This window comes from Esox lucius, chromosome 17 (assembly GCF_011004845.1).
Source record: "Esox lucius isolate fEsoLuc1 chromosome 17, fEsoLuc1.pri, whole genome shotgun sequence".
Classification (NCBI taxonomy): Eukaryota; Metazoa; Chordata; class Actinopteri; order Esociformes; family Esocidae; genus Esox; species Esox lucius.
In genome coordinates, this window is record NC_047585.1 from 6755577 (window position 1) to 7043934 (window position 288358).

General features: G+C 41.0%; 2 protein-coding genes and 1 non-coding gene across 4 annotated transcripts; 2 read left to right on the plus strand and 1 right to left on the minus strand.

Moving 5' to 3' along the window:
• The first annotated feature begins 78031 nt into the window (after positions 1 to 78031).
• LOC105006195 (neurexophilin-4) lies at positions 78032 to 183001 on the plus strand. 2 transcript variants are annotated; one of them, XM_010864594.3, is made up of 2 exons: positions 78032 to 78451; positions 179286 to 183001. In XM_010864594.3, exons 1-2 carry the CDS (start codon positions 78398 to 78400, stop codon positions 180135 to 180137), a joined length of 906 nt encoding a protein of 301 aa, XP_010862896.1. In that variant the 5' UTR covers positions 78032 to 78397; the 3' UTR covers positions 180138 to 183001. The 2 variants fall into 2 exon arrangements, with proteins under 2 accessions (XP_010862896.1, XP_019910842.1); XM_020055283.2 differs by lacking the exon at positions 78032 to 78451 and adding an exon at positions 175993 to 176336.
• A 1640-nt stretch (positions 183002 to 184641) lies between these two features.
• shmt2 (serine hydroxymethyltransferase 2 (mitochondrial)) lies at positions 184642 to 215724 on the plus strand. Its single transcript, XM_029114125.2, has 12 exons — positions 184642 to 184788; positions 196979 to 197176; positions 198197 to 198276; positions 200604 to 200804; positions 201185 to 201266; positions 204927 to 205049; positions 205916 to 206055; positions 212927 to 213089; positions 213264 to 213363; positions 213627 to 213782; positions 213976 to 214083; positions 214414 to 215724. The coding sequence occupies exons 1-12, from the start codon at positions 184750 to 184752 to the stop codon at positions 214539 to 214541; spliced, it is 1518 nt and encodes a 505-aa protein (XP_028969958.1). The 5' UTR covers positions 184642 to 184749; the 3' UTR covers positions 214542 to 215724.
• A 9127-nt stretch (positions 215725 to 224851) lies between these two features.
• Positions 224852 to 224925, minus strand: trnas-uga. The gene has a single exon. It is a non-coding gene; the product is annotated as a tRNA-Ser (tRNA).
• Positions 224926 to 288358: the final 63433 nt, after the last annotated feature.

Genomic DNA, 288358 nt, shown 5'->3' on the forward strand with positions numbered 1-288358 from the left:
ACCTTAGGAGGGAAACTGACATGCCATTTGAGTGAGAAGGAATTTGTAGGCCCAACCAATGACACTCCAGCTGCTCTCTAAACACCACATAAGTCCCTGAGACACTTTTTAAGTAGTCTTGGGTCCCATGGGCAGTTAGGATATCCATTCCACTTGTCTAAAGACACTTTGAGAGGGGTGCTGTATGCACAAATATTCCAAGGAAAACCTGTTCAGTGAGATTTGTTTTGTATTTGAGGAGAGACTGTGTAGCCTTTTGCTTTGATTCTCACTGTGGCTTTCATGGTAGTGCCTTCTCTCTCTTTTGTTAGTGTAACAACCAGGTCTATGAATAAGGCATGCTGTGCCAAATGAACCAAAAACCTTCTTCAGGGTCTCGTCTTTGGCCCACCAGTGTGTCTCTCCTATTGGAGACAGGCATCTTTGGTGAGGGTCTTTACTCACACCTTCCCAGGTATTCATCCGTTTTAGGAGTCACCAAGGAATACTGCCACATAATTTAACAGTGAAAACAGGGTAGCACTTTGAAATACAACTTCAGTAGTTTCTGCCAACAATAGATTTAATATGTGAGCAATAATACCAGACATGTACTTGTGTAGGACAGTCAGTAGAGAGCAGTGCAGAGAATCCCTGATATTTTCCCAGCATGTTGGCAGCCCCATCTGTGACATTACCCGCACATTTGCCTTTATCTAGGTTGTCTTTTTCCTTATGTCAGTAACTTTGCAAAGGACTCTCCACTCCACTGAGTGACAATCCAACACGGCTATGATTCTCTCATTGACAACGTCTGTAACGTATCTCAGTATTACAGAACTGGAGTAGTATCAATCTGAACTGAAATCCAGCTTTCCTAACTTTATTGGCAATAGTTTCCTGGATCATCTGGCTGATGGCATTAATTACTAAATTAACAGTTGTCTTTGAGAGTAATGTGAAAAGGGAAAATGTTTCCTCCCCCACAGATTCACACAACTTCTTGCTTTGTGTTATGCAGTCAGTGACATTCTTTTGTGAGTGCTCATCATATTTGCTCAATAATAGAATTCTCATGCTCATGATCCACTAACAGGTTTTTCCAAAGTATACAGCTTCAAATTTAGATCCTCTGTAGCTGAGTCCAGTTTCCCATTACCTTCAGTACATCTATCACCCTATCCAGCACCTAACGTCTCTTCCTGACCTGCTCTCCATGTGAAAACATCTGGTTGTCACTATGTAAACTTTGAATGTCTGCCTTGCTGTGTTGCACAAAGTAAGCACCTGAACAGTTTTTATGGACAAAGCTTTGACAACAAATTGTCATGTGACCAAATACATACAACCTTTTACAAATGTGCTGTCATAACAGGGCTTGGGAAATGCTAAACATACAGTAACAAATAGTGTGTTTTCTCACAATAAGCACAATTCTGTTGGATCGTTCTTTGCGCTGAAATACTTTTTGAACATTTGCCATAGGAATTACAGGAGCTTGTTTAGGATGATAAAAAACATGCCCAGCTCCTTGGACTGAGGGCGTGCAAAGCAATTTAAGCTACATATGCTCAAAAGACATTGGGACCATGTCACAATTTTGCAAGTCCTAAGCAAGACTCAAGTCTTAAACCTTCAAGTCTTGAGCCAAGTCCCAAGTAATAATGTGCAAGTCTCAACTAAGTCTTAAGTTCAAGTCACAATTCCTTATTTGTGTTTTAAGTCTTCAAGACAATTTTATGAAATAAATTGTTGTATGATGGAGATGATCAAATCTTTTTTGTTGTTGAATTTTTGATTACGCTTAAAGGAACGTACTAATATACATAGTAGTATGGTAGTACACTCACCTAAAGGATTATTAATAACACCATACTAATACTGTGTTTGACCCCCTTTCGCCTTCAGAACTACCTTAATTCTACATGGCATTGATTCAACAAGGTGCTGAAAGCATTCTTTAGAAATGTTGGACCATATTGATAGGATAGCATCTTGCAGTTGATGGAGATTTGTGGGATGCACATCCAGGGCACGAAGCTCCTGTTCCACCACATCCCAAAGATGCTCTATTGGGTTGAGATCTGGTGACTGTGGGGGCCATTTCAGTACAGTGAACTCATTGTCATGTTCAAGAAACCAATTTGAAATGATTCGAGCTTTGTGACATGGTGCATTATCCTGGAGTAGCCATCAGAGGATGGGTACATGGTGGTCATAAAGGGATGGACATGGTCAGAAACAATGCTCAGGTAGGCCGTGGCATTTAAACGATGCCCAATTGGCACTAAGGGGCATAAAGTGTGCCAAGAAATCATCCTCCACACCATTACACCAGCACCAGCAGCCTGCACAGTGATAACAAGGCATGATGGATCCATGTTCTCATTCTGTTTACACCACATTCTGACTCTACCATCTGAATGTCTCAACAGAAATCGAGACTCATCAGACCAGGCAACATTCTTCCAGTCTTCAACTGTCCAATTTTGGTGAGCTTGTGCAAATTGTAGCCTCTTTTTCCTATTTGTAGTGGAGATGAGTGGTACCCGGTGGGGTATTCTGCTGTTGTAGCCCATCCACCTCAAGGTTGTGCGTGTTGTGGCTTCACAAATGCTTTGCTGCATACCTCGGTTGTAACGAGTGGTTATTTCAGTCAAAGTTGCTCTTCTATCAGCTTGAATCAATCGGCCCATTCTCCTCTGACCTCTAGCATCAACAAGCCATTTTCGCCCACAGGACTGCTGCATACTGGATGTTTTTCCGGCCCTTCCGGCACCAACAACCATGCCACGCTCAAAATTGCTTAAATCACCTTTCTTTCCCATTCTGACATTCAGTTTGGAGTTCAGGAGATTGTCTTGACCAGGACCACACCCCTAAATGCATTGAAACAACTGCCATGTGATTGGTTGATTAGATAATTGCATTAATGAGAAATTGAACAGGTGTTCCTAATAATCCTTTAGGTGAGTGTAGGTGGTCAATTGTGTTTATGTACTTTGGACATTTTCACTTAGGGGCGTACTCACTTTTGTTGCCAGCGGTTTAGACATTAATGGCTGTGTGTTGTGTTATTTTGAGGGGACAGCAAATTTGCACTGTTATACAAGCTGTACACTCACTACTATACATTGTAGCAAAGTGTCATTTCTTCAGTGTTGTCACATGAAAAGATATAATCAAATATTTACAAAAATGTGAGGGGTTTACTCACATTTGTGAGATACTGTAGATATTCCATTGAAAATCTGCCATTTCCAACTACAACAGTCATTTACAACACTGATGTCGACACTGTATTTATGATCAATTTGATATTATTTCAATGGACATAAAAATTGCTTTTAATTTTTGTGTCATATGGTCTTACATTTCTCTCAAATTACTGCAATATCTGTCAGCATCTATTTCTAGTATAAATATAAGGTTGTGGGCTCTGATCCAATATTTCTATCATCACCTACAATTGCGCTCTTGATCAAGGCACTAATTACAATAACTGCTATGCTACAGTATAAAACACATATCAGCCCCTCTTACTGGAGAGCTGTTCGATGTGCAGGCAGTTGCTCCAACATTAAACAAATGGAGACATAAATTGGGGACACACAGAGACAGGGATGGGGGACATAAGGAGACAGGGATGGGGGACATAAGGAGACAGGGATGGGAGGCATAAGGAGACAGGGATGGGGGGCATAAGGAGACAGGGATGGGGGACATAAGGAGACAGGGATGGGGGACATAAGGAGACAGGGATGGGGGACATAAGGAGACAGGGATGGGGGACATAAGGAGACAGGGATGGGGGACATAAGGAGACAGGGATGGGGGGCATAAGGAGACAGGGATGGGGGGCATGAGGAGACAGGGATTGGGAACATAAGGAGAGATATTCCAATTACTGACAACTTGGAACAGTAGGTATTAAAGGATGGGTTAGGCAGGATTCAAACAACACTAAAGTATTGAGGAAAGCACAACTCACAACATGAATGCATAGTCACCACAGTCTCTGCACAACTCACAACATGAATGCATAGTCACCACAGTCTCTGCACAATTCACAACATGAATGCATAGTCACCACAGTCTCTGCACAATTCACAACATGAATTCGTATACAACATAGTCTCTGCACAATTCACAACATGAATGCATAGTCACCATAGTCTCTGCACAATTCACAACATGAATGCATAGTCACCATAGTCTCTGCACAATTCACAACATTAATGCATAGTCACCACAGTCTCTGCACAATTCACAACATTAATGCATAGTCACCACAGTCTCTGCACAATTCACAACATGAATGCATAGTCAACATAGTCTCTGCACAATTCACAACATGAATGCATAGTCAACATAGTCTCTGCACAATTCACAACATGAATGCATAGTCACCACAGTCTCTGCACAATTCACAACATGAATTCATAGTCAACACAGTCTCTGCACAATTCACAACATTAATGCATAGTCACCATAGTCTCTGCACAATTCTAGCATATAAAAAGAAAAATGCATTAACAGAGACAGAAATGGGGTAAAGTATTGTAAATGAATTGCAGCATCTTTGGCAGCCCTAATATATAGTAATATATATCATATATAAACATATACAGTATATAGAATATATTAGTGCTGCCAAATGCTAAAAGTTAAAATAATGCCAAAAGTTAAAATAATTACAGTTTTTCACAATCACTAATTCATGTTCTACTATTAATTACACAAAAACATTTGCAACGTTCCACAAGAAAATTACCCAAATTCTTAAGCACATTTTGGTTTCATTCAACCTTTTTTTTAAAGCTTTACACACAACTCTCTCTGTAAAGCACAATTGTCACCATGTTGTCATGTAGAAAACACTGCCATTCAAAATACCAAACTCAAATAATCACAACTGTAACACTCTACACACAGCGAGGTGTAAACAAAGTACAATTTGACAATAACTAAGAGAAGAATAATGACCTCTAATAAGATTTGTGACACTACTTGACTATGTTCTTGTATGAAAATGAGGGAAGCTACCCTGAGAGTAAAGCCAAACCTGAACTGTTTCACAGTTGCAGCAACTGGCCTTGAAATGACAATATAACCTATTGCCATTTCTGAAATGAAAGTATCTGACAATTGTGATGACTATCCTGATTTCTGTACTCTGAGTCTGTATGCATTAGCAAAAGAAGGACAGTACAAGAAATGACATGTACTTTAGACTTCATGCTCTATAGAATGAATGTACATCTAAACGGTAGCCATGCATGTTTTCTTCTTTTTGTAGAATTGGGAGACACTGGTTGATGGTGTCTCTTACAATAAAACTAATTTTAGATTAGATTAGATTCAACTGTATTGTCATTGAACAAGTACAAGTACAGTACAAGAAATGCAGTTAGCATTTAACCAGAAGTGCAAATAGAAGAGGGCAGAAAATGTACAAGTATTATGTGTAGTGTTTGTTACAAGTGGGATAAATAGTTGTGCGTGTACAACTTTGCTGATGGACGCAGATTAGGTAATCCCCTTAAAAACATAAAAATGCAGTCATGTAATACTTTTAAGATATAATAATTTTTTTGTTAATATTGTATTCGGTCCTGGTCCGTTCAGGCAATGCACAAGTATGGAGTCCACTGTATTTAGCGGCTATAATGATGTTAGCTTATGCCTGGCTTAACGAGGGAGTAACAAGGCTAGATTTTCCTATTATCTAGATGCTGGGAGTGTCTGGTTGCTGTACGGCAAAGCTAGCCCTCTCACTGTGGCATGTGTCAGCTAAGGGCTGACAAACAAGCAAAAGAATGGTGATGTTTTTCCTATTACCAATGGTTCTTAGGTTCAAAAACGAAAAACAGTGACAAAAAAATATGCATTTAAGCATTTTATATTAATTGCAGGTGTTAACGCATTGACTTTGACAGCCATAATAATTTATATGTTAAAAGGTGAAGAAATGTGATTAGTACATTCCTCTCATTTCCACTTACAACATCTCGTCTCCTTACCCTCTCCATTCACAACCTCCCGTCTCATATCCCCCTCCTCCCTCCACTCACAACCACTCCTCTCGTCTTTTCTCCTCCTCTCTTCTCTTCACTCTCAACCTCTCATCTGGTCTCTTCAACCCTCTCCATTCACAACCTCCCCTATCCACTCACAGCCTATCCCCTTGTCTGTACTCCTCTTCTCGTCTCCTTGTCTCCTCCCCTATCCATTCACATCCTCCCTTGTCTCCTATCCTACTCTCTTCTCTCCTCTCACAACTTATCTCTGTAAGCTTCTGGATGCCACTCAGTACTCACAGTCATCCTGCTCTTAACACATGTCTAGATCTGGATCTCTCTAGCCCTCAGGGGACTCCTCACCTGCCTCGAACATCAGGGGGATTTGAATAATAAAATAAAAATGTATCTGAATAACTTGTGAGAGAGAGGGAGAGCAAGGGACATATGGTGATAGAAGGGAGAGGAGGGAGGGAAGGAGTTCTAATCAAAAATAGAGGGAGGATGATAGTTTAAAACAAAATGCTTCCTAACAACATCTCAGGTTGTCTGAAATCCACTCCAGCTCTCCTGGAAAGTGTGTGTGTGCATGTGTGTGTTTGCGTGTTCGCGTTAATGTATGTATGTGTGGAAAACACACTGAGGACCTCATTAACTGCCAAAGGCAGAGTGGAACACTGTAGACTTGGCCTGTCTCCCTTTTCTTCCCTCTCTCCCTCCACCTTTGTTCTCCTACCCAAATGAAGGACAGGGCCTGAGCCTTGCACTCCAGTCCAGAGAAAGAATGAATACATGCTAATGACCGTGTGTGGGTGTGTGTGTGTGTGTGTGCATGGGGTTGGAAAAGTGGGCGAGCATCTGTTGCATCCCTTTGACTCCAACATGATATTCCTGTTGCATTAACAAGATGTTTGTTGGTCTGCCACAATACATATGTATTATATATGCCCTCCATGAGTAGGAGAGTGGAATACAACCTGTGCCCCAGTAACTTCTTATGGTGTGTTGAGCGCCTTTCAGCAAATTTTTGTCAAATGTCAGAAAATGTGTTCCCCACAAAGTAGTTTTAGAGAGTATAGCGAAGTGTTTGATAAGAAGCAGAACGGATTGCAAGAACATGCTTAGTGGGACACCAATCGTAAAAAATATAATAATAATAATGAAGAATAAGTTGTGTAGGTTATTATGAAGTCAAAAGTAAATGGTTGCAACACAAAATCATTTATCAAAAAAAGGTTGGTTTCCTCTGCAATTAACATCTTGCACTGTGGATCTCTAACATGTTTAATTGGTTGTGCTCTCATGATGTCTAGTCTTTCAAAATTGGTGTGAAAGAGGAGAGAGTAAAATAAAAATAAATCTCTCATTCTTCAAGAATCGTTAGTGCCATTTTCTGTGGTTAACGTGTGAGGTTGAATTGATGAGAGTCTGCAACATTTTCTGTGACTAACAATACTGTTGTTACACCTTGTTGAGGTTTAGTCATGTTTACAAAAACAAAACCACTGTAGCTTCTTAAAAGTGGCTAATCATCCAAAGTATCTGTATCAATAGAATAAACAACTATCTAGTTATACAGCATGTGTAGACCCCAACTATCTAGTTATACATCATGTGTAGACCCCAAACTAACTAGTTATACAGCATGTGTAGACCTCAACTATCTAGTTATACAGCATGTGTAGACCCCAACTATCTAGTTATACAGCATGTGTAGACCCCAACTATCTAGTTATACAGCATGTGTAGACCCCAACTATCTAGTTATACAGCATGTGTAGACCCCAACTATCTAGTTATACAGCATGTGTAGACCCCAACTATCTAGTTATACAGCATGTGTAGACCCCAACTATCTAGTTATACAGCATGTGTAGACACCTAACTAACTAGTTATACAGCATGTGTAGACCCCAACTATCTAGTTATACAGCATGTGTAGACCCCAACTATCTAGTTATACAGCATGTGTAGACCCCAACTATCAAGTAAAACAGCATGTGTAGACCCTAACTATCTAGTTATACAGCACGTGTAGACCCTAACTATCTAGTTATACAGCACGTGTAGACCCCAACTATCTAGTTATACAGCACGTGTAGACCCCAACTATCTAGTTATACAGCACGTGTAGACCCCAACTATCTAGTTATACATCACGTGTAGACCCCAACTATCTAGTTATACAGCATGTGTAGACCCCAAACTAACTAGTTATACAGCATGTGTAGACCCCAAACTAACTAGTTATACAGCATGTGTAGACCCCATCTATCTAGTTATACAGCATGTGTAGACCCCAACTATCTAGTTATACAGCATGTGTAGACCCCAACTATCTAGTTATACAGCATGTGTAGACCCCAAACTAACTAGTTATACAGCATGTGTAGACCCCAACTATCTAGTTATACAGCATGTGTAGACCCCAACTATCTAGTTATACAGCATGTGTAGACCCCAACTATCTAGTTATACAGCATGTGTAGACCCCAACTATCTAGTTATACAGCATGTGTAGACCCCAACTATCTAGTTATACAGCATGTGTAGACCCCTAACTATCTAGTTATACAGCATGTGTAGACCCTAACTATCTAGTTATACAGCATGTGTAGACCCCAACTATCTAGTTATACAGCATGTGTAGACCCCAACTATCTAGTTATACAGCATGTGTAGACCCCAACTATCTAGTTATACAGCATGTGTAGACCCCAACTATCTAGTTATACAGCATGTGTAGACCCTAAGATTAGGACACAACCAACAATGTTAACTGCTTTGGAAGATCAAGGGGACAAATTAAGTTTGTTTGCTTGGCTGAAATATTCAATTAATTCTGGAACTGTAATATGAAGGTATAGGCCTAGAAACCTGGAAATACTTATTGAAATACTATTGAGATTAACTAGACCATGTCCAGTGAACTCATCATAGCATAGAGCTGGTGCGAATGGGTGTCAATCCCCCTGAAACCAGGCCCTATTCCTGGGCCTGAGCAGGTTCAGTGCCCCCTCCCTGATTTCTGGGGATAATGAGTGTCTTGCTGGGGAAGACAAGCTGGTGTCCTTCACACTAATCAGAGGTGTGTGAAGGCATTAGCTAGGTCTGTCTCCTTAACCACCTCATTAACTAGCTCAACACAGCCACTGCAGGAGCTGGGTCCCAACTGAGAGACATACTGCACTTCTTAAAACTGGAGCCTTGGTACAAAGTAGTGCGCTACATAGAGAATAAAGTGCCATTGGAGAGGTGGCCGTAGAACTAGTCAGACTGACTCAATGGTGACACAGCTGATCTCTGCTAACATGCAAGAAACTGTACGGAACCAAAAAGGAACCAGGTAGGAACCAGAAGGACAAGCACTTCTCATAGGAGATTTAAGAGTTCGTTTTGTGAGACAGCACCACCAGGGAAAGAGAGGAGAACAAGCGATCGAAAAATAAAAGGAACTACAAAGATTAAGTGAGAGAAATAGAAAGAGAGAGAGAAAAAAGGTAGAGAGAGTAGATGTAGAGGAGTGGCAAAAAGAGAGATAGCAAGGTAGGTAGGTACAAAGAATTACAGAGTGAGAGAGAGGTAAAGAGAAAGAGAGGAGAGAGAAGAGTGAGGAGATAGTGGAAAAGAGAGGAGAGAGAAACTTTAACATCACAAACTCCTCCCTTGAGACCTCTTATCTCCAGGAGGGCATCTTTCTTTGACTTGATAATCCTGCTCGTCGCTTCAGCACCAGACGCACACACAAACACAAATAAACATACACGTTCCCATTCTCACAACATCCTCGCCCTCCTCGCCCCCTGAAGCCCACCCCCGATCCCTTGCCCAGGCCCCCAGGGAGTGGGCTGCTACCTGTCATTGCGTATGCCTCCCGGCAGCTGAACCAGCGAGTAAGAGGGAGGAGGGGGGTGAGGTTGTCACTACGCCCGCCTGAGAAGTCACCTTTCAGGGATATGAATCTTAATGAGGTGGGTGGTGGTGGAGGTGGCTGAGGGGCTGTGTGTGTGTGTGTGTGTGTGTGTGACAGATGGGGAAAAGCAGAACGCTGACAGGGCTCCATGCTGTTGCGATGCCAGATTATTTTTGGTAATTTATAACCATTGTGCTTAAAGGGCCTTCTATCTCCAGCAGCCGCGGCGTCTGTCAGACATAACACAAAACACCACGACTGGCTGCTTGTTTGTTTATTTGGGTGTATTTGAGTTGTGAGGGAGGTGATTTTAAGCTAGGAGGAACATTTGGGGAAAGTGTTACTTATGTCTTTGTATATGTGTGCGTCCGTGAATGAGAGCGCAAATTCTTACAGTACATATGTTGCATTTCAGTGAGCGTATGCCAGGCAAATTCATTTTGGTTTATCTGAAGGTTCTATTCAATACGTATTGTTGTAGCATTATAGAAATGTAAAGGTCATTTTCCTAAGGAGCTGACATATGCAGCTTTTTCCAGGAATTGTCTGCACTAACCTAACCTTACATTTTAAATCACGCTGCAGCGCTAAACTTCCGCAATGCAGATTGAATAGCTTGCCCTAAGTTTGACATACTTGGTTCCAACAGTCCACTACACACCGATGTAGTGGGACTGTCAAAAGCCCTGTATGTCAGCATCATGTTCTGACAGACAGATATAATCATGTCAAATTATTTCTCTCCTCTCCACTTTCCTCTGCTCCCACGGCTGCACATTAACAGTCATTACCCATTCGTGGAAATTCCCACCTGTAACAAAACATTTGAATGACAATGGCATAGTCCTATAACCTTCCTAACCATAATTTCCCCACCGTCTACTAGCACTCCGAACAGCTCCCTTCCCTTGCTTTTCCTGGGTTCTCCCATCGCAAATCGATCAGAAGGAAAACAAACGACTTGGTTTCACACACACACACACACAAACACAGTGCTGTCTCAAATAGCTTGTCACTATAGAAGGAAATGAGTGTTTCCATGGTACAAAAGGTTCCATTAGTTGTGGCTGACCTAGTCCCATTGTGATGCATGGCCCCTGAGGAGGCCACCCTGGGATGGGGGAGACCATGCTTGTGTCCCAAATAACACCCTATTCCCCATGCATTCCCTTTCTAATGTTTATAGGGCTCTGGTTTAAAGTAGTGAATAATATAGGGACTAGTGTGTAATTTGGTGCATAAGGATGGAGACTGCTCTGTGCTGTAATCTCTCTTGTACCGGTGTGGTTCATACATGCTTCACAAGGAGGCTAGGAATATTGTCTGTACCTCTCTCTGCCTATCTCTGTCTTTTTGTCTGTCTGTAAGATGGCACTGCTATGTGTAGCTGGTACCTTACAGGCACCTGACAATTCCTGGGGAAAAAAAATGTTGGTCAATAATGACTGCCATAATTTCCTATGACCTGGATAAACCTCTGAATATAAACAGCGTTCACTCACCTATTTGTGGACTATAAGTGTAATTTCCACGAGTTGGCAGGCAAGTGTTCATCCCCAAGACTAAAAGACAACGAGAGCAAGGTAGACGGGGCATTATTATAATGAGACAACGACGGCAAGCAAACAATCCACTGCTACCATGCCTCTGAAGCTAAACAGGGCTGCTCCTAGTTTGTCCCTGAAGGGAAACCAGATGCTGACGTGATTTTGGAGGGCACTTTTCTCTCTGGTCTAATCATCAAATCCCAATTCACTAGGGGAGTGAAGGGGATTTAACCCTGTGTAGGATGCCGTCTTTTGGATAAGAAGTTACTGAAAATACCATGATTGGATGTGTAGGAGTATTAAACTGGATAAATGTCCAATCTGGGACACATGGTCACCCCTCTTTCGGCCCCTTTTAGGGAGTTTCTCCTATCCACTGTGCTTCAACACTGTTGTTGCCTGCTCCTTAAGGTTTCAGGCTGGGTGTTTTCTAAAAGCACTTTGTGACAACTGCTGATGTAAAAAGGGCTTTATAAATAAATTGTATTGATTGATCTGGCCCCTATATCATGATGGCAACATAATCATTCCAAGCAGTCATAAACACAATCCCTGTAACATAAAGGTAAAAATACACTCACCTAAAGGATTATTAGGAACACCATACTAATACTGTGTTTGACCCCCTTTCGCCTTCAGAACTGCCTTAATTCTACGTGGCATTGATTCAACAAGGTGCTGAAAGCATTCTTTAGAAATGTTGGCCCATATTGATAGGATAGCATCTTGCAGTTGATGGAGATTTGTGGGATGCACATCTAGGGCACGAAGCTCCCGTTCCACCACATCCCAAAGATTATCTATTGGGGTGAGATCTGGTGACTGTGGGGGCCATTCCAGTACAGTGAACTCATTGTCATGTTCAAGAAACCAATTTGAAATGATTCGAGCTTTGTGACATGGTGCATTATCCTGCTGGAAGTAGCCATCAGAGGATGGGTACATGATGGTCATAAAAGGATGGACATGGTCAGAAACCATGCTCAGGTAGGCCGTGGCATTTAAACGATGCCCAATTGGCACTTAGGGGCCTAAAGTGTGCCAAGAAAACAACCCCCACACCATTACACCACCACCAGCAGCCTGCACAGTGGTAACAAGGCATGATGGATCCATGTTCTCATTCTGATTACGCCAAATTCTGACTCTACCATCTGAATGTCTCAACAGAAATCAAGACTCATCAGACCAGGCAACATTCTTCCAGTCTTCAACTGTCCAATTTTTGTGAGCTTGTGCAAAGTGTAGCCTATTTTTTCCTATTTGTAGTGGAGATGAGTGGTACCCGGTGGGGTCTTCTGCTGTTGTAGCCCATCCGCCTCAAGGTTGTGCGTGTTGCTTCACAAATGCTTTGCTGCATACCTCGGTTGTAACAAGTGGTTATTTCAGTCAAAGTTGCTCTTCTATCAGCTTGAATCAGTCGGCCCATTCTCCTCTGACCTCTAGCTTCAACAAGGCATTTTCGCCCACAGGACTGCCGCATACTGGATGTTTTTCTCTTTTCACACCATTCTTTGTAAACCCTAGAAATGGTTGTGCGTGAAAATCCTAGTAACTGAGCAGATTGTGAAATACTCAGACTGGCCCGTCTGGCACCAACAACCATGCCACGCTCAAAATTGCTTAAATCACCTTTCTTTCCCATTCTGACATTCAGTTTGGAGTTCAGGAGATTGTCTTGACCAGGACCACACCCCTAAATAAATTGAAGCAACTGCCATGTGATTGGTTGATTAGATGATTGCATTAATGAGAAATTGAACAGGTGTTCCTAATAATCCTTTAGGTGAGTGTAAATATATTGTTCTTTTTGGTATTATATATAACTCACCACAAACCAATTCTGGCACTAAGACTGCTGTTAAGGAGCTGTGAAAATCCATAAGCACAGTGGAAAATGCATACAGAGGCAGGTTTCTCACTACCTCTAAATTTAGCATAGTTTAACTGAAATCCTTTTACCTTATTTTTACCAACATACAGATTGTACACCAAAAGGTGAAAAAACTCAGATCACGTTTACTCCACCCACAAAAACCGACAGGCCATCTCCCACTGTCCCTGTGGCAAATCTGATCAAAACTCTATTCTCACGCTTCCTAAAGTAACTGCAAGTATAAACAAAAAAAGGAAGAAGCAGAATTGCAATTAGGAACTGGTTCGATGTAACGGATGCTAAATAACAGCACAGATTCACAAACCCTGAGGAGGGTAAGTAACAACAAACCTGCTAAGCTCATCCTCAAAAATGGAGCCCCTCATGTGTGTGGTTTTAAACCCATCCTGTATGCTTTGTTCACCCCTGGTGCATTACTCCAAAGTTGTCATCAAGTTTTAATTTTTCATAGTTTTTTTTTTTTAACACTAACTTACCCGATTTGAACTCTCAACTCAAGTCTATAAGCTTTATGATTGGGAAATTTGTGTTGAGGAATAGGTCTCTGTGCCAATTAGTTATTGTGGTGTCCCAGCCTGATAAATCTCCCAGTCTCTGCAACTGAAAAACATAACCAAAGCATTATGCTGCACACCATGTTTCACTGTAGGGAGGGTATTGACCAGGTGATGAGCAATGCCTGGTTTCCTCCCGAAATTAAACTTAGCATTTAGGCCTAAGAAAATCTTGTTTCTCATTGTCTGGCAGTCCTTCAAGTGCTTTTTGGCAAACTCCAAGGGGGTTGCTATCAGAGACATAGTCAAGATCACCCATGTTAAGTCCAAGACCAGGAATAGTCAAGATCGAGTCAAGACTGAGTCCAAATGACAGTGAGACCAAGTCAAGACCAAGACCCAAAAAAATGGAGTCCTCTTCAAGATCATGCCTTAACTAGAATTTAATTGAACTGGTGCCAGTCCAAAAGTACATCAATATTCTCTGATGGAGTCATTTGAGAGTCACCTATAATACACCCCAGCAGGTTAATTTAGGAAAATGGTTTTGAGAATGTAAAATTATATCAACTGTGGTTGAGTGCAGACATGTGACAATGATGTTTGGTCAAGTAAGATGAAGCTCCAGTCCTTTTTTTATTTTTTTATCATACACCAAATCTGGTTATGATATAATACAAATTGCATTCAACTATGTGTTCATGAAATCATTTTCATAGTAATGCTAGAAGCAGGGCTAAATGTGTTCTTTTATGATGATCATATTGCCTCTGTAATGATAAAAAAGGTCCGGTAACACTAGGATTAACTTAGGACATATTAGTCACTTAAACCACCTCCACACTCTCTAAAGACAAGATGCCATGTAATCCCCACCCTCAGAAGTGTAATGGGTAAAAGACACATGAAGCTCAACTAAAACTTCACATTGTCATCAACGCAATTGTAGTGATTTCGGGACTGCTGCAGGAGCACACAGCTCTTTTTTTTCTTTATTGTGATGTAGCAATTTGAAATCTGCAATAATATGAATAAGAACCAACAGATGTTCTTCAATGCACCAATTTGAATAGCGTTTCTCTTTCTCTCAATCCAAACTCTGACTGAGTATTTAAGAATACCACACAGACTGATATATTTCAAGTGTTTATTTCTTTTAATTGTGATGATTATAACTGACAACTAATGAAAACCCCAAATTCAGTAACTCAGAAAATTTGAATATTGTGAAAAGATTCAATATTGAAGGCACCTGGTGCCACACTCTAATCAACTAATTAAATCACCTTTAAATGGTCTCTCAGTCTAGTTCTGTGGGCAGCACAATCATGGGGAAGACTGCTGACTTGACAGCTGTCCAAAAGACGACCATTGACACCTTACACAAGGAGGGAAAGACACAAAAGGTCATAGCTAAAGAGGCTGGCTGTTCACAGAGCTCTGTGGCCAAGCACATTAGTATTAGTATTGGTAGAAAAAAGTGTACAAGCAATAGGCATAACCGCACCCTGGAGAGGATTGTGAAACAAAACCCATTCAAAAATGTGGGGGAGATTCACAAAGAGTGGACTGCAGCTGGAGTCAGTGCTTCAAGAACCACCACGCACAGACTTATGCAAGACATGAGTTTCAGCTGTCGCATTCCTTGTGTCAAGCCACTCTTGAACAAGACACAGCGTCAGAAGCGTCTCGCCTGGGCTAAAGACAAAAAGGACTGGACTGCTGCTGAGTTATGTTCTCTGATGAAAGTACATTTTGCATTTTCCTTTGAAAGTCAAGGTTCCAGAGTCTGGAGGAAGAGAGGAGAGGCACAGAATCCACGTTGCTTAAGTCCAGTGTAAAGTTTCCACAGTCAGTGATGGTTTGGGGTGCCATGTCATCTGCTGGTGTTGGTCCACTGTGTTTTTTGAGGTCCAAGGTCAACGGAGCCGTCTACCAGGAAGTTTTAGAGCACTTCATGCTTCCTACTAACAGGTCTGTGAGAGCCGGAATTGAATGGATTGGCATTCTGTTTGCTGTGAAGAATCTGTGGACCATTATCTCTAAAAGTCTGTAATAAAGCTGATAACTCAAACGATGTAGCCGCAATTGAATTTGACATAGTTGTGGCCAATCTTATATAAGACTATTAATCCTAAAAGGATTATCCAAGAAAGATGCTACTTGCTTTACAGATAAATACCAAGGCCAGGAATGAACCCTGAAAGGTATGAACAGCTAGCTCTAATGGTGGTGCTACAAACCTCACTGATTTTAAGAAATTCAACAAAAATCTACCAAATATGTCAGAGACAACTTTCTGGAGATGTTAATCACTAAATGAAGTAACTGAGCCAAAAATTATTCAGCTTAACAAGCTAAACCCTTTCCCATTCAAAGTCAACAGTATTAGGAATTCAACCAGGGTGACATATCATTTTGGCCACTGCGTGTGCATGTGACGTTAGAGGAAGAGGATTTTAGCTGTCATTCAGCTGTGTGGCAAATGCAGGGTGGCTAACGCAGGGTGGCTAACACAATGGCTGATATATGCAGTCCTCCCACCACACTATCACACACACAGTATAATCTCTCTTCACACACAATCCACACTCTCCTCCCCCCACTCCTCACCAAGACACATTCTTTGCTCCACATATATTCCTACCCTACCCTCTACCCGTCTCTCTTTACACACACTTTTATATCGCCACATAAAATCACACACACATTCTCCTGTCACTCAGCATACAGACATTCCTAATTTCTTCCAAGAAACCCAACTCCTCCCCTACAAGCACAATGTCCCATATCTCTACACATAACACATACACACATTCTCCACTTTATACACACATGGTTTTTGCCAGACCGCATAAGTGAAGCTTGCCAAGAAGAGCAAATGTCTCTTACTGAGTAAGTGAGGAAGTGATAGGCAATCCCTTGTTAAAAAGCATAGTGGTTAGAGACACAGACTGCCATGCAGCCGACCGTTGTTCCAGCCTCGCTGCAGACAAAACAAATGACATATTTGGATTTGTTCAGAAAAGACAGAATTCAAACAACAATATATATCCCCTTTGTAATACCATGATTCTCATATATTTAGGAGAATAATTGTTTTACGTGACCCTTATATACTGTTATTGTTTTCCAAAGAGACGAATCAGCCATGGAGTGATTGGAGTCATTGTTTTCGTTATAAGTAGGCTGTATAGCTATTATCTATACAGTCTTTGTCCAAGACTACTCTTTAGTTATGTTAATAAATGTTCTGTTGTCCACGTTATTACAGCAAAAATGTAATGGCTGAGGTAAAAGCTGCATTCTGCTGTTTAAATAGCGTAATGATTAAAGACAGTCTGCCACATAGAAAACTAGGGATTGAAACCTGCCAGCCACAAACAATATTCATCCCTCATAATCGGCTGAACTAGGATTCTCTGGTTCATTTTCTGGTTTCAGGGTCTTTTTGTTTTGATTTCCTCTCCTTCGATTGGACATCCTGACTACTAGCGGCATTGGGCATTTTTAAATAGCAAAACATTTCTCTAGTGAGAGCATGCAGTGCCCCGCTTGGCCCCCTGAAATGCTGCTTGCGGCTTTACTTGTTTTTTAACTGCTGCTATGTACAGTGTTATGTATATGAATGCATTTTCCACTTAATATATTTAAAGCTGTGCACTATTTGAAATCAATTGTTTAGATTTTATTCAGTTAATTTTCATTTGTGATATGACCGAAATTATTGTAAAGGATTATTATAAATAAAACCTAATATTGGGGCGTGAGGCATCCCGCTGGGTTTATTGCATAAAAGTGTCTAGCTGCCGTTGGGCTGCTGATCAGGGTATTGTTGGAAGGCATTGTAATGAAAGTGGCCCACCGGTGCCCCAACTGCGACGCGCGCTATAAAAAAAAGCGGCCGCCACTGAGGTTCAAGTACACACTGTCTGCTTTCATTTTAGGGTATTCTTCTGAAGTCTGCAATTTGATATGTATGGGTCATTGTCCAAATATGTCTCTGTCCAAATCATTTTGGAGTTCAATGTGTTTTGTTACCAACCAATGTGGTAAAACTCTTGGTGTAGATGTTTACAAATCCCCATTCCGCTGATAATAAAATGTATTTGCTTATTCCATAATAGCTTGGTGTGAATAACGCTATTATCCTTAATTTGAGCTGTCCCTCAGAGTTGCATAGAGTCTCAAGTCTATTTAGATCATGGGAGCTGTTTGACTTCATTGGGGAAGACACCTTCATGAGGCTGCATGCAACTTTGGTTGTTAGGATTTGACAGACACAATTTGAGAATGTATGAGAACACATCTTTTAAATCTCTAATGCCTAGTCCAGCTTCCCCCATTCCCTTCCTCTAATAAATTGTGTATTATCTAAATTTATTTTAAAGCATTCTAGTTTAATGGTAAGATACATTAATAAGAGCCACTTTGCTTCCCCATACATTATCACTGTAATCATATTTTCTAATATTTTCCCAGGCTTCAACCCCTATCCTGCTTCTCTGCTTGTTCCAGAGCAATGACTGCTAACCTCTGTGATATTTATGACTTTGACAGTTGAGCTATAAAAAGTAGTGGTCCCTAAAATGTTCATGAATACTGTTCGCTGGCCTGTGTCAAGCATTCGTAATTATTTTTTTTTTAAACTGTACAAAATGGGAAGCTGTACAAAATGGCAGAACCCTCTGGGGTTGCTGATGCACACTTTCTATATGACAGAACTTTGTACTTGGGATTATAATTATACATTTTCAGTTCGTACATTTTTTTATGTAATATTTAATAGTACTTGTTTTATTTGGTATCCGCCCTCAACCAACACACCAGCTTGTTGTCTGAGAAAAAAACACAATTGTAAGATCTTCCAAGCATATTGACAAAACTGGTAACCAATTATTTTTCATGTACGAATAACAATTATAATAAGAACCCCTTTAGTCTTAGCAGTTATCACTTCCTCTAACCTAAAAGTATAATTTGGTTATTTCAGGACTCTTTCTGATGAGGAGGGGATTATCTTCTTGAGGGGCTTTGACAAGCTGGACAGAGGATCACCTCTGTCTTGCCATTTATTTGAACTGCCTCTAGTTGATGCCAGATTTGGATTTGTCCTGTGGTTCTGTGCCGTCCTGCCAGTTTCTACATGTTTTGAGAAGAAAAATTTATAAACACCCAGATGCTCCAGTCTTTCTCCCAAAATCCCCATATTTTGAATGAAGTTAAGAGTCCCAAACGACAATCTGTTCTGAACTTTGGAGAGCTTGAAGGTCACACAAGAGTGATAGAGTAAAGTGCAAGAGAGCGGTCAGTGCCAACTATAGAGCCAGGTGCATCAGTCACCCGAGTTTGTGCATCACAAAGGATGGGAGTCCACTGGTTGGGCACTAGCAAGCCTTAGACTGAGCTGGTGCAAGACACTAACGCTGGCTATACATTACATTACTATTATCTGAACGTTGTCAGGTGGACTTCATAATTCAAATGTCTGCATAATGAATTTAAGTCTGTGACCGGTGTGCTCACATAAGACTGCTTTCATTGTGATCTGATTAGACATCTCCTTGTCTCATGATTTCCAGACGTGTTGTGTAAACTTACTACTGTGAATCAGAAAATAAAAGTTCATACTTTTAGTTCATACAGTATCTGTTGATTTCAGTAACTGGCCAGGTGTCTTTCTTGGGTTCTGGGTCAATGTGCATGATTGGACTGGAACAAATAGCTCCACTCCTCTGTCTTTGACAACTAAAAAAATGTGTACAGCCAAAAGAATAAAACTTGTCACTGACCAATTACACATGGACGAGTATCTCAAGCAGGGCCTAAAGGCATGCCATTATAAATGCTGTAAATAATGCTTCAGTTTTAATTCTCCAAGCCAGATGTTGTGAAAAATGGAAAAGTAAACCATGAATGCATGAAAACATTTTGTATGCCTCATTCCCCTAAAGAACCTATCACATCCGCCATTTTTTGTATGAACTTTGGGTAACATTTACAAGAAAATTCAGTCAAATTCATTGATTTTACGGAACAAACCTGGCAGCTGTGGTTGCCAGGATAATTTTGTAAAAAAACCGCAATACAGTTGTAAATAACTTCACAGAACTTGTACATTTTACAGCTAAAGAATGTTATTGTAGGGTATTTATTCATTTAAATGTAATGGGATTTACTGTAAATTAAGCAGCAACTGCATGTAAATCCTACTGAAAATTGTTGTTCATTAGCAGCATGATTGTGCTAATTCAGCAGAAAAGAGCTGTTGGATTTACATAATTTTGTTTGTTTGTTTGTTTGTAAATAACAGTTTTAAACTGTAGAATGTACAGTTGTTCTGTAAACATATTTACATTTGTACAGTTTTTTTTACAAAATTATTCTGGCAACCACAGCTGCCAGTTTTTTTTCCGTAAAAACAACAGGATTTATTTTACAATGTATATTTAGTAGTCCAATTAAGCCTGGTGATGAAAGTTCTTGTCTTATTTGAAAATAAAATGACATATTTAATTAAGAATGTGGAGGAGCAGTGGCTCTACTCTGAGCTCCTCCCGGGTGACCGAGCTTTTCACCCTCTCTAAGGGATCGCCCAGCCACCCTGCGGAGAAAGCTCATTTCGGCCGCCTGTATCCGGGATCTTTTCCTTTCAGTCATGACCCAAAGCTCATGACCATAGGTGAGAGTAGGAACGTAGATTAACCGGTAAATCACCACGACAGACAGATACATCGACCGCATTACTGCAGAAGCTGCACCGATCAGTCTGTCAATCTCCCGTTCCATCCTTCCCTCACTCGTGAACAAGACCCCTAAATACTTAAACTCCTCCACTTGAAGCAAGTCAGAGACGGGTCAGCTGAGGTGGCTTGGGCTTCTGTTCCGGATGCCTCCTGAACGCCTTCCCGGGAAGGTGTTCCGGGCCCGTCCCACCGGGAGGAGACCCCGGGGAAGACCTAGGACACGCTGGAGGGACTCCCGGCTGGCCTGGGAACGCCTCGGTGTCCCCTGGAAGAGCTAGAGGAAGTGTCTAGGGAGAGGGAAGTCTGGGCATCTCTGCTTAGACTGCTGCCCCCGCGACCCGGCCCCGGATAAGAGGAAGAAGATGATGATAATAAAGAATTTTAATTACACAAAATACAATCACTCAAAGTATTTTGTTACAGATTACATCTGATTATTTTATGTACAGCAATATACAAATTACAGAATACTCAAAATTAATTAAATACGTATTTTATATACATTAAATTGAAATACTGCCCATCACTGCCCGTCTCAATGAAAACCATATTGCTTTGCATAGAGAAGAGTCACAACTCAGTGCAGGAATTTGTACATCGGATCATTGACTTAATTGTAAATAAATACTATAAGAGGGTCGCCACCGCCTTCCTCTGTGCAAACAAATCAGTCTCAGAACAGGTTCTGCTAGGCCTAAATCCTACCTGTGCTAAAAGGGGTTGAGTGATCTGGAGAAAAGGCATAGCATGGAGGATAGCATGGAGGCTAGCAAAACTGCAACTGAAAACATTGTAGCCCAGAGGCAGGGATTTCATTCTCAGCCCATACCCGATCATGACCGGGATGGTCCTTAAATTATACTGTATTTGGGCTGGGCTTTTTCAATAAACAATAGGCTAAAGAATAATAATACAAATTTGCAGTCTCTCCTTTAGCTGCAAGGGGGGAGTGCAGTTTGTGCAGCCAGAATTCCCTCCAATATCAGTGTGGTGTTGAATGTGGTGATATTCCGTAACAGAACTAATCATTTTACCAAGTTTTCATGGTCTTCTTCACGTGACAATTTCATGCGGCAAAAAACAAACACAACAATAGGCTAAAGAATAATAATAAAAATGTGCAGTCTCTCCTTTAGCTGCAAGGGGGGCGTGCAGTTTGTGCAGCCAGAATTCCCTCCAATATGCCTACACACTCTGGCCAGATGAGGCCGGGGATTGTCCTGCACCAGGAGGAAATCAGGTCTGATGATGGGTCTGACGATTTCATCCCGGGTCCTAAAAGCAGTCAAGGTACCGTTGGCTAGCATGTCGAGGTCTGTGTGGCCCTCCACAGACCTGTAAGTATTTACAAGTATTAAGTATATGTACACCTATCAGCCATAAAATTATTACTACTGACAGGTGAATAACACTGATAATCCTGTTATCATGGCATCTGTCAGTTGGTGGGATATATTAGGCAGCAAGTGAATATTCTGTCCTCAAAGTTGATGTGTTAGAAGCAGGAAAAATGGTCAACCGTAAGGATCTGTGCGACTTTGACAAGGGCCAAATTGTTGATAGCTAGACAACTGGGGCATCTCCAAAACTGCTGCCCTTGTAGGGTGTTCCCAGTCTGCAGTGGTCAGTACCTATTAAAAGTGGTCCAAGGAAGGAAAAGCGGTGAACTGGCATCAGGGTCATGGGCGGCCAAGGCTCATTAATGCACATGAGCAGCAAAGGCTGGAATGTGTGGTCCGATCCAACAGACGAGTTACTGTAGCTCAAATTGCTGAAAAATATAATGCCGGTACTGACAGAAAGGTCAGAACACACAGTGCATTGCAGTTTTTTGTATGGGGCTGCATAGCCACAGACCAGTCAGTGTGCCCATGCTGACCCCTGTCCACTCCTGAAAGTGTCTACAATGGGCACGTGAGCATCAGAACTGGACCACGGAGCCATGGAAGAAGGTGGCCTGGTCTGATGAATCACTTTTTTTTCATCACATGGATGGCCAGGTGTGTGTGGGTTGCTTACCTGGAGAACACATGGCACCAGGATGCACTATGGAAAGAAAGCAAGCCGGCGGAGGCAGTGTGATGCTTTGGGCAATGTTCTGCTGAGAAACCTTGGGTCCTGCCGTTCATGTGGATGTTACATTGACACATACCACCTTTCTAAGCATTGTTGCAGATCACGTGCACCCTGTCATGGCAACGGTATTCCCTGATGGCATTGGCCTCTTTCAGCAGGATAATGCGCCCCACAACAAAGCAAAAATGGTTCAGGAATGGTTTGAGGAACACAACAAGTTCAAGGTGTTGACCTAAACATTCCCCAGATCCCAATCCAATCGAGCATCTGTGGGATGTGCTGGACAAACAAATCCAATCCATGGAGGCCCCAGCTCGCAACTTACAGGACTTGCTGCTAACATCTTGGTGCCGGATACCACAGCACACCTTCAGGGGTCTAGTGGAGTCCATGCCTCGATGGGTCAGGGCTGTTTTGGCGGCAAAAAGGGGACCTACAAAATATTAGGCAGGTGGTCATAATGTTATGGCTGATCGGTGCATATAACAAGAGGAATGTATAGATAGGGTAAATGCAGTACAATTAGCAATACTAAATGTGCAACTAAGGCAAACAGAGGAGGGCAGAAAATGTAGAAGTATTGAGTATAGTGTATGTTACAAGTGGGATAATAGTTGTGCGGGTACAAGTGGCAATTCTAAATGGCATTCTAGATGTGCAGTCGGGGCAAATTGAAGGAGTGAGGCAGCATGTGAAACCAGGATGCAGAGAGATCAGCAATGAGGTCCCTGAGTTAGACATGCGTAGCTAACAACTATATAAATGCAAGCATGATGCCAATTCTAAATGAGCAAGGAGGCAAATTGAAGGTGCATGTGCAACTGAAATGCAGGGATAGCAGCAGTGAGGTTTCTGAGGTAGACATGTACCTTTAACAATTGAAAACATCAGACATTGCAAGACAGTGTTAGAGTAGTACAAAGGGAGTAGTGCAACAAGGTCCCTGAGCGCCAGGGGGTTATGTTTAGTGATGGGTCACAGAGTTCACAAAGTTCTCTAGGTCACAGAGTTTAGCAGGGTTACAGTAGATAGAAAGAAACTGTTCCTGAGCCTGTTGGTGTGGGAACGAAGAGACATGTACCGCCTGCCTGATGGTAGGAGGGCAAACAATTTGTGGCCTGGATGTGAAGCGTCTCTGATGATCCTGCGCGCAATGCGCAGACACCACTTTAGCTGGAGGTCTACAATGGCTGAGAGCCGTGCACCAATGATGTGCTGGGCGGTTTTCGTTGCAGGACTGCGGCGCAGTTAGTCAGAATGCTCTCGATTGTGCAGCAGTAAAAGTTCACAAGGATCTTGGAGGACAGGCTATCTTCAGCCTCCTCAAAATGTTCAGGAGCTGCTGCGCCTTTTTGACCAGGGCTCAGGTGTTGAGTGTCCACAAGAGGTCCTTGGAGATGTGGACACCCAGGAATTTTAAGATGGACACACGCTCCACCTCAGTGCCATCGATGAGAACTGGGGCATGACTGCAGCCTTTAGACATCCTGTAATTCACAAGAGGCTCCTTTGTTTTCTTTGCGTTAAAGGGCCAGGTTGTTGTCAGTGCACCATGCCGCCAGGCGCTTGACCTCCTCCCTGTAGGCTGACTTGTCATTGTCAATGATCAGGCCTACCACCGTTGTGTCGTCTGCAAACTTGAAGATTTTCACGTTTCATTGCTGCTATTCCTGTATTTCATTTGCACATGCCGACTTGCACCTTAACCCTGCCCTCCATGCACATTACACATTTAGGACTGCCACTGTACTTGCATTTTCAATTGTTACACACACTTCTATTTCTGGAACCTCATTGCTGCTATCCCTGCATTTCAGGGATTACTCCTTCAATTTGCCTCAATTACAAATTCAGAATGCCATTAAGAATTGCCACAACTAATTGTCTCACTTGTACATACAGCATGCAGCCTTGTGGAACACTAACGTACAGTTTCAGGGTGGAGGAGGTGAAGCTGTCTAACTTGACAGACTGGGGTCCAGTTACAGAGAGAAGGGCTGATCCCTAGGTCATGGAGTTTGTTGACCAGCCTAGAGGGGATGACCATGTTGAATGCTAAACTAAAGCCTATGAACAGCATTCTCATATAGGTCAATCAATCAATCAAGCAAATGTATTTATAAAGCCCTTTTTACAACAGCAGTTGTCACAAAGTGCTTTACAGAGACACCCGGCCTTAAACCCCAAGGAGCAAACAACAGTAGTGTTGGATTTCAGTGGCTAGGAAAAACTCCCTAAGAAGGCCGAATTTTAGGAAGAAACCTAGAGAGGACCCAGGCTCAGAGGGGTGACCAGTCCTCTTCTGGCTGTGCCAGGTGAGATATTAAGAGTCCAATTAGAATAATAAATACATTTCTCTGGGCTAAATCCAGAGTCTATTTGATTCTAAACTAGGTCAAAAGTATGACCAGGTGGACAAAGACAGGGACAGCAACGGGCCCCCCAAACCAGGTACTCCGCAGGTGTGGACCAGGACCTCATCTCCTCCTAAAATTTAAAACTGGAGGAGACTGAGAAAAGTTAGAAAGTGCATTCCTCATATTCCCCAGCACAATAATATAGCAGCGTAACACCTTGGAACTGACACAGGGGGGTCCGGTGACACTGTGGCCCTACCCGAGGGAGGCCCCGGGCAGGGCTCAACAGGCAGGAAATCAATCCACCCACATTGCCAGGCATCAACCAAAGGGACACTCAAAAGGTATTGGTTTTGTCCAGGTGGGTCAGGGCAGAGTGTAAGCTGTGGAGATGGCATCCTCTGTAGACCTGTTTGATCGGTAGGCAAACTGGTAGCGATCCAGTGTTGGGGGGAGGCAGGACTTGAGGTGGGCCTTTTGAAGTACTTTGTGATTGTGGGGGTCCAAAGTAATTCAGGCTAGATGCAGAAGATTGCTTCGGCACTGGCACAATTGTTGTGCCTGGGCCAGTGACAGGTTGAAAATGTTTGAAGACCTCAGCCAGCTGACCAGCACATTCAGGGACTCCATCAGGACCAGCGGCCTTGCGTGCCTGCCCTGCTCAGTGCAGAGAGCACAACTGCGGTGGATAGACTGGGGGAGTTCAGGGGGAGTTCAGCTTTGATGGCTGGCTCTTTGGCTCTTTGTTGTCTCTGTCGAAGGGAGCGTAGAACCTGTTTAACTCTATGGTGATGGAGACGTCGCTGGCTGTGGGGGTGGTGTTATTTGGCCATGTAGTCTGTGGTGGCTTGGATGCTCTGCTACGTGTCGAGGATCAGAGTAGTTGTTGATGTGCTCCCTGATCCACAGTTTGTGGTCATTTTTAGCCAACTTGATGCCCCTTTTCAGGTTGGCCCTGGTTGAGCTGTAGGCCTCCGTGTTGCCGGATCTTAACACAGTGCCACATGCCTTTAGTAGTTGTCGTACCTCACTGTTCATCCAAGGCTTCTGGTTGGGGAAGGTCTTTATTAGTTTATGGGTGGTAACGTCATTGGTGCAGGTGTTGATGTAATCCAGAACAGAGGAAGCATAAGTTTCAATGTCAGTATGAGAGTCAAGGGTGGCTTGTGTGGCAAAAAATCTCCAGTCTGTGTGTTGGTACTAGTGTTGTAGATGATCTGACCCCTCTGTCCACAGTTTGACTGACCTCACTGATGGTTTGTGATGGCAATTCCATCGATCAGAACTCTTAAAGGAGTGTTGTGGAAATTATCAAACCTGATGCATTCTTACTGAGTAAAGGACTGAGTCCCATTGTTTAGATATATAGAGGAATGTGTTAGAGAGGGATCTGGTATTTGTCCTAGGGGGCATTCTTGATTGCTAACAGAAGATTATAGGTTATCGTAAATCTGTAAAATCTGTAGGTTGTCCAGATGCTTTAGATCCCCCTCAAGGGTTGAGAGGGTTACCCTCTGATGACATTTGACTTGTTTGAAACCTAGGACATAGAACACAAATAGAACTCTGTGATAAAACAAAGGGAATGTGTTTTATTGACAAGACAGATGGGCAATAACTTCCCACACCCCTTTTCTATCTAATATATACTGTTGAATGACCTGTATCAAGTCAGAGACTCCTCGGACGATTATGTTTGTAAGCGTTTGACGCGTCTCTCTTATTTGCAAACAATTAATAAACAGTTAATTGTGCCAAGAGAATTTTATCTCTGTTTCTTACTCCTTTAAGAGTGGCGATCGATGGAATTATCATCACATTTTGGGAACACGTCCTTGGTTCCTTAACCTGGTGTCTCTAATCATATCCTAGCTGGTTATCCATGCACGGCCGGAGACTAGGTCTCTGGAGCCCGATTCCCCACCCCCGCTCGTGGACTGGCTGCGAAAGGGGTGAACGCGAGGGCGCCCAGCTTATATGATTTTTGGGATTCATCCGTACCTCCTTAATACTAAGGAGGTTAGAGCGCAATACAGTTGCGGTTGGACCGTGAGGGTTAAAATCTACAGTTGAGGTTAGACCTTATCGATTAAATCTGCAGCAAAAGTTTGACTTTTTGAGAGATTGGATTTCTTCAGACCTGCAGTAAAGGTTAGACCTTTTTGAATTAGATTCACTGGGTAAATCGGGAACATGGGTAGGTGCGACGGTTTGCCATTGATCGTCCCTCATAGTTACGTGGGCCGTGACAGAACCAACTAAAATGAGAAATACATACATTTATTAATTACCTGAGGTTTATGGTGTTTGGACATGTGAACAAATGTTTCTTTGAGTGTTATTAGGTTTTCTGGGGGTTCGGTGACGGATGCGCGGCCTGCCGGGCTGGTTGGAGGATTATGGCAGAGTTGTCGTATGGATGTTACAGAAGGTATACTATAAGGTTGTTTGGCAGGCGTAGGCTATGGTATGTAGAACGTGATGACTAATGGAAGCTTTGGGTAAGTTTGTGTGGAGTGTATTGATCTGTGTGTTGTAGTCCTTTTGGCTCAGGTTAGAAAGATCATCCCCTCTGACCGCCCTCACCCTCTCGCGGAGTTTCAACCGACCGCTGGGACTCCTTGGAGTTCTGTGGACATTCGTTGTGAACATGGTAATGCTGTCGGCCGTCTGGAGGCCATTTTCTGCTCCGCTTTGAAAGTGTTGAGCGTGTCTACGCGTTTCAAGAAAAGGCAGCGACTGAAAACAAAGAAGACAACAGACCCCCTGGAGCACTCAACTCACTGACAAAAAAAACAGTGTGTTGGGTGGGGGGGGGGCTGTTTGAAATGTTTTTTTTTTACTTGTTTGAACTCTTTAGAAGAGAAACAGACTTACTGGTGACATTATCAAAATTGGGTATTCTAATTCTAATTTAATTTCTGTCCTAGTAGATGATCATTGGAATGTTAATGGTTAACAGAGGTTTCTTTGAGGCGAATGATGAGAAAATAAAGGTTTGCTCACTATAGTCTGGCCTGGGTTGTTTCTCAAGATAACCCCTTATTGAATTGGTGACCATTCTTCAAGAACAGGGTCTGTTATTCTTAGGTTAGTAGACCACCCCCCACTCCAGCGTGAGCCCTGGGGGATAGGGCGTAAAGGTTCACACTGAGTTTCGTCTTGTACAGAAATTAGGCTAAATAACAGTTATGTTAGCTGACCTTCAAGATGGTGTGAAATGTTTTGATTAACAATAAGGTATTTGAACATTTATGTGAAACAATGGGGAATTTGATTGTAGTTCTGATACAACACAATCAGATGTAAATTATATAGCAACTGTGATCTGGTTAGATGGTGAACTGAGAATTGTTCATAAACTACTCCTTGAGAGTGATACTTCAATGTAAGCAAACTATCTTAAATGATGAGTAATTGAAACAGAAATAGAAAGTAAGAAAGTGTTCTTCTGTTATTTGTTGATTGTTAAACCAACCATAGAAAAGAGTGGAATTGTTACTTTGCTACACTAGCAAAACAGAAACACCAGAAATACTGTTACTGATTACAACTATTCTAATCTATTTAGACAAAGGAAGTAGAAAGACATTGGAAATATAGGGTTTGAGCGTTTGATAGTGTTTGGTTCTACTGCATCAGCGAGATGCAACAAGCTAATGGACATATTTGTTATGGTGTACTGTGCAGTTGCAACTTCAAGGAGAATTCACACTTCTGGTACAGGACACATGAAAGCGATTTGGCAATAGAGGACTGGTGGGAGCCCAGAGAGAGACTGAGTTTGACTTAAAGGACAACTGTGAGGTGGACTAGGATAAGATGGATCTCATACACACACACACACACGCAGGTGCTAGTAACTATCACTTCTGACTGCAGGGCTCTATAGCCTGCAGCTATAGAGCCCTGAGCAAAAACTGGTCATCTTGGCGTTCACAAGGGAGAGCACACAGATTCTCCTGACTCAGCTGATAAAGCAGCTAGAATGAAGATAACTACAGCTGTGTCTGCATTTGAGCTATGAAGGACAACATCTTGGAATATACATCTGACTTTTATGTTCTGTTACACCGGCCTGCCAAGAAATGGTTCATAACTGACTGTCTGACATTTGGAGGAGCAGACCATTTGTGATGACTTTGGAAGTACATCTAATTGGAACCATGAGAGGACTTTTCAGTGAATTGAGTAATTGGCATGAGAGGACTTTGTAACAGTGACAAATTGAAGGATGTATTCAGTGATAGGTGTTTACGCACTCACATGTCGATGATGCATATCCCATACTGTCAATATACACTCACCTAAAGGATTATTAGGAACACCTGTTCAATTTCTCATTAATGCAATTATCTAATCAACCAATGACCTGTTGCCAGTTAACCAAATTAGTTGTGTGATGTTCCACCAGTTTTTTTTCACATTACACAACTTTTGTCCCAGCTTTTTTGAAACGTGTCGCTGGCATCAAATTCAAAGGGGCATTTATATTTCAAGAACTGTAGAATTTTTCTGTTTCAGCATTTGATGTTGTCTTTGTACTATTTTCTATTGAGTATAGGGTTTAAGAAATGTGTACATCATTGCGTTCTGTTTATATATACACTCACCTAAAGGATTATTAAGAACACCTGTTAAATTTCTCATTAATGCAATTATCTAATCAACCAATCACATGGCAGTTGCTTCAATGCATTTAGGGGTGTGGTCCTGGTCAAGACAATCTCTTCAACTCCAAACTGAATGTCAGAATGGGAAAGAAAGGTGATTTAAGCAATTTAAGCAATGGCATGGTAGTTGGTGCCAGACGGGCCGGTCTGAGTATTTCACAATCTGCTCAGTTACTGGGATTTTCACGCACAACCATTTCTAGGGTTTACAAAGAATGGTGTGAAAAGGGAAAAACATTCAGTATGCGGCAGTCCTGTGGGCGAAAATGCCTTGTTGATGCTAGAGGTCAGAGGAGAATGGGCCGACTGATTCAAGCTGATAGAAGATCAAATTTGACTGAAATAACCACTCGTTACAACCGAGGTATGCAGCAAAGCATTTGTGAAGCCACAACACGCACAACCTTGAGGCGGATGGGCTACAACAGCAGAAGACCCCACCGGGTACAACTCATCTCCACTACAAATAGGAAAAAGAGGTTACAATTTGCATGAGCTCACCAAAATTGGACAGTTGAAGACTGGAAGAATGTTGCCTGGTCTGATGAGTCTCGATTTCTGTTGAGACATTCAGATGGTAGAGTCAGAATTTGGCGTAAACAGAATGAGAACATGGATCCATCATGCCTTGTGCAGGCTGCTGGTGGTGGTGTAATGGTGTGGGGGATGTTTTCTTGGCACACTTTAGGCCCCTTAGTGCCAATTGGGCATTGTTTAAATGCCACGGCCTACCTGAGCATTGTTTCTGACCATGTCCATCCCTTTATGACCACCATGTACCCATCCTCTGATGGCTACTTCCAGCAGGATAATGCACCATGTCACAAAGCTCGAATCATTTCAAATTGGTTTCTTGAACATGACAATGAGTTCACTGTACTGAAATGGCCCCCACAGCCACAGTCACTCAAGCCAATAGAGCATCTTTGGGATGTGGTGGAACGGGAGCTTCTTGCCCTGGATGTGCATCCCACAAATCTCCATCAACTGCAAGATGCTATCCTATCAATATGGGTCAACATTTCTAAAGAATGCTTTCAGCACCTTGTTGAATCAATGGCATGTAGAATTAAGGCAGTTCTGAAGGTGAAAGGGGGTCAAACACAGTATTAGTATGGTGTTCCTAATCCTTTAGATGAGTGTATGTGTCACTTGAATTAATTTCCTTTGACCAATGATTTTAACATAAAAGGTTTTGTTGCACTATGTTATAATTCTGAATAATGACAATGTGTGATCTTGGAGTTAATACGAAGGTAATGATCTAGAAGCATGTAAATGAGGATCCAGACATTTCTGATTTGTTCCGTTCTCTAATCAGTAAGGGTACTGATATTGACTGGGTCATGTTGTTTAAGAGTACTGTTTTGTTGCAGTATACATCCTAATGAGTGAACTGTTTAAGGTTTGATACCAAGGTTTGACATGTTATCAAGAGGATGGATTGTTGGGGAAATTCTGAAACCTGATGCATTCTTACTGAGTAAAGGTCCAATTGTTTAGATATATAGAGGAATGTGTTAGAAAGGGATCTGGTATTTGTCCTAAGGGGCATTCTTTATTGGTAACAGTAGATTATAGGGTTAATCATAAATCTGTAGGTTGTCCAGATGCTTTAGGTCCCCCTCAAGGGTTGAGAAGGTTACCCAGATGGGGGGATGACAACATGTGACCTAGGACATGTGATAGAACAAAGGGAATGTGTTTTATTGACAAGACAGATGGGCAATAACTTACCACACCCCTTTTCTATCTAATATATACTGTTGAATGACCTGTATCAAGTCAGAGACTCCCTCGGACGATTTTGTTTGACACGTCTCTCTTATTTGCAAATAATTAAAAAACTGTTAATTGTGCCAAGGGAATTTTGTCTCTGTTTCTTACTCCTTTAAGAGTGGCGATCGATGGAATTGCCATCACAGGAGTAAGGACAGAGACAAAATTCTCTTGCACAATTGAATAGTTTATTTGCAAAGAGAGAGACACGTCAAACGCTTACCGAATAATCATCTGAGGAGTCTCTAACTTAATACATGACAATCATCAGTGCCTATAGTAATAAAAGGGGCGTGGTAAGTTGTTGCCAATCTGTCTGGTGTCACATAAGTTTTACCCAAAGGAAGGGCTATCCCCTCAACCTATCCTTCCTGCCATAATGTTAACTGTGTTGTTTACCTAAAGAAGCCAACTGACCTTACTTCCCCCCAAGGACCAGATTTCTAAGAAACAAAGGACTGATACCCTTCTTGGTCTAGGCAGAAGAACATATGGTCAGAGTACCTAGTAGTCCTCTGATATTATACAGACATGTTTGTCACAATCAAAGAAAATAGTTACATACCAGGCATAAGAAAGGGAGACATTTCTCAAATGCACCTTAATTAAAAATGTCCATAACAGGTTTCACTCATTTAATGAGGGGTAAATACTTGGGGAGAAGGAACAATGAAAGGTGGTCATACAGACCCAGGTGAGGGAGGGGAATAGCTTTGTAGGCCTCTGGAATATTTGTCCAGTGTATTGTCTCCTCTGGTAGGGTAGATGACATTTTGATACAATTTGGGGAAAACGGTTTTCAGATTGGGAACAAGTCTGACTTACTGCCGGCAATGCGGACCAAGCTCCTGCGTCGGTCGTACAGGGAAAGGACCCAGGACCCCATATTCCCGAAGCACTCTCCACAGGATGCCGCGAGGGACACAGTCGAATGCCTTCTCCAAATCCACAAAACACATGTGGACTGGTTGGGCAAACTCCCATGAACCCTCCATCACCCTGTAGAGGGTATAGAGCTGGTCCAATGTTCCACGGCCCGGACGAAAACCACACTGTTCCTCCTGAATCCGAGGTTCTACTATCGGCCGTATTCTCCTCTCCAGAACCCTGGCATAGACTTTCCCGGGGAGGCTGAGAAGTGTGATCCCCCTATAGTTGGAACACACCCTCCGGTCCCCCTTCTTAAAAAGAGGGACCACCACCCCGGTCTGCCATCCCAGAGGCACTGTCCCCGACTGCCACGCGATGTTGCACAGACGTGTCAGCCAAGACAGCCCCACAACATCCAGAGACTTGAGATACTCAGGGCGGATCTCATCCACCCCCGGTGCCTTGCCACCGAGGAGTTTCTTGACCACCTCGGTGACTTCAGCCCGGGTGATGGACGAGTCCACCTCTGAGCCCTCATCCTCTGCTTCCTCAATGGAAGACGTGACGGCGGGATTGAGGAGATCCTCGAAGTACTCCTTCCACCGCCCGACGACATCCCCAGTTGAGGTCAACAGCTGCCCACCTCTACTGTAAACAGCGTTGGTAGGGCACTGTTTCCCTCTCCTGAGGCGCCGGATGGTTTGCCAGAATCTCTTCGAGGCCAGCCGATAGTCCTTCTCCATGGCCTCACCGAACTCCTCCCAGGCCCGAGTTTTTGCCTCCACAACCACCCGGGCTGCAGTCCGCTTGGCCTGTCGGTACCCGTCAGCTGCCTCAGGAGTCCCACAAGCCAACCAGGCCTGATAGGACTCCTTCTTCAGCTTGACAGCATCCCTTACTTCCGGTGTCCACCACCGGGTTCGGGGATTGCCGCCTCGACAGGCACCGGAGACCTTACGGCCACACCTCAGAGCAGCCGCTTCGACAATGGCGGTGGAGAACATGGTCCACTCGGACTCAATATCTCCAGCCTCCCTCTGGATCCAGTCAAAGCTCTGCCGGAGGTGGGAGTTAAAGATCTCTCTGACAGGAGACTCGGCCAGACGTTCCCTGCAGACCCTTACAGTACGCTTGGGCCTGCCGAGTCTGTCCAGCTTCCTCCCCTGTCATCGGATCCAACTCACAACCAGGTGGTGATCAGTTGACAGCTCCGCCCCTCTCTTCACCCGAGTGTCCAAGACATGTGGCCGCAGGTCAGATGAAACGACAACAAAGTCGATCATCGACCTGCGGCCTAGGGTGTCCTGGTGCCATGTGCACTGATGGACACCCTTATGCTTGAACATGGTGTTCGTTATGGACAAACTGTGACTAGCACAGAAGTCCAATAACTGAACACCGCTCGGGTTCAGATCAGGGGGGCCGTTCCTCCCAATCACGCCCCTCCAGGTATCACTGTCGTTGCCCACGTGGGCGTTGAAGTCCCCCAGTAGAACGATAGAGTCCCCAGTCGGAGCACTTTCCAGCACCCCTCCCAGAGACTCCAAGAAGGTCGGGTACTCTGCACTGACGTTCGGCCCGTAGGCACAAACAACAGTGAGAGACCTATCCCCGACCCGTAGGCGCACGGAAACGACCCTCTCGTTCAACGGGGTAAACTCCAACACATGGCGGCAGAGCTGGGGAGCTATAAGCAAACCCACACCAGCCCGCCGCCTCTCACCATGGGCAACTCCAGAGTGGTGAAGAGTCCATCCTCTCTCAAGGAATGTGGTTCCAGAGCCCAAGCCGTGCATAGAGGTGATCCCGACTACCTCTAGTCGGAACCTCTCAACCTCACGCACGATCTCAGGCTCCTTCCCCGCCAGCGAGGTGACATTCCACGTCCCTAGAGCTAGTTTCCGTATCCAGGGATCGGGTTGTCTAGGCCCCTGCCTTCGACTGCCGCCCGATCCTCTCTGCACCGGCCCCTTATGGTCCCTCCTGTGGGTGGTGAGCCCACGGGAGGGCGGCCCCATGTCGCTCGTTCGGGCTGGGCCCAGCCAGGCCCCATGGGGAAAGGCCCGGCCACCAGGCGCTCGCGAACGAGCCCCAACCCCGGGCCTGGCTCCAGGGTGGGGCCCCGGCTGCGCCATGCCGGGCGACGTCACAGAACACACGATTTCATTCATCATCATTCATCAAGTGCATGCTGAAGGTCCCTTCAAGCCAGGACCTTCAGCATGCACTTGGACGGTTTGCAGCCGAGTGTGAAGCGGTGGGGATGAAAATCAGTACCTCCAAATCCGAGGCCATGGTCCTCAGTCGGAAAAGGGTGGCTTGCCCACTTCAGGTTGGTGGAGAGTGCCTGCCTCAAGTGGAGGAGTTTAAGTATCTAGGGGTCCTGTTCACGAGTGAGGGAAGGATGGAACGGGAGATTGACAGACGGATCGGTGCAGCTTCTGCAGTAATGCAGTCGATGTATCGGTCTGTCGTGGTGAAGAAAGAGCTGAGCCGCAAGGCGAAGCTCTCGATTTACCAGTCAATCTACGTTCCTACTCTCACCTATGGTCATGAGCTTTGGGTCATGACCGAAAGGACAAGATCCCGGATACAGGTGGCCGAAATGAGCTTTCTCCGCAGGGTGGCTGGGCGATCCCTTAGAGATAGGGTGAGAAGCTCGGTCACCCGGGAGGAGCTCAGAGTAGAGCCGCTGCTCCTCCACATCGAGAAGGGTCAGCTGAGGTGGCTTGGGCATCTGTTTCGGATGCCTCTGGAACGCCTTCCTGGGAAGGTGTTCCGGTCCCTTCCCACCGGGAGGAGACCCCGGGGAAGACCTAGGACACGCTGGAGGGACTATGTCTCCCGGCTGGCCTGGGAACGCCTCGGTGTCCCCCCGGAAGAGCTGGAGGAAGTGTCTGGGGAGAGGGAAGTCTGGGCATCCCTGCTTAGACTGCTGCCCCCGCGACCCGGCCCCGGATAAGCGGAAGATGATGATGATGATGGTTTTCAGATTTAAGTGATTGATATCGCCTGCTACAATAAAGGCACCATCCGGCTGGACAGTTTACTGCTTGCTAATAGCAGCCTGCAGCTCTTCCATAGCTAGTTTAGCATTAGCATCTGGTGGTATGTAGGTTGCAGAACAACAGTAGATGTAAACTCCTGAGGCAAGTAAAAATCATCAGGGACTCCAGATCGGTTGAGCAGTGACTCCCGGTTACGTTTGTGTCAGTACACCATGCTTTGTTTACATAAATGCACAGGCCACCTCCTCTGGTCTTACTGGAATCCACCACTGTTAGGTCAGATCTGAGGCCGTACGTTAGCGAGGAAAAGGATAGGTAGTGAAGGCCGATGGGGGTTAGCATTAGCCTAATCTGGAGGCCAACCCACTTCCCTCTTCTTTGTTTAAGGTTTCAATGGCGCCTGCGTGCACTTCCTGTCGATGGTATAGATGGGGTTTTTCCAGGGACAACTTTACAATCTCTGGTTGGAGTTGAACTCTGTGCATTGTGTTCCAATATTCAGGAGTTCTTGTCAGCTATATAAATAGTATGCTAGGCTGTATCGAATGAATAAATTAGAAACTATAAACTATATTATTGCTAATTTGCAAAAACTGGGTAGACTCTGGGCCTCATGATGCACACGCGCCGCCATCTTGGTCGGTAACACGAGCTCACGAGATCTCTTTAGCATGGTCTATGAGTGCAGAGTACCAGGAGTACCAGGCTTGAAAGACTCGTTGCTGTCCCTGTCCAAAGTCCTCCTGGTTGTGTTGCAGACCAAGACGATACCTGACAATTTCAGCTTCCACTCAGCCCACATGCATTTATTAATTATTACAACTTTTACTCTTAAAATGTTCACCTGGCACAGCCAAAAGAAGACTGGTCACCCCTCTGAGCCTGGTTCCTCTCTAGGTTTCTTCCTAAATTTCAGCCTTCTTAGGGAGTTTTTCCTAGCCATTGAAATTCAACACTGTTGTTGTTTGCTTCTTGGGGTTCCAGACTGGGGGTTTTCTAAAAGCACTTTGTGACAACTGCTGATGTAAAAAGGGCTTTATAAATACATTTGATTGATTGATTGATCGACCATCTATGAAGAGAACCTGGCGCCAGTGGCAGACCTGCCAATTTTGGTGTCCTCTGGTGAAAGCCAATCAAGATGCATGATGCTGGGTTGTGAGTATATGTCCCACTAGAAGATGTCGGGCCCTCATGCCAGCCTTCATGGAGTCTGTTTCTGACAGTTTGTTCAGAAACATGCACACCAGTAGCCCGCTGGAGGTCATTTGGTAGGTCCCTAGCAGTGCTCCTCCTGTTCCTCCTCTCACAAAGGAAGATATAACAGTCCTGATGCTGGGTTGATGCCCTTCTATGTTCCTGTCCAGCTCTCCTTATGTAACGGCCCGTCTCCTCGTATCTCCTCCATGCTCTTGAGAGTGTACTGGGAGACACAGCAAACCTTCTTCCAATGGCACATGTTTCATCCTGGAGGAGCTGGACAACCTGTGTAACCTGAATGGGCTGCAGGTACCGCCTCATGCTACCAGTAGTGACAAGGACATTAGCAAAACGCAAAACTAGAGAAGAATCAGTCCAGAAGGATAAAGAAAGAGCAGTTGTCTGTGGCCACCACCTGCATAACCATTCACTAATTGGCAGTTGTCTTGTTGTTGAATCTCCAGTGCAACAATTTTGTCACTTTAATTTGCAGAAAAACAGGGGACATTGATTTAAAATCGCTTATGCTTCCTAACTGGGTAGATTGATATCCCTGATTTTTAGTTGACTTGGTGTCATACTGTGATGATGATGTGTTCCCTTATTTTTTTTCAGCAGTGTATAAATACGTATTTTATTAAAAAGCATGAATGACTCATACATTTGTGGTATAATGATATTGTTCCATTACAATAATGTTGGGATAAAAATAAAGAAAAATTAGATACACAAGGAATACAAAACTAATTACAAAATGATTTGGGAGGGTTTCATTGAACGATTTCTAAATATGCTTTTTATTTTATTGAGACACATTTTGGTATGCATGCCAATCAGCAGCATGGTGCAATCTGGTGACAAATAAAACAGACACATAAAGTCACTATAGACTGACCCCATGTGATTCTCACATGGTGAGTGAAATGATAGAATGATTCTATGTTGCTCCCGCTTCTTTAACAAATACTCAAAGGTATAAGGCTATCCGATCTACCGCTCACGGAAGAATGCAGCGTATTAAACTCATTCTAGTGCACACTTATGACCTTTGTTCATCCAATCAACATGTTGCTTCTTTTCAGATATGAGTAGTATTGTAAAAAAGTGTAGAGTGCTTGAAAGTAGCGGTGTATTTAGTGCTGGTATGCTTGGTCACGGCCTTGGTGCCCTCGCAGTGTACTTGGCCAGCTCACCGGAAATCAGTAGATGCACTGCGGTCTTGAGCCAACTGAGATGCAAATAAGCTTATGCAAATTGAGATCAGGTGAAAAGCGGCAAAAGGATAATGAAAATTCCTTATTATTAATATAATGGTTATTATTAAAATTCAAATAACAGGCTTACAATAATGAGATAAAAAAAGAGCATTATGAAGCATTGTGCATATTAGGCTGTGTATCAGCTGGTGCAGTATTTGTGTTACAATATTCATATTTTCCTAGATGTTTGGAAAAGTTAAAACAACCCTATAACATTAAAAATATGAAAAATCCATGAGGCTGTTCTAATTAAATAAAATGAACAGGTTTATTAGGTTACACGACAGGTAACGAGGAGCATCGCAAAAAATTTCAACCGACCATAGGACAATGTGCATAAGTTCAAATGATCTAAATAAACAGAATACTCCAAATAAGCAACATGTTTATAAAGCTCAGCATATTTAACAGTTATTTAAATGCATTTTAAATGTATTATCATTTCCTGGGCTCCACTGTAAATTATTGTTTGCTTAGTTGTATAAATTCTGGCCTTAACCTTCTACTAAAGATATGTCTGCAATCCAGGGATCCAGACCAACAGTGTTTAATCAAGTACTGCCAAACTGATGTGTATTCATAGGTGTTTGTATGACTCTATGATGGTTCTATACACCATCCATTTGGTATCACAACACAGTGAAGTGGTTCAAATAGGCTGTAAATGTCACTTAGTAAAGGATGCTGGGCGCGCCCAAACACAGGAACCACGTGGCGATGCCAACTAGCGTGATGCCAAAAGTGTAATATAATTTTATGTAATTTAAAAGTTGTTTCTAAGGATGTACATAAACATATGTACAGTTTGCATACGCTGGCAGAAAAAAATATATTTTATTTTAAGGATAGGGACCACATGAAGCCATCTATTATCACATAGTTGTGTGGCTCTTTTTTAAATCATAATGATAAAGGAAATCACCCAAATGGCCCTGATGAAAAAATTACATACCCTTGAATGTTTGGCCTTGTTACAGACACACAAGGTGACACACAGGTGAAAATGCAATTAAAGTAAATGATGTCAACTGCCAATGATAACCAATTAACACAATTTTCAGAGATACAAAGCAAGCTAAATCACATAGCCTACCTGTATGGACGGAGTTGATGTGGCTGCATCAAATGCAAATAATCATCCTTTGGCTGAGTGCTTCCCAACACACCTTTTCTCCTCAAATGTCGTGGTAAATTCCATATAATGTTTTATTTCGAAGGCAGCGCCATGTTACAGCTATCTATTAAAAAATTCAAACCTTGAAACTTGAAAAAGATATAACACCAGTTAGGTCTATTGCCTATCATTGTTCTGAGAATGATGTGTCGAGTAGATAACTAAATACAAATGTATATGACTTGGCTAATATTATCGAAGATATACTCTGCTTTTACCAGCCATCCAACCAACCAAAACCGGAGAAATTTAACTAGGGCTTGCACCATTGCGCGCACGACTGAGGCATACAACTGAGACGCGCAATTCATATTTTGGTTCAAACAATTATGGTTTTATAACATTAAATAATAAACTCAAACATACAACGCGGTGTCAAACTTTTTCAATTGAAGTAATCCAAAAGTAAACAATTTTTTTTTTCAAAAGTATGTAATTCGATTGCAATATTATTGTTGGTAATGTTACGGATTACAGTTACAGTTTTTTTGTCATTACTTGTAATCCATTACTCCCCAACTCCAACAATAATGCATTTTAGTAAAGGGCACACATTCAGACAAATGCAGTTTAATGAAGACAAGATGCTAGCGTAACTATAGTGTTGTTTTTACCTGATTGTAAAGCTTCTCTTCAGTCAGCTGCTTCCCAGATAGCAAAAAATATCCGCACGGCTTCTTTTTGACACCGGCCCTAAGCTGTCGGCTATAGGTGTGTCCTGCTGGCGGGGATGAAACGTTTGCCGCCGAATTCGTCACTCCCATTTCTTGCGAGACTTCTTGACTGCTTCAGTTTCTCTGGCGGTTGCCTGGGTCTAAAGGACCCCGGTCCTCCGGCGGCAAGACGCTTTTAAATACAAGGCTACGCTCAAAATCGACCGGCCATGTTGGTTTGGACACACATTCGCATCAGTTCGTCGCTCAATCGCGAGTTACAGCCTGCAGTTTGCTAGCTAGCAAAGTCATCGACTACCATCGTTTAAGTAAGTACATGTTTCCTTTTTGTGTAACGCAATATTATGCTTACATTGTTTTTAGTTTATATATTTAAAATGTGTAGTCATCTTTGTTCTTGCCTAACTAGCTAAAGTAGCCTTGTTTACGCAATGTTGTTAGTACATGTAGAATTTTAACGAGCTATAATATGTAGCAAAAGCTTTACATCTAGAAAGACTAAATTTAATATTTTTTTTTGCCTGAACAAGTATGCTGTTAGTCCAGTAGCTAGAGTGGCTAGTAAGTGTTAGCTAGTACATGCTGTTTTGCCTTCGTTACACACTGTGGCAAGCAAGTTTTGTGCTGTGTTGCTACTGTACTGGATTTAAGGCGATTATGATTTCTAATTCTCTGAACTGCTGTACTTTTTATGTTTGAAAAAAATTCTGTGTTCACTTGAATCACAACACTCGGTGAATACATTTTATTTTTAACAATTTCACTGTTCCACATTTGGCTGATAATGTTTCCCCCCCACAGCATAGCTACTGTATATTCCTAACGTTAACAATCCGGTTTTGTTCATGTTTTCTTGCAGATACCTTGGCCAGAGCATAAGCGGTTATCTTCACCCAAGAGACCTACTGTTGGTCAATCGTTTTGGTTTTAAAGGTAAATGCATTGTCAGTCACAATGTCTAGTTACTGGGCCAAAAGGAAAATAATATTGAAAAGAGTTGAGAGGGACAAACAGGACATTCACTTGAATCACTACATGCTACAGATGTTGCATCGATTCCAGAAAACCAGGAAAATGTTGAGCCATCTGTAGACTTCAGAGCTGGTATGTAAAATGTATTGCTGTGATGCTTAATTTGTGATCCTGTAACTAAACTATACACTTTGTTAGATTTTCAAATTTCTGTTCCCTCTTTCTCAGAACCAGGTTTCTCCCCAGTTACCTGAAAGGAGCATCTGACCGTGAAGGCAGAAAAAGCCGCACAGCTGAGAAGGACCCACAGCCGACCCCTTAAACCTAGGCTGACTACTGACACCCCAGCATCACTGAACTGGAACACTTTCTTTATCCTGCAGTCAGTAACATCAATAAGCCAGAAGTGCCAGACTACACTCACCAAATCCACCCTGTTTTTTTTTTGTATTTTAACTTTAGTATTGGCTTATTTCATTCCGTCTTAACGATTCTATTATAGTTTGTAAATCCTATTTCATACCTGTTACTTGATATTGCACATTAACTAGTACCAAAATTTTACTTTCATTTCATCAGTGTGCTTAACTGTTATTCTATTAATAATAGCTTGGAAATACTATTTCGTACCTCTGATACTTGATATTGCACATTACCTGGTACCAAATATTCTACTTACTCTGTTTTTAACATATGCATTTTTCATTCCATCACAGTGCTTAACTGGTATTCTATTGTTAAATATAGCTTGTAAATCCTTGTGCCACAGGTCAGCATTGCAGTTATAATGGTCTGTTCTACTACTGTTTTTACCTCCGTATTTTTATATATATATATATGTGTGTATATATGTCAAGTTTTGTTTATCACAGATACAAGAGACACAGATCTTATTGCAGCACGGTGTAAATCTTGTGCTCCAGGTCAGCAATGCCATTATAACGGTCTATTCTACTCTAGAGCTTTACTCTAAATTATTACCACTTTTCCTATTGTTAGAAATGGCTTGAAAATGTGATGTTATACCTCGATTTATTTGGTATCCTGCACATTCTTTGGTACCAAATATCCTCATTACTTATGTTTACTGGTAAGTATTTTCATCCCAGAGCTGACCTCTTTATATTATTAACAATTATTGTGTTTGTGTTATAATTTGCTTGTATAGCTGTTTTTTTTTTTTTTTACCAAAATTTAATTGGAAACCTGCATGTTCTGTAGTGTGTATTTATATGTATATTTTTTTTCTGCCTGTTATTTATTTCAGTGATCTGACACATCTTGTTTGAATGACAGTTACTGTACTTTGAAATGTGGAATTAAAACACCAAATGGACATTTTTCTGGTTTGATCAATCATTATTCTCGATAAACTGCATGCTATAAATATTAAATATATATATATATATAAATAAAAGCGGCAGATCGCTCGAAAATAGGGTTTCCCGTGGAAGGTCCGCCTTTTAAAAAGCGGCTGGTGGTGAGCCAGCAAACGTGTTTGCGATTTAGACATTCTGACGCTTCTACTGTCTCTGGTGGACCGCCTCCGGTCCGCCGACTCATTGCAATCTGGGTTGAACTTCTCCAAATGTTCTGAAATTAAAGACAGACAGGTAATTATTCAGTCCTAAATATCTGGTTAATTTACCATCTGAACCCAAATCGCAGTGTCCGCCAAAATGTTTACTCTTAACTTCATGCGCAGAACTTAAACTTCCCCTGACCTCTGCCTTCTTGCCCTTAAAATTAAATTGAAATTGATGAATAAAATTGGAAGCCCCATGCTTCAATAACAAGTTAAGCATCTGAGTTAAGTGAATGAACCCACACATACCTATGTAGCAGTCCTCCGCATGGTGGCGTGGAGTACTTCTCTGGTTCCTTGGAGTACTGTGCTTGCTCCATCCTAAAAATAAAAACAAGTAGGTGAACAGGTAAATAAGGTGAAACCAAATAAACATTGCAGCAATTTTGAGATCGTCATGTAATTCACATACCTCTGGGGCTGCGATCCACAGGCTGTTGTGGTGTAGATGTGCATCCTTGGGGTAGAAGGGGCCCACGCTGGAAAGTTTTTCGCTCCTCTGGCGATACAAACGTCCGTTCTCTCACGTGTCTAGGAAAAGTTAAGGTTTTGTAAGCATTTTCCCTGCAAAACATATATTCATTCCAAGTTTCAAATTGTTATTACGTTTTCAAATTCACCTACATGCTTGATGAGCTTACAAGGGACATCCTCCCTGGAGCCTTCAGGTGGTGAACAAGTTTTGGCAAACTTGTCGTGGCTGAAGGACTTCCTGCTGGTGATGCTGGGTGGTGGCCAGTAGCAAACTCCCCCTTTGAGCCACAGGCGTGGAACTACTGCCACACAGTCATCCTCCTCCGGGAACAAAACTACAGAAAACGTCATGACCTGAAAGTAATGTTTTGAAAAGAGGTTTAAGAAAACGGCAGCATAAGACACACACAGGCTAGCTAAGAACAATGTGGATACACAAAGACACACAAGATACCTCAGTAACAGAATTGTAACAAGTGCAGGTTTAGCTAGTCTAGCAAAATGTTACTGCCAAGATTAACGTTATCCACATGATTTGGATAATGTTACACAAAGAAACATGATTTAGCTAACATTGCGTATGAGTTGATAAAAGTTACAAGGAATAAGCACATATATTATAACATTCTAACTTGTTGATACACTAAGAAACACGATTTAGACATGTTAGCTAACGATGTTACCATACCTGTTAAACTGTTGATAAGCACAAAACATCCGTATTTGAGGATAAACAAAGAAACAAAAAACTGTAAACAACCAAACTTGTGTACACACAAAGAAACACATGGGTTACTGTAGGAATTTCATCTCAGGCCAATGCTGTTTTTTTCAAGCCCAGTTCCTTGTTTTCCCGCCAATGGTTTAGAACTTGCAATCAGCTACCAGTGACTTTGACTAATGATTTAAATGTTAATAGAATATTGCAAACTGTCATTGTTTAATACAGTCATTACGTTCTTACTCAGTAACCTAATAACACTTAGTTATTTATAATAAAGCAGAACAGAACTCACTATAGCTATATGTAGGTTACTCAGTATAATTTTATGTCCGACGTCCCAAAAAATCTTGATCTTCGTTTGTTTAGAGAATTCATCAAATTGTAGAAACACAATGTCATAATCCACATGTTGTACAGTCCAATTCAGAGCATATAGCATCTTATACCTCACATCCTTTAAAAAAAAGAGTTGTAACTCTTCCTGAACGAGACTTAAAAATTATTCAGTTTTCACAATACTAGAACGTGGGATTCCTAGTTTGCAAAATGGTGATTGTCTTGCCGTACGTGCAATTTACATTCGCTACAGTGCCATCTACGGACACGGCGGTGTTTAAACACATTAAAAAACTGTCCCCCATAAAGCGATTAAAGTCAAGGCTATAGGCAGCATGCAGTGGAAAATGGCCATTAGTTCGGGAAAAAAACTAAGCAATGGCGAGAGACGACTGTTTCTATCTGTTTACTGTACATGTCTACACAAAGGTCCCTTACACAAGCAATAGGGCATAAGTCAAAGTCTATTTTATTTATAAACTACCAATGTGGACCAAAATTCTGTATAATAAGATTTAACAATATTAAAATAAAGTTAATAATCAGTACAAGAATAAAAGGGGAATAAAAGGGGTACTATAGCATCTCTGCAGGAAGAAAATGGCAACACAAGCAGATACAGCAGATCACAGCACACACCCTCTCTTTGGCAGCTAGCTGCCAGCATAAAGCATTCGGGCTGCTGGTGGAAAGCCAACTGAGATGCAAATTAGCTTATGCAAATTGAGATCAGGTGAAAAGCGGCAAAAGCTGGTGGCCCGCCATCGATTGCTCACTGGGTCTGAATCATTCAGATGTTCATTGGCAAACTTCAGACGGGCTTGTACATGTGCTTTCTTGAGCAGGGGGTCCTTGCGGGCGCTGCAGGATTTCAGTCCTTCACGGTGTAGTGTGTTACCAATTGTTTTCTTGGTGACTATGGTCCCAGCAGCCTTGAGATCATTGACAAGATGCTCCCATGTAGTTCTGGGTTGATTCCTCACCATTCTCATGATCATTGCAACTCCACAAGGTGAGATATTGCATGGAGCCCCAGACCAAGGGAGATTGACAGTTCTTTTGTGTTTCTTCCATTTGCGAATAATCGCACCAACTGTTGTCACCTTCTCACCAAGCTGCTTGGCGATGGTCTTGTAGCCCATTCCACATCTTGTGTAGGTCTACAACAGGGGTATTCAAGTTTCACCCTACGAGGGCCGAAGCCTACTGGTTTTTTTCAAAGCACAGCTGAGATCAATCAATCAATCAAAATGTATTTATAAAGCGCTTTTTACAACAGCAGTTGTCACAAAGTGCTTTACAGAGACACCCGGTCTTAAACCCCAAGGAGCAAACAACAGTAGTGTTGAATTTCAGTGGCTAGGAAAAACTCCCTAAGGAGGTCGAATTTTAGGAAGAAACCTAGAGAGGACCCAGGCTCAGAGGGGTGACCAGTCCACTTCTGGCTGTGCCGGGTGAGATATTAAGAGTCCAATTGGAATAATAAATACATTTCTCTGGGCTAAATCCAGAGTCTATTTGATTTTAGACTAGGTCAGAAGTATGACCAGGTGGACAAGGACAGGGACAGCAACGGGCCCCCCAAACCAGGTAATCCGCAGGTGTGGACCAGGACCTCATCTCCTTCTAAAATTTAAAACTGGAGGAAACTGAGAAAAGTTAGTAGTACATCCCTCATGTCCCCCAGCACAATAATATAGCAGCGTAACACCTTGGAAACTGAGACGGGGGGGTCCGGCGACACTGTGGCCCTACCCGGGGGAGGCCCCGGACAGGGCCCAACAGGCAGGAAATCAATCCACCCACATTGCCAGGCATCAACCAAAGGGACACCCACCAACCGCAACCCCCCTGAATGAGGGCCGAGTATTGCTAGCAGCGTACAGCCCAGTTGCACAAGTGCGCAATAGAGAGTCAACAACAAGCCAGTGACTCTTCCCCCGAAAAGGCATTGGAGGGAGGGCATCCCAGTGGCGACGAGAGCCCACCTGGCAAGACAGCAAGGGTGGACGGTATCAAGCCTACTGGTCACCTTCACGCCCCCGGGCCAGGCTACACCTAATTATAAACCGTGCTGTAGAGATAAGTTTTTAGTAGACACTTGAAAGTTTGCACTGAGTTTGCATTTATAACCTTAATTGGCAGATCATTCCACAGGAGTGGAGCTCTATGAGAAAAGGCCCTCCCGCCAACTGTTTGTTTAGAAATTCTAGGTACAATTAAAAGGCCTGCATCTTGCGATCTAAGGTTACGTTTAGGTATGTATGGCTGGATCATTTCAGCAAGGTAAGTAGGAGCACGTCCATGTATTGATTTATAGGTTAAGAGTAAAACCTTAAAATCTGCCCTAACCCTAACAGGCAGTGTAGATGTAGTGATTGTATAAGTTAGTGAACTGTTATAAGCTGTTGTAACCAATGTAGATGTATTGATTATATAAGTTAGTGAACTGTTATAAGCTGTTGTAACCAATGAAACAAAATATTAAATGTCTGTAATATGAACCGAAACTGAAGGAGCAAGTAGGAGAATAGGAAAACCTGTTCAAGCGGTTGCCGGGGATAGAAAGATTTAGTATGTCTGTTTTGTGAGAAACAGGTCACAGGTCAGAGACACACACACATAGTCGGACAGACAAGACAGAAACCAGAAAGGGGGGCAAGGGGATACTTGCAGGGCCAATGGCACACACTTTGTAAGTTAACGCCTCTATCTTTTTGGGCGTAGTAGAAGTATAAAAATGATGTTTTGACTGTTGATCCTTAGACATTGTGCGGCGACACGTGTCTCCAGAAGCTTCTGTAATAAATGGACATATAACTACGGTAATTGCCCTGACTCCCTGTGTTTTATTCTCCTTTCCAACAAACCAACTCGGGGAAGTGTTATACTTCAACAGCAGCCAATGTAAGGATGCCAGGACAGGAGTAATGTGTTCACATTTTTTTGTTCTAGTTAGGATTCTAGCAGCTGTGTGCAGCTCTAATTGAAGTCTATTTATTAATTTGTCTGGATAACCAGAGAGAAGAGCATTGCAGTAATCTAATCTAGAAGTAACGAAAGCATGGATTCATTTCTCTGCATCAGTTTTTGATAGAAAGTTTCTAATTTTTGCGATATTTCGAAGATGAAAATAAGCAACCTTTGAGACATGTTTTATATGTTCTTCAAAGGAGAGGTCAGGGTCAAGGGTAACGCCAAGGTTTTTTACAGTTTTTTGGGATACGACCATGCAGCCGTCAAGGTTCACAGTGAGATCTGCTAACAACGCTCTTTGTTTTTTGGGTCCTAAAAGGAGCATTTCTGTTTTATTTGAGTTTAAGAGCAAGAAATTCTCTGTCATCCACTTCCTAATATCTGAAACGCATGCTTCCAAAATAGCTAATTTAGGGGCTTCTCCATGCTTCATTGAAATATATAACTGTGTGTCATCAGCATAACAGTGAAAGTTAATATTGTGATTTCGGATTACATCGCCCAGAGGGAGCATGTATAGTGAGAACAATTATGGGCCCAGAACCGAGCCTTGAGGAATCTAAAGCATACCTTTGACTTGTCAGAGGATATGCCATCCACACTAACGAACTGATATCTTTCAGATAAATAAGATTTAAACCAGGCTAGAACATGTTCACGTAGCCCAATATTGGTTTCCAGTCTCTCTAAGAGAAGGGAGTGATCAATAGTGTCAAAAGCAGCACTAAGATCAAGAAGCAACAGGACGGATGCGGAACCTTTGTCTGAGGCCATTAGAAGGTCATTTGTTACCTTCACGAGTGCAGTCTCAGTACTATGATGGGATCTAAAACCGGACTGGAATATTTCATAAATGTCTTTTGTCTTTAGGAAGGCATTCAGTTGTTGGGAAACACATTTTTCTAAGATTTTTGAGAGGAACGGGAGGTTCGATATTGGCCTATACTTGTTTAATATGTCGGGATCTAGGTTAGATTTTTTTAGAAGAGGCTTAATTTCCGCAATTTTTAGTGAGTTTGGTACGCATCCGGAGGAAAGGGAGCAATTTATTATGTTCAGCATTGGCTGACCTAGCACAGGAAATAAATCCTTAAGTAATTTTATAGGAATCGGGTCTAGCTGAGAGTTTGTGGGTTTAGAACTCATTACAAATTTTGTAAATGTGTCGAGCGATACGGTATCAAAAAATTAAAGTGTCCCCATTGACACCTGGTCAGGGAGGTTCCTGAAATTTTTTGGACAACTGAGATTTTGAGGACCATAACTATTTAAAGATTCAGTTATTTGTTTTCTAATGGTGACGATCTTTTCATCAAAGTAGTTAATGTATTCATTACAACTAAAGTGAAGACCCACTTCACTTGCTAAGCTTTGCTTTTTTGTTAACTTTGCAACTGTATCAAAGAGAAATTTTGGATTGTTTTTGTTCGCCTCAATCAGGTTGGAGAAATAAGCTGATCGAGCAGACGTGAGTGATTTTCGGTATTGTACTGTACTGTCTATCCAGGCTAGTCTACATACTTCCAACTTGGTGGAGCGCCACTTTCGCTCCAATTTTCTGGAGGCTTGCTTAAGTGCTCTAGTATTGTCGGTGTACCAAGGAGCAAGTTTCTTGTTGCGTATTTCTTTAGTTTTTAGTGGTGCAACTATGTCTAATGTATTTCGCAGTATTGAGTTTAGATCCTCGATTTGATCGTTTACAGATTTATTTACTCTGTCGTTAATGAGCGAACTTGTAAGAATATCAAGGAATTTATTTGTAGTCCGAGAATTTATAGTACGGCTTTTGAAACTCATTGTTTGGGGGGCAAGTGGATTTCTTGTTTTAACGGTAAATGTAATAAGACAGTGATCTGATAATCCAGGATTTTGGGGGTAAATTATTAAATCTACAATATCTATTTCTCGTGACAGGACTAAATCTAAGGTATGATTGTGGCAATGTGTTGGACCTGAGACATGTTGGAAGAACCCCATTGAGTCAATTATGGCTTGAAAGGCTTTTTGAAGAGGATCATTGGGGTTTTCCATATGAATATTGAAATCGCCAAAAATTAGAATACTATCTGCCACGACTACAAGGTTAGACAATAATTCTGGAAACTCATTGAGGAACAATGTGTATGGCCCGGGGGGCCTATAAATAGTAGCTATGTAAAATGATTTATCGGCCTGGTTAACTTTCATGAGTAAAACTTCGAAAGAATGAAACTCTGTGATATGTTTGAGAGTAAGTTTATATTTACTGTCATAAATATTAGCGACACCCCCTCCTTTTCGGGACGCACGAGGGATATGATCACTAGTATAGCCAGGAGGAGAGGCCTCATTTAAGGCATTGAATTCATTAGGCTTTAGCCACGTTTCACATAAACCAATAGCATCTAGTTTATGATCAGAGATGAATTAATTTACTGCAACTGCCTTTGGAGCAAGAGATCTAATATTTAGGAGTCCCATTTTGAAATGCGAAGTGATACGATTATTTTTATTTTTGACCGAGGTGGAGGAAGGCTTTATCTTAATGAGGTTGTTTTTGTTAGCACTACCTTGTTTAACTTTTCTCAGCCTGGAACAAGTCACAGTGACAATAGGTAAAGCTGTACTAACTACTCTGGCTATGCAATCGACAGACTCCACTATGCTAGCAGGCTGGCTAACAGCCTGCAGCCTGACCTGCACCCTATCTCATGTTAAAGCTATAGGAGTGAGACTCCTGTCAATGTTCCTAGACAAAAGAAGAGCACCACTCCAGCTAGGATGGAGTCCGTCGCTCCTCAGCAGATCAGGCCTGGCCCTATTTCTGGGAGAGTCCCAAAAAGAAGGCCAGTTATCTACAAACTATACCTCCTGCGACGGGCAGAACTCCGTTTTCAGCCAGCGATTGAGTTGCGTAAGTCTGCTGTAGAGCTCGTCACCACCCCTGGCTGGGAGGGGGCCAGAGACAATTACTCGATGCCAACACATCTTTCTAGCTAATTTACACGCTGATGCTATGTTCTGCTTCGTAACCTCTGACTGTTTAATCCTAACATCGTTGTTGCCAACGTGGATAACAATATCTCTGTACTCTCTATACTTGCCAGTTTTAGACTTCGCAAGCACCAACCCCAGATTTGCGGCTACGTCGGTGGCTCTGCCCCCCGGTAAACAATGTACGATCGCTGGCTGATTCTTTAGTCTAATACTGCGTGTGATGGAATCGCCAATGACTAAAGTTTTCAGTTTTTCAAGTCCACCGGTAGAACATGCCTGCCGACCATTCCCCTCCGAAGACGGCTCGGGCCTTGACTCCGACTCCAGTGGGGAAAACCTGTTCAAAGTCTCAGTTGGTTTTAGCAACGATTCAGGTTTAACTGGTCGACAGCATTTCTTCCCAGTGACCAAGAGAAAGTTATTGCCCGGCCGCAGGAGCTGTGCCGGGGTGCTAACAAAACTATCGTTTCTACCTGGTGGCACTGACGCAGATTTTTCTATTTCTACACTAGCATAATCCTTGCCTGGCATTTGCGTCAGAAGCCGAGCCTCTAACTCTGCTATCTTTAACTTAAGACAAACATTCTCCTCCGTGTTGTTGCTACAACAATTACAGTGATAAGGCATTGTAATGATACTTAGCCTCGGGTGTTCAGGGGTGAGCAGTTCTGTTAATTATGTCCAAAAAGAGTCCCGGTGTAGAAAAGTTGGGTAAGAGGTCAACAGATAAATATTGCGTTGGTAAAACTCTAAAATATAATTTTGACCAATTAGTTTATATTGAGTAAATTCGAAAAAGTTTGGCAGGTAGCCAGGTAGGTAACAGCAGGCAGAGTACAACACGTCAACAATCCCACAATGAGATCTATTGTTTGGAATAACACAAATGTATTTAAGAAATTCAAATGAGTGTAGTATAATTGCAATTTCTTATTTTGTTAATGCAATAATAAAAATACTATGAAAGAAACTGGTAAATTCTCAAAAACCCTTGCAACCCATATGTTGTCTTAGGGCGTGTTTAAGCCTACTATATGTGAACTAAAACATAGTTTAGTGCAGCCATGTAAATATCTCTGCTGTAGGACTGGGAAAGGGCTGTTACATCAATAGCTGTCCTGAGGCTGGTCATATCTTCTTCACTCAGTGGGCATTCAACAGACCCTCTGACAGTGGTCCAGTCTTCCATGTCCTATGTATCATACAGAGAATGTTTTACAATGGTCTACAATGTCTTAAGTGCAGCTATTTGTTTAAAGCAATTTGCATGAGTTGTCACAAAGGTCCAGTACTTCTTCTATGTCTGGAGCATTTACAGGATTTCATAGGTGTCTCATTGCCCAAAGTTAAATTGGGAACAGATTTTGACCTCAGATTTTGAGATCCCCAAACTCTTTGCAATTTTACATTGAGACATTTTATTCTTTTTTTTTCACTATTTGCCTGCACAGTCTTTCACATAGTGGTAAACCTGTCCCCATCTTTACTTCTGAAAGACTCAACTTCTCTAGGATGCTCTTTTCATATCCAATCATGTTACAGACCTGTTGCCAGTATTTTTCAAGAACTGTAGAATTTTTCTGTTTCAGCATTTGATGTTGTCTTTGTACTATATTCTATTGAGTATAGGGTTTAAGAAATGTGCACATCATTGCGTTCTGTTTATATATACACTCACCTAAAGGATTATTAGGAACACCTGTTCAATTTCTCATTAATGCAATTATCTAATCAACCAATCACATGGCAGTTGCTTCAATGCATTTAGGGGTGTGGTCCTGGTCAAGACAATCTCCTGAACTCCAAACTGAATGTCAGAATGGGAAAGAAAGGTGATTTAAGCAATTTTGAACGTGGCATGGTTGTTGGTGACAGACGAGCCGGTCTGAGTATTTCAAAATCTGCTCAGTTACTGGGATTTTCACGCACAACTATTTTTAGGGTTTACAAAGAATGGTGTGAAAAGGGAAAAACATCCAGTATGCGGCATTCCTGTGGGTGAAAATGCCTTGTTGATGCTAGAGGTCAGAGGAGAATGGGCCGACTGATTCAAGCTGATAGAAGATCAACTTTGACTGAAATAACCACTCGTTACAACCGAGGTATGCAGCAAAGCATTTGTGAAGCCACAACATGCACAACCTTGAGGCGGATGGGCTACAACAGCAGAAGACCCCACCGGGTACCACTCATCTCCACTACAAATAGGAAAAAGAGGCTACAATTTGCACAAGCTTACCAAAATTGGACAGTTGAAGACAGGAAGAATGTTGCCTGGTCTGATGAGTCTCAATTTCTGTTGAGACATTCAGATGGTAGAGTCAGAATTTGGCGTAAACAGAATGAGAACATGGATCCATCATGCCTTGTTACCACTGTGCAGGCTGCTGGTGGTGGTGTAATGGTGTGGGGGATGTTTTCTTGGCACATTTTAGGCCCCTTAGTGCCAATTGGGCATCGTTTAAATGCCACGGCCTACCTGAGCATTGTTTCTGACCATGTCCATCCCTTTATGACCACCATGTACCCATCCTCTGATGGCTACTTCCAGCAGGATAATGCACCATGTCACAAAGCTCGAATCATTTCAAATTGGTTTCTTGAACATGACAATGAGTTCACTGTACTGAAATAGCCCCCACAGTCACCAGATCTCAACCCAATAGAGCATCTTTGGGATGTGGTGGAACGGGAGCTTCGTGCCCTGGATGTGCATCCCACAAATCTCCATCAACTGCAAGATGCTATCCTATCAATATGGGCCAAAATTTCTAAAGAATGCTTTCAGCACCTTGTTGAATCAATGGCATGTAGAATTAAGGCAGTTCTGAAGGCAAAAGGGGGTCAAACAGAGTATTAGTATGGTGTTCCTAATTATCCTTTAGGTGAGTGTAAATTTTACACAGCGTGCCAACTTTTTTGGAAACTGAGTTGTATTACTACTATAGTAAAATATATACATATTATGTAGGCTACATCTACAAAATCATTTTTCAGTCATGAGAAGACAATTTTACTCAAATAAGGCATGAAATGTTAATCTGCTTTGTGTGTTTATGGCTATGTCTAATAATCAACGCCCCTTCATATAGCAGGTAGTACAATAGTACCATAACTAATAACTAATGTCCCATCATATAGCAGGTAGTAAAATAGTACCATAACTAATAACTAATGTCCCATCATATAGCAGGTAGTACAGTAGTATCACAACTAATGTCCCATCATACAACAGGTAGTACAATAGTATCACAACTAATGTACCATCATACAGCAGGTAGTATAGTGCTACCTTAACTTGTGAAGCATCTGTCACTATTAGTTTACTTTTTCAAATTGCATAATACTGGTTGATATTGACCATCCAGACTTAAAAAACAACAATGACAGTTAACGTATATGGTCAACTGGCAAGTAGTGTAACCTTCTATCAGGAGTCAGTTATATTACAATTTCATATGTCAGTTGAAATTAGCACAATAACATTCTTACCTCAAAGGAAAACCATACTTTTCAACTGATTGTAAGTAAGTCAAGTACGGTGGATGCCTTGTTATTAGTTTAGTCTCCCAGGAACATTATCTGGAGGAGATGAAAAAATGAAGTGAAGGATGCAAACCCTGTGTTTCACCCTGTGTGGAATTACATTATTGAAGGTTACATGGGTCATGCAACCACCTTTCTTAAGAAGTCAAAAATGACAATGACATATTTATTGAAAGACTTAGCACACAAAGTCCCAGTTTATTTCGGTGTGCACTGATTTTATATTTAAGACTGCTTTATAGTTTAATTTGAGCCCTATAACATGATAAATGTCAATGTAGTACTGTGAGGCTTCCCCGGTCTGCCCAAATAAGACCCATTCCCTATGTGGGAATAATACCTAAGCTGTTCTTAATTTCCAATGTAGACCCCCCACCACTACATCCTACAACTATTTGGGCAAGAGGTGTAGTTAATGACCAAGATGGCGGTGCGTGTACATCGCGGTGCTCAGCGTCTACCAGTTTTTACAAATTAGCAATTAATTACTTATAAAGTTCTTAGTTTATTCACTCTGTACAGCCTAGCACACACACTATACAGCTGACAAGAATTCCTGGACATTGGAGCCCCAGATAGCACACATACGTCTAGATGTTGTTGGCCTAAGATCGCATAAGATCGAAAGTGGTTTAGAGAATCGAGTGGAGGTCGGCTGCGAGTGTGAATGATCAAAAGAAATGTGTTGCCAAGAAATGGGTCTGCGATTGGCGGTTCAATGCATTTACTCTGTGCAATTCTGCACTGTCCTTTGTGTTAATTTATTTCCTGAGCTTACTGCAATATAGACATCGTCCGCTAGCGACAAGATGTTTTTACTGCAATTATTTTTCGTAGAACATAAGATAAGTACATAAACTATATCTCAAAATCTAATTTAGTTGTATACATAGCTAAGCAAGTTGTGTTTCTGTCTAATAATGTGAATTACAGCAACGTGCACACTGTACCACGCTAGCTAGCTAACTAAGGCCTAGTCCAGAAGTACATGTGTATTTTTTTTAACTGGGGTTTTTCTATTCATTTTGGCCTTTCGTCCACAGACAAACTGTGTTTTAGGTCACTGAAAACTGACCTTTTGAAAAACAGAGATTTTTACAGGGAAAACAAAAATTTGGCTTGTAACGTCTGAGTGTGTGTTCCGTTATCTCCTTGTAATGTCTGAGTGTGCGCCGTTATCTTCTTGTAACGTCAGAGTGTGTGCCGTTATCTCCTTGTAATGTCAGAGTGTGCGCCATTATCTCCATGTAACGTCAGAGTTCTGTTATCTCCTTGTAATGTCTGAGTGTGCGCCGTTATCTCCTTGTAACGTCAGAGTGTGTGCCGTTATCTCCTTGTAACGTCAGAGTGTGTGCCGTTATCTCCTTGTAATGTCAGAGTGTGTGCCGTTATCTCCTTGTAACGTCAGAGTGTGCGCCATTATCTCCATGTAACGTCAGACTTAACAGTGGTACCCAGGCAGCCTGCTAATGGTAACCAAATGGTACAAATCACCCATCACTGAATGCATGACGTCAATGGATGAATGCACGATACACCCAGATTAATGATAGTGTCTTGGTTGAATTTCAATGAACTTACAAATGAAATACAAGATTTCTATGGCCATTCAACAATTTAATTGGGCTATTAATGAAACATATTACAAACGATATATGAAAAATATGTATCATATGTTTCTGTTTTTCAGTAGGAGATTCAGATTCTTGTGTAGGCTAATTCATCAAATGTAAATCAAAAATCTAAATCTAAATATTTTAAGAAACAAAATACCAGACATTCTTTACCAATAGCCAACTTTCAATTCAACAAAAGTATTACACGTCACTGTTTATCTTAGGAGAGAAAGAAAAACAAAATTGCATAAACATCCTATCATCTCTCTTTGAATGTTATCTTCTTATTATACTGAAGATTAAGATTCTACAAATGTATTAAGCTACATTATTCACGAAAGGAAATACCAACGATCACCAATTATCAATTCAGCAAACCTAATACATGTTACTGTTTAATATTGAGAGTTTGGAGAGTGAGAAACAAAATTGCATACACATCCTATCATCTCTCTTTGAATTTTCTCTGCTTATTTTACTGAAGATTAAGATTCTACAAATTAATTACGCTAAATCATTATTCACAAAATACCAACGAACACCAATTATCAATGAGGCAAATGTATTACATGTTACTGTTTTTCATCAATATAATCGACAAATGACTTTTATATATTTTCATGTAGGCTACTGTAAATCATTCTTTGAAATAGTGTACATGTTGCTTACATTATTGTTCAGTTGTTACATGTACATGTCTACCTCGGGAACCTCATTGCAGCTATCCCTGGATTTCAGTTGCATATGCCACCTTGCACCTTCATTGTGCACATTTATACATCCCACTTATAACATACACTATTCTTAATTGTTTCACTTGTAAAAAATGTCCACTCTTCTATTTGCACTTCTGGTAAGATCCTAACTGCATTTTGTTATACTGTACTTGTTCAATGACAATAAAGTTGAATCTAATGAATAGCAATGAAATAGCAATTACATTTATGGATGAATGGGCGATAACCCCCTGATCAACCCAGACACACCAATGCATGTGACTGAAGTGCAATGATGAAGAATGATGAGGGTAGAAATTGTGGTATATAATTGTATATAATCTGAACTCCGTGTGCAAGTAAGACACAACTCAGACACAATTTACAGCGCTTAGTTCACACTGGCAAACAGAACCCGACGATTTGCCGCCCTGACAGCATTGCAGATGCTGCAAAATATAGATGAGATGGAGTCAGATATCGTCTCATGTGTCAGGTCTTTATCTGGTTCTCATAATGAGCCACCATCTCCAATGCCAGAGCCTACTTGCAAAAAAAAGAAACAAATCAACAGCAACCGCAAATGCCACTGCGAGACACTACTGTAAGTTATCCTTTGATCATCCTTTTACTCTGCTCATCATATTTATATTTTAAAATTTCGTTATTCATGCATGTCACAGTGTGGTAAGCAAGGAGCCCAGGTGCAGTATGAGCGGTGAAACAAGGGTTTTACTACACAAGGGCAGTTCTAGGCTGTAGTAGTGAGGATCTGGTGTGTGTAATGATGGGAAGTCCGGGGTGATGTGATGAGGAACAGGTGTGTGTAATAGTAGAGAGTCTGGGGTGTTCCATGAATGCGGTGCTATCAGGGGTGGCTAGTAGGCCGGCGACAGGGAGCAATGTAGTCGAGCTCACAGGAGTGATCACAGGAGGCATCACAGGAGGCACCGTGACAGTGTAGGCCACTGTAAATCATCCTTTGATCATCCTTTTACTCTGCTAATCAAATTTACAAATAAAATGTATTGAGTAATACACTCATGTTTTTACTTGGAGAGGCTACATATCCTTGGATCAATACATTTTATTTCTACGAATGTGTTATTCATTCTTTGACATTTTTGGTGTTGATCAAGCAACCATTGTGTGGCTATTCATGCGGATATCCTTTGATCATCTCAAACTGGTCGATAATGTCTGATATTTTACCTTGTACATCAAAATTAGATAAAAATGAGAACGCATATAGCCTGTGTTCTTAGAAATAATCGTTCTATGTATTTAGTCTATTTTTTCGTATGATAAGACCTTCAGTACAAACACATTCTTGTATTTTTTTTTAATCCATTGTCCATTTAAAACAAACAAACTATAATTCATTATTTGTTAGACTATTCTATATAGTTTAATGACGACCCAGTAGATGAACTGATGCTCTGGCTGGATGGTGATGCTGTGGAGGAGAATGTGTATGTTAATAGGCCCAATTCATATTCTAATAACGAGAAACAGCGTTCGGCTCTGGCGGTACTGTTTGTCTGAAAGGCGGTTCTAGTGTTAAACACATTGTTCCGAAGATCTGCCCACAACTAGCCAAAGGATGGAAGCAATACCCAGCACGGGTACTCTTTGAAACAGGTAATATTCTGTGTACAGATTTATTTATTTTTTAGGTGTATGTATTTGTAATAGTGCACATGCATAATATTTGTATTACCTTAATTAACTGTGCATGGTCCTTGTCATCTGTTACAGAATCATTTCACAAGATTGTGGAGCGGTGGGAAAAGTAATGTGTGACATCAGACCTCAACACTGTCCAGGAGCAAGAATGCCAAGGGGCTGACAATGTATCAAGTGAGAAAATATTAGTTGGTTCTTTTATTACTTTAGCATGAAGGCTGCTGTTAAAGCCCCTCCTCCATTGCAATTGGTTGTGAGACCAAAGACAAACCACCAGAATGGCATCAGTAGTGGTAGGTTTGATACAGAAGGGTAAGACATGAAGTAACATTATACTAATTTTGATGTTTGTTCTTTAATTCACTAGCCCTCCAGGTCCATGTTCTAGCCAACTGAGTGGAGCTTGTTCACAATTATGGTTTCATTTTTGCTAGATAGCCATCAACGAGTCTCTGAATTATGGGGATGCATCTAATCCAATAGATAGCCCAGATTATGTTTTGATTGGTTTAGCTGTTTACTTTATTCTGTGTTCTGTAGTTATGTAAAGGGACCATCAAATTTAACCCCATTTGAAATGAGTCTGTGTTCATTGTTCCAGCATCGATGGTTGGAAGTGACACTGCTTCAAACAGGTCAGTATGCTAATAGTTTGTAATGATAATGTAAGATCCTAATAGAGTTATAGAACCGATATACAACTCACTGCCGATAGGTGTCGTTAAGTTGCATTAGGGATCTTTAAGGAAATGCAATACATTTAGAATGCATTTACAAATACAGCTTTGGAAAAAATTAAGAGAACAGTCCTAATTTTTCTTAAATCAGCATCTCTAGAACTGCCCATCTCTACACACCTCATTTTGCTTAATAAGGTACTGATTAGTTGGTTATCTGAACCGAATCTAATTTAACGAGGAAAAGTATAAAAATTACTGCTGTGGTCATCACTTTCCTCTTGCTATAGGACCAGTTGAATGGCAAAAACAGTGCAAATAGTACCTCAAAGGTATTTTGAATTTTAAAAAATATAGTATTTACCATACCATACCATACCATCTTCTTCCGCTTATCCGGGGCCGGGTCGCGGGGGCAGCAGTCTAAGCAGGGATGCCCAGACTTCCCTCTCCTCCAGCTCTTCCGGGGGGACACCGAGGCATTCCCAGGCCAGCTGGGAGACATAGTCCCTCCAGCGTGTCCTAGGTCTTCCCCAGGGTCTCCTCCCGGTGGGACGGGACCGGAACACCTTCCCAGGAAGGCGTTCCGGAGGCAACTGAAACAGATGCCAAGCCACCTCAGCTAACCCCTCTCGATGTGGAGGAGCAGCGGCTCTACTCTGAGCTCCTCCCGGGTGACCGAGCTTCTCACCCTATCTCTAAGGGATCGCCCAGCCACCCTGCGGAGAAAGCTCATTTCGGCCGCCTGTCTCCGGGATCTTGTCCTTTCAGTCATGACCCAAAGCTCATGACCATATGTGAGAGTAGGAACGTAGATTGACCGGTAAATCGAGAGCTTCGTCTTGTGGCTCAGCTCTTTCTTCACCACGACAGACAGATACATCAACCGCATTACTGCAGAAGCTGCACCGATCCGTCTGTCAATCTCCCATTCCATCCTACCCTCACTCGTGAACAAGACCCCTAGATACTTAAACTCCTCCACTTGAGGCAGGCACTCTCCACCAACCTGAAGTGGGCAAGCCACCCTTTTCCGACTGAGGCCTCGGATTTGGAGGTACTGATTTTCATCCCCACCGCTTCATACTCGGCTGCAAACCGTCCCAGTGCATGCTGAAGGTCCTGGCTTGAAGGGGCCAACATGACAACATCATCTGCAAAGAGCAGAGACGAAATCGTGTGGTCCCCAAACCTGACACCCTCCGGCCCCTGGCTGCGCTTAGAAATTTTGTCCATAAAAATTACAAACAGAACTGGCGACAAAGGGCAGCCCTGCCGGAGTCCAACATGCACTGGGAACAAGTCTGACTTACTGCCGGCAATGCGGACCAAGCTCCTGCTTCGGTCGTACAGGGACCTGACAGCCCTTAGCAAAGGACCCAGGACCCCATATTCCCGAAGCACTCTCCACAGGATGCCGCAAGAGGCACAGTGAAGAAGTGTGATCGCCCTATAGTTGGAACACACCCTCCAGTCCCCCTTCTTAAAAAGAGGGACCACCACCCCGGTCTGCCATCCCAGTGGCACTGTCCCCGATCGCCACGCAATGTTGCACAGGCGTGTCAACCAAGACAGCCCCACAACATCCAGAGACTTGAGGTACTCAGGGCGTATCTCATCCACCCCTGGTGCCTTGCCACCGAGGAGTTTCTTGACCACCTCTGTGACTTCAGCCCAGGTGATGGACGAGTCCACCTCTGAGCCCTCATCCTCTGCTTCCTCAATGGAAGATGTGACGGCGGGATTGAGGATATCCTCGAAGTACTCCTTTCACCCCCCGACGACATCCCCAGTTGAGGTCAACAGCTGCCCACCTCTACTGTAAACAGCGTTGGTAGGGCACTGTTTCCCTCTCCTGAGGCGCCTGATGGTTTGCCAGAATCTCTTCAAGGCCAGCCGATAGTCCTTCTCCATGGCCTCACCGAACTCCTCCCAGGCCCGAGTTTTTGCCTCCACAACCACCCGGGCTGCAGTCCGCTTGGCCTGTCGGTACCCGTCAGCTGCCTCAGGAGTCCCACAAGCCAACCAGGCCTGATAGGACTCCTTCTTCAGCTTGACGGCATCCCTTACTTCCGGTGTCCACCACCGGGTTCGGGGATTGCCGCCTCGCCAGGCACCGGAGACCTTACGGCCACAGCTCCGAGCAGCCGCTTCGACAATGGTGGTGGAGAACATGGTCCACTCGGACTCAATATCTCCAGCCTCCCTTGGGATCCAGTCGAAGCTCTGCCGGAAGTGGGAGTTAAAGATCTCTCTGACAGGAGACTCGGCCAGACGTTCCCAGCAGACTCTTACAGTATGCTTGGGCCTGCCGAGTCTGTCCAGCTTCCTCCCCCACCATCGGATCCAACTCACCACCAGGTGGTGATCAGTTGACAGCTCCGCCCCTCTCTTCACCAGAGTGTCCAAGACATACGGCCGCAGGTGAAACGACAAAAAAGTCGATCATCTACCTGCGGCCTATGGTGTCCTACTGCCACGTGCACTGATGGACACCCTTATGCTTGAACATGGTGTTCGTTATGGACAAACTGTGACTAGCACATAAGTCCAATAACTGAACACCACTCGGGTTCAGATCAGGGGGGCCGTTCCTCCCAATCACGCCCCTCCAGGTGTCACTGTCGTTGCCCACGTGGGCGTTGAAGTCCCCCAGTAAAACGATAGAGTCCCCAGTCGGAGCACTTTCCAGCACCCCTCCCAGAGACTCCAAGAAGGTTGGGTACTCTGCACTCCCGTTCGGCCCGTAGGCACAAACAACAGTGAGAGACCTATCCCGACCCATAGGCGCAGGGAAACAACCCTCTCGTTCACCGGGGTAAACTCCAACACATGGCAGCAGAGCTGAGGAGCTATAAGCAAACCCACACCAGCCCACCGCCTCTCACCATGGGCAACTCCAGAGTGGTGAAGAGTCCATCCTCTCTCAAGGAGTGTGGTTCCAGAGCCCAAGCCGTGCGTAGAGGTGATCCCGACTACCTCCCCATCTCAGCCTTCTTCCCCGCCAGCGAGGTGACATTCCACGTCCCTAGAGCTAGTTTCCGTGTCCAGGGATCGGTTTGTCTAGGCCCCCCCCTTCGACTGCCGCCCGATCCTCTCTGCACCGGCCCCTTATGGTCCCTCCTGTGGGTGGTGAGCCCACGGGAAGGCGGCCCCACGTTGCTCCTTCGGGCTGAGCCCGGCCGGGCCCCATGGGGAAAGGCCCCGGCCACCAGGCGCTCGCGTACGAGCCCCAACCCCGGGCCTGGCTCCAGCGTCAACAGGCTAATGCTAACGCATTTGTGTAAGCAAGAATAAATGCATTTTGTAAATGTATATCAATAAATTGTTTTTAAAAGTGGTGTTATCAATACGTTATTTTGAAATTGTTGTCTATTCACTTTTTTAAGACAAGTGCGCTACAATTGTTTTGAAATTCCTGTCCTATGATTGGCTGTAATGTAATATTGATTTCAGCAAAATCCCCATCCCTGTGTTACACCGAAGTCCAGTCCTTACTAGGCCCAATATCATTTTTTTTCTTTTTAGCTGTAAAAAGATCTTGGTCTCAGTTTGTGTTCCTTGTTGAAATAAAGGTATTAATTTTCAGGTCTGCTGTGAAGGGGATAAAATATATAATGTATGTAATTGTGGACTGAAGATTAATTAACTTTTAAATATATTTGAACAAAATTTAAATGTATTCATACATTTGACATACACTTTAGGATTTTTATTTCTGAAATGTATTTTGAATACAGTTAAATGTGTTCAACATACAGCTCTGGAAAAAAAGAAGAGACCACTGAACCTTTTTCTTTCCTTTCCCAAACAGTCGAAAAGGAAGGTTTTGAGTGAGGTATAGAAGGGTTAAAGAGACCCCTTTCAATTTGCTGTGGTCTCTTAAACCTCCTGAGGACGGACTAGGCAGTACCGACCACGCTTGGGGTGTATTTGCATAACAATTACATTGTATTACATATTTTCAAAACAGTTTATGATAGAGAGATTCTGTTTTCTTTGCTGTTTCCATGAAATTCCTATTAAACGCAGATGGGCTTTGTGTTTACATGGCACATTTCCTTGTTGTCGTCATCCTGTCCAAATGCAACCAAACCTTTGTCCACCTGACCAATGGATGGGCTGTTGGGTGACAGCATCCAACGGAAGGCTGTTGCTAGGCAGAATAGTTTATTTTACCCAATCAGGGGAAGGTATCTGTGATGCATTTGATCAAATCAAAAGGTTGCTGGGTGGGACTTAAGTTTCATTTTCTTTATTTGCTCATTCTGACTTTAGAAGAGGTTGCAACAGTATGTCAGCTTAGCTAGCATGCTAACTTAGCATTAGCAAATGTTTTAGCATTGTGTCCTTGCATAACGCTAACTTGTCGAAAAGACAAAGAAAGGATATTTATTAATTTAAGTATAAAATGGCAAAATGTATGAACACTTTTACTTAATGTAGACCTAGTCCGTTACGGTTATCAAACGCTGGATAGCTGAGTTACCGGACAACAAACGGACGAATGCTAACAACAGGCTAATGCTAACGCAAGAACAGTGGGGTAAATAACATCCTAATAACCTATTTATCATGAAATAATGTTATACAAATGTGATCATTATAGATATTGTCTGCTTTGTGTATTTGGAATGGGAGAACTGTTCCACATGGCTGTGTGTGGTCTGAATTCAAGTAAATAGAAAAATAATTATGGGCTTCATAAATACATTTGATAAGGTGAATTATTTCATTGTTCTGTTCACATTTATTGTGAAACAATGCATATTTGTGTAAGAAAAGGGTTTGCAGAAAACTTTTCTGTTGGAAAAACTGCTCCACATGGCTGTGTGTGGTGTGAATTCAATTATAAATAGAAAAATAATTATGGGTGTCAATCATATTATCCTGTATGCACATAAGGTGAATTATTTAATTGTTCTGTTCACTTTTATTTTGATACAATGCATATTTGTGTAAGAAAAAGGCATGGCAGAACAGTTCCACAAGGCTTTTTGTGGTCAGATTTCAAGGACAAATAGTGACATAATTATGGCTGTCATAAACATATTGGAATGCTTGCACAAAAGTTGACTAATTTCATTGTTCTGTTCACATTTATTGTGATACAATGCATTTTTGTGCAAGAAAAGGGGTTTGAAAAGTGTTTGTGTAATGGTAGAACAGTTCTACATGGGTTTTTGGGCTGATTTCAATGAAATCTGTTCACATTCATTGTGAAGCCTTTTCTTCCACAAATGTGCATTGTGTGTGCACAGAACATTTGTATTGGGAGTATCACTCCGTATGGGTGTGTTATGATCAGAATTCAATGATATATAGAAAAGATCTGATGAAATTATGAAATTACTATATTGGGCATTGTTCCCTAAAACATGCATGCTTATATTACCTGAGGTACTTTGGAATAATTTGATGCCAAATACAAAATGATCGATTTACATTACATATTGTCTATAAGCCCAAATATAAAGTAAGTGAAATAAAGTAGTGAAATCCAAAAATGTAAAGCATTGTACTCTGGGGTTTAATTTTAACTTTCCAAAAAAATTACTTGAACAGATGTGGAAAATAATAGTTAGCGCAAGGAGAAATTTAACAAAAAAAATATACAGGTGCTGGTCATATAATTAGAATATCATCAAAATGTTTATTTATTTCAGTAATTCCATTCAAAAAGTGAAACTTGTATAATGTATACATTCATTCCACACAGACTGATATATTTGGAGTGTTTATTTCTTTTAATTTTGATGATTATAACTGACAACTAATGAAAACCCCAAATTCAGTATCTCAGAAAATTAGAATATTGTGAAAAGGTTCAATATTGAAGACAACTGGTGCCACACTCTAATCAGCTAATTAATTCAAATCACCTGCCAAGGCCTTTAAATGGTCTCTCAGTCCAGTTCTGTAGGCTACACAATCATGGGGAAGACTGCTGACTTGACAGCTGTCAAAAAGGCAACCATTGACACCTTGCACAAGGAGGGCAAGACAGAAAAGGGCATTGCTAAAGAGGCTGGCTGTTTGCAGAGCTCTGTGTCCAAGCACCTTAATAGAGAGGCGAAGGGAAGGAAAAGATGCGGTAAAAAAATGTGTAGAAGCAATAGGGATAACCGCACCCAGGAGAGGATTGTGAAACAAAACCCATTCAAAAATGTGGGGGAGATTCACAAAGAGTAGGTGGAGTCAGTGCTTCAAGAACCACCACGCACAGATGTATGCAAGACATGGGTTTCAGCTGTCGCATTCCTTGTGTCAAGCCACTCTTGAACAAGACACAGCGTCAGAAGCGTCTCGCCTGGGCTAAAGACAAAAAGAACTGGACTGCTGCTGAGTTATGTTCTCTGATGAAAGTACATTTTGCATTTCCTTTGGAAATCAAGGTCCCAGAGTCTGGATGAAGAGAGGAGAGGCACATAACCCACGTTGCTTGAAGTCCAGTGTAAAGTTTCCACAGTCAGTGATGGTTTGGGGTGCCATGTCATCTGCTGGTGTTGGTCCACTGTGTTTTCTGAGGTCCAAGGTCAACGCAGCCATCTACCAGGAAGTTTTAGAGCACTTCATACTTCCTGCTGCTGACCAACTTTAAGAAGATGCTGATTTCATTTTCCAACAGGACTTGGCACCTGCACACAGTGCCAAAGCTACCAGTACCTGGTTTAAGGACCATGGTATCCCTGTTTTCTTGATTGGCCAGCAAACTCGCCTGACCTTAACCCTATAGAAAATCTATGGGGTATTGTGAAGAGGAAGATGCGATACGCCAGACCCAACAATGCAGAAGAGCTGAAGGCCACTATCAGACCAACCTGAGGCTGAGCTCTCATAACACCTGAGCAGTGCCACAGACTGATCGACTCCATGCCACGCTGCATTGCTACAGTAATTCAGGCAAAAGGAGCCCCAACTAAGTATTGAGTGCTGTACATGCTCATACTTTTCATGTTCATACTTTTCAGTTGGCCGACATTTCTAAAAGTCCTTTTTTTGTATTGGTCTTAAGTAATATTCAAATTTTCCTAGATACTGAATTTAGGATTTTCATTAGTTGTCAGTTATAATCATCAAAATTAAAAGAAAAAAACATTTGAAATATATCACTCTGTGTGTAATGAATAAATATAATATAGAAGTTTCACTTTTTGAATGGAATTACTGACATAAATAAACTTTTTGATGATATTCTAATTATATGACCAGCATCTGTATGTCTGACCAAAAAAAACAGGATTGGATGCAAGCATCCGCTTAATGCTTTCAGAATATTTATTATTACATTTTAAGTGTATAATTTTTCAAACATTTACTTTTGTATTTTTTATTTACCTTGTTTTAATTTTCATGTAAAATAAATATTTCAGCCACATTATTTTGTTTACAGCCAATATATTTGGCCCCAATCTGCCTCCATATGTAGCGCCAAGGATTTGGGGGAGTTGGGTGGATTTTTGAAATGTTATTTTTGTGGAAAATGAATTGACTCGTGGTCCTGATCAAACGTTCTCGTAATGAAAAAGGCAATGGACTTTACAAAAAAGACGTACAGTAGATATAAAAAGTCTACACACCCCTGCAAAAAATGCCAGGTTTTTGTGATGTAAAAGAATGAGAAAAAGTAAAATCATGTCAGAACTTTTTCCACTTTTAATGTGACCTATTATGTGGACACCCTCTTATAACTGGGGATGTAGCTGTGTTCAGAATTAACCAATCACATTCATAGAAGTCATTACACACCTGCCATCATTTAAAGTGACTCTGATTAATCACAAATAAAGTTCAGCTGTTCTAGTATGGTTTTCCTGACATTTTCTTAGTTTAGTCTTTCTTAGTCTCAGGGCAAAACCCATGGTCCGGAGAGAGCTTCCAAAGCATCAGAGGGATCTCATTGATGAAAGATGTCAGTCAGGAGAAGAATTTCCAAAGCATTGGTTATACCATGGAACACAGTGAAGACAGTCATCATCAAGTGGAGAAAATATGACACAACAGAGACATTACCAAGAACTGGATGTCCCTCCAAAATTGATGAAAAGACGAGAAGGAAACTGGTCAGGGAGGCTACCAAGAGGCCTACAGCAACCTTAAAGGAACTGCAGGAATTTCTGGCAAGTACTGGCTATGTGCTACGTGACAACAATCTCCTGTCTTCTTCATATGAATGGGCTATGGGGTAGGGTGGCAAGACGGAAGCCTTTTATTACAAAGGAAAACATCCAAGCCTGGCTGAAGTTTGCTAAAACAAACAAGTGCCCCAAAAGCATGTGGGGAAATGTGTTATGGTCTGATGAAACCAAGGTTCAACTTTTTGACCAGCATGGTGGTGGGTCTGTTTTTCTTCAGCTGGAACCGGGGCCTTAGTCAGGGTGGAGGGAATTATGAACAGTTCCAAATACCAGGCAATTTTGGCACAAAATCTTCCGACGTCCATTAGAAAGATGAAGATAAAGTTCATCTTTCAGCACAACAACGACCCAAAGCACACATCCAAATCCACAAAAGCATGGCTTCACCAGATCAAGATTATCGTTTTGGAATGGCCCAGCCAGAGCCCAGACCTGAATCCAATTGAACATCTGTGGGGTGATCTGAAGAGGGCTGTGCACAGAAGATGTCCTCGCAATCTGACATATTTGGAGCAATTTTGCAAAGAAGAGGGGGCAAATATTGCCATGTCAAGATGTGCCATGCTAATAGACTCCTAACCAAAAAGACTGAGTGCTGTGCTTCAACAAAGTATTAGTTTAAGGGTGTTTAAACTTATGCAATCAGGTGATTGTGAGTTCTTTTTTTTTCTCTCAAGGATTTCAGAAGTGTCTGGGGAGAGGGAAGTCTGGGCATCTCTGCTTAGACTGCTAACCCCGCGACCCGGCCCCGGATGAAGCGGAAGAAGATGTATGTATTAGGGGTGTAACGATTCATTTTAACCATGATTCGATTCGTATCACGATTCGTGGTTGTCGATACGATTCAAGGCCGAAAATGGTTCATTTAGAACGATACGATCCGAAACGATTCAGTGACTTGAAATTGATTCAGTATCTTTTCAGCCAAAAATTCAACCCGTTTGACTGAAATAAATACCTGGATACTGGACAGTGCAGGTGAAGTTTCCTAGATTCCTGTTGTTTCTTGTAAGGGAATCAGGTATCAATTATGGATTATGGATATAAAAAAACAAGTAAACAACAATTAATGGCAAATGCATTCACATTTTATTTGAATAAAGTGCAACCAACACTTTAGGTTGAATTAACAGGAAGTTAAAATGTTCTGCTCTCATTTTCAATATTCAATACATTTTCAATAAAAGTACAGTAAGTGCAACCAACATTTCAACAGTAGGTTTACCTGCTACTTGTGCTTTTGTTTTTCAACATAAAAATACTACTATATTACTATCAAAAATAAAGTGCAACCAACATCTCTTCAGGTTGAATTAACAGTAGGTTTACCTGCTACTTTTGCTGTTGTTTTTCAACATAAAAATAATACTATATTAATATCAAAAATAAAGTGCAACCAACATCTCTTCAGGTTGAATTAACAGTAGGTTTACCTGCTACTTTTGCTGTTGTTTTTTCAACATAGAAATAATACAAATACAGTACTAATATCAAAAATGAAGTGCAACCAACACTTTCCACACACTGGACCGCAATGGTGGCTTGATAATTTCTCGCTTGTCGGCTTCTCCTCTGCCATCTGCCATGCTGTTTTGTTGTCTTTGCGCTGCTGCTGGCCCGGGGCGATGACGTCACGGATAGGCAGACTGAATCGAGCAACGTTTATCGCCTTTATCATTAAAAGTGCTAAGAAAAAAACATTCCTATAAAGTATGACGTACTTAAATCCAATGGATTATTTCCTAGTATCGATACAATCGATTGATTACATTTTAAAATGATGTTAGATCGATATATATCGTCCGGAAGGCCAACTTGCTGAGCACAGATCGATGTAGTTGGATCATAGGAATATAAATCGATACATTGATGTAGTAGATGGATCGTTACACCCCTAGTATGTATGTATGTATGTATGGATTTCAGTTTGTTTTTCAATGGAATTGTTCACGTTATAGGTCACCTTAAAGGTGGAAAAGGTTCTGACATGATTTTTCTTTGTCTCATTCTTTTACATCACAGGAACCTAGCATTTTAACAGGGGTGTGTAGACTTTTTATAGCCACTGTATGTAGAACTGGGTCAAGATGGACTGGAAGATTTTTGGTGATCACTGTGATCGCTTTGATGTTGTCCTCACACGTTAAATTTCAAAGGGGAGCACACCAACCTAAGCACATCAATTCTATGATATCCAATTTGTGATTAAGGCCTTGCTTCATCATAGCAACTCTCAGTGGAGTTTGGACAGTCTGTCATGAGACAATGGATATCAGAAGTCTACATACTGTTACTAAAAATTCAGCTATTCTTTATGTTAATGCTTAAATCAAGACAAATCATGTCTGACTGTGAAACCAATATTAAAGTGAAAGGGAACTTTACAGTTACTTTGAAAAAATTTTTTTTTACATATTAAGGAATATTTTATAGCTCATTCTGGGGTCACTCAGCCCACCAACATGCTCCAAATTCACCCAAAATAGTATTGTTTGTTTGTACTCCATTTGGGCTAAAAGTTTGTTTTATGCTGTTGCAGTGTTTTATTTATTATACATTTATTTTAACCTGATGACGTCACCAACCCCCCCTTAAAATAGGCTCAATCAGTTGTGCTCTCTTTCTGCCGTTAATAGTTTTGTTGTGCTGCTTCTGGGTCAGAATGACCTGTGAAATATACTTTAATATCAAAAAAATTATAGCAGCACAAACTAAAATTGTAATGGCACAAACAGAGCCCAAACAATAAAGCCTATTTTCACAAAGTTATTGCGTTGGTTTGTGGGCCAACTTCACACAGGTCTGAAACCTGCAATTTTATCCCTCTCTTTGCAGAAAAGTTCAAGCTCAATCAAATTGCTAGGGGTCTTATTTGAACAGCCTTTTTATGATCAGCCTTCTCATGATACAGCCTTGAACAGCCTTCTCATGATATTTTCTATAGGATTTAGGTCTGGGCTTCAACTTGGCCATTCCATTACTTTAATCTTCCTTCTTGCAAGCCATTACTTAGTTGATGGTTATTGTCTTGAAAGGTTATATTATTCAATTAGTTTTTAACTTTAGCTTTCTCACTGAGAAAAGCTGGGGCAGCAGGGCTGGGCCAGCTCTCAATAGCCTTTCTGACAACCTGTCTCCTTGCCCTGTCATACTTCTTTCCTGATCTTTGCAATGCACTCGTGGGGCAATTTTTCATCTATGTCATAAAGACGGTCTTGACATCATATAAGTGCATCAAGTTCAGACTGGGAACCCAGTGCAATGCATGGGCCTAATTTAATACCACTCCAAACACAGTATGATGATTTCCTTATCTAATATGAGGGTTTATGTCGTTCAGGTACTCAGTTTTGTTCTTAGGTTTTCTTAGCAAGCAGTTGTGAAACTCAAGAGTTGCCTTCCTATTATCATTTTCATTGTCCATGTCCTGCCATGGGCAGGCCATGCAGATTGAGCAGTGCCTTTTGGGAGACAAATTCAATGATTCTCCCAGAGGGTATAATTCCAAACCACCCAAGAGGTTGAGTGAAATGTAATGCTGAAAATCTGTAATCTGTTTTGATTCAGTATTGACCTATGTCAAGGATCTTATGCTACCAGTAGATAACTGCTCCCTTCGGCATCTCTCACAATATTTAATAGAAGTTCTGCTAGATGCAATTGGGTCAGATTTGGTATTTTAAGCAAAAACACCCCATAAAGGTCCAGAGAAAAGAATCAGGGTATCTCGCACCAGTAAACCAAAGATGGTCAAAAATGTGGAAAGTGGGAAAGATCCAGGTCCCAGTAATCTTCAAAATACATTTCATATTGTACATTTTTCAAAGTAGCCACCCTTTGCCTCGATGACAGCTTTGCACACTCTTTGCATTCTCTCAACCAGCTTCATGAGGTAGACAACTGGAATGCATTTCAATTAACAGCTGTGCCTTGGTAAAAGTTAATTGTGAACTTTCCTTCTTCATGCGTTTGAGCAAGTCAGTTGTGTTGTGACAAGGTAGGGTTGGTATACTGACGATCATCATGTCTTAATGTAGTGATGTACCAGAGTAGTCCATATTAGGGCATGAACAACCCAAATAAGGGCTAATCATTGGTACATCACTACATTAAGACATGAAAGACGTGAAAGTGCACCCGCAGAAATCAGGTACTATGATGAAACTTGTGAGGGCCGCCACAGGGATGGACCTAAAGTTATCTCTGCTGCAGAGTATAAAATCAGTAGGGTTATCAACTTCAGAAATCTTCAATTACCTCCACCTCAGATTGCAGCTAAAACAATTTTTTTTTCCAAAGTTCAAGTAAAACACATCAACTGTTCAGAGGAAACTATGTTAATCAGGGCTTTATGGTTGAATTGCTGCAAAGAAACCACAACTGAAGGACACCAATAAGGAGAGACGTGCTTGGGGCAATAAACACTGCAAATTATCATTTGCCAATGGAAATCTGTCCTTTGGTCTGATGAGTCCAAATATGAGATTTTTGGTTCCAACCACTGAGTCTTTGTGTGATACTGTGGGTGAACAGATGATCTCTGGATGTGGTCCCCACCGTGAAGCATGGAGGAAGTGTGATGGTGTCGGGGTGCTTTTGCTGGTGACACTGTGGTTGCACTTAGTGGAACTATAATTTATTTTTCAACAGGACAATAACCCAAAACACCCCCCCCAAGTTGTGTAAGGGCTATTTGACATAGAAGGAAAGTGATGGTGCTGCATCAGGCGACCTGGCTTCTCCAATCACCTGACATCAACCCAGTTGAGATGGTTTGGGATGTGTTTGCCCACAGAGTGAAGGAAAGGTGACTACCTCATGAAAGCTGGCTGAGAGAATGGCAAGAGTACAAAGCTTTCATAATGGCAAATGGTGAATGCTTTAAAATATGAAATAAATGTATTTTCATTTGCCTTCTACAATTTGGAAAATAGTAAAAATATAGAAATAACCTTGAATGAGTGAGTGTTTCAAAATGTTGGACTGGTATTGTACCTGCATCAAGAAGTATTGTGCATCACAGGATGCTGGACGTCACTCACCAACATTCCTTGGGACATACAGTCCTAGCCACTCCAGGCTGAATACCATTAATTTTCCCAGCTGCAGCTGTATCTGATCATGTTGCTATCCTTAAACACACCCCTTGATGAGGCACACCTGCCCTAATCTGGACTCATCAGGGGAAGGATGAAAGAGTTCCCGGAAAGCTAGTGATGGGAAATCGAGGCTTTCTGAGGCATTCAAGGCTTTTGCCAAATTGGGCTGAAAAACTGTTCATTCTCTCAGGGCTTTTGAACTCACTGCACAGTGTTGTCCCTTGCTGGTCAGGAATACATTTCACTTCTTTAATGTTTATATAGACAATTCTTCCCATAGTATCCTATAGTGCACAGGTGTCGAACCGGTTCCAAAAAGGGCCGAGTGTCTGCAGGTTTTTGGTTTTTCCTATAAATCGGTTCCTAGTTCATACCTACACAACCAGGTGAGGGTAGAAACTAACCAATCAGTGACCTAATTAACCAATCAAGTACAAGGAGAGAGCAAAAACCTGCAGACACTCGGCCCTCCGTGGAACCGGTTTGACACCTCTGCTATAGTGGAATTAAATTACGGGGTCATATCCCACATTCTTCTTGCCTTTCCTGATAGCTTTTTAAATTGTGCATTCATTCTAAAGTTTTGGATTATGAAGGCATGACTGTGTGGAATCTGAGCATTAACAATTACAATATGAATGTGCGTTTCATTGGAAGTGAATGTGTCTAGATCAGAGGTCTCAAACCGGTTCCACGGAGGGCCGAGTGTCTGCAGGTTTTTGCTCTCACCTTGTACATAATTGACTAATTAGGTCACTAATTGGTTTTGTTTCTACCCCCTCCTGGTTGTTTAGGTCTGAACTGGAAACCAATTTAAAGCAAAACCCAAAAATCTGCAGACACATGGCCCTCCATGGAACCGGTTTGAGACTTCTGGCCTAGATAATGAAAACAACAGAAACCTCTTTGTTTATATTCTCTCTGTAGGTTGCACTCTGATAACGACAGGAATGTTTACATTGACCATTTGACATGGGGGTAATTGTCTTGGAAACCTTATCTTTGCTAGGTAGACACACCCTTCAATGTATATATCAGCTTATAACCAACATTACAGCGAGAAGAGATTGAGTGAGATGAGATTGAGGTTGTATAAGGAAGACCAGGTCCGTAACCTCATGAACAAGACTATCTAATGCTGCAATAAATAATTAAATTTCTCTCTCCCTTAACAACCGGGTATTCGATAATTATTTCAACAACTATACGAAACGGCCGACTTCTAACATCTGTCATAAACACTAAATGAAACATTCTATGGACAAGAATTATCAGTATTGTTTGAGCTCAAAGTAAACTAAAGCTAATCTGGATTCGATCTCACATGACTACATCAATGATTGTGTCCAAGACCCTACCAATTGCGCCGTCTCTGGATTGAAAATACTTTTTTCCTAAATTACTTAATAAGGTGATTAGTACAGGTCAGTGTTTGAAAGTCTCAGGCATCGAACAACCATAGAAGCCAGAATTTTACAAGAGGCTTTGGAACAAGCACGTGATCAATCAGCCAAGCCCTTCCACATGGATCACACTGGTTTGAAATTTCAAAGCAAGAGAATTTTCAGATCTTCAGATCTACAATTATGGAAAAACTGGTTATTTCAACAAGTCTGCTTTCAAATAAAACATAAACTAAGACTGGATTCAACACTGACAGCGATGTCAGATAATTAAAGAACCAGTCCAGGAACTGATCCCTGTAACACCACTCACTATGTACAGGAAACTTGATTTAACACCATCAGTAGAACCACACTGTATTCTAACTATTTTAAACAATTTTTAAACTAGCCACAGGCCTAGATTACAGAAAGGCTGGCATGGCATGTGCACCTATTTTTTTTTTATTTCATTAAATTAATTTTTACATACACTACTGTTTTAAAAGTTTGGGGTAACTTAAACCTTTTTTGTCCATAATATCATCATTAACAGCATCAATTGATCAGAAATACGTTGTAGACATTGTTAATTTTCAATAGTCATTTGTAAATTACTATTGTAGTTGATTTTCAGTGGAATATCTACAAGCGTACAGAGGGCCATTATCAGCAACCATCACTCCTGTGTTCCAATGGCATGTTGTGTTTGCTAATCCCAGTATATCATTGTAAAAGGCTAATTGATCATTAGAAAACCCTTTTGGATATTGGTTAGCACAGCTAAAAACTGCTGATTAAAGAAGCAAACTGCCCTTCTTTTGACTTGTTGAGTTTCTAGAGCATCAGCTATTGCGGGTATGATTACAGGCTCAAAATGGCCAGAAACAAATACTTTTCTGAAACTTCTCCGTCTGTTCTTGTTCTGATAAATTCAGGCTATTCTATGCAAGAAATTGCTAAGAAACTGAAGATCTCATTCAATGTTGTGTACTACTCCCTTCACAGAACAGCTCAAACTGGCTCTAACCAGAATAGAAAGAGGAGTGAGAGGCCCTGGTGCACAACTGTGTCAGTGCAAATACATTAGAGTGTCTAGTTTGAGAAACGGAAGCCTCACAGATTCTCAACTGGCAGCTTAAGTACCAGCAAAATACCAGTCACAATGTAAACAGTGAAGAGGCAACTCCGGGAGGCTGGCCTTCTGTCCTATTTTCTACTGAATATAGGGTTTAAATTATTTCCACGTCATTGCATTCATTTACATGTTACGCATCGTCGCAACTTTTTTGGAAACCTTTGTGGGAAAAGTGGTGAATGCAAGGTTTTGTCTTCTCTGTGTGTACACACCTTTAATAAATGAGACCCTAGGTTTCCATCTCTGATTGTGCTTGGTGTGTGTGTCTTGTGCAGTATTTGAACAGCTATTTCAAATACTACACAAGGGTAAAGTCAGCTGGGTAATTCAATTGATTTCCAGTATCGTAGGACAGAGAGCTTGTTCCCTGGCTATTTGTGTGTGTGTGTCTGTGTGTCGTGTGCGTGGTGGGTGCATGCGCGCGTCTATGTTGTGTAGGATGTGTAGCTGAGATAGTGTTGATGTAATTAGTGATGTGCCAGGTTGGTCTGTCCTGCCTGTGTGATTTACTGCTTCTGCTGTTGTTCCTTTAGACTACACTGACTGCAATAGTAGTACACACACACACACACACACACACACACACACACACACACACACACACACACACACACACACACACATATACATACAGAGAGAGAGAGAGAGAGAGAGAAGGCATCGCTGACTCCAGTGACCAATGTCCACAGTGGAGTTCACACTACAGGAGCACTCTGCGAATACATTGTATGTTTTGACCAAAATAAATTAAATTCACAGTGAGATTCCACAAACATTTAAATGGAATCTACATGTTTTTTATGTATTCATATTTTAGGGTTTTGATAGAACTCTATAACCATATTTTCTACAACATGGAACAAAAAGGTTTCAGATGCTGCTGTTTCTAGGCAAAGTCAGTAAAGGGAAGTGCTTCCATTTAACCCACTTGATGTGTGTATAGTTGATCCATTAAACACATTTTTATTGAACCAATTCAATCAGTGATGTAATTGGTTAAATTAGCAATTTTCTGATTTGAAAGAAAGTATGGCAACATTTTATTGCAAAGAAATAATTCCGAAAGAGATTCTGATTTAGTATCAGTTTTTTAGATATTTTTTTTAAGCATTGTATAACATGCTTAGGCACAATTTTATAATGCATTCATTTAACTTTATTTTTGCTTTTACCAAGTTGTTCTTCCCATTTTCATGATATTGCTTGTAATTAAGGCCCTGTTTCATTATAGAATCTGCAAAAAGACTTGAGAAAGTCAATGTCTCTTCTGTAGCACATCCTTTGTCTTTTTGGTTCTTATGAAAATGCTTATTCAACTAGGACTTACAGACAGTAATCCTTACGCAGTGGAAGGAACACACTCATCAGCTTTCTACTTCAATTGAGCTCACAGGTGGCCAAGCCGCCACAAAGAGTCGCTGGAGCACAATGAGTCCAGGCAACTATATTCAATTCCAATCTTACCAATTTGTTAGTAATGCTGGCATATCGCACTTTCCTCCAGGATCCATGAGCAGGACTGATGTCAAATGTAGATGATAACCAGTTTTCTCAATAACTTAACAAACAAAACTGTTTTGGGGATCCAAAAAATACAGAACAGTGAAAATTAGGCTAAAACAGGTAGAATTTGTGGATATCATAAAGGCCTTTCAAGAGAATTCAACTTGTATTCCCTCTCCTCATTCTTGAATTATTAAGCAGTTTGGAAGTGCTGACGGAAGATGCAGCAGGTTATGTTGACATGATGGAGGCAGAGAATTTGTGAAAACGGTTGTCATTCTCCCTGAGCATGTTCCTTCATTAGCCCTAACCACACAGCGATGCGCAGCACAGTGCACCGTATGGCAAGGACAGGGACCCAAGCAGAGTGGCTTTATTAAATGGTTAGGAACACAGCGTCAGCTGGGTGAAATTCAACTGACACTTTCAATGTTGGTCACATATTGCAACTCGCACCAACCTGCAACTTGCTAGGCAGCAGCATCGCACCGCATCTGGGAAAGAGATGAAATGAAAGTTAGAAGAGACATTTGTTTATGACCCTACAAAACAGCATGGCAGAAAGATATACAATAAATAAATGCATAGTTGCATTGCAATTTGAGACTACTGGAGTGAGAAAAACTAGGTCTACATAGGCTAGGGTTGCAACACAGAAAACCTCCAACTGTCATTGATGTGAAATCAGGATTGATAGGACATGTCTGTCACTGTCACTGCAGCAGTTGGAATAAAGGTTCTATGTTCCAATAGAACTTCTCGACTGAACTTTGAAGTTGAATAAGAATTGATAGGTTTATGTAACGCTATGTAAAGGATCTTACCTAAGTTTCTGGCACTTTGTCACATTATCATGCAGGGTGAAGTGAAAACTTGTGAGTGATGCAGCCAAATTGAGCAAATGCCTAAATTATGTTCAGTAGAGTTTTTAGTCTATTTTGTTCTCACTGTTACATTGAAATCATTTTTAAGATGCTACACAGTGAGTGTATCCACAGGGAGGGAGTAGAGACCCTACAGGAGAATGTATGTAAACAATTGGCCTGCATGGGTGGTCACATGATACTACAATTTTTTTTGTTGTCTTTACTTTTGTTTAAAATGCTGCCAAAACAGTATGGGCCAGAAATTGAAAAACATGTTTCTTTGTTTTCCCCAATATCAGTGTTCGCAACTTTGCCATATCATCTACCCTCTAACATAGATCATGTCTATTTACTTTCGCCAGGTGGCAGTAAAGAGACACATTTTCAGCATTGAACCACTTACTTTCATACTTTGGGAAGAAACAGATCAGAAAAAAAGAATATTGTTCACCTAGAGTCTTCATAACTCATCTGGCCATGTGATAGAGTTTTCTATCACATGGCCAGTCATTCTCCATCTGTAGCTTGCGCTTTGTGCACTCTTGCTCCTCTGTTATAGTGCTCCCTGGCCACCACTGTCTGACTGTTAGTGAAACTTCATAGCCTTTGTAGTGCACCACTTTTGACCAAAGCCCTATTAGCCATGGTAAAAAGTAGTGCACAAAGGATGGAAAACAGGGCTGTGTGTGAGACTAAGATATTTTCCACAACAGTCACTGAGGAACAGTAGCACATTTGGCCATAATTGCTTTACATATACCAAAGGCCCCACATTTGTGTGTGCTGACAGACTGACACGGATGGCAACACTAAACAGCTGTGGCTTGGCTGTTAACTGAGAGAGAGCTGGGACCAACATGCTCTAATATAACCATGGAACATTAATATTTCAAAATTGTTTACTGAGAACAGAGTTTTGAATCATCTAAGGGTGATGTGGAGTTCCTTCCTGTAGCTACAGCAGCTTTTTAAAGCAACAGTGTAAACCAGCTATACACACAATTTATCTATTTTAGAGTAGTAACATTGCATCATTTTGAACAAATGTCAATCAAAAAACTATATCATTTTCTCTGATACCATAGGGATACAATTATTGTCTCCATGGTTATTAGAATTTTAGGTGACATTGTTTTAGACTAAATAAACACATTGCAGTCATTTATTCATGAGGGTAAATGTCCAAAACATGCAACAGTAAATTTAGAAAAAGAGAAAGTGATAGGGATAGTAGCCTACTACAGCAGACCAATATTATGATTTGCAATGCACATGGAAAAAAACGACCTGACATTGTCTTTTCAAACAAATTATCCTATAGCAGATTTGGGTGGAAACTTTTATGTAAATATTAATATTTATTATGCCTAATTCTTGCCTGGTTTATTATGGTTGTGTGTCATTTTAAGTATGCCATTTAATAGCTATAGTTTAGAGATATTTTGCTCAGCCTAGCCTAGTGTCAAGCAAGACCAAGGTCTGAGATAATTACAATATCGTGGTCTGCTGACTGCAAACATCTAGAATACTGATGAGAATAGCCTCACAATCATCTCATCCATAAGCCACCTCCTCGGTCATAACTTACAATTACGACTTGAGTCGTGTAAAACCAAGATCGTTTGTGAAAGAATTAAACAAAGGCAACATATTTGGTATGCAAACTTTTATTATTGTCCTGAAAAGGTGTACACTTTAATTGCGCTTAGGTGGATTACTCTGGGATGTACAAAACATCAAACATAAATATATCATTAAGCTATTCTAGTAATGATGCTGTTATCTTGTATTGCAAAACAAAGGTTCAGGGAGAAGTATAACGGTTCCTGTCGAGTCGATATTCTGTCAGAGGCGCGAGGAAATTGGACTCCACGCGCGCCTTTACGCGCAGAGAGAGAGAGAGAGAGAGGGACAGAAACCAGCTAGTCATTTTCTTTTAATCCAACCTCTCGAGCTGCAAGTGGAACAGAAGATGCTCTACTGATCTTCATTATCACGTTTTCAATTCCCGCGAAGGTGACTTTGCCTTGTAGTGCAAACTTTGCGACTTCCTTTCCAGAACAGCGCCCGTCCAACTAGACTATGGATATGCATCACAATAACGAAAAGGATCGGAGAAGCTAAACCTACAATTAATAGTCCGGATCTCGAAAATAGACTGAGAAATACCAACATCAAAACTTTTTTGGGACATTTGTTTTTCTTCTGTGAGGTCTACCTATTGGATTGTGTGCGCTCTCTACCTGCCATTGCTGCTGTGTATATGTTAACTCTAGGAGACTCGTAGTGTCTGGGTGGTCCGCGACGGAAGGTGTGCTGCAATGAAGGTGATCGGTTGGATCATTTTGATCCTCTCCCAGTGGATTCTACGAAAGGTAAGTGCTAGACAATCGGTAAGCAGTCATGTATAGACTATTGAATCAACTTAAAGGAATTGCTCCTTTCACTTATTTTCGAGTAAAACGACAAACATCTGGCCTCTAAATTGTGGTTACCAAAGTCCTCCAAAAGAAATTGAAAATATTTTATTAAACGGTTTAAATTCCTAGGCACACGTAACATTTAAGTCTGGTTCATTCCCAATATCCACGCAAGAATATGATACTATTTGACAATTCCACGTGTGTGAGAACGCATTATTTCATTTGCTCATGAACGTAAACTTTTTCGAAGTTATTGGTGTTTACACGGTTGGTTGTAACTCTTGACGAACCATATGTACCCGATAATTATGTATTTTTTTAACAGTTCGGTCAAAAGATGTGAGCGGAGCTTTTCTAGAATTGAATGATTTGTGAAGCAAGACCACTTAAATTCAGATGCGCTACATGCGTTCCCGCGCACAGTCTGCCACGCGCAGAGGCTCGCTTGTCTGATTTCCAATCGTGAAGCAGCTGACACAGCTCGCGCTTCTTACGAGCTCATAGCCTCGCTCCTCGCTGACTCAATTATGCCGTCTGAGCGCTGCCCTTACCCACTTAAGCATCCCTCTGTTATCTATTTATCAACTTGCGCTTGCAGCAACTTCCTTAATTTTTCTTCAGAAGTTAAACATGCCCGAGGCTTTTGTTATCTCGACATCGTAATACTAAGCAAATAGTTTGTGGGTTGTGTAAATTGTGTGTGTGTGTGCGTGTGTGCGCGCGTGTATGTCACACACACGAGTTTAAGCACGATTTTCAACACTAGAATGTATGGCAAGAATACAAATGGAACTTTTCATGGAATGGGAAAACTTGTTTCTCCTCATATGATCATACAGTACAGTTGTTGAGAGTCTAAATGTTACAATCCATCAAATATACTGTACATGGCACCAGGTTCACCACATACTTTGTGACGGATCTTCATTGCTCTTAACAATATCACCAATAAGCAGTGGTGACTGGGGACTTGAGTCGAGTTGAGGATTGGGAGAGGTGTGTGTTTGGGAGCAGATGGAACATACACGCAAAATCTAAGACAAGTAAAATCTAAGACAGGTGAAGTATTTTATTGAAATCACTTAATCAAATGTTATTAGCCTAATAGAAGAGCCCAATGCCAGGTTGCCTAGGCCAGGGGTCTCTCCAACAAGAACACTTGAACAGTATCTATGAGTAATAAGAATAGTTCTTAAGACTAGTAGCTCACCAAATTCTGGAAATGCATACAATTTGATTGTGTTCAACAGCAAAATCTCATAAATGTCAAAAGTATCAGACATGGCAAGCTTGTCATCATTGACATTAGCCCACACTTGTTTAGCCATTGTTGGCTTAAAAAGACACACCTAGCATAATATGAGTAATTTTCAGCAATATTGCCCTTCAGTCAGTGTGGTGCGCACATTCTATTAAATCTATTACTTTATCAATAACCAGCTTAATTATACCCATCTTTTGGCTATAATTGCTTTACCTGCATATTCCTCTATTGCTAGATACATAATTAAAGGGACAGATGCACTATTAAAGGGGAATCAAATTAAAATTGTATAGCTTTCTTTCAGACCCAATCACCCCCCCCCCCTTTTTTCTTCTGATGTAATGTAATCATAACATTAATTCAGAACCACCAATGTCCTTGTTTCTCTTTGAATAATTGTTGTCAGTGAAGTAAAATAAATATTCCAAAACTAGGAGAAATAAAATAGAGTAACATAATTTATATAAACAATATATAAAGTAATTGCATTTATTATTGGGGGTTAAGCACTTTTTATAGGTCCCCTTTTGAGTTGTTTATTTACCATGTATATTGAGAAGAGGCATGTACAGTACTTTGTAGTGTAAATTAAGGACCTGGGTAAGTGGGAGGGGAGAAAAAATATAGTAAAGACCTTATTTTGAAATTTGATAAAAAGATCAGTTGCTTGCAACATGTTTCATTTTATAAAAATAAAAAGGTATGACAGGTCAGAGACCAGATTTAGGTACAGTATCAGTACTAAACAGCCAACACTTACTGTAAGGGATAATGTTAGGCTTAAGCATAAGTCATGAGGGTGTGTGGTGTACGATCAATATACAAAAGGCTTAGAGCTGTTTGTAGGCATGACGCACCACAGAGTGCCAGAACACAGAACTCAGCCGTAATATATTGGACATATACCACAAACCTCCGCAATCCTTTTTTACAACTATGAACTGGTTACAAGTACATTTAGAGCAGTAAAAGGTCATGTGATGTCATGCCTGTGGTATACATTCTTATAAACCATGGCTATCAACGAATCAGCATTCAGGAAATATAAACCAACCACTTTATAATGTCATACACACAAATGAAAACACTAACCACAGCAGAAGTAAAAAAGGGACCTGGGACAAGGGCAGGTTCATCTAAGTAGTAGCGGTGCAGAAAGGACTCATTATAGATGGTGTTGGAGAAGAGCTCAACTTTTTCACAGAGGACTGAAAGCATAAATAAAATTACCTACCACAAAAAAAGAAATCCAAAGAATTACATAAAATGTAAATACATTTTAACAACTTTTAGAAAGGAAACTGTCAAAGCACCTGGGAATGAAATTACCCATGGGCCATGTCAAATGACCAGGGAATTCAGTTCTTTAATTTCAGGGGTGCAGAAGGGCAGGTGAAAACGAAAGATAACTTGTTTAGAAACAAGTATTACTGAAGCATAATTTGAGGTGAACAAAATATGTCCATGCAGCTTTGCTCCACTGGTCCCTGATCCATTAGCTCAACACATTCGATTATCAGCTTACACGGTTTGATAAGAGGAATCAGGTGTGTTATTGCTGGGCTGAAGCAGAACCCTGCAGACCCAGCAAAAATCCAGCAGGGTTGGTCTGCTCCAGATGTAATTGCTTTACACAATCTGTGTGATGTTTAACTGTATTATTTGTATACAACAGTTTTGTACTGCAGAAAGAGAATTAAGGCATGGCTTGACATTTGATTAATATAATAAAAATAAAAATAAATGCCTCACACAGGAGTTGTACACATAAAATGTAAGAGCTGAATTTAGCAGCTTAATGGATGGTAGTTGCCTTTATGGATGATTTAGCTTATGCATTTTACCAGGTGCTAATGTAATCTGGTACTGTACCTGCAGAATCAGCAAGTTCTCATGAACTTGGCAGGAGAATTTCAATTTGAGGAGACAACTTCATATTCACGTGTTGTTCTATGAATGGGTAGGAGAACAACCAAATTGAATAGTATTCTAGTCAGAACAACACAGAGCATGGCTGTTGCAATGTCATGGTTGTGGGTTTGATTTCCACCGGGACTGGAGCAAATAAGTATACAAATGTAAGCATTTAGTTCTGTATGTCGCTGAATTACAGCATTTGCTAAATGACTTATATTTCCTGGAAAATAGAGCTTTTCCTGCTACCCCAGAGGGTGCTGTTTAGAATACAATAGAACTTCATTCCAAAGATGTTAAAATTGGCAATTTGGATTTAGCGATGATGATGTGTATTTTATATATTTCTATCCAAACTTTCTTAAGTATTTTTTTTTTTAATATAGTTGGATGGTCCTCATCTTCATCCCCTAAATACAATCCACTGATATAAAACACTAAATGGTGACACCCAAACGATCTAAATCACACATTCGGATGTACAAGTACTATGAATATTGAGATCTTCAGAGATTATACTCTAAATGCTTCACATTTTACTCCTCCTGTCGGATGTGATGTCATTTGTTTCATCACTGCATTACATTACCCTAATTCTTGTCATCGTGTTTATAATCACATGAAAACCATAATCAGAGAAAAAAGAACAGACTTACTCAAATCTTGCTTAGAACCTAGCCTGACAGCTTAGTTGCTCTTTTGCTATTTTTAAAATGACTTAAAAGCAGCATTGAAGTGTAAAGCAAGTGTTTCTTTTTAGTGTGGAATGGAAACCAAATCACAAACGTTAGTGTAAGTAGGGTTGTGAGGAGATGTTGAGCCGATGCTGTGAGCGTGTGTGTGTCGTGTGTGTGTGTGTGTGTACAAGAAGACATGTTGATGTTTCAAACATCCTGTCATCTGGCAGATTGAGGTTATGCCAACCATTGTGACAGATGACACTTACTTTGTTTGAAGAATTAAATACATACTTTCTAATAAACAGTAATTTATCTGTTTACTTTGCTCTCACATCAGAATGAGTCATGTGCAACTGTATTGGTTTGACCAATGTTGGATTGACTACCATTTGGATTCATATGTGTTGTTGCAATATTCTATTGGTTGTCTTCAGGATGTATATTAAATAAAGAGAACATTTGGTAATTGATAGGGTGAAATTCATGTATTACTTACTAAAAGGCCCTGCATGTTGATGCAAGAGAGAGTCAATGAGAAATGAGAGGATAAAAAAAGAATTGCGGAATGAAAGTGAATGAGAGTGGGGGAGCAAGAGAAAGAGAGAGAGACGGGAGAAAAGGGAGAGTGGAAAAAAGAGAGAACAGGAAAATTGCAATAGTGGATGAGAAACACAGAATATAGAAGAAATGGTGGTAAACAAGAGAGAAAGAGATATTTAAGTCTTCAGGCAGTACGTGGCACTGAGCACTGAAGAGGGATGATCATACATGTTCATGGTGGATGTAAAACGGCTATCGACCATTGGTCCATCTTACCCGTAGCTTCCATTGGTTGATATGGAATTATATTTTCTGTCATATTTTATCAATAATATAAAAATGTAGATATTTTTGATTATTATTCTTATTTGTATTATTACATTTCATATCATAATACTATTGAATACTAATTTCTGTTAAGCTTGAAGGCCTTAATATTTTCTTTAATGCCCACTTTAAATGGCTATGATATTCTTTGGAACTGTATGTTTGACTTCCAATGTTTGACAATCCTATAACCCATAACGTTACAAAGTGTATCTAATATAATTTATATAAAAAAGAGCAGACTAATTATGTATTTATTTAGCACAATTCAGGTACATAATAAAGCAATATTAATATTTAGAAATAGATAAAGCTCTGCCCACTACTGTCTGTTTAAGAATATTAAAATAATCATGTCACCCTGATCAAATCCTCTTATCTGCTTCATAAAACAATTAGCTGCACCCCTTGGTCTTTATGAGTAAACAGCTTTAATTACACTGTTATTTAATTATACTTTAATGTATTTTTTATTTATTTTTACTTGTTTAAACATGCCTAAGAGAAAATATTTTTCCTGATTTCTTTTATTATTAGTGTGATGTGTGTACATGTTGTGTATGTGTTTTTGGTGTACTGCGACGTGTAAGTTTGTATGATACTTCTGAAGTATGTGCTCATTCTATCGTCAGTAAGGAGGCTAGGCCAGCAGGTGGAATGAAATTGTTCCTCTCCATGTCGAGGTGATTTGGCTACATTGTGTGTGTCTGTGTGTATGAATGGCAGTTATCTGGCCCATTTTCAAGACCCAGAATGATCCACAATTGGTTGCCTAATCTGTCAAATTGTGTTTTCTATGTTCATCCACCTATAATCTGTTGTGTAATCTGTTGCATCATGAGGACAGAAGCAATCACATTACTGGTATACCAGACAAGTAAGTATCTATCCATTTCTACTCTGTATCTATCAGAGCTATCAATCTGTAGCCACCAGGATATCGAACCAATATTCAGACAATAATTTCCTTCTGAATTCATTTTTGGATTTTGTCTGCCGTTGTGTCTTTTGATAATTCTGGTGCCTTTTGCCAAAGCAGTATCTTCCCAACATGACCGTGAGAGAACAGTTACAGACATCTTTAAAATACAACTAATGAAATAAATCAGTATTATCAACACAGAAAACTAAAGTTACACTATTTACAGGACACAGGGCTGACTACCAAAGCCCTGGAATTTGGAACAAGAACAGAACACCTTCATTTGAACTGAAATATTTGCTATGGTTTTATTTCTCACTCTAAAATATAACCAGTAGGTAATCAATAATTTTAGACATGCCGGTAGGTTCTATTCATTGATCCCAAGTAATGCTTCAAACTCACAGCCTAAGGGGTGTGGTTTAATAGTGTAGCAAGCAAATGTTTGTTGTTGCCATAGATATTTAGTAATATTGTTACTATAATTTTTTTTTCATTCCTATCAATAACACTTGCATTTTTGGCCTTAAGATACCTTAGCTCTGCAGTAGAGAGTAAATGAGATGGACTGCATTCCCCTAAATCATAATTAATAATGACCTTACTGTGTTTCATGAAACTTCCATAAGGAAATCCAAAAGGCTCAGCTAGCTCCTCTCCTTTCCTCCCCTCCTCCCACCCAGTACATTGGCCCTCCCTGTGCATCACCTTGCGTCCCAGCTCTCTGATTCCTAGGGTGACCTGAACTTATTCTTTCTTTGTTTTCTAAAACATGAGCTCCCCTCTGATCAGACTCTCTGTTGGTGGCCTGTGGTTTTTAAATGAGATGGTTTCTGATCCATCCATCTAGCCGGACTGGTCTGGACACTCCTCGCCACTCCCCAATGTCTCACACCACATGGGAGGAGTCATTTCCTACCAAACACTATTGATGGACCATGGATCAGAGGGTTAGACCATGGATCAGAGGGTTAGACCATGGATCAGAGGGTTAGACCATGGATCAGAGGGTTAGACCATGGATCAGAGGGTTAGACCATGGATCAGAGGGTTAGACCATGGATCAGAGGGTTAGACCATGGATCAGAGGGTTAGACCATGGATCAGAGGGTTAGACCATGGATCAGAGGGTTAGGGATGCTGTCCTTCCTGGATGTTCACCGCCGGTGGTCTAATTCTGAATCTCCACCTTTCTCTAGTCCTTTTCCTCTACTTACTGCCTCTCTGTCTGCCAGAACGAGAGAGTACTGGGCTCCAGATCAGACTTCAGCCTGTTTTTGTTGGCCTGGATCGGGTTTATGGTGCCCTACAGTACATGATGCCAGCCATTGCCAGCTGCTGCCCCTACTCCTCCAGGACACTATCCCCCTTCTTTATGCACCCGCTTGGCCAGCCAGAGGTAGCGTCCAGCAGGCAGAGGCCTCCTCTGTACTTGGGCCAGTCTGGTTGTTCTGGACATGTGTTGGTTTTGGGCTTCTGGCGCCTAGAGGCTCAGATTTTTTTTTTCATCTATGCGGGCGGGCACCAGTGTCTCCCTGGCTCATGGTTCCGGCCTGGCCTGAAGCAACTCTGCACAAAGCAACTTTGAATTCATTATACAAAGGTTATTTATTTTGCTTTCACTGTCAGCCTTTGCTATGAAAACCTTTTTTTAATATGTACACATGACATGAATAAACTGTATATTGCCCTTTATAAAACAATCATATGTACACATTGCAGAGCTCTTCAACCCTGTTCCCTGGATATGTTTTTTGCTCCAATCCAGTGCACCTGATTCTGGTAATCAGATGGTTGATAAGATTACAGCTGGTGTTGGATAACATTACAACGGGGGTTGGATAAAAAAAAAACTCTGGTACCTTGCCAAAAAGACTCACATTGCCTATAGACTTACATGCACAGACTTACACGCACAGACTTACAAGCAAGGAAAACAAGCTCAAAGGTAGGCAACACTATTCTTAAAGAGAAGCTTCTACTTTCCATCGTTCTATGTTTTTTGTGTAGTGTGAGAATGATTCAGACCTGGGGTACCAGCTGCAACTAACTTCCAGAAAGAAACAAAAAGGTAAAAGTATTTTGTCACTTGCACTGAATTACATAGCGTCATTCTGAACAGTGAAAATATTGTGACACGGCACACAACATCTACAGAGTAAGCATTAAGAAAGATAAGCAAAAAGGATAAAAACAGAAGTGTTTAAGCAGGACCCAAGTTGCCTACCGCTGGATTATTGTACCGTCGAAAACAGTACTTGTCTCCCCTAGAGAGGAACTCACATGCTGAAGACAAGGCCATGCCAGAATGTCTGAACCTTCCCATTTCTAGCTAGTCTAGAAGGGCCCCATGTGTGGTGTAGCTAACTCATGCCTGGCATTTAAAGTTCACTCACAAACCGTATGTACAAACACACACGCACGCATTTTGCCGCCGGCACATACACACACTCACCGTTCTTCCTCTACGGATAGGTGTCAGAGCATTACAATGGTGCTGTGCTTGTGTGATGACTCATCATGCAACTCGTGGAAAATTGCTCTCAGAAATAAAATCAAAAGACAGGAAAAGAATTCAGAGTAGATGATGATGTCTAAAAAAAGGAATCAATTTGAGAATATTCCGGGCAATACACTCATCCCACGCAATAAGCTATGTGACAGATACAGCTGTACATCAACACGCGGCCAACAGAGCACGCTGGAAATGAATAGGCCTAGGGAGAAATATATTACTGCCGCTAAGACACAAAAAGCCATGGGGAAAATGAGGAAATGCACCCATATCCGAATTGCGGCCATATATGGTTCCTCTGTTGTCAGGGTGCAATGGAGGATAGACAAAGAGCGTATTTATTACACTGCAATTACCATGGAGGTATTACAGGCGTAATGGCAGGGGAGAAAATGAACACTTTGCGGGAACCGATAAAGGGGAACATTATAGCAGGGTTTGTCGTGCCCTGCGAGGCACTCCTCCAGGTGGCCTGCTATCCATCACCACCACCACGTCTGACTTTTAGTAGGAACCTGCAGGGCTGGTTTAGAGAGGGACGTGGAGGGAGGGAGAGCCTTGCAGGGCGTCATCGCCGTCATCATCACAATTATCATCATCACTGCAATCATCACATCGTCATCGCAATCTTCATTGAAATTGTCGGCATCAGCACTGCTTTCATCCTTCTATGTTTCATTGGTGTCCTTGTCTACGTGTATCTAAAGAAGCTGTGGGAGGTAAGTGTCAGTCCGCTGTTCAGCACTGCTTGACATGTGTAGTGTGCAGTGCAGTGGTTTCCAACCTTAATCTAGGCCCCCTAGTTCTAATAATTGGCTGGTTGATAACATTTATTAGATTACTTATAACTGGGATTAGAGTGAAAAACTACAGGGTATAAGCTCTCCAGAAACAGGGTTGGAAACTGCCAGTAGTGACTATAGTATGTTTAGCAGATGAAGTGGTCAGCCCTACTTTAGATTGCGCCGATGCTCCAGTTTTAGAGGTCCCCCGTTGTGGCTGAGATGTGAGTGATGAATAAATGTTTCCTTCACTGCAGCCCTGAGGAAGGCCGGGATATAGAACACAACATATGGGACATAACGACTGACTGGCACCGATCAACATATCGACACTTTAGTTTGTTTCTGAGTCTGTTTGGTTCGTACTCATTGAGTGTCCACACAATTCTAATAGTAAAAAGTTAAAGCATTCCTCTTAGGGGTTTTCAATGACTGCTTCTATTAACTGAGCCCTTAGTATCATGTATGATGAGGAAGAATAAACTAACAAAGTAGAATTGACCAGTGTAGGTCTGATGTGGGCTGCTGACAATATTACTATGTATTAACTATGTAATGTTGCTACAGAGTCACAGTGTATTTCTGAAGATTCACATATGTGTTTATTGCTAAAGTGTTTGTGTGTGTGTTTGTATGCGTGTGTGTACCTCTGTACTCTGTGAGTTATTAGACAGCCTTGGCTTTTCACAATGTTGTGGTTGATTAATAGTGACACACCTGGGAGAGATATATAGAGGAGGATTTTGTGCATGTAATGAAATATTAAAGTGTAATCCCAGAACACCAAATATCATAACTCATACTGCAGAGGGCTGGGAGTGCTCAGGGTCAGCCCGAACACTGTGTGTGTGTGTTTGCTTGTGTTTTTGTGCATGTATTTGTGTGTATGGCTGGCTACAGATGTGACTGGGCTGGTAGGATTAGTTTTTATTTTTAAAACATTTTTTAATATCACTACCATCAGCCTTGTAATGCATTAATTCGGAAATGCATTGAATTTATTGGAGTGGAAAAAAAGACAGTTGTCCACAGATGAAATTATGACCCCCCGCTTTACCAGGCAGGACAGCCCTGTACCTTTATAAAAATGCTCCAATTCATACAGAAGAAATTGGAAATCATTTCTAGAAATCCAACAGACTTACAAGACCATTGGATTTTATTAAGATAGATATGTAATATACAGCAGATGTAGTCTTAAATCAAAGGATAAGTACAGGGGAAAATACAAGAAAGGGGAATATAAAAATATGTTATTTTGGAATGATTACGAAATGATTTGTCCATAAAGCCTTGATGTTATTGCTTTGTAAGATTGTATGCAAACAAATAATATGCCTGAAGAGAACACTAGCAGTATTTGATCGGCAATATAATGGCCCTGCTCCTCTAGAAACCTCTTTCTCAAAATAAAGGATCTGGATCACATAGTTTGTATGTCATATTTCTATGTAGCTTCATTTCGCACTCTGCTTCTCTCCCTTTGCTTCTCTCGATTTGCCCCTTGTGAACCATGATGATGTAGCCTATGTCTCTGCCTTGTATTTCTGAACAGCTGAAGTAAAAACCCTGCAGCGGTTTGAATTAACATTCCACAAAAATATATGTTATGAAGGCTACAACCTTCTCTGTTGTTCTTGTGAAACAGATGTACAAGAAGGACACAGTCCCTTCCCTCTACATAAAAAACAGGTTACAAAATGGTTCTTACAGTTGTTGTCTCTCTAAGGGAGTGCAGGGTCAAGTAAAACACAAAAGCAACATCACAGGAGGATATGGCTACGCCCTCACTGAGGTGCTAGAAAGAACTTTCTAGAATAAAGTTAACATGTGAATTTAAAGGGAAAGTTGTGTCTCACTGAAAATTCTAGATTGGGAAACCCTAATAAATTGATACATGGCAAATTTTATGCGGTACATTTCAGTAGCGGGTTGAAATCTAACAATTTCTGACGTGTGTCTTTTTATTATTCTCTTTATATTTTCTGATAGTCAGCATCTCAACCAACTATTGTGTGTGCGCCAGTTCAAACCTTTAGATTACCTGACAATTTGAGAAAATCCCAGTCTGTTGGATTTAACAGACTCTGTGTACAAGATATTCTCCAGGGAAAATTGCAGCAGCAACACTTTAATTTTAAACCATATTTGTATCATCGTACATTTTAGCAAATTCCTTACATATCATGCATTTTTGCCTATTCATAACGTGTCCTACGTCAGACCATGTTACACACTAGCAGTAGTACGTTTCACTTCCTCTAAGTGACCTGGTTACAGTAGCTGAAAAATTATATTTGTTGATATTTAAAAATATATATTTAAAAAAGCAGTTTCGATGACACAATGATTCCATACATTATTCAGTGCATGTTATGGAATTTGAACAGCAATTGAATGAACTGTGATGAATTTTAGCAAAAAGAAACGTACATTTGTGGGAATGCGCTTCAGAATTTTCAGTCAGCTTGCACTGGTATGTCTTGTGTTGATATACAGAAATTCTGTTTTTAGGCTGCACTGGTGTGGTTATGAAAAATACAGCATGTTTGGATTTTTCCATTTTGTATTGCATTACAACATGAATTTAGTATGGATTTAATTTGGGGTATTCATCACTGATCACCACAAAAAAAAGTCCATAGTGTCAAAGTGAAAAATACAATCTACAAATTGTTCTGAATTGATTACAAATACAAAACAGATAATAAGTATTCACCCACTTTAATCAATATTTGGTTATTTGGTAGAGGCGCCATTGGCAGCAATTACAGCAATGAGTCTTAACCAGCTTTGCACTCAGACTGGGGTTGAGATTCATCTATCAGTACAACATCAACCTCTATATTCTTTGCTGAGTTGCTCAAGCTCTGTAAAGTTTGGGGACCATTGAACAGCAATTTTCAACTCTTTCCACATTCTCAATTGGATTAAGATCTGGGTTTTGACCGGGCCACTCAAGGACAATTACAGGTATGTCCTGAAGCCACTCCAAGTGTTGTCTTGGCTATGTGCTTAAGGTTGATGTTGGGCTGATAGATTAATCTTCACCCCAGTCTGAGTTTCGATACACACGCTAAATCAGGTTTTCTTAAAAGACTTTTATATATTTAGCTATATTCATCCTTCCCTCAAACCTTACCAGTCTCTGAGTACCTGCCACTGAGAAGTATCCGCATAGCATGATGCTGTCAAAAACATTATCCACGGATAGGGAAGGATGATGTGCAGTTTTAGACTTGAGCCTAATGTAACGCTTAGCATTTAGGCAAAAACCTCTGCTAAAATCTTCCACTTGGACTCATTCTCCAACATGCCTTCAAGCAAACATTAAATGAGATTTGATGTGAGCTTCTTTCTTCTTGCCAAACTCCCATGAATTTTTGTAAAACTTCCCGGCCTGTTTTTGCAGAATGCACAGTGTCTCCCAGCTCAGCCGTGGAAGACTGGAACTCCTTTAGACTTGACTCTTGGTGGCCTCCCTGTGTAGTGTACTTCTCGCCCGGGTACTCAGTTTTTGAGGATGGACTGTTATACACTCATCTCTCCATTTATTAATTAATAATAAACGTTTCTGTGCTTGGATGATATGCCTTGGAAATTATCCTATATCTTACAACCTGATTGGTGCTTTGAAGAACTGTATTCCGGATTTGCTTTGAATGTTCCTTCGTCTTCATGATGTACCTTTTCTTAAGAATTGCAACAACCAACTCTGGGAGTTACTGGGGACAGGTGTATTTAACCTGAAAACACCTAAATTGCACAAAGGTGAACTCCATTAAAATATGTATGTGACTTCTAAGGACAATTGGTTGCACCACAGCTTATTCAGGTTAGTCATAGCAAAGAGGGTGAACATTTATGGAGTGAATTATTTTCAATTATTAGTTTTATATACAGCTCCGGAAAAAATTAAGAGACCAATGCACCTTTTTCTTTCCTTTCCAAAAAATTTTAAAAGGAAGGTTTTGTGTGAGGAACAGAAGCGTTTAATTTGTAGTGGTCTCTTAATTTTAACCCTTCTGTTCCTCACTCAAAACCTTCCTTTTCAACTTCTTTGGAAATGAAAGAAAAAGGTGCAGTGGTGTCTTCATTTTTTTCCGGAGCTGTATGTTATTATTGCAGAGCAATTTGCAGACTTACTTTGGCATTATGCAAAAACTAATTTAATCAGTTTTGATTGCACGTTGTGACAGAATAGAATTTGGAAAAGTCCAAGTGGGTGAATATTGTATATGTTGTGAAACACTATCATTCCACTGCACTGCAGATATTTTATGGACATTTTCTTTATAAAATGTATATTTCTCATAAAAATCCAAAATATAGCCCTTTCAATTCTCATCCTGGTGCGAACACATTTAAAAGATCCAAATGCAGGACAATGGGATGCTTCCCTCCCACTGCACCTTCACTGAATGAGGTCATTTTGGGACAACATTAAGAAATGCAGTGTGGCTGTTACATCAAAATCATAAATAGTTAGCAATAGAAACTGTCCCATGTTTTGTATCACTAGGCCGTTTTATATAATTTGAAATTGATATATTTTCTTACTTGCAAGGAATTGACCAGTGCACACACTTATTTATGTGTGTAATCGTAAAAGTTAAATACAGGCTCTTTCATTCAGTATGATCTCTGTGGTCTCAGTAAAGATTTGTAATATAACGTTTGTCATGTATTACCTTGTAGTCTGGCATAATACAAACAGGATTTATTGTTTCATCAGATTTTCATGTAGCTGACATGTAGTAATTGCATGCATGGTAAGCCCACAGACTGCTATTTCCTCATCTTGGCAGAGACGTTAGAAAATGTAAAATTGGCAACCTTAGGCTGATAACATAAAATTAAATATCATCACAATAAATGTATAAGCCAACCATTACAGTCGATAGGAAATCCCCCATTCAGACTTTCTTCGTGAAAAAAAGGAGGAGGCAAAAGACAATTCTTATTCCACAAAGTTCAGTCTAGTGCTTCAGTGACATCACTTTGTGACGTAGTTCCTCTGAGAGTGCCTCATGCTGTATAACAATGACTTAGTGAATGGAATTTATAAACCAGAGAAATGTTCCATAATATTCCACTTTAATAGCTGCCATATCATAGCCACTGGCCAGAGGTCATGGAAAAAATAATATTACTACTATGACTGCCTGTCTACCTTTAACTGCCTGACTCTTAACAAAAAATAAAATGACAATTAGACAGCATGTCTAAGGTATGTCTTCCTTATGGTTGACATCCTGCATAGAAAGAAATGTTTTTTGACAGATCTAACGTGCCTTACTAACTTCTATTTCACTTCTCAATGATCATGCAAGCGCTGCACGAATAGGCTGCATACTAATCCACCCCTATAGACATTATGTCTGCTAAAAATCAAATGCTGCATTTCACATTAATTACTGCATGTGAACAGTCAAGCATGGTGGTAGTAGTATGACGTTTTGAGTATACTTTACTGCCTCAAGCCATGGAAAAATTGCTATCATTGAAAGAACCATGTATTCTGTTCTGCATCAAATAATTCTAACAGAGAATGTCAGGTCATTTGTCTGTGAGATTAAGCTAAAGCGTACCTGGGAAGAAAAATAACAATTATACAAGAGATCAGTCTACATCAGCATGGCTGAAAAGTTAACAGTTAACATGTTGAGATGGCCTAATCAATGTTCAGACTAACACAATTAAAGTGCAGTTTATAGAGAGTAGATCAAGCATGAATTTGTAGATATTTCTACTTGTAGACAGGTTTACATAAGCTACCGTTCAAAAGTTTGGGGTCACAGACATTGTTTATGTTGTAAATGACTATTGTAGCTGAAACAGGCTGATTTTCAACAGAATATCTAGCATACAGAGGCCTATTATCAGCAACCATTACTACTGTGTTCCAATGGCACATTGTGTTTGCCAATCCAAGTTAACCATTTTAAAAGGCTAATTGATCGTCAGAAAAACCTTTTGCAATTATATTAGCACAGCTGAAAACTGTTGTGCTGATTAAAGTAATCTACATTGGTGTTTGAATTATATCTACTGTTTAAAAGTGTATTTTTCACCTTCTAAACATGATTGTTGTCACTATGTGCCATTTTATTGGGGAGGCAGTATCTATGTTGGCTGTGAATTCTTCAGCTGTTTTTTTACTGACAGACCAAAACAAAGGTAGTTTGTACCTAAAAAAGTAGATTATACCAAAACATTTTCATTCACTTGTTCTAGGCTTTATTGAGGATACCTTGTGTTTTTCCACAGGAAAGCCTTTGGTTGTTGTCATTGGAGTTAAAGGTGGCAGAACCACTTCTTGAATGTAAGGGAGCAATACCGTTAATCCCAGAGTGGCATTGGGAAAATACTATAATATTGTTATGTTATTGGTTCTTTATAAAAAAATATTTGGGTTTTCACACTGGTCTCACCAGATCTTCTGTTATATCATCAAACTTAATCTGCAAAGGTAAATGTTCTTCCTAGACATTTTGCCCTAACACCTGACCTGACATCAGAATGAGACATTATTTCCTCCCCCTTATCTGAACTATTTCCTGGGGATCATATGTCCTGCCTAGGTCTCATTGTTGTCCTCCTGCAGAGTATTTTCTATGGACTCTCCTTACCAGCCCCACAGAACTGTATGCCCCTGTCTCCCTGCTGCTCAAAGTAGCCACCTTTTGAGTGGAATAAACCATGATTTGAAGCCTGGAATCTTGTTCTTTTCTTTTTCCTGTGTCAGAAGGTAGTTCTGACACAGGTATGTTTTGGGTCATTATCTTGCTGTAGGATCAACCCCTGATGGACTAGGGGACCATTAGAGGGTATTGCATAGCGCTGCAAAATGATGGAAGCAGTATTGATTATGGGTGCCATTCAGTTTGTACAAGTCGTCAACTCTGGATCCAGCAAAAGAGCCCCAGACCATCATGCTTCCTCCTCCATGTTTGACCATTGGTGTCACATATTAAAGAACTATCCTTTCACCTACTCAAAGGCATACAAAAACCCTGCATGATCAACTGAAGATTTTAACTGGCAGTGCTTCATGGCCCTGGCAAGCCTCTTTTGTCTTACTTAAGCAAAGACTTTCTTACTGCCACTCAACCTGTCAGACCCACAGATGGAATTCTTCTCTTCACAGTTGAAACTGAGACTTGCTTACTTCGACCAGTGTTTAGCTGTGCTTGAAGCTGTTGTCCTGTGAGGTGCATATGACTCAGCTTGTTGACTCTCAAAAATCAATAGACTAGAATTACTGGGGATAACTCAGTATTATTGACACACATAAGTTAACTTAATTAAAAAAAAAAACATTATAAATATCTTTAGATCTTAAATGACATAGCTTACTCCATAAGGAGCACTTCACACTGGTGAGGCATTAGGTGGTGTTTATCATGTCTGAGAGATTTCTATGATAAAGAGATTTGTTTCACATATAATTGTTCACAAGGAGCAATGTTTATTTTTAGTTTACCATTAAGCCCCCTTACTACATCATTGTGTTGATTAAGGGGCATATGAGTTCCGAAAAAGGAATGAAGTGATGTTTTGTTTCATTTTGCCATAACTCCAACTTGTAATGATCTTGTGAAACATCAGTTGTATATTTGGTTGTGGTTGTTCTTGAATGGTAGAGCCATAGGGTGTCTGTCAGTGATCTTCATATCAGCAGATATATTGATAAATGTGCAAGGTGTCAAAATGTTTCCTCTTTCTAAAGGACTATACCTCCACAAGCCAATACTTCCTGTTCTGCCATAGTCTCTCCCCCTCTTAAATCCGCAGATACTTTAAAACAATCCACAGTATATTGGATACTGTTGGGTCATTTTCCAACATTTATTTATTTATCTTTTTAACATATGGCTAGTTACTGTCATTTCTACAAATAATATGAGCCTTGCTTACTGAAAACCATTCGTATGGAATGAACTATTGAGATTTGTGTTCAGCATTCTTCTGTATAATATATGAACAACCGTGAATGCAGTTACTTAGTTGTTATTTGACCAACTCACTGAATGACTTGAAGAGTGCAGTCTATGAGTGGTCACCATAATTTCAATGAGCTTGATCAATTTTGCAAAGAAGAATGGACCAATATTGCATATTCTAGGTGTGTATAGGTAGTAGAGAGGTATTCAAAGAGACTCAAGAAAAAGGTGGTTCCACCAAGCAGTGTGGTCTTTACTTATCCAAAAAGGTTATTTAACTGTTGTAATTGTAATACATTTTCAGTGTTTCACTTGGATATTGTGAGTTACTTTGATTACATAAAGCAGGGAAAAGTCTGATTTTATGTGTTTTAATTTCAGGCTATTAGGCAACAAAAACTTTTAATGGGGGTGGTGACTTTCTATACCCACTGTACATGTAATATTTGTTGCTTTTGTTATAAATACAATGCCTTTGGCAAGGTGTTAATTGAAAATGAGAGTTGATTCTCAGTTGATGTGTTTAAATAATGGTTAAATAAATAAGTGGGACCTGAAAAGGGCATATACATTTTGAAATTTGGGAAGGTGGAGCAGATTGTGCAGTAGTTATGTACAAAGCAAACATGCATATACACAGAAATCTCTATCTTTAGCTGTAGGAAATTTGGTTCATAAAAGATCTGGAACCACAGGAACTCTGTATACAGTAATTTGTTTCATCTTTGGAATTTGCCTTTCAGTCCTGGCCCACATCACTTTTGCTATCCTTCTTTTTCCTCTGCCTTCCTCCATATTAATTGAAATTTAAGAAATTAGGAAGAGACAAATCCAGAGCAGCTTAAAGTAAGGGCTGCTTATGTTGTTAGATTGCCCCTCTGTGGGAATGAACCCACAACCCTGGTGCTCAAAGAGCCATGCTGTACTGACTTATGGGACCAACTTTCTCTTCTTTTTATTCTCTTTCTATTTCTCTTACTCTTAAATGTGTCTTCCTTTCTCTTTCTCCTCATTCATCTCTTCCTCTATGACTCTTTTATAGTACTATTACTATGTTTTTGACTCTTACATGGCTTGTCTACTGTATTCGATGCCATGTGTTTCTGGCTGGCTTTACCGGGGAAACTGATTAAATTGTTGGTCTTGTAGATATTAAATGGGTTAGACAAATGCTGTATCTATTGAGCTTTAGTGTGTAGCCCACGGTGCTATTGTTGCCCACTAGTGTATTGTCTTTTGTGTAGTATTTAGTGTGCGTATGTGTGTTGTATTTAGCATGTACTTGTATGGTTATGTGTTATCTGCTAGATTTCTGGCCACTCCACTGTTGTGAGCCTTTCAGTGTGTTTAGCTGGCACAAACATAGACACACACAGACACACACGCAGATGGCAGGCAGGCTATATTCAGTGTTAAATAATATAAAATCTCTGCTTGGGTTTTAGTTAATTAGCCAGTGGAAAGGGAGGAGGAAGGGGGGATTGGATTTTCTCTCCTTTAACTGGGTCCAAGTTTGCCCGAAGGAGGTGGTGGAGATGGGGTCAGAAGAAGAGGAACAAACAGAAATAGTCATTTAGCATCAGAGAAGAGAGCAAAAGAGACGAAAATATATTTCAGATTTTAAAATTACCTTTATTGGCCTCTTTGTTTCATCATTGAAAGCACAGACGTGGAGAGGATGACTTGAGGAGGGAATAGAAAAGGAGTAGAGAAGAGAGGATAGGAGTGGAGAATATGCTTAAATAGGACATTTGCAAGTTATTGAGTTTGTTTTGGCAGATCTCAGTGGAGTATAATGCTACAGATCTGTTTCCCTTCCATTTGGGACTTCTATTAGCCTGATTAACAGCAATAAAACAGAAGCAGTCATGCCTGTATGGAAGGACATTAGTCACTTCTGTTACTTTGAAAATTACATAGAACATATATTCAAATAGGAACTTAAAGTCATTATTTTCCATGTAGCTTCCAGGATCAAATGAATTGGGCTAGTTTAGCTATCTATCAAGAAATGGATGGGTTGTAACTTGATACTACTCCTACAATTGGATAGGACAAAGTTTTAACTTGTCCATGTATATGTTTCACAAAGATGAAATAATGCTGTCTACAATATAAACTATGTCAATTGTATTTACTAGCAAGCCATACACATCCATAATATCTAACAAGTGGAGTGAGAGTAGGACTACCTGGTTTGGGGGGACCGTTGCTGTTCCTGTCCTTGTCCACCTGGTCATACTTCTGACCTAGTCTAAAATCAAATATACTCTGGATTTAGCCAAGAGAAATTTATTTATTATTCCAATTGGACTCTTAATATCTCACCCGGCACAGCCAGAAGAGGACTGGTCACCCCTCTGAGCCTGGGTCCTCTCTAGGTTTCTTCCTAAAATTCGACCTTCTTAGGGAGTTTTTCCTAGCCACTGAAATTCAACACTACTGTTGTTTGCTCCTTGGGGTTTAAGGCCGGGTGTCTCTGTAAAGCACTTTGTGACAACTGCTGTTGTAAAAAGCGCTTTATAAATACATTTTGATTGATTGATTTTTTTGACTAATATAAAGCTGCATTCATCATTTGGGAAGACCCACCTTGCAAACAAATCATTGGTTTAGAATAAAAAATAAGATACATGATCCTAGCCAATTAAATCTGAGAGCAATGCACATGCAGCACACCGAAACATAAATTTTGATTTTGTTGTGTTGATTTGTTGTGATATGTCTGAATCAGCAGAGCTTGGCAATTTCAATGAGGTGATCATGTGAAGGGAGTGCACCTTTAATGATGAAATGTCTTAATCAATTAAATGTGACCATAGTTTAAAACATGCACACATACAGTGAGGGAAAAAAGTGTTTGATCCCCTGCTGATTTTGTATGTTTGCCCACTGACAAAGAAATTATCAGTCTATAATTTTAATGGTAGGTTTATTTGAACAGTGAGAGACAGAATAACAACAAAAGAATCCAGAAAAACGCAGGTCAAAAATAATAAAGTAATTAATTGATTGCATTTTAATGATTGAAATAAGTATTTGATCCCCTCTCAATCAGAAAGATTTCTGGCTCCCAGGTGTCTTTTATACAGGTAACGAGCTGAGATTAGGAGCACACTGTGTGCTCCTAATCTCAGCTTGTTACCTGTATAAAAGACACCTGTCCACAGAAGCAATCAATCAGTCAGATTCCAAACTCTACACCATGGCCAAGACCAAAGAGCTTTCCAAGAAAGTCAGGGACAAGATTGTAGACCTACACAAGGCTGGAATGGGCTACAAGACCATCTCCAAGCAGCTTGGTGAAAAGGTGACAACAGTTGGTGCGATTATTCACAAATGGAATAACTGTCCCTCGGTCTCGTTCTCCATGCAAGATCTCACCTCGTGGAGATGCAATTATCATGAGAACGGTGAGGAATCAGCCCAGAACTACATGGGAGGATCTTGTCAATGATCTCAAGGCAGCTGGGACCATAGTCACCAAAAAAACAATTGGTAACACTACGCCATGAAGGACTGAAATCCTGCAGTGCCCGAAGGTCCCCCTGCTCAAGAAAGCACATGTACAGGCCCATCTGAAGTTTGCCAATGAACATCTGAATGATTCGGAGGAGAACTGGGTGAAAGTGTTGTGGTCAGATGAGACCAAAATCAAGCTCTTTGGCATCACCTCAACTCGCCGTGTTTGGAGGAGGAGGAATGCTGCCTATGACCCCAAGAACACCATCCCCACGGTCGAACATGGAGGAGGAAACATCATGCTTTGGGGGTGTTTTTCTGCTAAGGGTACAGGACAACTTCACCGCATCAAAGGGACGATAGACTGGTGAGAACCTCCTTCCCTCAGCCAGGGCATTGAAAATGGGTCGTGTATGGGAATTCCAGCATGACAATGACCCAAAACACACGGCCAAGGCAACAAAGGAGTGGCTCAAGAAGAAGCACATTAAGGTCCTGGAGTGGCCTAGCCAGTCTCCAGACCTTAATCCCATAGAAAATATGTGGAGGGAGCTGAAGGTTCGAGTTCCCAAACGTCAGCCTCGAAACCTTAATGACTTGGAGATCTGCAAAGAGGAGTGGGCCAAAATCCCTCCTGAGATGTGTGCAAACCTGGTGGCCAATGACAAGAAATGTCTGACCTCTGTGATTGCCAACAAGGGTTTGCCAGCAAGCACCAAGACATGTTTTGAAGAGGGGTCAAATACTTATTTCACTCATTAAAATGTAAATCAATAATAAATGTGCAAATGTAAAAAAACAGCAGGGGTCAAATACTTTTTTCCCTCACTGTACATGTCTACTTCTCCCATTAATAGCAATGAGCAATTTACCGAACTGTCTTTTATACACATATATATATATATATATATATATATATATATATATATATATATATATATATATATATATATACAGTGGGGAGAACAAGTATTTGATACACTGCCAATTTTGCAGGTTTTCCCACTTACAAAGCATGTAGAAGTCTGTAATTTTTATCATAGGTACTCTTCAACTGTGAGTGATGGAATCTTAAACAAAAATCCAGAAAATCACATTGTATGATTTTTAAGAAATTAATTAGCATTTTATTGCATGACATACGTATTTGATACATCAGAAAAGCAGAACTTAATATTTGGTACAGAAACCTTTGTTTGCAATTACAGAGATCATACATTTCCTGTAGTTCTTCACCAGGTTTGCACACACTGCAGCAGGGATTTTGGCCCACTCCTCCATACAGACCTTCTCCAGATCCTTCAGGTTTCAAAGCTGTCGCTGGGCAATACAGACTTTCAGCTCCCTCCAAAGATTTTCTATTAGATTCTGGTCTGGAGACTGGCTAGCTGGATCTGAAAAAAATCATACAATGTGATTTTCTAGATTTTTGTTTTAGATTCCGTCTCTCACAGTTGAAGTGTACCTATGATAGAAATGACAGACCTTTACATTCTTTGTAAGTAGGAATACCTGCAAAATCGGCAGTGTATCAAATACTTGTTCTCCACACTGTAACTAATCAAATCAAACGTGGTAATTTACTAAAATGACTATTATTCATTGCGCACCAGGACAGGAATTGTACACAACCATGACACAAGGGTGAGACAATAGCAAGCTGTGCTGGATGATATATAGTTCCACTGGAAGTATGCCTATGCTGCTAGCTACTAGCTAGGAAGTTGCCACAAGCTTGCCCTCAGCTGATAACTTACAACAAATATTTTATGAAAGTAATGTGAATAAGTGATAAGCGCTGCAAATGTGCCAATGCAACCCACAGATATTGTAATGTCATTAATAAAAAGGGGAGAAAAGAGAAGCGAAGAGGAAAGAATAAGAGGAATGAAGAGGGAAGAGTACAAGAGAAAAGAGAAGAGTGGAATTTATATGCACACAACAGCTTCTACTTTAAACAACTGGATGTCCTGTAAATTTACAAAGAATACTTGTGGAAATTTCAAGCAAATCTGATTTTACTTATTAAGGTCAAAATAATAGAATACAGCTCAATAACCTAGGATTGGATAGTACTAGAAAATCCCTAAGTAGCTTCTAGACTAGGTGTGTACTGCGAAAGGCAATACGTTGCAAAGTGACCCAAGGCTTGAATGCATTATTTTTTTAAAGTTAAATTACACCCTATATTTCTATTGGTATGGAATTATGATCATGCGTGCAATCAGAATTGTACAATTTCTCACACAATGGAAATATGAGCATACCTGCATTTCACTGGTAGAAACAGGCAGTCTACATTTCCTGTTTTTAAGAAAAACACAATATTCAGAATTCATAGCAATGTCCAGCTTCTTGTAAGGAAGAATAATCTGAAACAGCCATTGTTTGACAATCTCAAAAAGAGTAATTAGTTAGCAAACTCCCAAGAATCTGGAAAAACCATGCCTAGAGAAAATTAGTTAACCTGGCTCTACAGCAATCTTGTGGCCCATAGGAATTACCCAATAGGATTACCTTATCTACCTGCCACTCGTGCAATAGAGAAATTGCCAAAACACAAAGCCCACCATAATTGATAAAAACTGTTGCTTTAGAAGAATGGTTGTGTGGTTGCTTGTTTGAATAAAATAAATAGTGTCCTTGCTATTTATACTGATGAGCCAAAACCTTATGACCACCAACCTAATACAGTGGGACAAAAAAGTATTTAGTCAGCCACCAATTATGCAAGTTCTCCCACTTAAAAAGATGAGGGAGGCCTGTAATTTTCATCATAGGTTCACTTCAACTATGAAAGACAAACTGAGGGAAAACAAATCCAGAAAATCACACTGTAGGATTTTAAGTAAAATCACCTACAAACAAGCAAGATTTCTGGCTCTCACAGACCTGTAACCTCTTCTTTAAGAGGCTCCTCTGTCTTCCACTCGTTACCTGTATTAATGGCACCTGTTTGAACTTATCAGTATAAAAGACACCTGTCCACAACCTCAAACAGTCACACTCCAAACTCCACTATGGCCAAGACCAAAGAGCTGTCAAAAGACACCAGAAACAAAATTGTAGACCTGCACCAGGCTGGGAAGACTGGTAAGCAGCTTGGTGTGAAGAAATCAACTGTGGGAGCAATTATAAGAAAATGGAAGACATACAAGACCACTGATAATCTCCCTCGATCCGGGGCTCCACGCAAGATCTCACCCCGTGGGATCAAAATGATCACAAGAACGGTGAGAAAAAATCCCAGAACCACACGGGGGGACCTAGTGAATGACCTGCAGAGAGCTGGGACCAAAGTAAAAAAGGCTACCATCAGTAACACACTACACCACCAGGGACTCAAATCCTGCAGTGCCAGACGTGTCCCCCTGCTTAAGCCAATACATGTCCAAGCCCGTCTGAGGTTTGCTGGAGAGCATTTGGATGGTCCAGAAGAGGATTGGGAGAATGTCATATGGTCAGATGAAACCAAAATAAAACTTTTTGGTAAAAACTTTTTGGTGTTTGGGAGAGAAAGAATGCTGAGTTGCATCCAAAGAACACCATACCTACTGTGAAGCATGGGGGTGGAAACATCATGCTTTGGGGCTGTTTTTCTGCAAAGGGACCAGGACGACTGATCCGTGTATGTTGAGATTTTGAGTGAAAACCTCCTTCCATCAGCAAGGGCATTGAAGATGAAACATGGCTGGGTCTTTCAGCATGACAATGATCCCAAACACACTGCCCGGGCAACGAATGAGTGGCTTCGTAAGAAACATTTCAATGTCCTGGAGTGGCCTAGCCAGTCACCAGATCTGAACCCCATAGAAAATCTTTGGAGGGAGTTGAAAGTCTGTGTTGCCCAGCGACAGCCCCAAAACATCACTGCTCTAGAGGAGATCTGCATGGAGGAATGGGCCAAAATACCAGCAACAGTGTATGAAAACCTTGTGAATACTTACTGAAAACGTTTGACCTCTGTCAATGCCAACAAAGGGTATATAACAAAGTATTGAGATTAACTTTTGTTATTGACCATATACTTATTCTCCACCATAATTTACCAATAAATAAATTAAAAATCCTACAATGTGATTTTCTGGATTTTTTTTCTCATTTTGTCTCTCATAGTTGAAGTGTACCTATGATGAAAATGACATGCCTCTCATCTTTTTAAGTGGGAGAATTTGCACAATTGGTGGCTGACTAAATACTTTTTTTGCCCCACTGTATGCTATTGGCCCTCTGTGTGCCGTCAAAACAGCACTGACCCGCCGAGGCATGGACTTTACAAGACTCCTGAAGGTGTCCTGTGGTATCTGGCACCAAGACATTAGCAACAGATCCTAAAAGGCCTGTAAGTTGTGAGGTAGAGCTGCCATGGATCAGACTTGTTAGTCCAGCGCGTCCCATAGATGCTCAGTCGGTTTGAGATCTGGGGAATTCCCGAATGTGTGCAGCGTGGCAGGGAACATTATCCTGCTGAAAGAGACCACTGACATCAGGGAACATCATTGCCATGAAGGGTGTACTTGGACTGCAACGATGTTAAGTAGGTGAAAAGTGTCAACTTGACATCCACATGAATGCCCAGATCCACCCAGAACATCACACTCCTTCCACCAGCTTGGTGTTGTCCTCCAGTGTTTCCTGGTGCCATCACTTCCCCAGGTAAATGGCACACACATACCCAACCGTCCACGTTATGTAAAAGAAAATGGAACTCATTGGAACATGCAACCTTTTTACACAGTTCCAAGGTCCAATTACGACCCTTGCATTCCCATTGTAGGCACTCTTGATGGTGGAGAGAGGGCCATAACAATTGGCCTGTGTCATAGTCATTTAGGCCTTTACTACTGCCCATTTCTCCTACATGTACTACGTTAACTACAAGAACTGATTGTTCGCTTACCATTTAATCTACCCAGATCTTGACACATACCCTTGTTAGGAGATGATAAATGTTATTTGCTTCACCTGTGAGTGGTTATAATGTTTTGGCTCATCATTGTATACAAGGCATATTTGGAGAATAGATCGTCTTTCTATCGTTTCTCTTCTCTAAATAAATGAGAGGAAGGGAGAAGTAAAAAAGATAGGATAACCGTGGAGAGAAGACAACACCCCAAAGAGAAAATGCAGTAAAGTACAGTTGACAGTATAAATGAGCAAACAATGCCAACACTGCATTAACCAAACGTGGTATAGTAAGCAGAGTATCTACCTTACTCCCACAGCACCACCAGAGTGCTGATGTGCTGTTCTTACTCTTAGTGTATTTGCAGAGAGAAGCTCAAGAAGTCATTCACAATAATAAAGCAAAGTCAGTTCAGATGGAAAACCCAAGTGTACACCTAAAACCTAACAACATTACCTGATACACAATGGGTATCTCAATTGAATCCCAACATCTCTATTTCATCTGGTTTTCAAAGAATACAATTGATGCAAATATTGCAATAGATGGGTACAATGTTTTTAGAGAAGACATGATAGGTATCAGTCTTACTGATAAAATGTATTTCCATTCATCAGCAATTTAAACTGTTAGACATTAGTATCAAACTAGGACAATGTCTTGTAGGTTAATATAGTGTCCACCATCTACCAAGAAAGGTATGCTAAGACAGCTTGCCAGCCTATTAGCAACATTTATTTCAACTGAAGTGATGATCTTTGGATATTTTAACTTAGACTGGAAATCACAGAAAGCAGATAGTGAAGAAATGTTGTCTTGAAGTAAGCCTAACCCTGCTGATTACTAAACAAACATGGCCAAATGTAAAGGAGCCTACAAAGTCTACACTGACTTATTGTATTTTGACAATGCTTCAGATAAATATATGACAATCGATGTCTTTTCACCCACTAGATGTAAATGACCATTGCCCAATTCCTTGTACTAGAGGTCATAATTCCGGGGACCAAACCATTATGATCAAAAGAAATGTTAGGAATTTTTGTGAACAAGCTTTCTTACAACAATTGTAGTACGTCAATTCAGAAGCTGATCTTACACTAGAGTATTTTACTGTTGTTTTTAACTCTGTTGGAGGTTGACATGCTGCTGTTCGACATGACATTAGAAGAAACTCGTTTTTAATCTGGGTGTTGAGCTACTGTCTTACAGCTAACTTTCAGTATGTGTTTTAATGAAGCCACGTGGAAGGCATGACGAAAGACTAACAGCATGAAGAGACCTCAGCCAGAATGCAGAAATAGAAGAATTCAAATCATTGTACCGGGAGTCAGGCATGATGTCAAGGCACTGATCGAGTGAGTTGAGATGTGGGGCATAGCAGTGTTCAGGGTAGTAGCCATCACCACAACAAGACAGGTGAATTGCACCGTATTATGTCTTTTAAATTTCCCAAAACACTTCATAGGTTTAGCATATTACCTCAACCTTGTAATGTGGTTAATTAGAAATATTATATCCATAGCTTTGCTACCAGGAACACTTTGTTATACACTCACCTAAAGGATTATTAGGAACACCTGTTCAATTTCTCATTAATGCAATCATCTAATCAACCAATCATATGGCAGTTGCTTCAATGCATTTAGGGGTGTGGTCCTGGTCAAGACAATCTCCTCAACTCCAAACTGAATGTCAGAATGGGAAAGAAAGGTGATTTAAGCAATTTTGAGCATGGCATGGTTGTTGGTGCCAGACGGGCCGGTCTGAGTATTTCACAATCTGCTCAGTTACTGGGATTTTCATGCACAACCATTTCTAGGGTTTACAAAGAATGGTGTGAAAAGGGAAAAACATCCAGTATGCGGCAGTCCTGTGGGCGAAAATGCCTTGTTGATGCTAGAGGTCAGAAGAGAATGGGCCGACTGATTCAAGCTGATAGAAGAGCAACTTTGACTGAAATAACCACTCGTTACAACCGAGGTATGCAGCAAAGCATTTGTGAAGCCACAACACGCACAACCTTGAGGCGGATGGGCTACAACAGCAGAAGACCCCACCGGGTACTCATCTCCACTATAAATAGGAAAAAGAGGCTACAATTTGCACGAGCTCACCAAAATTGGATAGTTGAAGACTGGAAGAATGTTGCCTGGTCTGATGAGTCTCGATTTCTGTTGAGACATTCAGATGGTACAGTCAGAATTTGGCGTAAACTGAATGAGAACATGGATCCATCATGCCTTGTTACCACTGTGCAGGCTGCTGGTGGTGGTGTAATGGTGTGGGGGATGTTTTCTTGGCACACTTTAGGCCCCTTAGTGCCAATTGGGCATTGTTTAAATGCCACGGCCTACCTGAGCATTGTTTCTGACCATCAGCAGGATAATGCACCATGTCACAAAGCTTGAATCATTTCAAATTGGTTTCTTGAACATGACAATGAGTTCACTGTACTGAAATGGCCCCCACAGTCACATTTTACAAATGTGTCACAAATATACATTTATTTCTGTCTACAAATATATTTACTTGCATATACACACTGCTCAAAACATTAAGGGAACACGTAATCATCAGTTGCACATGCTACCTTACTCCTTCAGTTTTCCTCGATTGCAAATTCAGAATGCCATTGGGAATTGCCATACCTATTTATCACATTTGTACATACATTATACTTAATACCTGTACATTTTCTGTTAATTTGTGAATTTTCCGCTGTACATTTAGAATTGCCATAAGTAATGCATTTGCCTTAATTGTACCCTTATTCATTCCATTTGAGACTGTCTGACCTGTCGGCTGTTGCATTGTGGGATTGTTGACCTGCTGTACACTGCCTGCTGTTACCTACCTGGCTAACTGCCAAACTCTTTTTTGAATTGACTATATAAACTAATTGTTCAAATTCTACTTTAAGAGTTTTACCAATGCAATATTTTTTATCTATTGACCTTTTACCCAGCTTTTCTACACCAGGACTCTTTTTGGACTTTCGGAATTTCTCACACCTGAACACCCGACGCTAAGTTTCATTACTATGCCTTATCATTGTAATTGTTGTAGCTACAACACGGAGGGGAACTATCGTCTTCAGGTAAAGATAGCAGAGTTAGAGGCTCGGGTTCAGACGCAAATGTCAGGCAAAGATTATGTTAGTGTAGAAATGAGAAAACACTATGTCTGTGCCACCAGGAAGAAACAATAGTGTTGTTAGCCCCCCGGCACAGCTCCTGCAGCCGGGCAAGAACTTTCTCTTGGTCACTGGGAAGAAATGCCATAGACCAGTTAAACCTGAGTCATTGCTAGAGCCAACTGAGATTTTCAACAGGTTTTCCCCACTGGAGTTGGAGTCAATGCCCAAGCCATCTTCGGAGGGGAATGATCGGCAGGCATGTTCTACCTGTGACCTGGAAAAACTGAAAACTTTAGTCATCTGCAATTCCATTACCCGCAGTATTAGACTAAAAAATCAGCTGGTGATCGTACACTGTTTACCAGGGGTCAGAGCCACCGACGTAGCCGCAAATCTGGGGTTGGTGCTAGCGAAGTCTAAAACTGGCAAGTATAGAGAGTACAGAGACATTGTTTTCACGTTGGCACCAACGACGTTAGGATGAAACAGTCAGAGTACACGAAGCCGAACATAGGATCAGCGTGTAAAATAGCTAGAAAGATGTGTCGGCATCGAATAATTGTCTCTGGCCCCCTCCCAGCTAGGGGTAGTGACGAGCTCTACAGCAGACTTGCGCAACTCAATCGCTGTCTGAAAAACAGAGTTCTGCCCGTCGCAGGAGGTAGAGTTTGTAGATAACTGGCTCTCTTTTTGGGACTCTCCCAGAAATAGGGCCAGGCCTGATCTGCTAAGGAGTGATGGACTCCATCCTAGCTGGAGTGGTGCTCTTCTTTTATCTAGGAACATTGACAGGAGTCTCACTCCTATAGGAGTCTCACTCCTCACCATGAGATAGGGTGCAGGTCAGGCCGCAGGCTTTTAGCCAGCCTGCTAGCATAGTGGAATCTGTCGATTGCATAGCCAGAGTAGTTATTACAGTTTTACCTATTGCCATTGTGACTCGTTCCAGGCTGAGAAAAGTTAAACAAGGTAGTGCTAACAATAGCAACCTTATTAAGATCAAGCTTTCCTCCACCTCGGTAACAAATAAAAATGACTGTATCACCTCGCATTTCAAAATGGGACTCCAAAATGTTAGATCCCTTGCTCCAAAGGCAGTTGCAGTGAATTAATTAATCTCTGATCATAAACTAGGTGTTATTGGCTTGTGTGAAACGTGGTTAAAGCCTGATGATTCACTCACCTAAATGAGGCCTCTCCTCCTGGCTATGCTAGTGATCATATCCCCTGTGCATCCCGAAAAGGAGGGGTTGTTGCTAATATTTATGACAGTAAATATACATTTACTCTCAAACACATCACTGATTTTCGTTCTTTTGAGGTTTTACTCATGAAAGTTAACCAGGCTGTTAAATCATTTTACATAGCTACTATTTACAGGCCCCCCGGGCCATACACTATGTTCCTCAATGAGTTTCCAGAATTATTGTCTAACCTTGTAGTCATGGCAAGTAGTATTCTAATTTTTGGCAATTTCAGTATTCATATGGATCAAAATGCCTTTGAAGCCGTAATTGACTCCCCTCAGGTCCAACACATTGCCACAATTGCACCTTAGATTTAGTCCTTTCACGAGAAATTTATATTGTAGATATAATAATTTCCCCCCAAAATCCTGGATTATCAGAATCACTGTCTTATTACATTTACCGTTAAAACAAGAAATCCACTTGCTCCTCAAACAATGAGTTTCAAAAATAAATAAATTCGCAAACGATCAAATCGAGGATCTAAACTCAACACTGCGAAATACTTTAGATATGTTTTCACCACTAAAAACAAAAGATATACGCAACACTTGCTCACTGGTACACAGACAATACAAGAGCACTCAAGCAAGCCTCCAGAAAATTGGAGTGAAAGGGGCGCTCCACCAAGTTGGAAGTATTCAGACTAGCCTGAATAGACAGTACGTTACAATACCGAAAATCACTCACATTTGCTCGATCAGCTTATTTCTCCAACTTGATCGAGGTGAACAAAAACAATCCAAAATAGACCAGATTTTAACAAAGTTACTTAAGGAGCTATTTCCTGTGCTAGGTCTGCCAATGTTGAACATAATAAATTGCTCCCTTTCCTCTGGATGTGTACCAAACTCACAAAAAACTGCGGAAATTAAAAAACTATCTGGGTCCCGACATATTAAACAATTATAGACCAATATTGAACCACCCGTTCCTCTCAAAAATCTTAGAAAATGTGTTTCCCAACAACTGAATGCCTTCCTGAAGACAAATAACATTTATGAAATACTCCAGTCCGGTTTTAAATCCCATCATAGTACTGATACTGCACTCGTGAAGGTAACAAATGACCTTCTAATGGCCTCACAAAGGTTCTGCATCCGTTCTGTTGCTTCTTGATCTTAGTGCTGCTTTTGACACTATTGATCACTCCCTTCTCTTAGAGAGACTGGAAACCCATATTGGGCTACGTGGACATATTCTAGCCTGGTTTAAATCTTATTTATCTGAAAGATATCAGTTTGTTAGTGTGGATGGCATATCCTCTGACAAGTCAAAGGTATGTTTTGGTGTTTCTCAAGGCTCGGTTCTGGGCCCATTATTGTTCTCACTATATATGCTCCCTCTGGGTGATGTAATCCGGAATCACAATGTCAACTTTCACTGTTATGCTGATGACACACAGTTATATATATATCAATGAAGCATGGAGAAGCCCATAAATTTGCTATTTTGGAAACATGCGTTCCAGATATTAGGAAGTGGATGACAGAGAACTTCTTGCTTTTAAACTCAAGAAAAACAGAATTGCTTGTTTGAGGACCGTTTTAGGTGAGACATATATGGTCGCACAGACCTCCAAGTGCTAGCCAACAGTACCCTGACTGCTGTTGGGTACGAGGATGAAATCCTCCTCACGTTGGTGCAGTGGGCCTTGGGTTCCACCTGGTGCAGGACAATGCCCGGTCTCATGTGGCCAGAGTGTGTAGGCAGTTCCTGGATGATGAAGGGATTGATGCCATTGACTGGCCCTCACATTCTCCAGACCTGAATCCAATTGAGAACCTCTGGGATCTTATGTATCGGTGCATGCGCCGCCCGCCAAGTAACAACACAGACTGCCCAGGAGCTCACTGATGCCCTGATCCGGGTCTGGGAGGGCATAGTCCTTCCACAGATAAGTGGTCTCCTAGAGCAGTGGCCCCCAACTCTTTTCAGTTAATGTACCCCCCAAAAGATTTTGCACTGCTTGGAGTAATCCTGAAGTACCACCTCATGTTAATTTCACAAGTAAGCCTATGGTGTCATGAGTGTTTAAGTACACCCAGTGGCAAGGCCAAGTGCCCCAAGGGGTCCTAGTTCCCCTGGGTGGGAACCACCGCCCTAGGACTATACAGAATACTCAGACCACCCACTCACCCTCTCCTCTCCCAATTGACAGCATGCTATGTGTTAGGCTGGGAGCTGAGATATCGAGGAAATATAACCTCACAAACACCTGAGGTAGCGCCCTGCACACCACAGCAACAATATGCGACACACCAGGAAAATCTTATGAAGAATCATTGAGAAGTGATTGTCAAAGCTGCATGATAAAGGACATGGTCTAGAAGTAAAATCCAGTTTATAAGCCTTTGTCAGATTGTTGGATTGTTTACCCCACATCAAGCAGATAAAAAAAGTTATGCTGACACTAAAGCATGCAGTGAAAATGTTCCAATGTGTCAGAGTGGGTACATCCATAAGTCTTCCCACTCTCTCCTCAAGCATCTGAGAATATTCATCCTACATCACTGAACCGTGTGACCTCCTAGACACGCCATCAGCATCAATGTTTGTGTTCCCTGACCTGTAAAACCAACTGTGCCCGGCAGCATCTAGCTCAGCACTGGTGAGGCATAGGATCAGATAAAGGATTGTTGTTTGTCATGACCTTGAACTGTCAAAATTCAAATTCATGCACAGAGTAGTCCTTTTCACTTTTGCTCAGCCCATGACTTGCATATGAAATAATGCTCCTCTGGCCATCATGGTGTGAAGAACATATGGAAGTTTTCAATCAGCAAATCCCAACCCAAATGCAGCTGTGAGTTTCTTTTTCAGGCATTTTAATCATTGTTGGTACTCTGCTAATCTCAGTCCAAGAAACTGGTTTTAATTTTGTCCACTTTCAATAGGATTATTTCTACAGAAAACACTGGGAATACCCTGCAAATCCAAAAAAAATATATAATTTTCTCGCTGTGGTAGGAAACAGCCACTATGTTACGGCTGAAATCTTTCCAGGATCAGGACAGATGATAGATTCTGATATCTGATGTATTAAGTATGCTACAGACTTTTGGAAGAATTTGCATTTCACAATCCATATGCAGAAATGTGATTCAAGATGGTAGTCAGTTGCTGTTCACATTCCTAATGGGTTTTGGAGAAGATAATCAAATCTTCATAAAAGCCACACAAAAAAGCCACATTATTGCCAGCTATACCCTCCTCCATAGTCCCCTATAATGTTGCTGGGCCATTTGTAAGACCTTGAGGTATCTTGAGGTACCAAACAGAGCTGTGAAGGCTTATTTAAGGTGTACAGCCTCTTCAATTAAGATTTGGTAGTATATTATTTTCAAATCTAATACTGAGAACTTAGATCCTGAGAAATTCTTCACTGTCACTCTTATGTGTGGCTTCTTGGTTACTTTTACATACACCTCACCTGTAAGTATTTCCACTGGACTTTAACAAGCTGATCTATTTTTCTCTATATTTATGCTTGTTTCAGATGATGTATGGAAAGCAACAATGCAGCAACCCAATCATGATGAATAGGATGGCATTTCAACAACTTTGACCAAGCTTTATCTTCACAGTCATTTCCCAGATGTTGCAACACATTAGTTCACAAATGCTGTCTTATCAAATTCAAGATGCAGTCTCCAATGTTTACAATGTAATTTATGTACAGATTTATGCCACGTCATCCAACCTTCTTGCAAACTTGGAATTCAGTGACTAACTGAGGTGTGCTAGTGATTCTATGCACATACAAACAACATATTACACATCCATTTTGTAAATTGCTCAGAGTGACAATCTTTCAATGTAAAGACAAACGAGAGCAAACACAGGCGCCTCACTGGCCTTACCACAGGCATCTATAGAACAACGGATTCCTTCTTCTTTGTAACCAAGGTAGGCAACAGTGTCTCATGGGGAAAACACAAAAAATATTCTGAATGTGACAGATACAGGTCTGAAGATAATCTATTTTTTAAAGAACACACAAAAACTACAACCCACATAGTTAATTGTGTTGGTCACAAGTAAAACATTTTCAGACTAAATGCACATAAAATTGGCTTTTGGTTTACCAATGGTTAAGCAAAGGTTCCACTAATGGTAAAGGTTTGGCCAAAGGTTAGGGTTAGCAGCTCCTTTAACTCATAGCTCCTTTTACTCATAACTTCAATAAAACCTCAGTTTTTGTGTGACCTGACTTAATAATTTTCATTCAAATTCTGTGAGTATTTTGTGAGATCATTGAGGTACGGGACTGTATGGCCTCCTGCACCAATGACATGCAGCATTTCATTCAGGGGTTGTAGTTTTAAATGAGCCAATTTAGTATGATAGAACGTTTCTGCAATGCGAGTTACCTAAAATTCAATGCCGACTGAACAAAAACACTGCACCACACCTTATGGGGCTCAGCAGTATTCATGTGACATTTTGGGAGTTTATGTTATAACTCTATACCTCTGTTTGTTCCTGACAAATGTGTAGCGATGTCTGGATGTCGCTTATTTTTCTCACTTCTTCAGTATCTGCTGAACATTGGGTGGATTTCCTTAATATTAAACAATATTAACACAGAATTAAAATGGAATTTAAACAATTAAAACAGAAGGATTGTCTCTGTCTTCTCTCTGGACAGCATTAGAGCAGGCACTCCTCTGAAGATCTCCTCAAGCTTAGCAAAAATGTAGTTGGTCTTATGTGTCAGACCAACATCCTTGTAACTATTTAATCAGCTGTATTGGTATTGCTTCAATCTAAATCCTTCACTTTCTGAAGGATTGTTTGAGGTTAAATAAAGTATTCTGATTCCTTCTCATTTGGCCCCTGGTAAGTTTCAATGAATTGAATGAAGAGCACCTCCTCCTTAAGCACACTGCCATATCGTTTTTCAATTTCATTACAGTACTATATTGCACTAGCGCTATCTCCATAACAAAGGGCCACATTTAAAGCTGGATGTAAGAGACTATCTAACAGTTTCCTTCTTTTGGCACTCTCAGTGAGGTCACTCTTTAATCATTTGGTGGATTTGCACAAGTGATGTTTCATAGTCAACCTTGTTTCCCTTAATTAACTCTGAGAAGGTTTGCACTTCGTAGTTTACATTGTTGAGGGCTGAACAATAATTTGTTTTTACGGCATGTACCACTACTCTTTGGACGTAATTTGAAATCCTTCTAGGAGTAGACTGGTGGAGGAACTTGTCTGACTGGGAAGGCAAAAACTTCTGAAAGTCTCTTGGCTGTCATCTTACATCGGACAGATCACTGCGGTATTCAAAGGATACTATGCACTCCTCATGTTCACCATTTAGGAGCTTCATCAGGACATAATCATGCCACATCAACACAAACTAAATGTCTGCACCCAGTGTAACAATGCAGTATGCAACTGTTTTCTTAAGAGGAAGAAATCCTTCAGTTTTATTTGCATACAGCTATTGTTAGTGTGGATGTAGAAGTTTTATTTTTGTTGATATGGCATGATGTCCTTGTGAACCTTACAAAATCATTGCAAACTGCCATTGTTACACTGGGTGTAGAAGTTTAGTTTGGATTGAAGGAGGTCTCTTGCTGAGGTGTCAGCTGGTTTAATTATCCATTCCTGTCCAATCTCACATAGGTGTTGCAATACTTTTAACTAGTATGCAGACAACTCCTCTTGAAATTCACACATTATGCCATATCAACACAGTCTCACAATCAATTTGCACATAAACATTTGCACATCAACATAGCAGTAATGTAATGACACAAATTCTGCAAAAATGCTCCAGATTTCATACATTTTTGTGCGTTTTATGAGAACGTATTTGTGTGAAAATGCACACATTTACACCACATATTTTGTGCATTTCTGCACATTTTCATGAAACTTGATTCTGATGTGTTGTTCATGCGTAGGCTCTGAAGCTGTGACTGTATATTTCACACTAGATCAGACATGATTCCTACATGTTTTTAAGGTTAAACAGGTTCATTATTTTTTATTACTGGAAATTACTAATGCCCTAATCATTCATAGCATTATGGTAATGTAAATATCAAACATGTAGTTTGTTTTTTCACTACTTTTTCTTATCTAGCAGTGCTGCAAGGCACTACAGTGAGCTGGATCCAAGAGAGGCTACTGTCAGCATAGATCTTGTTGAAAGAATGCCTGCATTCTACTGTAAGCTCAATAAGCTGTTCACATGACATTTAGAGACCTAACTGCATATAGTAATCAATAACCAATGTGCATATCGACAAGAATGGGATAAACGTTTGTGTAAAAATAGGGGCCACATTTTAAAATAAATCTGGAAAAACACCACACATCCTATGTGGAATGGATATGTATTTTATTAATACAGTCTCAATCAAATGTGATGTTTTCTATCAGAAATACTGTAACATTTGAAGATGTTTTGTCGTAATGCAGCATTGCAGACTACCGTCCATGAAAACATACATGAAATTAGTGTAAATAGGAAATATAGAAACATTTATATAGTAATTGACAAGGTTAGAAATTGTGATTTTGTATGGAAAAAATTAGTCTGTCAAACTTTGACTTGATGGGTACTTCTTACGTACCAAACGGTTGAGCAGCTCCCACAACAGCCCAATAGGATTGGTAAATCCAGTAAATGTGCTGGCCACTCCATTATAGACTGAATACCAGCTGACTTCTTCTTTCCTAAATAGTTCTTGCATAGTTTGGAGCTGTGCTTTGGGTCATTGTCTTGTTGAAGTAGGAAATTGGCTCCAATAAAGCACTGTCCACAGGGTATGGGATGGTGTTACAAAATGGAGTGATAGCCTTCCTTCTTTAAGATCCCTTTCACCCTGTACAAATCTCCCGCTGTCAGGCTTGAGTGGAAATGAGGAGCATTTAACTGTATTAGTTAACTGTATTTTAATAGTGAGAATGAGGGTGTAGCCTAACAATGCTTCTTGGCAGGCGAGACAATTACACACAAAGACAAGGGAAGCAGAGGGAACATATATACTTGGGGGAATGATTAGAATGAGGAACAGGTGCGCTAAACAAGACACAGGTAAAAGGAATGAATGAGATGGACGGTGATGTCAGAAGACCGGTGACGTCGACCGCTGGAGCCTGCCTGCTGCAGGGGGAGGAGAGGCAGCAGAGGGCGCAGTCGTCACACCCGCTTTACCACCACCGAAGCACCCCCAGACCATCACATTGCCTCCACCATTCTTGACAGATGGTGTCAAGCACTCCTTCAGCATCATTTCATTTGGTTTGCATCTCACAAATGTTATTCTTTGTGGTCCGACCTCAAACTTAGATTTGTCTGTCCAGTGTCTGGCTTCTTTTGCCTTTCTTAATGTTTTCTCAATGTTTCTCCATCTAGACACTTTAATGTATTTATCCTCATGTTCAGGTGTGTACCGGAGCCTCCCGCTCTTTTGATTCTGGTTAGAGTCGGTTCTGTAAAGAGAGGACACAGTGTTGCGCGAGATCTTCTGTTTCTTGACAATTTCTCACATAGAATAACCTTCATATCCCCAAAGAAAAATAGACTAACGAGTTTCAGAAGAAAGTTCTTAGTTTCTGGACATTTTGAGCCTGTAATGTCACAATTGCTGATGCTCCAGATACAAATTTAGTTTAAAGAAGGCCAATTTTATTGCTTCTTTAATAAGTTTTCAGCTGTGCTAACATAAGATAACTAAAGATAAATTATTCTTTTAAAATGATTGATTTTGATTTGCAAACACAATGTGCCGTTGGGACACAGGACTGATGGTTGCTGATAATAGGCCTCTGTACACATATGTAGATATTCCATTAAAATAGTTTCAAGCTACAATATTCATTTACAACGTTAATATTGTCTACATTGTTTTTCTGATCAATTTGATGTTGTTTTAATGGACATTTTTAAGTGACTCCTTTGAACGATGGTGTATTTCGGTAGAATTCAACATTTGATGACTGCCACTTGTTTTATACCTCTTCTAAACATTGTTAAACATGGACCCTGAACAGGTTGACCCTGACTGTAACCTTTTCAAAGAATGCCACAACAGCATTCATTACAGGGAAAGGACTGTAATTTTGTCAGATGAAGGGAAATGCATGTTTCTCCCCCATCTCTGAAAATATTTGAAGAGGTCCCAATGGCGCAAGACTGGTGGTGGTCTGAGGGTCAACCAGATCCAGGCCAGGTTTCTGATAGAATCAATCACACTTGTCAGACCACATCAATCACCAGTGAGGTGGACAGGAAGCGAGAGATTAAAATGATTAACCTCTATTTTGCCTTTAAAACCAGTTGAGGACTGCATCTGCAGTGCCTGCCTGATATTTGTTGCATTTATATCCTTGGTCATAATTTCAGGAAATCATCTAGCAATGCTCTGCATATAGAAATTGAAATTTGTACATTATTTCAACCATGTTGTTATAGTCCTAACTAGAAAAATTATGGATCCTATGTTCAGTGTTTCTATACTATGTTTGGTCATGACTCCTGAGCATGATTGTAAAATGTAGATGGTGATTGAACTAAGATAAGAGTTGCAGTATGTTAGGGAACTCTAGTAATACAGTCATTTGATTGTCCATCAAATGTTTTTTAAGTAATTCTCTGGAATTACCTCGAGACCTAGGGTCATGTGGGATAAATAGAAATACTGTATGTTAACTACATTTCTATGAAAACCATTATTATGTTCATGTTGACAGGTTGCTAATAATCAAAGGTTATTATTGGGTAACACTTGCTTTTCTCCTGCTCTAGGGTTTACTTCCCACTGTCCCAAATGGTACCCTATCCCCTTCATAGTGTATGAATTTCACAGAAATAGATAATCAAATTAGACATTTGTTCAGGTGGGGAGAATGTCTTTATACTGTACAGTATTACTTTAAACCTGGCTGTGATTGAGCATTGTTACATTTAAGACTGGCAGCTTGGACATTGAGGTTGGGGATGGTGAATGGTGGTTAAGCCAGTGACTCAACAGTGGTTGCATGATCAGTCCCAGTGCCAGGCTAGGTTTTTGTTTTAGGCATTTCCCAAACCTTAACCATTAACCTAACCATAAAGATTGAATATTGAGTAAACCTAACCTTTACCCTTCAATTAATCATTCAGAATTAATACTGGACCTTAGCTATAATTTCTCAATGTAACTTAACTACACTGCTCAAAACATTTATGGAACACGTAATCATCACAATATAACACTAAGTCAATAAAACAACAGGGATATCAATCTGTCCAGTTAGGAAGCATAAGTGATTGTGAAAGTCACCTGTTTTGGTGCAAATGACAGTGACAACAGGTGCACTGGAGAGGCAACAGCAAGACAACCCAGAAAAATGGTCTTTGCCACAGAGAATTGCTCTCTCCTGATCCTTCCTGACTGATTCTTCTCTAGTTTTGTGTTTGGCTAGTGTTCTTGTCACTACTAGTAGCATGAGGCTGTACTGGCAGCCCATTTAAGTTGCACAGGTAGTCCAGCTCCTCCAGAATAGCACATCCATACGTGCCGTTGCAAGAAGGTTTGCTGTGTCTCCCAGTACAGTCTCAAGAGCATGGAGGAGATACCAGGAGATGGACCGTTACATAAGGAGAGCTGGACAGGGCCGTAGAAAGGGCATCAGCCCAGCAGCAGGACCAGTACCTGCTTCTTTGTGCGCAAAGGAACAGGAGGAACACTGTCAGAGCCCTACAAATTAACCTCCAGTGGGCTTCTGGTATGCATGAGGGTGGCATGAGGGCCCGACATCCTCTAATGGGACCTGTGCACTCAGCCCAGCACCGTGCAGCTCGATTTGCATTCACCCGGAGAACACCAGAATTGGCAGGTCCGCTGTTGGTGCCCCGTTCTCTTCACAGATGAGAGCAGGATCACACTGAGCACATGTGACAGATGTGAAAGAGTCTGGAGATGCCATGGTGAACGTTATCCTGCTTGCAGACCAGTTTGCTTGGGATCAGTGATAGTCAGGGGAGACATATCCTTGGAGGGTTACACAGACCTCCACGTGTTAGCCAACGATACCCTGACTGCTGTTATGTACTGGGATGAAATCCTCAGACCCGTTGTCAGACCCTACACTGGTTCAGTGGGCCCTGGGTTCCTCCTGGTGCAGAACAATGCTTGGCCTCGTGGCCTGAGAGTATAGGCAGTCCCTGGATGATGGAGGCATTAATGCTGTTGACTCGCCCTCAAGTTCCCCAGACCTGAATCCAATTGACAACCTCTGGGTTGTTATGTATCGCCACGGACTGTCCAGGAGTTCACTGATGACCTGACATTCAATTGTTTACTTTTAATTTTAGTTTGAATCGAGCCCTCAATTGGTTGGTGATTGTGGTTTGATCGTCGTTACGTCATTTTGTTCTCAACAAATTACACAATGTAAAATAAAGATCTGTAATTTATTTAGTTCATTGTGAACCGATGTGTGATTTAAGTGTTCTCTTAATTGTTTTGAGCAATGCAGTTGGAATGAAAATATAACGCTCTGAATCATTAACCTTAGTGGAGCCAAATTAATTTAATCCAAAGTCAATATGTGAAATCTTGTTGAATTTTGACCATTTGGGGTGCAGTCACAACACAAAGCATGGAGGGCAGACAGGCACTGTAGACTTATAACCCACAATGTAAATCCTTATGGCATAATGAGTGCTGAATGGCCCAAGCTAACAGATCAGTTACTGCTGTTTGTGGTTATTCACTCAATTTCTACCGATCAATTAACATGGGTATACAGTAAAAATACCGTAGGTATGAAGTAGGCCTTGGCAACAGCCGTGTGTAACGTCCAGAGGTCTATTAACAGTAAATAAAGATCCATTATCTAATTAGTAAATGAGGCAACCCATGGGGGCTATTAGTGCCTGAATGTATTTCACCTATAGCTTATGTGTTTGTGTGTTTGTCCATGCATTTGTGATTGTGTGTTACTAGGGTTGCTGAGTAGTAGTTATGGGTTAAGGTCCACACTAGACTATTTAGCCATGGTTAATAATCAAAACCTTATAAAAACCTTGGCACTGATTCTTCACAACCTTATAAAAAGTACAGGCTCATTGTCCACAGCCTTACCTTTCAGAATAGTAGATACAGAAAAACCTTGTTCCCTGTGTAATCATTGTACCAAAGCAGTACCTGGTATGGAACTGCGTCTTCAAACAAAATGCCAGAAATATTAATACATTCAAAAGTGTAATTCATCCTAATAATAAAACATTCAAGATTTCAAAATACCTCTCTGATGAAAATAGGCTACCACATCATTTTCAGGAAGGATAGTTGTGGGTTGTTAGCACATTGTCACTTGCCATATGTCAGACTTGCACATTACTTACAGAGCTCTTCTCAGGTCGACATTTCTGGATTATACATTTTTTTATTTTAATATTTAGAGATGCTGAATTTTTGATTTCCATGAACTGTAAGCCAATTCATCAATTGCAACAACAAAGGCTTGAAATATTTGAAGGACCTCTAAGAACTACTAAGTTATAGCAATTTGCCTGAGATCACATACGGTTGAAGTAAAAAAACATCTCCTTTAAAGAAACGCTATCAATTGTTGTTTAAATAATTTGTTTAATTTTGTGTATTCTAAGAGATTATGTTCTTAATTACTATACACAGGTGCTGGTCATAAAATTTGAATATCATCAAAAAGTTGATTTATTTCAGTAATTCCATTCAAAAAGTGAAACTTGTATAATATATTCATTCATTACACACAGACTGATATATTTCAAATGTTTATTTCGTTTAATTGTGATGATTATAACTGACAATTAATAAAAATCCCAAATTCAGTATAGCTGAAAATGTGAATATTACTTTAGACCAATACAAAAAATTTTTTTTTAGAAATGTTGGCCAACTGAAAAGTATGAACATGAAAAGTATCAGCATGTACAGCATTCAATACTTAGTTGGGGCTCCTTTTGCCTGAATTACTGCAGCAATGCGGCGTGGCATGGGGTCGATCAGTCTGTGGCACTGATTAGGTGTTATGAGAGCCCAGGTTGCTCTGATAGTGGCCTTCTGCATTGTTGGGTCTGGCGTATCGTATCTTCCTCTTCACAATACCCCGTAGATTTTCTATAGGGTTAAGGTCAGGTGAGTTTGCTGGCCAATTAAGAACCGGGATACCACGGTCCTTAAACCAGGTACTGGTAGCTTTGGCACTGTGTGCAGGTGACAAGTCCTGTTGGAAAATGAAATCTGCATCTCCATAAAGTTGGTCAGCAGCAGGAAGCATGAGGTGCTCTAAAACTTCCTGGTAGATGGCTGCGTTGATCTTGGACCAACACCAGCAGATGACATGGCACCCCAAACCATCACTGACTGTGGAAACTTTACACTGGACTTCAAGCAACGTGGATTCTGTGCATCTCCTCTCTTCCTCCAGACTCTGGGACCTTGATTTCCAAAGGAAATGCAAAATGTACTTTAATCAGAGAATATAACTCAGCAGCAGTCCAGTCCTTTTTGTCTTTAGCCCAGGCGAGACGCTTCTGATGCTGTGTCTTGTTCAAGAGTGGCTTGACACAAGGAATGCGACAGCTGAAACCCATGTCTTACATATGTCTGTGCGTGGTGGTTCTTGAAGCACTGACTCCAGCTGCAGTCTACTCTGTGAATCTCCCCAACATTTTTGAATGGTTTTTTTTTTCACAATCCTCTCCAGGGTGCGGTTATCCCTATTGCTTTTATACTTTTTTACCACATCTTTTCCTTCCCTTCGCCTCTCTATTAATGTGCTTGGACACAGAGCTCTGTGAACAGCCAGCCTCTTTAGCAATCACCTTTTTTGTCTTGCCCTCCTTGTGCAAGGTGTCAATGGTCGTCTTTTGGACAGCTGTCAAGTCAGCAGTCTTCCCCATGATTGTGTTGCCTGCAGAACTAGACTGAGAGACCCTTTAAAGGCCTTTGCAGGTGTTTTGGGTTAAATAGCTGATTAGAGTGTGGCACCAGGTGTCTTCAATATTGAACCTTTTCACAATATTCAAATTTTCTGAGATACTGAATTTGGGTTTTTCATTAGTTATAATCAGTTAGTCAGTTATAATCATCAAAATGAATGTATACATTATATGAATGAATGTATACATTGTACAAGTTTCACTTTTTGAATGGAATTACTGAAATAAATAAACTTTTTGATGATATTCTATTTTTATGACCAGCACCTGTACATACCACACTTAAAAAAAAAAGTACATTAAATGGGAGCCAAACCCCAGATTCTGAATACAGTCATGCTATCAAAGAGCACGACACGCCTAGAGAAGTCAATGCACCACAAAATATTGTATTACATTATGGAGTGAACAGTCTATGCACTGTGTTTAAAATCTTAAACGTTTCAGAAAGACCTTGTTGCCCATCACAAAAAAAGTTGAGTAAGGATAGTAACTACTCTAAAGTCTGTGCTACTGCGCTTAAACTGCCAATAAAGTTCCTAAAAATCTAATGAGTTCAGAACATCTACTGGACATTTTTACATTATGCTAGTAAAGCTATTTTTTTAATTGAAAAGAGAGAGAGGGAAATAATGAGGGCTGATGATCTTTAAAAAAAATAAAAAAACACTGAGACAATGATGATGTTGAAATACAAGGCCACAGTAGCTCAGTGCTTATGGCAGTCCATGCCTCGCAGAACCAGAAGCTAATGACTACATCTAGGGAGAAGAGGGGAGAGGAGCAGTGAGAAAAGGGGTAGAGAGGAGGCACTATACAGACAGCAAATTATAGATATTTTAGTATTTATTCATCAGGATTTCAGGACCGTTATTGGCATACTACATGACAGGATTATAAAGAGTGGGGTTCACAGTGATAATACACAATGTTCAGAATATATTAATCTGATCCTTAAAGCTTTGTACAAGTCTCCATTCATCTATTTTGAACTGACCAGACTACACATAAACATAAATGGTACAAAAACAAAGACAGTTTATGAAACAATGATATTCATGAGAAAATGAGCAGCATTAGTTCTGGTGCTTTGGACAAATTACAATGGTCCGTAATCGCATTTGGCTCGTAGACTAGCTCATCATTTTTAAAGACTTGGGGGTGGAGCTTTTTATTCCGGTTCCATTCTTTACTTTTAACAAATATGGTCAGAAAACTTCATTGAGCATCTTTCATTGACCAATTACACAATACTTTAGTTCATGATTGACCAAGATTAAGTCTCCAGTTGCTCTGCATGAAACACACTGGTGGTTTAGTGACAGAAGACAAATTCTGATTATTGTAATATATGACAGTTTCATTCCATTTCAGTGAAAAACAGAACATGCAGTTTCATCGTAGATTCAGTTTGCAGTGTTGGCAAGGATTAAGGGATGAAGGGAGGAGGAATGGAGTGAATGACAAAAGGAAATAAAAACTAAAAACAATCTCCGTCTTCGGCAGGTCAAAATTAAAAACATCCTAAAATGAAATAAAGATGAGTGCCTGTATTGAGCCGCCTGTCTGAATCTAAAAGTCAATCCGATGAAATATATATACGGAGAGGAGCTCGACAGAATGCTAAGACAGGTCTTCCTGCTCACAGACTCTGCTTGTTCATTATCACAGAGTATCACAGCATAGGATCAGGCTACAGCGCTCTCCTCTTTTCTCGCCATCTAAGGAGAAGGGAAAGGCCTTCTCCGCCCCTTCATTACTTCTGCCCTTTTTTTCTCTCTCTCTCTCTCTCTCCTGCTTTTCTGTACTTTCTATTTCTTACACTTTTTGTCTCATCTTATTTTTCTCTTTCTCTGCAGGAGCAGACTGGCCATCAGGAGTTTCTTGTAAATGCCAGATAAGCTGGCCCCTTTCGAAATATCCAACTAGTGTTTTATGGGGGGGGGGGGGGGGGGGTTCATATACAGTTTTGCTCAAAACAAGCATACCATTAGTTCTTAATACTGTGTATTGCCCTCTTTAGCATCAATGACAGCATGCAATCTTTTGTAATAATTGTCTATGAGGCCCTGAATTCATGCAGGTGGTATAGCTGCTCATTCGTCTTGGCAAAATGCCTCCAGGTCATGCAATGCCTTTGGTCGTCTTGCATGAACCGCACGTTTGAGATCTCCCCAGAGTGGCTCAATGATATTAATGTCAGGAGACTGTGATGGCCACTCCAGAACCTTCACCTTTTTCTGCTGTAACCACTGGAGGGTCAGCTTGGCCTTGTGCTTAGGGTCATCTTAGGGTCATTGTTGTGGTGGAAAGTCCAAGTCCATGCGCAGCTTTCGTACAGAAGAATGCAAATCAGTATTTTTTGATAACATACTGCATTCATTTTGCCATCAAATTTCACAAGATTCCCCATGCCTATAGAGCTCACACACCCCGAAAATGTCAGTAAGCCACCACCATTCTTCACAGTGGGGATGTTATTCTGTTCACTACAGGCCTTGTTGACCCCTCTCCAAATATAGTGCTTATGGTTGTGACCATAAAGCTGTATTTTGGTCTTGTCACTCCAAATTACATTGTGCCAGAAGCTGTGAGGCGTGTCAGGGTGTTGTCGGGCATATTGTAACCAGGCTTTTTTGTGGCATTGGTGCAGTAAAGGCTTCTTTCTGGCAACTCGACCTTGCAGCTCATTTTTGTTCAAGTATCATTGTACTGCGCTCCTTGAAAAAAACACTCTTTTTACAGAGCAGCCTGTGTTTCTCCTGAGGTTACCTGTGGGTTTCTCTTTGTATCCCGAACAATTCTTCTGGCAGTTTTGGCTGAAATCTTTCTTGGTCTACCTGACCTTGGCTTGGTATCAAGAGATTTTCCACTTCTTAATAGGTGATTGAACAATACTAACTGGCATTTGCAAGGCTTTCAATGCTTTTTTATATACTTTTCCATCTTTATTAAGTTCCATTACCTTGTTATGCAGGTCTTTTGACAGTTCTTTTCTGCTCCCCATGGCTCAGTATCTAGCCTGCTCAGTTCATCCATGTGAGAGCTAACAAACTCATTGACTATTAATGCAGAGACAATAATAGCAATTTAAAAAGTCACAGGTGTGGGAAATTCACTTCTAATTGCCATTTTCACCTGTGTGTGCCACTTTGTGTGCCTGTATCATGGCCAAACATTCAAGGGTATGTAAACTTTTAATCAGGGCCATTTGGGTGATTTCTTTTATCATTATGATTTAAAAAGGAGACAAACAACTATGTGAAAATAAATGGCTTCATTTGATCACTATCCTTAAATAAAAGACAGTTTTTTTTTTTGCATGATCAGTCATATTTTCAAAATCAGTGCCAAAATGTCACAAATGTCTGCCCGGGTATGCAAACTTATGAGCACAATTGTATAAGTGAGACACTCAAGTGAAAAATTGAGAAGCTGTGGGGGCATCAAGGGTAAAAATTGGCTTTTGTGTAAGACATGCCTGGGCAGATTTCAAGTCCCTGTTAGTCCGGTCTCTCCCCCCCCCTCCCTTCCCCTCTGTCTCTCTCTTTCTTTCTATCTTTGCCTGCCTCAACTCAGAGAAGACAGAAAGGAGTAGAATGAAGAGAGCAGATCTACCAAATATATTACGACGGTGTGTTAGGTCTTGCTCAACCCCATAATGCTTTTATTATTGCAGATTTGTTTAGTGCCATGTATTGATCAAGAGCCTTATTCCTAACTCAGTTCAAAGCCCACTTATATAGTGGGATAGTTTGTGTGTATATCTAAAAGCTGGGAGCGAGAGGAGAGAGAGAGTCTATCTTGACATGTTGTAGAGAGAAAGATTGATATATGAAAATACAGAGAAACAAGTGGAATTCCAATGTGTTATAGACCACAGGGGGGTGTCTGCAGTTTCATATCAGTAATGTGAGGATCCATAGAGAAATATCAGTAATGTGAGAATTCATAGAGACTTACCACCTACACCAAACTACTTCCTGTAGTTATGTGCTTAGATATCCATTAGATTTCCATCCATTCGTGTATTTTTTTAAAACACATTTATAGCCAGGTTTGTGCTGGCTATCAAATCCTCTGTTCACATTGTTTTTCATTTACCTTTCTGAAATTCATAATGCAAATAAAATACTAATAAATAATACTGGAATACTGGAATGCATTATTTGAAAAAGGATAATATATTAACAGCTTTTTGGTCATGTTTTCCGACAACCTCAAGTGTTGCCAGCTTGGTTTCACATTATGAAATACTTTATATTAACAGTATGCCACTGAACATTCTGCCTTTCAAATGTAAATATATTTCATGTCCTTTAGTGTCAGGAATGACAATGTCATCACCTCCAAAGCTCAGTGCATCAATCGTAAAGTCCTCACCTCCTTCACTGCCATCTAGTTTGGATCTGCATCTGCCTGCTGAAAAGGTGAACTCAAACACATTGTACACTCAACAGAAAGGCTCATCAGCTGCTCCCTGCCCTCCATAGAGCTCCTACATTACTCCAGGCCCAGGAAGTGTGCAGGCACAAACCATTGCTACACCCTGTCACACCGATCTGTGACCTCTGCCTCCCTCTCACACGCTCCTAGCTGCCACCGACCAAATGCCCCATCATTACCCACACAGTGACTTGGTCATTCCCATTATGCACAACTTTTTCTCATTTCAATAATCAATCCATTTACACTACCGTTCAGTAGTTTGGGGTCACTTAGAAATGTCACTGTTTTCCATCAAAGCATACATAAAATTAGTTTGAATAGGATATATAGCCAAATGGTTTTGTTCTTCAAACTTTGCTTTACTCAAAAAATTACAGCCTTGCAGACCTTTGGCATTCTAGTTGTCAATTTGTTGAGGTAATCTGAAGAGATTTCACCCAATGTTTCCTGAAGCACCTCCCACAAGATGGATTGGCTTGATTGGCACTTCTTACATATCACACTGTCAAGCTGCTCCCACAACTGCTCAATAGGGTTGAGATCTGGAAAATGTGCAGCTCAGCCAACAGGCTATGGCATGGTGTTGCAAAATTAAGTTATAGACTTCCTTCTTGAACAGGGTAAAAGATCCCTTTTACCCTGTACAAATCCCCCATTTGACCACCTCCAAAGCATCCCTAGACAAACACATTGCCTCCACCATGCTTGACAGATGGTGTCAAGCGCTCCTGTAAGGCATCTGTTTCTCAAACTAGACACTAATGTATTTGTCCTCTTACTCAGTTTGCGCTGTTCTTTGAAAGGAGTAGTACTCAGTTTTGTAGGAGATCTTCAGTTTCTTGCCAATTTCCTGCATTAGATTTCTCAGACCAAGAATAAACTGACAAGTTTCAGAAGAAAGTTTTTTTGTTTCTGGCCATTGTGAGCCTGTAATTGAACCCAAAATCACTGATGCTCCAGATACTCAACTAGTCTAAAGAAGGACAGTTTTATTGCTTCTTTAATCAACATATCAGTTTTCAGCTGTGCAAAAAAGGGTTTTCTAATGATCAGTTAGCCTTTAAAAATTATAAACATAGGTTAGCAAACACAACGTGCCATTGAAATGCATGATTGATGGTTGCTGATTATGTAGATATATTGATTATTCTGTTAAAATAATGTAGATATTCAATAAAAAATCTGCTGTTTCCTGCTACAATAGTAATTTACAACATTAACATGTATACATTGTATTTCTGATCAATTTGATGTTAATGGACAAAAACGTTTCTTTTCTATCAAAGTGACCCCAAACTTTTTAACTGTACTGTATATGCAGTAGTTCCCCTGGTTCATTGTCGAGTACTATCTTTATGTCACATTTATGTTTGCCTTGTTATATGCTTCGCGCACTTGTTAATGAGCCTTCCTCACTCTTGTGAGCTACGTGTCTTTGCCCTGTGATTATTTTATGGCATTCAAATAAAGATCACATCTACTTGTCTCCTTGTTACTTTGTGACCCAATCAGCCATTGTTTCACTGATCAGACAGAGTTGGCAGCATGATATTTACCTTTAAAAGGTGTAGGATTTAAATTGCTGCCCTGACTGACCACTCCCCCCAGCATGCATGTTATTTTGAGACCTAATTTAACAAAAGTTATTTTCGTGGTTCGCCGATTTTATAAAATTGTAGATTCCTCCTCCAATACTATCGTGCTGTGAGGGTGATTTGTGCTGCTTGGTATAAAGCTACTTTCCTTCCTGCCAAACTTTTTGCCTTGACTTTTTATCAACCATCAACAATTTACTCTGTATTTATTTAAGAGTTTACCATAGTCTAGTCTTCAACTTTTTTCAGACAGTTTCACCCACAAAACACTTTATATAGACATAATGGCACTGTTCAACCTTTGCCAGATGAAGCTCAGTAGCAGTATGCCTTCTCATTACAGCTGTTGTGATCATTATATGAAGTTATGGCAAAGATAGCAATATTAAAAGCTCAGCTTTGGATAAAGTTATATGGGATGGGTTCTCAGCCAGTGATCATATATTGTTCCCTAGGAGGCACGGCTACTCCTGGTTGGAGTCATATATTTTGTCTCTTCCGTACTCTTTTACTCTGATTAAACAATGCATTCCACAAACTCTAAGCAATACCACACATGAATGGCTTATATAGTCAAATTTAGGGCTGCAACAACTAATTGCAAAAATGTATATATCATTTATAAAGTCAGTAATAAAAAGGATTTTGTTTTAACAAAATGAAAAGAGCCCGAGATGATGGAGGCGGAGGCTGCACCTGGGGTAATGTAGGAACGCTTTACATTGAAGAATTCAACAAAAACTGTTTGCTGTAAAATGTGCAAAGTAAAACTCAAATCAAATGAGAGATTAATTTCAGTTAAAGTAATGTTTGCACCAAAGAAATTGGGGGCTGCATGTGCATGTGCATTTGCTCATTCGCCAGGCTATGTTGCAGATAATGAGTGTCAAAGTTGTCGAGATCTAAATTTGTACAATAGACACTGAAAAACTATTAAAATGCATCAAATCAATCTTGATTTACTCAAATAATTATTTTGTTTGTGTGTGTCCATGGCTCTACATCTAATATTAGCTAATACTCTATATAGCTAGTATTATATATTATATTATCTTTTTAAAGTTGTTACATTATTATTTTTGAACATCATGCATTCAACTCTGGGAAAAGGTTAATGTCTTTTTGGGACCTACATTGTAGAACAAAATGTACATGCCAGGTCTATAACATGTGTTGAGTTGTAAATCTAAATATTGTGCTATTATGCATGCATATACAGTGGGGCAAAATTATTCAGTCAGCCACCAATTGTGCAAGTTCTCCCACTTAAAAAGATAAGAGAGGCCTGTAATTTTCATCATAGGTACACTTCAACTATGAGAGACAAAATGAGAAAAAAAAATCCAGAAAATCACATTGTAGGGTTTTTAATGATTTAATTGCTAAATTCCTTGGTAAAATAAGTATTTGGTCACCTACAAACAAGCAAGATCTTTGGCTCTCATAGACCTGTAGCTTCTTCTTTAAGAGGCCCCTCTGTCCTCCACTCGTTACCTGTATTAATGGCACCTGTTTGAACTTGTTATCAGTATAAAACGACTTGTCCACAACCTCAAACAGTCACACTCCAAACTCCACTATGGCCAAGACCAAAGAGCTGTCAAAGGACACCAGAAACAAAATTGTAGACCTGCACCAGGCTGGGAAGACTGAATCTGCAATAGGTAAGCAGCTTGGTGTGAAGAAATCAACTGTGGGAGCAATTATAAGAAAATGGAAGACCACTGATAATCTCCCTCGATCCGAGGCTCCACGCAAGATCTCACCCTGTGGGGTCAAAATGATCACAAGAACGGTGAGCAAAAATCCCAGGTCCTGCAGAGAGCTGGGACCAAAGTAAAAAAGGCTACCTTCAGTAACACACTACGCCGCCAGGGACTCAAATCCTGCAGTGCCAGACGTGTCCCCCTGCTTAAGCCAGTACATGTTCAAGCTCGTCTTAGGTTTGCTAGAGAGCATTTGGATGGTCCAGAAGAGGATTGGGAGAATGTCATATGGTCAGATGTAACCAAAATAGAACTTTTTGGTAAAAACTCAACTTGTCATGTTTGGTGGAAAAAGAATGCTGAGTTGCATCCAAAGAACACCATACCTACTGTGAAGCATGGGGGTGGAAACATCATGCCTTTGGGCTGAAAAATGAAAAATAAAAACCTTACAATAACCTGGTTGCATAAGTGTACACACCCTTAAACTAATACTAATACTTTTTTTCAGAATTAACCAATCACATTCAAATGTTAAATAGAAGTCATTACACCTGCCATCGTTTAAAGTGACTCACAAATAACGATCAGCTGTTCTAGTAGGATTTTCCTGACATTTTCTTAGTTGCATCTCAGAGCAAAAGCCATGGCCCGCAGACAGCTTCCAAAGCATCAGAGGGATCTCATTGTTGAACGATATCAGTCAGTAGAAGGGTACAAAATAATTTCGAAAGAATTAGATATACCATGGAACACAGTGAAGACAGTCATTATCAAGTGGAGAAAATATGGCACAACAGAGACATTACCAAGAACTGGACGTCCCTCCAAAATTTATGAAAAGACGAGAAGAAAACGGGTCAGGGAGGCTTCCAAGAGGCCTACAGCAACCTTAAAGGAACTGCAGGAATTTCTGGCAAGTACTGGCTGTGTTCTACATGTGACAACAATCTCCCGTATTCTTCATATGAATGGGCTATGGGGTGGGGTGGCAAGACGGAAGCCTTTTCTTACAAAGAAAAACATCCAAGCTCGGCTGAAGTTTGCAAAAGCAAAAATGAAGTCCCCAAAATGCATGTGGGAAAATGTTATGGTGTGATGAAACCAAGGTTGAACTTTTTGGCCATAATTCCAAAAGGTATATTTGTCGCAAAAACCACAATGCACATCACCCAAAGAACACCATACCCACAGTGAAGCATGGTGGTGGCAGCAACATGCTTTGGGGCTGTTTTTCTTCAGCTGGAACTGGGGCCTTAGTCAGGGTGGAGGGAATTATGAACAGTTTCAAATACAAGGCAATTATGACACCAAACCTTCTGGCGTCCGTTAGAAAGATGACAACGACCCAAAGAACACATCCAAATCCACAAAAGCATGACGTCACCAGAAGAAGATTAAAGTTTTGGAATTGCCCAGCCAGAGCCTAGACCTTAATCCAATTGAACATCTGTGGGGTGATCTGAAGAGGGCTGTGCACAGGAGATGTCCTTGCAATCTGACAGATTTGGAGCACTTTTGCAAAGAAGAGTGGGCAAATATTGCCACGTCAAGAAGTGCCATGCTATTAGCCTCCTACCCAAAAAGACTGAGTGCTGTAATAAAATAAAAAGGTGCTCATGTTATAGGTCACATTAAAGGTGGAAAAAGTTCTGACATAATTTATCTTTGTCTCTTTCTTTTACATCACAAGAACCTGGCATTTTAACAGGTGTGTAGACTTTTTATATCCACTGTATATATATCAAGAGGATAATGCAGAGGTTCCCAAAACTAGGGGTCGTGACTCCATGTGGGGTCACCTGATATGAAAATGGGGTCAAGGGAGAATGTTTTACAATTGACTCTCATAGCCACAAATAAAAAAAATACGATTATAGAATTTTTCTTCACATAGGGGTCGTGAGAATTTTGAGATATTGAAATGGGGTCATCGACCAAAAACGTTTGGGAACCCCTGGAATAATGTGATCATATACAGTGAGGGAAAAAATTTATTTGATCCCCTGCTTATTTTGTATGTTTGCCTATAATTTTATAGGTAGGTTTATTTAAACAGTGAGAGACAGAATAACAACAATCCAGAAAAACCCATGTCAAAAATGTTATAAATTGATTTGCATTTTAATGAGTGAAATAAGTATTTGACCCCTCTGCAAAACATTACTTGGCAAAACCCTTGTTGGCAATCACAGAGGTCAGACGTTTCTTGTAGTTGGCCACCAGGTTTGCACACATCTCAGGAGGGATTTTGTCCCACACCTCTTTGTAGATCTTCTCCAAGTCGATAAGGTTTCGAGGCTGACGTTTGGAAACTCGAACCTTCAGCTCCCTCCACATATTTTCTATGGGATTAAGGTCTGGAGACTGGCTAGGCCACTTCACTCCTTTGTTGCCTTGACCGTGTGTTTTGGGTCATTGTCATGCTGGAATACCCATCCACGACCCATTTTCAATGACCTGGCTGAGGGAAAGAGGTTCTCACCCAAGATTTGACAGTATATGGCCCCGTCAATCGTCCCTTTGATGCGGTGAAGTTGTCTTGTCCCCTTAGCAGAAAAACACCCCAAAGTATAATGTTTCCACCTCCATGTTTGAGAGTGGGGATGGTGTTCTTGGGGTCATAGGCAGCATTCCTCCACCTCCAAACACGACAAGTTAAGTTGATGCCAAAGAGCTAAATTATGGTCTCATCTGACCACAACACTTTCACCCAGTTCTCCTCTGAATCATTCAGATGTTTATTGGCAAATGGGCTTTCTTGAGGAGGAGGACCTTGCAGGCGCTGCATGATTTCGGTCCTTCACGGCATAGTGTGTTACCAATTGTTTTTTTTGGTGACTATGGTCCCAGCTGCCTTGAGATCATTGACAAAATCCTCCCGTGCAGTTCTGGGCTGATTCCTCACTGTTCTCATGATCATTGCAATTCCACAAGGTGAGATCTTGCATGGAGCCCCAGGCCGAGGGAGATTTATTTTGTTTTTCTTCCATTTGCAAATAATCGCACCAACTGTGGTCACCTTCTCACCAAGGTGCTTGGAGATGGTCTTGTAGCCCATTCCAGCCTTGTATAGGTCTACAGTCTTGTCCCTGCCATCCTTGGACAGCTCTTTGGTCTTGGCCATGGTGTAGAGTTTGGAATCTGATTGATTGATTGCTTCTGTGGACAGGTGTCTTTTATACAGTTAACAAGCTGAGATTAGGAGCACTCCCTTAAAGTATTCCAATTCTATTCTTCATTACTATTTTCAGAGCTGAGTAATGAGTCAAGTTAGAAGACAGCAGACGTTCCAGCAGCTGTAGTAATATGCTGCAGAGCCTCCTCCTTTCTCACTTTGAGTGGTAGAGGTTGCCCTTTAACTTGCACACTAGGGGGTTGCTCAGGTATGAGAAACGTCAGTTTCCTATACCTCAGCTCCAAAGCATATCACCGTGTTGGGTGCTCTGCCTGAGAATGCGATCTCCATTTCCCTTTGCTATTCAAGTTGTTCAATAGCAGTGACTTGGAATGCCTGCACTGAGACTAATTTGAAAGGTGCACCCTGGGTGGACTTCAATAGAGACTTTAACATATTTCTCCCCACTCATAAACACAGCAGCACATTCAAACAGTTTAAGGGCTACCGAGACTGCACTGGTCAGCTTTGAGGTCCAGATCTGTGTGACGTCTGGGTTTGACATCATTACGATTACAGGCAACTTTTATTCAAGCAGTCGGCTAATCATATAGTACGGGCCGTTTTTTAATGTTCCATAAGGTATCTAGCAGCCCCAATTGACTGTGTAATACTTGTGTGCTTCAGTGTATAATTGTTGATCAGCTGCAAAGTTGTGGTCAGTGCAATGGACAGACAATCACCAGAGCATCTGTTCTAGTATTTTTGCCTCAGCCACAACATTGGCACTATTGCCATGAGAAATCACAAACACACCTGGCTTGCTGGAATTGGAATTGCTTGTCAGAAATTGTCTGCTAAATCCACCAGCCACACTGCTATGTTGGATGCTCTATGTCTGTCTTCCAGTGGCATGGTGGTTAGACGGATTGATTGATGTCACTTCTGATGTGACACCGGAGTTGACTTCAGTGGCTACACTTTCATCAGAAGTAAGAGCATTGTTGCTATTGGTGGCTTTTATAGTACTCTTTACGCCCTGGAATGTCAGGAGTGTGATTGTGTATCATTTTCAGGAATGCTTTACACTCTGCCATCGATACTGGCCTCATATAATGATCACACACAAACTCTGAAGCCTTTTGAGATACTTTAATGGACATTAGAATATTTCAAATCAACGCTAGTTTACATATTTTTATGTATATTACAGCCATACTTGCCATTTCTACAATATTCAATACTACTACCAATATTGCTGCTAATCTAAAGTACTTTTTTTAAACTGCTGCTATGTGTAGTGTTATGTACAGTGAGGAAAAAAAAATATTTGATACGTTTGCCCACTGACAAAGAAATGATCAGTCTATAATTTTAATGGTATGTTTATTTGAACTGTGAGGGAGCACAGAATAACAACAAAAGAATCCAGAAAAACGCATTGAATTCCATTTTAATGAGTGAAATAAGTATTCGACCCCTTTCAATCAGAAAGATTTCTGGCTCCCAGGTGTCTTTTATACAGGTAACGATCTGAGATTAGGAGCACACTCTTAAAATGTCTAATCTGTGATTTTAAACAACAAATATATGACAATTACATCACATTTTCTCAAAAACATAAAAGCAGATTTAATTAAATGGAATAATCTTCCCAGAAATATTACACGCAGAATAAACCTAAAAATAATATTGCTGCCCAATTTTTTGGGGGGTTAATACCAATTATGCAGACAATTTTTCAAGAAAGTATATTCAGCCATAACAGGCTTCTTATCGGCTTAATAAACTCATAGAATAAATAGTAAAGTCTTTCACGTGCCAATGTCAGTGGGGGGATTTAACCCACCTGACTTAGAAATGTATTCAGCTCACTTCTCAAGGCTTTTACATTCAACATATTGTTAAATATACATAAGAGGAACAAGGGCTACTTAATGAAGATATAAATCTTCATCATCATAATTTTCTTCCGCTTATCCGGGGCCGGTTCGCGGGGGCAGCAGTCTAAGCAGAGATGCCCAGACTTCCCTCTCCCTAGACACTTCCTCCAGCTCTTCCGGGGGGACACCGAGGCGTTCCCAGGCCAGCCGGGAGACATAGTCCCTCCAGCGTGTCCTAGGTCTTCCCCGGGGTCTCCTCCCGGTGGGATGGGACCGGAACACCTTCCCAGAGTAGGAACGTAGATTGACCGGTAAATCGAGAGCTTCGCCTTGCAGCTCAGCTCTTTCTTCACCACGACAGACCGTTACATCGACCGCATTACTGCAGAAGCTGCACCGATCCGTCTGTCAATCTCCCGTTCCATCCTTCCCTCACTCGTGAACAAGACCCCTAGATACTTAAACTCCTCCACTTGAGGCAGGCGCTCTCCACCAACCTGAAGTGGGCAAGCCACCCTTTTCCGACTGAGGACCATTGCCTCGGATTTGGAGGGACTGATTCTCATCCCCACCGCTTCACACTCGGCTCAGCCTCCCCGGGAAAGTCTATGCCAGGGTACTGGAGAGGAGAATACGGCCGATAGTAGAACCTCGGATTCAGGAGTAACACTGTGGTTTTCGTCCGGGCCGTGGAACACTGGACCAGCTCTATACCCTCTACGGGGTGCTGGAGGGTTCATTGGAGTTTGCCCAAACAATCCACATGTGTTTTGTGGATTTGGAGAAGGCATTCGACTGTGTCCCTCGCGGCATTCTGTGGAGAGTGCTTCAGGAATATGGGGTCCTGGGTCCTTTGCTAAGGGCTGTCAGGTCCCTGTACGACCGAAGCAGGAGCTTGGTCCGCATTGCCGGTAGTAAGTCAGACTTGTTCCCAGTGCATGTTGGACTCCAGCAGGGCTGCCCTTTGTCGCCGGTTCTGTTCGTAACTTTTATGGAAAGAATTTCTAGGCGCAGCCAGGGGCCGGAGGGTGTCAGGTTTGGGGACCACACGATTTCGTCTCTGCTCTTTGCGGATGATGTTGTCGTGTTGGCCCCTTCAAGCCAGGACCTTCAGCATGCACTGGGATGGTTGGCAGCCGAGTGTGAAGATATAAATGCTCAAAATTTTTCTATGTGTCAATATCCAAAGGATAAAACAAATTACATTAACAATATTATGGTCAAGAATACTATAAAAAATTGAAAAACAATTTACAAGAATTTATATCCTTACCGAAAAACAAGAAAAGGGATGAATGTTGTTGCCCGGGTCGGATTGGATCAGTGGTTTTCTATGTGACAGACTGTGTCTTTAACCACTACGCTAATTAAAGAGAAGGTGTGGGTGCACTTGACATGTTTGTAGAGATTTGGTGTCTGTTTACTTCTTGCATAAGCTAACCAATTAGTCGAAACTCCACGGTTCTGGAAACTAGTTCCCTACATTAGTTAACATCCAAACCAACAACAGGTATAACAGAATCGCTAAACTACATTTAATGTGTTAAATTAGAGAGATTACTGTAGATGGCTAACTAATCCCTATACAGTACCTATTATAAAAACAATGACTCGAATCAGTCCACAGCTGTTCAGTTCTTTAGAAAACAATGACAGTAGAAAAGCGAACCACTACACTATATGGACTACGCCATGTAAATTGGAATTAAGACCAATATCCTTGTCGGTGCAGTTTGTCCATGGCAATATAACCATCAACAGATGTACTTTAGGCTTACTATAATGTAGCTACTGAAGCATTAAGCCAGTTCTAATCTATCCTGAACAAATGCCACATTTTTGTTTTAGTCCATGGCGAGGATTGAACCCTGGTCGCCAATGTGACAGTCAGCATCTCTAACCACTTCGCTATTTAACAAGGGACAGACAGTCAGGCACTCAGTAAGAGACATTTACTCTCCTTGCCTGGCTCCGCTTCCGCAGTATGGCAAAAACTTCCCTGTGGAACAATCCTTGGATAGCTTGTAATAATTCCTTAATTTGTTAACATGGAAAAAAGGTTTCAAATGTATAAATGATTTGATGGTAAGAAACCAAATTATTTCCATTGCAGAATTAAAATGCTAATTTCGACTGACCATTGTCAAAGAGTTTAAATACATGCAAGCAAAAAGTCTGATGGAGGCAGGACACAAGCGCAGAGGTTTTCAATAGCAAATGTAATTGAATAAAAAGACTCACGATAAACACTGCCATAGACATAAAAACAAAGACCAACAAGGAGCTTCTTATATTTCTTATATTTATATTTATATTGTGGGGTTTAACGGCAGTTGGCATCCAACACTATTGGTGCATTACCGCCAACTACGGTGTTGGAGTGTGGGCCAGCGTCAGGGAGGACCTAAATTCTCCCTGTCAACCCAGTCTCGCCAAGGAACACAAACAGACACCTAACCGACGCAAATGAACAAGCCCTACCCAACATAGATTCTAAACTCAGCACCTGCACCCCCTCTTCCCTCAGACCCATTTGCAACCTCTCCCTCTCATAGTGCCTGCACTGCCTCAGGACATGATACACCGTCTCCACTCCCCCACAGTAGTCACACAACCCAGTCGGATGCTTGTGTAGTGTCATGCAATCCCCAGTGGCCCACCCTCAGTCTAGTCACAATTGTTTCCTCTTTCCAGCCCCAATTTCACCCTGTATCTGGTGCTTTCCTTTGGTGTCCGCGTTCCACTAGTTCTGCCATACCTTTCACACCTCATTCCGCACAATCACCTTAGCCTCAGCTCTGCTCAAGGACACCACCACCCCTTTCTCGAGGGCCTGTTTTGCCAATTTATCAGCTGCTTCATTCATGAATGAGACCTGCACCCCATCCCTTCTCACTCTATCCTGTGCTTCCAACATTTAAAATGTCCTGCCGCCTAGTGAATTTGAATGACAAATTAATTAACACCTCACATGAATCAGAGAAAATAACCACCCTTTCTGACTTAGCATCCTCCACCCAGCCATCGATGTCCAAACCGCTGGCAACAAAAGTGAGTACACCCCTCAGTGAAAATGTCCAAATTGTGCCCAATTAGCCATTCCCCTCCCTGGTGTCATACGACTCGTTAATGTTACAAGGTCTCAGGTGTGAATGGAGTGTCATCGCTCTCACATTCCCTCATACTGGTCATTGGAAGTTCAACATGGCACCTCATGGCAAAGAACTCTCTGAGGATCTGAAAAAAAGAATTGTTGCTCTACATAAAGATGGCCTATGGCTATAAGAAGATTGCCAAGACCCTGAAACTGAGCTGCAGCACAGTGGCCAAGACCATACAGCGGTTTAACAGGACAGGTTCCACTCAGAACAGGCCTCGCCATGGTCAACCAAAGAAGGTGAGTGCACATGCTCAGCGTCATATCCAGAGGTTGTCTTTGGGAAATAGACGTATAAGTACTGCCAGCATTGCTGCAGAGGTTGAAGGGGTGGGGTGTTAGCCTGTCAGTGCTCAGACCATACGTCGCACACTGCATCAAATTAATCTGCATGGCTGTCATCCCAGAAGGAAGCCTCTTCTAAAGACGATGCACAAGAAAGCCCGCAAACATTTTGCTGAAGACAAGCAGACTAAGGACATGGATTACTGGAACCATGTCCTGTAGTCTGATGAGACCAAGATAAACTTATTTGGTTCAGATGGTGTCAAGCGTGTGTGGCGGCAACCAGGTGAGGAGTACAAAGACAAGTGTGTCTTGCCTACAGTCAAGCATGGTGGTGGGAGTGTCATGGTCTGGGGCTGCATGAGTGCTGCCGGCACTGGGGAGCTACAGTTCATTGAGGGAACCATGAATGCCAACATGTACTGTGACATACTGAAGCAGAGCATGATCCCCTCCCTTCGGAGACTGGGCCGCAGGGCAGTAATCCAACATGATAACAACCCTAAACCCACCTCCAATACGTCCACTGCCTTGCTAAAGAAGCTAAGGGTAAAGGTGATGGACTGGCAAAGCATGTCTCCAGACCTAAACCCTATTGAGCATCTGGGGGGCATCCTCAAACGGAAGGTGGAGGTGCACAAGGTCTCTAACATCCACCAGCTCTGTGATGTCGTCATGGTGGAGTGGAAGAGAACTCCAGTGGCAACCTGTGAAGCTCTGGTGAACCCCATGCCCAAGAGAGTTAAGGCAGTGCTGGAAAATGATGGTGGCCACACAAAATATTGACACTTTGGCCAAATTTGAAAATGTTCACTTAGGGGTGTACTCACTTTTATTGCCAGCGGTTTATTGTGTTGTGTTATTTTGAGGGGGCAGCAAATTTACACTGTAATACAAGCTGTACACTCACTAAGTTACATTGTAGCAAAGTATGTTGTCCTCAAAGTTGATGTGTTAGAAGCTGGAAAAATGGGCAAGCGTAAGGATCTGAAGGATTTTGACAAGAACCAAATTGCAATGGCTCATTGACTGGGTCAGAGCATCTCCAAAACTGCAGCTCTTGTGGGGTGTTCCCAGTCTGCAGTGGTCAGTACCTATCAAAAGTGTTCCAAGGAAGGAAAAGCGATGAATGAGCATCAATGGTAGCTCTAATTGCTGAAAAAGTTATCTTGGTACTGATTGAATGGTGTCAGAACACCCAGTACATTGCAGTTTGTTGTGTATGGGGCCGCGTAGCCGCAGACCAGTCAGGGTGCCCATGCTGACCCCTGTCCACTGCCGAAAGCACCTACAATGGGCACATGAGCATCAGAACTGGATCACAGGGCAATGGAAGAATGTGGCCTGGTCTGATGAATCAGGTTTTCTTTTACATCACATGGACTTACCTGGGGAACACGTGGCACCAGGATGCACTATGGGAAGAAGGCAAGCCAGCGGAGGCAGTGTGATGTTTTGGGCAATGTTCTGCTGGGAAACCTTGGGTCTTGCCATTCATTTGGATGTTTCTTTGACATAACCACCTACCTGAGCATTGTTGCAGACCATGTGCACCCTTTCATGATAATGGTATTCCCTGATGGAATTGGCTTCTTTCAGCAGGATAATGTGCCCTACCACAAAACAAATTCTGAAATGGTTTGAAGAACAACAAGTTCAAGGTATTGACTTGACTTGGCCTCCAAATTCCCCATCACTGACCCAGTCACAACACAGCCATGCCGAACCGCCATCACCACAAACAAGGTCCTCGTAACAAAACAATACAAACAAACAAAGAAACCAAAAACCCTGTCTTCCTACACTGCGACCGTTGACCGAAAGACCTTCTATCGACACATCACACTGAATCCACAAAAACTGAATGACAAGTTCAGTTTACCGGCTCTCAAAATTGTTTACATGCCCCATCAGGGAGCTGAACAAATGGAGACCGAATGGAGAAACATTTTAACTAACTACTTTAAAGTTTTTCTCCACACTGCACTGCTGCTGTTGCTTGTACAAACCTGATTCCAAAAAAGTTGGGACAGTGTACAAATTGTGAGTAAAAAAGGAATGGAATAATTTGCAAATCTCATAAACTTATATTTAATTCAAAATAGAATATAGATAACATTTCGAATGTTGAAAGTGAGACATTTTGTAATGTAATGCCAAATATTGCCTCATAAGAGGCCGGAAAAATGTACAGACAAGGATCAGCTGGAGGACCAATTTGCAACTTATTATGTCAATTGGCAACATGATTGGGTATAAAAAGAGCCTCTCAGAGTGGCAGTGTCTCTCAGAAGTCAAGATGGACAGAGGATCACCAATTCCCCCAATGCTGCAGCGAAAAATAGTGGAGCAATATCAGAAAGGAATTTCTCAGAGAAAAATTGCAAAGAGTTTGAAGTTATCATCATCTACAGTGCATAATATCATCCAAAGATTCAGAGAATCTGGAACAATCTCTGTGCGTAAGGGTCAAGGCCGGAAAACCATACTGGATGCCCGTGACCTTCGGGCCCTTAGACGGCACTGCATCACTTACAGAAATGATACTGTAATGGAAATCACAACATGGGCTCAGGAATACTTCCAGAAAACATTGTCGGTGAACACAATCCACCGTGCCATTCACCGTTGCTGGCTAAACCTCTATAGGTCAAAAAAGAAGCTGTATCTATAAAGGATCCAGAAACGCAGGCATTTTCTCTGGGCCAAGGATAATTTAAAATGGACTGTGGCAAAGTGGAAAAGTGTTCTGTGGTCAGACGAATCAAAAAACTGGGATGCCATGTCACCCGGACTAAAGAGGACATGGACAATCCAAGTTTTTATCAGCGCTCAGTTCAGAAGCCTGCATCTCTGATGGTATGGGGTTGCATGAGTGCGTGTGGCATGGGCAGCCTACACATCTGGAAAGACACCATCAGAAATGTTTTACTTCCACATCATTGCATTCTGTTTTTATTCACAATTGTACAGTGTCCCAACTTTTTTGGAATCGGGTTTGTAGACTAGTCTAGGTGTTGCAATCACAATGATGATGGTGACTTTTTGTGTTCTTGCGAAGGCCTGACATAACTTTGTGACATGTGCAATTATTCTTCGATAAAATCGAAAATGGAGATCAGAACCATTGTTACCGAATCTTACAAAATTGGAATAGTTATGTCAAATATTTATGTCATGCAATAAAAAGCAAATTAATTATTTAAAAATCATACAATGATTATTTTCTGGAGATTCTGTCTCTCACAGTTGAAGTGTACCTATGATAAAAATTACAGACCTCTACATATTTTGTAAGTAGGAAAAAATCGGCAGGTTATCAAATACTTGTTCTTCCCACTGTATTTAAGACATTAAAACATATTTCAAAATGGCCAAAATCAAATATGTAAATATATGTATGACATATATGGCTATATATTAGTAATACATATATTTCTATATGTTTTTAAAAAATACAGGCACATATTCAAAATATATGTCAATATATAATGTTTCTGTGTGGGATAGTACACATGATGTTGTATGCGGAAATTGCTCAGGAGATTTGTTAGCTACACCTCAAATTTTTACTCATGTTGCACACATATCCAGACGATGGTTGCATAAAAGTTTGTGGATTTATGCTGTAGGCACGATCAAGGCGTTAGGGTAAAGTTCGGGGTTAGGGGATAGGAAACATGGATTTTTGGGTGGAACATGATGGAAAATCAAACGTGTGTGTGTGTCCTCCTCTCCTGTGACACTGACCTGGCCATGTCTGCCTCACAGACTCACAGCTAGTTAGAAATGATAGATAGAGAGATATAGGGCAATATCTATCCTCTCCTGCTCCATCTCTCTATACCCCACTAGGCTCCCATCTGCTCTCTACCAATTCTGGCACAAGGCCACATTCTTAGGCCCATTCCTAAATATGGGGTGGGTAAAATGGTTGTGTGTATATCCCAATAACAACTTTTCAAATGTCTGAAGTATTTGTTGTTCATATCTATAGGTTTTGCATCTTGATTTGTCCCAGTTTCTCATGGCTAAAAATAATCCTGCAGAATCAGAAGGTGAGCTGTAATCAGGATTATACTTAATGTGGATTTACTTTGTATGCCATGCGTTTCTTTCAGTGCAGAAACATTTACAGAATTTACAGTATACTTGAAATTTGTTATGCATACAATTTGATGAAACCTGGCTTGCGAGTTTATGTTGAGCATTCTTTTGTCATCTACTGTAGAGGTCATCCTTAGCCTACCAGGCTGTTTGCAAATACTGAATTCACCAGATATTCACCAGATATTCCAAAACTGTTGTCTTTGGTAGGCCTAAGGATTTGCTATGTTTCTGTTTCATTCTTTTGATATTTTTCTGCCTAATAATGGCTTACTTGACTTTCATTATATTTGGTCCTTATGTTGACAGACAACAATTAGAGATTCCAAATGCAAACGCAATGCCTAGAGATAAGACTAGACATTGACAGCTGTCATAAGAATGCTTGCACAAATAATGTGATGGAACACACCTGTCTAACCAGAAAACTAACCAGTTAATTGTCCCAATACTTTTGGAGCCCCTGAAATAGAGGGACTACAAATATAAATTGTGGTAATTTATATGGTGAAACTAACCTGTCCAGAAAAGCTCTCAAATAATTGTTGAGAATCAGTACTTTAACCTCAAAGTAATTTCAAATCAAACATTTGGAGAAAGAAGAAGATAAGAATACTTCACTAACCAAATAATTATGGCAATTGTAGATCAGGCATTTACAAAATTACACTAATCGGGCAATACATTGAAATTACTTTTCATATGCAATATCGCTGCTGGGCACTTGGGGGGCAAAGCATCATTCATTGAAGACAACATGTTTACTGTTGTCGTGGTTTTTATCTTTTAAAACAGAGGTCATTGTGGATAAATCTGTCTAGCTGTCTCTTTTTTTCAAGACCAGACAAACCCCATGGGGAGTTAAACTCCTTAGGGCTTGAAAACATATTTAACTTGAAGGAGATAGCATGGATATCCAATCTCCCTGTACATATCTTGTGGACATAACATTTAAAATTCTGATAAATAGAGAAGAGTTGATATCCTTTGGCTCACAGGTCGGCATCTGAGTTATACAGGAGCACATACAATTGTTTGTTTAGAGTTTAAAGGTGTGATTACTTCTATTAGACCAAGCCCATAGGTGTGTTATCGTGTATGTTCAGAGAGAGTGAGGGAGAGAGAGACTTATAAATGATTCTGTTTGTTATTCTGATTCTGATTGTTATTTATTTACTTCTTTTCAGAATAATTCCCATCCCCCGCTCCACACATTTCAGTATTGTTGTTACTGTCTTGTCCAGTTTGTAAAAATCTTGATTAGCTTTTTGTAATAAATATAATATACCATATGTTGCAGTAATGATTTATCAGCCCCTCATATTACACATTAATATCTTCAGTTATCAATAATGCTTGAAATGTCAGTGCAATCCGTGTTTACAGGCTGACATTAAATGGCCTACAGATTTCAGGCCTACTGCTTGGTGTCAGTTGTTATTGGAAGCCATACAGTGTTGAGGAGGAGGTACTGTTAAGCCCAAAATATTCATACCCATGCCAAAGTTTGAGCTATAGTTAATTTTTATTTGACCAATATTTTTCATCTGGCTAGAAATGATATGAACAAGTGACAAAACACAGTAAGACATTGTACTGGAGATACAAAAAAATCCTAGGTGTTTTTCACATGCAAATGTTTTTTTGAAACAATATTTGGAACAACGAACAATCAAAAGTAAGTCTTTCATTTTTGGGTTATGTTCAGGTTAAAAAAATCTATCCAAATCAACATATCATATTAACATAAAATTTTAACGATCAAGCAACAATTGGAACGACTGTAAATCTGAAAGACTTGTTTTCAATGTGAAGATTATTTGCATTGATTTTATTTTATTTTAAAAAACTATTGGTTTTAAAATGCACATTGTCAGGAAAATTTTTTGGGGGATTTTCATCCATATCAAATTAACAATTTCAAACTTACAGCAACTTTTTACATACAAAAACAAAGTTTTTACTAATTTATGAAAAAATGTAAAATACAAATACCTTTAAGTCTTTAGACGCTTTATTTGGTAATTTGTTGAAACGCATTTGGCAGCGATCACAGTTTGAAGTCTTCTTTTGTATGCCTCTATCAGCTTTGCCCCAGCTTTTCAATGGGGTTCAAGTTAGAGGCTTTGGCTGAGCCACACAAGGACATTCACAGACTTGTTCAGATGCCCCTCCAGCATTGTCTTGGCTCTGTGCTTCTGGTGTTGGTCATGCAGAAAGCTTTTCCATAACATGATGCCTCCACCTGTAAGGTTCTGTTTTCCCTTTTATTTATTGTGTTTCTGTTTTCAGTTCTGTATTTATTTTCCTAGTCAGCTGTGTGTTCAGTTCGTTGTGTTTTTAAAAGTTTTTTGTCTTTCATTCTCGTTCACTAATTTCACCTGTGTTAGTTACTCACCTGGTCTCATCCGCTCCTTATTTAGTTCAGTTCATTCTGTTTGTTCCTTTGTAAGGTATTGTTCATTTTGACTCTACTAAGCTTTTTCCCTAGCTTGTTTGTGGGAACCAGTTATGAACTTCTTCTGTGTACTGACCAGTATGTCTTCCGTGAACAGTCTTCTGCCCTTATTTAGCCATTGTTCTTCATGATCTGCCCTTGGTCCTAGTGCTGTTTTCCTACCTGTGTATGACCATTGCATGCCTGTGGCCTAGATTTGAGCCTTTTGCTTTGGCGCAATAAAAACCTTCTGCGCTTTGCACGTGAATCTCCACCATTGTCTCCTTGAGTATTCGTTACACCACCACCATTCTTCACTATACACTGTCAAAAATATATATTATCAAGTATATTTAACTTGTTTTCAGGGTTAAGATCTAACCATCATTTACCATAAGGTAAATTTAAGGTTAAGCTGAAGTTGTATTAGATAAAACCACTTGGTTTTAGGAAATGTGCCTTGAATATCAATATAATTTATCTTGTTCCTTTGGCAGATTCTTCATTCATTCATTTCCAGCAATGTATTTCCTCAGATATAGTTACATTTTGTTATTTTTTTATGAAATTTTTTGCAGTGTAGGGATGGTATTCACTAGGTGAGGTCTGTTGTTTTTGTCAGACATAGCGCTTTGTATTCAGGCCTTATAGTTTGATGTTTTTCGAATCAGACCAGAACATTTTTTCATCATGTGCTCTCAGGCAGCATGTCATTTACACAGGATCTCTACAGAGAAACTCAAAAGCTCTGTTGGTCAGTGCCAATGGGTTCTCCTTTCGCCCAGTTACTTAGCTCCTTCCAGTTCATCAGGATGTAGTCCACTGTGCTCCTGTGAGCTTTCACTGCTTTAGCAATTGTTTTATGACCTTATATCTGTTTTGAAACAGATATAAGGTGTAAATACTATTTCTGTACAAATCAGTTCATTCACCAGAATTTACAAATGTAAATCATAAATGAAGAAAAGTGAGCAACACTCTCCATACTTTCTGTTTCCATCACTCAGAAACATGTTACTCTTTGTCTCATCTGTCCACTTTTTTCCCAGAATTCTGCAGCCTTGGTTTGGTACTGCTGTCATGCAGTTTTTGAGATTAACTTGTGCCAAACTACAGAGACAGTCCAGTCTCTGTAGTTATGCATGTGGTAGTTGTTAACACAGTTACTGTAGACATCTGAATTTGGGTAATCCTCAAATTACATTACTAATTAACATTCTTTGCATGTAACTAAGTAACTAGCCAAACACAAAGAGTAATCTACCTAAAGCTGTTTTCAATAGGTCTCCTTTCTCTCCCTCCCTCTCTTTCTCTCATCTTTCTCTCACTCTCTCACACTCTCTTCATCATGAAGGCACAGGCCAGATCTGTGCTAGTGTTCTTTTGAAGTCTGGGTTGTAGTGGGTCAGATGGTATATCTAGTCACAACCGAACAACCGCCGATGGAAAGGGGAACAAGTGACCATGGTGGACGGACACAATTATCTGAGGGGAGCCAGGCCTGTGTGTCTCGTCTCTGTTAATATTTTCTCACATATTTGACTTGAGTGAAACCAAATGTAATTAAAGCTGTAATTAAAGCCAAGTGGGGCACAGGAAGCATATTACTGCATGCTCTCACTAGAGAAATGTTTTGCTATTTAAAAATGCCCAATGCCGCTAGTAGTCAGGATGTCCAATCGAAGGAGAGGAAATTAAAACAAAACAAAAAGACCTTGAAACCAGAAGGGAATCAAACTGGGGTTACAATATTGAAGGACCAGGATGTTCCCACTACACCACAGGGCCAGCTGGCAGACTGAAGAGTCTCATCGGGGTGTGATCTATAATACCCAAAATATCACACATGGATGCATATTTTGAAAATCCACCAGAATCATTAACAACAATATAACTTTTAAAGAGTCCAGTGGTCCTTTACACCAATTGTCAACCAAATCTGTTTAGTGGTTTCGGAAGAGATGTCGTTTAAGTGTGGTTTTATTAACGGCAAAATCGTGAGAAACAACAGTTATGTTTATAGCGCCCCCAAGCGGTATTTCTGTATGGGAGTTTTCCTGTCCATTCCTAGCAGACACATTTATGAGTATGTTACGTTTCGTAGCTGTTTGATGTTCCATTTGGGTTTAATGGACATCTAAATTCACAGACCCGCCCAGCTCAATTTCATTCGCTGATTTCTGCCGTACTATTTGAGATATCAGCTTTCCTTATATAACTTTTAAAGATAATGGTTCAAAGGTCCTTCACACCAAACAGCATGCAAATCCATTCAGTGGTCTCGGAGGAGATGTTGTTAACGTGTTCTTTACCAAATTCAAAATGAAGGAAAATCCAAGGGGCGAATTTGAAAGACCCTTGAGACTTTTTTGGTCAGCATGAGAAGTGGTATATCTTGAACTTGGTTGCATGTCTCTACGACATTCGGTTAATGAGATATGCATGCTCAAACCTTCAACATTTGACTAAGTGCTACAGCGCCACCATGGGGTGTATAGGTATAGTAATGCCCGAGGCCCTTTGGGCCTCTCATGGCAACAAGTATGTAAGTATGTAAGTAAGTATGCAAAGATTCATGCAAATTGAGCCACATATGGCCGAGTTACGGGCCTCTGAAAATGGGCCCAGAGAAAAATAATAATAATTATTATTATTATTATTATAATAAAACCAACAAAAACAATAGGGTACCATACCTACGGTACTTGGTCCCCTAATAATAATAATAATAATAATAATAAAACGTACAAACATAAAAGGGTTCCAGCAACTTCGTTGCTTGGCCCCCTAATTATAATCATAGAAGCACTTGTAAAGTCTCAGGAGCAGATGGAAGAATCTTTCTCTCTCTCTGTGTCTATATCTGTTTCTTCTTACTATTTTTCAGTCTGTCTTTCTCTATTTCCCCCAAATGTGTTCTTTTTCTCCCTCTCGTTCTCTCTATGGCCAGCAACGGCACTCTTACGCTCTCATACACACCCTCACAATTCAATTCTTCAACAGTTTCTCTAGAGCTCTAATTCACATGTCAGGAAAACACTGCAGTGATGAATCGGTACTGTAGCTGAATCACACCAGATTCAGCTACACACCATCATTTTCAACTATTTTATTTTAGTTTGAATGAGCTTGCATGCTTTCATTGTAACCAATTGAATGGTCCGAAAACTGCAAACACAAACCCCTTACCCTTTCCAGCATTCCAGACGGACCACAGCAAACAGGGTTTTAGAAAGTAGTTGATCAAAGTAGTGTAAGAGTATTTGAACCCAATTGTTCTTCACATCTCCACATTGCTGTTTGTCTCCAGGAGAGTATGAGAAGAACAGATGTGGTCAGCACTACTGCTTTTGTGTCCAGATGGTGTGCATGGTAGACAGCTCAGTAAGGGGTCCCCATGCTATGTCCTTGGGCAGGAAGGGTGGTTCATACAGAACCTTCTGCCAACCATACAGTGGGAAGGTAAAGGCAAGAAAGTACCAAGTTATTGAATGAAACATTTAGGAACAAAATATATAATTATCTTAAATTGGCAGACTTAAATTGCAATCTGTAGTAAAACAAAAAAGACCTGCCAATAAGTTAAGACTAAGATTACTTTATTGGACAATTGCACACAAGGTGCAACCTCAAACTAGACATTTATTTTCAACCAAATGCATCCAAAAGATACATACTTTTAGACTGACATACTGTGTTATGGCTCCTCAAATGTGTCAGTAACTGAAACTAGTCCTTTACCAAATTAAGTGTGCACACTGGCTGAGCTTTAGTAGGAGATCTTTGGCCTTGACAAGGATGTTTTCTTCTGCAACCCTGTGGTGGATAGGATGCATGGCTATGTAAGGGTAATGGCTGTGGACGCACAGAGTCAGATGAGACCAGCACAAAGCAGAATCAGAGATATACTTAAGCACCCCCCATTGCTTCATCTCTCAATTTCTGTGCCAGCAAAAAAAAAAATAATTGGGGGGATTGAGAAGGAGTTAGAGCAAAAGAGCGAAAGGAGAAAGAACGGAAACAAAGCGGAGAGGGAGAGGGGTGGAATAGAGGAAAGAGAGGGGGGAATAGAGGAAAGAGAGGGGGGAATAGAGGAAAGAGAGGGGGGAATAGAGGAAAGAGAGGGGGGAATAGAGGAAAGAGAGGGGGGAATAGAGGAAAGAGAGGGGGGAATAGAGGAAAGAGAGGGGGGAATAGAGGAAAGAGAGGGGTGGAATAGAGGAAAGAGAGGGGGAATAGAGGAAAGAGAGGGGGGAATAGAGGAAAGAGAGGGGGAATAGAGGAAAGAGAGGGGGAATAGAGGAAAGCGAGGGGGGAGAGGGGAGGAAATATGAAGACCTTCTGAGAAAACAGAAGGGGGGAAAACATTTTCATCACTTTATAATCAGACAATTACATCCTGCCAAGCACTCCTGCCTGCCTGACAAACCCCTCCAATTTCTTTGATACCCACTTTGCACTGTACAGAATTGGAAGGCAACGATCAGATCGCACAGATCACACGGCTCTGGCAATGAAGGGAAAGAAGTGGAGAAAAAGAACAAGACAAATAAAGAAAGCTCTAACAACCATCCGACTCAATGGCAGTGCAATGGGGAAAATGGAGGAAAGAACAAGCAAAAAGAAAGAAATAAATGAATACAAACAGTGGTTACAAAAGCATGCAAGGTCTTAAAAAACTGAGTTTGGGGGTAATGGAAATAAGGAGGAGCAAAAGAAAAAGTAGAAAAAAAGCTGGTCTTTATTAGTGAGTAACTTTGACACTTTGGGCAGACTGCGGAGCACCCAGCGCCAGTCCATCCGTCATCCAGTCCTCCCACTGATGAGCTGGGGAAACAAATCACAGGCAGCTTTGGCAGAACCCCAAATGGCATCCTATTACCTACACAGGGCACTACTTCTGACCAGGGCTGGCCACTACGTGGGGATTAGGGTGTCATTTGGGACAATTACTTTATTTCTGCCACTTGACTTGCTTGTCTGCATTGCGAGAAGCAAGGCCTGTGTGTCCCCAACATCCCAATCCCGCTGAGACCCCCCCCACCCCAAGAAAACTGCTCTGTATCCTCCTCTCATCCTCCCCTCTCGCACAGGGACTTTTCTTTTCCTCCATCTCTCCCTTCTATTTCTCCCACCTTCTTTCAGTCTCCCCCTTCTCCCCTTCCCCCCATTTATTTTCCTCTCCGGGATCTCCTCCCCTATTGTCTCCCTCCCTCTCCCCATTCCCCTATTTTTCTATTCATTATGTAAATAGGTCTCACCATTTTACCTCCATCTCTGGTATTTATTTTATTCTTTATTTTCATCTCTTATGTAGTGGCGTAGTCGTACCGTATGCCACTTGATGAGTCGAGAACACAGAGCACATCAATCACTGTCACTTATCCTCTCCACACCTGACACGTCGTCGACTCCCGTCCCTCATGCTGCCACCATATATATGTACGCTCTCGCTCTCTCCCTCTCCTCTCTCTCTTCCTTCCCCTCTCTCTTTCTTTTAACTGAATTTTTCAACTTGACCGATACATAAATCTTCAAAGGGGCAAGGTTTGGCGTCGGCAATCTGAGTCAAATATATGTTTACACGTTTACAAATGAGAAATTCAGTAGCGCAATGTCTGTTCTTATTCTGCTTTGCCCCCCACCACCGCCCAGGCAGACTGCCGACTTCTCCTTCTCCGCCTAGTGCCTGGCTTCTAGACTCCGGCTCAACTTATTTAGATGAATGATTAAACTTAAAGCACAGCCAGGAGTCTCGCCACTCTTATTTAAAGAAGAATGGGAAAGCTGTCATCTTTTGATGCATTGCCTGCCATCCAGCATGCAAAAGAACCCCCACCCACCTCCTCTCTCTACCTCTGTCTCTCTCTACCTTGCTATCTCTGTTTCCTCTCTCCTTCTCCTCCTCCCTTTCGCCCTATCTGAGAACATTAAGATTGATCAGGGTGGAGCGGCATCAGTGAAGACATCGTAGTCCACCCACCCAACCGCCACCAAAGCGGAGCACGCTGTTCTAAAAGATAGATAATAATGCTTACTGCTTGATGATCTATCGCTCACTGAAGTTACTCCTGAAAGACAGAAAAAGTTCCTATGGCTCAGTCCATGCCGTACCATGCATGTGCAGTCACTTTCACCCTATAGAACAGTGTTTCTCAACCCTGCTCCTGGACACCCCCCTGCCCTGCATGTTTTAGATATCTCCCTGCCCTAACATACCTGATGTAGCTCATCAAGGACTTAATAATGAGCTGATCAATTGAATCAGGTGTGACAGAGCAGGGAGAGATGTAAAACATGCAGGGCAGGGGGGTGCCCAGGAGCAGGGTTGAGAAACACTGCTGTTGAAGGATAGCTTGCACATATGTTGGAAGGACTTCTGAACCCTGGAGAATCCCCACTCCTGTACACACAAAAACACGCACACAGAAATGCTGATTTCGTCCTAAACCTCTTAAAAGTAAGACCTTCTTATCTTGAGAGAGGAGAGTTACCATGTTGATTGATGAGGTAAAGCTTTAAGCTTCCCACTAAGAGAGAACTCTTTACTCCACTGACTCTCAGTGTTCAGTATCATGGTGCCATTGTCACCTGGCTGTAGTATATCCATTCTTTCCCATAGACACCTGGTTGATCTGTAAAGCTGGGGGTCACCTCCTCCATTATTGGACTCCTGGGACCAGTGACTGTTAAAATTAACACCATATTTAGTGGCAAGTAAAGGAGACAACTTGAACTTTGATGGATTATTATACACATCTCAGAGAAGTTTTGAAACATTACATGCATTATGTTTAACGTTATACCACTCAATCAAGCGTTGCGCAACACCATGTCTGTAGCAGGTGAATGTAGTAAATGATCAAGTTGCAGGAGTCAGAGGCAATCCTCTTTTATTCCTAGACCGCAGGTGCACAAAGCTCGGAATACAACAGCAAACATACTTAATTTTCTGGGAAATAATAAAGTGGCACGTAGCCGGTAAGAATGAGCAACAGCTCTTAACACAGCATACATACTCAATAATGCACAAAGACTGGGGAGGTTGAGAAACACTCATACATATGATACTTAGTAAATTATGATCTGGTGTGGGTGATAATGGCCAGTCTGTCCAGGGTGCGTACGGGTGTAAAAGGAAAATAAAGAAAGGGGGGGGGGTAAAGAAAGGGGGTGTAGAACTATATCAAGTGGCTAAACGATTCACTGTGGACTTCATTCAGTAGTTGTGATTGTCTAGGTGATTCCCTGTTGACTGTAAAATACAGTGTAAAATATTAAATCAACGATTAGAAATCCAGCTCAGAATTGAAAGTATAGTGTGGCAGTGTTGTTGAGTATGTAAAATTAAACATAATTAACTACTTTGCTGTTTCTAATCTGTCTAAATAAAGCATAGAATAATGATAGTAAAAAGATGTGTAATTCCACATAGAGAAACATTTATTTATTAGGCCATCAACCATTTGCTGACAGTGTGTAAAGTATATTTATTTGTGTTTTGCTGCTGCTTTCTAAATGCACTTTATAATCTAAACCCTCTGAAGTGTTTTCACAAGACTCTTAAAAACAGCAATATTTTGGCCTGACAACTCAAATGTAAATCTAACGCTGCACTTCTTTTCAATACATATTTCAGGTAATACCTAAATGAAGGATGTTGTATAAATTGGATACATTCTAACCAATCATCAAAAGCCAATGAAAATTCTGCAGTATAAATATAGGGCTGGCAATATTAACCAATCACTACACTTTTTCTGGATAATATGGTTCAATCAAGCCCCACATCAGCAGACATTTCCACTTTGTGACATATTGGACATTGCCTTTTGCCTATTGTCATGCCAAATGTACTAATTACAGCAGCAAATGCAGTCATATTAGCCAATAGAAACCACCTAAAAATCTCTGCCAAATTCCAGAGGGACTATAAAAGGTATCTACAGGGTAATTGTGAACACAAGTAAAAGAAATTGTCATCTTACTTTCCAGCCTGGTTCGAAAAGAGACTTTCAGTCTACACTGTGTCTATACCTTTTGACACATTGCCAAAACACAGCACAAGAGTTATCGTTTCATCTGCGAGTTATGTGTGTTTGAATTGGTTGCCATTCAGACTTGGTAGTCACCTTTTTAGTGGAGGAAAGACAAATGCTCTTTTACTTTTTTTCACATGGGCCCTTTGGTTGTGAACTTACCCTTCTGTTCAGTTATTGACCACATTTATTTGGATTTTTTTCTGGGAGTTTATTTATTACCAAAAATTCATCAATTAAAGATACATTAGTCGATTCTTAATTTTTTATTAATTAAACTTAGTGTGTTTAAGGTTTTTAAAAGTCTTTGATGATAATTTTCACCTTAAAATATCAGACTTGATTTGCCTTTCCATACATTTTAGTCATAAAAGAAACTGGATTTGTTGAAAAATGTTGTCCCAGTGTTCCCAATGCTGTGCAATTTGGTCTAAATGTTATCTCAGGAAAAACAAATGCTATATTGTTTGAAGTCACACTTACTGAATAGCATTGTTAGATGGCTATTTGGTTTTATGCATGTTAGAAATGATTGTCTACATTTTCTGCATACTTTTTACCTAACATTAGTTGTTTAAATTCAGACTGAAATGAGAGACGTTGGCCTACAGATTAGTCAAATAAAATGAGGTATCTTTACAATGAGACTGACTTGCCCAAGTAGTTGGAACAAAACAGGATAAAGGTCAACCCAACAAACTGCAGTCATGAACACCTGTTAAGACACAATCCTGACTCACATCCACCATCATCCATCTGCAGCCTTACACTTGAGTTGGCGTCCAGCGCCAAGGTGCTTGCTGTGAGATTTCAAGCCAGTCTAACCCTCCTTCGTGAGCTTGCAGTGACCTGGGCTTGCAGACCTTGGAGTTCCATCGTATTCACCTTTGCAGATATTTTGCCCAGACGCTTGCATTGTGTCAGCCAAGAGGCCACATCAGTGGCAGATCTATCCAGTCAGGTTGCAAATTCAACCTTCCCCCTACTCAGACTGACAATTTGGGAGAGTGCTAAGTGGTGCTTAACTGTAATATTGTAATTATTTTTACTTTTTTATTTACTTTAGCTAAAGGACTGCAAAATTGTAAAGTGTTGAATTAACCTGAAATATAATAGTGAATATATAAAGTACTTTAGATAAATGAATATTGTATAGCTCATTACCCATCTGGTTAGGATTTTCTTTCTTTTTAAAGCCTCAGTGGCACCTGCAACACTGCATAATGACAGATAAGCCAGTCTACTAAGAGAATGGTTAAAATGCAATGGAAAGCTTATATTTGACCATGCAGCTGTTTTAAAAGGATTTCAAAAGTTTGTAATTTTCTCTTTAAAATGGGTGACTTAATTTGAAAAAAGAATTCAAACAATGTATTGACCTCTGCAAAAAATGTTCATTAATTATAATCCTTACAATTCTTGATTTTATTTTTGGTCCAGTATTCTTTTCCTGCACCAAAATGAAGATGGAGTGGATATAAAAAGTCTACACACCCCTGTTAAAACGCCAGGTTCTTGTGATGTAAAAGGATGAGACAAAGATAAATCATGTCCGAACTTTTTCCACCTTTAATGTGACCTATAACTTGAACAGTTTAATTGAAAAACAAACTGAAATCTTTGAGGGGGAAAAATTCAGAATTGCATTCAAACTCATGTTAAATAGAAGTCATTACATACCTGCCATCATTTAAAGTGACTATGATTAATCACAAATAAAGTTAACCTGTTTAGTTGCATCTCAGAGCAAAAACCATGATCCGATAAAAAGCTTCCAAAGCACCAGAGGGATCTCATTGTTGAAAGATATTAGTCTGGAGAAGAGTAAAAAAGATTTTCCAAAGCATTAGATATACTATGGAACACAATGAAGACAGCCATCAGCAAGTGGAGAAAATATGGCACAACAGAGACATTACCACTGTATGAAATATGTACAGATAACATGCTTTATTGTTATAACATATTTATTATTCTTAGATTTTGTATTCCAAATGTTTACAGTACATAACAGTATCAAAGCAAGCAAGCACACCAATGAAATGTATTTTTTTATCTAATCTGCACCGATGCAAGCAACAATAAAAATAGCAAACTTACTGTTACTACTGTAACTCAATTTTTCACTCATTCCAATAATGAACAATTATTATGTCTCAAATCATCCAGCCAGTACACTTAATGATCACGCAGCTGTTGAAAACAAAGCACATCATGATTTACCAAAATGTTTTGTTGAGAATGCCTATCAGTCCTCCTACCAAAATCACATTTCCAGAGCTACCTTAATATATATATATATTATTTTTTTTATGTTACTACTATACAAGATACAGTGCAGGGTCAAGAGATTCTAATTTCTCTGTTATTATTCCCTCATAATGCCTCACTGAGTTGCCTTTCTTACTTTCTCTTTTCTTTCTTGCAGACTCCTTTAATATTGTCTTTGTAAGTCTTATATGATGCTTTCTTCTCCTTTCCTCTCTTTCCACCTCTCTCTTCTTCTCTTTTTTCCGTCTTGCTTCTTCTCTTCCCGTTTTCTCTCTCTCTTCCATCTCATTCTCATCCCCCCTCCTTTCACTCCCCACTCTTATTCGTTCTTCTTCGTCCCCCGTACTGTGGTTATGTGTTATCTGTATGGCTCAATTTCCTCTCTCACTGATACTCCCTGAGTCAGTCGCTTTCATTTTTATGATAATCCAGCGACACCACTGGACTGCCAAATCGTTTTTACTGCTTTCTCCCTTCTTTTCTCCTCTCTCTCTTTTTCTCTTTTTTTTATTTTTTTTATTTTTTGCTTTTTCCCCCTACTGGTTTATCTCTTTTCCTTGGGGCTTTATTTGGCTGTCTGTAATTAAATGTCATTTCCAGCTCTGCCGCCTTTTCCCCATATTTTTCAGAGGGAAAGAAAAAAAGTGACTTATTTTATTATGTGATCATTGTCAAAATAGAATGGATGGATACATCCTTGCTCTGTATCTGTAGGATCCATCCCCAGTGGAACCCTATTCCCTTTATGGTACACTACTTTTGACCAATGCTTATAGATATGGTACCATTTTGGAACCCAGTGTCTTTGTCACATGGAACATCCCTTGGAAGTACACTGAATCAAACCCTACCAGCCGTATGGGGTGAAAACCATATCATTCTTCATTTCTGAAAGCTTCTTTTATTTGTTTGAATGAAAACAGTCTCTATCATCCAGTGTGTGACCTGTGCAGTATTGTAGCCTCAATTTCAAATTATACCAATTGCCATGGTAATAAGATTGTTTAATCTTACATAGGCCTATGCAGGCAGCTAGCTACCAGAAGTACACGCATCAGGACTTACACATCTTGGCCAGTAACATTTGTGAGCTTAATTTTATATCCCATGGAGTGTACAAATTATGTAATATAACTGTGTGGTTTAAGTAAGTCTATTCAAAAACGGATCTGACGGCATGAAGAAATAACAAAGAGTTATCCAAGCCAGAGATAAAAATTGATGAGATATGCAATCAATGAGATATGCAAGCCAGCAATATTAATTGATTTGATATGCAATCAATGACATGTGCAGAGATATGCAAGCCAGCGATATAAATTGATTTGATATGCAATCGATGATATATACAGAGCTATGCAAGCCCGAGATATAAATCGATGAGATGTCAAATTTAAGTATCACAGAATTAAATCAAATAGGCAAATTTACCTTACATTTTATGCGATTGAAAACATTTTAAAAGTCTCATTCTTAAATTACAAGATATAACTAATTAAATGTATAGACAAAGAGGCCTGCTTTGGCCAAGGGTATGTTGGTAGCTTACAAGAGAAACATTTCTTTCAATGATACTGGACACAGCAGTAGGAGACTTGTAACTTATTTTGTATATAAGATATTATTACTTTTACAACCTAAAATCTGACCTGTTTATATTCAAATAAATGTTTGTACAGTTCATGTGAAATGTAGTGTAATGGTTATATCAGACACAAGTGTCCTCTCAAGTTATCTGACAGAATGAAATACTGTACCTTTCATACTAGGTAGATTTATGTTGGTGTCTCGATTCATTATACACCTCATAACCTAATGGATTATTAAAAAAAAAAATTCTCCCATTAAAGCAACATTAGATATTGCAAATAGCAAAGAGAGTTGAAATATAGCTGTGAAATGGGAAAGTCTGATTCCTGAAAGTGGATGCAAACTAAGAAATCTAAACTCTGGCAAGCAAAGTGTTCATCGCTAGTGGTTGTGTGGTGGTCTGTGCAGAGGTGTGTGTGTGTGGGTGGGTGTGGGAGGGAGGGGGAATATCCATTTGACTCCTGTCACTGACAGCAGATCAATGGCAGATGAGAGGCCAGAGGGAGGGATAGAAATGAATTGATTGTCACAAATAAAACTCCAATTAAACAAACGAACAGCCTGGCCAGTAGAGAGCCCGAAGACAGTCTGCACTCATTCTCCTACTATCACTCCTCTGGGAAAGAGAGAGACATAGACACACTTATCCTCATATTACTCCTCTGGGAGAGAGAACCACGTCACGGTGGGCAAGCAGGCCACATCCTTTGGCCACACACACAAACACACACTATCACTTTCTAGGAGGAGGATAGGTTTTAAATTATAAATGTGAGAGTGAGTGAACTGTAGATTGAGGATCTAACCATCAGAGTGGTCAGCTCATTGATCCAAAGCTTCCTAACGATGAAAAGAGATCTTAATCCTAACAGTCATTGACAGATCAGAAGTCAATTTCAGCTGACACCCTAACCCGCTGGCATTTAAAGAGTGAGTATGAACCTACTCTCCTTCTACTTCATCGAACATGCTCTGGCTTTCAAATCACTGCTCTCAAATCATATGGTTCCAAATGGAAACATATTCCCTATAGAGTGCACTATTCATGACCAGGATCCTGAAAAGACCCAGGGAAAATAGAGCACTACAGAGGGAAGAGTGTGCTATTTGGTGACAGAGCCTCCCTCCTCTTTGTATGCACTTAGATGGGCTGCCCTGCGCACTTCTCTCCTAAACGGTGTGTTAAGATGCTTTTTGCTCATAAGCCTAGCAAATTAAGTTTAAGAATTATTCATGTTTCCCCCTGGAGAAGGCACACATTCTTGCTCTTCTTTCTCATCTCATCTCGCCTCTTCTGTAATAACATTTTGCCCCGCATTCCCTCTTTTGCTATGTCTTATAATCCAATTGTTTTCATGGTAAATTGCCTGCCTGCATATGTATACAAGATTTTACTGGAAAAATCACTCCATCTTTATATTCCCATATCCCAAAAAAGGAAACTTTACACATAATTTGGAGAGATAAGTGGGGGTGGTATATTGTGTCTTAGCTATGAAAGGTAACTGTCTTGCCATTGTAGCTCCAGTGCAGAATATTGTGCTAAGCTTCAATGGAGCTGTCACTTAGTCTTGAGAGTGAGATTATTGGGTTGATTTGAAGCACGTTGTAAAGACATCATCTGTCAGAGAAAAGGGAAAGATCACTTTACTCTGTTTCATGATTACTATCTGAGGCAGTCAAGACTATATTTGTCAGCTTTTCCAGTGTTGGCCTGCAGTACTTGAAAATGAGTGTGTATTTACGTAGCTAATGTAGCTTTATCTGCCCCCTCTGTTCTACATTTTCCAGTCGGTGATAAGTAGGGATACTGTGTACTTACATAGGCAAACTGTGTCTTAATATCAATGAACATATTTAACATATAGGTACTGTAAATGTATACCTCCACAATGTATATTAATTGTGCTGCTTTATTTATTCATTTGATCGTGCATAGACCTCTCTTCAACCACCAGCAATGATTTCCAAGGAAAGATATCTGCCTTTTGTCTTTCTTGTTAGTCAACACTAGCCACAGAGTTACAACTGAAACAAACTCTCTTGCTGTTTTCTGCCGGGTTTGAAGCAACATTGCTGATTCCATACTTCCATCCATGGCACCTGACCTCACTGTGTGATTTCCTGGCATGTGGCTAATTTGCTAAAACATCATCTCCTCCCCATTTGAGAAAAGCCTTTTTACCCTTTCCTAGCCCCTACCCAGTGTTTGTCTTTCTTTGGAGAGAGAAACAAATTCAGTCACCCACATCCTTCTTTATACTAACCTTTAACCTATTTGTGTCTTAGATTCAAGATTGTCAGTCAGCCCAATACAATGGATATTATTCATAGTCTCAATAACATTTAGAAAGACATATAGCACATTTAGGTAGCATTAGTTTTTCCAATAACGTTTTAAAATGTTTACATGAAGTCTAGTCATTATTCTGCCAGGCAGAAACATATAGTCAGGAGAACTGTTCCAAGTGGTCACAACAAGGGTGTCAGTCACAAATACTTTGTTATATTCATTCATGTTTGCTACTTTCTTGGCTCACTTGAAATGTCAAGGACTCTAGTGAAGTAAACAAAATTTAAAAGAACATTTGGACTTTCAAGTTTAAAACAAGTATGAATACAACATAAATTACCATTTGCATGACAAACAGTCATTAACCAACATTCCATAATTGTCCCAGTCCTTTTGATTTAAAATATGAGAAATGGCATCTTAAAAGTTAAAATTTTTTATACAATACCCAGGACAAGTCTTTCAGTTAAATTGATCATTACAAAAGAGATCATGTGTAATTACAGCAATGTGTGTTTGATTGAATTGTGTTGCATGAATGAACTCAGTCTAAAAGATTCTGCAATGATCTCGTGTACATCAGCTAAGTCAGTGGACTAATTCAATATTTTGATGGGTGTGCAGTGTAATGTAAATCCTGCATTTGAATATCGTAGTTGTTTGTATCTGAATGATTACAGTGACCCCTTCAGCTCCTGGTGGTCTTAATTCAGAGTTCAATATCTGCTGGCGTGATGATCATGTAAAATGTCACACTGACATAAACATACACACCACAGAGCCTCTGCATAACACCATGCTGTCAGAACTTGATAATTAGCTCTAATAATGCTGCGTTGCTCAGTCTGACAGATGGCAACCCACAGTTACCTGTTGACACTGCCGACATTGCTGTCAGGGAATGTTAACTACTGCATCCTTATCAATAGACTCAACAATATTGGGTTGTCAGAGGACCTTTTATTCTGGTTTCAAAAACGATTTCTCTGATCAAACAAAGTGTCAAATCTGAGGACCTCTTGCTACTTTATGCAGATAGGCTTCTGTCACTTTTATTATTTTTGACGCTGATGGGTGTGCCTGTCAAATTATTTGACAGGCAGGCGGGACTTCCTGTGTGGTAGGGTGGAACTTCCTGTGTGACCTATGATAGGGCAGGTCTTCCGTAATGACCAGGCGGAACTTCCGATATGACGTATGATAGGGCAGAACTTCCGTTATGACATATGCATGTCCAGTGAATGAAATATGACAGGGTGTGGTTTGACTATGATGCAAAGGGCATGCATTGGGCATGAAAAAGTATGTTATTTATGATTGTTTGTTTTGTTAATGGATGTTTGATGTTTTACAATGTGTGTCTGGGTCCTCACTTGTTAAATTCATAGCATTTGATGTTACAGTAAATGTTATAACAGACAGTTTTTGATGCAATGCAGCGTTTCATGTTCTATAATGTGGTTGTGATCCAACAAGATCTGTTCCCACGATTGATGTTAGGTTGTAAATATAATAAACAACCATTTGTCGGACTGTTATTGTTTTATTCCAATGCTTTGGTGTATTTAAACCATGCAGAATGCTGTGCTATTCATTCAGACTTGCCTGAGTAAACTTGTGTACTTATTACAAGCCATGGAGGGTTGTGTAGCAAACAATTTTGAGAATGAAACCCTGTAGAAAGCTAGCAGCATAATTGCGGCTCAGGAGGTCGCCAAGAGTGTAACGAAGATGTGACCAGGATGTCACCCCTGAAACCAATATGGGTTTAATATGGGTTTGAATTCATCAACTTCACCAGGATAAGTTGTCAGCGAGAAGACGGGCAAATTGGTAGATACATTGTCAAACCCTTTTCTACTGGAAGTCACATTTTATGCATTGTCTGAAGGCAAAATGTAAAAGCAGGGTGTTACTGAACAAATTAATTGTAATACTCATTTATGACAGTATGTTTCAGAAAGTGTTTTATTTTGGCCCAAAGCCGGGAACACCTAATACAATAGATGTGTTCTTCAAAGTAATTGAAGGATTGAAACAGTATGACTGTTAGATTGGAGCTATTCCAATCTAACAGCTGTTGGTGGTTTAGCCCTGCATTTGGGTGACTGAGACGTACCACCACTGATGTCTTGTCTAAAGCTGAGGTGTGTTACCCCTCTAAAGCAGCTATAAAAACAGAAACCCTGACTATGACCATCACGCTGCTGACAGAATTTTTGAAACATGTCTTAAGAATACAACCAACGAGAACTTGAGGGACATAAGATGGAGGACTGGTTATGTGAAGCCTTTAATGACAATGCAGAGTCCGGCTTTACTGACCCATACCAAAATGTATTGTCTCAGCCGTCTTTATAACCAAAAAACTACCACTGGTTTGACCAGTGTAGTGCAGGAGCTAATACCTATTATTCAAACATACCAGCAAAATCCCTACAAGGGTTATAATGAAACAGAAAACAGTCTTACAACCCCAGCTTTAAAGGTCATCAAGGCAACATTGGGTCTTATCCCAGAAGCTATCATTGTGACTATTTTCCAGAAAGCATGCATTGAGTGTGAATAATGCATAATACATTCAATGTACATTTGCACAATTTAATGTATCCATTTATAGGCACTACAACACATTTTTAATATTTAAGATAATAATTTTTATTCATACCATATTCCCATTTCTACATAATCTGAAATTGCTTCTAGTCACTATTGTTATGTATATATATTTTTTTGTTAGTTATTATTATAATTACTGTGTAGATGCCACATGCCATGTCACAATAATTTCATTTGTCAGAATGACACTTTATTCTGTGCATCTGACAATAAAAGACTGACTTTGATGGAGGACAGATTTGTGGAGCGCTTATGATATCGTGAGCACATGCACACATTGATCAGGTTTTGATATAAAAGCCTGAAGCGCCATTAATGTTGCCTTTGGCTTCTTGGTTGTCTCTCTGACCCTTGTCCTCCATTCCCTGTCATCCAGTTTGGAAGAATTTCCGTATCTATGCAAGGTCCCGATGGTTCCATACGCCTTACGTTTCTTAATAATGGTCTTAACTGTGCTCCAAGGGATGTACAATGCCTTTACAATCATTTTATATCCATCCCCTGCTTATCCACAACTTTATGTTGTAGATATTTTGAAAGTACTTTTCAACCAGTAGTGAATACTTTGCTTTGAATTGCACTACTAAGCAGTGGAGTCTCCTTTTGAAAAAATCTAAATCACAACACTTGACCACATATGGAAGCCAGTTACCTTGATTTGTGATATGGAAGGTGGTTGGTTATACCGCAGCAAGTTTGCAATTTAAGTGCTAAAAGGGATGTTCACTTCTCCAAACAGGGTACTTTACTGTTTTCATTTTAATAAATTCTAAAATATTTTTTTCAACACAATAATCACTTGGATATTGTGGGTTACTGTGTGTAAAAAAGCAGGGAAAAGTCTGATTCTATGTATTTTCATTTCAGGGTGTAAGTCAACAAAAGGTGAACATTTAGCAAAACATTTTATACCAATTGTATGTTTACATATGTAACTGATGTTTGCAATGAAGCTGTGGACTTAGGTGGCATTTCACAGATGTTCACAGATTTCCTACCCACCATAAATCTGAATGCATGTGCTTCTATTCTGAGATTTTTAGATTATATGTTATTCTGACATCACAAATAAAATACTGTTAAGCATGTGTTGCTTCTCTTTATTGACGAAAAGCTCAACGATGGCTAAACAGGTTATGAAAATGATTTACTATGACCCGACAAATCCCAGTGCTTAAAGAGGGGTTTGAAAGGAGCATATTTAGAGAAAAATCACAAAGCCAATGCCTGGCTAATGGCCCAGTATACCTACACCTACACATTTTCAAAGAAATAGTTATTGTTCATTATATAAATTCTCAATTTCAGTTAGATTTGGTCTACATGAATACTTAGTGTGGAAAATGATAACATGAAATGTATGTTAACATGTATAGATGTATTAACGTATAACATACACTCACCTAAAGGATTTTTAGGAACACCATACTAATACTGTGGTTGACCCCCTTTCGCCTTCAGAACTGCCTTAATTCTATGTGGCATTGATTCAACAAGGTGCTGAAAGCATTCTTTAGAAATGTTGGCCCATATTGATAGGATAGCATCTTGCAGTTGATGGAGATTTGTGGGATGCACATCCAGGGCACGAAGCTCCCGTTCCACCACATCCCAAAGATGCTCTATTGGGTTGAGATCTGGTGAGTGTGGGGGCCATTTCAGTACAGTGAACTCATTGTCATGTTCAAAAAAACAATTTGAAATTATTTGAGCTTTGTGACATGGTGCATTATCCTGCTGGAAGTAGCCATCAGAGGATGGTGGTCATAAAGGGTGGACATGGTCAGAAACAATGCTCAGGTAGGCCGTGGCATTTAAACAATGCCCAATTGGCACTAAGGGGCCTAAAGTGTGCCAAGAAAACATCCCCCACACCATTACAACACCACCAGCAGCCTGCACAGTGGTAACAAGGCATGATGGTTTCATGTTCTCATTCTGTTTACGCCAAATTCTGACTCTACCATCTGAATGTCTCAATAGAAATCGAGACTCATCAGACCAGGCTCTTCTATCAGCTTGAATCAGTCGGCCCATTCTCCTCTGACCTCTAGCATCAACAAGGCATTTTCGCCCACAGGACTGCCGCATACTGGATGTTCTCCCTTTTCACACCATTCTTTGTAAACCCTAGAAATGGTTGTGTGTGAAAATCCCAGTAACTGAGCAGATAGTGAAATACTCAGACCGGCCCGTCTGGCACCAACAACAATCATGCCACGCTCAAAATTGCTTAAATCACCTTTCTTTCCCATTCTGACATTCAGTTTGGAGTTCAGGAGATTGTCTTGACCAGGACCACACCCCTAAATACATTGAAGCAACTGCCATGTGATTGGTTGATTAGATAATTAATAAGAAATTGAACAGGTGTTCCTAATAATCCTGTAGGTGAGTGTATATAGATGTAAGTAAATACAATTGGATTGATGTGCTGAGATATAACAGCACTGTCAAGGCGAAGCATACATTTGAAGACATTAAAAGAAGAATTCGTAATATTGTTTTACCGGATTTACAAAAAAATTATTAAGTATAAAACATATTCAGCAAATCGCATTCAGCAATTCTGAATGCGATTTCACAAGAAAAACTGTTTATTGTGAAATGGCATGGTTGGCCTGAGAAATTCAAACGTAGCATCGGAACAAGTCCTTACATAAGCTGTAAGCTGAAATCATAAAGATTGAAACAAAAAAGGATTGAAATGTTTCACTCTATGTGCAATGAATCTAGAATATATAACTTTTTTATTTGATTTACAGAAGAAAATGATATTTTCCACAATACTCAATGTTTTTGAGATGCACCTGTACTACTATAAAGGTTTCGCTGGACCACGTCTTTCACAACGATTGCGGTCATCATGGGTTTTTACATATAGGTGCCTATTAATTAATCGAAACATATACACTACCACTCCAAACGTTGGGTGCAAAATGTCCTATATTTCCTTGAAAACATGCAAGATGTCACGGCTGGCTCTCCACCTGTCCAGTTTCTAACCTAGCACACCCTTCCCATCACCTGCACCTGTTCCTCATTACAATCCAACACAACCGGACTCCATCAGCTCATCACCTGCCCCATATATGTCACCCACATTCTTTAGTCCTTTGTCAGATTGTATCAACCGTTGTGTAGCGCTGCCACTCAACACTTACGTCTAGTCTGTTTTTGTAAAGAGCCAAGTAGTGTCCTGTCAAGTCTGTCTGTCTGTCGCGTACTGCCAACTGTTTTGTGTGTCATTAAAACCCATCCACATGCATCTGTATCCATCTCCCTTGCCTCTGTTAGTTACACATGAAATTAGTTTGAATAGGAAATATAGCAAAATGATTAGGAAATATAGGAATTGACAAGGTTAGAAAGAATGATTTTTAATTGAAATAATATTTGTGTACTTAAAACTTTTGATTCGTCAAAGAATCCTCCATTGCCAGCAATTACAGCATTGCAGACCTTTGGCATTCTTAATTGTCATTTAGGTACCAAAAGGTCAAGCTGCTCCCACAACAGGTTTGAGATCCGGTGAGTGTGGTGGCCTCTCCATTATAGACAGAACACCAGTTGACTGCTTCTTCTCTAAATAGTCCAATCAAACATTGTGTGAGACATGGCTTTTTCTTTGCAACACAGTCTAGAAGGCTGCTGCTGTTTTGCAGGGACTGTTTAATGAAGCTGCCAGTTGAGGACCTGTGAAGCATCTGTTTCTCAAACTAAACACTAATGTATTTGTCCTCTTGCTCTATTGTGCATCGAAGCCTCCCATTCCTTTTTCTATTCTGGTTAGAGACAGTTTGCGCAATTCTGTGAAGGGTGTAGTACACAGCAGAACAGAACAAGAATAGGCTGACGAGTTTCAGAAGAAAGTCAACTAATCGAAAGAAGGCTAGTTTTATTACTTCTTTAATCAGCGCAATAGTTTTCTGCTGTGCAAACATTATTGCAAAATATTTTTTTATGATCAATTAGCCTTTTACAATGATAAACTTGGATTAGCAAACACCATTGGAACACAGGAGTAATGGTTGTTGATAATGGGTCTCTGTATACCTATGGAGATGTTCCATAAAAATCAGCCATTTCCGAGTACAATAGTAATTTACAACATTAACAACGTCTAAACTGTACTTCTGCTGAATTTGATGTTATTTCAATGGACAAAATATTTACCTTTAAAAAAAAAAAAAAAGGACATTTTTAAGTGACCCCAGAAATATGAATGATAGTGTAAGTGTCCTGTGTACAGTTATTTAAGCTGATGATTAATAATGTTGATCCCACAACAGGTACAGTGGGGAGAACAAGTATTTGATACACTGCCGATTTAGCAGGTTTTCCTACTTACAAAGCATGTAGAGGTCTGTAATTTGTATCATAGGTACACTTCAATCTAAAACAAAAATCCAGAAAATCACATTGTATGATTTTTAAATAATTAATTAGTATTTTATTGCATGACATGAGTATTTGATCCGGCTCTCACAGTTAGTTTTTCTTTAAGAAGCCCTCCTGTTCTCCACTCATTACCTGTATTAACTGCAACTGTTTGAACTCGTTACCTGTATAAAAGACACCTGTCCACATACTCAAACCGACTCCAACCTCTCCACAATGGCCAAGACCAGAGAGCTGTGTAGGGACATCAGGGATAAAATTGTAGACCTGCACAAGGCTGGGATGGGCTACAGGACAATAGGCAAGCAGCTTGGTGAGAAGGCAACAACTGTTGGCGCAATTATTAGAAAATGGAAGACCACAAAATGTCTTCTGTGTCCTGCCCCTGTGTCCTTGGCCTTGTGCTTAGTGTCATTGTCATACTGGAAAGTCCACGAGTGTCCCATGCACAGCTTTCGTGCAGAAGAATGCAAATTGTCTGCCAGTATTTTCTGATAACATGCTGCAGTAAGGGCTTCTTTCTGGCAACTTGACCATGCAGCTCATTTTTGTTCAAGTATCATTGTATTGTGCTCCTAGAAACAACCAAACTGTCTTTTTCCAGAGCAGCCTGTATTTCTCCTGAGGTTACCTGTGGGTTTTTCTTTGTCTCCCGAACAATTCTTCTGGCAGTTTTGGTTGAAATCTTTCTTGGTCTACCTGACCTTGGCTTAGTATCAAGAAACCCCCGAATTTTCCACTTCTTAAGTGATTGAACAGTACTGACTGGCATTTGCAAGGCTTTGGATATATTTGCGTATGCTTTTCCATCTTTATAAAGTTCCATTCCCTTGTTTCGCAGGTCTTTTGACAGTTCTTTTTTTCTCCCCATGTCTCAGTATCTAGCCTGCTCAGTGCATCCACGTGAAAGCTAATAAACTCATTGACTATTTATGCGCAGACACTAATTGCAATTTAAAAAGCCACAGGTGTGGGAAATTCACCTTTAATTTCCATTTTCACCTGTATGTGTCACCTTGTTTGTCTGAAACAAGGCCAAAAATTCAAGGGTATGTACACTTTTGATCAGGGCCATTTGGGTGATTTCTGTCATCATAATGATTTAAAAAGAAGCCAAACAACTATGTGATAATAAATGGCTTCATATGATCACTATGCTTAAATAAAACAGTTTTTTGCATGACCAGTCATATTTTCTATATCAATGCCAACATTTCACAAATTCTGCCAGGGTATGCACACTTATGAGCACAACTATATACCCATTATATTATTTTCAGCAGCTGTTCAGTGCAGGCCTATACTGTGTATTTTATATACCTCTTAAACATATTTTTATGTTATTTGTTTTTATTCATTTATTTATTTGGCACACACTCTTATTGTGTAGTAATGAAAAAGAATCTGTCAGCAATTTCCTTTTGGCTCTTCTGTCCATCTCTGTAAGATACAGTAAGTTGGAATGATCAGTTAGTTGGCCTGAATGAGCTAGTGTGGTATTATACTGTTTGCAAGTTATAGATAGGATTTACATATTTATTATTACAATGTTCTGTTCAACTGTCTGAATTAAATTCACTGTAGACTACAGCAATGAACTTAATCACCAAGCCACAAGCTAATGTTATGTCATTCAAACCAACTACTGTAGCTTGTTGATAAACAAACGTGGACATTATGAGGGGTAAATTGTAAGATTATCACATTTATTATAAAAGGTTTGGTTAGTTGGACAGCAAACTTACCTCGCTAGCATGGTAAAATTAACTAAGTAGATTTTAAGTTTGTGCATGCATGCTCTGCCTCTCACAATCATAGACGCACGCGTTTCACACTGTGGTTTCTTCACTACTACGGGTAATGACTAGGACGCCCTCTAACAAAGCTGAAACATTATTAACTGCGACAGCAAATACGGTTCAGGCGGCAAGTAAAACTAAACAAAAGATGGGCAGTCAAGTCACGTTCTATTTTTTATTATATTGGTTATTTGTTCCATCCTCCGATTTAAAGAGTGCCGGAACACCGTTCTTGTCCGTTCCGCTCCAGTTTAACCCCTGATTTTAAGATACTCCTCATCACCTACAAGGCTCTCCATGTCCTTGCACCCTCTAACCTGTCCAACCTCCTTTACATACACACCCTATCTCATAGTCTGCTCCTCTGACACTGGATTTCTCATAATTCCAAGAACTAGACTGCGTACCGTGGGGAAATGGGCATTCTGTGTTGTGGCCCCTAAACTCTGTAACTCTCTCCCTTCAACCACCCCAACTCACATTCCATCATCACCTTTAAAAACGGAGTTGTTCATGCTGGTTTTTTCCCTCGGTGTAGTTTGAAACCTCAGTGGTGCTTCATAGATATGTTATCTTTTCTTTCCCTGATTTCTGGTTCTTGTTTTATTTCTGTTTTCTGCTGTACAGTGTCCTTGGAGTTTTCTTCAAATCCAATGTATTATAATTATTACTCCTGTTGTCTAAACTACTGGCAGTGTCAGTAGGATTCTTGAGCTGGCCCAATTCTCTGTGTATGGTAATGATCTTGCACTTGCTACTGGTAACTCCCTCATCCACCTTCATGTCGACACAACTATATGGCCCTTCACTGAAGACTTTGCTAACCACCCTACAACATAGAATTCTATATGGGATCTTTGATCTATACCTATTCCTTAATCCCCCCCCAAATAAATGAATTATTTTCAATCAGAGCCTGTCTCAACATGCCTTCCCCTCAAACATCCTTGTCCAGACTATGTCTGAGATGTTCACGTTGATACCCAAAAATATCTTGGTATATGGCTGGACAGCTCACTCATTTAATACCAATTTCACCAACCAGTTTAAACTTTAATCCAGAAAGGCACCCATCAAAAAATTACCATACTGCCAATCCATGCCACTAAAATACACTTCAAAAAATCAGAGGTAATTTACTCCCTTTGTCACCAGTGCCTCTTCAACACTCATTAATGTGACCAGGGATGTTGCTAGGCCTATTTTAGGGGGGTTTTAGCCACCCTAAAATATTAATTAGCCCTCCCTAAATGATATTTTCCCTGTGAATTATTTTTTTTGTCAACCGTCCCATCGCATCTAAACTTCTTACAAATTGTATAGAACTGTGTTCATTTGTCAGCATGCTCGGTTGAGTTTGATGCTTTGAACATAACTCGTTCATCTGAAAGGAGCTCCCTTCTGTAAATAGTGGCTAAAGTCTCCCTGCTAATAGGCCACCCCATTATTGGACGTTTCTAGTGGTCGGAGATGTTAGTCCTCTCAAGTTCAAAAAGTTAATCAATGCTAATCAATATACCCTTTCAGCTAGCTCACCAACATTTTTTATAAAAACGTATGGAAATTATTTTAGATAAGTTGCATTTCATGAAATTGATTTGCACGACAGACATGAGAGGAAATGGGCATGAGAATCTTAACACAACACATATGTGCTGACGCTGAACAACGGACAATAGATAAGATGTGGTGGCCATTACTGATAGGCCCCACACACCTTGTCCACACCTCTTGCTAGGAACTGTCCATATGACTGTCATAGTTTCTATCTATAGACCCATGGACCATAGGGGAAGTTGGAATATACCATACAAGCATATCATGTAGGAAAATGGTTGGCTACAATCATTGACCGCCTACTATGTGTATTGGCATAAAAGACTGTGTTAACTTGTAATAATTAGAGAGAAAATGAAAGAACTATGGAAGGTTAACATCGTAGCATCATGCTGAATAAAGATGGCTCTCCTCTGACTTCTGGTTGCATAAATTCTTTTCATGGATAAAAAATTGACAGAATCTAACAGACCAGGCGTCATGTAATATCAAAGTGATCAGTCTTTTTTCTTGACCGGAAGGCAATAAAGCTAGCTACAACTTTCTAGTAAACACTTCTGAGAAGGCTACGATCAGTCATTTGTAATATAAATAAAAAGCAATTATAATGTAATTCAACAAATACGTTTAGAAACATAATATGTATGTAGATGTTCATTTACTGTAAACTAGTTGACAAAGTATTTTGGCTACATAGAACATCAGTTTTTGTGCCTTTTGTTGGTGTTGGATGGATAAGGACAGAGTGGACTTAAAAAAATATATATTTGGATAGAATTTAAGTCATATTAGACCAGTGTCTAACACAAACAATGAACCAGGTATACTTTTAGCCAACCTTGATTTATTAAAAAAAAATTTTTTACACACATTGTTACTCTAAAAATACATGGTGAAAATATGTTTTGGGGAGTATCACCCCCATCCATGAATTTCTAGTGATGTTCCTGCATGTGACGTATACACTGCGTACAACTGGACATCGCTACATCCACAACCGCAGATTAACTGGTATAAACATATTTACAAGTCTGATTCACCAGCAATAACCTCCTCTACAGAAAATCTCTCCTTCTGGTCACTCCATAGGTATCATTGCATATAGCATATGGCAGTTGCCATACCTTGGACAACGTTTTCAAACCTCAAATAATGCTAAGAAAACAAATTCATATTCATTTTTCAACAACAACATACTAATGTTTTAACTTAGGAAGAGTTCAGAAATCTATATTTGGTGGAATAACCCAGATTTGTATACGTCTTGGAATGCTCTCCACCATTCTGTCACATTGCTGTTGGGTGACTTTATGCCACTCCTGGCACAAAAATTCAAGTAGTTCAGCTTTGTTTGATGGCTTGTAATCATCCATCTTCCTCTTGATCAAATTCCAGAGATTTTCAAAGGGGTTCAGGTCTGGGCTGGCCATGACAGGGTCTTGATCTAGTGGTCCTCCATCCACACCTTGATTGACCTGGCTGTGTGGCATGGAGCATTGCCCTGCTGGAAAAAACTATTCTCAAAGTTGGGGACCATTGTCAGAGCAGAAGGAAGCAGGTGTTCTTCCAAGATAATGTTGTACTTAGCTTGATTCATGCGTCCATCACAAAGACTAATCTGCCCAATTCCAGCCTTGCTGAAGCTTCCCCAGATCAACACCGATCCTCCACCAAATTTCACAGTGGGTGAGAGACACTGTGGCTGTAGGCCTCTCCAGGTCTCCGTCTAACCATTAGACGACCAGGTGTTGGGCAAAGCTGAACATTTTACTCGTCAGATAAGATTACCTTACTCCATTCCTCTACGGTCCAATCCTTATGATCTTTTGCAAACTTAAGCCTGGCTCTTCTTTGCTTCTCATTGATGAAGGGCTCTTTTCACGAGCCCTGCCCCTAGGGGCCTGTTTCGAACCATCCTCGCCGTGCACTTCACCCCAGCTGCTGTTTGCCATTCTTTTTGTTGGTCACTTGATGTCATCCTATGGTTATTGAGTGACATTTGAATGAGTTGACGATCATCTCGGTCAGTGGACAGACATTTTTGCCCTCTGCCAGTCTGTAGCTTTGTTGTCCCTACTGTCTGTTGCTTGACCTTGTTCTTATGAACCGCCATCTTTGAAATTTTCAGGATGGAAGCAACCAGACGCTCAGGGTATCCCTCTGCCAGTAATGCCAGAAATGAACCCTTCTTTTCCTCACTCAAAGCTTTTCTTTTTAACTCTTTTGTCATGCTGAATAGTTATTATTTTATTCAAATTACCCTTTGAGGAACTACTTGCACTGTTTTTGCCATCCAGCTGGTCCTATTGAAAGAGGATAGTGAAGACCACAGCAGTGGTTTTTATTTTTTTCCTCATTAAATTTGGTTCAGGTAATCACCTTATCAGTACCTCATTAAGTAAAATGAGGTTTGTCTGTGTTGGAATTTAACAGACACTGGAATGGAATGGCTGCCATACATGTAGAGATGCTGATTTAAGAAAAATTAGGAGTGGTCTCTTAATTTTTTCCAGAGCTGTATGTAGCTAACTGATAAACATCATTCCAGGTGGGAATACAAAGCAGAGGCTATAGCTAGTTTGAATTTAACACTGAACAATGAAACGCAAACAAAAATCAATTGATGGATTTTTCTCAAAAGCTTTCTCAAAAAGATGCATCTGAAATGCATTCAAGTGGAGCGATGTTGCAAGCCGTTGCTCCTGAGCTTCTGCCAGTGTCCCTCAGTCCAGCCATGCAGCTACAACAGAACCTGCATCTGCAGCTTCTGCCAGTGTCCCTCAGTCCAGCCATGCAGCTACAACAGAGCCTGCATCTGCAGCTTCTGCCAGTGTCCCCTCAGTCCAGCCATGCAGCTACAACAGAGCCTGCATCTGCAGCTTCTGCCAGTGTCCCCTCAGTCCAGCCATGCAGCTACAACAGAGCCTGTATCTGCAGCTTCTGCCAGTGTCCCATCAGGCCAGCCATGCAGCTACAACAGAGCCTGTATCTGCAGCTTCTGCCAGTGTCCCCTCAGTCCAGCCATGCAGTTCAACAGAGCCTGTATCTGCAGCTTCTGCCAGTGTCCCCTCAGTCCAGCCATGCAGCTACAACAGAGCATGTATCTGCAGCTTCTGCCAGTGTCCCCTCAGTCCAGCCATGCAGCTACAACAGAGCCTGTATCTGCAGCTTCTGCCAGTGACCCTCAGTCCAACGATGCAGCTACAACAGAACTGCATCTGCAGCTTCTGCCAGTGTCCCTCAGTCCAACAATGCAGCTACAACAGAACCTGCATCTGCAGCTTCTTCCATTGCCATGCGGCTACAACAGGGCCTGCATCTCTAGTTGAACAAAACAGCAACCGCAGTTGAGGTCAGGGACATATCAACACTTAAAACCGACTCGCCAACTCAACGTCGCCTTGGCCAGTATCCCTTTGAGGAATGGCAGACAATTTGTCTGCATTAATTATGACCAACATGAGTGGATTGAGTATTCGGTGTCTACGGACTCAATTTTCTGTTTCGCTTGCCGCCACTTTGGAGACAGGTATGGGGCTCACGCCTTAATTGATAGTGGATGTTCCTGTTGGAAGAACATTCAAGCTCAGATCAGAGGACATGCACTCAGTAAACAGGACATGGGTTCTGAAATAGCATGTGCAAATTTCAGTCAAGTCACAACACTGTACCTGTACGTTTTAATACATTAGTGTTGTTCTTTTTCAGCCTATATGAAAAGAAATTCCAATATAACTTTGCTATTAATTGCTATTAGCATTCATTAGAAAACAACATAATATGCTTATCTTTACAATTTACAAATTAATTACACAATGAAATAATCAGTGACATTTTATTTGGAAGGTTTCCCCATTAAGTGACGGTCATAACAGTAGTAGTGTATCTGTCAGAATGCTAGTAATAGGTATTACTATTAGTAATAGGCTAATTCAATGCGTTTATTTTCTTTCTGTGAATAGTTTGAACAAATGACTAATGAAAAGACCTCCGCTCTTTGTCCTTGGGGCAGAAATATGCGCAATAATAGATACGATGAAAGACGCTTTGATTAATGATAAGACCTCCACTCTTTGTCCATGGTGCTAAAATATGCACAATAATAGATACGATGAAATGCGTTTTCTCTCGCATATTACATGCCCACATTAGAGATTGTGAATGTGACAGAGTGCTATGTCTGTTAAAACAGTTTACAATAGACGTCATGTAACATTTGTCATGTGACATGAAAAAAAATCTAGAGGGAAAACCAAAAATATACAAATGGGGAATAGATTGACCCCAATAGATTGGCATATACAGCACATTTCACGTGATACATATCATAAACAAGTTGACAGTCTGTCCTTTTCTGCCCTGATGACAAAAAGTTGCCTTCTGGCTTAATGCAATTACAATTTGTATAATTGCAGAACCATTTACAGTGCCCTTCACTAACCATTTACAGTGCCCTTCACTGACCATTTACAGTGCCCTTCACTAATCATTTACAGTGCCCTTCACTAACCATTTACTGTGCCCTTCACTAACCATTTACAGTGCCCTTCACTAACCATTTACAGTGCCCTTCACTAACCATTTACAGTGCACCCTTTGTAAATAGGCACAAAATGGGCTGTGAAGTTTTTCTTTGTTTATCTTTTTGATTTGTTTTCATTCAAAATATTAACAAAAAGAGTAAAAGAAAAGTAAAACAATTAAAAGAAAAAATTACGAGGTCCACTCTTATGGACTTATCCACACTTATGGACTGTTTTTTAGTTCATTACACAGGTCTTCTTTGGGAATTATGTCGGGAACTGACATGGCCATGGCAAAACCTTGATTCTGTGAACAGAGAACCATTTATGTGATCATTTTGAGATGTGCTTCATTGTCTTGCTGGAAGATCCAACCAGAGCGTCCTGGCAGAGGCAGTCAGGTTTTGATTTAATATCTGTTGGTACTTGATGGAGTCTATGACACCATGTATCCTAACAAGTTGTCCAGGGCCCTTGGAAGGAAAACAGCCCCGCAACATAAAAGATCCACCACCATACCTTACAATGGGGATAGGTGCTTTACTACATGGCTATTTTTCTGTCTATGCCAAACCCATCTCTGATGTTTTTTCCAAAAATCTCTATTTTGGTCTCATCTAGCCATAGAACCAGGTCCCATTGACGTTTGGAATTCTGTAGGCTTTGAGTTTGTTGTTTGACAGAAAAGGCAACCCTCCCAAACAACATGTGGTTATGTAGGTGGTGTCTGATCATAGTTTTGGAGACTTTCTGGCCCCAAAACCCAACTGACGTCTGCAATTTTCCTGCAGTGATCCTTGGAGATTCTTCGGCCACTGAAACCATCCTCCTCACTCTGCGTGGGGCCAATATAGACACACGTTATCTTCCAGGCCGATTGTTAACATATCCAGTTGCTTTAAACTTCTTAATTATTGGCCTGATAGTGGAAATCGATATTTTCAACCATTGAGCTTTCTTATAGCCATTTCCTGATTTGTGCAGCTCAAAAACCCTTTGTTGTGCATTATTACTGTATTCTCAAATATTTTCCATAGTGATGGATGACAATAGGAATTTTGCCTAAGTGTCACCTCATATTTAAACCCCAGGGAAACAGCAAGTCAAGGCTGACCATTTAAGTGTTCCTAATCACTCAGGTGAACTTAAAAACATAGAAGAATGAATGGGAGATTTTACTCTTAAGGATTTCTATGGGTGACAAACATGTTTTGGAGAATTTATGCAATTCATGTATTTCTTGAAGGTAATTTCACTTTAATTAAAGGTAGATTTTTTTTATATTTTAAATGAAAGATCAAGAGGATAAACAACAAAATATTTTTTTACAAGCGGTGCCTCTTAGTGTGGGGTACTGTACTTTAGACAGTTTCACCTCCCTCCCATTGCATATTTAGTCTCATACAAAATTCTGTAATGTAGTGTCGCTGTTTAATAAAGGACGCTTTTACTCGTGGATCAATAATATTTTTACCTGTACTGACCAGTGCGTCCGCAGACATACATATTTTAGTGGTCTAATCAAGTTGACTCCTCTAAAGATTTGACACAGGACTTGATCATATATTACATTGTAGTATGGCATAACATAACCAGTATGTTTCCATTTCAATGTCTAAAAATCACTTCTGGCATCCAACTCATGTTTTGTCCACTCATAAAGGTGCATGCAGTCTCTCTGGAATTTGATGAGTGGAAAGAGACATCTCCTTCAAAAAGTGTGATGACATTTGGCAACACAAAGCCCGGAGACTATATCCTCGTTTTGGAATCAATGTCAGAAAAGCCTGTATCTGCAATTGCAACTGAAATGTATCACGTAAAATGTATATACTAAACAATTGAGGGCTCCCTAACTGTGTATTGTTTTGTCATTCTACAAAGTTCTGTCTATCAGAGTGTAGTGGCGTCAATGTGACTCTGTGATGTAGCTCTAACACCAGTTTGACCCCACTCTCCTTGACTGGGTGAGCTACAAGACCAACAGTGACTTAAAAGGATTTATGAAAAATATATAAATATAAATCGTTTTCATATTTCCTGTTATTCTACTTTAAACGTAACACTTGCATCACTTCACTCCTTAAAAAACTCGATAAATTTGCTAAGGTTGTTATGAAAATGATAATTGGTTCTCAATTGAGCTACCTGGTTATAAAATAAAATGTATCTACCCACTCCTTCCCCAGCTAACCGCACAATATGCGCTAGGCTGGAAGCTGTGACATCAAGGCAATAAAACTGATGCCCTGCTTGCTGAAGCACAGATTTCCACCACAGTCAACCCTTTGAAAAGAGCACCCTGCTAGGCAACTCTTGCCCTTTGCTGTCATATCCCCTTTGCTGTCATATCCCTCCCGTCGCCCAGTGAGACAGTCGCAGCTTTTCCCACAGCTTGAAGGACTGCAATGGTGCGCAATCCCCTTTGCAGCTGGTCTGCTGAGCAACAACATTGTTTGGGAGGAAGAGAGTAGTTGTGATTACCACCTGTTTCACCTTTGGCAGTAGGTAGCTAGCTAGCCTCTCTCTGTCAGTCTATTATTTGGCATGACACAATGGGGATGTGTGTTCTCACCGCATGCTCACCAGACCTCACTACGTTTTTTACTGCCTTTTTCAGCATCTGCGTAACTGTCCACTTGGGGTAGATGTATTAGCCTTACCAGGCAGCTAAGAATCTGCAATGGTAAGGTGACTTAGAATGCGGCTAGCCACAGATCTCCAGCCAGTATGAGCAGATGAAGGCTTCCAAACTAGTTCCACGTTTTAGATCATATACTTTGACATGTTTCAACAATTGTTTCCAATTGATTCTGCAGTGTTTTGGAGCTTCTGCTGCTCTTATCTCTGTGACCAGTTACACTGAAGAGATAGATTGTGTTCCTGCAAACGTTGAAAAACAGCAATCTTCTCTGCTTTCCATTGAAATTGACTTTGTCTAAGTCAGTGGTAACTGTGAAGGCAGGAAATAAATTGTTTGATATCAAGAAGCTTTATTTGTGAATCAGATAACTGGATGGGACACCTCTAAGGCAGCCAGTTGTTTTCCTATGGATCCATCATAGTATGTTGTGCTATAGAATACCAGAGCATTTGACACTGGATTGACCATTTTCCCCTCAGTTACAGCAGTCCAGACTCTTTCCCATGCAAACTTGCCCATGGTCCCAATTTCTGCCAAACATTGTAGTCCTGTATTTCCTGATCTCAAGGATCAGCTGAAGGTTACCTGGGTGCATACACACTCTGCTAAGTGAAGAGTTCCATTTAATGTTTGGATGTATGTCTTCTCCTTTTTCCTCTGGAACAAGGAGGGAACGGTCAAACCAATGCGTCCATCCTCAGAGCAGAGATTTCCTTTCTCCTTCAGAAACAGGTCATCTGAATTTGTGTCTATGGCAGAAGTCGAGGAAGGCTAGCCCAGCTGGTACGTCCTGCTACCATAATGTTTCCCATTGCAGACTAATAGCTAAGAAGTCACTCCGTCGAATATCGAATGCTAACACTCTGCTAGCTTATTACAGTCCAAGCTACGATGTGAAAAATGCATATTTAAATCTACCTGCACGAGACATTTCTGAGATTTTATTTAAATGCTTATGTCTACAAATTGCTAGCCCTTTTTGTTCTCTCCTTATCTCTGCACCTTGCACCATGAAGGGCAGGCTTATTTGAACGATTAGCTGGTGGTAGCCTAGTCACAGGAACAAGTGGTGATGCGCATCTTAATACTTCTTATGTTCAAGTTGAACCAATAGAAAATATACCTGACTCCATCTCAGTTCTGAACTGGAGTCAGTACTGTAACTGATCCTAGCCCAGTTTTGTTATACTGCATTTTCCACATATGCCTTGATTGACCACCTCAGGAAGCAGGGGAGGAAACAGCCTCCAGCCTACAATATTGAGGCTGTAGCAGACTCAGCATTTTATTAAGTTAATCTGTGTCCATATGACAAAGGACTTACCATGGACAATCAATGGCACCAATGTTGTGAAAAGAGCGCAACAGTGACTCCCCAAACCGACTAAAGGAAATTGGCATGCTACCCTGAGTCATCTCCCAATACTGTCACTACACCATCACGAATGGTGATCACAAGTGATGATCGAGGGTTAGGAACAGCAACTAATCAATATGCACCCAGCACAAGAATGACTCAGAGCTCCTAGGAATCTGCCCATCGCTATGTTGTTCAAAACACAACACTGTTGAACGAAAATGTATTAGTAAGGACTGAAGACAGGACCATGGCACTTAGCAATGGGCATATACAGTATGTGTTTTCTATGTTTTATCTCCCCGGTTCTGCAATCACTTCTTTCAGTGTTCTGCATGGCTGTCTTGGAGTTGGATTTTACAGTACCTTCTATGATGTGTCCAAATGAATTTGCCGATTGAAAGTTAATTTATGTTCATACCTCTGGTTTCCTGAAGGAGGCAAGGAGGTAAAATACCATGAGATGCAATAAAGAACGGACCTGAATCAGTTTGAATAGGCCCCCCTCCACTATAACACTCACACAGCCAGGGAACTCCATGCGTGTTACAAATCCACCAGTAACTCATTATCAGATCAATAGCCATTCATCAACATTTGTTTTTTAATTCATTCAGCCAGCACTCGATAGGCTTCTAGTGATTTCACCCTGATCAATTCACCTTAAAAGCTGGCTTCTGATGGTTCCTTAGCCTTATGTTAATGAACAAGAGAGATAAATACATACCGGTATATTAATTGAATCAGTTGCTATGTCCCATATAATCCTCAACCCCTTGACAGTCAAACCAAATGGGCCCAGGTAGAAAGTAGTGCACAATAGTTATAGTAATGTATACTGTAAAATGAATGAGTGAATACATCACCAGTCAGTATATCTACATCTGGGATGCAGCTGGGACATAGATTCATTAATTGAATGAGTGAATACAACACTGTCTGTATTGAGTAGTCTAGCTTTGGCTGATGCTTCATGAGACAAATGGCAATTGAATGTGCCTGTGTCCCAGTTGCCACCCAATCCCTAAATAGTTATAGATCAACTGTAGTGTGCTAGATGGGTGATAGGATGCCATTTAGGTTGTGGTCATTGAATACATTAACATGTGTATTGAGTACTAGGAGTCTGTGACAAATGGCAACATGAAGTTGTTATTGGGTTTAGTGATTGATAGCAAATGAGTGTTTTGGCACAAACCTGTCTGTTCTCCATCGCTGGTTTGTTCAGACAAAATTAGAGGAGACAAATATTGGTCTTGCATGACTACCCGTCCTGAAGTCTGACTGTGGGTGAGTTGTTTCACTTTTTGGAGAGGACAGTGTTTTATAGTTCCATCGCGAATATCTATTTTGGGAGGAGGCAATTGTCAATGTTTTACTCAAAAGACAGGGGAGTTAAATACAGAATTTTTTGCTAGAGTTCGACAGAGACAACAAAAAACATGCACTGCCAACTCAACATCTTTGGGCCTGGCTTTCATAGCGGTGCAGTAACAATCAATTTGACCACAAGGGACAGGTGTAGGTGTAACTATCATCTTCTCATACCAGCTTCATTATATACCGCTTTCTGTGTTTGCAAATGTTGCTGCACAGGGGCCGGGCATGACATTTTGGTGGCAGAAAACATGGTGTTCTAAGTGTTGCCATCTTATTTCTAGGTTAATTTAAAATACTTAATTTAATGTTTGAGCCAGCATTGCAAATTTACTGCAAATAATAATCTCACTAAGGTTTTGATTAAACGAAAAGGAAATTTGCACTGTAGGTAAATGCTGCACCCAAAAAAAAAAATTCAAAGATGACAACCAAATATAATCTTAGCAAATGTTGAAGCTATAATTAAAAACACATTGTGTAAAATAAATCCCAAAAGGGGTTTTGTTAAGAAATAACATTTACGTAAATATAGTTAAATGGGGAGAATGGGATGGCCAGTCTTTTGGATGATTCGCTTGCAGTTCCACTTTTACAACCATTCGCCAGAAATGTTGTAATGTATCTTTTAGAAAAGGTGATTATCAGCTAAGGGTTAGGTTCAGATAAAAGTTACAATAACAAATTTGAATTTGTTTTGTGGTTAAACAACCGTCAATTACCTTCATATGTAAAATCTGCGTTACTATGAAAAACATCCCATACCATTTGAGTCCATGAAAGAAATGTCACTTGGTGGAATCAATGGACAAAGTAAAGCCAACCATCTAAAAACCTGCATACTCTATGAAATTAAATGGTAATCAATACTGTCAGCTGAATCCTTGATTCTCTATTTTCTTGCCACTAACTCTACATACATTTTTTCTTCCTATTTCTTTTTATTTCCCACCCTTCTCTCTCCCCCTCTTTCTGCCTCTTATCCCTCTCTCACTCAGGTGCAGGGACTGGAGAAGCAGGTTACCAAGAACTATCCAGGACTTGAGCTGGGTCGAGCAGGCTCAGGGAAGTCCTTACCGTATGGCATGGGAGGGGGAGCCACAGGGGGAGTCAAACCCCCCTACCAGACCACCTCCCGCATCTTCTCCACCAGCATGGATGGGGTCGGCAACCCGCCCATGAAGCCCCCTCTGAAAACCCCCACCTACAGTTTCTTAAACCCCTACGATTGGGCACGTAATCAGTCGCTCCTACTTGACCAGACAGGCTACCGCAACAAACGCAAACCATCACTGAAGACGGCACAGAAGACCAAGAAGATCTTTGGTTGGGGGGATTTCTACTTCAACGTGAAGACCATGAAGTTCAGCCTTTTGGTGACGGGGAAGATAGTGGACCACATCAATGGCACGTTCACTGTCTATTTCCGCCACAACTCATCTAGTCTCGGAAATGTTTCTGTCAGTATCGTCCCTCCCACCAAGGTGGTTGAGTTCGAGGTGCTGCAGCACCACCAGCCAGGCCTCCATGCTCAGCTCCACCCAGAACTCACACAGATCACCCAACAGCATACGCCGCACCAGTCCACCCTTGACCCCAAGGAAATTAAGACCTTCAACTGCCGGGTGGAGTACGAACAGACCAATCGCTCCAAGAAGCCTAAGCCCTGCCTTTACGACCCGTCCCAGACCTGTTTCTCAGAGCACACCCAGTCCCACGCTGCCTGGCTCTGTGCCAAACCCTTTAAAGTCATCTGCATCTTCATCTCCTTCTTTAGTATTGATTATAAGCTTGTGCAGAAAGTGTGTCCGGACTACAATTTCCAGAGTGAACATCCTTACCTTGGATAAGATGTAATGGATGAAGGAAGGGGAGAGAGTTTTAAGATTATATGAGGGAATGGTTCTGAGTTAAGGAGGGCTAAACACAGAATCACTAATCTTGATCAGAGAATGTGATATTGGATGCAAGGTGATTTGTAGATCCGTAATCCTTCGCTGTCCGACTGCAATGTAATTCATTCGAACTCAAAACAAGGGAAGTGACTGGACTAGTGAACTTGGGAATGGTTTTTTTCTGGTCTCAACCTCCCACTGGATTCTAAGTATTCTAAATGAGAAGGATGGCTAGTTGAAATCATGGGTGATGATTCTGCAGTTTTCTCAAAACGACCTAAAAGAAACATTTGTATCAGTTTATTTTAATTTCTGTGTAAATAATGTACAAAAAGATCTATACAGCTTTGCTCGTTAGACTGGTTATCAGTGTTGATTCATTTCGGTCTGATGGAGAAATCGATTTTCAATATTTAAAACAAGCTGGGAAAATGTGGACATTGGATTTTGTTGACTTCATATTCTCCCTAATGATCAGAATGTGTCATGCTTATATAATCTATGAACACAGAATTTTGGTACCTAGAACCAAATATTGTGTGCACACAGATTCCCACAAAAACATGTGTTGCTACCTGAAGACTGTTATTATGTTTTCAGTCATAGTTTCAAATCCTGTTTTCAAGACATTGAGAACCGAAGGTATTCAATGCCCTCCAGAATTGTTGGGCCACTTGGTAAAGATAAGAGCAAATTGTTATAAAATATATTTTTGAAAATTAGCTTGATCTTACACTCAAAACATGAGAGAAATCAAACCTTTAATTGAGGAAAGATTGTAAAAAATACAAATAAATGAATAGAATAAATGTTTCTCTCAAATATGTGCATCACAGTTATTGGCATCCTTGCACTGAATACCTTGTGCACACTCCCCTTGCAGTGATGAACACTGATTCTTCTACTATAATGTTTGATTAGATTGGAGAACAAAGTGCAAAGGCCCTGAGCCCATTCATTTATGCAGAACCTGTTAGGAGTTCTTGATCCTCACATGGTTCTTGGTTGAGTCCTTGATCCTCACTTCATAGACTGGACTCACCTCATAGATTTTCAATGGGTCTTAGATCAGGTGACTGCGATTGCTATTGTAATAGCTTGATAATGTGGTCAGTGAGTCATCTTTGTTTGTATCTGGAAGAATGCTTTGGATCACTGTCCTACTGAAAGATCCACCAATAACCAAATGTTAGTCTCCTCACAGAGGCAGGCTTCTTTTGGTATAAAATCCCAAAGGCCTCATTTATCAAGTGCGCGTAGATACTACATTTGTACTAACGAATGGAAATGAGAATGCTTGGACACAAATAAAAATTATAATTCATCAAATAATCTAACCGTTTTACCTACAACGGTTGGAGATCACCATTGTTTAATACGACTTGTTCTTAGCTTCAGTGCTCGGGCACAACCTTGGCTATTTGCATTCCGGCTTGCCCCTAATTACCAATTTATTGTCTAATAAACCCTTTAAGCCTTTGGAAAACATGCAAAGCCATAAATTAAATTAACCACACCACCCCAAAATTTATGAAAACGTGTGTACGTGTGACTATGAATTTGTGTGAATATACAAACATTCTCAAACAGACTTTCATATTAATAAATACTACACTTTGCATAGAAATTATTGGGTGCACAGTTTATGTGCAGATTTGTTTGCACGCACACTTGATAAAAAAGGCTCCTGGTATTTTAAATAGGCTCCTAGGTTCCCAGGGACAGGGAGAAGTAAAACACATCCTACCACTATATGTAACAGTAGAGAGTATTTGTTTTCTGTATGACAACCAATCTTTTTAAGCCAAACCCACCTTTGTTGCACTCAAAGTTCCAATGACGTTTAGCAACTTCCAGACGCTGATGTTTGTGTCTAGGAGAAATCCAAATAGCTGGTATGGAGGTGGTGTCTATGAGTTTTGGAGACTTGCTGAACTGAAGATTCAATGTATTTTTTACCTCTCAAACCATCCTCATGTGTCTCACCTCATATTTATACCCCAGTGAAACAGAAAGACACGGATGATCAGTTTAGAATCAGTAATGACACATGTTTTATATATATTAAAATATATATATATATATATATATATATTATATATATATACAAATAGCAAATGAAAATATACTTCAATTAGAATTTCACAGGGTACCAATAAAGAGGTGCAAAAAAGAAACAAATGTTTTAGAGAGAAATATGTATTGTTGATGAAGAATTCTTACTCTGTTTAAATAATTGTACCTCAATGAATCATTAGATTTCTCGCTTATTTTTGTGTAAGAAGCCAAAAAACAACACAGATTTTTTTGCTCATCTTTACCCAGGGGTCAAACAAGTCACATGCACACCAACACACACATATATACATATATACATACATACATACAGTGTCCCCGGTAAGTATTGGGACAATTTAGAAATGGTATGATAAATGGTATGGTGGTTATGCAAAGCTTATTGTAGCATAACACAACATATGAAAATGTACATTAAAATGATCTTTAACTGATGTTTCAGGTATTTTAATATATGGCACTCCATACAGGGATTTATTGTAACATTAAAATAACTATTTTATGTTTACTAAAAATTATTTTCTGGCCATTGTATGAGTCAAGAGCATAATATAAGAAATATTCAACAAATGATAATACTGTATCTGATCAAGAACGTGTTCAGTTGGAGTAATATTAAAACAATTATTCTATACGGATTCTACTGTCCAATCAGAATGTTGTACATGTTTGTATGTCAAAGAAATATAGAGATCATGGATACCTTTTTGAGAATGAATGAATGGTTTGATTTGGGAGAGGAATATACAAAATAAAGGAATCTTAAAATCATAATTTGTATTTATTTGCTTGAAAGAAATTGCCAGACTAAATATTTTATACATATTAACTTCCCTTCACAATATTTTTATACTTATTACTATTATTACTACATGTTCACTTGCTACATTTGCTGCACTTTTTTATTTCATAACCCGGTCCTAGTGCTTAATTGAATTGCTCGATATCCTATTATGTTCTTGATCAATAACTTTTAATAAAAGGCCCTAGGACTCAGTTACCCAGGTATCTTTTGGATCCTATCAGGATGAGTCACATGCACAACAACACACACATATATACATACATACATACATACAGTGTCCCCGGTAAGTATTGGGACAATTTATATTTTTGCATTATTTTTGTTCCAAAATGTTTGGATTTGAAAATCTAACATTTAATATCAGGTTTAATGTAGGTGATCTTATTTGAGATAATTTGTGTATCAGCATTCAGAAATGACAACACCTTTTAAAAAATGATCCCCTAAATATCAACACCAAAAATATTGGGACAAATTGATTGACAGGTGTTTTTGATTAGTCAGGTGTGTTTTCTCACAACATGTTTGCAGGCATGACAGAGCTGATTCTGTCATGCCTCTAGGTTTTACATTTGCCTCATTAGATTCTAGGCTTTACATTTGCCTCTTGGTTTGCTATTTAATAGCTTAATGGCATAGTATAACAAAAAACATTATGGCATTTGATCATAAATAACCCTAATTCCCCATAGCCCATTATTCATTCAGTCACAATCAGATTAATGATTGGGATTCAAATGCATTTAGATCTACTTGAGTTATACAGAGGTGTTAAGAAGCAATTTTTGTTTTGAATGAGTTGGCAAATTAAGAAAACACAAAGCATAGCTTAATCTTAATGGACCTACCTGGATTTGAACTCTCAAGATATAGATACCAAAGACAATTGTGCTGACCACTGCAACACAGAGCACTTTGGTGAAGAATGTAAATTTTTCATTTACAAACATGCAAGCACATATGTAAATATGTATTTGCATGTGTCACTGAATGTAATTTAAAAAATGCCAGATCTCAACACTAAGAGACTTCATTCACCCTATTTTTGTCAATCTGCTAGATTTCAGAACCAAATTTAAAAGAACACCAAAAATACCACTATATTCAATCATAATAATTGTTCTCCATAGCAGCCAAGTAGCCATTTAATCTCAATCAGGTTCCTGAGGATATGCATTTATATCTTGAGTTATAAAGAGTTGCATAGCAGTAAATAAACTATATAGTTATTTTGAATAAGTAGGACCAATTGCTTAAAAAAAAAAAAACACACACACAAAATACAGCCTTGACAGCATAAACATTGCCTTTGGATGCAGAGACATGTGCTCTGACCACTAAGCTACATAGCAGCTTGGCTATGCCAGCAAAATGTCTATGGAAGTATGTAAGCACACGTGGCGTTTTTAGGTGTTTGCATGTGCCAATAAATGCAATTTTGAAAATGCTGGTTTTTACATATCTATGATCACATCTGATAACTTATGTAAATAAATTACGTCACTTTCGTGTGATCCTTTCAAAACTACAACTCCCAGAAACCCTTTCAGCAACGTAAGGAAACGCAAACCTCAATTCAAGCATCCACGCTCTTCCACTGACTGGTCAACTTCAAAACAGCCTTTCCTACCTTGAACCTCTCATTGAGGTGGTAAGCCTGATCCGTAGTTGGCCTTTTCGTATCTCATGAATATGCTGTCATTGACGTTGAGGCAAGTTGCACGGGTGAGTATTTGTTAATGTATGCAATGCTAGCCTGCGTGACTAGCAATGTGGCTCAGCCAAACTATTCTAACCTAGCAAGCTAGCCGGGAAACCAAATCAGCCACGTTTGTATGGTACAACACCAGCCTGTTATCTAGAATGCTAACGACCAGTATATCAAATAGTTATCTAGCTATCGGATTTGGTAATAATGGTAGGTAATGTTAGCTATACCCACTACTATTTCGCTTTATTAGCTAATTAGACCGTTTACTAGCTAATAATTACCTGTATCCTGCGACGTCTATGCATACTATCAATGGCTAACAAACAACGTTACGTTAACTACTTTTTGATGGTTGTTCACAAGTTCGAATATGTTTACTTGTTTTGCTCATAGGAAAATTAGATGGTCCCAAGTTTTGTTTGGCAAGCCCTTATCATTCACGGCGAACTTTTACTCGCTACTAGTGCTGTATCTCTTCAAAGGGGACTAATTGCAAAGTATAGCTGTCGATATTTGGCTTGTTTCAAAAATGCTTGCATGAAAATTGAATCACACTTGTGTGTATCCCTTTAATTTACCCATCTTTCATAATATAAACGTGTGCATTTGTGAAATTGATACACGAACTGTTAAAGTTAACTATCGATTGAGTGATGATGCAACACCCGATTAGTTTCATCATGTCTGCTATTGCTGTACTGTAGTTGTGCACTGAATATATTGGCGTTTTCAGATGTCAGACTTGTTTTTAATAGTGGACATATTTTCTCCTTCTAAACACTATTTAAATCTTAAAGGTATAGGATTTTTTGTTTAAGTAAATCATTTACAGCTTGACTAGTTGGTAGATTATAAAGGTTTGTGGACTTAGATGCACATAATGGGATCCGTTTTGAAGGCAGTTTGCGTCACACTTTCTGTTCCATATCTTTATATTTTTACACAGTAGATGGCAAAGAATCTGAGACTGGAAAGCGCAAAGTACAGATATCCCGCTACAACAATAAGGAAATGTTAAATGGGCAGTGTGTGTACAATCCTGCCTTGAAACAAGACTTGTGTTCCCTTACTGAACAAGACCGGAATAGTATTAGCTAGTCCAGGGTGGTTTAAGGTGGGTAGTATTGCGAGGGTCTAAAGCGAGTATAAGGAGATAGACGGACAGGCTAGAAAGTTTAACATGGGGAATTTCTCAGGCACTTGGATCAGTTTGGTAGAAATATTTATTAATCAAATAGTAATGTTAGTCTTTATTTTACCCCAGGTAGGTTTTCCTTTGAAAATGTACACAACACACTACACATCGCAGACTTTAATTTTAAAGGCAAAATACGAAAACTGGCGGTCTTATTGTTGCTGCCGAATCTCTAATGTGGACTGCATGATGCTAATCCATTGTAGTTATTGAGTTGAGACAGCTACCTAGCTAGCTTCTTACTTTTGGTTCTCGCTCAGACAATGGCTCCCTTCTTTATATCAATGTGACACTTACAGTTCAACACACGTGCACATGCACAGCCAGTTGCTTTTCTTTGACGTCACTCGCAAGCTTGATACTCCGAACGTTGTTGCTCTGCTCTGATTCTCGTGCAATTGTAAACTGCTCGCGATGGAAAATGCGCTAAGCTTGGCTAAAAAAAAACGTTGTCACAGAAATATTCTGTGTTTCTATTGCGGCGCATCACAACTTCGCATTACAATACGAGGGAAACATTGGATACGATCAGTCTTCTGAGATTTACTCGCAGCGAGTTTAGTTTTTCAGATTTTTCTTGCAGTCCCTCTCTGGGCTAAAATGGAAGTGAACGGGGCAACCGATGTGGCGTTTAAAAATATGATACATTCGGTTTTCCAAAATGGGTAGGCCACCGTGTATTGATATAGGTCTCTGTATGTTCTCCAGAAAAAAAATGGCAAAATGGCCATTGTGTCAATGGTTATGTTCTACGTGAAACTGAACTTTTTGTTTCGTAAACAATGCACTACCTCACAACAAGACCCGCGCTAACAACACAGTGCTGTTTCAAAACAGCCGAATTACGGTGATGACCTCATTGGCGTTTACTAGCTAGCAACAAGCACAATTGACGGACATTTATCAAAATGTTTCGAGAATGTGCTGTCTCTTATTGTGTTAATAAAATGAAATCTAGCTAATTGTCCAAAAGACCGGCCGTCATTACTGAATTTTATCAGTTAGGGAAAATAACTGACATGGCCGTTCCCAACAGTATCAAAGTGAACAGTATCAAAGTCAACCCCATACTATACCGGCAGAACAGGACTTACGACAGAATTATCCATATAGCTATTACATGCCTACTTACTGATTTGAGTGTTGTCTGTTTGGTCCCTCCGGCCCTGTCACCAGTTCACCGCTTTTCCTTCCTTGGACCATTTTGATAGGTACTGACCACTGCAGACCAGGAACACCCCACATGGGCTTACATGCCTAATATCCCACCCACTGACAGGTGCCATGATAATGAGATCATCAGTGTTATTAACTTCACTTGTCAGTTGTCATAATGTTATGGCTGATGGGTACATGTAATATGTGGCCACTTGAAAAAGAACTATTATAGTGTAAAATCTGCCCTGTTTTCCTTGTCCACTTGAGCTGTTAATGCACACTACAATGTCCCCCCTAATACAATAGTAACAAAAAAACAAGCAATACATCTATTCTTTACATATTAACATGATTGCATTTTATTTATTTTTTATTCTATATTTTTCATATGTAGGATTCTACCCTTGTTGTTTTTGTTCTCTTCTGCCTGTCCAGGACTTGTAGGCATTTTATTGGATTTAAGTGTATCCAGCCTATAGTTTCTGCTTGGATGTTTTCTTAAGCCACCAAACACATTGGCTTCACAATGCTTCTAAGCATACAGAGCATATCATTCCCACTTCATTATGTCTGAGCCACCTGAAAGCATTTAGCCATTGAGCATCACATCTATGTTTATTCGAAGGTCTAGGAATCACATGGGGGTGGGCTCTACAATTATTACATGAGGAGGCCAAAGTCTCCTATTGTTATGGACCAAGACACCCCCTGACCCATCCCTGACCATGCCTACCACTTAAGCCACTTTTTGCTCCAGAAAAACCCTGATCTTTGGATTAATTATGTCTCAGCTGTTGTCCATACTATAAACTATATAGTATAAAGGGCCATTGAAATTACAATGTTGGTTTTGTGCATTTCATTCAGTCTTTGTGATTTTTACATAACCTACATAACTAGCTGAAATGTCAAAGTTAAAACACGTATGTTAGTTAATATGTAGCTCCAACTAGCCTACATAAACATCTGATGGTTTAAAACCAGATTAAAATCATTTTTGTGAACCCAAACTGGATAGGTATTATAAAACACAGTGACTCTGCGCAGCAGTCAAGTGGGCTTTTTGTAAATCATTTGAGGCATTCTGCACTTTGAGTCTGTTTTCTATTAAGATGAATCGGTCACATGCTTGCATGTGCCTTTTTTGGTAATTAGTCCTGCGTGCATCCTAATGTAATTTCACAATCTTCACCAGTATCATGTCCTTATGGAGGCATGCTGACTGACATTTTTTGGAATGCGGGTTGTCTTCAACCATTTGTCTTATTTTGAGAGGGGCATGTGTAGCATTTATAACTGTGCTACTGTCCTCCTGTGATCATGTCATTGTTGTGCTCATACTTCTGAAATATTTTTAACTTAAATGAAGTGCCACAATGTAATGCATTTCAAGGGAAGTCCTTGGCACAGTTTGATGCACACTCACAGTATGTTAAAAGATTTGTTTTCGACCTGCTATTGCCGTAGCCTAGCTGTGTTCCTTAAAGACCAGTTTCAGACTATCCTATGTCTGCTGATGGCCTTGTTGTCCTTTGTATTCTCCATCCCATAACATCCCTTTCAACAGTGCATGCCGGTCACATGATCATCCAGTTGAAATTGCCATTCTCTTCCACGTTACCTCATCTTGTCACAGACAATGTATGGCCACCGATAACATTTCCTCTCAAAATGGGGGGCAGACCTGTGTGCAGCAGGTCATTTGGAAAGGATTGATTGCTCAGATACTTTTTTTTTTTAATAGGATTGAGTCAAATTCAAATTAATTAGGATAATCTTAACCGATGTGTAGTTTGGATGGTGAGACTTTTCAGCTGCATGGAGATTTCTCACAAATGTTACCAGATTGTCTCAAATTTGCCTGTGCTTAAGAGCATGGTGTCCCCTAAATTGTAACGCATTGACTCACATTATTTCACTTAGATATTTAGCTGTGTATTCATGTTATTGCCTTGAGAAAAGCCAAAGCTCAAGTCGTTGATTTGGCCAATGAGCAGAGCAGTCTGTGCACACCCCTTGTGCCTGTTTGTGTGTGCATGCCTGGATTCAAGGTCTTTCATGGGCTAGTCAACATGGCTGTAGACTGCAAATCTGCTTCTGTTTTAAAAGAATACTTGGGTTATTGGCTTTTACCTACCCAAGTGAAACACAGACTTGAGATTTTCTGAATCCTTCTTTTTTTTTTTTAATGAAATATAAACTTCTAACTTTGAAAGGTTTTAAAGGACAACTTGCTTTTTTCTCCAACTTTATTGAACGTAGACACTTAAATCTTTAGGAGCAAAAATAAACTAGCAACAGGCTGTATCATGTAGTCAAAATTTGAATGCTGTTTCCTTGAAAGTTGTAGTGTGTCAGGTCATCACTTGAGCTAGATAGAGGTGGTCAGAAGATGGTAGATGATGGTAATTGGAGCCTAACATCCTGATCTCACAGCTGCTGGGGGATGTCTCAGCAGTTCTGGGCACCAGAAACCTCACCACCTTAACATCAGAGTTGTAACCTGTTTATTACAAGTCTTTGTAAGCACTGCTGCATTCCTCAATCGCCGGTTTGTCTTACTTTAGGCCGGGGTAGGGATGTTTAATACAATAAAATAATTAACTGCATTTTTTTCTTTTCACTTTTAAGTCATTCTAAAATGTATCACAATATGACCAGTAACAAATTCCCATCATCAACAATGCTGTAATGTGGGACAAAAATGTATGAATCTGATACTTTATTAGCTGATGCTGCAAGGTTGGTAGTGGCCTTGGACCTCCCAATATAATATAGCCCCAATACTTGGGTCATGTTGCGATAATAAATATTGTTTGGTCTGTTTTGTAATCTCCTCAGTATTGGAATATATTATGATTTCTTATGCAAACATTGCAAAAATCCTCTACACACATATTAAAAAACCTTTAACTGCTTTTATTTCAAATATTTTTCGTTGTGCAGATAATCATTGAACACATCTGAGGGTAGCGTTTGGGCTTCTTGAAAAATGGCAATAAGAAAACAAAACATTAAATCATTCATTTATAAACTAAAAACTTTAATGAATGATTAGGCTGTGTAATTTTTCCGAAAGATTCAAAGTATTTCTAGTAAAAGCCTAAGCTAAAGGAGCTAGCCTATTATCTTACCTTCAGTTGCGAAATGTCAGAGCCTGACCAAGTTGTTCAGAAAATAGTAGTCCTTATTTTTTTGTAATTCTGTGAGTGCAGATAATGGCATGAAACAATAACAGGGGAAAAATGTACTACTCTGTTTCATTACTAGCATGTCTTGCAAGGAATAAACTGCCTTTTAACGACTTTGTGGACAGCGATGAACAAATTCAAACCCCTGCATGGTTAGTTGTGTCCATAGAGGTTGTACACATGCCATTTGTAAGGCCTTATATAATTTTTTGTCAGGCTACCTGACGCTTCGTAACTGGAGGTAAACTAGTTGTGCCTTCTGTGGCGTTCGAAGCTAAGTCTAAGCCTAAATATTGCAGCTAGCTTCCCCTCATAGGAGGTTACCGAGTCATCAATTGCGTCTTTTGCCACTCGCTTGAATTTCACAACTGTAATAATTAGATTACTTCACTGGTAGTTGCAGTTTAAACTATGTAAATACCTGATAAACGTTACATTAACAGCACAAGATCCATTTTACCTGATAATTTATCTTTTAATGCTCCACTCCTGTAGGCTACAGTATAGTGCGCATGGTACACGCAGCCTCAAATTCAAGCTGACACTGTACTGTAATCCAATCGTCATTATGTAGTTTAATATCCAAAGTTAGTACAGAGCTACAAAAACAACTTGTTACTGTCCAAATAATTGACTGCTTGTTTGTTTGTTTGTGCGTGCTTATATGGAAGTTTCAGGTTTCAGTTTCAACGTTTGTTTGTCAAATGCACCAAACAACACCGCTTCATCCTGCACAATGCCATTTTTGTGACATGGCATCCGACAACTGGGTGGTGAGAATTAAGAAGATCAATATTTAAGCAAAAATGTAGCAAAAAATTAAGCAATTATATACATAACTGTACACTAGCAGCAGTTTAAAAAGAGTACTGTGAACTAGCAGCAATATGAACATTATTGATATGGCAAGTATGACAGTAATATAAATAATGTTAACTAGCAGCAATTTGGTAGAATTGTTGAATATTATAGATTGCTTATGAATGGTGACATAGCACACTACAACTACATACTGAGAATAAAAAAAATATATATAAAGCAAAAATATAGCAAAAGATAAAGCAATAATATACTTAACACTGTACACCAGCAGCAGCAGCAGTACTGTAAATTAGCAGCAATATGGGTAGTAATATTGAATATTATAGATATGGCAATAATATACATAACAATGTAAACTAGCAGCAATTTTTAGAGTAGGATGGAGGGTATGAACGATATGGGTAGAAGTATAGAACATTATAGATATGAGTGTAATATGCTTATGAATGGTACATGCAAAGGAAAGTTCTAGTGCCCATTAAATGTACCTGAAAGGACATCAGAGTGTCTGGAATGTTCATGTGTGATTAGTTATCATGGATCAGTGTTGGTGGTTGAGGAGCTTTATGGCCTGAGGGAAAAAACTGAGAGTCTGGAAATGCGTGTCTGATGCTCTGGTAGCATTTACCAGACGGCAGCAGTGTGAACAGACCATAGCCTGGGTGGCAGTGATCTTTGATGTTCTGTGCTGAAGGAACTGGATTTTTACCTTAAGATTAATTCCAAATAGTCAATTAATTAATGTATTTAATAAATAAAGAGTATTACAGTTACACTACAAGTATCAAAGATAAAAGTTCTCCAGAGGTTAAAGATGTTTGCAAGAACAAAAATGCAGGCAGAAGTGAGGAAAATGCAAGAGAGAGGTTTCCCAAACTCCACTCTGGTCTATATCCCCTAACCTAAGGTGTGGGGGTTGGTTTACTAACCTAAGGATAACAGAACTAGTCCTGAAGAATAGACCCCTTATCAATTAGGGACACATTAATCTGTTCTGGGGCCATCTCATATGACGGAGTGGTGTTATTTAGAGAAGCAAGCAAGGCAATAACACACAAACCTTTTGTCCCTGCATTCACACCTTACAGAAACAAATGTTAACCGTTAACATTCCCATGATTGCCTTCTAGGATAGAAATTAAGTGCATAGGTATATATGTCTATAATGAAGAATCATTGAATATGTTTGAATCATTGACATTTTTCAGTTCCTTCAGTGCATTCCTCAGGCATTGTGTATGGTAGATTCCTTGTATGGAAGGAGAGATGGCCGCCGATGATGCGCTCCTCTGACATTACCACCCTCTAGAGGGATTTGCGGTCTGCAGCGGAGCTGAGAAGATTCTTTCAATGGTGCACCTGTAGTGTTTTTACAGACATGCCAAATTTCTTGAGTCTCCTCAGGAAGTATTGTTGTTTTTGGGCACTTTTCCCTGCCAGGTTTGCTTTTCTGGACCAAGTGAGGTCATCTTTGATGAACACACCAAGAAAAATTTGAAGAGTCTCCACATCAGCTCCATCGATGTGTATGGGCCCATGACCCCTCACCCCCTCCCACCGCTTCTCAAGTCCACAATCATCTCTTTAGTCTTGCTGACTTTGAGAGAGAGGTTGTTGTCCTGGCACCATTTAGCCAGTTTCTTTACCTCCTCTCTGTAAGCTGTTGTTGTAAGCTGTTGTTGGAGATGAGACCCAGGACGGTGGTGTCGTCCACATGTGGTGTTGCAGAGGCTGTACCATGTTGCAACAGGAGTGCCCAAATTCCTGTTCAGAGGAACCGGCATTCTCGGTCTGTCTGGATGCTTTTAGGACACCGTCTTGATACACCCTGCCTGTCACTGATACACCCTGCCTACATCGTAATACTATTCTTTTTGTTTATGCATATTGAGAGAGAGTGAGTATTTGTAGGGGCCTCCCCTTTTTCTAAAGGCTGTTATAATAAACTGCAATGCCCTGAAACCAGCCACTGCACAAACCAAAGCGCTTTGATGGTGACAGCCTTTATTTTCTGCGCTGCACTCCCCGGAGTGTCAGTGCATTTTCAGATCAGTGTCTGACGCAGCAATGGGATTTTATGAGAGCTGCCGGCCTATTCATTTATATTTACACGGGGGGGGGGGGGGGGGGTGGCTGTTAAAGGCATCTGCAAGGATGTCAAATGTAGCTGCCAGTCGTGCTACACCTGAAAAAATATTCAGCAGGCGTAATCTAGATATGTATCGTTACGATGAGAAATGGCCTCTATAAAACATGTCCATGACCAACGGTTATCAACTCACTGCTTCTTATGACCTTTATGTTTGAAGAACTGATAAGCACAATGCCTGAAAGTACAAAGTATAAGATAACATGCTTTAGAAAGAATCTGGTTTCTTTAGCCCAAACATGGACTGTAGTAAGGAGAAACAGTCCAGATGTGCCCCTTAAACGGTCCTCACAACTGCGGCGACAGGCCAGCTAGGGGCTTGCTTTTTTGTGCCGATAATGTTTAGGAGGCTCTCCTAGAAATTGCCTCTCTGTGCATGTGTGTCACTCGCCCTGTCACACAGAGGCCTCATCCAGCTTGACGTCCACCCCCTTCACCCTGGCCAGTTCTCTGGTCTGTTCTCCCTCACACCCGCCACCTCGTGTCATCCCAGCTGAATCAGAGGGCAATTTGTAACGACGGTTCTCCTATTAGTCAGTGGCAGGAAGGAGAGAGAGTGTTTGTCAGCCTGACCGATACTGCACGCTGTTGACAACCCTCCAGCTTGCTCTTTTCTCTCTTACCCTTGTTACATGGCTGATTGTTGTTTTGCACTGAGTCTGATGGACAGCGGTCATCTGTAAAATTGACTCCACTTCAACTACTGGAGGAAGATGACAAAATTAATGAGTGAGATTGGATATTTTCTTTTTGTAGTAGTAGGCCAAGCCCTGGTGCTCGGCTGGCCAAGAAATGGCAAACCAATGAACCATCAGCTTCATGTCAGAAACTTGTGTGTTTCAATACAGCCTGCTTAAATACAGTTGTGTTGACCAACCTGCCGATCGGTTGTTGGTACCACTCGCTCTTCCTAAGTTCTCATCAAGTTCACCTCCAAAAGACCGCAAGCTGCCATCTAAATATAGTCCTGCCCCGTGACAGATCCGGTCCTCTGCATCTTTAGCATCCCCTCTTCTTCTCCGGGATCAATTAATCATGTTGTTTATTAATTAATCTGGTGTAATAATGAGGGGAGGCAGCAGGCAGAGCGGGCCTCTGGGACCAAGAGACAGTCTGGTCTGTTTGTGTAGGGGAGCGAAGCTGCTGCCTGGCCAGAGAGGGAGAGATGTTGAGAAAGAGCAAGTAAGGCAGAGAGGGGGAAAGATTTAAGGAGAGCTTCATGATGGACTGTGCGCTAGGGGACTAATGGAAATGCTGCAGTGCCACTTCGCTCTGACTGTTTAGCATCTTAGATCGAAGAGAGGGAAGGAACTGGGACAGGGGGGCAGGCGAGGGGGGGGTGCGAGGGCAAAAGGGGGACGCCCTCAGCATAGACAGATAGGTACCCATTCTGTTCTCCACTATAAGCCGGGCTTTTGCTGTGTGAGTGTGTGCGCCAGCCTTGGGTGTCCCGACAGAAACGCAGACAGCGAAGGACAGGTCCCGTCAGAGCTTAATGACCCATGTGATTTCTGTGTATGGAACGTGTCCTCAGAGAGAATAGGCGGGTCGTACCTAAGCTGGCTCTCCGGGACTCTTCTCTCTTCCACATCTCCTCCTTTACACACAGAACAAACTGTGGCCCACCTGTGACCCGCAGGCTGACAGAAGGCCAGGGGAACTGGGCTTCACCTTCACCCATTAATGTGCCAACTTCTCCCCAATGTCTTACCACTACAGCCCCCCACCCTCCGCCCACTAGGATATCTAGGGAGACTATGCAAGAGGATAATGGGGCCTTAGCACCACAGGAGCTACTGCCAGGAAGAAATCATTGTGAGGAGAAAGAACTACAGGCCTGCAAGGCATTTTCAGGAGAGTTTATTTTCTTAGAGGCAGGCAGGCAAGTGCTGCAGATCATGATGTTGAACAGTGATAAAGATTTAATGTTGATTTAATGTTGTTGGCTAATATATGCGTAAATAACCTGTCATTTTAATGAACCTTGTTCTTGTGGTCTCTAGCTAGTCATCTTACATGTCATGATGTAGGATTTAGCAGAATGCCGAATAATTGATGTAACATTTTTCAGGGCATTAAATCATCTCATGTTTACTTCGAGGTTATATACCCTGTGCAGTGTTTTAGAATGCGAGACCCACAGACCAGACAGCACCCCCCACCCATATATTCATCTGGTAGCCTATAAGTGGTCACCACCATTTAGTTAATTGGTTTTTAATAACACTATTAAAGTGAAGTTGTATGTCACTCAGCAGTGCACCTGAACAGATGAGACCATGGCTAGGTAGGGGCTTATCATTACTAGGCTGGTCCTGCTGTTTTAATAAATACTGATGAACTGCTGAATTAGTACGTGCCCTCCTGCTGAGATTGAAACAACTCAGCACTCTTGTAACTCCACTCTAGATCTTGTCTACGCTTTAAGTTAGCTCTGCTCTTCCCACTGCTATTGTCATGCAACATTAGTCAGATATTTTGGAAGAACACCGACATGAAACCAGATTTGTAAAGTCTTGCAAGCTTCAAAGTCCCTGTGTGTCCTTAAGAGCTTGTTCAGAAACATGGAGAAAACCCTGAAGAACAATGTAGATAGGATTACTGTGTTTATCCAGTAATTGTTGAATTGAGGCAGGGAGGCTAATGCTAATAGGTTACATGTGTGAACAGCATGGAGAGCTTAAATGGTGGACCCTGTGTGCACTTGCACATTGGCCACTAGTGAGTCGCTGCAGCAGCACCAAACCAAGTTGGAGCGTTAGGCATAGTGAGCTAGCTGAGATTAGATAAGCGGAAGTGCTGAATATGCGCTTTACTGTTTGTCTGTCTGGGACTTATGCAGCTACAGCTAGCTTGCTGCTCTCCATCTCGGCACAGCTGCTAGAGGCATAATTTTACAACCGCGTTGATTATTGATATGGCACAAACACCCCGCCAACTCTCAATGTTAATTATATTTCAGTTCCATATTGGAGTGCATGAGAGGGAGATAGAGACATAGAATTTTCAATTTTTATGGTTGTAGTTCTTCATGTGTTTGAAGTTTGAACATGCTGCCAATGTTTTAATCGTTCAAAAGGAGACATTAAAAGAATACGCTGTTGTTTTTTTTTCTTGATAAAGCACAGCATGTTGCCAAGATGCCATGTTGGTTATGTAGTCAGCTTCTGACACCTTTATCTACTTCCATAGCCTATAGCTCCAGTGCATCAATATGTCAGTAAACAGCCAAGAGCTGGTGAAAGCTGCCGACTACGCCAATGACATAAGCTTCCTGGAGGATCCTTCAGGGGTTCTTTAAATTGAAACCATGGGGAAACCCCTATCATTTCTTTAAGCAACTGTTTGAACCATTTTGAAGTTCCTTATAGGGGGTTCCCATTTTAATTTGGAATTTTCCCTGGAGGAAAATTCTGGTAACCTTAATTTTCAAAACTAAATTTCTCAAAGCCTCTGAATTTGCAGGAAATCCACACAATTGACCAATCCAAATTCTTTGTAGTCCTGTTTTTATCTTAACTTGTTGAGATTTCTACAAATCCGGTGCTTTGTTGGGCAGTTGTGTTTGTAGCTTGTAAATAAATGATTTGCTCTGCCCACTGCACCAGTTAAACATGACCTATTTTTCTTTATATCAGGAATCCCCAAATGAATGCTGTATGTCCTGTCTCCTTGTCGCCTCTTTTCAGACACTGTCCCAGCGTTCACCGGTGGCCCTCAGCAGCGTGGGGGCGAGGAGGGCTCAGCATGCAGCTACCCGTAATGTGGAGCACGAAGCTCAATGGACAGGGCAGGACAGTCTGGCCCAGGATGACCCGGAGATCTGGGACCTGCTGCGGAAAGAGAAGGACAGACAATGCCGTGGACTGGAGCTCATTGCATCTGAGGTACAATTGTTGTCTTCTCTGTCCTACGGTGGTTAATCTTTGGCGTTCCTTCACCTCCCTCCATGCCTCCTTCCTCCGTTCTGGCCCTGCCATTCCTGCTTAGTGAAGGATATCTGCGTCCACTTAACACAAAGCTGGCCCACTAGTGTGAGATAAAGTTGATATCTTCATCACTTCTTGAACGCACTCCCCTCCAATCTGCAGTCAGGTTAGAGCCAAGACCTCCTGGCTGAGATGCCACTAGCTGGGCGGGCTGCTGTGGTGGCTCCGCTTGCTTGCTTGTTTTGAAAAGAGGCAGCGTCTGCATTTCCAAATCTAATGCGGGGGGTCTAATGCACGCACAGCAGTTGGTGCGCACAGAAAGCTGTTCTCGGGAGACTAAGGTTTTTGCATAAAGCCATGTAAAGTGTGGATGTCATAACCCGGCCCTGGACAAAGCTAGGCCGGCCGGTGACACTCGACCTCATAATCTTAGCTGGAAGTGTCATGTTGCCTCTCATTCTGCCACACCAAGTAACCTTCCTCTCCCCACGCAGTCACCCTCATTCTCTATGGGAGCGGCCAGTAAAACTACAGGACGAGGATTTTCTTCTAGCGCTGTTGGCATTAAGCAAGTACGGCTGTTGACTTTTCAGATGACCCGTTACGCCCCACATCCACGTCAAGCGTATTTAAGTTGTATTTATACTCAGTATTTCTACCAAATTATTTTCCTTACAGTGCGTTGTGGGCCCCAAAGCAATGAACCAGTGTCAATCAAAGCCATGGCTGCGTAAGACAAAGGCTACTGAGCTAGGTCAGTGGTGGCAGAAAAAAGTGGCACTTTTTTTCTTGCTATAGAAGAGCAAAGCGGATGAAGTTTTTGAGGACTGCGGATTCGATAGTGTAATGTTCACTGATGGCTCTGGGGAGTGGGATTTCTCCTAATCACTTTGCTGTCTTTAATTGGCGTTGTCCCTTAGTTTCCTGCATTGATCTGAAGCTGACACATGCGTTGATTATGGTCTCTTCTCACTACAGAACTTCTGCAGCCGTGCTGCCCTCGAGGCTCAGGGATCCTGTCTAAATAACAAGTATTCAGAGGGATACCCAGGCAGAAGGTGAGACCCACAAGATTATCTTCTAATCCTCATATTAGTATAAATATATAATATGAACCTTGAAGGATGATTGGCTGAAAATATCTTTACTGTTGTGATTACCTTGGTAACCTATTTACAGTTGCAATCAGGCACCGCAGGGGTTTGAGGATGTTCTTATGAACCAATCAACATTGAGTGCCTGGACACTGCTCTTGGCTGCCATATATTGGTGCATATACAGTGGGGAGAACAAGTATTTGATACACTGACGTTTTTGCAGGTTTTCCTACTTACAAAGCATGTAGAGGTCTGTAATTTTTATCATAGGTACACTTCAACTATGAGAGACGGAATCTAAAACAAAAATCCAGAAAATCACATTGTATGTATGTTTTTATAATTAATTTGCATTTTATTGCATGACAAGTATTTGATCACCTACCAACCAGTAAGAATTCCGGCTCACACAGACCTGTTAGTTTTTCTTTAAGAAGCCCTCCTGTTCTCCACTCATTACCTGTATTAACTGCACCTGTTTGAACTAGTTACCTCTATTAAAGACACCTGTCCACACACTACAGGACAATAGGCAAGCAGTTTGGTGAGAAGGCAACAACTGTTGGCGCAATTATTAGAACATGGAAGAAGTTCAAGATGACGGTCAATCTCCCTCAGTCTGGGGCTCCATGCAAGATCTCACCTCGTGGGGCATCAATGATCATGAGGAAGGTGAGGGATCAGCCCAGAACTACACAGCAGGACCTGGTCAATGACCTGAAGAGAGCTGGGACCACAGTCTCAAAGAAAACCATTAGTAACACACTACGCTGTTATGGATTAAAATTCTGCAGCGCATGCAAAATCCCCCTGCTCAAGCCAGCGCATGTCCAGGCCTGTCTGAAGTTTGCCAATGACCATCTGGATGATCCAGAGGAGGAATGGGAGAAGGTAATGTGGTCTGATGAGACAAAAATAGAGCTTTTTGGTCTAAACTCCACTCGCTGTGTTTGGAGGAAGAAGAAGAAGGATGAGTACAACCCCAAGAACACCATCCCAACCGTGAAGCATGGAGGTGCAAACATAATTTTTTTGGGATGCTTTTCTGCAAAGGGGACAGGACGACTGTACCATATTGAGGGGAGGATGGATGGGGCCATGTATCGCAAGAGCATCCCTCAGTAAGAGCATTGAAGATGGGTCGTCGCTGGGTCTTCCAGCATGACAACGACCCGAAACACACAGCAAGGGCAACGAAGGAGTGGCTCCGTAAGAAGCATCTCAAGGTCCTGGAGTCGCCTAGCCAGTCTCCAGACCTGAACCCAATAGAAAATCTTTGGAGGGAGCTGAAAGTCCATATTGCCCAGCGACAGCCCCAAAAACTTGAAGGATCTGGAGAGGGTCTGTATGGAAGAGTGGGCCAAAATCCCTGCTGCAGTGTGTGCAAACCTGTTCAAGAACTACAGGAAACGTATGATCTCTAATTGCAAACAAAGGTTTCTGTACCAAATATTAAGTTCTGCTTTTCTGATGTATCAAATACTTATGTCATGCAATAAAATGCAAATTAATTACTTAAAAATCATACAATGTGATCTTATTAATTATTTTTTTTGGTTTTGTCACTCAAAGTTGAAGATTAGCTATGATAAAAATTAAAGGCTTCTACATGCTTTGTAAGTGGGTAAAACCTGCAAAATCGGTAGTGTATCAAATACTTGTTCTCCCCACTGTATACATTTCTTTGCTGGGGTTTACTGGCTATATACCACCCCACCCCTGTGCCTTATTACTTTATTACAAGCTGGATAGTTTTGTTCTTGTGTTTTGATTGGATGAAAACCATTGTATATCAGACATAACATTGGTTCTCAGCAGGGCCAGCTTTACCTGATTCTCAGAGATGATGTTGGGAGGCAGGGATGGGGATGCATTTGTGTTTTTGCATGCATTGTGATTATCTGCTGGCATTATTTCTGACCCCAGAATCCCCACTATATATTTCCTGTGTAATGAAATGATTGAATGACTATCCTGATGTCCATCTGCTGTTCTAGTTCCCCGTCACCAACATGCACGCACCTACGCACCCCCCTACCCCTGTTTTCCACATTACAGATTAAAATGCTCACATTAGTACAGTGCTTATTTTGACCCATTTGTACAGCCTTTACAGAATAAAATTCAGTCTGTGTTGATTTCAATAAATCCAGGTTGGTGGATTTCCTGGAATTGGAGACTATAAACTGGGATATAATCCTCCAAGCAGGATTACCGGGGGGGACTAGGAATTTTGGGGATATTTCCAAAATGTGGCAAGTCTTACTGACCCCTATCATCTTCTGTAGGTATTACGGCGGTGCTGAAGTGGTGGACCAGATTGAGCTGCTATGTCAGAAGAGAGCGCTGGAGGCCTTTGACCTGGACCCCGTCTTATGGGGCGTAAATGTCCAACCCTACTCCGGCTCTCCGGCCAACTTTGCTGCCTACACTGCTGTCCTGAACCCCCACGACCGCATCATGGGCCTGGACCTGCCTGATGGTGGACAGTGCGTAGTTGCTCTCTCTCGCTTTTTCTGTGTCTTTTCTTGCTTGTCTGTCTCATAGCCTAGTTCACAACTAAGGAATTCTCTTATTTGTATTATTATTTTAATTATTGATTCGCTATTAATTTATTGACATCCTTAGTTGCCCATTATTACGTAGGTGGAGATTAACATAAACCTACTCAAAGGTATCCAAGCTCAGAATGTTTTTTGAAATAAATGTACGGTGTTACCTTTCAACACTCTTTGAGGTTGTCATACCTAGCAGAGTCAATCACTTTCGATAGGAGCATAACAAAAGTCCTATGTAAATGTTGGGTGTATTGAAATAAATAAATATTGTCACGCTAATTAACATTGTTATTGTTTGTGGTCTTCTTTAGCCTGACCCATGGCTACATGTCAGACACCAAAAGGATCTCCGCTACCTCCATCTATTTTGAGTCCATGCCCTACAAGCTCAATGTAAGTAGTGGACCTTTTTGCACGCAGACCAATCCCTAACTGATTATTAGGCTTTCTCAATTTGTTTCTCCTCGATTGCTCGTATGCCCTCGCCTACTTCTATTATTTCATGAGAAGGTCTAAGGAGTGAGACCTTGGATCCTTTCCCACCTAATCTCAGAAAGAGTAATCCAGGAGAGACAGCTTGAGAGCCCATCTGCAACCCTTACTCATAACCTATGATGTTCTCTACCTAGGAAAATGATTGGCCTCTCCTCATCTACAGTGGCAGTAGTACTTAGGGTTGGCCGCTTTGCCACAAGAATTTTGAGTAAGGAAATTAATAAAACAAGAAAGTCAAATGACAACTTGCCCTTTTCTGGTTTCTTATTAATGACGACATCCATGGGAATACAGTACCAGGCTTTTATCATGTATATTTTATCATGTTGCTGTAAATGCTACTTATTTCAGATGTAAGTATTACCTTTTTTAGGTTAAGCAGGCATAGTTTCATCCAAAATTACCAAATATAATGCATTCATCCAGACGTATATTTTTTGTCAACAAAGAAAATACAAAAAATAAAATATCATGTAATCATGGTCGCCCTACTCGATTGGATGTGTTTTTTCAGTTGGTGATATTGGTCAACACTGCAGTTGAAATGGCCCCTTGAGTACTTTACTGGGTTTATTTCTTTGTCTGTGTAATGCTGTAGGTGATGAATGTAGTACTGGTGTATCTATGCTTCGGTGTGTGTGTTTATGTGCATGCGTAACACTTGTTTGTGTGTGTTTGTGATGAATGACTCAGTCAGCCCCCTCTGCAAGAGAGATAATGGGAAATCGACATGCTAGACGGCAGGGCCCGGCTCGTCTAGACCAGGGGCCATTCTGTCCTTCTCTCTTTTCTCTCTGTCTTCCATACTCAAAATGATCTTTTCCTTAAATAATGGGGGGGGGGGGTTCTGAAGATTAATAATAAATGTGAACTCGAAGCGTTGTGTGGCACAAACCTAACACTGCCCATGCTTAAACACACACTCCTACAGTTGGGTATGGTGGTGGTAGCATCATGCTGTGGGGATGCTTCTCATCAGCATGGACTAGTCATCTTGTTATATTGGAAGGAAGAATGGATACAGTAAATTTAGTCTGCTAATAACTAAAGGTTGGGTGGAAATTCACCTTGCAGCTGGACAATGATCCCAAGCACCCAGCCAAAGTAACATTTTGAGTGGCTCAAAAACAAAATGGCAAATTTTCTACTGCCCAACCTTGAACCTCTGGAGCAAATTGGCAAAAAAGATTTGCCAAAATCACTCCAACATTGTGTGGAAAGTTTGTACATGCTTACCAAAAGAGCAAACGGCTCATTGTAAAACTTTTAAGGATAGCAAGGTATTCTTTATTGTTGTAAAAGGTGGCTCTAGCAAATAATTTATAGGGTTGAATCCTTACGCAAGCAAAATGTCAGTTCTTATATGGATTTCCCAGCATAAAACCAATGTTACAAGAGTTGACTATGAATTCCAGCGTATAATCTGAAGTGCTTTTATTTTTTTAACCATACTTATTTCAGTGGACGTGTTTGTCTATGGACAGAGCTGCAACGGATCTTATCCATTTTTATTGGTAGTGCTGTCAATGGAAAATGGTTAGAGACTCTATGGCCTGTAATATACAGTGGGGAGAACAAGTATTTGATACACTGTTGATTTTGCAGGTTTTCCCACCAAGCATGTCTGTAATTTGTATCATAGATACTCTTCAACTGTGGGTGACTGAATCTAAAACAAAAATCCAGAAAATCACATTGTATGATTTTTAAGTAATTCATTTGCATTTTATTGCATGACATAAGTATTTGATACATCAGAAAACCAGAACTTAATATTTGGTACTGGAACCTTTGTTTGCAATTACAGAGATCATACGTTTCCTGTAGTTCTTGACCAGGTTTGCACAAACTACAGCAGGGATTTTGGCCAACTCCTCCATACAGACCTTCTCCAGATCCTTCAGATTTCGGGGCTGTCGCTGGGCAATACAGACTTTCAGCTCCTTCCAAAGATTTTCTATTGGGTCTCCAGGATCTTGAGATGCTTCTTACGGAGCCACTCCTTAGTTGCCCCGGCTGTGTGTTTTGGGTCATTGTCATGCTAGAAGACCCAGCGACGACCCAACTTCAATGCTCTTACTGAGGGAAGGAGGTTGTTGGCCAAGATCTCGCAATACATGGCCCCATCCATCTTCCCCTCAATACAGTGCAGTCATCCTGTCCCCTTTGCAGAAAAGCATCCCCAAAGAATGATGTTTCCACATCCATGCTTCACGGTTGGGATGGTGTTCTTGGGGTTGTACTCATCCTTTTTCTTCCTCCAAACAAGGCAAGAGGAGTATAGATCAAAAAGCTATTTTTCTCTCATCAGACCACATGACATTCTCCCATTCCTCCTCTGGATCATCCAGATGGTCATTGGCAAACTTCAGACGGGCCTGGACATGCGCTGGCTTGAGCAGGGGGACCTTGCGTGCGCTGCAGGATTTTAATCCATGACGGCATAATGTGTTACTAATGGTTTTCTTTGAGACTGTGGTCCCAGCTCTCTTCAGGTCATTTACCAGGTCCTGCCGTGTAGTTCTGGGCTGATCCCTCACCTTCCTCATGATCATTGATACCCCACGAGGTGAGATCTTGTGTGGAGCCCCAGACCGATGGAGATTGACCGTCATCTTGAACTTCTTCCATTTTCTAATAATTGCGGCCAACAGTTTTTGCCTTCTCACCAAGCTGCTTGCCTGTTGTCCTGTAGCCCATCCCAGCCTTGTGCAGGTCTACAATTTTATCCCTGATGTCCTTACACAGCTCTCTGGTCTTGGCCAGTTTGGGGAGGTTGGAGTCTGTTTGAGTGTGTGGACAGGTGTCTTTTATACAGGTAACGAGTTCAAACAGGTGCAGTTAATACAGGTAATGAGTGGAGAACAGGAGGGCTTCTTAAAGAGAAACTAACAGGTCTGTGAGAGCCGGAATTCTTACTGGTTGATAGGTGATCAAATACTTATGTCATGCAATAAAATGCAAATTAATTATAAAAAAATCATACAATGTGATTTTCTGGATTTTTTTGATTCCGTCTCCCACAGTTGAAGTGTACCTATGATAGAAATGACAGACCTCTACATGATTTGTGAGTAGGAAAACCTGCAAAATCGGCAGGTTATCAAATACTTGTTCTCCCACTGTAGCTGTCCCATCGATTGTTCATTTTGGTCAGGTAGTGTTACTGTGCCTTTATTGACAGGGCTGTGTTTCTGGGATAATATGATGACCTCTCTGTAGCCTGTGGGACAGCAACTGACCATGTCACCCTTACACCATGTATCCTGAATGTTTTTGTTTTTTTCTTTACTCGATTGCTTAACTCTTCAGGGCTGTGGAATTTAGGACCTAGATTTTCAACAGGCTTATAGATAGTGATTTCATGTTGCAAAAATAAAGAATACTGAAGAAAAGTACTTAATAATACTAACTACTTAGTTGTTTAGAGTGTGATAAACAGTAATAGCGAATAAGTTACTGTGTGTGTATACACAGTAAGTGCGTATGTGAGTTTGTTTGTTAAGTGCAGATGAACTGTTTATTCTCACTCTTTCTCTCGTTTCCCTCCCTATCCAGCCGGCCACAGGACTTATTGACTACGACCAGCTGGAGATGACTGCCCGTCTCTTCCGACCCAAGTTGATCATCGCAGGCACCAGCGCCTATGCACGCCTCATTGACTACGCACGCATCAAGAAGGTACAGACAGTTTCTCATCTTGTCAATATCTCTTACTACTACTCTCTCTTTCTCTCCCTATTTCTCTCGGTTATATATATATATATATATATATATGGACGTCATGCTTTACTGGTAGAGGAGAGAAAGATGGAGAGCATGTGCTTAAATAGCAGCAGGCCAGAATTGAACTCACACCACAGTGGTATACACGTTGGGTACCAGAGGCAACAGCCCAGTCAGCCTGACCCCCCCCCCCCCCCGGCCCATACTCCTATCTTTCTGTCGTTTTCTTTCTCTACATCTCTCTCACACCTTATCCTAATCCCTTTCTTTCCCTATGTAGATTTTCTGAGTGTGACGGCCACTTCACTTGCCTGTAGGGCGCCAGTAAAGTTTCTACATCCTTGTTTCAACTCTCCCAGTAAATCTTCCCCTGGCCTGATTATTTAGCCGATAACAACACGTCATCAGTGGGGAAGCGAGAATTATGTAAATGCATATATAATGAGACCTCTATATAGCTTGTTTATTCCTGTGATCCTTTTTACAAGGAACCAGTTAAACGTTAGCTATTGACACTGATGTTGTATCGGAAAAATTTGACATTGAGAATTCAAGAGACCATGCAGTAGCATTTCTTGTTTAGATGCCCAGTACAGGATATTTTACCAAATGTTGAGTTTTGTAATGACAAACTAGCAGCCTAATCGAAACTCAAATTCCGAAAGTATATTTTATTTTAGTATATTACCGGTAATATAAATTTGCAAGTATTTTCTATTCGCGAGTAATGACAAGCACCATTCACCTTTGATCACTAATAGTCTCCTGACCTGTATACCTACTTAGTGCATTGTTCTTGTTTTTTTTTCTTCTGCCTCCAGTTGTGTGTAGAGGTAAAGGCCTACCTGCTGGCAGACATGGCCCACATCAGTGGGTTAGTGGCTGCAAAGGCTGTGCCCTCTCCCTTCGAGCACGCTGACATGGTCACCACCACCACACACAAATCTCTCAGGGGAGCCAGGTATGTTTCCAGATGAGAATAGTATCTGTAATTGGAAAAGAAACTGGCTCCATTTTCCATTTTATGAATGTTCACGGCGAGGATCTCTTCATAAACAAAGTTTGTTGAATGTGTCTGAACCTAAAAGAGCAGGGGTGTCAAACTAGTGTTGGATTGGTTTGGGCTTTTCCTTTACATTTTTTTGCAGTTAAGGCCTACAACTGTTTAAGGGGACATCCTAAAAAAAAATGGGTTGGAAACTGCAAGGGACCTTGCAAAATGTTATAAGATTATTTAGGTGCCGGTCCTGTTTGTTAATTTTTTTATATATATTTTTTCCTTTAGACATTTCTGAACAGGGTTAGCCATTAAACTTTAATTCCAAAGAAAATATTCTCCAAATACATACTTTAATGAAACAATGTCAATCATTTGATTAAAACCTAAACTCAGATTTTATATGAATTTAAATGTGAAAAATTGACACTACAGCAATAAATTGAAGGCATAATTCACTCAAAACAATGCATTCCTATTATATAACCTACAATGGTTAAATAATGTAAAAAGGTTTCTTCAATCTGAAATTGAATAAACTTAGTTGGATTCTGGTTTCCGGGTAACCAAACCAACATGTTATAGGATGCCAGTGAGTTTTCCCATTTCCCCAAAGTAACGGTCTTGAAGCAGGGAGACCTGAAAACATGCAAACAGCTTCGGATTTTTTTTTTTAACTGTGCAGTATGTGCTTTGAGGAAATTAAGTGGCTTTCAAAAGTATTCACCCCCATGTATTTTCCACTTTTCATTGTTAAAACATGAAATCAAAAAGCATAGAAATTAGTTTTTGGCACTAATCAACACTTAAGTCCAAATTTCAAAATGAAAAATCTACTAATTGTTCTAAATTAAATGTATATACAAAACAAAAACGATTGCATACTCACCCCCCTTTGCAAACATTTGGTAGAGGAACCTTGGGCAGCAATTACAGCAATGAATCTATTTGTTTGAGTTTGAGTACCCGAGTGACCCTAGGAGCTATGTTGTCTGGGGCTATATGCCCCTGGTAGGGTCTCCCAAGGCAAACAGGTCCTAGGCGACGGGTCAGACTAAGAGCGGTTCAAAAACCCCTTAATGATGAAAGTTTTTGTGTCCTGTGACGTCGCCCGGCATGGCGCAGCCGGGGCCCCACCCTGGAGCCAGGCCCGGGGTTGGGGCTCGTTCGCGAGCGCCTGGTGGCCGGGCCTTTCCCCATGGGGCCCGGCCGGGCCCAGCCCGAACGAGCGACATGGGGCCGCCCTCCCGTGGGCTCACCACCCACAGGAGGGACCATAAGGGGCCGGTGCAGAGAGGATCGGGCGGCAGTCGAAGGCGGGGGCCTAGACAACCCGATCCCTGGACACGGAAACTAGCTCTAGGGACGTGGAACGTCACCTCGCTGGCGGGGAAGGAGCCTGAGATCGTGCGTGAGGTTGAGAGGTTCCGACTAGAGGTAGTCGGGATCACCTCTACGCACGGCTTGGGCTCCGGAACCACACTCCTTGAGAGAGGATGGACTCTTCACCACTCTGGAGTTTGCAATGATGAGAGGCGGCGGGCTGGTGTGGGTTTGCTTATAGCTCCCCAGCTCTGCCGCCATGTGTTGGAGTTTACCCCGGTGAACGACAGGGTCGTTTCCCTGCGCCTACGGGTTGGGGATAGGTCTCTCACTGTTGTTTGTGCCTACGGGCCGAACGGCAGTGCAGAGTACCCGACCTTCTTGGAGTCTCTGGGAGGGGTGCTGGAAAGCGCTCCGACTGGGGACTCTATCGTTCTACTGGGGGACTTCAACGCCCACGTGGGCAACGACAGTGACACCTGGAGGGGCGTGATTGGGAGGAACGGCCCCCCTGATCTGAACCCGAGCGGTGTTCAGTTCTTGGACTTCTGTGCTAGTCACAGTTTGTCCATAACGAACACCATGTTCAAGCATAAGGGTGTCCATCAGTGCACGTGGCACCAGGACACCCTAGGCCGCAGGTCGATGATCGACTTTGTTGTCGTTTCATCTGACCTGCGGCCGTATGTCTTGGACACTCGGGTGAAGAGAGGGGCGGAGCTGTCAACTGATCACCACCTGGTTGTGAGTTGGATCCGATGGCGGGGGAGGAAGCTGGACAGACTCGGCAGGCCCAAGTGTACTGTAAGGGTCTGCTGGGAACGTCTGGCAGAGTCTCCTGTCAAAGAGATCTTTAACTCCCACCTCCGGCAGAGCTTCGACTGGATCCCGAGGGAGGCTGGAGATATTGAGTCCGAGTGGACCATGTTCTCCACCGCCATTGTCGAAGCGGCCGCTCGGAGCTGTGGCCGTAAGGTCTCCGGTGCCTGTCGAGGCGGCAATCCCCGAACCCGGTGGTGGACACCGGAAGTAAGGGATGCCGTCAAGCTGAAGAAGAGTCCTATCAGGCCTGGTTGGCTTGTGGGACTCCTGAGGCAGCTGACGGGTACCGACAGGCCAAGCGGACTGCAGCCCGGGTGGTTGTGGAGGCAAAAACTCGGGCCTGGGAGGAGTTCAGTGAGGCCATGGAGAAGGACTATCGGCTGGCCTCGAAGAGATTCTGGCAAACCATCCGGCGCCTCAGGAGAGGGAAACAGTGCCCTACCAACGCTGTTTACAGTAGAGGTGGGCAGCTGTTGACCTCAACTGGGGATGTTGTCGGGCGGTGGATGGAGTACTTCGAGGATCTCCTCAATCCCGCCGTCACGTCTTCCATTGAGGAAGCAGAGGATGAGGGCTCAGAGGTGGACTCGTCCATCACCCGGGCTGAAGTCACAGAGGTGGTTAAGAAACTCCTCGGTGGCAAGGCACCGGGGGTGGATGAGATCCGCCCTGAGTACCTCAAGTCTCTGGATGTTGTGGGGCTGTCTTGGCTGACACGCCTGTGCAACATTGCGTGGCAGTCGGGGACAGTGCCTCTGGGATGGCAGACCGGGGTGGTGGTCCCTCTTTTTAAGAAGGGGGACCGGAGGGTGTGTTTCAACTATAGGGGGATCACACTTCTCAGCCTCCCCGGGAAAGTCTATGCCAGGGTTCTGGAGAGGAGAATACGGCCGATAGTAGAACCTCGGATTCAGGAGGAACAGTGTGGTTTTCGTCCAGGCCGTGGAACACTGGACCAGCTCTATACCCTCTACAGGGTGATGGAGGGTTCATGGGAGTTTGCACAACCAATCCACATGTGTTTTGTGGATTTGGAGAAGGCATTCGACTGTGTCCCTCGCGGCATCCTGTGGAGGGTGCTTCGGGAATATGGGGTCCTGGGTCCCTTGCTAAGGGCTGTCAGGTCCCTGTACGACCGAAGCAGGATCTTGGTCCGCATTGCCAGCAGTAAGTCAGACTTGTTCCCTGTGCATGTTGGACTCCGGCAGGGCTGCCCTTTGTCACCGGTTCTGTTCGTAATTTTTATGGACAGAATTTCTAGGCGCAGCCAGGGGCCGGAGGGTGTCAGGTTTGGGGACCACACGATTTCGTCTCTGCTCTTTGCGGATGATGTTGTCGTGTTGGCCCCTTCAAGCCAGGACCTTCAGCATGCACTTGGACGGTTTGCAGCCGAGTGTGAAGCGGTGGGGATGAAAATCAGTACCTCCAAATCCAAGGCCATGGTCCTCAGTCGGAAAAGGGTGGCTTGCCCACTTCAGGTTGGTGGAGAGTGCCTGCCTCAAGTGGAGGAGTTTAAGTATCTAGGGGTCCTGTTCACGAATGAGGGAAGGAAGGAACGGGAGATTGACAGACGGATCGGTGCAGCTTCTGCAGTAATGCGGTCGATGTATCGGTCTGTCGTGGTGAAGAAAGAGCTGAGCCGCAAGGCGAAGCTCTCGATTTACCGGTCAATCTACGTTCCTACTCTCACCTATGGTCTTGAGCTTTGGGTCATGACCGAAAGGACAAGATCCCGGATACAGGCGGCCGAAATGAGCTTTCTCCGCAGGGTGGCTGGGCGATCCCTTAGAGAGAGGGTGAGAAGCTCGGTCACCCGGGAGGATCTCAGAGTAGAGCAGCTGCTCCTCCACATCGGGAGGGGTCAGCTGAGGTGGCTTGGGCATCTGTTTCGGATGCCTCCGGAACGCCTTCCTGGGAAGACCCGGGGAAGACCTAGGACACGCTGGAGGGACTATGTCTCCCGGCTGGCCTGGGAACGCCTCGGTGTCCCCCCGGAAGAGCTGGAGGAAGTGTCTGGGGAGAGGGAAGTCTGGGCATCCCTGCTTAGACTGCTGCCCCCGCTACCCGGCCTTGGATAAGCGGAAGAAGATGGTATGGTATGGTGGTAATCTATTTGTATGAGTCCAAGTGTTTACCAGCTTTGCACATATGGACACATTCTTCTTTGCTAAATTGCCCAAGCTCCTACAAGTTGGATAGGGACGTTTGGTGTTCAGAAATGTTAAACTCTTTCCACATATTCTCAATTGTATTGTGGTCCGAAGTTGGACTGGGCCAACTCCATTGACTTTTGGTTTTTCAGGCTGTATGTTTGGAGTCATTGTCTTGGTGGATGAATCTACTCCCAAGTCCCAGGTGTCCTGAAGACTTGAGCAGGTTTTATTTTCTGAACTTTGCTGCATCCATTGTGCTTTATCTTTTTAAGCTTTCCAGGCCCTGATGCAATGAAGCATCCCCATAGAAGGATTCTGCCACCACTACACTTCACAGTAGGGACTGTATTGTCAGGATGTGCAGGCCTGCGCCAAATATAGGGCCTCATTCACCAACCATTATTCATTCCTAAAACTCCTTCTTAAAACCCACTTATGCAGTTTCCACAAAGATTCTGACGTTGACCAATGTTTTCTTATTTGGGATTTGTTCTTAGGTAAGAACAGAACCTAGACATACTCAAGAGTACACATAGGCACATTTAAGTGCTGACATGTTTGTGCCAAATAGTGAAGTATTGTGTTTTCTTCAGTTCTACAGTTTTCTACTACTTCGTTGTAAAATTGCATTAGATAATGTTTTTGTGCATTAACATCATGCCAAGTTTGAATATTTAGCTAGACACCATTAAGCATTGTGTTAAACTGACTAACTTATGAGGTTTTGTTCCACTACAGATACTGTAGCATCTATGAACTGTATGGCTTTTGCCACTGTCCGTAATAGCTAAAAACTCACTAATACTCATTTCTTACTACTTGGGCCTAAGCATTGAGCCCATACTAGCGAGATGAAATTCACACTGCCAAACAATTTCATTTAATGGCACAACAATGTTTGTTTTTGCCTGACCGCATAAGCGGAGCCAGCCAAGAAGAGAAAATGTCTCTGACTGATTACCCCCTGTTAAATAGCGTAGTGGTTAGAGATGCCAACCAAAAGGACCAGCGTTTGAGCCTCATCACAGTCAAGACAAATAAAGCATTAGGATTTGTTGAGGATAGACCAAAACTTTGCAGGCTACAACCTTCAGTAGCTATGTTATATTAAGATAAAACTGTTTGCGGTTATATTGTGACTATTTCTGGTGCATTTTAGAAGTACACATCCGTGCATGCTTTTTGGGTAATATAGGTTAGATCACAACCCCTTGGGCAGTAAAAGAGTAGGGGCTTCCCCGATTCTCTCGTCTTTTCACTTGACGAAAAGTTAGTTATCGGAACAGTCTCATTCACGAATGAAAGAACTATTGTTGTTGTGCCATGAAATGAAATAGCTTTGGCAGCGTAAAATTAATTTTCAGTCTCGCTAGAAATTGCTCTATTCTAATAGACTATTCTAATTAGTAAGTTAGTGGATACTAGTAAAAATCTGTTGAAACGGCCAGTGACAAAAGCCATACAGTTCATAGATCCTATTTGAGGTAAACTTAATAAGAAATGTTAGTCAGTTTAACGCAATGCTAAATGGTTTCTGCGCCACATTGCTCTGTGGCGTACTGGTTAAAGACAGCCTCAACCGTGTTCGAATCCAGTGAGGGCAACAACATTCATTACTTCTAATGAATGTTGTTCCTTTTCTGGTTATTTCATACGTGAATGACATTGATGCAATAACTATCAATATCGGTGAGGATAACTAACCTTTTCATCAAGTTAAGGAAGAAGAGCCAATAGTGGAAAACCCCTAATCTTTTACTGCACAAGGGGTTTTTGGTCTTTATTACCCCAAAAAGCAGACACTGATGCATACTTCGAAATTCCACCAGAAATAGGAGAACATCTGGGAACCTTTGGCATACGTTTTTCAGAGTACTATGGTTTGGGTCATACTGTTCTTCTCGCATACTAATCTGGCATACTATATAGTATGCAAATATGCCTGTGTGGGATTTCTGTGTGCGCACATGGTCCTGTAGAATCATGCCCTTTTATGGGGATTGACGGGGTGTTTACCGATGCTAATTAGGAACAACTGGCACGCAATTTCAATTCACAAGGAGAATGGGATTCATAATTGTAAGAACAAAGGTGTGAAAAATGTTGTGGTTTAAGAACACGTCGTGAATCTGACGTAGACTGTCAGTGTTTGCTGGAGTCTGTTGGACAACCAAAGTTCGATCCCAAATCATCCTCCACTATTATTCACTCAGTCCTTTTATAACTGTCACCCAATTGTATGCATCTGTCATACCATGAATGTCAAAATGTCTTTTAAGAGAATAATTGTATGACGTGACACTTTTTATATACATAGACGTGCACAACATGGAAAAAATAAACATATTATGGCAAGGCAGAGTGAACCCACCTTAGAATCTAAAGATAGATGCACTAACCATTATGGGAATAGTGGTATTTGGAGGGGCTAATAGTGGTACTACAGTGGTCGTTCCAATATGTAAGCAGAGAGATTTATTTTGTCAACTACAGTTCATAGTAAATAACAAAATCTCTCCCTCCCCCTCTCTCTTCAGGGCTGGCCTGATCTTCTACCGTAAGGGTGTGCGCTCTGTGGACAAGAAGGGGAAGGAGATCCATTATGACCTGGAGGACCGTGTCAATTTCTCTGTGTTTCCCTCTCTGCAAGGGGGGCCCCACAACCACGCCATCGCTGGGGTAGCTGTCGCACTCAAGCAGGTCAGTTAGTCTGTCGCTCCTTACACTTATGACTATTACTCTTTTCACACTGCAATTGTACCCCTGATATGTACCTAGCTACACCCTCACCTGACCCCACACCCAGCCCCTCTCCTGATGCTTCTCCCCGAATGACTCTCTTCACAAAATGTTTCTCTCTTTTTTGGAGTCCAGGCCCAGACGCCAATGTTCAGAGAGTACATTAGCCAGGTGATGCGCAATGCCAAGGCCATGGCGGATGCCCTGTTAAGCAAAGGATACACACTAGTGTCTGGTACACAACTTCTTACCATCACTTTGTTAACTTAACTTAATTCTACCAAACAAATAATTCAGTCATGAAATCATCAAGCAAAGCAAAGAAAACTGTGAGGAACCTACCTCAATCTAGCTGATGAAATGGTCCCTCCTTGTTTTCTTTCTGCATGTTTCTTTTGCTTAAACATTTTGCAGGTAATTGTTTTCTCTTAGGAGACCTATGATAAAGTGGCAAGCACAAATATAATTTACTATATGGTTAATATATTCTGTTATCAGGAGGGACTGAGAATCACCTGGTGCTGGTGGATTTGAGGCCAAAGGGCATTGATGGGGCCAGAGCAGAAAGAGTCCTGGAGCTGGTGTCCATCACAGCTAACAAGAACACCTGTCCTGGGGACAAGAGTGCACTGGCACCTGGAGGCCTCAGGCTAGGTGGGTCCCACAGAAGCACAAAAACATGTAACTTGTAAGTCATCACCCATAACATTTTACTGTTCAGAATGAACCAGGTTGGTGTACTGGAAATCCAATTGTTTGAATGAAAGAGGTCCGGCGAATCGATCCCTGGAGGACACCACATATACTGTCATTGACTGATATTCTTGTTCCTGACTCAAACTGCCAGGTGCCCCAGCATTGACCTCGAGACAGTTCAAGGAGGCAGACTTTGTCCAAGTGGTGGAGTTCATGGATGAAGGGTTCAAGATTGCACTCGACGCCAAGAAAAAGACTGGTGAGCACTTTTAGCCTCTTCTATTGCTATAGCACCTCAGTATCCTCTTGTCTCGCCTACTGTATCCCAAATGGGTCCCTATTACCTGTATAGGGCACTACTGCCAGAAGTAGTGCCAATAGTGCACTATAAAAAAGAATAGGATCCCTTTTATGAAACAGCGCATTTGTTTATACATCCTGATGGTGGCCATGACATTGCAAGGGATTTACATCCTCAATCCCTTGTAGTGATCTAGAAAAGTGTAAATATAGGGACTTGTTTGGCATTAAAACCAAGGAATTGAATTGAAAGCTGAATCTGTTTCCTCTGCTGTTTTCTCATGTCCAGGGAAACTCGCAGACTTCAAGAACTTTCTACTGGAGGATCCAGAGACTGTGGCCCGCATGGCAGACCTGAGGAAAAGAGTTGAGGCTTTTGCAAGACCCTTCCCAATGCCTGGCTTCAATGATCACTAGACCGTTCACAACCAGAGAAGTGGGTACCCCCAAAATGGCAACATCTTCTCCATGAAGGACACTACTTTGGACCCTGGTCAAAACTAGTCCACTTCATAGGGAATACGGTGCTGTTTCCGAACATGGACAACTGGATATGAGTGGTGATTGGTTGACAAGGGGAGGTCAATGCTGCCTGGTGGTGAGCGATTGGAAGGACAATCGGGTAGAACCTTAGACTTTCCCTGTTAGCAAATCAGACGGCTCAGACTCAACATCATTTGTGGACTTCTGGTCTAACATTAGGGTGGCTGTTGAATTTGGTGTCATCCTTTGGATCTACAATAACCGTTTTTCACAATTATTTCCTTTTTAACAAAAAAGATCAGTGTTTTCCCGAAAGTGTGCGATTGTCTTCACTTTGTCAACATTGTTGTGTATAAAGAAAAAAACATGACGTTGCTCCAGCAAGAAAATCCAAATTCGTCTGTGGTATTTGCAATCACCACATCAACTTTGATCAAATAATTAGAAGCAGTCTTAAATTAGGTTGTAACACATTGTCTTAACAATATGGTAGCTAGATTATGTTTCTAATGGAGATTTAATCATAATTTTTGTACTACCCTGTACTGTTAAATGTGTGCATAACCATCGCCATTCAAAGTCATGTTACGCAGACCTGGGTTGAAATCCTTTGAGCAGTAGTCTGATTGTGGTGCTAGCCTGGTTAGCAGTTTTGACTTCCATCGGTCCATGAAGCCAGACAGGCACTGTCTGTGCAGGTTTTGTGTATTGAACCCAACTAGGATCTACGGATCTAGGGGCACGTTAGCTCTATAAAGGGCCTTTCCCCTATTCTGACATGGGCCTCACTATGATCACTCAGACCCTGATCTTAGAGAGTTAACTTTCTGACCAATCCTGTAGGTTTTAAATTAAACCCTGGTTACAGTAAACCCGATTCAGCTTTTTAACCTGCTGGTTATTACAATCGGTTGTGCGTAATTATGAAATGGATGTTAGGATTCATCCCATAGTCCATATGTAATTTTGGTTATTTTTAAAAGAGAAATGAGAAAAGAAAATGACAATGCAATTAAGATCATAAATTTTTTCTACTGCTGGCAAGTGTTTACAAAGATTTTTTTTTTTGTATGTATTGTTACTTAACAAAATAAAATAATCCTTAATTTCCAACATTATAATACTTATATATTTTAAGGTTTTTAATGCTGTTTGGTAGTGATTATCCTCGATTAGAGTAATGCATAACAATGAAACATGAATGTTTATTTGACTTTCAAATGGCACAGTGTTGCAAGAGGGAATGGTGTTTCATGGAGAAGCTGGTTCCATGTCATAGTATTTAAAAAAATATATGATTGCTGGCTGGTTTGCCAAATTGGTCCACAAAATGTAGGAATTTTGTGTTATCACTGCATCAGTGAGCTGGTACACTTCCAATTCTAAAGTAGACAGGCTGCACTGCACAGCTCATAACAGGGTAGGTTATCATATCAGTGTTAATAACACAGCGAACCATAAACTGTCTGACTACGTGAATAAGATAAGTGCATTTAAAATTGCATCCTGCTTATGCTTTAGTGCACAATTATTTAACAGGGCTCCAGGTGAAAACAGTGTACTATATAGGTAATAAAGTATAATGTTTAATGCTGCCAAGAATGATCTGGCCCGAACTTCCCTGACATTTGAAGACGTGTGAAAAACTTCATGGCACTCCTTCCTAAACCTTATATTCTTATATTTACAGCTGATAATGCCTGAAGCAGCGTTTCGTGTTTGCAGTAAAAACAATAACATTTAAGATATTTTGTAGACAAGCTTAATCCTAATAAATATGCAGTAATAATTCATGTTTGAATTTTAACCTGTCATTTGTGTGTGACTCATGTCTAATCCCAGTGTTCACCTAGAATAATATGATGGCTGCAGCAGCAGTCTTTAACAGTACGTAATGGACCCACCGAAGCCTTCCTAAGTGGAGCTGTCTATCAGCAGCACCTGGAAGCCCTCACTCTCTTCAGAGCTGTCTGCTAGGCTATCTACCAGCATTATGAACAGCTCCAATCTGCTCCCCTGTTGGCTGACTTGACAAATCACTAGTGTTTAATGAGGTGGGGATAAATGACAGTGTCGCCAATTAATTGGATTCATTTAGGCCTATTTACAATAGACCGACGTTGTCATTTGAACGCTTGTCATAATTAAACGTAGTGGAACATGAGTCATGTTACATGAGATGGCATTAACAGCCGGGTGAAGAGGGGCTGACGGCATGCGCCTGGTGCCTGCCTGTCGCCTGCCTGTCAATCGCACAAAGGTTTAAAGTAATTTATACACCAAAGTAATTATCTCATAAAATGTGTTGTTCATTTGGTGGCTTAATGGTTAAATGTCGCTGCCGGTGAGCACTGCTTTCTGTGTGTTTTGGTTTTATTTTATATAAGTATTTATGGCACCTGAACTGAATTGTGGCAGATAGCCTAGTGATTACAGCATTTTACTAATAACTAAAAAGTTCTTGATCAAATCCCAGAGTCAGCAAGGTTTAATAATCTGTGGTACCATTCTTGAGCAAGACATTTAATACTAATCGTCCCTTTAAGTGACTTGATAAGTGTCTACTAAATGAAAGAACTATTATACAAACATGAACAATGAAAGACTAAACCAGAGATAGTTAGAGGACATGATTTGGACTACAGTGGGGAGAACAAGTATTTGATACCCTGCAGATTTTGCAGGTTTTCCTACTTACAAAGCATGTAGAGGTCTGTATTTTTTTTTATAGGTAAACTTCAACTGTGAGAGAAAATCCAGAAAATCATGTTGTATGAATTTTAAATAATAAATTTGCATTTTATTGCATGATTTAAGTATTTGATCATCTACCAACCAGTAAGAATTCCGGCTCTCACAGACCTGTTAGTTTTTCTAAGAAACCCTCCTGTTCTCCACTCATTACCTGTATTAACTGCACCTGTTTGAACTTGTTACCTGTATAAAAGACACACAAACAGACTCCAACGTCTTCACAATGGCCAAGACCAGAGAGCTGTGTAAGGACATCAGGGAAACAATTGTAGACCTGCACAAGGCTGGGATGGGCTACAGGACAAGCAGCTTGGTGAGAAGGCAACAACTGTTGGCGCAATTATTAGAAAATGGAAGAAGTTCAAGATGACGGTCAATCTCCCTCGGTCTGGGGCTCCATGCAAGATCTCACCTTGTGGGGCATCGATGATCATGAGGAAGGTGAAGGATCAGCCCAGAACTACACGGCAGGACCTGGTAAATGACCTGAAGAAAGCTGGGACCACAGTCTCAAAGAAAACCATTAGTAACACATTATGCCGTCATGGATTAAAATCCTGAAGCGCACGCAAGGTCCCCCTGCTCAAGCCTGCACATGTCCAGGTCCGTCTGAAGTTTGCCAATGACCATCTGGATGATCCAGAGGAGGAATGGGAGAAGGTCATGTGGTCTGATGAGACAAAAATTGAGCTTTTTGGTCTAAACTCCACTCACTGTGTTTGGAGGAAGAAAAAGGATGAGTACCACCCCAAGAACACCATCCCAACTGTAAAGCATGGAGGTGGAAACATCATTCTTTGGGGATGCTTTTCTGCAAAGGGGACAGGGCGACTGCACCGTATTGAGTAGAGGATGGATGGGGCCATGTATCGCGAGATCTTGTCCAACAACCTCCTTCCCTCAGTAAGAACATTGAAGATGGGTTGTCGCTGGGTCTTCCAGCATGACAACGACCCAAAACACATAGCAACTAAGGAGTGGCACCGTACGAAGCATCTCAAGGTCCTGGAGTGGCCTAGCCAGTCTCCAGACCTGAACCCAATAGAAAATCTTTGGAGGGAGCTGAAAGTCCGTATTGCCCAGCGACAGCCCAGAAACCTGAAGGATCTGGTGAAGGAGTGGGCCAAAATTCCTGCTGCCGTGTGTGCAAACCTGGTCAAGAACTACAGGAAACGTATGATCTCTGTAATTGCAAGCAAAGGTTTCTGTACCAAATATTAAGTTCTGCTTTTCTGATGTATCAAATACTTATGTCATGCAATAAAATGCAAATTAATTACTTAAAAATCATACAATGTGATTTTCTGGATTTTTGTTTTAGATTCTGTCACTCACAGTTGAGGAGTACCTATGACAAATTACAGACCTCTACATGCTTTGTAAGTGTGAAAACCTGCAAAATCAGCAGTGTATCAAATATTTGTTCTCCCCACTGTATAGGCGTTTTATCAATTGTTGTCATCTGCAATTTGAATGTAGTCCAAGTAGGAGTTCCCCCTTCATAAACCACACAAACATCAGTAAAGGTTTATCAAATTAATTATATTGAAATGTACAATGGCAGCTTTTACCTCACCGTCTGTGAAATATGACAAAAGATTTGGTTGGAGCAGGCAGCATACAGGCAATGTTTTTTGTAGAATATGTTCCCAAATGTATGCTTTAATGACAGAAGATGAAAATGGGAAATCTATTTTTTAACCTTTTATTTTACCAGGCAAATACGTTAAGAACGAATTTACAATGAAAGCGTGGCAGGAGGTAAAAAAGGCCTCCTGTAGGAATGGGGTGTAGAGATTAAGAATGGGGCTGAGATGGCAGGGGGCTGGAATAAAATGTATGCTTCAGTGATATGTGAACGAGGGCTTAGATAGTTATCGACTTGGGCAACTCTGCCACACGCGTGTCTAGCTAGCTATTAGTTACTGTTGCTTGCTATGTGCATTGACTGAATGAGGTTGATTATAAATGGTTTGCTAGCATAGCATTTCATTAGAAATATGCAGAGATGGGGACAAGTCACACATGGTCAAGTCCAAGCAAGTCTCAAGTCTTCGCCATCAAGTTTCGAGTCAAGTCTCAAGTCACAGTTCAGATAAATCAAGCAAGTCAAGTCAAGGGTTCACCCTAAGCAAGTCAAGTCGAGTCCTTATAAGTTTCAAGTCAAGTCACTGTACTAAAGAGATGAACACACACACACACACACTGTCCTCTGTTTCTGACGTGCGCTCGGTGCGAAGCTCGATTTCAAAATCAAATATTTTTCTCCTCCGCGGTACAATTTCTTGGGGGGACGAAGCGGAGGGATCTTCAATCTGCCTGAAGGGGTTGTATTCGCTATAACAACCGCCTTGTTATACCTTATCCCGCTTATTACATGGCTACCTACCAAATAAATCTCTAATTTGACACAAAATATTGATTTCAAAAGGAATTTATTGATTTAAAAACGATTGTATTGCTTCCTCTAAAGAAAAGAGTCCGTTCCATCTCTGGTTAGAATCCTGCTGCGTCCATAGCAACGCGCTGTTTTTCATGGCAACGGTCTGTTATCAAGAAATAACACGCATTCTGCACTGGAATTCAGCCAATACATGTAATAAGGGCTAATAATAACCCTATAAACTAATTATCGTGACTGAAAAACTGCCTAATATGTAATTACGCTGTAATTATTCTTGTCTGTATGAGTAAAAAAAAAAACCTCTTCGAAATGTTTAGGTGCTATAGTAATCACATCGGCGCCTCCATGATAGCCTTTCATGCAGTAAAGTTATGGTGTAAGCACAATGCTTTTTAGTTTCCACACGCAGTCCACAAACACTTGAAAATGCGCACATTTAATACAGACATTATAGCCTACGTGTAATAATATACAAGCCCGCTCATTTTAAGATGCCCATCAACATTAAAATTCAGGCTATGCCACTGTTATAGTCAAATTCCCTTACATATATTTACCAGACGTATTCAGTAATGATAATGGTCACATTTCTAACAAGAAAAAGATAATTGAATTGTAAATGAATTGTGCAGCGTTAAAGGCACATACGCTGATTAGTGGTGCTGATGTCACATATAAAATAATTGTATTGCTGTTTGTTTATTATAAGTTCAAGTCATTGTCGAGTCTTCCACTTCAAGTCAAGTCAAGTCTCTAGTAACTTGTTCTCAAGTCAAGTCATTTTCATACTTTAATCAAGCAAGTCAAGTCCTGAAAATGGTGACTCGAGTCAGACTCGAGTCAAGTCCCCCACCTCTGGAAATATGTACTGATTTTTGTTGAATGTTGGATGCATTGTCCGCTGATATTTGGGTGCAAGTGGTGCCCCTGCTTTTCACCTCAGCACGTTGAATGTTTGTCCACTAGCTAGTCTTCCCCCTTGATTCCACATTGAGTTTCAAGGCAAATGCTGGAAATATTTAAAGTGTTTAGGAATGGCTAAAGCAAGGAGAATAACAAAAATTACCATCAAAATTGTCCACTGACAGGTGAAGTGAATAACACTGATAATCTCGTTATCATGGCACCTGTCAGTGGGGGAGATATATTGGACAGCAAGTGTACATTCTGTCCTCAAAGATAATGTGTTAGAAGCAGGAAAAATGGGCAAGTATAAGGATCTGAACGACTTTGTCAAGGGCCAAATTGTGATTGCTAGACGACTGGGTCAGAGCATCTCCAAAACTGCATCCCTTGTGGGGTGTTCCTGGTCTGCAGTGGTCAGTACCTATCAAAAGTGCTCCAAAGAAGGAAAAGCGGTGAACCGGCGACAGGGTCATGGGCGGCAAGGGGGGAGCGAAGGCTTGCCCGTGTGGTCCGATCCAACAGCCGAGCTACTGTAGTTCAGCCTGCTGAAAATGTTAATGCTGGTACTGATAGAAAGGTGTCAGAACACATGCTGCATCAGAGTTCGTTGCGTATGTGGCTGCGTAGCCGCAGAGCTGTCAGGGTGCCCATGCTGACCCCTGTCTGCTGCTGAAAGTGCCTACAATGGGCATGTGAGCATCAGAACTGGATCATGGAGTAATGGAAGAAGGTGGCCTGGTCTAATGAATCACATTTTCTTTTACATCACGTGGATAGCCAGGTGCGTGTGTGTTGCTTACCTGGAGAACACATTGCCCCAAGATGCACTATGGGAAGAAGGCAAGCCGGCAGAGGCAGTGTGATGCTTTGGGCAATGTTCTGCTGGGAAACCTTGGGTCCTGACATTCATGTGGATGTTACTTGCTCACGTACCACCTACCTGAGCATTGTTGCAGACCATGTGTAACCTGTCATGGCAACGGTATTCCCTGATGGCATTGGCCTCTTTCAGCAGGATAATATGTCCTGCCACAAAGCAAAAATGGTTCAGGAATGGTTTGAGGAACACAATGAGTTCAAGGTGTTGACTTGGCCTCCAAATTCCTCTGATCTCAATGCAATCGAGCATCTGTGGGATGTGCTGGACAAACAAGTCCAAACCATGTAGGCCACACCAACTTACAGGACTCAAAGGATCTGCTGTTAACGTCTTGGTGCCAGACACCACAGCACACCTTGAGAAGTCTAGTGGAGTCCAAGCCTCGATGGGTCAGGGCTTTTTTGGCAGTAAAACGGGTACCTACACAAAATTAGGCAGGTGGTCATAATGTTATGGCTGATCAGTGGATAATGGATAGACTTTTTTACTAATGCCCCCTCAATCAAAGAAGTCTAGAACCGGGCCTGTTACCAATATAAATACAGACAACACAGAAAAGCTTTTCAATAAAAGTGTGAAACAACGAGAACACAAATATATATTAAGTGTTGTCAAACGAATAAAATAGTCAACACTGATTGATCACACTCTTCTGTAGTTAATCACCATTAATTAAAATGTAAGAATATGTTCAAATGTTGCCCTTAATACTTTTCTGTTTAACAATCAGTGCATTATGTTAAAGACATCCAGTGTTTTATTGAAACTATGGACATTGCTTGACTAGAATTAAATAAATGCAAGTTACTTGCACAGTAACTGGCAGCCTCTATATGTAGCCCATGTAAATCTAAACAGAACGTTGCTGGTCCCTTACAGTAGTTCTATCATCTTAATTAAGTAGTTAATTCCACTATTGGGCTATGCTTTGGTGCAGGGCCACGTTCACTTAGGGCCCCTGACTTCTAGGGGACCCCAGAACGCTAGTGAGCCCCGGACGGCCAGGGGAGAGGGGGCCCCCGAATCATTTTGCTTTGGGCCCCCAAATCCCCAATAAAGGATTAAAAAAGGGCTGAACCTGATTCGGTGGAAATGCGACTGGCTATGACAGTAGGCTAATGCTTAGCTTATATAAGCAACAACAAATAATGTCAATTTACCAATCCACAAGTAAGGTGTTAGCAGGTGGATTCACGTAACACAATGTCGCAGGACTGTTGGAGAAGAGGGTCTGGTTTAAGGGAGGCATGGCTGGCCTTTTCATTCAATGGGTTTTTGGAGGGAGTTTGAGTTGCGGGATGCAAGGAGAGATATTCCAATTTCCATGCATCCATTGAACTAGCGGATGTGTAGCTTACTGCCAATAGATTTACAGGAAAAACAATGTGCAAGGAAGTAGTCTACTGCAATCCTGACAGCTCCCGCTAAAGTTCAGATGAAGTCAAGCATTAACTATGAAGGGCTCTGAAGCTCAGGAATGTATAATGCGTTAAAGGTGATAAAAAAAAAAAAACACCGACATTAGTCTCAGTATTTTTAATTAATCACAAGCCAATTCTTTCAATTTGACAGCCCTAATAAAAAGTTAAGTGATATATTACATCAAATTTGGTCGTGTCTTGCTTCAATGCCTTTCTTTTTTAACCTTTTCTGCTTCTCCTTTTCCCACATGATAAAGTATTCATCATGGGTAAGCAGTGGTTTACTTGGGCCTTCTAATTTGAGGTAAAATTTTCATTAACATAGTCCAATGTGCGATTTGTCCGTTCCTGCACTTATTTCATTCCAAGTCTATTTTCTTGCTTGACTTAGTTTCTAATTTTAAGCGCTATGAGGCCGTTGAGGTCTTGACGCTTGCGGCAGCCTGTAGTCCATTCATTCCCATGCATTCTACCTGCAGCGTATACACATACGCAAATACGGGAGTTGTCTGATTTGGGCTTAAGAGAGGGAGCCCCGGCGCCCTCTACTGTCCCAGCCGGCCCGGCGCCCTCTTCTCTCCCGGCCGGCCCGGCGCCCTCTTCTCTCCCGGCTCCTGACCCCCCGCCGGCTACCGACCCTCCGTCGGCTCTCCCGGCTCCTGACCCTCCGTCGGCTCTGCCTCCCCGGCCTGTCTCGACGGCCCCGCCGCCCTGGTTAGTCTCGGCTGTTCCGCCCCCTCGGCGGGTTTGTGCCGATGGGGGTTCTGTGTTGCCCCGCCCCTCCTCCCTTGGGCTGGGGTTCGTCTTGGCCCGTCCGGTGGCCGGGCCTTTGGGGGGGGGGGGTACTGTCACGGTGCAGTGAGCAGCAGCGCCGACTTGCCACATATTCTCAGTTTCCCATCACACACAAATGCATCCCGGACTTGTTCTGTGTCACATCTATTATCGTTCACACCAGGTCCCTGTTAGCTAATTTGTATGTGTTTAAATGTTTCCCCTCTGCTCTTCACATTGTGGATCATTGTTATTGTCAGTTCGTCTATAGGTGAGTGTTACGTGTATGTACTGTTTGAAGATTACCTGTATAAGACGCGTTGTCGCGCACTTTTATTTCATTCAGTCTAGAGTTATAGGTTGTCCGTTCGTTGTTCGGTTTTGTTTTTAATTGTCGAATAAACCCACAAACACAATATATGCCTGCGCCTGGTTCCTTGCCCAACACTACACTGCACGAAGAGTGACACTACTCCTGTTGTTCCTGTCCATCTGGTTGTGCATCTGACCTGGATTAGGTTTTATAGACTCTGGACACAGCTCAAATGCACTTATTAATTATTAGAATCCAGCACAGCCAGGCGAGGACTGGTCACCCCTTCGAGCCTGGTTACTCTCTAGGTTTCTTCCTAAATGTCTGTCCCTCTTAGGGAGTTTTTCTTAGCCACAGTGCTTCAACACTGTTCCTGCCTGCTCCTTGGGGTTTCAGGCTGGATGTTTTGTAAAGCAATTTGTGACAATTGCTGATGTAAAAAGGGCTTTATAAATAAATTGGATTTATAATGAAATCACTTGTTTTGGCTCTATTCCCCTCTTCATTAACATCTCCTTTATGGCCAGGTGGACGTCCTCTCCTCTCGTACTGGTCTGAAAGGGATAACACCTAACAGGTCCTCACAGAACTTGTTGAAGAACCTTACATAAACTAACAGCTGAGCATTGTCAGAAACATCAGGGGACTCATCTACAACTAAGCTTACGAATATCTTCATCCAGCTGTGCTAGCATATCCTGGGTTAATATTTCAGTTCTCTTTGTGGCTGATGCTGACTTTAGATTAAACTTTATTGTCACTGAACAAGAACAGTACAACACAACGCAGTATAGGCACTGCTGAGATTCGAACTCAGGATCTCCTGTTTTCAAGAAAGGTGCTTTAACCAACTAAGCCACAGCACCCATCATATAGGTATTTGCTGACACCTTACCTCAAGTAAGGTGTCAGCTAAGGGAACATTCATTAGCACGTTGTTGGGCTGTGAATAAATGTGTTAGGATTCTGGCGGATCGATCATGTTAGGCTTTTAGATCATTGATTTTCTGTGCCCTCAGTTTGGATTGGGGCGGGTATCTTTCCTCAAAAGATTTGTCTCATAGTGCTGCTTCATATTTCCATTTTTTATTATCACCACGGTCTCAGAACATACAGCTCTGGAAAAAATTAAGAGACCACTGCACCTTTTTCTTTCCTTTCCAAAAAAGTTGGAAAGAAAGTTTTTGAAGGGTTAAAATTAAGAGACCACTGCAAATTGAACGCTTCTGTTCCTCACTCAAAACTTTCCTTTTCAACTTTTTTGGAAAGGAAAGAAAAGGTGCAATTGTCTCTTAAATTTTTCCAGAGCTGTATGAGACATATTGGTTTTGAAGTACCTGTGGGAAGAATTAGTCTGTCCATTCTTGATTAAAAGCTGTTTTCACTGTCTACTTTAGTTCTCCGATTATTTAGGCTACCTCTTGTCCCGTCTCCTCTCTCTCTCTCTGTGTGTGTGTGTGTGTGTGTGTGTGTGTGTGTGTGTGTGTGTGTATATCACTTGATTAGAGTGCACAGATTTAATTGGCTGAGTAGCATCATGTGAGGTGATTTACATCACATGCAATTGTTCTGAGTTTCCTGGGCCACTACACCAGTGCCGTTTTGGCTATAAAAGTTGTTCCAGTTAAAATAGAAACGTTCCATCAAAATATATTAATTCTCAATAATATATTGGTTATTAGTCCTGGTCTGGATAGGATGCCGCCTGGGTCCGGACCCGGACCGCGGGCTGCCAATTAGTGATTCCTGAGTAGCTACTTAAACCCAACTTCGCTGCTGGGATGTTATTTTGACTTTCATCCACCAGGTGGCGTGGGCTCGTTTAAGTACTGCACTTGAAAAGTTTGTGTGTATAGCTTTTGAACATGAGTTAATTTGACGGGAGAAGAGTTTGTATGCAATGCGCCATGGCAGACGCTCCTTAATCACTGCAGGTGAATTAATCTTTGCTGTATTATCACGCCTATAGTGGGCCACCGGCCTGATGTTTTGCAGTAGTGCAGTCCAGTCTCCAACCTCAAATTATAAAGGGCAATTTTACTTTAAAATTACAGCTAACAAGTGCAGTGTAATTCATTAAACTTTCTGTTAGTTTAATTAAACCACAGAGAACTAATTGTCTTACAAAAAGAGGTTATTTCCATTCATTGGATGGACTTACATGACTAATGGTATTGGTTGTAGCAATGGCAATGTAACTGACTGGTGAGGATTGGAAGACCTAACCACACTGTAACTATGTTTGAACAGACACAACTTCAAATTACAGCCCTCCTGTATGTACCCTGTATCTATCTGGGACCACACTCCGCTTCAGATTACAGCCATGTTTCCTTGCAACTACAAAGTAATTATGTAGGAACAGACACCACTTCAAATTACAGCCCTTCTGTAAGTACTCTGTATCTATCTGGGACCACACTCCGCTTCAGATTACAGCCATGTTTCCTTGCAACTACAAAGTAACTATGTGGGAACAGACACCACTTCAAATTACAGCCCTTCTGTAAGTACTCTGTATCTATCTGGGACCACACTCCGCTTCAGATTACAGCCATGTTTCCTTGCAACTACAAAGTAATTATGTAGGAACAGACACCACTTCAAATTACAGCCCTCCTGTAAGTACTCTGTATCTATCTGGGACCACACTCCGCTTCAGATTACAGCCATGTTTCCTTGCAACTACAACGTAACTATGTGGGAACAGATACTGCTTCAAATTACATCCCTCTTACCATGTAACTACATGGGAGCAAAACAGGTGAATGTCACCTGTTTTTGCGCAAATGAAAGTGACAAAAGGTGCACAGGAGAGGCAACAGCAAGACAACCCCCGAAAAAGTAATGGTTTTGCAGGTGGTGGCCATAGACAATTGTTCTCTCCTTATCCTTCCTGACTGATTTTACTGTCGTTTTGCATTTTGCTATTGTTCTTATCACTACTGGTAGCATGAGGCGGTACCTGCAGCCTATTCAGGTTGCACAGGTAGTCCAGCTCCTCCAGGATGGCAAATTCTCCTCCAGGATGCCGTCGCAAGAAGGTTTGCTGTGCCTCCCTGTACAGTCTTGAGCATGGAGGAGAAACCAGGAGACGGGCCGTTACACGAGGAGAGCTGGACGGAGCCATAGAAGGGTAGCTGCTCCTTTGTGATTGGTAACTGCGTGGAGGAACAGGGGAAGCATTGCCAGAGCCTTAAATGACCTCCAGGCTACTGGTGTGCATGTTTCTGACCAAACTGTCAGAAGCAGACTCCATGAAGGTCGCGTGAGGGCCTGACATCCTCTAGTGGGACCTGTGCTCACAGCCCAGTAGTGTGCAACTTGATTGGCATTTGCCAGAGAACACCAGAATTGACAGGTCTGCCATTGGCATCCCGTTCTCTTCACAGATGAGAGCAGGTTCACACTCCGCATGTGAAAGACATGAATCCAATTGAGAACCTCTGGGACGTTATGTATCGGTGCATCTGATGCCGCCAAGTAGCATCATAGACTGTCCAGGAGCTCACTGATGCATCCCCTAGGACACCATCCACAGTCTCATCAGAAACATGCTCAGACGTTTTCTTTGATTTTAAGTGAATGAATCCAGCCCTCGATCGGTTGGTGATTTTGGTTTCCATTGACCGTTGTTACGTCATTTTGTTCTCAACTAATTACAAAATGTACAGTAGAGATTTAGATCTTTAATATACAGCTCCGGAAAGAAAATTACGCTTCTGAAAGCTTCTGTTCCACACTCAAAACCTTCCTTTTTGACTTTTTTGGAAAGGAAAGAAAAAGGTGCAGTGGTCTCTTAATTTTCTCCAGAGCTGTATTTAATTCATCAAGACCCGATGTTTGATTTAAGTGTTCCCTTAATTATTTTGAGCATTGTACATAAATTAAAGTCACTTTTTCATGGTAAATTCATAAGCACAAAATAAGAATGAAAAGGATATTTGCAAATGCAGAGAGCGTTTTTCTTTTAATTACCTGTCTATTCAATAAGTATGTAGTAACATTCTCCGTTCTTTTAAGTAGACAAAATACTTAAATTGTTACTACATTCTCATGCATTCTTACCATATGTTCGCACATGGGTAAACCTTTAGTCGTTATATAGTAGTTACGTTCTGAGTTCATAGATAGTACACGTAAAACCTAAATTGCATTCTCCTCACACTTTTGTTAGTACGTATTTACGTGGGTAATACCGTGTCAGTAACAGGCTGTAATTTAAAGCGTTACCCAGTGCTAATCTCTCTGGCCTTGAGCTTGTGCTAAATGCAGCTGCTAAACTCTTTAAGGAGCACTGTGTAGAATTCTGCCTCTAACAGTTACAAGATAGAATATGAACAATAACATGACTTTCCTCTTCGTTTTCCCTTACCTAACCAGAATATTATTAGCTTTTCCAGGGTGGTTTTGGATGGAGGTATGGCTTTCTCCCTTCATCTATGATTATGTGTTGACCGGGGTTTATATATTGCACTGCGAGGACTGCCCTTTAGTTCTGGATTCTGGACACAGCCCATCTTTATTTATTAACCAATTGATCATCTGAACATAAAAAAATATTGATGTGGTCCAAAATACTTGTATCTTCACCCTAAAAGAACTTGGGAACTCTGTGTAGCGAGAAATTGCATAATTCTTCAAGAGGAAGAAACTCCAGTATTTTCAGGGATTAAGGAGGTGGAAATCGACATCAACCTGGTGTTCATAATGCCACTGTTAAATTTGTTTAGCTGTGTGTATGGGGGTACTATCATTCTGGAATATTGGAACATCATGAAATAACAGTATATGTTATTGGGGGTGGTGTGTATAGATGTTTTGATGCCCAGCAACTGCAGTGTTTAAAAAAATAATAATTACAGTCATTACAATAAGTGTTAATTTGCCTGACAATTAATCCTTACCCAGAATTCCCAGAAAAACAAACACAGTCAAGATGACTAATAGTAACTAGCATACAAAATACTTGTGAATATGGCAATATGAAAGTCATTTTAATGCTCAGATTTAAAGGACGTAACCAACCCACCCCAAGTGTCAAAGCACCACAATGGCAATCCAAACTCTGTGTATATGTACATAGTTAAGGAAGTATTCATCTCATTAATTAGCAGATTGATAGGTCCAACTAAAAGGTGCTAAAGTAAAGCATATTTCACAAAGCTTACTTAGGTTTGTTTGGGAGCGCACATGTTTGTTTTTTTATTTATTAAGAAACTGAATCTATTTGAGACTGTGTGAGAGTGAAATCCACGTCCCGCTACCCACAATCTCAGTGAACAGGTTTCAAACTCACCCTCAATCTGCAACCAAAAACTCCTCATTGTCACCACCTCTCACCCCCACCCCATCCACTGTGATTTGAAGGGATACCGTACAACACAACAAGTGCCACAACAGCATACATCTTTGTTGTGTTTCTGTCTCTGTGAGCTATTCTCATCCAGTGACTATAAAGTTCCTCGTGGCAGGTTATGGAAGTAATGCTCAGGAGGACGACACCTTGAAGTGGGAACAATTCCACCACATTGTGACAGCAGTGCAGTATGCCTCTGTCACTGAGTTTAGAGCTTCCACACCAAGTTCCCATTCGACAGGTTTGCAAGGAAAACACTAGGTCCAGTTACAATCTCCATTTACAGTAATTTCTGTAAAAATACTGTTTTTGTCTGGAAAAAATAGAAGTATTGTTTTGGATCAAGTGTACATCTGCAAATTCTACATAGGAAGCAAGAAGCAGTGACTTTGGTATGCATGCCTACTTGGCCCAAAAACATAATTTAATTATTTTGAATGTGTTCAGGAACCTAAAGCCCCACCCATACAAGCCTGCCTCCTACTGGTTCCTTGTCAGAGTAAGTATGTAAGGTCTCCCAAGGAGCAGCCCGGGGCTGATGTAGAAGCTAATGATGCAACAGGTAATGCTATAGAGAAAAAGAGAACAGCCAGAAGAGGACTGGTGGAGAGGTTGACAAGACTTCCTCCCAAACTGCTACCAAGATGCTGCCCCAGAGACGGCGATGTTTCCCCTAAGAGCAATTTGTCATTTGGTTTAGATTTAAACCCAATAATACCTCCTCACCTCCAACTTCTATTTGTGTAAATAAAACACCCTACAGGGCCCAAAACCCTTGTCTGGTGTCTGTTCAATATGTTTTCCCCTGTTACAAAACATTTTGGAGAAGTGTACATATTGTTTTTTTTTGTTTGTTTTTTGTTTTTTTATTAAAGGCTGTAAATTCAGTAAATTCAGCTTGTAAAGGCTGTAAATTCTTGATAATGTACATGGTAAAACTGGAATTTAATAATATCTACTAAAATCTCTTTCCACAAAAGGGTTCAGGCTTTACCTGAAGTTGCACTGTCACTCAACCTATGTCTCTAAGTGTAGTGTCCTTAATTATCTTCCTAAAACATCTGGATTTTTGTCTTTTCGTGAAATTAGACAAATACATTTGTTGCTTGAAATCTGTATGGACGTTTGGTAACATACTCTCTAATTTCTATCTGAAGGGGTTATTAGTGTTAGTTTAAGGATATGGCTTGGGTGGCATCTAATTAGTTTTTGTGTCTGTTGTTATCGTTAGGATTGCTTTTAGGTTTAAGCATTACCATTTAGGTTTAGGATTGGGCTTTACGGCTAGATTAAATGTAGTCAATATTATTAGATTATTAAAGTACATTTTAGGGTGAGATTAAGATTAGGGTTAAATTTCAATCTACAGAATCCATGCACCAGATGTTTTTTAATCGGGAGGTTATAGGTTTCCCTCATCAATTTTTGTTGGCAAACAGACAGAAACACAACCTTTCTCTAGATTTCGATAACTCCTGATTTAATCAAAATAAATTGAAAGTGGAGAAACCAGGGTTCCAAAAGAAAATAACATGCAACTCCATGTACCACTATCAAGATGAAGACCATAGTAGATATCAGAAAGAAAATATTCCTCAAACATAGTCAGGTCCCACTCCTGAGATTTTTCGCACAGTCTGCAGTATTATCAACAACTTTTTTGCCCATTTTACTGTGGTCAATCAACCACAATATGGCCGCAAGATACTCAACTCAAAGTTGGTTTGAACGGTTGACAAAGAACCTTGTAGAACTACTTATGATCTAAACTGACTGAAAGTATGGTGTCTGCCTATACCATCCACTGCACACTTAACCAAGAAGGGTTACATGGTGTGAAGCCCAGAAAGACCCCACTGCTAAGAGACATACATAAGCCCAACAGAATTATGCAGATCAGCTATATCTTTACAGACAATCAAATGAAGCACTTTAGACAAGAAAATCTTGTCTGAAACTGCATTAAAATGTGGGAGAAGTCTTGGGACACTTGAATGTGTGAAAGGGAAAATCAAATCATCTGATTATCAAGGTTCCACCTAGTGTCCAGAAACTGAATCTCTGTCGAGGGCAGTGGGTCTTCCAGCAGGACATTGACCGCAAAGACACAAAAAACACTGTGGACTGTTCTAAACCACACCATCCATCAGGGTGAACCTCAAGAGATAGGAGACCCGTGCCCATCTGGGTGGTTAGAAGATTGATCTCCCTCATCAGGAGCTACATCACACCCCTCTCGAAAAGACACCAGAGAAATTGTGCGAGAACCTCATCTGAGCGGAATGAACCTAGCACCAGATTCAGTGTGCCATCCAGATATTCATCAATTGATAAATTGCCTGACCAAGCCCTCTCTAATGTTCAATCCTATCCAGGGGAGGCGCAGATACCTGGGATGGCAATAATAATAGCCTTGTTTTATGGTAATCCGAAGCTAACGTTACCTTTATTTCTAGAGAGTGGTGAAAGTGACTTCACACTGTGTCAAGATGGAGCTGGATAACCTGATGAACAATCACACGCACCTCAGCGAGCAGTAGAAGTAACAAGCGCTTCTTTGTCACCTCAAACTCAATAGTTGGCCAAGGCTTTGATGCACAATCTGATTAGTCCAAATTAGAGGTACACCTTAATGCTTCTCACCACCTTACTGCAAGGGTAAAGAGCACTTTGTTAACTAGCGTCCAAAGATCAAAAAGCTGTCCACCAATCAGATAATGAAGTGAATCAAAGATGGTCACAATAGTTGGACATGTCCCCAATGCATGCACGCTAAAAGAGCCCCGAAAGATTTGTAAAGAGCAACACTTGATGCAGAACAGGAGACATAGAAGAGTCTTCATGGTCAATGTCCACACGGTCAAGGTCTATCTGGACAGAACAAATTAATCACAGAAGGTCATGGCACACGTTGTCCAGAAACAGAGTATTTCCAAACAGCCTGAGACACTGATCCTCAGTACTGTTCACCAAGATGTATTACAGCTCCAGGTTGCTTCAGTTACCCTTGATGTGTCTTTGCTGCACAAGCCTTAAAAGAAGTATCCTATACACTGGGCCTTCAATGCAAACAGTCTAGGTCATATAACAGCAATAAAACAATCTCAGAGGCCTTTCCATTGCCACTAGACACAAACCTGATTCCAAAAAAGTTGGGACACTGTACAAATTATGAGTAAAAAAGGAATGGAATAATTTACAAATCTCATAAACTTATATTTAATTCACAATAGAATATAGATAACATATCGAATGTTGAAAGTGAGACATTTTGTAATGTCATGCCAAATATTGCCTCATTTTGGATTTCATGAGAGCTACACATTCCAAAAAAGTTGGGACAGGTAGCAAAAGTGGCCGGAAAAGTTAAATGTACAGATAAGGAACAGCTGGAGGACCAATTTGCAACTTATTATGTCATTTGGCAACATGATTGGATATAAAAAGAGCCTCTCAGAGTGGCAGTGTCTCTCAGAAGTCAAGATGGACAGAGGATCACCAATTCCCCCAATGCTGCAGCGAAAAATAGTGGAGCAATATCAGAAAGGAATTTCTCAGAGAAAAAATTGCAAAGAGTTTGAAGTTATCATCATCTACAGTGCATAATATCATCCAAAGATTCAGAGAATCTGGAACAATCTCTGTGCGTAAGGGTCAAGGCCGGAAAACCATACTGGATGCCCGTGATTTTCGGGCCCTTAGACGGCACTGAGATTGTATCATACAAAAATGATACTGTAATGGAAATCACAACATGGGCTCAGGAATACTTCCAGAAAACATTGTCGGTGAACACAATCCACTGTGCCATTCGCTGTTGCCGGCTAAAACTCCATAGGTCGAAAAAGAAGCCGTATCTAAACAGGATCCAGAAGTGCAGGCGTTTTCTCTGGGCCAAGGATCATTAAAAATGGACTGCAAAGTGGAAAAGTGTTCTGTGGTCAGACTAATCAAAATTTGAAGTTCATTTTGGAAAACTGGGACGCCATGTCATCCGGACTAAAGAAGACAAGAACAACCCAAGTTGTTATCAGCGCTCAGTTCAGAAACATGCTTCTCTGATGGTATGGGGTTGCATGAGTGCGTGTGGCATGGGCAGCCTACACATCTGGAAAGGCACCATCAATGCTGACAGTTATATCCAAGTTCTAGAACAACATATGCTCCCATCCAGACGTCGTCTCTTTCAGGGAAGACCTTGCATTTTCCAACATGACAATGCCAGACCACATACTGCATCAATTACAATGTCATGGCTGCATAGAAGAAGGATCCGGGTACTAAAATGGCCAGCCTGCAGTCCAGATCTTTCACTCATAGAAAACATTTGACACATCATAAAGAGGACAGTTGAGCAACTAGAAGCCTGTATTAGACAAGAATAGGACAACATTCCTATTCATAAACTTGAGCACTTTGTCTCCTCAGTCCCCAGACGTTTGCAGTCTGTTATAAAAAGAAGAGGGGTGAACATGGCCTTGTCCCAACTTTTTTGAGATGTGTTGATGCCATGAAATTTAAAATCAACTTATTTTTCCCTTAAAGTGATACATTTTCTCTGTTTAAACATTTGATATGTCATCTATGTTGTATTCTGAATAAAATATTGAAATTTGCAACGAAGTTGCTGGAACCCTTTTATGTTTGTACGTTTTATTATTAGGGGACCAAATACCGTAGGTACGGTACCCTATTGTTTTTGTTGGTTTTATTATTATTATTATTTTTCTCCGGGCCCATTTTCAGAAGTCCGTAACTCGGCCATATGTGGCTCAATTTGCATGAAACTTTGCATACTTGTTGCCATGAGAGGCCCAAGGGCCTCGGCCATTACTATACCTATACACCCCATGGTGGCGCTGTAGCACTTAGTCAAATGTTGAAGGTTTGAGCATGCATATCTCATGAACCGAATGTCGTAGAGTCATGCAGCCAAGTTCCATACATGCCCCTTCTCATGTTGACCAAATAAATTGGAAAAACACGTTAACGACATCTCCTTCGAGACCACTGAACGGATTTGCATGCCATTTGGTGTGAATGACCTTTGAATCATAATCTTAAGATTATAAAAGAAAAGTTTATGTCTCAAATAGTATGGCCGAAATCAGCGAATGAAATAGAGCTGGGCGGGTCTATGAATTTAGAAGTGCATACATCCATCATCTTCCGCTTATCCGGGGCCGGGTCGCGGGGGCAGCAGTCTGAGCAGAGATGCCCTGACTTCCCTCTCCCTAGACACTTCCTCCAGCTCTTCGTGGGGGACACCGAGGCGTTCCCAGGCCAGCCGGGAGACACAGTCCCTCCAGCATGTCCTAGGTCTTCCACGGGGTCTCCTCCCGGTGGGACGTGTTCTCCCAGGAAGGCGTTCCGGAGGCATCCGAAACAGATGCCCAAGCCACCTCAGCTGACCTCTCTCGATGTGGAGGAGCAGCGGGTCTACTCTGAGCTCCTCCCGGGTGACTGAGCTTCTCACACTATCTTTAAGGGATCGCCCAGCCACCCTGCGGAGAAAGCTCATTTCGGCCGCCTGTATCCGGGATCTTGTCCTTTCGGTCATGACCCAAAGCTCATGACCATAGGTGAGAGTTGGAACGTAGATTGACCGGTAAGCTCTTTCTTCACCACGACAGAACGATACATCAACCGCATTACTGCAGAAGCTGCACCGATCCGTCTGTCAATCTCCCGTTCCATCCTTCCCTCACTCGTGAACAAGACCCCTAGATAATTAAACTCCTCCACTTGAGGCAGACACTCTCCACCAACCTGAAGTGGGCAAGCCACCCTTTTCCGATTGAAGACCATGGCCTCGGATTTGGAGGTACTGATTCTCATCCCCACTGCTTCACACTCGGCTGCAAACCGTCCCAGTGCATCCTGAAGGTCCTGGTTTGAAGGGGCCAACACGACAACATCATCCGCAAAGAGCAGAGACGAAATCGTGTGGTCCCCAAACCTGACACCCTCCGGCCCCTGGCTGCGCATAGAAATTCTGTCCATAAAAATTACGAACAGAACCGGCGACAAAGGGCAGCCCTGCCAGAGTCCAACATGCACTGAGAACAAGTCTGACTTACTGCCGGCAATGCAGACCAAGCTCCTGCTTTGGTCGTACAGGGACCTGACAGCCCTTAGCAAAGGACCCAGGACCCCATATTCCCGAAGCACCCTTGTTGTGGAAATTTCTTTATACAATGTATTCTCACTGAGTAAAGGACTGAGTCCCACTGTTAAGATAGGTAGAGGAATGTGGGGGATCTGGTATTTGCATAGGGGGCATCTATTGTCTGTCCAGATGCAGATCAATGGGTTTTAGGACAGGATAGGAGAAGATACACAACAGGGGGAGTAAGGTCAGTTGGCCCCTTTGGGTAAACACTACAGTAAACATTATGGCAGGAAGGATAAGGTGGGGGAAGATAGCATTTGACTTGTGTGATAGAACAAAGGGAAAGGTGTTTGATTGACATAAGACAGATGGCAGCATCTTACCACACCCCTTTTCCTATGTAATAAATACTGTCGAAATGATGTTTTTATTTAGAGACTATCCACTGTCACCTTGTAACCTGTATACTTTCTCCTTGCAAGTTTCATTAAAACCGTTTATTGCGCAATTGATTTTTCCTGTCTTACCTACCATTTTCATAGAACTATTTGGATTTTAGAAATTGCCATCACACCCTCCACAGGATGCCGTGAGGGACACAGTTGAATGCCTTCTCCAAATCCACAAAACACATGTGGATTGGTTGGGCAAACTCCCATGAACCCTCCAACACCCCGTAGAGGGTATAGAGCTGGTCCAGTGTTCCACGGCCTGGACGAAAACCACACTGTTCCTCCTGATTTCGAGGTTCTACTATCGGCCGTATTCTCCTCTCCAGAACCCTGGCATAGACTTTCCCGGGGAGGCTGAGAAGTGTGATCCCCCTATAGTAGGAACACACCTTCCGGTCCCCTTTCTTAAAAAGAGGGACCACCACCCCGGTCTGCAATCCCAGAGGCACTGTCCCCGACTGCCACGCGATGTTGCACAGGCATGTCAACCAAGACAGCCCCACAACATCCAGAGACTTGAGGTACTCAGGGCGGATCTCATCCACCCTGGGTGCCTTGCCACCAAGGAGTTTCTTGACTACCTCTGTGACTTCAGCCTGGGTGATGGGTGAGTCCACCTCTGAGCCCTCATCCTCTGCTTCCTCAATGGAAGACGTGACGGCGGGATTGAGGAGATCCTTGAAGTACTCCTTTCACCGCCCGACGACATCCCCAGTTGAGGTCACCAGCTGCCCACCTCTACTGTAAACAGCATTGGTAGGGCACTGTTTCCCTGTCCTGAGGCGCCGGACGGTTTGCCAGAATCTCTTCGAGGCCAGCCGATAGTCCTTCTCCATGGCCTTACCGAACTTCTCCCAGGCCCGAGTTTTTGCCTCCACAACCACCTGGGCTGCAGTCTGCTTGGCCTGTCGGTACCCGTCAGCTGCCTCAGGAGTCCCACAAGCCAACCAGGCCTGATAGGACTTCTTCAGCTTGACGACATCCCTTACTTCCGGTGTCCACCACCGGGTTCGGGGATTGCCGCCTCGACAGGCACCGGAGACCTTACGGCCACAGCTCCGAGTGGCCGCTTCGACAATGGCGGTGGAGAACATGGTCCACTCGGACTCAATATCTCCAGCCTCCCTCGGGATCCAGTTGAAGCTCTGCCGAAGATGGGAGTTAAAGATTTTTCTGACACAAGACTCGGCCAGACGTTCCCAGCAGACCCTTACAGTACACTTGGGCCTGCCGAGTCTGTCCAGCTTCCTCCCCCGCCATCGGATCCAACACACCACCAGGTGGTGATCAGTTGACAGCTCCGCCCCTCTCTTCACCCGAGTGTCCAAGACATACGGCCGCAGGTCAGATGAAACGACAACAAAGTCCATCATCGACCTGCGGCCTAGGGTGTCCTGGTGCCACGTGCACTGATGGACACCCTTATGCTTGAACATGGTGTTTATTATGGACAAACTATGACTAGCACAGAAGTCCAATAACTGAACACCGCTCTGGTTCAGATCAGGGGGCTGTTCCTCCCAATCACGCCCCTCCAGGTGTCACTGTCGTTGCCCACGTAGGCGTTGAAGTCCCCCAGTAGAACGAGCTCTTTCCAGTCGGAGCACTTTCCAGCACCCCTCCCAGAGACTCCAAGAAGGTTGGGTACTCTGCACTGCCGTTCGGCCCGTAGGCACAAACAACAGTGAGAGACCTATCTCCGACCCGTAGGCGCAGGGTAACGACCCTCTCATTCACCGGGGTAAACTCCAATACATGGCGGCAGAGCTGGGGAGCTATAAGCATACCCACAACATCCCGCCGCCTCTCACCATGGGCAACTCCAGAGTGGTGAAGAGTCCATCCTCCCTCAAGGAGTGTGGTTCCAGAGCCCAAGCCATGTGTAAATGTTACACAAATCATATATTATTGTACACATAGATATATGTTTTTAGCAGATATTTTTTCTAATTTCCCTTCGTAAGACTTTACTTTGGCAGCCGGTCAGGTTTTTTGCCATGTGACTTCCTGTATATTAATAATCAATGACCTTGTCACGTCCAATCCCACTGACAGTTTAAATTGTTCGTTAGGTCACACCTGCTCCCTTTTACAAGGTAGTAGTATTTCGTAAGATTATGAGCTTTCCATGAGTACACAACACTGTGTATTCAAATCTTAAGTAGGCCTGTTGGATTTGTGGGTAAGTTTAAAATGGAGCTTGTAATGGGGATATTAGCCTATTTGGTATGTTGTTGTATATTTTGGAAACATTTATAAATATAATAGACTTAATTGTTGCAATATTTCCTGTCAAAAGTGATCTAATGTAGCCTGTGCACTGGAAATGGAAGCTGTTAAACAAGCTATTGTAAAGCTACATTTTTGAAAATGGTATCTTACGAAGACGGACATTTCACTAGGGACTTTATTGTCGCCTCTTCCAAATTAGGACGACGTGCTTCAGCACCTGCAGTAATTTCAGAGTGGCAGGCAGGCCAAAGCAACAAAAAAAATACTCGAACTCTGACATCTGGCCTCCTTGTTTCATAATAGTTTCTGGTACTGGTATGTGCAGCTAGACTTCTTTCCAACAGAAGCTGCTTGCGCGTGAGTTTTTCTGAAGCGAAGCATTATATCGCATAGTAAGGTGAGTTTGATTGAGCTAGATAGCAACCTAATTTCTCACAATGTTGTGCATAAGCAGGTAAAGAATACATTGCTGCTCTCTCATTGATATATCGAAATAGTTCCTGTTTCAAACAAGGCTGATGGCAGATAACGAACAAATATCTTACTACTATTTTGTATGCGTTATTGTAGCTAGCTAATTTACTAATTGAGCTACATGAAGTTCGCTAGCTAGTTGATTAGTGCTGTGCTGGAGAGATACGCTATAGACAACTAACAAAGCTGTTTTAAGACCGGCTATAGATCATTCATCTAGCATCAGTAAAGATTAAATAATCTAAGCGATTGACGACCGATAATAGGAGAGTTATCAGAGGGTCTTTCAGCTATCTACCAAATTCTTTAATATTAAAACATTCTGTCACACTGTAATGATGTTTTACATGTTTCACTGTCATGGTAATTCAGCCTACATGACTTCGTGCACCATGTCTCAGCAGGATGTTAAGTTGTGTACAATATTAGAATTCAGGAGCTTTACAAAAATGTTTCACCCTCACTTAAAAACAAAAGTTCCAGCCCTGGATCTTACTTAAATTTTAATGTTGCTTGGCTAGTTTTAAAATAATTTTTAACGATCTTTGCAATAGTGTTTTCCTATTTCAGTGTGTACATTTGCTAGTTGAATTCTGAAAGTCACTAAGGGACGTTATTCATCCTTAATTCTAAAATGCTTGTTTGGTATTAGATTGTCTGTTATTGAGTTGTCACAGTATGTAATGCACTGGTATGTGTAAAGGTAGGTATTAGGTTACAAATGGCAGAAAGGAATTAAATGAAGCTAAAGATGTGGAGTGTCTATTTCTGAAATTAGACATTCTGATGTACTTTATTCTTTTGTTTAGTTGTACATTTGCTCCTTCTACATCTTTCATTCCTCAAAACATTGATTGACTGGCTGGTTTCTACAGTGAGCTGTTTCTTTTTTGCACTTTTTGACCTAATATTGACCTCAACACATACCAGTCTACTGCAGACTGTGGCAAAACAAACTCAAAGACCATATAAAGCTTAATTTATCAAAGAAAATAGCTTTTAGCTGTTTGATATAATTAAGTGATGTTCTAATACCACATTAGCAATTTGGCATGATCACTCAATGATAAGGTGTTGGAGTAATGGTTCTTGGAAATTAGGTTTGTGTAGATTTAATCAAAAATATTTAAATAGTTATGTTTTTTGCATCATTAATGTCCCCGACTATACTTTGATCAGTTGAATACCACATTGGTGAATGAAAGTAAAAATGTCCTTTCAAAACAGCAACGTTTGTAAATTATTTCAAACTTTTGAACCGCAGTGTATAACTTTTATTGTCCTGTTAGATTTCAGATCAGTCCCATGGCTAAAATAAAGGTTTCCATAAAATGTATTTCAAATACACTATTATTTATTTTATAGATGCCATGCATACCTGGATTTATGCAGAGTGTTTTGTGCGTGTGTTTGGGTGTGGTGCCTGTCCTTGTGTGTTCAAGTGGCTCTATAGTTGGAGTGAAATTTGTAATTAAGTTCTGTTTGATTGCCATCTGAACCAAATGTGTCCTAGGGCATGGCACTCCCCCCTAATTTATTCCAGGAATATGTACCTGTACTTATTGTAAGTCGCTCTGGATAAGAGCGTCTACTAAATGACTAGAATGTATACTTGTACATACCTTTTATATTAATGCATTTGATTTGTGTGTAAACACATTGTTGATTTTATTTACAATCTTCAAAGTGGAGTAAAACTAAAATGGAAATTGATTCCTTTATTAGAAACTTGCTAAATTAGCAATATAATGATTGGACATAACTACTCAATTCTGGTAATGGTGTGATTGTTATTAATGTACAGAAGTAATGTCTTATTACCTACATTATCTAGCTCGGCTAGACTTAATATTATCTGTAACCTTTCAAATGGTAATTTCCATTTTCAGTGTGTAGCTTGGAAAAATTAAGCTTTTCACTATATAAGATTTGAGTGTGACATTCATCTACTATCTTTTATTACACTGATGCTGGGAATGTTTTGTTATAATCTAAGCTATTCTGCAAACAAAGGCAATTGACAGTGGGTTTCAACAGTATGCCAAAATCCTATTCTCTTTGTTCCAGTTCGCTGTTTTTCTTCTGGCAAAAAAACTATCCTTTCTGTCCTTTCTGCAAATTCCTGTGAGTTAAAATGGTGTAAAGGTACCCAAATTAATATAGTACAGCGTCAAATAACACAACTTCTGGTGCAGTCGGCGTGCCAATCAGCCTCATGGTGGCACAAGTCTGTGAAGTTTGACTTTTTGGTAGTTCACCACACCCATCCCTTTTGACCTGGTCTTGGAAATCAGTCCATAGTTGAATCTCCTCAGTGGCAAATTTTTTCGTAGTGAGACCCAAAAATCGCCATAATGGATTTTCAGCCAACTTAGTTATTTTGAAAAACACTTAAAACACTACTCATATGGCAGCAAATGACCAATCTTGATGTAGTTTGACATTTTGGTTTCTATGTATGAAGATCGTCAAGTGTTCTCTGGTTCAAAATGCTCCAAACTTTGCCTGATTGTAGATCAGGTACAATGATCACGGTACCCATACTCCTCATGGTGGTGCTGTAGCACTCAGTCGAAAATGGAAAAAGTGAAGCTCAGATCTCATGAAACAATTGTCGTAGAGACTTGCAACCAAGTTCCAGATATACCCCTTCTCATGCTGACCAAAAAAGTCTCTGGGGTCTTTCAAATTCGCCGCTTGGATTTTCCTCCATTTAGAATTTGGTGAAAAACAAGTTAACGACATCTCTTCCGAGACCGCTGAATGGATTTGCATGCCGTTTGATGTGAAGAACCTTTGAACCATTATCTTTAAAAGATATATAAGGCAAGTTGATATCTCATAGTACGGCCGAAATCAGCGAATGAACTTGAGCTGGGTGGGTCTATGACTTTACACGTCCATTAATCCCAAATGGAACATCAAACAGCTATGAAACGAATCGTACTAGTACATGTGTCTCTCAAGAATGGACAGAAAAAGTCCCATACAGAAATACCTCTTGGGGGCGCTATAAACATCACCGATGTTTCTCACGATTATGCTGTTAATAAAAACACTTAAACGACATCTCCACCGAAACCACTGAACAGATTTGGTTGACAATTGGTGTAAAGGATCACTGGACCATTGTCTTTAAAAGTTATATAAGAAAAGTTAATATCTCAAACAATATGGCCTCCATTATGACTTCTGTGAAACTCATTAACAACATCTCCTCCCAGACTGCTGAACGGATTTGCATGCCATTTGGTGTGAAGGACCTTTGAACCATTATCTTTAAATGTTACATAAGGAAAGTTGATATCTCAAACAATATGGCCGAAATCAGCAAATGAAAATGAGCTGGGAGGGTCTATGACTTTAGACGTCCATTAAACCCAAATGGAACATGAAACAGCTACGAAACGAATCATACTCGTAAATGTGTCTGCTAGGAATGGACAGGAAAACTCCCATATAGAAATACCGCTTGGTGGCGCTATAAACATAACCGATGTTTCTCACGATTTTGCCGTTGATAAAAACACACTTAAACGACATTTCCTCCAAAACCGCTAAATGGATTTGTATGACAAATGGTGTAAAGGACGACTGGACCATTGTCTTTAAAAGTTATTTTCAAAATATGCATCTGTGGCGAAGCTCTCGATTTACCGGTCAATCTACGTTCCTACTCTCACCTATGGTCATGAGCTTTGGGTCATGACCGAAAGGACAAGATCCCGCATACAGGCGGCTGAAATGAGCTTTCTCCGCAGGGTGGCTGAGCGATCCCTTAGAGATAGTGTGAGAAGCTCGGTCACCCGGGAGGAGCTCAGAATAGAGCTGCTGCTCCTCCACATCGAGAGGGGTCAGCTAAGGTGGCTTGGGCATCTGTTTTGGATGCCTCCGGAACGCCTTCTTGGGAAGGTGTTCCGGTCCCGTCCCACCGGGAGGAGACCCCGGGGAAGACCTAGGACACGCTGGAGGGACTATGTCTCCCGGCTGGCCTGGGAACGCCTCGGTGTCCCCCCGGAAGCGCTAGAGGAAGTGTCTGGGGAGAGGGAAGTTTGGGCATCCATGCTTAGACTGCTGCCCCCGTGACCCGGCCCCGGATAAGCGGAAGATGATGGATGGATGGAATTGTATTCCATGACCCTTTTATGCTGTTATTGTTTTCCAAATAGAGGAACCAACCATGGAGTGATTGGAGTCAGTGATTTCGTTATAAGTAGGATGTATAGCTATTAGCTGGCCATCTATAATAATCTTTGTACAACAGTACACTTTTTAGTTCTGTTACAAATGTTTTGTTGCCAACTTTATCTCAGCAAAATGGTGATAATGGCTGGGGTAAAATTTACATTTGGATAGGATAGAGAGCTGTAGGGACAACCAGTAGCCCCTGTGGTGTAGTGGGGACATCCCTGTTCTGGAATATTCTGACCCTGGTTCAATTCCCCTTTGAGATGTTCCCAATATTGTATTTCAGAAATGTATGTCCACTTGGTACCCTTCACACAACATATATCCCCTCTGTAATACCATGATTCTCATATGTTTAGGAGAATTGTTCTATGTGTTATATACTGTTATTGTTTTCCAAAGACACATCAGCCATGAAGTGATTGGAGTCATTGTTTTCGTTATAAGTAGGATGTATAGCTATATAGTCTTTATGCAAGACTACTCTTTAGTTCCGTTAATAAATGTTATTTTGTCCATGTTATTTCAGCCAAAATGTAATAGCTGAGGTAAAAGTTTCATTCTGCTGTTTAAATAATGTAATGATTAAAGACAGTCTGCCACATAGAAAACCAGGGATTGAAACCTGCCAGCGACAACAATACTCATCCCTCCTAATCGGCTGAACTAGGATTGCCTGGTTCCTTTTCTGGTTTCAAGGTCTTTTTATTTTGATTTCCTCTCCCTCGATTGGATATCCTGACTACTAGCGGCATTGGGCATTTTTAAATAAAACATTTCTCTAGTGGGAGCATGCAGTGAGATGCTTCCTGTGCCCTGCTTGGCCCCCTGAAACGCTGCTCGCAGCTTTAATTGCATTCTGTTTTTATTCACAATTGTACAGTGTCCCAACTTTTTTGGAATCAGGTTTGTAGTACCTCAAATAATTTGAATGAAAATAACTATTCAGTATGACAAAAGAGTTGAAAAGAACCTTTGAGTGAGGAAAAAAGGGTTCAATTCTGGCTCTCCTGGCAGAGTGAGCATCAGGTTACAGTGAGCATCATGTTGCTTCCATCTTGAAAATGTCAAAGATTGCTGTTCATAAGAACAAGGTCAAGCAACAGACATTGGGGACAACAAAGCTACAGACTGGCAGAGGGCAACAAACTATTGTCCACAGATTGAGATGACCGTCTACTTTTTCGAAGGTCACTCAACAACTGTAGGATGACATCATGACCTACAAAAAGAATGGCAAAAAGCAACTGGGGTGAAGTGCATGATGAGGACGATTCTAAACAGGTTCCTAGGGGCAGGGCTGAAGTCGTGCAAAACTAGAAAAAAGCCCTTCATCAATCAGAAGCAAAGAAGAGTCAGGCTGAAGTCTGCAAAAGAACAACATTTTCAGCTTTGCCCAACACCTGGTCGTCAAATGGTTAGACAGAGACCTGGAGAGGCCTACAAACCAGTGTCTCGCACCCACTGTGAAATTTGGTGGAAGATCTGTGATGATCTGGGGAAGCTTCAGCAAGGCTTGAATCAGGGCAGATTTTTTGATTCAAGGCATGAATCAAGCCAAGTACAAGGTTATCCCGGAAGAACACCGGTTTCCTTCTGCTCTGACATTGTTCCCCAATTCTGAGAATTGGTTTTTCAAGCTGGACAATGCTCCATGCCACACAGCCAGGTCAATCAAGGTATGGTTGGAGGACCACCAGATCAAGACCCTGTCATTGCCAGCCCAGTCTCCAGACCTGAACCCCATTGAAAATCTACTGGAATTAGATCAAGAGGAAGATGGAAACAAATTTGAGCTACTTGAATTTTTGTGCCAGGAGTTACATAATGTCACCCAACAGCAAAGAGACCGACTGGTGAAGTATGCCAAGACGCATGAAAGCTGTGATAAAAAATCTGGGTTATTCCACCAAATATTGATTTCTGAACTCTTCCTAAGTTAAAACATTATTTTGTTGTTGAATCTTTGAATTATTTGAAGTCTGAAAACAATGCATGTTTTTTTGGGTTATTTTGACCAGTTGTTTTCTAATATATTTTTATTTGGAATTTGGGTGTAATTTGGGTGTCAGTAGTTTCTAGAATAAAAAAAATAAAAAATGTTACTCAAACACATACGTATGAACAGTTAAACAAGAGAAACTGATCATTTTGCAGTGGTCTCAAAAAAAAAAATCCGGAGCTCTAGATCTCGACAGAAAAAAATTATAAAATTAAAGCAACAATATGAATAACACTGTACACTAATAGTATTTTCTTTAAAAAGTACTGTAAAAACTAGAGGCAATCTGGGTAGTATTTTGATAAAGCAGCAGTCTGTGTTGTATTATTGAACATTTAGATATGGCAAGTGTGGCAGTTATATATATATATATATATATCAGTGCGACCTAGCAGCAATTGATAGAGTTATTGAAATATTAGATACATATGAGTGCAATAAGCTTATGAGTAGTGGCATAGCACACTACAACTACAAAGTGAGAATTAAGAAGAACATTTACTCTCCGCTTTAAAAATATATTAAGAGGATAATGCAATCATATACAAATATTTGATACACTGCCGATTTTGCAGGTTTTCCCACTTACAAAGCATGTAGAAGTCTGTAATTTATATCATAGGTACTCTTCAACTGTGAGTGACGGAATCTAAAACTCCAGAAAATCACCTTGTATGATTTTTAAGTAATTCATTTGCATTTTATTGCATGACATAAGTATTTGATACATCAAAAAAGCAGAACTTAATATTTGGTACAGAAACCTTTGTTTGCAATTAGAGATCATACGCTTCCTGTAGTTCTTGACCAGGTTTGCAGACACTGCAGCAGGGATTTTGGCCCACTCCTCCATATAGACCTTCTTCAGGTTTCGGGCTGTCACTGGGTAATACAGACTTTCAGCTCCTTCCAAAGATTTTCTATTGGGTTCAGGTCTGGAGACTGGCTATGCCACTCCAGGACCTTGAGATGCTTCTTACGGAGCCACTCCTTAGTTGCTTTGGGTCGTTGTCATGCTGGAAGACCCAGCCACGACCCATCTTCAATGCACTCACTGAGGGAAGAAGGTTGTTGGCCAAGATCTTGCGATACATGGGCCCCATCCATCCTCCCCTCAATACGATGCAGTCGTCCTGTCCCCTTTGCAGAAAAGCATCCCCAAAGAATGATGTTTCCACCTCCATGCTTCACAGTTGGGATGGTGTTCTTGGGGTTGTACTCATCTTTTTTCTTCCTCGAAACACGGCGAGAGGAGTTTAGATCAAAAAGCACTGTGTCATCAGACCACATGAGCTTTTCCCATTCCTCCTCTGGATCATCCAGATGGTCATTAGCAAACATCAGATGGGCCTCGACATGCACTGGCTGGAGCAGGGGGACCTTGCGTGCGCTGCAGGATTTTAATCCATGACGGCATAGTGTGTTACTAGTGTTTTTTTCTTTTTCTTTTAGACTGTGGTCCCAGCTCTCTTCAGGTCATTTACCAGGTCCTGCCGTGTAGGTCTGGGCTGATCCCTCACCTTCCTCATGATCATTGATGCTCCACAAGGTGAGATCTTGCATGGAGCCCCAGACCGAGGGAGATTGACCGTCATCTTGAACTTCTTCCATTTTCTAATAATTTCGCCATCATTTGTAGCCTTCTCACCAAGCTGCTTGCCTATTGTCCTGAAGCCCATCCCAGCCTTGTACAGGTCTACAATGTTATCCCTGATGTCCTTACACAGCTCTCTGGTCTTGGCCATTGTGGAGAGGTTGGAGTCTGTTTGATTGAGTGTGTGAACAGGTGTCTTTTATACAGGTAACGAGTTCAAACAGGTGCAGAGAACAGGAGGGCTTCTTAAAGAAAAACTAACAGGTCTATGAGAGCAGGAATTCTTACTGTTTGGTGGGTGATCAAATACTTATGTCATGCAATAAAATGCAAATTAATTATAAAAAAGTATGGCAGGAAAATGCATTCAAAAAGAAAATGTAAAGTAACAGATTTAAAATATTCTTATGTCCATTAAAGAACCTGAAAGGGCATCAGAGCATCTGGAATATTTGTGTGTGATCATTATGATCATGGACCAATGTTGCTGATTGAAAAGCCTTAAGGCCTGAAGGAAATACACTTTTTTGAGTCTGGAAGTGCGCGCTCCGATGCTCCGGTAACATGTACTAGGTGTTGAGCTCATCAGTGAGTGGGGCAGTGGGACGTGCATCATTGCTATTTCTCCTTTTGTATTCACAGTCCTACCCACATGTGTCTGGGGTCAGAGCTGTGGCAATTTGACTCCAACATATCCCTGTATTCTCTTTTTCCATCCATGATAGCCTTCCGAAGGGCATATCTCCTCAAGGCCTCTAGGACCCCAGAGCTATAGGCAGAGGACTGTGCTCTGAGCTTTGCACAGACATTACCATTTACCCAGGGCTTTTTGTTGGGGAAAGTCCTGACAGTGATCCTGGAGATGACATCATCGATGCAATTGGAGATACAGTGGATATAAAGTCTACACACCCCTGTTAAAATGTCAGGTTCTTGTGATGTAAAAGAATGAGACAAATCATGTCAGAACTTTTCCCACCTTAATGTGACCTATAATGTGAACAATTCAATTGAAAAACGAACTGAAATCTTTGGGGGGGGGGGGGGGGACACACAGTAACCTTAAACTAATACTTTGTTGAAGCACTTTGATTTTATTACAGCACCCAGTCTTTTTGGGTAGGAACCTGTTAGCATGGCATATCTTTGCAAAAGCGCTCCAAATCTGTGAGATTGCGAGGACATCTGTGCACAACCCTCTTCAGATCACCCCACAGATGTTCAATTGGATTCTGGTCTGGGCTCTGGCTGGGCAATTCCAAAATGTTAATCTTCTGGTGAAGCCATGCTTTTGTTGATTTGGATGTGTGCTTTGGGTTGTTGTCGCACTGAAAGGTGAACTTCATCTTCAGCTTTCTAACGGACGCCTGAAGGTTTTGTGCCAAAATTGCCCGGTATTTGGAACTGTTCATAAATCCCTCCACCCTGACTAAGGCCCCGGTTCCAGCTGAAGAAAAACAGCCCCAAAGCATGATGCTGCCACCACCATACTTCACTTTGGGTATGGTGTTCTTTGGGTGATGTTCAGTGTTGGTTTTGCCCCAAACATACCTTTTGGAATTATGGCCAAAAAGTACAACCTTGGTTTCATCACACCATAACACATTTTCCCATGTGCTTTTGGGGGACTTGATGTTTGTTTTTGCCAACTTCAGCCAGGCTTGTATATTTTTCTTTGTAAGAAAAGTGTTCTGTATTGCCACCCTACCCCATAGTACATTCATATGAAGAATACGGGAGATTTTTGTCAAATTTAGCACACAGCCAGTACTTTCCAGAAATTCCTGCAGTTCCTTTAATGTTGCTGTAGGCCTCTTGGAAGCCTCCCTGACCAGTTTTCTTCTTGTCTTTTCATACATTTTGGAGGGACGTCCAGTTCTTGGTAATGTCTCTGTTGTGCCATATTTTCTCCACCTAATGATGACTGTCTTCACTGTGTTCCATGGACAGGGTTGGGTAGGTTACTTTTTAAATGTAATCCATTACAGTTACAAGTAACCTGTCCACATTTGTAACGTAATCGTAATTTATTATTTTCATATTAAGAGGCATTGGAAAACAAATAGGAATAGCCTATAACCAACTGAACACCTTTTGCAGGATCAATCAATGTTAGAGTTTACATAGCTGGCCAAAAACGGAATTCGCATTTTACCTTATGGGTTGTGTAGGCTACAGTGCCTTTGGAAATGGGTTTACTTTAATATGATTAAAGGTCTGTCAGATATTCCAATTAATTCAATAAACCTCGATCTTCCAGAATCTGACTTTTTATCTGAACATAACCCAAAATCTAATGATGCTTATGCCTGTTCTGTTGTGTTTTATTCATGTTTTTAATTGCTTCAAAACATTGAAAAATTATTGCAATTACTCAAAGGGTATTGACATTGTTGTATATAAAAATTAAGTTATCCGTAGCTTTTCACGCACAACCAACATTGTCAAAATGTTGCAGAAACCGAATGCACATTTGTAATCGTGAATACCCGAATAAAAATAAGATTTACCCCGTGCGAACGTAACCAGCGACTATTATGGCCACCAGTGATGGATTTTCTAAACAGGAAAGAAATAAACTATGATTATAAACCTGCACTCTTAGCTTAAAGTAAATGACGTCAGCAGCCAATGATAACCAATGAACACAATTTTCAGAGATGCAAAGCAAGCAAAATCTCACAGCCTACCTCTATGGACTGAGGTGATTTGGCTGCGTCAAATGCAAATAATCATCCTTTGGCAGAGTTCTTCCCAACACAACTTTTCTCCTCAAATGTCGTGGTAAATTCCATATGTTTCATGCTGACGGCAGTGCCATGTTACAGCTATCTAACAAATGGTTGCCTAATCTATTAAACAATTCCTGTAAAAGTTATTCATTGCAACTCGTCCAGGCTGTGTTGTGCCTTTTAATTGTAACTAGAATTAAAAAAAAACAGCTGCCGGCAGGGCCTTTTCTCATAGAGCTCCACTACTGTGGAATGATCTGCCAATTAAGGTTAGAAATGCAAACTCAGTGCAAACTTTCAAGTGTCTACTAAAAACTAATCTCTACAGCACTGTTTATAATAAGGTGTAGCCTGGCCCGGGGGTGTGAAGGTGACCAGTAGGCTTGATACTGTCCATCCTTGCTGTCTTGTCAGGTGGGCTCTCGTCGCCACTGGGATGCCCTCCCTTCAATGCCTTTCGGGCGAAGAGTTACTGGCTTGTTGTTGACTCTCTGTTGTGCAGTTGTGCAATTGGGCTGTACGCTGCTGGCAATACTCTTCCCTCATTCAGGGGGGTTGCGGTTGGTGGGTGTCCCTTTGGTTGATGCCTGGCAATGTGGTTAGATTGATTTCCTGCCTGTTGGGCCCTGTCCGGGCCTCCCCCGGGTAGGGCCACAGTGTCGCCGGACACCCCCGTCTCAGTTCCAAGGTGTTACACTGCTATATTATTGTGCTGGGGGATATGAGGAACGCGCTTCAAACCTTTCTCAGTCTCCTCCAGTTTTACATTTTAGGAGGAGATGAGGTCCTTGTCCACACCTGTGGAGGTTTGGGGGGTCCGTTGCTGTCCTTGTCCACCTGGTCATACTTTTGACCTAGTCTAAAATCAAATAGACTCTGGATTTAGCCCAGAGAAATGTATTCATTATTCCAATTGGACTTTTAATATCTCACCTGGCACAGCCAGAAGAGGACTGGTCACCCCTCTGAGCCTGGGTCCTCACATTGTATGATTTTTTAAAATAATTAAATTGCATTTTATTGCATGATGTCTTGGTGAGAAGGCAACAACTGTTGGCGCAATTATTAGAGAATGGAAGAAGTTCAAGATGACGGTCAATCTCCCTTGGTATGGGGCTCCATGCAAGATCTTACCTCATGGTGAGATCATCCCAGAACTACACGGCAGGACCTGGTCAATGACCTGAAGAGAGCTGGGACCACAGTCTCAAAGAAAACCATTCGTAACACACTACGCCATCATGGATTAAAATCCTGCAGCGCGCACGAGGTCCCCCTGCTCAAGCCAGCGCATGTCCTGGCCCATCTGAAGTTTGCCAATGGAGGAATGGGAGAAGGTCATGTGGTCTGATGAGACAAAAATAGAGCTTTTTGGTCTAAACTCCACTCGCTGTGTTTGGAGCAAGAAGAAGTATTAGTACAACCCCAAGAACACCATCCCAACCTTGAAGCATGGAGGTGCAAACATCATTCTTTGGGGATGCTTTTCTGCAAAGGGGACAGGACGACTGCACCGTATTGAGTAGAGGATGGATGGGGCCATGTATCGTGAGATCTTGGCCAACGACCTTCTTCCCTCAGTAAGAACATTGAAGATTGGTCGTGGCTGGGTCTTCCAGCATGACAATGACCCGAAACAGACAGTCAGGGTAACTAAGGAGTGACTCCCTAAGAAGCATCTCAAGGTCCTGGAGTGGCCTAGTCAGTCTCCAGACCTGAACCCAATAGAAAATCTTTGGAGGGAGCTGAAAGTCTGTATTGCCCAGCGTCAGCCCTGAAACCTGAAGGATCTGGAGAAGGTCTGTATGGAGGAGTGAGTCAAAATCCCTGCCGCGGTGTGTGCAAACCTTATCAAGAACTACAGGAAACGTATGATCTCTGTAATTGCAAAGGTTTCTGTACCAAATAAAGTTCTGCTTTTCTGATGTATCAAATACTTATGTCATGCAATAAAATGCTAATTTTCTTATAAATCATACAAGTTGATTTTCTGGATTTTTTTGTTTTAGATTCCGTCACTCACAGTTGAAGAGTACTTATGATAAAAATTACAGATAAAAATTCTACATTATTCTAAAATTCTATTATTTCGCACAACTATTATTTTTCTATTGAAGTAATCCAAAGGTAATCATACATTTTTTTCAGAAGTATCTGTAATCCGATTACAATATTTTTTTGGTAATGTAATGTTTTTTTTTAGTTTTTTTTTATCCGTTACATGTAACTGATTTATTGTAATCCGTTACTCCCCAACTCTGTCCATGGTATATCTAATGCTTTGGAAATTATTTTGTACCCTTCTCCTGACTGATATCTTTCAAAAATGAGATCCCTCTGATGCTTTGGAAGCTCTCTGCGGACCATGCCTTTTTCTCTGAGATGCAACTAAGAAAATGTCAGAATGCAACTAAGGATTAATCAGTCACCTTAAATGATAGCAGGTGTGTAATGATTTTTATTGAACATGAGTTTGAATGTGATTGGTTAATTCTGAACACAGCCACATCCCCAGTTATGAGAGGGTGTGCACACTTATCCAACCAGATTATTGTAAGGTTTTTATTTTTCATTTTTCCCCCTCAAAGATTTCAGTTTGTTTTCAATTGAATTGTTCACATTATATTTCACATTAAAAGTGGGAAAATATCTGACATTTATCTTTCTCATTCTTTTACATCACAAGAACCTGGCATTTTAACAGGGGTGTGTAGACACTTTATATCCACTGTATATACAGAGAGGGTCTGTGTTCATCAATCTTCCCATCAACTTCATCACAGAACACCTTCCAATCCGTTGTTTCAAAGCTTTCCTGTAGGGCAGTAATGGAGTCCTCATTCCAGCCTTGAACTCTCTGAGAAACAAATTTTTTCTGGGAGGAGCAAAATGGAAGTGTGGTCTGCTTTCCCAAATGCAGGGTGGGGGAGGGGTTTGTAACCATTCCATATTTGTGAATAACAATGGTCAGGAGTCTGATTGCCCCGGGTAGGAAAGTTAATGTGCTGGTTGTATTTTGGTAGAATGTTTCTCATCTGCTATCTATCTCATCTATTAAAATCACCAACAACAATAGCAGCTGGCTCAGGTTGGGCATCCTCTAGTCCATTTATTACTCCTTATAGGTCTTCCAGCACGCACGTTTTATCCACCTGCGTTGGTATATAGACTGCTGTGATAATAGCTGAGCTGAGTTGCCATGGAAGGTAGAAGGGCCATATCCTTACAGTCAGTAGCTCTACGTCTGGTGAACAATGTGTAGATAGCACTGCAACATCCGTTCCCCAGCGAGAGTTAAGCATAATGCAGACCCCCTCTGCTCCTGCTTTTACCTGACTCTGACATTCTGTCCTGCCGGTAGATAGAAAAGCCAGTAGGAGTGATGCACAAGTCAGACACAGAATCAATCAAAAAAAAATTATAAAGGATCCAGCCATGATTCCACAAGCGCTAGCACACAGCAGTTTGCAATATCCCTTTGAGAGTTAATCCGTGCATGTAGTATGTCCATTTTATTGTCCAGGGATTGAAAATTTGCGAGTAGAATGGTCGTCCGAGATCTGCATAGGATGCTGGCACATTTGCCCCTCTTCTTTCTTTTCCACCGGCATATTGGTGAATAGATGAACTGATGAAGTGTCACCTCCAATAGTCCGCTGGAGCAATGAACACTTTTAGTTTTAAAAGAGGTTAAAGTTGATGGGCCCTTTCCATAACTACCGAACACAGAATAAAAAAGTAAACATCTAAATTAATCGAAGTCATCTGGGCTATCTGTTGCGTTAGTTGCATTGTCATATTTCAGATACTCATTGATAGCTTTCTAGCGAATATGAAACCATAATTGTTCTGGCTTGCGCTAGATGGAACAATAACATTGTCATTGTCCTTCTCCTTACAAAACTTCAAGGAAGTACATGCCCACAAACATCTTGGTTCGCTGAACCCCTCAAACTGCGTTAAATGGCTGGAAAAGTCACGATAAGTAACAAAAATGTCTATGATCCCTGATTTACTTTGTTGTGGGAAATAAATTATGCTTAGCTCACTGGTGTTTGCTGTTAGCTCCACAAGAGGTTAGGCACTGCAACCAGGTGAGGAGTACAAAGACAAGTGTGTCTTGCCTACAGTCAAGCATGGTGGTTGGAGTGTCATGGTCTTGGGCTGCATGAGTGCTGCCGGCACTGGGGAGCTACAGTTAATTGAGGGAACCCTGAATGCCAACATGTACTGTGACATACTGAAGCAGAGCATGATCCCCTCCCTTCGGAGACTGGGCCGCCAGGCAGTATTCTTGTAACTTATTTTTTATCTTGAATATTCTTCAGATCTCCTTTTACAGCAATTACTTCCACACAGAAACAGTATCTTTTACAGGGGATCATAACATTCACGTATTCTTACGTGTATGATCAATTCCACAGAAGAATACGTCCAGAGGTACAAGGAAAAGAGGAAATAAAAAATTGTTAACGTGATTGAAAGTAAACAATATGAACCAAACAAACAACTTAAACAAAACATGGGTTATATACAAATTCCCCTAGCAAATATAGCCAGAGTTAGTTCTAATGATCTTCCATCACCGTCATTAATGGTGCCCATCTTTCAATAAAAAGTTCCCTCTGTAATCTCAGCGAGTATGTAATTTTTTTTCCATAGTGTAAATATTTCTCAAAATTGTTAGCCATTCAGCTTGGTTTGGCGACTCATTTTTAAGCCGCTTTATTGTAATTTCTTCCTTTGCTGCTATCAGTAATATCTGTAGTAAATACATATCTTTCCTACTGTTTATCTCAACCGGTTTCACGCCTAGAATTGCTACCAGAGGATCTCTTATCAGTTCAACATTCAATACTTTATTAATATATGTAAAAATGGATTTCCAAAAGTTATCCAGCAGTGGGCATTGCCAAAAAATATGTGAGTGAGTAGCCATTGTCTCTCCACACCCCCTCCAACATTGACTTGATTGATTCGGATTCATTTTAGCCACAACTTGTGGTGTTCTGAAAAATCTGTCATTTATTTTCCATTGAAATTCCTTCCACAAATTGCCATTTGTGACTTTGTGAGCCAAAGTACATATCTCCAACCAAACTTCTTCACTTATTTCGAGCCGTAGCTCCCTAATCCACTTGTCTTTCACATAAAATGAATTATCTTTTGTCATTGAAGCAAGGGTTTTATAAACATTGGTTATTGGTTTCCTTATGTTCTCCACCCTGATTTTTTTATAAATACTGTTCTAAAAGGGAGGGCTCTATTCCAGTTCGGGTGCTTCAGTATGAAACTCCTCAGTTGTAGGTACCTGAAAATCTGTTCTTGCTAATTTAAAATCTGTACTCAGTTGATTGAATGATTTTGAAGATGTTATTACTAAATAATTGGTGTACATAGTGAAGGTTCAAAAGTTTATATATATCAAGTCTCAATGGAAGAACATTTCTAAAGTAAGAAATTTAACTCAAAACGGAGAGATTGCCTGTTAACTTAAACATTTGTTGTATTTCCTTCCAAGCTACACATGTTGTGTTCGCCCATTCTCCCAAAATATCTCTGGTGGATTTAATCCCATTAAAGGGGATCACTGACAAAGACTGTAACTTTTTTCTATATTGAGCCACCTTGTACTAGTGTCATCTGATAACCACACTATCATTGCACGTAATTGTGACGCTAACCAGTAGTGCTTTAAGTTTGGTACGCCTAGACCCCCTTTAGTTTTTGTCAGTTGCAAGACTTTATATCTGACTTTGGGTCTCCTACCCTGCCATATAAATCTTGAGATGAGACGATCCAGAAGACTAAAAGTAGATTTAGGTGGAGAGATTGGTAGAGTTTGAAAAAGAAAGCGGAGCCTTGGGAGAACATTCATCCTAACAGCTTCCACCCTGCCTATTAAATTAAGGGGAAGTGTATTCCAGCGGTTCAAATCTTGCTTAATTTTATCTATTAATTTAATATAGTTACTTTGATATAAACTAAGGTCAGGGGGTATATTTATGCCCAAATATCTAATACCCTTCCTGGGCCATCTAAATGAGAGAGCAGATTAAATCTGCGGTGTAACTAAATTGTTCATGGGGAGTGCTTCTTTCTTAGTCACATTTACTTTGTAACCTGAGTAAAATCCAAAAGTCTCAGTACATTTCATTACATTTGGGAGAGTCTTTGTGGGATCTGAGATATACACAATCACATTGTCTGCGTATAGCGACAGCCTATGTTCCTCTCCGCGCACCTAAATACCACTAATATCTGTGCTCTCTTATTAATTGTGCAAGGGGTTCTATACTAAGGGCAAAAAGGAGAGGCGAAAGAGGGTCCCCTTGCCTGCAACCCCTCCCGAACAGAAATCTTTGTGAGAAACACCCATTTACCCTTACTGACGCTTTTGGAGATGAGCATAACAGTTGGACCCATTTAACAATGCCAGGACCTAAACCGTATTTCCTCAAAACTCTAAAAAGGAAAGACCAGGAGACACGGTCGAATGCTTTTTCTGCGTCCAGAGCTAGTGCCATACATGGCACTGGTTTCGATTTGGCATAAGACATAACATTCAGTAACTGACAAATATTATCAGACAACTGGCAACCAGTAATAAAGCCTGTCTGGTCTGGGTACACTAGTGTCGTAATAAAAGTATTTTTGTCAGTATGGAGGTCAATATTTTAGTCAGAATTTTGAAGCGCTATGGGTCTATATGAGCTGCACTCTGTAGGGTCCTTTCCCTCCTTATGTATAACTGAAATTATTGTCTCCTTCCAATTTGGTGGGAATTACCCCTTTTCAAATGCATAAGCCTAAGCTTTCTCTAACATAGGGCTTATGTCTTCCACAAAGGCTTTATAAAATTTGTTACAGTATTCATCCGAGCCCGGACTTTTGCCGTTCTTTAACCCCTTATTTGTTTCCACAATTTATTCTCTTGTAATGGGTCGATCTATAGCTTGTGAATCTTCCTCTGATAGCTTTGGCAGGTTTATGCCCTCTAAGTAGGTGTCAATTTTTTTAAGTTGGAATGCTAATAATTTACTAGCTCTACTCCCATGCTCTTAATAGCGCTGTTTTAAGAATCTTAAATTCCTCTCAGTATTATCCATGAGCATATCTCCCAAGGCTCTCCTGGCTTCATTAAGCTGAGTTAAATCGTTTGTAGATAGTTGACTTTCATGTCTCTGTTCTAACTGTTCAATTTGTTCTTAAAGTTCTTTACGTTTGGCTTCTCTAAGTCTTGCCTTAGCTGATGCAAATGAGATTATCTTTCCCCTCAAAACCACCCAGTCCCACAAGGTCACTGGTGACGTCTCACTTGTGTCATTAAAGTGAAGGTATTGGGCCAGTTCCGCCCTTATATGATCTTTAAATGCATTATCATTTAGAAGTGAAACATTGAGGCGCCATAGACTTGGACTATAACATCTACCCAAATCCCAAATCAAACTAACTGGGGCATGATCACTTAAGGTTATGCTATGTATTTTAAAATCCAGGACTCTGTAAGATTCATTTTTAGCTACAAAAAAATAATCAATCCTGGAATATGAGGAGTGTGGGTTTGAATAGAACGTGTAATCCAGGTCTCTTGGGTGTATATGTCTCCATGCTCGATCAGACCCAAGTCTTCCATCATTTGCTTTAGAATCCTAGACGTGGCAAAAGATGGTGGATTTTTATCCATCCTATTGGACAAAATGCAGTTAAAATCACCTTCAATCAAAATTATTCCTTCAGCTTTTAATATAATAATTTCACTAATTTTCCTAAGAAATGTAGGATTGCTTTCATTCGGAGCGTAGATATTCAGCATAGAGACAGTCACACCGCATATGGACCCATTCACCAAAATAAATCTCCCCTCCATCCGTAATTTCTGAATGTAAACAAAACTGCAGCGAACTGTTTAACAGTATTGCCACCCCACGTCTTCTCCCCGAACCATGAGATGAAAAATACACTTGGCTGGCCCATGACCTTTTAAGTTTCATATGTTCCGAATCTGATAGGTGGCTTTCTTGTATAAAGGCTATAGTACATTTAAGATGTTTAAGCTCATTGAGAATTTGTTTCCTTTTTATGGGGTTATCTAAGCCCTTAACATTATAGCTAATTACTCTTATGCTGTCCATTAACGCTTATGTATGCAAACCATTTATCACACATTGCAGTTCTATATGATATTGTTATACATATCCCATGTTGTAAAATAAAACATTAACATGAACACTGTAACTATATACATAATATCATTCTGCATCCAGACTTAATTTGTTCACCCATAAACATATGGGTCTTCCTTGCAGTAACATTAACAAAACAATATAAAGCACTTGAGTTGACCATGGAAAAAACTGAATTTGCAAGGAAGTGAAGGATTATCCAGAGCCTCCATAAGGGGGTCTGGGCCTTGACTGCAAGTTCGTTATTGCAGTCCCGCAGTAAATCTGTGTCCCCTCCAACCATCAGATGTCTTGCGTTTGTCTCCTGCTCGCCAGCATTTTAAAAGGAAAAAAAGAAAAGTATTATTTTTTTTTTTTTTTCTATACAAAAATAACAAAAATATTCTTTATCCGCCACTGATGAGAATTTAGCACCATTGCCTTTACACCCGTAAAGACATCCGACAAAATAGGAACCATAGGACACTCCTCACCAAAGGCAAGCTTAATTTTTTGCAGTTCTGTTATTTCACATTCCAATTAATCTATGCCCCAGATATCGTCTGGAGTGTAATTGTAGAAATGTTAGCCTTTAAAGTTCTTAAGCTCTCTAATAAAGTAGTGCGCCAAGTTATCCATCCCCCAACCCCACCACATCCAATGGAGAGTGCAGGGGGGGGGGGGTGAGAACCAAAAAAGAAAAGTCACGAAAGAGAAGAGATTTCATCATGCGTCCCTTCCCAGACCAGCAATAAACGGATAGACATCTGCAGGCGTGTTGAAAGTGTGTGTACGTCCTTCGTGGGTCACAAGCAACTTGGCTGGAAAAAGCATCCTGTGTTTGTCAACTCCCCTCAGCATCTGCCGAACTTCATAGAAGTCTCGCTGTTGTTTAAATACTTCAGCCGATAGATCCGGGTGAAACCTGATGCTGTTATTCTTGTAGGTCAACTGGCCTTTTGCTCTTGATGCTCTCAATACGCGCTCCATGTCTCGATAATTTAGAAACTTCACAATGAAGGTTCGCGGGGAGGAGACAGGGACGCGCGCCGACCCAGTAATACGGTGAGCCCTCTCCAATGTCACCGATGGATGCACACTTAGATTTCTGGTAAACCATTTTTCCATAAAGGCGCAAGAATCCATCCTCTTCCTTCTCTGGTATGCCCACAATTCTCATGTTATTGCGACGGCTTTTGTTTTCCAGATCATCTACCTTTGTTTCCAAAAACTTCACCTTTCCTTCCAGCGCACTGACTTTTGCTTGCAGGCCACTAATTGAATCCTCCGCCGAGGAAACCCGTTCTTCTGCCTGCGTGATACGCCCGTTGCATTCATGTATGTTCGCCTGAACATCCTTGATAGCCGTTAACACACCACTAATTTCTGTATGAAAGTCATGTTTGAGGGATTTAATGGCTTGCATATTATCGGCGCTGGTTACGTCGTTCACCTGCGCGCTGTCCGTGTCCAACGACATGGTGTCTCCTTCACTGTGTTCGGGTTCCTCGCCAGCTTGAAAGTCCAGAGAGTTGAGCGATTTCTTATGCCTGTTCTTTGACTTTGATGATCCCCTGGGCATGTTTAACTTATAATGACATTATATTGACTTTAAGTAGGTATAGAATAGCAGTTGGGCGGTTTTGCAGCAATTATCTGAAGTTCAGCGACGGCGCGGGGAATAGTGCGGCTATTCAGCTCGACGCCATTGCTGCCTTCTAAAGATGCTGAGGGTAAGGTGATGGACTGGCCAAGCATGTCTCCAGACCTAAACCCTATTGAGCATCTGTGGGGCATCCTCAAATGGAAGGTGGAGGAGCGCATGGTCTCTAACATCCACCAGCTTGTTGATGTCATCATTGAAGAGTGGAAGAGGACTCCAGTGGCAACCTGTGAAGCTCTGGTGAACTCCATGCCCAAGAGAGTTAAGGCAGTGCTGGAAAATAATGGTGGCCACACAAAATATTGACACTTTACAATTTGGAGATTTTCACTTAGGGGTGTATTCACTTTTGTTGCCAGCGGTATAGCGATTAATGGCTGTGTCTTGTGTTATTTTGAGGGAACAGCAAATGTACACTGTTATCCAAGCTGTACACTCACTACTTTACATTGTAGCAAAGTGTAATTTATTCAGTGTTGTCTCATGAAAAGATATAATCGAATATTTACAAAAATGTGAGGGGTGTAGTCACTTGTGAGGTACTGTATGTGTTAATGAGCAGTTGAAAAGGCGTGCCTAATGAAGTGGCCACAGTTATCATACAGCTGTAATCAAAATTATTCAACCCCCATTGCAAATCAGGTTTATTGTCAAAATGTACAGATATTTGCAATGAACAAGATCAACACAATGAATTTAAGTAGATCAACACAATGAATGCTTCAAGTGGTTTCCCCAAATTCAACTGGAAATGTAATTTACTATGACTTACCCAGTCTCAAAATTGTTCATCCCCTTCAAGGCAAGCATCTTTAGTACTTAGTAGAGAACCCTTTTGCTGTTATGAACTGTTGCAAACGAGATTCATAGCCAGACACCAGCTTCTGGCAGCATTCCTGAGGAATCTTAGCCCATTCCTCATGTCCAGTTCAGTAATATTCTAGGGTTTGCGTGCAGCAACCGCCTTCTTCAAATCCCACCAGATTTTGTATGGGGTTCAAGTTAGGTGACTGTGATGGCCACTGTAAAATCTTCCGGGACTACTTCTGGAATTTGAGATATGCTTGGGTTCATTCAATCAAATTTATCAATCAAATTTATTTATAAAGCCCTTTTTACAACAGCAGTTGTCACAAAGTGCTTTACAGAGACACCCGGCCTTAAACCCCAAGGAGCAAACAACAGTAGTGTTGAATTTCAGTAGCTAGGAAAAACTCCCTATCATTGTCTTGTTGGAAGACCCAATGACTCCCAAGCTACAGCTTCCTCACAGACAACATTGTTTTCCCCTAGGATTTTTTGATACTTCAGGGAATCCATCTTGCCTTCCACACGCTGCAGGTTTCCAGTGCCAGAGGATGTTAAGCAGCCCCAGAGCATCACCGAGCCACCACCATACTTAACAGTGTTCTTTTCAGCATATGCTTCATTCTTCTTCCTCCAGACATACCGCTGATCCATTGTGCCTAAAAGTTTACATTTTGTTTCATCGCTTCACAGAACTGAATCCCCAAATTTCTGTGGCTACTTTATAGGATTTTGAGAATATTGGAGCAGACTTTTCTTATGCTTTTGGTTCAATAGTGGTGTACGTCTTGGAGTTCTGGCATGGAAACCTTCTGCGTTCAGTATTCACCTTACTCTGCTATAAAACTCTGGTTGCTGCCGGTGAAGGCTTCCTTTTTCTGCTCCGTCCAGGTAGTGTAACCATTGTTCCTTTAACTTGGAACTTCCGAACTGTTTCCAACCGTGTCTCTTGCAACATTCAGTGCATTCGCTATCTTGTATCTTGTTCCAGTTCTGGCATTTTATATGTTCTACCTCAAGCACACCTTGTGCAACTAAGCCCTTGATTAGTTGCATCAGGTGTGCTTGAGTCAACACCTGTTTGGCATATTTGTGCTGTTGTGAGGGATCCCATTCAGGGGGTTGAATAGTTTTTAGACTGGGGAAGTCATTGAGTTGCATTTTCATTTGAATTTGGGGACCCCACTTGCAGTATTCGTAGTGTTGAGCTATTTCAATTGCTTTTGTTTGATTTGTTCATTGCAAACAGCTGAAAGTCTGTCCATTTTGACAATAAACCTGGTTTGCAATGGCGGTTGAGTAATTTAAATTACAACTTTACATATTTACATAGTTATCAAAATGGTGAGGTGGTGTAAGCCTACACGAAACATAGACCTTTTTGAAAAAATCCTGTAATGGACAAAACTTTTAATTGGCCCTAAAACGAGGCATTTTACTTCTTTGTAGTAATGGGTGATAGAATGTTCCCATCTAGAAGGTTATTGAGGGGACAGCTAGGAAAATTTGTGTAAGGAAATATAACCTTCATGATAAAGAAATATATTAATAATCTGACTTCATATTGTTTGTAAATATACAGCTCCAGAAAACATTAGACCACTGCACCTTTTACTTTCCTTTCCAAAAAAGTCAACAAAAAATTTTTTTTGAGTGAGGAACAGAAGGGTTAAAATTACGAGACCACTGCAAATAGAACGCTTCTGTTCCTCACTCCAAACTTTCCTTTTCACCTTTTTTGGAAAGGAAGGAAAAGGTGCAGTGGTCTTTCCGGCGCTGTACGTGATCGTAAATTACCATAATATATTGGTAGCCCCTAGTAAAGGTAGCTAATACTTTCATCACAAGCCTAGCATTAAAATGGCATGTGTTCCTGGGTCTGCCCAGACTGTTTAGAAAACCAGGTCTCAGGGATGACAAGTCTGGTCACTTCAACTTGTGTATGTGTGCATACTTGTATAAGTTATCCTCGTTTATATAAGTTATATAAGTTTAGGTCATTTATCACAAACCATGCATTAAAATGGCATGTGTTCCTGGGGCTACACAGAATGTTTAAAATTCCAGGACTCAGGGATGACAAGTCTGGTTGCTTAGACTTACTTATATGCATGTAATTATCAGTAGCCCTACAAACTTGAGTATGAAGATGAACAAGGAATGCCATCATCTATATTTCAAAGGGATACAATTTATTGTAATCATGTAATAGTTACAATACAAAACATAGTTACATACTGGCAATATTCAACGTTCTCCCAAATTGTATACAAGTCTACAAATTATACCATTAGTTTCTAAAACACACTATAGCATGAATGTGTGCAAGGAGCTGCAATTAACGATAGACTCCTAACTCAAATACCAGTTTGTGATATGGCTATTTATCCTGACAGCAGACATATCTACTGTAATTTCCCGTTTATAAACAGCAGTTTATACACAGATTTTTAGGACATTTTCAACCACAGCTGTTAATACATGGGTGCAGCCAAAACACAACTGTTTTTAACACCATTTCCAACTGCAAACTTTTTCACAGATGAATGCTTGACAACATAGAGGTCTCAGAAACTCATGTAGCAAATAAGATACAATTGGCGTTACAGGGTTTTTAAAAACAGCTTTTATTCTTCAACAAATTAATTTTGGTCCTGTGTAATAGTGAGTTGTGTATTTTTTACGTATTGCAGCCCGGAAGGGGAGATGACTGAGCCACACAGTTATGCTATCTGTTGCAGTATTTTCAAACAGCAGTTGTACCCTTTTTGAGTGAAAGACACCTGTCGACAGCACACTTGGCAAGTGTTGCTTAGATAAAAAGACCAACACTACAACCACTGCTGGCATAATCATGTTCAGCAGAGAACATCCCAACTTACCAAAAATAGATAACAACCATGTCGAAAACCTAAATCATCAGGATTGTATTTAGCACCTTCCTCACGGATTTTGCCAGCCAAATCAGTCAGTTCTTCAGAGTTGTCAGGTATATAGGTACAACACTCAGTCCCGATAATTGCACAGGTTCCCCCTTGAGCTGACAATATGTAATCGAGAGCAAGTCTATTTTGTATTGCAACAGTTCGAAGGGCAACTATTTCAGCTGACTTCAATTTCAGATTTTCAGAGGTCATATTAGCTAAAGCCTCCAAAGAGCTAGCCATACTAATAACTTGTCTTGCCTACATGGCAGTGCCATATGGAGGGAATGCAATAGCAAAAAACCTTTCCATTTCTGTGATGGCTAATGTATGTCGTGTTTTAATGGGAGAATCTGTACTCCGTTTCACATGTAGAATTACATAACCCAAATGACATGATCCTCGCCATAAAGGTGGGAGCCATGGATAGGCATTGGGGCCCCAAATGAAGTGCGTTCTGTTAGGAGCAATCATGTCCGTAGTTATTAAGTTGCCTAAGGTGTTAGCATAAAATACAGTTTGTGCCATTATTGAGGGTTATATTGGCATACATCAAACACACAGGGATAGTACTACCATCGCAAATAGAGAGGTCTGCTGTTTGGTTGCAATAACTTTGGCCTACAAACACAAAAGCATTTGAATATTGTTCCATTCGACTTTCGGTGTGTCCAATGTATATTTTCTGGGTGATAGTAGTGTCTGCTTGGCAGCTGCCTTCGCAGCTCTATTAGCCAGATCATTGCCTTTGTTCTCTTCTGTGAGAATCTAGCAATGTGCTTTTGTTTTCATGATTGCAACTTGAACAGGTAACTGGAGAGCTTCCAGTAGAGCCATTACTTCTGGTCCATTCTTTACAGGAGCCCACAGTCATGTCATTAATCCTCTATTCTTCCAGAGTTTTCCAAAATCATGTGTGATGCCAAATGCATACCTTGAATCAGTGTAGATGTTTGCTGTTTTCCCTTCAGCCTGTTTATATGCTTCTGTCAGAGCCACTAGCTCTGCTGATGTTCCTGCTGGTAAAACACCAGATGCCACTACATCACTTGATGTAGTAACTGCCCATCCCGCCTTCCCCTCTCCCCCCCTCTACAATGCTGGAACCGTCAGTATAGAAAACAAGATCAGCATTCACAAGGGGATGGACTTTTGTGAATTCATCATAGAGCTGGTCCAAAACCATGCTGATATTTATGCTGATATTAGGCGCCTCTAAGACTGGACCATTTGTTCCGGTGTGCAGCTGTAATTTGGCAAGCTCGGTTTATAGTCAAGAGTGTGCACAGCATGTGGGCATTTGATGATAAGATGTTGGTCAAGAACAAGGGGTGATACCAGGGATACAGCAATGTAGGTTGCCTGCATAGCTCTCAGACAAGGACCCCAGCCTAGGGCCACATCATCCAATTTCTTAGAGTAGTAACCCACAGGCCTTTGGCGATCTCCATGGTCTTGTGTCAGAACTGATGTAGCCATCTTTTTCAGCTACAAAAAGGGTGAATGGCTGTCCTGGAATGCCCAGAGCAGGTACTGACGACAGTGCCATCTTGAGTTCAAAGAAGGCATCTTTCTGTTGTCCTGTGAACTGAACAGGCTCTTTTGAGTCAGGGTCACCTTTCAGGAGATCATTTGAGGGGTTGTGCTATTTCAGGTGACCTGTGGCTGCATGATTTGTGCTTTGTCAGGGCTGGCCTTGTGACCTTTTGCATGTAGATGGTCCAGCAGTGTTTGGAGGTCCCGTACATGTGTCATCTCATCTTCAGATGCCAATAGGATGGTGTCCACATATTGTATGACAGATGAGGACATTGGAGGCAAGTCTTGTTGGTGCTTTGACAACGCCTGATGGTATATGGAGGGGCTATTGTGTAGACCCTGTGGTAGGTGTCCATTGATACTGCTGACCGTCTACAGTAAAGGCAATCCACGGACTGACATCAGGATTTAATGGTATTGACCAAAAGCCATTAGCCATGTCAATCACAGAAAAAACAGAGTGTGCAGGTGACAGTGAGGCAAAAATAGTAGATGTGTCTGCCACCAGTGGAGTGAGTTTGGAAATTGTTTAATTTGCGTTCCTGTAGTCTACAGTCACACGCCATGCACCTGTTGGTTTTTTAACTGGCTAGACCGGGCTATTTGACAAGGAGTGTGTCTTTTCCACAACAGCCATGTTATGTAAATCTCCAATAACTACTTTAGTTCCAGCAAGGGCTTCTTTACTTATAGGGTATTGTTTTGTGCAAGACGGTGCTTCACCTATCAGGCGTACAGGGTCCATATCCAATTTACCACACTCATTCTTTTTGGTGGTCCATATAGGGTGGTCTTTCTAGTTTGTTGTTTCCACCTTTCTGATTCGCCATGTCAGATTTTCCTTCATTGATGTCCAATGTGGAGTCCAGTTTCATGATAACATCAAGGCCCAAGATAGACTGATCAAACGGACCAACCCATATCTCAGTATCATTCATCATTGGACCAATAGAAAATGATAATGGTTCAGTTTGTTGCATGTCTGTTTTCCCCCCTCCCACACCCGTAGCTCTCATTAAATATTTGCATTTGCATTGTGTCATTAGGATTGTTGTCCTTTTTCCAAATACCTTGGTTTCTGTTTGAACCTGTCTTGGCCCTTTTGTTCTTCTTATAACAATCCTTTTCCCTGTGGCCAGGGATTCCACAGTAATAACACGCCCCTTGGTTTTGAATTGCTTTAGATGCGTTTTCTACCTGCATCAATCTGATGACGGGTGGCTTCGTGACATTGTGTTGATTTATGTCTCTATAGCATCAGCTGTTTCTCCATATGTAGCTTTATCCCAGTTTTTAGTTGTAGCAACATAGCAACGTTTTTCTCAGATCTTCTTATATGGATTGCATCAATTGATAGCAAAAATGTTTGTCAGTGAGCACATCATCATCCTCCACTCCAGGTAAACCACTGTGTCTGATCACAACAGCCCTAAATCGTTCTTCAAAAGCTTTTGAACACATCTGTTTATCTCTCCCCAATTTGTGGTGACATTAGTCATGTCTTTGACATATGCCTGTACTGCCTTCCATCCACTTCTGATATCTTGGCCATCCTCACTTAATGCGGTAACAACCTTATCTTGTAAGAGAATGGATTCATGATTTGTCAAAACAAACCCAAGGACTTGCACTCCATCCATGGGATGCAAATTGTAGATTGTCTTGTAGCGTTTAATAGCATCCCATGTCTTCATTACCACCTCACGGGGATGTTTTAAATGTTTAGACCATTCATCAAGTTGTTTTGGTTCAGCAGGGTTATGATAGGTCATTAAGACCTTCTTTCCTTCTTTGTCTGGTCTCACTAACTTGGACTTCAGAGGTCTGACATTTATTTAATCATTAGAATCATCATCTTAGTCTAAAGAGTCCCAGCCAGGGAGGTCACTCCATGTCGGATCCCAGATACCTGATGCCTTGGCTGCTATTTTCATTTCAGCTTGAGGGTACAATGGGGAGGGTGTTATTTTAACTGAGGGAGGAGCCATTTTGTCCACTTTCTCTCCCTTCAGCTTGTTCAGTTCCTCCACATTTTTCTGCTTCTGTTCAGGCAACGCCCTAACATTTCCTTTCTCGTTTCTCACAGCTTTTTCATGGTTATCTTTAAGAAATGTATCATTCCTTTTCCTAATCTCTGATAATACAATCAACGACCAGCGTGTTTTTTCTAATCCATCAGACATGCTCTGACTTTTTCCCCATGTTTTCTGTATATCAGAAAGATTCTATAAATGATATTTTCCTGGAACAATGGCATATTTTTTCAATATCTCTTTGAGATAATCATCTAATCTCATGCTCTTTTTTATGTCATCAGCTAATGATTTAGTGATTTTGTCAATTGTAATATTAGTCAGGGCTGCAATCCCCTTTCTAATGTTTTTTCAATTAAAGACTTCATTTATTTTCTTCACCTTACTTGTACAAGATTATTATTGCAATTACTACACGTGTCAACCTGCTAACAAGAACTCCTAGGTGAATAACAAAGCTTTGCACTAAAGAGTTGCCTATATTAGGACTTTACACGTGTCACTTACTACTCAGTCTAGTAAGTACTTCCCATCACAACAAGGAAGATTTCACACTACAAATAGTGTACTTGGATACACATCACTCAATTGCATGTACTATCAAAATATATAATCTGACCATTGGTTCTTTAAAAGGTGTAGATTCTGATTCACCAACCACTGTCAGAGGATGAGGAAACCAACTCCCAAATGGGTGTGCACTGTGCGCAATCTTCTCCTCTTGATCAACAATGGATGTTTGATTAATTGGATCTCAGAACCCAACCTATCCGGGTCACGGCACCAACTGTTGGCTTATGGCTCTTTTGCAGAATAATAACAGACCCAAGTCAGGGGGAGAAGCGTTCCTTGTTGTTTATTCACAAAATATAGTACATGTCTGTCATTGATGTTCGGCCTCTTTCCAATCTCCTTACTTGTGGTCTTTCCAGATGTCTCTGTGCTTCTCCAAATGTCTTCGTCTTTAACAGCACATATAAACTAGATGAACTTATAACACATCTGGCTGTCTTGTATGTTCCACCCTTCCTATGTTCTTGGACCCATACAGGAATGTATAAACAGAATGTATGGGAGATGTTTGGGGTAATGAACACCATGTCCAACCATTGCCCTTTGTGCAGTTTCCAAGGAAGGAAAGAAAATGGCAAATATTTGCAAAGCATTACTCTGTGTTGTGTCCTCTAACAAAAGTATAGAACTAAAATACACCTATATTATCAGGAAAATACATGCTTTCTCACACCATATATATATATATATGATATTTGTAACATTGTTATAAACTGTAATTTTCACTTTTATGCTGATGACCCAGTTTTGTATATGGCTGCGCTATCTCTTGCACAAGCATTTTTCTCACGTACAAGCTGATTTCTGGCTTTAAAAAAAATCACTTATAGACCATAGGTTTTAAAAGCAAAAAAAAACAAGGTACATTTAAAAAAAAATATATTACAATCTAAACCGTAGACAACTAGGTTTTAGAATGTATTAACTTATCATAAATTACTGCTGGTTGGGATACTTTGTCCTCCAGAAGGGTCAGGCATCCATTACTGTTTGGTTATGAAGCCATCCTACAGAAACTTCCTATCTATCTCACGGTGAAAATTAGATGGAGACATAAGAACTACAGTACCGGACACAGGCCCCTGGTTTGGAATTCTATTCAGGATGACCTGAAGTTGAAGACCACTAATACATTTCGCATTTTAAAAAGTTGTTGGGAGATTTTTCTTTTTTATAGTGAATTGTTTGTTCTTCTTAATGTGTATTTTTACCTATTTTAAATCTGTTATTTTGTAAATGTTTTATTGCTTCAGCTGTAATACATGTGATCATTGAATATGAGACCTCAGTCTCAATGTATTTATCTGAATAAATACAAAAATAAGAAATATTGGAATTCATCATTTACAAATTACATGACTCTTCCCTGCCTAGATATTAGAAAGATTACACCCTCCCCCATATACAATAAAAAAGCATGGCTAATGACATGACTTGCGCACCCTGAATTAATATTTAAAAAAATGTCAGTTGTCATTTAATATTTCTTCACATTCTTTTAACAGTTTCATGTGTGAGCCTTGAATGTGTCAGTTGTTGTGACATGACAATTATTATGCAGAAGAACTGCATTTTTTATGAGTAACCATGTTTACATACTGCTAAAAATATTAAGGGAACACAATCATAACAGTATAACACCAAGGCAATTAAACTTCAGGGATATCAATCTGTCCAGATAGGAAGCTTGAGCAGTCACCTGTTTTGGTGCAAATGAAAGTGATAACAGATGGAGAGGCAACAGCAAGACATCCCCCAAAAGGGAATGGTTTTGCAGGTGGCGACCACAGATAATTGCGCTCTCCTTATCCTTCCTTACTGATTCTTCTCCAGTTTTACGTTTTGCTAGTGTCCTTGTCACTACTAGTAGCATGAGGCAGTACCAGCAGCCCATTCAGGTTGCACAGGCAGTCCAGCTCCTCCAGGATGGCTCATCCATATGTGCTGTTGTAAGAAGGTTTGCTGTGTCTCCCAGTACAGTCTCAGGAGCATAGAGGAGATACCAGGAGACGGGCCATTACACAAGGAGAGCTGGACAGAGCCATAGATGGGCATCAACCCAGCAGCAGGACCGTTATCTCCTCCTTTGTGTGAGGAGGAATGGGAGGACAACTGCCAGAGCCCTACAAAATTACCTCCAACAGGCCACTGGTGTGCATTTATCTGACCAAAATGTCAGGAACAAACTCCATGAGGGTGGCATGAGGATCTATGCTCACAGCCCAGCACCGTGCAGCTCGATTGGCATTTGCCAGAGAAGACCAGAATTGGCAGTTCCACCATTGGCACCCCATTCCCTTCAAAAACGAAAGCAGGTTTACAGACGTAAAAGAGTCTGGAATAGCTGTGGTGAATGTTATGTTGCCTGCAAAATCATCCAGCATGACTGGTTTGGCAGTGGGTCAGTGATGGTCTGCGTATGTCTGGGGAGGCTTATCCTTGGAGGGTCATGCCAACATTTCCCTGACTGCTGTTAGGTCCCGGGATGAAATCCTCAGACCCATCATTAGACCTTACTCTGGTGCAGTGGGCCCTAGATTCCTTCTGGTTCAGAGTGTGTAGGCAGTTCCTGGATGACAAAGGCATTGATGCCATTGACTGGCCCTCACGTTCCCCAGACCTGAATCCAATTGAGAACCTCTGGTACGTAATGTATTGGAGAATCAATGCCACCAAGTAGTACCACAGACTGTCCAGGAGTTCACTGATGCCCTGATCCAGGTCTGGGAGAAGATTCCGCCGTTTCATCAGGAGCATGCTGAGTTGCCGTGATTAATTTCACGCAAGTTGGAATAGCCTGTGAATTCAGTTGTTTACTTAGATTTTCAGTGTGAGTTTGAATTGAGCCCTCAATCAGTTCATGATTTTGGTTTCCATTGACCGTTAAGTAATTTTGTTTTCAAGGAATTATACAATGTACAGTACAATGATTTTGATGTTTAATATATTTCGTTCATCAAGACCCGATGTGTGATTCTTTACCTGAAAGTGTTCCCACATATTTTTTGAGCAGTGTATAAATAATGCATAAATAGTGTATAAATAATTACCTTCTGGAAATTAAGTAAAATAAGGCATTCATTTTCAATGATAGCGAATAAATGTGTGAAACATCTCATTTTTATAAGATTTACATTAAAAAAAAAATCTGTATCCTCAAGGAGAAAAACATATTTAATTTGAAGATGTTTTATGTCACACCAAACAGCATAGAACATTTTTATAAAACAAGAACATCTCTCCATTAAGAAATATTGTTCTGTAAATTGTTACAGCTCATAGGGATCAAGGTGAAAACACTACTGATGAACATAATGGTTTACATAATCATCCATCAAAAATGCTGAAAAACATGAGTTAATCATTCTCATGCTCTTAGTGCTCATTCTACAGTATAGAAATAGCATCAAAACCTTTTTGAAGTTTACAATTTCTCCCAAAGATTTTCTATTGTGTGGTAGCTGCAAATACCTTAATACAAATTTCATTTTACCCCCTGAGTTTTTTCATACATTACATGGCAAGTTGTATGTGGAAACGCCCAAACCTGCTCATTGTCAAACATCCCCTCACGTTTTAGAAATGGAGACGGAGGCAGGCACAGAAGGTTTGGGCGTTTCCCTTTATAAAATGAACGAAAACAGTGCTGGGCACTGCAGAATACTCAGGAGTTCAGGAGCACACAAACATAACAGGCACATAAGCACAATGACCAACCACAACAGGGAGAAAATGGCCAAACTAAATACACAGACAATCGAGGAGAACAGAAACAGGTGGGGGCTAAACACAGGTGAAATGAATATACCGATTAACTGAAACAAGAACAGGAAAGACCATACAAGGACAAGGACAAACAGAAAACACGAAGTGGAACTTTCCCCTCAGGCAGGGACCATTACACCCCTTCCAAAATCATGAGCAATAATATGGAGTTGGTCCCCCGTTTACTGCTATAACAGCCTCTACTCCTCTGGGAAGAAATTCTACTAGATGCTGGAACATTGCTTCAAGGATTTGCTTCCATTCAGCCAAAAGAACATTGGTGAGGTTGGGTACTGATGTTGGGCTATTAGGCCTGGCTCGCAGTCGGCATTCCAATTCATCCCAAAGGTGTTGGATGGGTTTGAGGTCACGGCTCTGTGCAGCCAAATCAAGTTCTTCCATACCGATCTCGACAAACAATTTCTGTATGAACCTCGATTTTTGCATGGGGGCATTGTCATGCTGAATGAACTACTCTGGAGCAGTGGAAACATGTTCTCTGGAGTAATGAATCATACTTCTCCATCTTTCAGTTTGACAGACACATCTGGGTTTGGCCAATGGCAGCAATCTTTATATCACTTCAGCTGAGGCTTGGCATTGCACATCACCAGGCTGCTCTACCATGGAAACCCATTCCATGAAGCACTCAATGAACAGTTATTGTGCTGATGTTGCTTCCAGAGGCAGTTTGATTAGATTTTGATTAGAGTCAGCTTTATTGTCAATGAACAAGTACAAGTACAGTACAATAAAATGCAGTTTGTGTCTAACCAGAAGTGCAAATACAGGACGGCATTATTAAGTATATGTACGTACGTAAGTGGAATGTATAGCAATTAATGCAAATGCATTACATGTGGCAATTTTAAATGTGCAGTGGAAGCAAACAGAGGAGGGCAAAACATTTACAAGGATTAAGTATGAAGTAGTGTTACGCTCTCTGTATATGGACTCCCTTGTTACTATGGAAACGGGTTGTTTGGTTTGTTCTTGGCTAATTGTAAACTGATCGGAGTTCTTGATTTAATCCATATTTGTTACGCTTAGGAAAGCAATGGCTGTAAGTTATTTTATTCTTTCCTCAACATACATGCCATATTGATGAATATTACTGTTGTCTTCAAGTATTACATTTCTTCAGCCTTTGATTACGCTAGCTAGTAATGAGCATGGTTACTATACCTTCTATACTCCAGTACTATAGCCTGTTGTAGCTTATATCAGAAAGCAGCTTATTGTTTATATTCTGCAGTTCGTGGTCGGTCATACTTACCTGTTGTATTTCATTAAAGCATTCTCGATGTTACTGAAGTCTACACATACCTGTAATATTGTAATTCAGCTCTGTTTCTTAGATCGACAGTATAGGTTTTGAGATACTCAATTAGTAACTATCACATTTTCTTTATCTTACAGTTTTCACTCTGATTCATTATAGTATTTGGTCTATACCCGAAACTCATTGAATAACAGCAATAGAAATTGGAACTAGGACATTCACTCCCTGGCTCACATGTCTTTAATTAATGAAGTTTGGCTTACTGTCTAACTTCGTACAATCATACTAAACACGTAGGGAGGACAGTACAAGTAGGATAAATAGTTGTGCGGGTACAAGTGGCAATTCATAATGGCATTCTGAATTTGCAATTGAGGCACTTTTGAAAGAGTAGGGTAGCCTGCTGGTGTGAGAATGGAGAGATCTGTACCATCTGCCTGATGGGAGTTGCAGCGCCTTCCAGTGCCATACGGAGCAACCACCAAACCACAATGTGGTGCAGTCAAAATGCTTCTTCAGCCTTCTCAAGAAGTACTGGCACTGCCACGCCTTTTAGAATAGGGCTGAGGTGTTAAGGGACCAGGCGAGGTCCTCTGAGATGTGGACACCAAGGAATTTGAAGCGGGTGTACAGGAGGCAGCTCAGCACGCAGCATTGTGGAACACCAGTGTTCTGTATCAGGATGGAGAAGGTGAAGTTCTCTAACCTGACAGACTGGGGTCTGTTGATTAGGAAGTCCAGATTCCAAATGCAGAGAGAGGGGCTGATCCATAGGTCATGGAGTTTGTTGACCAACCTAGTGGGGATGATCATGTTGAATGCTGAGCTAAAGTTGGTTTTGTCTAGGTGGGTCAGGGCAGAGTGTAAGCTGTGGAGATGGCATCCTTTGTATACCTGTTCGACCAGAAGGCAAACTGGTAGGGATCCAGTGTTAGGGGGAGGCAGGACTTAAGGTGGGCCAGGACTAGTCTTTCAAAGCACTTCATTGTGGGGGTGAGTGCGACAGGTCGAAAGTCATTCAGGCTAGATGCAGACGACTGCGTTGGCACTGGCACAATTGTTGCAGTCTTGAAGTACGTGGGGACAACCGCCTGGGCAGGTGACCGGTTGATAATGTCAGCTCCCTAGCACATGCTCTGAGCCCACGCCCGAGGATGCCATCAGGACCAGCGGCCTTGCGGGCATTCACCCTGCTCATTACAGACGACACTTCTGCAGTGGATAGGCTGGGGGTGAGAGTGTCCGGGGGAGCTCAGCTTTAATGGCTGTCTCTTTGTTGTCACTTTCGAAGCAAGCGTAGAACCTGTTTTACTCATCGGTGATGGAGACATTGCGGGCTGTGGGGGTGGGGTTCTTTGGCTGGTAGACTGCGTTGGCTTGGATGCCCTGTCACATACGTCGGGGATCAGAGTTGTTGCTGAAGTGCTCCTCAATCTGCAGTTTGTGGTAATTATCAGGTTGGCCCTGGATGAGCTGTTGGTCTCTGCATCGTCAGATCTGAACACAGTGTCACGTGCCTTTACCAGTTGGCTGACCTCTCTGTTCATCCAAAGCATCTGTTTGGGGAAGGTCTTTATTAGTTTATGGGTGGTGACATTGTTGGTGCAGGTGTTAAAGTAATCCAGAATATGTTTCAATGTCCATTTGGAAGTCAAAGGTGGCTTGAGTGGCAAACAATCTCCGGTCTGTGTGTTGAAATTGGTGTCATAGTAGTGAGTCGGCTCCCTCTGGCCACACTTTGACTTTCCTCACTGATGGTTTCACCTGTATAATGAGGGGGAAACATTTGGGGAGTAGGAACAATGAGAGGTGGTCAGACTGATGCAGGTGCGAGAGGGGAATGGCTTTGTAGTCTTCTGGAATGTTAGAATGGTAGAAGACATTTTAATGGAATTTAGGAAAAACAGTTTTCAGATTTGAGTGATTGAAATCGCCTGCTACAATAAACGCACCATCCGGCTGGGCAGCCTGCAGCTCTTCCATTGCTAGTTTACCATTAGCGTCCGGTGGTATGTAGATTGCTCTAAACTCCTGAGGCAAGTGAAAAGGCCTGCACTTAATCATCAGGTACTCCAGAAGTGGTTGAGCAGTGACTCCCGGTTACGTTAGTGTCAGTACACCATGCTTTGTTTACATAAATGCACAGGCCACCTCCTCTGGTCTTGCTGAATTCCTCCGGTATTTGGTCAGCTTAGAAGATGGCACATCCTTCCAGCTCGATTACGTTGTTGGGTATGTTGTTGTGTAGCCACGTTTCTGAGAAACTCAATCCTTTTTTGTGAGATGATTCTTAGTTGTATTTCATCCATTTTGTCCGCCAGTGACTGTACATTAGTGAGGAAAAGGCTAGGTATTGAAGGAACTCGACAGTGAGTGTTGCAGCTGAGGACAACGGAGTATTAGGGGTTACGTGCTTCAGCACATAGCGGTCCTGTCCTATAAGCTTATGTGGCTTATCACTTCACAGCTGAGCTGTTGTTGCTCCTAGACATTTCCAATTTACAATAACAGCACTTTCAGTTGACAGGGGCAACTCTAATAGGGAAATTGACTTGGAACAGTGGCAACCTATGACAGTGCCACATAGAAAATTCCTGAGCTCTTAAGTATGGGCCATTCTACTGCTAATATTTGTCTGTGGGGATTGAATGGTTGTAGTCAATTTGATTCAAACTTTAGCAATAGGTTTGGCTGAAATAATTGAATCCACTAAGTTGAAGTGGTGTTCAGAAACATTCAGTCATGTAGAGTATTTGGGACGAGGGGTACGGTGAAAAAGGACAATTCAAGTTTAAGTAGGACTAATGTAATTAGGACATTACACAATAAATTACAACTTTAAAGTATGCTAACTTTATGGCTTTATGGCTCTGGGCAGGACTTTCTCTCCTCTTCCTTCTCAGGATTAGCATTTAGCCTCTTCCTGAATCACCTTGTTATCTCTGCACAGGACATCTCTCTGTCTCAAACTGACAAAATTAAATCAAAGTCCATCTGATTCATTGTTCTATCATGTCATGATAGTGTGTGTGAGCAGGCATGTTTTTCCCATAAACATGTTGAGGACACAAATGCTAAACAATAACAAATAGGCTCATGAAAATGTAAAATGTAATTCCTAACAAAAAATTATCACAGGTCAGTATGGAAGGAACAAATCAGAAAAGTAATCTATTGTGTTAAATTGTTAGTTGAAATTAATTGACAGTAAATTATTTCCTTTTTTTTACTAAATCATACGGAAACATTTACTAGATGTATTGTATGTAAATATCTAGTATATAGTTCAACTATATACTAAGCTTATAGTTGTGAATTGGATTCCAGTTGAAATTTTAATAGGGGTTAGTGTTGGGGTTTAATGAACTCCACAGTCCAAGTTCTGGCTGATCACATGGAGGTTGGACATGGGTCATACTGGGAATGAACCATGTGAAATGGTTTAGGCTTCTATTAATTGTCCAGATTATTTACAATAAGGCTCCTTTAACAGATACCTTTAATTAATGCATAATTACTGTCACATGATGCTAATGAAAAGCCCTAAAACATGGGTAATACATTTCTTGCCATTGGTTTCTACTGAATATGTTTTTGTAATTTCTATTTGGAACTAAGCACATTTATGAGGTAGATGTTAATACATATATATATATATATATATATATATATATATATATATATATATATATATATATATATATATATATATATATATATATATATATATATATATATATATATATATAACCAAATAAGTTAGCAGATTGGGGTTCGTAAAAAGATATGTTTTATTTTGAATATCATTCATGTTATACCCATGTAGACCTTATGGTTTGAGAAACCGGTTAAATGGCCAGAGCAAAATGCAATGTGAAAGAAACACAAATCTTTCTTGCTGGGGTGCTTTGTCTTGCTTTGCATGGAAAATGGTCCTTTCCTCTTACTTTGATGAATTTTTTGAAAATGGGCAAATAGTCCTCTTTCTAATTTCACATGGGCTCAATGGCGCTCCACTTTGTTTTATTGCTATTTTACCAAATACTGTAATGTTAAACAAATGGAGGACCATCAACTAATGGTCCCTCATCTTGGCTAAAATTGGCTAGTGGTCCTCCACACTGTTTCACGCGGCCTAAAGGTCCTTCATCCTGAATGAGAGAGGAGAGCCCGGAAGGTAAGTCCCGGGCATGTTGAATAGAGGCCATGGCACAGTAGGGTGCTTGGAGGGGGCAGGTGCAGTGGGCAACCAGGAGGTGAGGCCAAGTCTGGGCCTGGACAAAGGCAGAAGCCTGGACAGAGGCAGTGTACACTTTTGGGGTCCAGGCTGGAAGGCCAGTAAAGGGAAATGTCTAAGCAGCAGGTAGCCAGTCAAGGGATCCAAAGGGGCTGCCACAAAGACCGGGATGTCGTAGGAGAAGCATGAGCAGAGGGGTGAGTGGCTGAGAAGGCAAAAGGAGTTACTGGAACAGCAAGGGAGGAGGAAGGATTGCTAGTAGACAAGAAGGCATAAGTGTCCCTGGTAGCGGTGTTCTGCTTCTCTTCCATTTCTTGTAAAGCAAAATAGAAAGAAACAGGAGGCTGCAGTCTGGGTGGCAAAGAGCCCAGGAGCTGTAATCCAGGAAATCACGAGTCATAGCAATGGACCGACGCATTGTCAGCAAGCTATGCCAGTCGTCACAGAAGCCATCAACCATGATGGGATGGCAGGCATAGCAACACAGCCAAGAGCTACAACATCAGCTGGACAGATTTCAGCACATTCCTGAGGTCATTATGGACTGAAAAATTTAAGCATAGATTGCTAAAGCATGGAGGAACAAGACCATAGAAGACCAACTGCTGAACAAAGATCATGAAATCTTAGTGTTGGAAAGATAGTGATATCTTTCTTGCAAACATTGTGATATTTTGTTGCCGATTATGGCCTTGTCTTAACTCAGGAGAGTTAAAGATTTTCTGAAACTTTTCTGAAATATTTATCCTCTGAAGCCATTCTGAAATATTTATCTTCTCAAGCCATTCTGCTTCTTATCACTACTTACTCCACAAGGACGTTTGCACCAGCACAGACACACAAACACACACTGGAGGAAAACACGTTCTCCAGCCAACAATCACAATTGAGCTTGCTTGTGCCTGACCAAACACAATAAGTTGCTAAAGTGCAAAGAGACAAGGAACCCCTGTACAACATCCACCCATGCAGCCTGGGCAGTGCTCAGCCAATTCTGCACTGCACTTTGCTGGATCCCTGGACACTGCCAGTATGCCGCAATTAGACTTAAAGGGACACTTCACTCAGGGGGGGACCTTAGGTGGTCTGTATCATGTTTGAGAGATTTTCTAGGGCAGTGGCACCCCCATGTGATTTCTTTAAACAAATAATTGTCCAGAAGGAGCATGGGAATGTTAATTGTGTACACCAAACAACACACACTAATATGTCAAAGTGTGTATTAAAGGGCGAGCAAGATGTGAAAAATAAATGTAGTCAGGTTTTGTTAATTCATGAGCAACGATGCTATACTGATCATGTTACAAGGTGATCTGCAAATACACCTCTGGAAGAAATTCAGACCACTGCAAAACGTTTCTCTGGTTTTACTAGTCATAGGTATGTGTTTAAGTAAAATGAACAGTTTTGACCTCAACTGAGGAGGTAATTGGGTGATGGAAGGAATACTTAGGAACTCCTAAATCCCTCTAACACTCCCTCTATAGTGGAGGAAGAGCTGGAGGCTGATGGGGAAGCATCGTCAATCTCCATGGCAGAAGTCACTGAGGTAGTGAATCAACTCCACAGTGGCAAAGCTCTGGGGATTGACAAGATCCGTCCAGAAATGTTGAAAGCTTTTGGTGTGGAGGGGATGTCTTGGATGACACGCCTCTTCAACATTGCGTGGGAGTCGGGGAAAGTGCCTAAGGAGTGGCGGACCGGGTGGTGGTTCCCCTGTTCAAAAAGGGGGACCAGAGGGTGTGTGCCAATTACAGAGGTAACAAATTTCTTGGCCTCCCTGGGAAAGTCTACTCAAAGGTACTGGAAAGGAGGGTTCGGCCTCAGATTGAAGAGGAACAATGCGGATTCCGTCATGGTCGCGGAACAACCAACCAGCTCTTTACTCTTGCATGGATCCTGGAGGGGGCCTGGGAATATGCCCATCCAGTCTACATGTGTTTTGTGGATCTGGAGAAGGCATATGACCGGGTCCCCCGGGAGATACTGTGGGAGGTGCTGCGGGAGTATGGAGTGAGGAGGTCCCTTCTGAGGGCTATCCAATCCCTGTACGTCCAAAGTGAGAGCTGTGTTCGGGTTCTCTGTATTAAGTCGGACTTGTTCCAGGTGGGGGTTGGCCTCCGCCAGGGCTGCGCTTTGTCACCAATCCTGTTTGTAACTTTTATGGACATAAGAACTGATATCTTTCAGATTAATACGATTTAAACCAGGCTAGAACATGTCCATGTAGCCCAATAAGGCTTTCCAGTCTCTCTCTCTTTTCATCAAAGTAGTTCATGTATTCATTACAGCTAAAGTGAAGACCCACTTTACTTGTTGAGTCTTGCTTTTTTGTTAAATTTGCAACTGTATCAAAGATACATTTTTTGTTTTTGTTAACCTCAATCAGGTTGGAGAAATAAGCTGATCGGGCAGATGTGAATGCTTTTTGGTATTTTAGTGTACCAGGCTAGTCTGAATACTTCCAACTTGGTGGAGTGCCACTTTCAATTTTCTGGAGGCTTGCTTGAGTGCTCTAGTATTGTCTGTGTACAAGGGAGCATGTTTCTTGTTGCATATTTCTTTAGTTTTTAGTGGTGCAACCGTATCTAAAGTATTTCGCAGTGTTGAGTTTAGATCCTCGATTTGATCGTTTGCGGATTTATTTACTCTGTCATTGATGAGCAATTTAATAATAATACATTTGCATTTTATTGCATGGCATAAGTATTTGGTCACCTACCAACCAGTAAGAATTGGACCTGTTGGACTAACAGACCTGTTTTTCTTTAAGAAGCCCTCCTGTTCTCCACTCATTACCTGTATTAACTGCACCTGTTTGAGCTTGATACCTGTATAAAAGACTCCAGTCCACACACTCAATCAAACAGATTCCAACCTCAAACAGATTCCAACAGATTCAGACCAGAGAGCTGTGTAAGGACATCAGGGATAAAATTGTAGACCTGCACACGGCTGGGATGGGCTACAGGACAATAGGCAAGCAGCTTGGTGAGAAGGCAACAACTGTTATTAGAAAATGGAAGAAGTTCAAGATGACTGTCAATCTCCCTCGGTCTGGGGCTACAAACAAGACCTCGTGGGGAATCAATGATCATGAGGAAGGTGAGGGATCAGCCCAGAACTACACGGCAGGACCTGGTCAATGACCAGAAGAGAGCTGGGACCACAGTCTCAAAGAAAACATTGTCATTGATTAAAATCCTGCATCGCACGCAAGGTCCCCCTGCTCAAGCCAGCGCATGTCCAGGCCTGTCTGAAGTTTGCCAATGAACATCTGGATGATCCAGAGGAGGAATGGGAGAAGGTCATGTGGTCTGATGAGACAAAAATAGAGCTTTTTGGTCTAAACTCCACTCGCCGTGTTTGGAAGAAGAATGAAGGATGAGTACAACCCCAAGAACACCATCCCAACCGTGAAGCATGGAGATGGAAACATCATTCTTTGGGGATGCTTTTCTGCAAAGGGGACAGGATGACTGCACCGTATTGAGGGGAGGATGGATCGGGCCATGTATCGTGAGATCTTGTCCAACAACCTCCTTCCCTCAATAAGAGCATTGAAGATGGGTCGTGGCTGGATCTTCCAGCATAACAACAACCCGAAACACATACAGTGGGGCAAAAAAGTATTTAGTCAGCCACCAATTGTGCAAGTTCTCCCACTTAAAAAGATGAGAGAGGCCTGTAATTTTCATCATAGGTACACTTCAACTATGAGACACATTTGTCACATTGTAGGATTTTTTATGAATTTATTGGTAAATTAGGGTGGAAATTAAGTATTTGGTCAATAACGAAAGTTAATCTCAATACTTTGTTATATACCCTTTGTTGGCATTGACAGAGGTCAAACGTTTTCTGTAAGTCTTCACAAGGTTTTCACACACTGTTGCTGGTATTTTGGCCCATTCCTCCATGCAGATATCCTCTAGAGCAGTGATGTTTTGGAGCTGTCACTGGGCAACACGAACTTTCAACTCCCTCCAAAGATTTTCTATGGGGTTGAGATCTGGTGACTGGCTAGGCCACTCCAGGACCTTAAAATGCTTCTTACGAAGCCATTCCTTCGTTGCCCGGGCGGTGTGTTTGGGATCATTGTCATGCTGAAAGATCCAACCACGTTTCATCTTCAATGCCCTTGCTGATGGAAGGAGGTTTTCTCTCAAAATCTCACAATACATGGCCCCATTCATTCTTTCCTTTACACAGATCAGTCGTCCTGGTCCCTTTGCAGAAAAATAGCCCCAAAGCATGATGTTTCCACCCCCATGCTTCATAGTAGGCATGGTGTTCTTTGGATGCAACTCAGCATTCTTTCTCCTCCAAACACGACGAGTTTAGTTTTTACCAAAAAGTTTTATTTTGGTTTCATCTGACCATATGACATTGTCCCAATCCTCTTCTGGACCATCCAAATGCTCTCTAGCAAACCTCAGACGGGCCTGGACATGTACTGGCTTAAGCAGGGGGACTGCACTGCAGGTGGCTGACTAAATACTTTTTTGCCCCACTGTATCTAGGGCAACTAAGGAGTGGCTCCATAAGAAGCGTCTCAAGGTCCTGGAGTGGCCTAGCCAGTCTCCAGACCTGAACCCAATAGAAAACAGTGTTGTGTACACTTTTTGAGCAGTTTGATTTTGGTGTCCTGGCTGAATGAGTACAAACCCATAACACTCATCTTAGTCGCAATGAAATGTTTCAGCACTTACAATACAAACTGTCCCAGCTGAACATGCCCAGCTCCATGTGAATTACTGACTTCCTGACTTACTAACACAATGTGTTAATGTTTCAGCATATTTCTGATTCTTTATACCTCAGTACTGGAACACATGCAAGGATGCATCGTCTAATCCCCTCAAACATAACTGTCCACCCAAAAATGCATTTGTAAAGATACTCAAGTTAGCAAATAACACAAGTGTGGTAAGTCTCATCACTAATGTTTCTTTCCCCGTACTGTGGAGAGGCTGACTTGGCACTTATAGACTTATGCATAACTTGGGCCATAGCTGTCTGGAGCACAGAAATTACTATGTTATAGCAGTCTCCTTTATAAAGCCATATTAGTAATAGTAGCCTATTATTGGCCCAGATTCACACAAAGCTGGTTAAAAAAAAATGTATAAAAGAAGAATGAAGGTGGCACTCTTCGAAGTATAGCATTGATAGAAGGGTAAACTTTTCTTAAAACTGACCTACGCATGCGTTAAGCACAACCTCAGGTGGGAGAATAACATCACAGCTATCACCAAAGAGGAGCACCAGCAGATGTATTATATCAGCAATTAAATTATTTTCTTAAATCTTTTGGTCAATCCTGATCCAATGACACACACCAATCAAGTTCATCCTCATTTCTTCCATCAACTTCATGCTGCATGCTGCAGACGAGAACTGTGACACATTGCATGGTCTGCAGACCAGGTCACTGACTGTCACAGTTTACTCATGTCATGTTTCTTTGCTCGTTCTGTACCTCAGCAACCAGCCATGGAGACTAAAAAGACTATGCTCACTACATCAAGCCACCTCTGAACAATGACATATATTGAACAGAAATATAAAAGCAACATGTAAATTCTTCGTCCCATGTTTTATGAGATTTACAAACAAAACGCTTACTCTCAAACGTTTTGTATAAATATGTGTGCATCCCACTTAGTGAGCATTTCTGATTCTGCCAAGAATAATTCCACCTGACAAGTGTGGCATATCAAGAAGCTGATTAAACATTGCAGTTGTGGTATTGGGCAGACATAAGCTGCGGAAAACGAACACAATTGCATTTTATTGATGGAATTTTTAATGCCCAGATGCCGTAAAAAGATCCTGAGGCCCATTGTATTCCCACAATCCCCAGAAGCCGTAAATGTCCCAGTTCTTCCATGGACCGCATACTGATCAGACATGTCACCCATTGAGCATGTTTGGGTTGGACAGCAAGTATCAGTTCCCGCCAATATCCAGCAACTTACCATAACCACTGAAGAGGAGTGGGACAACATTCATAGGCCTCAATCAATAGCCTGATCTACTATGCAAAGGAGATGTCACACCGCATAAGCCCGATCCAAATATGCATTCCCAGTCAGGTGAAATATATAGATTAAAGCCTAGTTTTTTTATTTGATTTACTTATTTTCTTATATGAACTGTAATGTTAAATCTTGCTAAAGTACTTCTTGTCCCAGGCCTATTCAAACAAGAGGGCCTAGTCTCACAAGTGGAGTTCAAGTTCAAAGGCTACAGAAGAGCAAGCCCATAAAAGGGCTTGCTGTTTTGGTTTGGTGTGTTGTCTGATGCTTAAACTCTCCTCCCAAAATGTTGTTGAAATCTACACATTTTATGAAAAGGACACTCCTATCTTGGCTGGATCCTTATATCCTTCCGCTCTGAGCCTCCGTTCCTCTGCTTAGATCTTCCTTGCTATACTATTCCTGTCCTCTTCTATCTCCTCTTCCTTCCTTCTTAACCTGTAGGGGCATACTGTCTTCTCTCTCATCTTGTCTTTTTCTTTCTCTTCACTTTTACTGACCTCTTCTTATCTTCTCATCCTCTGCCCTCTTATTTCCCTCATTTTTTCAGTGCTGACAACAACTGTTTGGCGCCTAGCTGGCCTATTTACTTATTTATTTGTGCATGTGGATTTTTCTGCTCTGCACTTCTTATCTTGCACATAAAAAGTAATTCCTATCTAATAATAGACCAATCCCTCCCCAATTTCTCTCTTCTTATATCTCTCTTTATCTATTTGCGCTTTCTCTTTCTCTCATGTATTCAAGTACTGAACAGGTATGTTTCGTTTAATTTATTGTTTGCCTAGGTTTAGTTGGCTCTATGACCTAACAAGGAGGAACTGTGTAAGACTGACTAGGTAAATAGAACCAGTAATGTTATCTTAAGGAGTTGGTCTTTGTGCACCTTCGGGTCAAATGTGAGTTGATAAACAGAGAGGAACTGTCTTAGGAGGTTTGGGGGCTCTAGGGGTTTTCTGAAGGAGAAGAGTAAGGGAATGTACATTAATTTTGCCTTGTGTTGTTGGATTGTATTGTATTTTGCTGTATGGTACTATGTGTTTGTATGCAGAGTTGCATGGTTTTGTTGAGGTTGTGGTGGCGTATGATGCAGTTTTAGTTGGCTCATTAAAGTAGAACAAAAGAGTAAGTCTCTCTTTTTGCTAAGGCTGAATTTTCTGGTCTTCAGGACCATCCATTTGATTAGAAACAAACAGAAGAAGCATGTACTACAAATGACACATTTCAGCAAGGTGAGGACACTTGTGTAGAGTGAGTGTATCCAAATTTGAAAAGTTATATCAAATATTGCCCTGACCGGTAATCAGACAAGCATAGGCTTCACCCCAGGGCATAATCACTGTCACATTGTGACTGTGTGAACATACACAGTGGGGCTGACATCACACCACCACACAATACCATTTGCAATGTTTTACTTAGGACCCCCCACTGGCCATTTCCTCTCCTGAGCCATGTATGCTCTGCTGGGCCTTTTTTGTCATTTAAACACAGATTCGCTGGAATGGACTGTTTTATTGCATATTACCGGAGGTGAATGACTGGCCATGGAGACAATTATAGTGAGGTTGGAGTGTAGATTGATGTATGATTGCGTGTGGATGTGTTTTATTATCTAGTCAATCACAGACGCACTCTTTCAATTGACTTTGTAATAGAGGAGATAGAAAACAGCAGCTGCAGGGCATGTTTGGAGAAAACATTGATTTCAAGTCAGTTATTTTCTCTTTTCATGAATCTTTTGCAAATTAATGTTTCTGTCGGTCTTATACTGTCTGCATGTCTGTATGTAGCAAAGCAAGGAGTCTGATTTGACCAAGTCTAAAAAGAAAAGGTTCTTGAAAGAATGTTTAGGAGTTAAAACTACGGGAGAACCCCCTATCCATTTTTGAGTGTTTAGATTTATGGAGATAGGACAGTTCCCCAATGTTTGTGAACACTGCCACAATATTTGTATTTTAGAGCGTACAATGAACAAATGTAAACCATGATCCTTAATGACACAGCAAACAATTCACATGTGAAGCTTGATCAGCAAATACACAACATAAAACCCACAAATGTGAACCATGATTTGGATGCTATGAATACACAGCATCCAACAGCATCTTAGTCACAAATGAGTACTCTAAAATGAAAAAATTAAAATGCACAAATGTAATTCACTATCCACAAACAATGCTTGACTTATGTTTGTAGACCAATATTTTTATTCAGAAAGATTTGTAAGTAAGCTCTTTTGTATGAATGATTTTTACTGCATTTATGGATCAAGTTCTGGATCTGTTTCCATTTGTGATAACATTCCAAGTTGCTATGGAAAACCGCTCCTTGTGAGTTGAGAACACCTTGGTGTGGGTCTCGAGTCACAATTTTCAGGACTTGTGACTTGCTTGATTAAAGTATGAAAATGACTTGACTTGACTTTGACTTGAGAACAAGTTACTTGACTTGACTTGAAGTGGAAGACTCGACAATGACTTGAACTTATAATAATCAAACAGCAATAAAATTATTTTATATGTTGTGACATCAGCACCACTAATCAGCGTATGTGCCTTTAACGCTGCACAATTCAAACCGCGCCAAACATGGCAGACAGTAACGTTAGTCGAGCTCCACAAATAGTATCGTTTGGATACAAAGACTTTGAACTGGACCGTGTGAATAAAAAAGATTTGCCAGATGCAAAATATGCAACAACGTCAAATTTCATTCGTCATTTTAAGAACCACAAGGAAAGGTAAGAAAGTAATCTCTTTATATTCAGTTTCACTCTATAACGATTAAGTTACTAATGAAATTAATTAATCTTTTGTTTGTCATAATTTGGCCTTGGTTGCATATGTTTTTTTTTTTTTCTTGTTAGAAATGTGACCACTATCATTACTGAATACGTCTGGTAAATAGATGTAATGGAATTTGACTATAACAGTGGCATAGCCTGAATTTTAATGTTGATGGGCATCTTAAAATGAGCGGGCATGTATATTATTACACGTAGGCTATAATGTCTGTATTAAATGTGGGCATTTTCAAGTGTTTGTGGACTGCGTGTGGAAACTAATAAGCATTGTGCTTACACCATAACAGTTAACTTTACTGCATGAAAGGCTAACATGGAGGCGCCAATTGTGATTACTAGCACCTAAACATTTCGAAGAGTTTTTTTTTTTACTCATACAGACAAGAATAATTACAACGTAATTACATATTAGGCAGTTTTTCAGTCACAATAATTAGTTCATAAGGTTGTTATTATTAGCACTTATTACATGGATTGGCTGAATTCCAGTGCAGAATGCGTGTTATTTCATGATAACAGACCGTTGCCATGAAAAACAGCGCGTTGCAATTGACGCAGCAGGATTCTAACCAGAGACGGAACGGACTATTTTCTTTAGAGGAAGCAATACAATCGTTTTTAAATCAATAAATTCCTTTTGAAATCAATATTTTGTGTCAAATTATAGATTTATTTGGTAGGTAGCCATGTAATAAGCGGGATAAGGTATAGCGAGGCGGTTGTTATAGCGAATACAACCCCTTCAGGCTGATTCAAGATCCCTCCGCTTCGTCCCCCCAAAAAATTGTACCGCGGAGGAGAAAAATATTTGATTTTGAAATCGAGCTTAGCACCGAGCGCACGTCAGAAACAGAGGACCGTGTGTGTGTGTGTTCATCTCTTTAGTACTGTGACTTGACTTGACTTGAAACTTATAAGGACTCGACTTGACTTGACTTGCTTAGGGTGAACCCTTGACTTGACTTGCTTGATTTACCTGAACTGTGACTTGAGACTTGACTAGAGACTTGATGGTTTAGACTTGAGACTTGCTTGGACTTGACCATGTGTGACTTGTCCCCATCTCTGCTATCTCATCATAAAATTACATCTCAACATTAGATCATTTTGTTACGCATTAACATCATGCTAAATTTGACTACATACAGTGGGGAAAACAAGTATTTGATACACTACCGATTTTGCAGGGTTTTCCCACTTACAAAGCATGTAGAAGTCTGTAATTTTTCAAAAATCCAGAAAATCACATTGTATGATTTTTAAATAATTAATTAGCATTTTATTGCATGACAAGTATTTGATACATCAGAAAAGCAGAACTTTATTTGGTACAGAAACCTTTGTTTGCAATTACAGAGATCCAGTAGTTGTCCAGTAGTAGTTCTTGACCAGGTTTGCACACACTGCAGCAGGGATTTTGGCCCACTCCTCCTTACAGACCTTCACTAGATCCTTCAGGTTTCGGGGCTGTCGCTGGGCAATACGGACTTTCAGCTCCCTCCAAATATTTTCTATTGTGTTCAGGTCTGGAGACTGGCTAGGCACCTCCAGGACTTTGAGATGCTTCTTACGGAGTAACGGATTACAAGTAGGCTAATCCGTTACATGTAACGGAATACAGAAAAACAGTAACTGTAATCGAGTTACCAATTAAAACATTGTAATCGGAATACAGATACTTTTGGATTGCTATAATAATAATGATTACTTTTGGATTACTATAATTGAAAAAGAATAGGTGGGAAAAATAATTATGCTTGATTTTTTTATTTAATGTTTTAAACATTGTTACTTTAACCAAAACAACAATTGGATGTTCACGATTGCAAATGTGCATTCGCATGCCTGGGGTTTCTGCTACGATTTGACAATGTTGGTGGTTGTGGAGCAAAATATCAGACTACTGCATATTTAGTGTATGCGCGAAAAGCTACGGATATCTTGATTTTTATATACAACAATGTCAATACCCTTTTTGAGAAATTGCCAATGCTTTGAAGCAGTTAAAAACATGAATAAAAAAAATAACAGAAAAGGCTGATATCCTTAGATTTTGGGTTATGTTCAGATAAACAGACATTCTGGAAGATCGAGAGTTATTTGATTAATTAGAACGACTGAATATCTGACAGACCTTTTGCGTGTAATGTAGAAATATAGCCCAATCATATTGAAGTAGAAAGCAATGGTTTAGAAACCCTTTCCAAAGGCGCTGTACAAAACCCATAAGATAAAATGCAAATTACATTTTTGGCCAGCTATGTAAACTCTAACATTGATTGATCCCACAAAGGGTGTTATTCCTATTTGTTTTCTAATGCCTCTTAATACGAAAGTCATCTTAAAGTAATTCAAAGTAATCAGATGACTGAATGTGTGTAATAAAAAAGATACTTTACTGATTACATATGTGGACAGGTAACTTGTAACTGTAACTGATTACATTTAGAAAGTAACCTCCTAAACCCTGCTCATTACTAGTCAAATTATTTTCAGCATACTGTGGTTTGGGACACACTAATCTTCTGGCATACTATAAGTATACATAGTATGTGATTTGAGACTTGGTGTCTTCCAACCAATCACATAACACAGCCTAATGATGTCATATCCTCTTGGCATCTTTCGCTATAGGTAGTTAGCTAGCAAGTTACGTTGTCCTAATTTGACTTTAAAATGTCTATTCAACTTGTGGTTATTCTGTGAAGGTGAAGTAAAACTGATTAACAACCCAATGTTTGAGGTTCCTGGCAGCTTCTTTTTAAGGGCAAGTTTCAACTATGTTATAACTTTAGTTAGCTAATGTTACTCTGCTATTAATCACATAGGTAACTATTTACCTACTATGATTGCTCCAGCAAGGTAACTAGCAGCTAGCTGACTCTAGGTACAGTGAACTTTAAAAGTATTTGGATAGTGATACATTTAAGATTTAAAGTGACCCAATGACTTAGACACTTTAAGTGATGTTAAAGTACAGACAGTCATCTTTTAAGTTTTATTATCCTTCTGAACACTGCAACTTGACAACAATGCAGTGGGGAACTGTCAAGGATAGATACATTTTTATGTATTAGAATTTGCAATTTGGTTTTCATTTATTTAATATTTTGTCTTAATTGTAATGATCTTCATATTGAATTTGTGAGTTTGTGTTGGAAAAAGAAGGGTTAATATCCAACAGAAATAAATAAAAAAATCTGAATATTTCGCTCATTGGCTAAGCCCTCAGGCTTTAAATAGAAGGAACCAGCCAACGTCATTTGACACAGTCTTCAATTAGAGCAGCATTTTGGAATGACAGTAGAATCACAGTAAT

Bases quoted from the DNA above. Each gene is read 5' to 3' on its own strand.
- shmt2 (XM_029114125.2), top strand. From the start codon at position 184,750: ATGAATATGCTGTCATTGACGTTGAGGCAAGTTGCACGG. The intron at 197,177-198,196 runs GTACAATTGTTG...TTCTCACTACAG, and splicing joins TGGAGCTCATTGCATCTGAG to AACTTCTGCAGCCGTGCTGC. The intron at 213,090-213,263 runs GTCAGTTAGTCT...TTTGGAGTCCAG, and splicing joins TAGCTGTCGCACTCAAGCAG to GCCCAGACGCCAATGTTCAG.
- LOC105006195 (XM_010864594.3), top strand. From the start codon at position 78,398: ATGAAGGTGATCGGTTGGATCATTTTGATCCTCTCCCAGTGGATTCTA. The intron at 78,452-179,285 runs GTAAGTGCTAGA...TCTCTCACTCAG, and splicing joins CCCAGTGGATTCTACGAAAG to GTGCAGGGACTGGAGAAGCA.